The 288358-nt window shown below is 44.6% G+C and overlaps 2 protein-coding genes across 6 annotated transcripts; both read right to left on the reverse strand.

The window, feature by feature from the left end:
• Nucleotides 1-4185: 4185 nt before the first annotated feature.
• On the reverse strand, nt 4186-55854 carry SMAD2 (SMAD family member 2). 2 transcript variants are annotated; one of them, XM_064176549.1, is made up of 11 exons: nt 55809-55854; nt 48148-48437; nt 21923-22012; nt 20566-20759; nt 19943-20077; nt 16454-16528; nt 15134-15187; nt 13884-14096; nt 11785-11922; nt 11488-11632; nt 4186-6111 (listed from the first exon to the last, which is right to left on the reverse strand). In XM_064176549.1, the coding sequence occupies exons 2-11, from the start codon at nt 48381-48383 to the stop codon at nt 5988-5990; spliced, it is 1404 nt and encodes a 467-aa protein (XP_064032619.1). In that variant the 5' UTR covers nt 48384-48437; nt 55809-55854; the 3' UTR covers nt 4186-5987. The 2 variants fall into 2 exon arrangements, with proteins under 2 accessions (XP_064032619.1, XP_064032620.1); XM_064176550.1 differs by lacking the exon at nt 21923-22012.
• A 45570-nt stretch (nt 55855-101424) lies between these two features.
• On the reverse strand, nt 101425-228241 carry ZBTB7C (zinc finger and BTB domain containing 7C). 4 transcript variants are annotated; one of them, XM_064176867.1, is made up of 4 exons: nt 228044-228241; nt 211638-211736; nt 109399-110589; nt 101425-102068 (listed from the first exon to the last, which is right to left on the reverse strand). In XM_064176867.1, the coding sequence occupies exons 3-4, from the start codon at nt 110571-110573 to the stop codon at nt 101432-101434; spliced, it is 1812 nt and encodes a 603-aa protein (XP_064032937.1). In that variant the 5' UTR covers nt 110574-110589; nt 211638-211736; nt 228044-228241; the 3' UTR covers nt 101425-101431. The 4 variants fall into 4 exon arrangements, 3 of the variants coding, with proteins under 3 accessions (XP_064032937.1, XP_064032938.1, XP_064032939.1); XM_064176868.1 differs by lacking the exon at nt 228044-228241 and adding an exon at nt 222408-222492; XM_064176869.1 differs by lacking the exon at nt 228044-228241 and adding an exon at nt 153863-153946 and having other exon boundaries at nt 211638-211689.
• Between the last annotated feature and the right edge of the window lie 60117 nt (nt 228242-288358).

Here is a 288358-nt window from a genome sequence, read left to right on the forward strand (position 1 = left end):
TGATGACTATTTACTAAACAAGTGGTCTGGGAAAGACACATTTCATTAGTATTTTCTTGATAATAACTAACACTTTCAGAGCAGTTGCAATTTAATTCCCTGAGCAGGTCTTTCTAGAATCACTCCCTAATGCTGCTTGTTATAGGCATAAATCCTCCAGCTAAACAGAACACTTCATTGATGCTTCAGAGATAATATTGAAGCTTTACTGTCCCTAAAATTAGGTTATAGTCAAACTTGTTTTGGTAAAAGGAGCACTGCTTCATAGTGAAGTAAAACACTGCGTGTGGGTGGAGTATAATGAAATCCTGTATTTCACAATATTTTAACTCAAAATCCAGCTGCAGTAAAATTTGTTTGCAATGCTAAAAAAAGCTGTAACCACAATGAAGCATGAGAAGTTTGAAGGTTAAAACAAAACACAGTTCACTGTGCCAACAATTTAGAGCTGCAGATGATTATCAACCCCCCCAAACTTCACACCCTCCTGCTTACAACATGAAAAGTCAGGTTGGACATATGAAAGTAAAAAGCTTAATGAAGTACCTTAGTTGTGATTTCTAGTTTTTACTAAGTAAATTAGTTTAAAGCTATTATTACTAAACATCTACAGCTGACTACTTCGATAGCACCCGAGAACCTTTTAATGCAAATATTCATATTTATGCATTTATATCAGGCATCTCAGCCAACAGCTTGGGCTCCATACCAGAGAGCAAATCATAGCCCCAAACACAGATTTTCTTGTCCCTACTGAATATATGGGGAGTTTGAAGTTAAAGTATTTACTTGTCAGCAAACAGTCTCAAGTTAAATTTGGTTAAGCACAATGTTCTGGACAGGAGCAAAAAAATACCACATCTCTCATGACATTCTAGGTTTGTACAACAGCACCTGGAAGCCAAAGACAGAGCAAGAAGCTGAAGTAAGGAATTCTTGCTGCAAAGGGCTTAGCACTTGGATAAGAAACAAGCATTAAAAGGAAAGAAAAACAGAGGTGACGCTCTGGAATCGAATTCTCACAGTTAAAATGTGCAAGAGTCCAGGAATTTGACAGTGCTCTGGAAGTCTCAGCCCTGAAACATCTTCTGAATGAAACTAGGGCTTTTTTTTCCAGAAGTTCTGAAAAGTTCTGTCAGCTCAGTGTATCCACACTACTAAAGGGAAATTTAAAAACAAAAATACATTTTAGGCTGGGATGTTTACATAGGTTCCCTGATTTTTGACTATTTGGCTTCGTCAGTATCATGAAAAAAAAATCAAACTCATATAGGGCTTGTGACAATAGAATTATCAGAATCCAGGCACCCAGAACGCCAGCCAAAACTTAAGGCAACGGTTACATAGAGAGTTCAAGGATGTTGCTAAGCCTTGTAGGAAAAAAATTAGAGAGGCAAAAGCCCATTTAGAACTGAGGCTGGCCACTGCTGCTAAGGAGAATAAAAAATGTTTCCATAAATATATGAATGGCAAGAGAAGGGCCAAGGACAATCTCCAGTCCTTATTAGATAGAGAGGGGAATATAGTGACAAAGGATGAGGAAAAGGCAGAGGTACTTAACATCTTCTTTGCCTCAATCTTCAGTAGTGGGACAGGTTGTCTCCTGGACAACTGGACTCTTGAAGCAGCAGATGGAGTTAGGGACCAGTATACCCTCCCTGTAATCCAGGAAGAAGCAGTAAGGGACCTGCTGAGCCACTTGGATCCTCACAAGTCCATGGGACTGGATGGGACCCATCCTAGGGTGCTGAGAGGGCTGTCAGCTGAGCTGGCCAAGCCACTCTCCATCATTTATCAGCAGTCCTGGCTCACTGGAAAGGTCCCCAAAGACTGGAAGCTGGCCAACGTGATGCCCATCCACAAGAAGGTCCAGAAAGAGAAATAGGAAAACTACAGACCTGTGAGCCTGACCTCAGTGCCAGGCAAGGTCATTGAACAGGTTGAGTGCCATCACAAAGCACCTACAGGATGGCCAAGGGATCAGGCCCAGCCAGCAGGGGTTTAGGAAGGGCAGGTCCTGTCTCACTAACCTGATCTCCTTTTATGATCAGGTTACCTGCCTGGTGCACATGGGAAAGGCTGTGGATGTAGTCTACCTGGACTTCAGCAAAGCCTTTGATGCTGTCTGCCACAACAAGCTCCTGGCAAAGTTGGCAGCTCATGGCTTGGACAGGTTCACTCTGTGTTGGGTCAAGAGCTAGCTGGAAGGCAGAGCTCAGAGACTGGTGAGGAATAGTGCCACATCCAGTTGGCAGCTGTCACTAGTGGTGTTCCCCAAGGATCAGTGCTGGGCCCAGTCCTGTTCAATATCTTTATTGATGATCTGGACCAGGGGATTGAGTCCAGCATCAGTAAGTTTGCAGATGACACCAAGCTAGGAGCAGGTGTTGATCTGTTGGAGGGTAGGAGAGCCCTGCAGAGGGACCTGGACAGGCTGGATGGGTGGGCAGAGGCCAACAGGATGAGATTTAACAAGGCCAAGTGCAGGGTTCTACACTTTGGCCACAACAACCCCAAGCAGCACTACAGGCTGGGCACAGAGTGCCTGGAGAGCAGCCAGGAGGAAAGGGACCTGGGGGTACTGATAGATAGTAAGCTGAAGATGAGTCAGCAGCGTGCCCAGGTGGCCAAGAGAGCCAATGGCATCCTGGCCTGCATCAGGAACAGTGTGGCCAGTAGGACAACGGAGGTTATTCTTCCCCTGTACTCAGCACTGGCCAGGCCACACCTTGAGTGCTGTGTCCAGTTCTGGGCTCCTCAATTCAAGAGAGATGTTGAGGTGCTGGAACACATCCAGAGAAGGGCGACAAAGCTGGTGAGGGGCCTGGAATACAAACCCTATGAGGAGAGGCTGAGGGAGCTGGGCCTGTTTAGCCTGGAGAAGAGGAGGCTCAGGGGTGACTTCATTGCTGTCTATAACCACCTGAAGGGAGGCTGTAGCCAGGTGGGGGGTGGCCTCTTCTGCCAGGCAACCAGCAACAGAACAGGGGACACAGTCTCAAGTTGTGCCAGTAGAGGTCTAGGCTGGATGTTAGGAGGAAGTTCTTCACAGAGAGAGTGATTGGCATTGGAATGGGCTGCCCAGGGAGTTGGTCATCACCATCCCTGGAGGTGTTCAAGAAAAGACTTGAATGAGGTACTTAGTGCCATGGTCTAGTTGACTGGCTAGGGCTGGGTGCTAGGTTGGACTGGATGATCTCAGAGGTCTCTTCCAACCTGGTTGATTCTATGATTTCCAGCTTCTGTGGGCTATATTAATGTAGCTCGAGTTGACTACTTCCTACTTCGTAAGCATTATTATTATTAAGAAGTGATGTTGTTAAATAAAAAAAAGAACAAAACCAAACCACAAACTCTCTACAGTTCCCATTTGTACATTGACTGGCAGAAGAGAGGAGGGATGAAGTCACATTCCTTATGTATCACAGGTGTTCTATATTAAGATGCTTGAGCAGGCATTGGTCAGATTTTCAGGAAGAGCAGAACAGCAGTGGTGTAACTCAGAAAGGCACTGGATTGAGAAATAAGAGTAGGTTAAAGTTACTCAAGAACTGCCAAAGGCATTTAAATGAAATATAGGCAAGCAAATATTTCAAATACAGTTAAGTTCTCTTGTTACACTAAGCTGTAGCTGAAATAGTAACTGCAGGGAAGATTATTCTGTAGAAGTAAAAAAAGTCACTTATATACAGACCAACATGGCCTTCTGTGCAGGAAGCACCACAGACCCATGGAATATCTTGCAGTGTCCTTGTACATGACTTGCAGCCCAAAACTGTGTACAGTCAAGGCTATTGCATTGTTCAAGGCAAAGTAAATAGTGTCATAACTCCAAAACCACAGAAATCCACAGTAGAAGGGCATACAGTTAGGTCACCCAACTGATTCAAGTTATAACCTGCTCATAAATGCAATGAAGTCTTTCACCCAGACAAGATGCTCTTATCTAACCACTCCACAGGTGAAATTACTTCTTTAATACACTTCATCTGGAGTAGAAGCTTTTATCATTAAACACACTCAGACCCAAGTCCCCCCTAACAGCTGCATAAAAAGTGATTTTAACATCTAAACCTACACCTGTCCAGCCAGAACACGCAGGGCACTCGTGTCATTTCTTTGAAGGTTAGAGACTGTTGTAACCAACCCAACAGAAAATATACAGCAATTAAACAATCCCAACCATCATGAGAATTAAAACTTTTATTAGTGTATTCACATATTAGGCAAATGCAACACGCATGAAGCTTATTTCTTAGGTTCACAAGTTCTACCAATACATTAGTCTACTGGTAAAACTAGTACAAACTGGTAACTGCTTTGCCAATTCTTAAAAAAAGATGTCTGGCCCATTTCTTCAAGGCTTGATTTTTGGTATTGCTTCTATGCCCTAGTCATTATGGCATAAAAATATCCATCGTGGTGATCAATTCAATCAACTGGTTAAAAGTTGTAACACTGGCCACATTTTTGTTCTCAAAGCTAAGTTATCACTAGCTGTACTTACAAAGTACAGTACTAGTGTAATGGATGAAACAATAGGAAAAAACAGACAAAGGCAATCCTGCTACTGCCACAATAACAAAAGAATGACAGACAGCTAGATCACAAGATTGTTAGTAAGATGTATATTTTTTTCCAAGTCAGAATAACCCTTCTATACAGTTTCCCAACCCTTCCCCAACCCAGACTTATTTGTAGAATATACTTCGGAATATTTTTAATATGGTGCAGCTGTAGTGTCCAAGGGTTCACAATAACATGCACTGTCATCAAGAACCTAGAAGTCCTCCTTCGCTGGTCATACCTCAGCAACCACTAACCTAGAGGTTTTGCAGAAGCAACTACTTTTAATAACAAGGCCCATTATGACATAATGAATGTGTGTGATTGGGTAAGTAAGTAAGCTATACAAAGCCACTCAGATCAGAAATTTACATTGTTACTGAAATATGTTAAGAAGCTGCATCTATTTAAAATCTATACGAGAGTCTAGTTTACCCTGGGAAATAAATTTTCAAGGTATTTGGCTTCAAAAAACTAAACCCTACGATTTTCACGCAACATCTGTTAAATGAAAAAGTACAGATGTAAGAGGTAAGCCAATAACCTTGTGTACTTACAGTCCAGTATCCAATATTATAGTAAATTCTCATTCCATGAGAAAAAAATGCCAATTTCAACAATTCAAAGTACAAAAAAGTTCCAAATTATATCAGTGCCAGCAATATGAAGCATCAATTCAGGTGGGTAGGGAAAAGTAGACTCCTAGCATGATGGATACTTGGAATTTGTAATATGAACTCATTTTAGGCCCCATTAAGCATATAAAGTGTCTGAGAATTTCACAGATGAATCTCAAGACATTTCTTTCCCTTCCAATGGAGGGATTTTCTTTTTCTTTAAGAAGGCAGCAAAAAGTTAAGCTTTTCTACAAGGAAAGTCTGCTTTTTATGTTTAGGACAACTTGAAAACCTGCTATATAAAAAAATATAAAAGAATAACAGAGTCTTGGAATTTCATGAGAGATTTGTCCAATCAAGAAAACAACTATTTATGGGAACTACAATGTAGAACACCACACTACTGTGATATTTGAGATCATGATACATTACCTGTACATATATTTAGCTATTCATGTTATTGATAAACCATTAGGACACTCAATTATATACCCAATAAAAACACCATTAAGAGTCTTTAGAACTGTTCCTTCTTCCTTCTGAAGAAGGTACTGCTATACACTAAATTTTCATCTAGTATCAGATTATCGGAAACAGAATCCACAAGGTGCTTTAATTGATGAGACCTCAAGTGCTGTTTTTCTTTTTTTTTTTTTCTTCTTTTTTTTTTTTTTCTTTAAAAACCTTTTTTGGATAGTAAACAGTTCATGGAGACTACACACAAATACTACGACAGATGAGCTGTTATGTTAAGTCTGTTGACTGGACTCAATATTTAGCCCACTGGTAATGGAGGAAGGAGTTTTAAGACATGCTGGAGCAGCGTACTGAAGGGGAGCCCATCTGAGTCAATACTTTGTCCAACCACTGTAGAGGTCCATTCAGATGAAGCTCAATCCAGCAAGGAGTGCTTGTTACTGTCTGCCGCCTAGAAAAATAAAGAGTGATGGGAAAGTCAGAAAGCAGCTCTGGCTGACAAAGCTGTCCATCATATGACAAAGTATGCTTCCATCTATGTCTACTACGCAGAAAGATAAAAATCTGCAACCATTAGCTGTTGCAAAGGCTTTTTCAGAAAGTCTTTGGAAAACAAACACATGCCATAAAAAAAAAAAACCACCAAATGCCACACCAAGAGCCTTACTACTTAAAAGAAACTAAAAACTTAAGATTGCCCAACCAATGAGGTGTTCACATTACAGAGAGCTGTTTGCAGCTGTGTCTTAAGCTTCAGAGAGTCTGCATGCATAACTGGATTTGAATTTCGTAGGCAACTACGGATAAATACAGAATAGAAGCCAGTGTGGCCAAACAGCACAATACTACGGTGATGGCAAGGATTGGCTTTCAGGAGGAATCTGCAAGATAGATGTATAAAGAAACTGCAGGATGTTGTCAGAAACACTGCATCAAAACAGTGTGTGGTTATAACTGTGCTAACTGATGATATCTCAAATGAACTTTATCTCTGATTTCCTGTCATCTTACACTTCTGTATGTGTTCTGTACTGCAACATCTTCACACAAACAATTTAAGTAAAAATCGTCTTTTCCTTGTCTTTTACATAAACCTGCCTATAATTTTCCAGAATAGGAGCCCTTACTGAAATACTATATAGAAAGCTTCAGTAAGGCTAAAGGGTTGTTAATGACAAAAGCTTAATTCATTCTTCAATACGTCCTTGCTTCAGTAACCTGCTATTCAAAGATCTTCCTTCTCATCTCCAAAACATTGGACACTCTCTGCCTGAGAAATCCTGTTATGTCACTATATCCACTCCAGGCATGGGAGTTTTCCCAAACTAGAACAGCAAGACTACTCTTGCTAAGCCAGTTTTTCCTAGTAATTCTAGATATCCCAAAATGAAACCAAGAAGGCATTAAGAGTCAAAGGCAGTAGATTAGCCAGGAACAAACCCAGCCCCTTGATTTTTAGTGTCAGCACTGCAACCCTTTGCTTTAAAGGAAATCTGTTTATGTAAACAGAGGAACTCAAAGGGCAGAAAGTTTAAGAAAGTGATGGAATGAATTTAAAAAGTTGTCTGTAGTTCCACATTTTTTAGTGAAAAGTGGCTGGGGTCTGTGCTCTGTCAGCACTCTAAAACACATTGTTATCTCAGACCCAATGCCTCTAAGCCAAACCAACATGCTCCAATAAAACAACAATCTAAACCACAGGAAACAGATTCATTTAGTCCCAAATCCTCTCCCAAAGACAAGTGTTCATTATTCCACTGCTGCTGTATCTTCTATAATGTGTTCCACAACACATTTCCTCAAAATTTCTGTTCTCTACAATATTCTTGGTTTTGCACTATGCTGGCAAAACAGTGACAGTCACTTAGCAGCTGTCACAAAGCTGAAACTCAGCTGCTTCTACCCATAATTTCCAGTTCATGTACTACCAAGTGTCATTGCTGTAACTACCTCTACTTAACTTTCTTCAGAAGATGATTCTAGACCTGGATAGTTTCTGTACAAACATGAACACTTTCCTTCTGTCTGAACTTCTACCATCATTCAGTTCAAGTCAACATGTATTGAGCAAAAAGCTGTATGCTGCTTTGTCTACCAAGTCATAAAATCTACCACCTTGCCATAGCTGAACATTTATGCACATAGGTCATATGCCTAAAATATTGGTAATGGTTTGGCTGTCTTTGAGAAATAGTTTTGGCATTAAAATGGAATGGAATTAAAAAGATTGATAGATTTCATGGTGCTTTCTGGTCTATTTTGACAATTTAGTCTACAGTCATTTAAACTCAAGGTTGTGTTTGCAGAAGAACCCTCTTCTTGCTGTGTCTCAGGTTGAGAACCATAGGGTTAAAAATCCTCTGGGGACTAGAAGATTGTTATTCAATCACATAATTCTGCTGTCTCTTTATAAACTCACATCAAGGCCATCTCCTCCAGCCCTGTGTTGGGTGGGAGCTGTTTTTATTGGGACAAACATGTAAGGAGTAGGCCTGTTTTGAGGCCTCCAGAGGCTTGCATTTAGGCATCTTGGATGGCAGAAGCATGACAGGGGGAGAATTTGAGCACTGGGGATTATAGAGTTAGTTTTGGTTTGGGGGAAAATTCAAGGGTCACCAAGGATACTGTATCTGCTTTGTAACTTCTTTTCTGTATCTCTCTCTCCAAATATAGTTCTGGTTTTTTTCTCCAATTCATATGAGAGCTTCATTTCTGTTGGCTCTCTTTAAAAACAACACAACATGCTGTAATCAAAACTGCAGTGTAGCTTAGAAGTTTTGTGCATCAATAATTCATAAGCATCATCTTTAACAGAGATACTAGTTCAGTGTTATGTCAGTAATCTGTTTCTTTGCTGTTCTGGCAGTGTTTCCACTGCAGCTTTTTCAGCCCTGTGGTCTGAGGAGTTTATTGCCTACTAACAACCAACATTCTCACTCCTTAGAAGTAACTCTACAAAAAGCTTTCCCACTGGTTTAACCCAGCACTTACACTCCATCTACTTCCAAGTTGTCGCCATAGAATCCAACTAAGTCTTTGTTCTATTCTGATTTGAATGCTGCATTTAATTATGCATAAGTCAGTGTACACTCCTTTTGAGCCAAACTCAACAGTTCTTTAAACCTGAGCCAGAATCTTTCTTGTGTATCTCTTGGTAACAATGAGGTACCCATTTATTCCCTTACTCAAAATTTCTCATTCTGTCTCATGAGGCTTTTACAAAACTGCCTTCATTTAGTCAAGAAGCCTTCCCAACATACTGACACTGATATTTACATGTATTTCAAAACCAAATAAAAGAACTCCAGGATTCACAATGGAAGCTGTAACTTCAGAAGGTACATACGTTTAAAAAAATTATTATGTATTACAATATGTATTGATATGTCAGGACTTCATCTTTCAGTGGACAATTCAAGAGAGCTTTAAGGGATTTGTTTGAAGTCACATCTCCATTTCTCCAAAATGAAATTTTATAATGCCAGGCTAAAACTCATTTCCCTTTCTTCCCAAATTCCCGTATTACAACAAGCACTGTTCTAAAGTGTAGCTCTTAATTTGTGTTAACAGGTGGAACTTACTCAAAAGCAAATAAAAGACCATTTTTTCCACTCCAAATCCTCCTTTTAGGAGTTTTACTACATAAATGCAGTTGAACTGCTCTTGTAACTTCTTTCTACTACATGTTCCAGAATTTGCAATACTTTAAATGTATACTGTCTCCAGTTGTTTTATTCTGTAGAATGCACTCAAAGTGACTACAATTCATTCCACTGGGTATCACTAAATGCATCCCACACCACAACCTAATGAACGCATTCTACTCCATACAGAACAGAGACCAAAAAGACCGTACGTGTAACAGACAGCAAACAATATTACAACACAAACTGTGAAACTTCTAGATATGATCAGTGATTTCACCACAAGAAGCAAGTAAGACCAAGCATTGAAACACAGCTTTGATGACGTTCATTGCTTAACAGCTGATGTCAGTGCACTAACTACAATCCGTTTAATGGTCTTTATGAATTGGGAACAACAGAGCTGAGGGGGGAGAAAAAAGAAAATATGGTTTCAGCATACCTGCAAATTGCAGTAAGAAGCCTGTACATATGACAAGAGTTCAGGGCAAGTGGCCTCTTGAACTGGGGGATGGGGTTGGGGAGCGGTGTGTTGCCCTGGAAATCCATGAGGAATTAGTTCAGGACCTGCTGAGCTAACCTGGACACCCACAAGCCCATGGGACCTGATGGGATCCATTCCAGGGTGCTGAGAGAGCTGGCAGCTGAGCAGGCCAAGCTGCTCTCCTCCATTTTCCAGCAGTCCTGGCTCACCGGAGAGGTCCCAGGAGACTGGAAAATGGCCAACGTGGTCCCTATCCACAAGAAGGGTCGGATGGAGGAACCTGGGAACTACAGACCTGTCAGCCTGACCTCAGTGCCAGGGAAACTGATGGAGCAGGTTCTCTTGGGGGTGATAAGAGTGCACCTGAGGGATGGCAAAGAGCTCAGGTCCAGCCAGCATGGGTTTAGGAAGGGCAGATCCTGCCTCTCCAACCTGATCTCCTTCTATGATCAGGTGACCCACTTGGTGGATGTGGGGAGGCCTGTGGATGTGGTCTATCTGGACTTCAGCAAGGCCTTTGACACTGTCCCCTACAGCAAACTGCTGGCTAAGCTGTCAGCCCAAGGCTTGGATGGCAACATTCTGTGCTGGGTTAGGAACTGGCTGGAGGGATGAGACCAGAGAGTGGTGGTGAATGGTGCCACATCCAGCTGGCGGCTGTCACTAGTGGTGTCCCTCAGGGATCTGTGCTGGGCCCCATCCTCTTTAACATCTTCACAGATGATCTGGATGAGGGCATGGAGTCAGTCATCAGCAAGTTTGCAGATGACACCAAGCTGGGGGCAGATGTGGCTGGGTTGGAGGGCAGAAGGGCTCTGCAGCAGGACCTTGACCGCCTGGATAGATGGGCAGAGTCCAATGGGATGGTGTTCAATAGCTCCAAGTGCAGGGTGCTGCACTTTGGCCACAACAACCCCATGCAGAGATACAGGCTGGGGTCGGAGTGGCTGGAGAGCAGCCAGACAGAGAGGGATCTGGGGGTACTGATTGATACCCATCTGAACATGAGCCAGCAGTGTGCCCAGGTGGCCAAGAGATCCAGTGGTATCCTGGCCTGCATCAGGAATGGTGTGGCCAGAAGCAGGGAGGTCCTTCTGCCCCTGTACTCAGCACTGGTTAGACCACACCTTGAGTACTGTGCCCAGTTCTGGGCCACTCAATTCAAGAGAGATGTTGAGGTGCTGGAAGGTGTCCAGAGAAGGGCGACAAGGCTGGTGAGAGGCCTCGAGCACAAGCCCTACAAGGAGAGGCTGAGGGAGCTGGGATTCTTTAGCCTGGAGAGGAGGAGGCTCAGGGGAGACCTTGTTGCTGTCTACAACTACCTGAAGGGTGGTTGTAGCTAGGAGGAGGTTGCTCTCTTCTCTCAGGTGGCCAGCACCAGAACAAGAGGACATAGCCTCAAGCTATGCCAGGGGAAATTTAGGCTTGAGGAGAGGAGAAAGTTCTTCACTGAGAGAGTCACTGGATACTGGAATGGGCTGCCCAGGGAGGTGGTGGAGTCGCTGTCTCTGGAGCTGTTCAAGGCAGGATTGGACGTGGCACTTGGTGCCATGGTCTAGCCTTGAGCTCGGTGGTAAAGGGTTGGACTTGATGATCTATGAGGTCTCTTCCAACCTTGGTGATACTGTGATGGCTTTCAAGACAGGCAAATGGAGTACTAGTGAAGGAATGAAACTGAAAAGTAAAGGTGTTTTTTTACCTGTATTCAGCTCCCCATCCTTTAACAAAACTCATTCTTATGGTACACATTCTAGTAAGCTGATAAACCGCTTCAAAACCCTGATTCACAGATTGAGCCAGAAGAGCAGCGAATTCTTGGTTATTAAAGATTTTTAGATTGCATCCTATAAAGAAAAAAAAAATAGTCACAATTGATTAATATTTGTGCCTGCTACACAGATGCCCAAAACAATGAAGAAACCAGCAAAAGGAAAGCAAGTGTCATGAATTGCATTCACTGGGTATTTTTACCCAAGACATTTGGTAGGCTACTCACCTGGTGGAATTTTGCACACAGTTGCAGGATGCCAGCCATATCTTTGATTACAGTTGGGGCTCTGAACGAAAATTGCACTATCACTCAGGCACTCAGCAAAAACTTCTCCACCAATGTAATAGAGACGTACACCCCTTCCTGCAGCAAAATTAAAAGGACATCTAGTTACGATATGACCCAGCAGATTAACAAACAAGGGAGCATTTTGTTCCAGAGAAGGCAAAGGTTGTCTGTTACATAAGAGAAACTAGTTATCTACAGGACTATACTGCTGAGCCAACAGCTTTAGCAGCAGCAGAACAGAATTAAACTGTGTTTTACTTCACAAACACATGTCTGGAGGAGAAGACAACTAATTTTTGGTCAAGAGACAGAATCTTCTAGCTGTGTAATGTCTTGAAACTAAAGTCAAGTTAGAAAGCAGTGTTCATTACTAAGTAATTCTCATTTAAGCACAAAAAATGAAATATTGGACTGAACAGAATTAAAGCTTGTGCTAATATTGAAGTGTTGTATGTGAAGTGGCACAGGTCATTATGGCAATAACAGGAAACACAAGTATTGCACTTCAACACTCTTTGCTTACTTGCACCCACAGTTTCACAACTGCATACCCCTTCTCTGCACTACTGTGACAAAACCCCCAGGACTTCATTTAGGTCTATTAAAAAAGAAATTACCCTTTAGAAACCCTATTCTTCAAATTCAAATAGTGACAGTGTTATCTCAGTGAAAATAAGTCTCTGTGGGTTCCTTCTAGCAGAAGTGATCTCTCAAATAGAATTACTTTTAATCCACAGGTACCTCAAAGGCCACTGTTCCTCTTCCCTTTTCCCTTTAAAAATATTTTTCAAACAAAAGATGAGCTTTTGCATGAAGAAAGGGAAAGCTCCTGACTATTTTGATCAGTTGGCACAGGCACAGCTTATGCATACCTAAAATTTTCTTAGACAAGCATTTAGATTTGGCATACTGGGAGTTGGAACACTCCATTAAAGACAATGAACTTTTTTATTGTAAGTAAACGTAATGTATGACCAAAAAATCTAATTCAGAAATACAGCAACAATCAGAAGAGAATCCAGGGAAACCCCTCTTCAAACAAAAACCCAAGCATTTGAAAGCCGAGAATGCTGCCTGGTAGAAAACAATATTCTTTACTAAACATGGAGAAAACTTCAATCGTGAAAACAGCACCTTACCTCTATGATGGCTTTTGATATTGCAGAGAAGTACTACCAATGCACATCTTACCTCTTATAAATCAGAATAAACTAAGAAACATGACAACATTTAGTAATTAAAGCCTACATTTCAATTACAAGCAACTGATTATAAATGCTACCCTGAGCAGAGTGGTACTATGAGGAGCGTGGAAAACAAAAACCAGCCCCTCAGGATGCTTGTTTCTCCAGAAGGCTGAAAACTGCAAATTGAGCAAGAGAAATCATGAACAGTAGATGGCTTCTTCCTGTGCTGCCCTCAGCCTCACAGCTGTGTGACTGCTGGTGCCACTGACTTAGTGCTGATTGAGGAAAGGACAAGGATAGGACAAGGAGCAATGAGTGTAAGCTGCAGAAAAAGAGGTTCCGCCTCAATACAAGGGGGAACTTCTTTACTGTAAGGGTCACAGAGCACTGGAACAGGCTGCCCAGAGGTTGTGGAGTCTCCTTCTCTGGAGTCTTTCAAGGCCTGTCGGGATGTGTTCCTCTGTGATCTGTGCTAGACTGTGTGGTCCTGCTCTGGCAGGGGGGTTGGACTCAATGATCTCCTTGGGTCCCTTCCAACCCCTAATATCCTGTGAAAAACAGCTTCTTGCCATCACTGTAACTCTTCCTAACTGCAATTGGCTGTGGTAGAAGCTGCTGCATTTCTCCCCAGTTTCTGAAGTGATGACCTCTTGTGTCTTTCCAATTCTGCCCTCAGCAAGAGAAACTAAGCTCTCCTTGGCATGCCTCAGGAGAGAGAAGTTTAATGGCTAGCTGCACAAGGATGAAAAGTTCCCAACATGCATATGTACTCATCCTTCCTGGATCACTCCAGATAATTTAATGGCTAAAATGAAAATAAGTAGTTTTAAACAAGCAGAGATTTTTTACCTATGTGTCGCCTTGTCATTTCCACTGTAGCATTTCTGTTTACATTGGAAAGCAGACCTAGACAAAATCGTTCTGAATTCGATGGATCTGTAAAGCCATCTACAGTCAGGGAAGGCTGTGATGCATGGAAGGTCTCTCCCACTCTTTGATTCAATTCATAATATGCTATTGAACACCAAAATGCAGGCTCTGAGTAAGTAACTGGTTGCAAGTCTGAAAAAAAAAAAAAAAAAGCTTAACACAGAATTTGAGACCGAGAAGAAATCACTCTGCCCTGCTATTTCTCTCTTCCAGAAACAACACTAGTTGTCCCCTCAAAATACATTGTGCTTGCTGTAATTTTCATCTACCCTAGTAAACAGAATGGAATTTAATATTCCACACAAGGGAAGGAGGAGGGGAAGAGGTGGTGATCTAAGCTGGCCACAGCTCTTGTCCTTCAGTACTTGCTTTCTGCTCAGAAAAACTGATGTTACTGACAGTGTCAGACATTGAGACACTTCTCTTAGCCTTTCTGTAACTTGCAAATATTTTGGCAATATTAAACAAAAGACTATTGAACAACTGATCCACAGAAAAGAAAAATATTAATGCAAGTTCCCTTGCATTACACTAGATCTTTGTATTGTTCCTTTAGATAAAAGCAGCTCTATGCTCCTTTTACTCTCTCCTACTGGAGTTCAGCATCTCCTTTGTACACCTTCAGCTTTCCTGTGCTACTTCCCCCTTTTACTTAGCACTTTGAGCAGTATTTTCCTGTCACATACTGACACTACTGCTTAAACAAACCCAAGGGAAGGTGATCTTCCTGAGGCATTTGTATTAACACATAGCAGTGGAACCTGATTAAAGCAGGTGGACAACTAATGTGGGAGCAACAATCATGCTGTGGCCACAGGTGAAACAGTATGTGAGAACAGCACCATAATGCGCTTGCAAGGGAGACAAGAAGTCTGGGCAGCACTGTAGATAGATGATGTCTTTTAGATTGTTTTATAAATGCTATTCATGTACACAACTATATATAATTCTTTCTCATTGCCAGAAGCTCAACATTTAAAGAAATAAGACTAGTTATTAACAAGTTATTACCCCAGCCCTACTATGTTTATCATCAGGAAGCCAACTCAATAGTCTCTTCCTAATACAGCTCTTACTTTTAATACGCATTTTCATTTTTCATGTAATTATACATATAAAGACGACTCACCACACACAAAGAGAAACAACTAAAAGTATTTCCAGCTTACCCAAGCTATGATTAACTGGGGAGAGAGTACTAGGAGACAGCTCTGCTGGAGATCCTGTTGAGGCAATACAGATTGTTTCAGAGCAAATGATTCTTATTTCAGAAGTGCAGGTATGGCCACTACCTGGATACAGTTTTACATCATAATTCATTGGGAACAAGAAACCTCAAATATACTGAAACCAGTTTTCTAGTATGTCACATGCTTATTCTGAATTAAGATTACATTTAATTTTCTGAACATCTGGGAAACTAAACCTTCTCCCAAAGGTTCAATTAACATCTTAATATTGTGTTTGGCAGAGTTCTCGCTTTATGCACACTGAAAGTAACTTCACCAGTGATAAGGTAGTAACTTCCTCCCAAATTCAGCGAAGAAAAAGCCAAGAAAAAGTGGAGGAGACGATCAAGATACTACCTCTCTATTCTGAAAGAAGAGGGTTTATCTCTAGAAAAGAACAAGCTGGATTTCCTCATTTGAGGAAATTACTCTTTCCTGGAAGAAGGAAGGAGAAAAAAAAAAAATCAGAAAAACGAACTTTCCAGCAATGTTTGTGCACTGGTAGGTAAAACACAGAAGGGCTTCGCACAGAATTATTCCTACAAAGATTGCTGATGTCATGTCTTTTTAATTAACTATTGCCACATAGTGGGAAAAAGCTGCAGCTTGTACAAAAACTAGTGCAGTTGACTCCTATTAAGTGAAAAAGGTTGCTAACATTAGCTAACCGAACACATACTCCACACTGCCAGCACACAGCAGGAGGTTCTTATCGAGCACATTAACTATTCTTTATCCAAATCTAAGGACAATCAGATTATCCAGAAACCTTTCCATACAAAGGCACAAATGCTGATGTTTCTCCTACTGTTTCAGCAGAGCATTCCATACAATAATTTATTTTAAACATGGTCACTGTTCAGAGAAGTTTTCTAACTGCAGCATTTCTGTAACTTCTTCAGGCCAACAGAGATTCTGCTTCCATTAATCTGTTTCCAGCAGATAAAGTTAGTGATAAGCTGAAACTAGTCAGCTATTAAAACCCGTTTTAAGGCCTTCTGCTGAAGGCTTAGATCTGTATGCTTCTGTTACAAAACAAACAGCATATACTTAGCATGGCACAGAACCTTTTACAAGGATCCTCCTATTAAAAAATATTTTTGCTCACAAAAGACTGAAAATTATATTTTTGGCAGAAAACATTTGGTCCTAGAGAGGGCTACTGCCATCAACATTGGGACTGAATTCATGCCACTACTCAAGAGGGATCATAATTAGTAATTTCAAGTCTTCAATGCACTGAAAAACATAAATTTTTACCTGTATCCATGCTTTGGTTCAACTGTTGGTCACTTGTTTCTCCATCTTCACTGATATACCCTGGAGGTGGTGTTTCTGTAAAAAAAAACCCAAACAAAACCAAAACAAAACCAGGAAAAAAACCCACCAGCCAAACAAACTGAAAAAAAAAACAACACAATCCCCAGAGCCAGAATAAGAAAAATCCCATCTACCATTTCAATGACTGGTGTAATTTGTAAGATTTAGCATTTCAAGAGCTTCATATGACACTGGAATATTGAATTAGTATTTCATTTTGCTGTCCCTGTTTCCTACCAGGATGACTTCAAACCCATTACCTGCCTTATTGTTTATGTAAAACATGTAATCTCCTGTATGTCAGTTAATTGCTAAAAGATGATATATAATTAACAGATAATCCTTGCTTGCTCCATTTAAGACAAGATACTTTCACTATGAGTAACAATTTTGAAATTATGATCAACAGCTTTCACATTTAACAGAATTACAAAAGAAAAAAAAATCTGGTGACTTCTAAAAAAACCTGTCTTTGTGTAGTATAATCATCAGATATCCTCCCACGTCTTGTAAAAATTGCTAGATTTTAAAGTTGTTTTCCAGTTCAGTCCCCAAATTAATTTTTCTTCAATACTGAAGAACTGATTTCACTTAGTGAAATTATCTAATTACACCACACAAGCTCTACTATCATTATTACTTCCAAGCTCTATTAAAATGATCATTTATTCTTTTAACTAGCTTTAAGGATGGAGTTTCACAGACCAAAGCAAACTCACTAACGCAAGTCTGATGCATCCTGAGACAAGAAATTGTGTCTAATTCCACAAATTAGACAAAACCCAGAAGAGTACAGTTGTTCCTTTTCTCTATTCAAAGTAGGCTTTGTAATTCAGTTGAGTTAAACTACTGTCTCAGGAAATAATTTTTCTTCAACTAGGCAAATGTCTTTTCCTATACATTAACGGCAAAACCTGGATTTCTTTAGTGAAAGTGCTCAAAGCTGTCTCAACAATCACCTTACGACTGTCTGAGATATCTGACGGATTAAATACATTGAATTATATTATTACCAAACATAAGAAATTTAAAGATAAAACCTGTTGCTTAAGAATTAAAATAAAATCATAACAGGTATCATGTCTGAGATTCACAGCAATATAGTGAGATAAGAAGGAACTGAGAGGAAACCAGATTAAGTGATTAAATAGCAACCTGATTAAATAAAAAATAGTCAAAAGAATGGTATCTTTGGTGCATTCTGTAAAAACAATGTGCTAAATATAGATGTGACAAAATTTGAGCAAGAATACAAAAGGAAGGGAAATATTTAACAGCAACAAATATGACAAAAATTATATTTGTTCTGAGAACTTGATATATTTCATTATGATACACTGGACTCTTATCTCAAATCAGTCATAGTTAAGCCCACAGCCATGGTAAAATGTTAATAACCATTCCCAATCCAGTTCATGCCTCCTGTTTCCAGTTGCAAATCTAGGCTCTTTGGCACATATTATTTTCCATATCGAGTCTCTGAACACAGAAATTTCCTCCACCTAGTGCTATAAGTAATGTTTTAGGGTCAGAGGTTGAGCACCACCTTAGCTGGAAATAAATGCCCAAGTGCAGCACTAAGGATTCCTAGGACAGTTTGAATGCTGCCACAAGTTTGGACAATGCATCTCAGCACATCCATAACCTGAAAGGAAACATAGCCCCAAAGGCTTCACAACCTTCATCTTTCCAACTGCAGGTGAAATCAACCTTGCTATGAACCCAGTATTGAGACAGTACTGCTGTGCAACCACAGCTGATATGCTGTCCTAGCACTAAAGAAAACTGTTCTGTAGCATGCAGTCAAGACACACAAGATGTATCAGAACCTAGCTAATAAGTTAAGAGTAAGTCAGCATGGTCAAATAAAGATTCTATAATACAAATTAAACACAAAGGTGTGAGTGACAAAGGGAAGGAGTCAAGGTGTGGTTAGCTGCATAAACTTTTGAAGATTGTGTGAATACCCACAAACAACCCTGAACAGACTTTCTGCAAATAACTACCTACTTGCTCTAGCTCATTTCCATAGCACTGGATTTTCAAACTGTGTATCTCCAGTAAGTTGTTTGCAAATATGATCAAAATCCCTCATACTGAATGATAGAATCAGTCAGGGTTGCAAGGGACTACAAAGATCATCTATTTCCATCCCCCCTGCTGCAGGGAGGGACATCCTACCCTAGATCAGGCTGGCCACAGCCTCATCCAGCCTGGCCTAAAACACATCCAGGGATGGGGCTTCAACCACCTCTCTGGGCAACGCATTCCAGTCTATCACCACTCTCATGCTCAACAACTTCCTCCTCACGTCCAGTCTGAATCTCCCCACCTCCCACTTCGCTCCATTCCCCTTAGCCCTTTCACTACCCAATAGCCTAAAAAGTCCACTCCCAGCGTTTTTGTAGGCCCCCTTCAGATACTGAAAAGCCACAATAAGGTCACCTCAGAGCCTCCTCTTCTCTAGACTGAACAGCCCCAGCTCTTTCAGTCTGTCCTCACAGGAGAGGTGCTCCAGCCCTCTTAACATCCTTGTGGCCCTAAGCAGTCAAAGTAGTATGTATAAACCAAGAAAGTGACTCCAACTTTCAGCACCTAAAATTGCTCTGTAACGAACTGCTGTCCCTAGGCAGCAACAAATGTGACACAAATTAAATAGATGAGATCAACTTGATTTATTTTGTCTGCCATTTCAGTTTTATACATTTAAAGTACAATGCACATATCTGAGTTTCAAGACAGCAATATTACTCCATGAGAGTCCAGATCTGAACTTCCACCCTGTCTATTATATCTCTGCATTAAACGTTATGAGCAAACTTCGGATTTACTTGGCTTTACATTCTAGGCAATTTCCTGAAGAGACAGGAAACAGGAAGTTGAGGCAGGAAACAAAAGTCACTAATTTTGTTTCAATAAGGCTTTTGGGTGTACCTTGGTATTTGTTTTGAGGTGGGGAAGAAACCAAAGATTGGAGGACAAATTGTCTAAGACTTCAATATTGTTAGGTTATTCTCTCATACAAAGACAACAAAACTGTATGCATACAATAGCTAACAAATATGCAAAGCAGACCTTGATCAATTGTAAACTGCAGATCAAAGCACTTTTTAAGTCACTATTTTCCAATTTACAAGTTTTCTCCATGTACTACTGAGAATGAGCAGCAGTTTACTGCTCCATATCCAACACATAGCATTTGGAGACCCTATGTGTTTGTAAAACAGACTTAAAGCAATGCGGTTTCCTAAATGATTATATTCTGCAAACAATAGGTATTTCCACTGGAATTAAAACATGAAGTCAATGAGATCTAATCTATTAGTGCATATTCCAACTAATTTGAGCACTAAGTAGGATGAAATTACCAACTTTGTGGCACTGGAACAAAGATAACTGTACTGTTTACAATGGGAGTTAAGAAAATACCTGGTATGTAATTGCTCTGTGGTTCAATTCCAGCTGGAAAGTTAGTGTTTTCAGGAATGGAATGGGTATAGTCATCAAGAGGAGGAAGCTCTGTTAGAATCTCAGTGTGCCGTGGCACTAGTACAGGAGGCAAGACTACGAAAGCAAAATCCAAAGCATTAGTAAGACCCTCAAAATATAAACTTCTGTGATCCAAAATGAAAAGATTAACAAATCTAAACCACCTCACAATAAATTTTAAAATCTTCTGACACTCAATGTTGCCAGTACTGCAAGTGTACTGCTAGTTACCAAAATAGTCAGATTCCTGAAGTGCTAACTACTCCCTATCAGCAAAGGTAAGTCATATTTATTCTCCTTTTAAGTCTGGACAATACTTAGCTGGAAACTACTAGCAATTAAGAAAGGTTTATTAGAAGTATTTGACACATTTGCAAAGATTTTTCAGTATCTTTACTACTGAAAACTTGCAGGGGACATCATTCTCAAACATTGTATTTCTAAGAATCTCATGCATTTAGCATGGAAAAGCATCACTTTTCTCTATTTTTCATTTAAAACATTACACTAAGAGCAAGTATATACAGATGCTGCTACAGAAAGTCAGAAGCAGGTATTCCTACCTGGTGTCTCCACTCTCTGGTAGTGGTAAGGGTTTACACACACTTCATCCTTTTTAAGATTAAAAGCATATTCACAATTTTCAATTGCTTTAAGTTCATGGTGACTGTGAAGATCTGGCCAACGCCACAAACGACAGTAAATAACATGTGGTAATCCTTTACGGTGAGATACCTGCAGACGGCCATCGAGAGATCTACAGGGGAAAGATGTTGACAAGTATTTATACACTGCATGCTGTCTCTTAATAGCTCAAGCAACAGTGTACATACATGGGATGAGTACTTTGTTTAATTCTCAGAGTTCAGTGGTCTGGCACTGTTAGTGCCAGACTGTTAGTTATACTCTCGTTAAAAGGCTTCAAATGTGATAAAAATGATGGTATCAAGCAGTGTCTTAACTTGTTTTAGAGCTGCTCAAATTATTGCCAGTGAATTTAGAGTTCATTAAAAGCCACTTTACCTCCAACCAAGTATTTAGGATGCTTGCTTCATACACATTTTTTAAAATGTAGATGACAATGGTTAAAAAAACAAACAACCAATAAATAAATCACACAGTTGGTCCCGCTGCTAAACCTCAAGACTTTGCTGTGGCATGGATGCCTTATGACTTTAAGCATAAGAATTCCCACAGGACTGTAAATAAGCCTATAAGCAGTCAGCTGCCCAAGTGATCCACATGTTAGTGTAACTGTAATGCAAACAAGTATGAATGCACATATTATGAAGGCTGTACAGTTTATCTTACTGGCTCAATCTGCCTTGCTAACTGCTGAAAATGTTTTGCTAGTTTTAAGACAGACTGCATATGCTTACACAAATGCAGATGTTTATGACTGTTATGGGATGGGAGACAAACCTCAATACACAAATCAAGTAATGTAACATGAAAAAATAAACACCCTGTTTAGAATTGCCCACTATTAACTACTGGAGAATTTACAAACAATTCTTTAGTAGCTCATATGTGAGCCAATTAGCAAGATTTAACTGAAAGCCTGTTGCATACAAAGCAGTTTAAACACTTTGTAAGATTAGGTCTAAAGAATTAAGTTTCCCAACTTTATTAATATAAATACCAAATCACATTAGAGACTGCATGTAACAAGTCTTCCCATTCTTTCACTAGCACCAGTGTGAAAAAGGCGTATTTCAGAATTAGAGTTTCATTGGTCAAAACATCAGCTGAGAACACTTGGATTTCTACACTGGCAAGTAAATATTTCAAAATGCTGTACCATGAGAGGCCTAGGAAGCATTTTAGTCTGTTTTACAGCTAAAGCATCCCCTTACAGACCCTCCAAAGCCAATCCCTCCCACAGGATTTCTATGATGCGAGAGAGGGCAGAATATTCACCTGGTTTGTTCAGAGAAGCTGTAAAGGCCTGTTGTATCCCACTGATCTATCGTGTTTGGTGTACTCAGTCCCCAAATTTCAGAGCAAGTGCTGTGCATAAATTGAAAACAAAAACAAAAAATTGATATGAATATGGAACATGGTTATTCAAAACACCATGATGTCAAACATGGAGAAATGTACAGAATACTTCCTTTCACATAGAAGATAGAGCATTGTTAGACTTGCATTTAAACGGACATCTCATGCTATATTTTCTATATGAAGGAGGCTATCAAAATGAAACATGTGATTCAAGGTAAATGATAATGTTTCTAATACATGAACAAGTTCTCTGGTTTTAAGTATTCAATACAGTTGTAATGTTCCTTAAAACAGGCAAAACTTCCTCAAGCTAGCTCTTAACAAAATTAAATTTGAAAGGATGGTTTCTGGGTTGGTTTTTTTGTTTTTGTTTTTTACACATAAGCTTTCACAAGACTTCAAACAAAGGCCATGTATATCTGAAACTGAACATCACTAACTTTCAGGTACCACCACTCAAGCATTCATCTCATTCTCCATATACGTTTGCTGCTTTTCCCAATACAGCAAAATGCAGACTCTAGAGAAAAACATATCACAGCTGACACTGCTGCTTTCTGTACTCTGTGTTTGATGACAGAACTAAATATTCTTTCACAGCACACCATAACACAATATTTCACGGTTTTACAGCATGGTATTTTAAGACTTAGCTATAGAATAGCAAAACCTTAATTGCTAAATTCAGTGGGATGAAAGGAGACATAACTAATTCTTTACCAAACCGAGACAATGACAAGATCACAACAGTAAACAGAAAGAGACTTCAGCCATAGGCACAAAATAAAGGCAGCAGCAGATTTAAACATAGCAAGAGAACAGTATGGGCTTGTCAACTGGCAGAGTTTCAGAAGCATCAGTCAAGGTCAGCTCTGTCATAGACTTGCTATGTGACCACTGAAAACAATAATAAAAAAAAGATTTTATGTAAGTAACACACAACTAGACTTTACACCTCAAATTAAGAGATTTTTGGTTCACAAGCAACTTACATCTTCATTTCCTAATTACAAGCTTGAAGTTTGACTGGTTGCTACATTACTTTGAAAATAACAGCCTCTGCAAATTTGCAACAAGAAAAAAAAAGAATCCAAGTTCCTCAAACTCCTTGTTTGAAATAGAGATATCACATTTTATATTTAAATTACTAAGCTTAGCTGATAGACTCAAAAGTTTAGATTGAGTGCTTAAGGCAAGAGAAGTGAGGTAGGTATTTTTATTCCTCCTCCATACAGCAGGAAAATTCACCAGTGTTGAAACAAAAGTATAATACAACACTGTATTTAAAGGTACTTCTAGAGCTGACAGTCATCTCAATTCCACAGTGACTTTAATAAAACATAACTGTGGGGTACAGGCGGAGAGAATGAATGGCTCATCCACTTCTCGAGTGTCCCAGAAGCCTTGTTTCTAATGTTTCAGAGCGGCTGAAGTGTTCATGTAATTGTGCAGTAATCTAAAACAATGAACTGGCTGGCTATTAGACCATAGAACATAGGTGGAAGAAAACTTGTTTTTCAGAGATCAGTTCTCCTGTCCACTGTGGAGCTATGTAAGCCCTAAAAGGGAGGAGTCAGAGAGTGATGCTGGGCAGCAGCCTGCATTAACTTCAAAAAAAGTTAAATAAAATAGTCTTTGACATTTTGCTGATTATGGATGCAAATAAACTCTTGCACTAGATAACTTTTTGTCTAGTAGAGAGCAGCAGAGAGGCACACACTCAAAGGCAGATTGAGTCTGTGACATACTCCTAGCTCTTCAAAAGAGCAAATTGTTATTAATCTCAGACATGGATAGTTCTCCAGAAAAACTGAACTAAAGAGGGACACCACACCAATAAAATCTGCACCTTCTCTTTTCTGTGTCTTTAAAGACACCTTCAGGATGGGGAGCTATTGGAAGCTGTGTAAGGATTGAAATAGTTACCCTGAAGGTAGCCTGTGTGACACCAGGGTGCATCCCTCCACTGTACTATGTCCTTAAATATGCATCACTGCTAGTAAGACAGATCATCACACACTGAATTAGAAGAACGATCAGCAGACACAAAGCCTGCTACACGTTAATTGACATAATGAGCTCTGACAGCTTACTACCTTTGAGCAGTAGAACCTTTCTAAAAAGCAGCGCTCCAAAACTTAACGCTGTCACATAGACCATGTGTTCTCAAAATTGTGGGGTGCAGCACTGGTATGACATGCCACACATTTGTTTCACAAGACTCCCAAGACAGCACCTACAAAAACGAAATTTCATGGCTCCTGAACAAAGCAGAGTGAATAGGAATAGTATTTTTATTGCTAACGTCTTCTCTCTATAAACATTAAAACTGTCAAAAGGTTGACAGTATATTCCACAATCTACAGAAAGACAAACTATATCCTGAAGTGAATAGTTTGCAACCAAACTCAGGACACCATGGAGGAAGCGCAGGCCATGAGCTACCAAAAAAGTTATGAGAGCACAGCTGCTCCAATATTCAGGAGCTTACATGAGCATTCTGTCTACAGAGCATATACATGCTTACAGCTGGGACAAATATCCACGTTTTACTGGCTCACCTACACTAGTAGTGTATATTCCAACTTAAGTAATCTACAACCAAAACACTGAAGAAACCCTGCAGGAATTCATCCTTGATTGTCAATGCAGTCCACTCAATATAGCTCTTACTGTTCACTGAATGAAATAGTTGGGGAAATAAAGTGGTCTCCCCACACTTCTGCTCACAAAACTCACAAACAAACAAAAAAACCCACCACACAAACAACAAAAAAACCCACAACCGAGAAAAAAAATGCAAGACCATCTCCCCACCAATTCACTCACAGTTTTAGGGCTATGTTAATACTAACATGCATGCACACCAAATCAGAATGAAATTCCTCAAAACCATAAAAGGCATAGTTCCTAAGCAGCACTTCCATGAATGGCCACAGTACTTTTATTCATGGATTGTAGACTTGTCCACTCACCCCAGAAAGATAGCAACCTGAAAGGTAGTTGCATTCTGAAAGATGTTTAAACCACCACTAAAACCACCTAAAAAAAGACAGGAAGTACAGATTTTTTTTAAAACAAGAAGTACAGAATTATTGACTCAAAATAAGTAGGACACATTCTCTCCTAACAATACCTTTCTGAAGCATTCTAAACCCCTTATGATATGAAGGGCCCTTCTATGGCTTGCTGCATAAAGAATTTAGAACAATCGTGGACAATCTATACTCCCAAGTTAAGTCTCATCTGGAAACATTCCCAGGTCCTGAGACTTAATCAAGTATGCCAGAAAGCAGCTAGCATGTATCCCACTACTGGGTCACACTAATTACTCTCACACAGTTCTCATATGTCTGAGATCACTCACACTGGGCGGGTTCATATGCAGCCACCCTGACCTGGAAGCTACGAACTTAAAAGCATAGATGAGGCACTGCTGAGCCAATTTGCCATAGTGCCTAGCATGCTTATTAGGAGACAGGCAGCCAAGAAACACCAGCATTTCACCTTTAGTATACAGGCTGCCTTCAAACTGAAGTTTAGTAGTATATTCCCGTCTTTCTCATTTACCAAGCAAGTGTTTTTTTCTTTTGAACTCACTGCACTCAGCACTGTTAAGCTACTGTTGTTTCCAAAATAACCTAGTTCCTGCACCCAAGCTATACTTAAATCTTTCCTGTATAGACAACACTTAAATATAATCCAAAATATAAGCTTAAAGTTAATATGCTACTTCCCACTACAGCAGGCACTTGTGTTCCAAGGATCATTTTCATTGTAATTCTCAAAAGAATTTATGTGTTGATAGAAATGAGGTCAAGTACACAAAAGCTAATATTTTTATCTTTTCAACACTATCTTAGATTAGCAAATCACCATGTTCAGCAGGCTCAAGCACTCCCAGAGCAAACTTACTTAAATACTGGATCACTACACTTGCAGATCTCACAAAATAAAGCAATTTATTATAAAGGACTTCAGGGGGTACAAAAGCATGGAACTGGATCAGTATGTCCAGTGTTTTGAAGGCCTAGTGAAAGAAAACTATTTCCTAAAGAGAACAGAAATGCATGAAGGATGATTGCAAGGAATAACAACTCTTGAGACCCTGGGATTTTTAAGGAAAAGCCCAATCTATCAGACATCTGGTTAAATTGCTATACACTTAAAGTGGGTCGACTCAACCCCCCTGTTCCTGTCTTGGGAATGACCAGGGGACTGATACAGTGAAGAAAGGGTCAGGCAAGTTATTACTGGGTGGAATTTAAGCTTCTTTGGTTGGAGCATTTCCCTAAGAGAAAGAGTTCTGAAAGTTGATGTTTCAAAGTTGACTTTACATCTGCTTGTAAGAAGCAGCATCTTGGACAATACTGTATAATTCTGGCAAGAAAAATCTTTGATTTGGCTATCAGCATGCAACAGGACATGGTATGCCTCCACTTCTCCCATTTCATCATTTCCTTCAACAGGAAAATCTGAGTTCCAAAAAAACTCACTTTGTGCAAGAGCTTACCTAAACAGCAAAGAGCTGTAGTAATGCTTCAATTTTGAGACAAAGTGCCAAAACTGCCTTTCTTTTGTTATACAGAAAACAATGATGTACAGAGGAAAAGTGTGGACACAGGAAAAAACTAAATATCAAAAGACAACTAAAAAGTATTTGTACAGACTGCTCTATATATCACAGATGATAGTTCCCAATCAGCATCAACAGTGCAAACTACTTTAGCAGACTAACAGTATCTGTAAACCTACTACAAAACTAGACAAAAAATTTCCTGTTCAAATACAGATGAATTATTGATTAGCCCGCTAAGAATGAACATGGGCAAATGTGGTTCGCGCCACACTCTTAATGTGAACACTTGCTTTAACGTATAAGAGGCATTAATGTCCATATCAAATTCCATAATAATCAGATAAACTACATGGAATAAAACCATCTAAATGTAACACTACAGCAGCATCAAAAAAATCCAAAAATAGATGGACACCATCTCAGCTAGATCACCCTGCCCAAAAATAGACCAGTTCATTTGCAGTATGACTAGAAGTTAAAGGATGCTGAGCCATCTAGGCGGAAAAAAACCTAACAAGATGAGGCTAAACATGGTAAGATTACCACTGCCAACCAGTCCATTAAAGTTGGTCTCTGACAGCATGATCTTGTCTTATATAGAAAGCTATATGCATTCTGCCTTACAGTGGCAGTAACCTCAATTCAGAAAATTCAGTAGCTTGAGATGCAGCTATACAGAACAACTCACAACCCCCTCAGTGATGTCTAGGTGCCAACTAGTAAAGCCACCTCAGGTTGATACACAACCCAGGGTAATTAGAATCACACAAATTACTAAGGATGGAAGGGTGCTTCAAAGGTCATCTAGTCCAACATTCCTGCAGTGAGCAGGAACATCTTCAACTAGATCAAGTTGCTCCCTCACCCAACTTGGCCTGGAACATATCCAGGGATGGGACTTCTACCACATCCCTGGGTAACCTATGCCAGTGTTTCACCACCCTCAACAACTTTTTTTTTAGTCAAAATCTCCCATATTTTACTTTCTGTTGCAACTTGTCCTGCTAAAACAGCTGTCCTGATCTTTCCTGTAAGCCTGCTTTAAGTAGTGAAAAAGCCACTGCGAAGACTCCCAATAGCCTTCTCTTCCAGATGAAAACCCCCAACTCGCTCAGCTTGTCCACATAGCACAGATGCTCCAACTCTGATTACTTTTGCGGCCTCCTCTAGACCTGCTCCAACAGGTCCATATCTTTCCTATGCTGAGGACTCCAGAGATGGGCAAAGCACTGCAGGAGAGGTCTGACCAAAGCAGAGGGGCAGAATCATCTCCCTTGACGTGTTGGCCATGCTGCTTTTGATGTGATTGACTTTCTGAGTTGTGAGCACATATTGTAGGCTTGTGTCCAGCTTTTCATCCACCAATGAGGTTCAGTCATTTAAATTAGAAGCCATACATACCAATTTTTAGATTCAAGCAAGTATGTGCAAGTACTGTCTAAACTGTCATGACCACAGCACCAATCAAGCTGGTGTCTGCTTTCACATGGCACTACATTGCACACTTTCATCAAGTGCACTCAACTAATTAGAAGACAGAAACTGGTAAAAGGTTGCAAGTCTCACCAGTAACACTCAGTTTTATAGAGGTACTGTTTTATCTGAGGCTGTTGCTTAAAGAACATGAAGCAGTTTTAAACAGTATCCTGTACACAGCAATACTGTCACATGCACGATTAGACTGGTACCTTTGTTACAGGTTGTAGTTAGTATCAATTTATTATCAGTCTCCCCCCAAAGACAGAATGAAGAAAATAACTATCTTACCACTATCTACAGTATTGGCAACACTATGTGCTCAGATGTCTGTACTAAGTGAAATGCCTGCACTAAGTATATCAGATGAAAGTAGACCCAACTACTTCAAAGATATTTACATACGAAGTACCAGAAACCACTGTAGTTTACTTTGCAAATAATACTGACAGTAGGATCAACAGCATTTTCAGCAAGCGTGCAGAAGACATCAAGCTGAGTGGTGCATTTAGGATGATGGAGGGACAGGATGCTATCCAGAGAAACCTGGACAGCCTGGAGAAATAAGCTTAGGGAAACCTCATGAGATTCAACTCCTGCAAATGCAAGGTCCTGCATCTGGGTTGGAACAGTCCTCATTACCAAAACAGGCTGACGGATGGTAAGATAAACTCCTGCAGAAAAGGCCTTAAGGGCACTGGTTGACAAAACCTGCACAATGCACACTTGCAGCTCAGAACAATGTCCATCAGATTCAAAGTGTGATTCTGCCCCTCCATTTTACTTTACCGAGACCTCACCTGGAGTACTGTGTCCAGCTCCAGGGCCTCAATACAAGAACAACATGGACCTGATGGAGAGGGTCCAGCAGAGGTCACACAAAAGTGATCAGAGAGCTAAAGAATCTCTTCCATAAAGACAGCTGATAGAGTTGGGGTTGCTCTGTCTGGAGAGCAGTTTGGAGAAACCTCACAGCAGCCTTCCAGTACCTCAAAGGGGGCCTACAAAAAAGCTGGGGAGGGACTGTTTACAAGGGCCTGTAGCACAAGAACAAGGGATACTGGTTTCACACTAGTGAAGGGTAGACATTAAGAAATTCTTTACTATGAGGATAGTGTAACAACACAACAGGTCGTCCAGGGAGGTGGTGGAGGCCACATCCCTGAAGACATTCAAGGTCAGGCTTGACAGGACTCCAAGCAATCTGATTCAGATAGGGACGTCCCTCCTTACTCATGTGAGTTGGACTAGATGACCTCTAGGGATCTCTTCCAACTCAGAGCATTGTATGATTCTAAACAGACACTTTAAAATTCACAAGTAACTGCAATTCCACATCTTCAAACTCCTGCAAAGAGGAACATATCTGAATTTCCTAAAATGCACAGGTTTCAGATGACAATTTCCTCTTTAACTGAACTGCTGGTATTAGAAAGGTGGGAAAACTTGAACTGAAAGTAGCACCATGGTAGTCAAAGTCATATACAGGAATCATTAGAGAATGATACTGGACATTAGCATGCTTATGTCTTACACTAAACCCCTAACATCTTTCCCCAAAACTTTCATACTCTTCAGTCACTACCAATTTTGTAAGTCCACATTCAAGGCAAATTGACTCCATTTGTTTTTCTTCGGTGTCTTATGATCATGAGCCTTACTTTCACTGAATCTAATTTGTTCCTCCCCATGTTGTTTGAGGTAGGTTGTCTGAAAGCAGTGATAGTACTCTTTTTGTCTGCTCTGGATAAAGTAGGAGATGAGAATGGAAGTTAGTTTTCATGTTCTAGAATTCTCATGCAGTCTTCCCTGCAGATGCGAGCTGACATTTGCTTTCACTCAAGTTTTCACTGAAAGGTTAAATGAGAAAAATGCCACAAAACCAGAAAATATTATCAGGTTTTGACTTGAAAAAGGAAGCTACTTAGCACAGACACACAAACACTTTTATACCATCCTAAAATTTACAGCACTTACTACCTCGACTGGTATTTTGTCAAGGGGCACAAAAATTGCTTTGAGAACTACACCAAGCTATCCAAAAACAGAGTTAAGAGCAGTAAGAAATGGCCAGTAGATTTAGAAAATTTCATTTCCTCATAACAAATGGGCAAATGTAATTGCTTTAACATTGCTCACGGCTGCTTCTGTAAAAATCTGTTTGAGAAGACAAGTTGAAGTTTGCATATTGAGTATCTGTACCTTGCAAACTGACAGATTTTTTTTTTTAAAAATTGCTATATAAGAACTTAAATCTAAAACTTCACACAGCAACATGCTGAGCAGGAAATCAGGGCAGGAACATCACTACATTGACTCAGGTTTTGGCTAATCACTGGTGTAGACAGACTAAAGCTGCACTGTCCATCACATTCCACTGATACTAATGTTTAGGAAAGGATCAAAGGTCCACAGAATCACAGCAGCACAAAATGCTAGGAGTTGGAAGAGACCTCAAAAGATCATCTAGTCCAGGTGCCCTGCCAGAGCAGGATCACCTAAAGTAGGTCTCACAGGAACGCATCCAGAATTTTGAATGCCTTCAGATAAAGTGCCTCCACAATCTCTCTGGGCAGCCTGTTTCAGTGCTCTGTCACCCTTACAGTGAAAAAGTTTTTCCTTATGTTAATGTAGAACCTCCTATGCTCCAGCTTGCACCCATTGCCCTTTGTCCTAGTCCTACCATTAGACATCACTGAGAAAAGCCTGCCTCCATCCTCCTAACACTCACCCTTTATGTCTTTATAAACATTAATGATGCAAATCAATTGATGGATCAAAGAATGGAATTCTCCCTTTTTTATCAGTTTTCCTTTGATGCAGTTGGGGTTCAGAAACAGCTAGGAGGGAGACACGGCAAACCTTCAGAACTAGCTTACAGAGGGTGCAGAAGACAGCAGTAATAGGAAAGACTTAGCTGCAATATAGATCAAACAAAGTCAGCAATAAAAAAAAGTTCATTGGCTTACATAGTGTGGTACTCAGCACAGACAACAGCTCCTACCAAATCTGCCTGATCATGGTTTCTGTAATTCCCAGTTCCAAATGAAAACGTGTGGCTGCTTTTATATTCCAACTTGGCCTTCCTTTCTGTGTACTGGCAATTAGCATTTCTCCCTATTATAGTCCAATGTCTATGTACCAGCTACTAGCAAAGCTAATTATATTACCTGTCTTCGCAAACAGCACCTCAGCTAGTTGTATAGACAGCTGTCTGAACAAAAGGGTACTGTAAAATATAGTTTGGCTGGCCTAAGTGTTTAATCTACTGATATTTGTTGCCGACGATTTCTTTTTTCCCATGCTGAAGAAAAGGTTATCTGCCCTAACCTAACTCTAAAAATGTAGTAACAACACAGATGTTAAGTCACTTTCATGAGATCTACCACATACCTCTTTGAATCTGACATTATTTGTACCCCTGCAGTACCGAGCAATCTTTAGCTTACATCTCCACTATCTCATATTAGCACGACAAAACACCATCTATTCAGTTAAACATACTTAACTAGGCATACACATTCATCAAAAGGCATGATTCAAAGCTACAGCAGTTCATTCCTGTTTGTGAATGCCATGAACTAAAACTTGGAAGTCCCGATCTTGTTTTCTTGCAGCAGAAAATGCAAAAGTTCAGTAATTCAGTAGGAAATAATGATTTTTCTCCAAAACACTTCCCATAAGTGTAATATCTTAACCAATGTCAAATAAAAAGCATAGGTATGAACCTGATTTGCACAGGCTGGCAGTGACACTCATCCTTAAAAGAAGCTGGACAAGTTTCTTCTACAGAGGACATAGAATCAACCATATTGGAAGAGACCTCCAAGATCATCCAAATCCAATCTAGCACCCAGCCCTATCCAGCCAACTAGACCATGGCACTAAGTGCCTCGTACAGTCTTTTCTTGAAGACCTCCAGGGACGGTGACTCCACCACCTTCCTGGGCAGCCAATTCCAATGGCAAAACACTCTCTCTGTGAGGAATTTCCTCCTAGCATCCAGCCTATACCTCCCCTGGCACAACTTGATACTGAGTCCCATTGTTCATTGTTCTAAAAGAGCCCTGGATTTCAGAGAAGAGATCTTTACAGAACTGAAAACAGATTTTTCTCCCAGAAAAAATAAGAAAAGCCAAGTCAGCAGCTGGGGACTCACCCTCCAAACTTATGAATGATCCTTCAGGTGTCTCTGATTCTTTAGATTTTTTTTAAGCAATTGATCTTACATGCCTAAAACCAGGCTGGTTTCCTCTTTCCCTCCAAGTCCAAAAGCAGACCTCTTCTTCAAGCATATCCAATAGCAAAAGATTATTTGCTCAAAACAGTAACTGTACCTTATCTCTCTGCCTCCATCATCCCCACATACACATTCAAGAATGCATTCAATCCAATAAAGAAATGTTTGTGTATATGCATATTTAGCATAATATCAATCAGGAACATGACTTCTTATAATCATAACTCTTTCAGGAACAAAGTTTACATAGGATCTTACACAGTACATTCAAAATCACTACATCAAATACTAACTACAGCATCTGAACAGAGGAAAATTACTTAAGTAACTTTCCATATAAGGGGACATATGCTAGAAAATTAACACATCAAAAGAACCAGAAGAGCAGGAGATACAGGATACAATTAACCTGTCTAATACTGTGGGAAAAAGAATAAACTCATTGAACAACTTCTATTTACTTCAGATTAAACTTTAAGGATATCCACAGGGGACACAGAAATGAAAGGTGAGGTACAAAAGATACTCTGTTATAGACTAACATCTGAGCCACCCATTGCTCTTTTCAGGGACACGAGTTAGTTTCTTCCAGTTTTGCAGTGTGTCAGGCAAACAAGTCCTGTTGATGAACAGTATGCTTCTGTTGCCTTTTCTAAAGCACACTTCTTCCTTGTCATATATGCAATAAACTGCCTACAAAGGCAAAAACACAGATACAAGGCAGGCCTCTTCAAAGCACTTTATTTTCCTCTTTCCTCCCAATCCCTGACATGCTAGCCCAATGCTGTCAGATAAAATAAAGCAGCCAACAACAATCAGCATTACCTTCATTTTTCTCTCAATGCTAGGAGATTCTGGAAGGATAGCACCTCAAAGTTTAAGAGCAATTTTTCCAGGATGCCATGGAAACCAAGTAGAAGCAAAACATTTCTTTTCTTGTTGTCCATATGGTCTCTTCAGATGCAGATTCTATCAAGGAGTTTTCACTCTCTGTTCAAAGTCAGGTGAAGAGCAGTCTGCAAACATGTAAGCTTCTAAATGGCAAGGTCAAACAGCACAGAGATGGTGCTCAGGACTGAGATATAAAAGGCATGCAATATAGTTCAGCCTCAGTCAACAGGGAGCTGGCTACAAGTCTTACGCTCAGAGACTGAAGACAGACAGCATGCAAGAGCAGCCTATGGAACTCATGAGCTAACTGCTTCTCTGGGAAACTTGTCCTGCCGTTCCCTACTCTCAACACAACACCATGGGTTTCAGCAGCTGAAGTATGTACCTCAAACTCTGACAGTCTTCACTGGACTGAAGATTTACCACAAGACAGATCTACTCCCCTAGTTGCATGTTCAAAAAACCCAATAAAATCAGAGACTTCTAAATACCCTGCACATATCATGACAAGTGTGTACATTGACAATAGCAGTTCCCTAGAGATTAACTAAACAGGTGGAACAAAACCTGAACAAAAAAAACAATGTAGAAAAAATGATTATCAAGTGGGCCCACAAGCTCCTAGGACATGGATGTCTGTAAGATGGCATTCTTGAGAGGACAACTTCGAATTCCTACACTGCTTTCCTCTGTAACATTGTTGCAATTAAAAGTTTTCTGACTCCTGTATTTTGTAGTTTCTCATAATTCCCTTAGAAATATAAACATAGTGCTTCAACTGGGAAAGAAGTTTGCAAGTTTGAAACTCCCACAGCGTAAAAGTACCATGTTTATTACATGCCTGAGTGAACTAACAGTGAAGTTATCTGTATTTCATCTGAGAACAACGTATTTGAAAATATCTTAGGATTATCTCACAGAAACAGAAAACACAACACTATCCTGAACACCTCCTGAAAGAGAGGATCAAAATTACTATCCAAAACACAATAATTTAGGAAAAGAATCAGAGGTCTAAGTAGCTAGTAACATACTGCACCATGTCATGTAGCAGGCAGCTATGAAGTAATGATGTTCAGTCACTTGGCCTAGAAATTCCCACCTGTCCTTCACTGTTAATACACTATACTTAAGAAAACAGTTGATACGCAATTACTTTCTAATGTTTAACATACTACTGAAATGCTGCAACTGAAAACTAGCACTGTGTCTTCCAAAGCAGGAGCGATGCCAAGATGTTAAAGACCTTTGTTTTACTTGCAGTTACTTGAGGAATAAAAATACTAAGTCACCTCAATTTCATCCTACACTATCTGTATTCCTTTTTCTGTTTTGTAACAGTAAACAATATCATGCAGTGGGTTAAAAACACACTCAGTGCATTTTGTTTGTATCATCCTTAACACACCGCAGAAATCAGAAGTATAAAGATACTTTGTCCTTTGATAGGAAGCCACACGCATGATAATAGTGGCTGATTTATCCACAACAAACCGGTTTGCTAATCACAGACTGTGATCTCACAGAAGTCCATACTTTCAAAAGGCATAAAAAAAGCTTGGCATATATATTTCAGGACTAGTAACAGACAAGATATTTGAAAAGTACCTTTATTTCAAGTCTTCTAACCACTGTTAGTCATAGTATGTATCACGAAATCTTTTCCTATCAGATGATGTTTACAGCTACTACAGGGTTAAGTCAAATAATTTTTCTCATGTAGTTCATCATCCTAAAACTGGACAAGTGGCTGATGCTACTGCAGGAGTGGGCTGTTTTGCAACTGAAGTGCAGCTAAAAAAACAGGTGACATTTTGATTAACCTTCTCAAACTAGTGGGTATTTGTGTTACTGAAGGGGAGAGATTAGCTCTGCAAGACATTTATCTTGTCCATGTTTCTTGAAAAATACAGTAACTTTACAAAAAGATGACTCTTGGAATGACAGTTACAGGACCTTTTAATACCTCATTGCAAACTGAAGCTGCCTCTGGACAATTTCCCCTATAAATCACACATCCATCTCAAGAAATCCAGCAAGACAAATATGCACAGGATATACAACATAAAGTGCTCAATGCTGTGAAGTCACTACACCCAGAACGACCCCTTGTTGCCACTTAAGCCACATATACCTAGCAGAAAACTGGCAAAACAGAAGATACATTGAGTTTGATCCATGGCCCTAGTATTACATAGGTAGGGCATACAGTGTTTCCTGTAAGATATTTTAAATGAATGTTTAAAGTCACAGAGGAAACTTCTACAAGCAGTGTATTGGGGAAGAAAACCAAATGGAAATTGTGCTGTGACTGTTACACCATTTTGCTAAATAAGTAAATACAAGTATGACAATGACATCATTCACAGAAGTTACAATTTTGATAAATACAAAGGGAAATTCATAACTAGCAAACAAGTTGTGAAAATCCTTGAAGAGTTTCACTGATCAGTTACAAGAAAAAAAATTAGTTAAAAAAAAAAAAAAGAGAGCAGTAATACTTGAGGTGCCTAATTACAGGTCTCTGATTCTCCTAACATCCAGAACAGAATGGGTACCACACATTAGATATTATTGATGGAAAATCTGAGCATGTAGGGAATGCACTTAGAACAAGATTCAGAATCTGATTCCTCAGCAATGCTGCCTAGAGCTATACAGAAAGAACATGTGAAGTTCACTCAGAAGTCCTAAAGTTGTCATCATTTTGCCAGTGATCCACACCCAGAATGTGCATCTGAACGCTATGTTCAGAAGCACTCATGGCTCACATGTTATCAGTTAACAGCTAAAGCACTTTCCAGGACATGCTAAGTGTTTCTGCTTGTCACACCACCAAACAGGAGTCAGCTCTGGTCTACCACCATATGCCCTGTGTTACTGCTTATGAAAAAGATCAGTTTCAAAGGCTTGAGGAACATTGGCATTCAAGTAAACATTTATGTGGACTTTTGCTGCAAGGAGAGCTGTTTCTTGGGCTGTTCGTGGTTACTGGCCAAAACACTGAACAATTCTCACACGATGAGCAAAAAAACTGATGATGAGCTCCATTAAAAATGTCTTCCTACCACTGAAGAAACTTACAGCATTGTTAAAAGGGCTGCCAACAAGGCAGCTTGCAACAGGCACAATCATTTCAGAAGGCCTCTACTCTCCTACTGAGACACATAGGGGATAGACAAGATGACGCTGATTTTTGGTTACTAACCGTGCTTAGATAATGAAATGGTCTGCAAGAAAGGAACACGGGACAAATGCAGAACATTAGACACTAGAAATTCAGATACAAAGGAAACCGAAAGATACAGAAAGGCTGTAAAGACCTGTAAATAAACTTTGGTGATTGGAGGCTGTGTAGCCTCTGAACACCAAGGCTCAGATGGCACTTTTGGAAGATATAGCTGGACACCATGAAATTAACACTTGAGATATCTATTAAAGAGAAAATATTTTTTTCAACCAACACTTTAGAGTCAAACATTGTTTTGAATGCTACTTTCCATGTTGCAAAGCTGAAAGATTCCACATTAGCTGCTATCAGCCTTTTGTTATATTCAATTTCAAAACTACAATATGACTGAAAATGTCAAGTATGAGAGGAGTCCCACAAAAAGAGAAGGTGAAGACCAGTTCTAGGATACAGCTCAACAATTCAGCTTATCAGTAACTTTGAAATTCTTCATTTAAGTAACAGTTTGCTTCATCAGGCTTCTATCCAGTATCTAAGAAAAGATAACCCAAGCATCTGAAGAAATGGTTGGATGACCTACAAATACATGCAAAGCTTCAAATGAAAGCTTTCAATTCCTGACCTTCTGAGACTTGCCTGCACATTTTGGAATTAAAAAAGTGCCACTAATTGGGGGATCTTTTCTGAACAAATGCTGAAGTCAGATTACTCTGCAGCACTTGTTCAAGGGGATTTCCCCAATTTCATTGTTCTTCTGCCAATTTTCAAGCATATGCAGTGAGATGTGAACTTGCTCCAGCTCCCGATTGTTCTCATGTATCCTGCCAGTCTGCTTTAAACAATGGGAGTGTGACAGAAGCCAGCAAAAGCTGTTCACAACAAGGCTATGGCATTGTAACCAGTAAATTTTAGAAGCTTTCCACCAAATTGTCAATACTGACAAAGCACAACCAACATTATTTTTCTTGAGTGATCAACATGCCTTCTTAATCGTTGTATGAAGTCTCAGATAGAGATGTTCTTCTTCCTAGTTAGACACTGGTACCAGGATCCATCAAGTAGGTAAACTGTTGAAGCAATCAAAAGTAGCAATTTTCCATTTGCTTGAAATTTAACAGCCCCAGCAGCAGTTGCTACTCTGACAAACAACTAATAGCATGTGAAAGTCAAGCAAGCATTCATACTTACTTTTATTTCTGACTCTTCCTGATTCTTAGTGCTAAGGTAATCCTAATGAGGAGCAACAGCAACTTGAAAATTAATAAGTTCCACAAATCCCAACAACTCACTGCCTACAGTTTTGCTTTCCAGATCACTAATACCCAAATAGGCACAATATCTGAAATTTACACTCCCTATCAAATAAACCAGGGAGATGAAGTGGCATTATGACATATCACAAAAATTCATCTCAATTTGTAGACTGAAAAATGATAGTAAATTAAAAATTTGTAAGGGCACCTGTGAAAAAGCAGCACAGCCAAGATCAGAATCCACATCTCCACAGCCTTTATCCAATGATCCAGTCAGTATACAATACAGTCCTCAAAATGCAACAGTTTTTCCTCCTGCCTGGAGAGCCAAGCTCCCTTGAACTCTGCAGCATTTTGCTACTGGCTAAGTATCTTCATGTGTTGGCCTGTCTCAAATGATATGCCAGTACTTTCTGCTTGGCACACCAACTCTGCAACAAATTAAGGTGGGTAAATCACATGGCTTCCTGAACAGTATAAACTTAAGACTGGCCACCTTAAGTATCTTTGTTCAATACTCCCAAGATTTCAAGGTGATATCAACATCATAAGATGGTGTAACATGAACTATGTCTACACTAAAATTTAGCCTTATTTACAGCAATTAAGTTCTCGATATCAGCTTCAGCTGTGTGACACAAGTTAACAGTTACATTTTAACACTTTTAATAAAAATTACACCTGAACACAATCATTATCCTTAATTTCAACCAACACTGTGACAGAAGGTTAGAATTCTTGCAGTAGACCAAGGCCTGAGCTGCTGTGTCTCAGCAATGCACAGCTCCTTCTGTATACAGACACCAGGAGTAAGGGCTTGCTACTAAGTGGCTGTTTAAGTAGGAAGTGTTGGTAAAGGAAAAAAATTCCACTAGATAAAAACAAGCATCATCTTGTGTTTGTATTAACCCTCCATCCTATTCTATGTATCATATACACTGATGCTACGAGTCAGTGTATATGAAGAAACTAAATTAAGTTTAGGCTACACTATGAAGTTGTGCAAGGAAGGAATAAGGAAAGAGGGAACAGTATTTAAATTATTGGCTTATTCTGCTTTGATCATTCACTGCTGTCTGTCCCATCCCCATCCACATTGGATCCTCTCAATGAACAACATCTCAAGTCAATACTGACCATCTCACCAAACACTTCTAGCAGAAAATGCTCCAAGCTCTTTTCAGAGCAAACTTTCAAAAAGGCATTTACTTGAAGTCAGGTATAGGAGGAAGTTCTTGACAGAGAGAATGATTTGCCATTGGAATGGGCTGCCCAGGGAGGTGGCGGGTCACCGTCCCTGGAGATGTGCAAGAAAAGACTGGATGAAGCACTTAGCGCCATGGTCTAGTTGGCTGGGTGCTAGGTTGGACTGGATGATCCTGGAGGTCTCTTCCAACCTGGTGGATTCTAGGATTACAATGTTGTAGTTAAAGGAAATGTGTAAGGAGAGTTTTTAAACAGATGCACTGGCCCTGTCTGCCAACATCAGGATTAGAAACTAAGTTCCACAAAGACTTAACATGAACCTGATATGAATGATTTCCCACTTATAGGTCAATGCAGCATCTAAATGTATTCTGCAATCTTGCCCATGAACCTGTCACTTTACATATTTAATTAGGGACAGCATACTTCTGTCTATCACCACACCGTCTTGAATATTAATAAACTAAGAACTGGACCCATTTATCTTTGAACAGGAAACGGTCTTTGAAAACCATGTGCCAAGTTCTGCCACTCCAGCTCTAACAAAAGTCCCACAGAAATCAATAAAACCTAAGACAACTCTTCTTCTCTCTCTATACAGCTGCTGCAACAGAAGTCTGCAACATCAGTTGAAAACTGCTATTGTAACAATTATTTAAAATAAACTCTGAATACATGAAAAGATACTGCAAAATATCACCAAAAAAAACCACCTCAAGTCAACTGTTTTGCACACATCACTCTCAATAGCAGATTGTTTCTCTTGTAGGACACCACTTTTTCACTTTTTATGTTCAGGTAGTGCAGGTGGACTTTCTACACCTAGTAAGCAGATGCACGGCTGTTTTCCAGACTTGAAATTCAGGCTGCACAACATAATTTACTATGAGGAAGTGAGGGATACATTGAAATATGCATGGAGCCAACTGAAAGATGAAGAGATATCAGTAAAGACACTGCAAAATATCAATAGAAAAAAACCCTGAAGTCAGCTGTTTTGCACTCACCACTTTCAATAGATTGTTTCTCTTGCTGGACACCACCTTTTCACGTTGTATGTTCAAGAAGTGCAGGTGGACTCCATATACAGGAAGTCACTTGCAAAGCACACCATCTTGTACTTACTGCCCTGAAAAGGCCAGAGTCTGGTACCACAACACTTAGAAAGTGCAAAGAACTTTTTATTCTTTTACAAAGAATGTAGAGACAACATTCAAGTCCTGTCATAGTTACAGGACTGAGAAGTGTATGGATAATTTGATCCTCCTGCTACACCTTTCCAGACAACACATCCAAAGTCCTCACAGCATGAGCTATCAAAAGGAGGATCAAGGGATTTTGAAGATAATCTTGGTCAGTGCTCCCCAAAATCTCAGTCATTTCTTGACATACTTCCAGGAAAGATCTCCTTGACTTTGTTCTAAAGCATTGTTTTTATTGAAACTTCAAGACAAAAGCAAAGGGGCTCTGCTTCATCCTAAATAATTCTGTCATGAGAAAAAGGAGTAATCTTATCAACAAATAATTTACAAGCATGCTCATCCTCTAATCTCAGCAATAAAAAATGTGTTTTAGAATGTTCTGATGTACTGTCTTAAAATTCTACACTTATTTTAGAAAGCTTAAGCTGTTCAATTATTGTCTTCATTTATAGAACAAAGTAAATGCATTTAGACTGAAATACAGTGTGTGGTTTGAGGATGTTCTTCATACAATAGCAGATATCACATCTCATGAGCCATAATTAAGAACCAGTATTCATTCACCTGAACAGTGAATTATCCCAGCTCTGCTACAAGCTGACTGACAGTGTCAAGCTCCCTTTCTGAGAAAACAGGCTTCACCTGTCTGAATACCAATGTTAATTTTTTTAGGATCTACTATGTCTATGCAACTAACTTCAGCTGTCCTCTTAACTTGCTCATATCTTAGAAGCATGCGTTAGGCACTCTAAGTTTTCTGAGAATTTTCCTCCCCTCAATGCAATAATGCAATTGTTGAAATCACCAACATCTTACAGCTTTAACTTGAGGAGGAACTAAGAAATTTCTGTACTGCTATCCTCCAAAGTAACTTATTTCAGCAAAAGTTCTTAAAGCTTGAAAACAATCTATTCTGTCTTGACAAATGTGCTCCACTAGTGATCAAAAGCATCCTTAAAACTAGGCTACTGTACGCAGCTATGCAATAATTTTCTTGACAATTATTACTAAGTAATTAGAAAAAACAAAACATGGTAATTGCTAGCACAGGTTATGTTCAAGAGAGCATCTGCTCTTTACACTAAATCAGAAATCACACTCATCTATGTGAGGAAACAGCTATGAAAAATGTCATAATTTTAACAGATTTGTTTGCTCTGAAACACCAGCACCAAGCCAGTTGAGTCATCTTTAAGGGCAGCTTTTCCTTGCACCATTCACTTTCACTATTGACTCTTTCATAGAAATTTCCATCAGCGCTACTAAGTTCCAATTATGAAGCACTGCATTGCCTAATAAAGAACTCATCTTCAGGAAACAGTTTTAACATGTGCTGTAAGTTATGTCCAGGCTGCTTATCTTATCCATAGTGCTAACTCACTGCAGGGAATGAAGCCCTGCAGGATATACAAGAAAAGGGAACACACTAGCATAATAGAGAAATTATTTCTTTAGAGAATAATGACTATGTCAAATGGTCTTGACTTCACATGCTTGATGACCTCTCACCAGATTCTGAAGCTTTAACTACCCGAATCTTTGTAAAATACGTTGGAAATACAACAAAAGCAAGATATACTGGATTTTACTGGATGTAACAAGCAAGTATAAGAAAAGCTGTCAGTCGTCTACAGTATTGCTAACATCAGAGCAGCCTTTTTGGCTTGTAAGGCACATGGAAAATAAACTGTTATAGCCATCAGAGGCAGTCAATATATGCTGAAAGATTTTTATTTTAAGAAAAAAAGTATTAAGAAGGCATTCTGAACAAAATGCTTATGTACCATCACCACACTATTTTGTAAGAAGAATCAGTAGATTCATTCCACAATAGCAGTTTTAAAAGCTATCTTGACAAATGGTTGAACTGGAAAATACAGAAAAGATATGGCTTTTAGCTATTGCTGTTTCATTCTAAAACTAAACACTAGTGTTGGTGAAGTTGGTCTATAAGTAGCTCTGAATTTCAGTGCTAAACAACTAATTGACTAGTAGCTGCTTGCATCATACTCTCAACTCTTCTTTCAATCTTTCATATTCACAAAACCACAGAATCCATCACAGAGTTTTTTTTAACCTCTGGATATCTAACTGCTGACTGTAAATTCCACAGATTGTTCTCCAAAAAATGCCAGGATTTGAGGCCCTCTATTTCTTTCATCAGAACTGGGAGGCTACAGAACACAAAGCTTCTGAAAACCAAGAATTGTAGCACAAGGATGTTATCTCCATGTTAAGCAGGAAGGACAGAAAGCACAAGACTATGTTTTATACATACCTATTCAATTGTAAAGGAAAAAAAAACACACAACACATTTTTCAGATAATACCTTCTAAAACTCTAATGGCACAGCAGGCTGGAAAGCAAAGGTTTCATAACAGTATTAGCCTTCTCCACACTGAGAGGCAACTGCTGCATTTTACTGAAGACTCTAAAGCACTCACATAGTAATAGCATCCCAGCAAAGAATCTCTAAATCAGGATACAAGGAAGCTTGTTTCAAAAAAAAAAAAAATCTTACTTCAGCCAGTAATCTCCCAGATCACTTTTCATCAATCTTCCCACTTTGCCCTTACATAAAGGCAGTGATAAAATTTACCTCTTCTGCAGAAATGCAAGACCTCAGACAAAAGCTAAGATCCAAGTGCTAAGTGCGGTTTCACAGCTTCAATAGCAAATTTATGTAGTAAGTTATATGTAACTCCTTCCATTAATGGTCTGCTGCAGAGCAGTGAAGGGGAGAAAGACTTGGGAGTCCTGGTGGATGGAAGGATGATCATGAGCCAGCACTGTGCTCTTGTGGCAAGGAAGGCCAATGCCATTCTGGGGTGTACTAGAAGGGCTGTGCTTAGTAGGTCAAGTGAGGTTCTCCTTCCCCTCTACTCTGCCCTGGTGAGGCCTCATTTGAAGTAATGTTTCCAGTTCTAGCTCCCCCAGTTGAAGAAGGACAGGGAGCAGCTTGAAAGAGTCCAGCACAGAATCACAAAAATTATTAAGGAAGTTGAACAACTTCTTTATGAGGAAATACTGAGGGAGCTGGAGTCTTTTAGCTTGGAGATGAGAAGACTAAGGGGTGACCTGATTAATGTTTATAAATATGTAAGGGGTGAGTGCCAGGAGGATGGAGCCATCTTGGGGATGCCCAGTGACAGAACATGGGGTAAAGGGGTAAGTTGAGGCATAGGAGGTTTCTTGTGAACCTGAGGAAGAACTTTTTCCACTGTGAGGGCGACAGAACGTAGGAACAGGCTGCTCAGGGAGGTTGTGGAATCTCCCTCTCTGGAGATACTCAAGAACCATCTGGATGCATTCCAGTATGATCTTCTCTAGGTGATCCTGCTTTGGCAGGGGGGCTGGACCAGATGATCTTTCAAGGTCCCTTCCAGCCCCTGACATTCTATGATTCTATTAACATCAACAAAAAATTATCTGTTTGAGAACCATGTCTGTTAAGTCATGAATCAAGAAGCTGTCTGAAGATGCATTAAACCTCTCTACAGTAGTGAGATGAGTACACAAACATCTGGAAAGAGAAAATAGAGGTATACTGTTACCTTTTATCTACTCTCTTCTCCCCAACTACAAATAGCCTTAGTCAGAGCATGCATATGAGCTGTGTTTGCTCAAAAGAATATAAGCTGGAGCTACTGAGATTGATAGAAAGCACCTATCCCTTCCTTATCCTTCTTTGTATCTTTAAAGAAAAACAGTATAGATGAGATCTTGTATGCCTTGGATCAGTATTGCATCATGCAAGCAATGTCAGCAGCAGAGCAGGGAAGCTACCAACAAGGAGAGGAGATACCGGATTCAATGGGTAAGTGAAAGCAAAGCGCAAGATGGAATATTCTGAGGAAGAGTAAATGAGCTACAATGTGTGACAAATGAAGACTATGCTTGTACCTGTGTAATACTTCATATACATAGATCATCACAATTACTGCTCATCCTTCATGTAAGGCAAAGCCCTAATACAGTTGCTCTGTCACTCGAATGTTGGCATGGAAGCAGAATTCAACCTGTGACACAGATGTACCCAGTTACAGCTCAGGAAGGAGAGTAATTTCTGCATTTGTTTTTAGAGTAGTAGAGATTTTTAAAAATATAGCAGGTACAATAGTCCAGGACAACACTATCCCAAGCATGTCCTAACTAAATTCTGTTGTTGTATGCACATTTCGAAAAGCAACTGCATCTTGCTGTTTCACTTAAAGGATGGAAGAAAGCATGTATTGTATCTATAAGACAGGAAAGTCACACAATCAATCACAACAAAATACTGGGATATTGAAACTAGTGACTTTTTCCCTACTTTATATTCCAAATTCCCTGTACTGCCACCACTGAAAACATTTCTTAAATAGACTATGAATGCATCCAACTGACTGTTCAACTCATGGCATAGTTTGGTTTGTTAAAGGCTTGTATTTCACCCACCACCAGTTACAAAGTGTGTATTTCATCAGAACTATCTGTGTGAACAAGAAAGAACCTGCTCCATTATAAGACTTAGATATGTGTTTCTTTGCTGACTGCTTCCTGTGCCTCATGTGTGTCAAAACTGCAATGGAGAGTATAAAAACACAATCTTAAATTCTAAAACATATAATGAATTTGGTAGAGCAGTGAACTCATGTGCCAACATCTATTTTCAGGATGCATAGGGATTATATGATTACAAGCCCACTAGGTTGCTGGAAGGATTCAGCAAGATAACTACAAATTACTTAGAAGGCTAGTGTCAAAAGGACCCCTGTACTTATTTAGCCTCTGCTCTAGATTACTGACCCACTTATGAAGAGCTAAGTACTCCTGCTGTGTGATGCCAACACCCACCTCCATCTGTCTGCTTCTGCTTTCTCAGAACCTCTGTTAGTCTGTGTAAGAAGTTGTGTTAATTACCACATGAGCAGCTTTTGCACTGTACACACAGTATCAGGCTCACTTAGTATTTAGTCACCTTGACAAGCAGTGCAGAAATAGAACAAACCTAATCACTGAGGGAATATCAGTGACAAAACTAATGCAGATTTATGAAATTAATTCAGCATTTGACCAAGCTGCTCTTAGTTTTGAGAAAAGCTTGTAAGTTTAGTCACTAAGTTTCAGTGATGAAAAAGCATACTAGAATAAAGTATTATATCCAATTCTGCAAATCTCCACAGGAAACAAACTCGTGAAACCACAACTGAAACTTCTGTTGAAGAAATAATGCAACAACAATAGGGGAAATAGAAGCGTCCCACACAAATTAATATTAATACTTCTCCCACACAAAACCAAACATAACTCCCCTTCCTAAGCGGAGTAACACTTAGAAACTTAGCCCAGCTGTCACATCAGAACTGCATCTCAGCAGTGTAGCACCTCAAACTTCCCGCTGACTAGGAAGAAAAAAAGTGTTTCAAATTCATAACTTTAATATTATTCCTGTTGATCTGCAGATCTTTGAGACACTTAAAGTGGGTCTCAAGCAGCAGTTTCATTAACTTAGTAAACCCAAGAACAATAATTACCAGAAGTCGTTAGAGTACTGAGTTGACATTTGCTAGTTTTTCGGAATCTGGATTACAGCTGTCAAAGTGAAAAAATGTAAACAGTCCAAATGCCAGCTGGCTGTGCTTCTGGCAACCCTAGTATCTTCTCATCCATTAACATCAAAGCTATATCTTCATTTAAAATTAAATTAAAAGAAAAAAAAAATCACTTGAAGAGATCTCTAGCTATGAGTTTACTCTAAGGTAGTGAAGAAAGGTAAAACGTAGGTCCAGTCCTTTTAACAGCTCACCGAGCCTTAGATGAAAACAGGACATAACAGCCCAGCAGGAACTACTGGTCACAACGCGGCTATACAGAGTGTAACAAACTTTCATATTCTGACCTCTACTAGGTCTACTTTTAACATGTAACACCATACAAGACTTACACATACTCAAAGACTAAGAAAACAAGTATACAGAATCACAGAATGCAGTGAGTTGGAAGGGACCTTTAAAGGTCATCTAGTCCAACCCACCTGCCGTAAGCTGGGACATTCCCCCTAGAACAGCTTGTTCAGACCCTTATCAACCTGAAAAGCCTCTGAGGATAGGGCCTCTGCCACCTCTGGACAATCTCTTGAAGTGCTCCACCACCCTCATAGTAGAGCTTCTTCCTAATGTCTAATCTAAACCTACCCTTCTCTAGTTTAAAACCACTGACTGATCCTTGTCTTAGTGCTACATGCCCTCATAAATAGTCCCTTCCCAGCTTTCTTGTAAGCCCCCATCAGGTACTAGAAGGCTGCTATGAAGTTGCCTCAGAACCCTCTCTTCTCCAGGCTGAACAGCTCTAACTCTCTCAGTTTGTCTTTGTAGCAAAGGTGCTCCAGCCCTTTGTAGCACTTCTCTGGATCTTCTCCATCAGGATCACGTCCTTCTTGTGTTGAGGACCCCTAAGCTGGACACAGTACTCCAGGTGAGGTCTCAGCAGAGCAACAGAATGACCTCTCTCTAGGTGAACAGTACTGTTTGCATATTCTCTTCTTAGAGAATTAAATTTAGATAACTGCTCTTCTGAAGTAGCAGTGTTTTCTGCCCCAGTACCCCTGCCGGAAAGTTCAAGAAAGACTCTTTAAGAATTACAGATACCCTTAAGCATTTTTTGGATCAAGTGAATCTCTGTATAGCTTCTGTCATACAAAATGCTTTCCAAACACAGTATTTTGTCTTTGTCATGGTACAGACTTGTCAAACACATAGAGACATCTCATGTGAAGAAATATGTATCCCTATAGGTTCCAATCGTAGTTTCCTGATACTATAGCTTTCTTGCTGCAGTGCGTTTTTTTTTCTGATTGCTGTCAAGCTTGCAAAAGGAAGAAAGCAGGACTGCTCTGAGGAAGAAAATATAAGCATAGGGCAACATTAGCAACAAAGGATGAATAGAAAAGAGAGAGAATAGAATTAAAGTGATCATTCATTCAGAGTGTACTCATGATTTTCCCAGAAAGCTGTGTCAAATATAATAAAGAATGGTAAAACCATTATCAGATAACAGCTGTAACACATTTGATATATTGAAATCATTACTGACACTAGTCACATCTAGCTTGCACTATGATTAATACAAAGTTTAAAAGCAGCTGGGATGAATGTGCTGATACAGGAATTAATGTCAACCTAGATGCAGTTCTCTCCTCTACAAATTACTGAGATGAGGGGTTAAGTGCCCAGAATATTCCTGTGCCTCTATTTCACAGAAAAACACACCTGTGAAGGAATCTGATACTTGTAGCACACATAGTGAGCTTGCACAGGCACCTTTGTGGGATTTCTGCATCATATGAATTGAAAGCAGATTGCATTATACTTATAAACATAACCCTTGCCTCTCAAGCAGCAGTTGCTATGAATTAATTTGAGAAAGTCAAAGGCATAGAATGCAAGTCATTCACCTAAATGTATAGCCATGCTAGAAGCAGAAAAGCATTTCTAGAAATACTCCAATTTATTTAAAAAAACCCTTTTGATCAGAAACAAGTAATAATTACAGTAAGTAAAATGATTTTCAGACAACATGTCTGCAAATCCAAAATTCCACTTCAAGTGGGAGAATGTATGCAGCTTGTAAAATTTACACAAAGCTACCAGATATAAGTGAAAATTAGATGACTGAAGTGTTGACCAAGGAAAAACTAGGCTGTGATTCTTCTCAGTTGGTTGTTCTTTTTGTGTGGGAGTTTTTTGGGTGGTTGGTTGTTTTTTCTTTTTAAGCAGAAGTTTAGGTTCAAGTACGCCACTCAGATTACAGAGTTATTAAATGAAAACATAAAGCAGTGCTACAAACTACGAGCTGTGCTAGGCACCACCAGAATACACATGGATTGGAATTTATGTGGTAGTGAAAATTTTAATGTAAAGACATTATTAGAAACTGACTTAACAAAACATGTAATTCAGTTGTAAGCCATCATTATACAAAAACCAAAATATGTTATAAAGAACTTTTGAAGAATCAAAAGCATGCAACTGAATTTTCAGTAATTTTTTCACAGGATAGCATAAATGTCCATTTAGTCATTTTGTAAGTGGTTGTAACAACTTTAAACACAACAGCACTTACCTTGGTATAGTTACACATTTAGTATTGCAGTTCTGAGTTGTAATTGCCTTCTCAAGTTCATCCAGCTGTCCTGTTTTCTTTAGCTTCTTGACCAAGCTTTTCACTGCTTTTTCACACCACTTTTCCTCCTGACCATTCTGCTCACCACCACCAGCTCCTCCAGAGCCACCAGCAGATTTTTTCCACCCCAGAAGTCTCTTCACAACTGGTGGAGTGAATGGCAATATGGACGACATGACTTTCACCAGACAGAATGCTCAAGTAATCAATAAGCGATTCCTGTCTGATGCCTAAAAACACAAACCAAAACAGGTGTATTAGCAATGAGGTTTCACACAAAACAAATATTTTGCTTAGGACTTTTCATTATGAAATACCACCAGATACTGCACCCTAAATCAAGCAAGGTAGTAGTCCAAATCATGGAGGCACTTCATCATTAACATTAAAACGCAACTTCGCTGCAGACTCTGTAATAGTTAATGAAGAGACTAACTACTGTTGGATTAGATACTTTTTTTTAATCTCATGTGTTATTTGGCTAAAGCCATTCTCAGAAATTGCAGACATTAATTCACTCGTAAGTTCAGTAATAAGCTTTTTCCTCCCTCATCTTTCAGTCTAGAGTTCAGTAACTGAGCCTACAGATACTGAATTTTTTCTCAATACTTAAATATTGAAAAATGTGATGGTTTTAATAAAGGGATATTTAAAATCTCAGTTTGCAGGCAGCTGAGTAGTAGAGCTGTATGCTTTTTATTTTGATGATTTTTCTTTATGTAACAACTACCTGATCAGGATGTTTAGGTTAAGTGAAAGACTGGAAAGATGCTGCAACTTGGGCTATGTTTAGCATTCATTGCAGTTAGCACGTCAAACAATTTAAAAAGAGAAGTGTTTGCCACTTAGGTGCAGAAACAAGATTTTTTCTCTTTCGTTAAGCTAGTTTCAGGTATTAAAACACAAGCCCTGAATCAACCACGTTACTTCGGACTGTTAGAAATTGTTTGAGAACATAACGGTTCTATGGATAGAGATATAGCAATGAAGTGAAAACCAACTTAATTTCCAGGTAGCAAATGGATTATCTGAACTTCAGAAAGTCATGCAAGTAAGCACAATCAGCTGAAAAGGCCTTGTTTTAGCTAGGAGCTAACAGTATTTACAGGTTACTTGATTTGAGCTTTTGATGGAGCTTACATGCCCCTCCATCCTGTACAAACACAGTCACCATTAATACTTAGAATATACAGAGCTCATCTTACTGAAACTTTCTATCTGCAAAACAGCATGGTTGATTTGGGACACTTTAAGATAGAGCACTCGTGGCTAATTTATGCCTTGTTGATCCTCCCTGAAACCATAAAGATATGACAAGTCAAACACTAAATTATATTCTACAGGTAACTTTAAATCGTAACTTTTCAACTTTCAAGAGCCAAACATTCAGTAGGAATGATATTACAGGTTCAACTAAATTACACCATCATAAACAAGCCTTTGTGAGCACCAAAAGACTAAAGCAGGACTTGTGGTTTTCTAGGATCAAGAATACTCTGGTTCAAATCAACTGAGGTGTAACACTGATAGCTTTATGCAAGCGAATCAAAACAACCTAAGTCACAGAATGGTTTGGGCTGGAAGAGACAAATCATTTAGTGCAAACGGCCCACTGTGGGCAGCAACACCTACCACAACATCAGGCTGCTCAAAGCCCCATCCAATCTAACTTTCAACACTTCCAGTAATGAAGCATCCACAACTTCTCTTGACAACCTGTTCCTGTGTTTCACCACCACAAAAAAAATATTTTTTCCTTATATCTAATCTACTGTCTTCCACTTTAAAATTGTTACTCCTTGTCCTGTCAGTAGAGGCCTTGGTTAAAAAAAAAAAAATATAAACCAACCAAACAAAAGAAACCCACACCCCAAACCTCCAAAGCATTCATTTTCACGTGAGACAGTAACATTAAGAGAACTTAAATTCTTTCAATAATGTTAAATTATTACAGAATTGTCCCAAATACTTCACGCTGTAGGCTTCACAGACTGCAAAGCACCGTGCTATAGTTGTGGCTGCAAACAGCAAGAAAAATAAACTGAATACCCAACAATTTCAAATTAAATACTGACTATGATAGTCAGAGCACAGTTTCATGGAGTGACAAGTCAATGTCACAGCTTCCTCCCAAAGGAAGCCCAGGTCTCCCTCCCTTCTTTCCTGTGGCATCACCGCTAGTATCTTTCCACAAAGCCTAAGACAGATAATCAAGGAACAACTGATTACTGAAGGGCTTTTTTAGTTCTTTCAGGTTAACAGGCTGCCCCAGCACCCTCATAGGACTGTAAGAACTCCAGCTGATGTCAGGTGAATCACAGAAGTGCAAGACTGAGGCTGGAGTCCTCCCTCTACAACAGCAGCGCCAGCATTGGATATGCAGCCTGGGCATATACTTTAGCTTATGTAATTTATTTTAGTGTCAAACTCAAATTAAGAAGCCATATTCTTTTCACGTTTGTAGCTGTTTGCAGGCCTGGGAGTGAAATACATTAGATCCCTAATCCAGTATAGCCAGTAGCTTCAGAGACAGAACAGGGGGTTTACATGGCTTCTGCTGTGGTTAAAAAAACACATGAAATTTCTGAAAGAGGAAACAAGAGTCACTGAGCTTTATCAAAAGACTTCAATTTCTCAGCAAGGCCAACGAGATGCTTAAGAAGCATAAGCCAGAATTTAAAAAAGACCAAATCAGAGAGGAGAGCCTCCTCTGCTTCAAAGATCATGTTTTAAACACTAGCATTGATGATGTAGTATCTGAACATTAAATTCAAGGTTGACAGATGCAGGCAACCAAGTGGCACTATCTTTGCTTATTCACACACCAATTATTCTCCATTTATGGAGCTCACTAACATAATACGTGTATTTGATGTTCTTTAGCTTCAATTTTGGGACCTTTCAAGGCCCCAGAATATTCCTTTGGCTGTCAGTCTTTTAAAAAACACTCCAGTATAGTGTCATTTACCACCAAGTTAAATTGTCTATTCTTCCAAGACCTCTAAACATTCTCAATAAATGTGCTGGTGTCCAATTTTGCAGTACTCTCTCCCTTAAGACATAACATTGATCTATAAATAATTTTGTGTATTCCCTGGTGGTCTTGAAGAATCAAGTTTTGCCTTTACAATTCAGCTGCACATTGAATGATTTAAGTCTTGCAAAATGAATTTAGAAACACCAACTATTTATTTTTTTATTTTTATTTGAACTCATTATTTTACATACTGAGAAACAAAAAAAAGCCAAACCCAAATCCCTTTCTTTTCCTATTCCCAAAAGACCTCTAAGCTCAGACCTAACTATTTCCAGGTATTTCCCTTATAGATGAATGATGAACTTCAGCAGATGACAACAGATTGCACAGGCTGAACTGGTAACCTGTGAAAACTATCTTTAAAAAAAACAGAACACAAAGTAACAATTATTAGTATGGCTTAGTAGCTATTTAAACAAACAAAATCCAATATAACATGCAGCTGCATGGGGATGCTCAAAATGAACTTCTTCCTCCTAGCTGTTGTTTCGCTGTGCCAGGGATTTGCTATGAGTATCAATAAGGATTTCACTGAATTATTCCAGTGGTGGCCTCATAGCCTTCAAAGGCTGAGCAGAAAGAATGTGACACAAGTAGGACAGGAGTTCATTCATTTAATACTTCAGCCAAATGCGATGAGTACTCACAGGAGAATATCTCATCCAGCTTTAATTTATGCAAAAGTGGTACCCAGCTCCAAGCCTAGAGGAGGCATCACAAAGTGCAAGGCATGGTAAGGTTGAGTAAGAGTAACTTGAATAAATGCCAATTACATAAGGAGAAAGTAGCAATAATTAGTAAGAAGTATTCTACGTGATCAGAGAAGGTGGCAAAAGGACATGCCACCCATGCAAGAAAGGTGCATGAACCTGGCTGGTGTATTTAGGCCATTCTTTTCATAAACCTTGGTCATCTTAAAACTGTTACAGCAAGAAAATAAAGGCTATATTACTGCCTATTCAGCAGCCATTTATGGACCTACCATTCATAAATTCATTAACACTTTTCTGAATCTGCCTCCATAACATCTTACAGCGGACAGCAGCAGAAATTAATTACCCACTGTTTTAAAGCAGCACTGTTAACTGTTTTAATGTATTCTTTTCCTAGTTTCCAAAAGTGATTCTCATTCTACTACAACTAGCTTTGCTGAGGAAGTGTTTGTATACATCTTGTCTGCAGGCTTCACAGGTCTGCACATCTGAATCGCTTCCTTTTCTCGGGTAGAGGGCCATCAGTCTCCCATCAAAAAGAAAGTATCTGGACACAGCTCATGCAGGTTGGAATCTCTCCTCGACAGATGCCAAGCCTTAAGAGGTTTACTACCTCAAATATATTTCAAGTACTTGAAGAAATTGCATAATCACTGATCTGAAGACCACAGAACAAAAAATCTATCAGACTATGGTTACCTTTTCACTTATCTTTCTGGTTATATTATCCTACAGTTCTCAACATTTCAACTAAAACTATAAAAATGAAAATATTCACTTAGAGGAATTTGGAGGTGGGAGGGCAGCACATGTCTGCAGTTGAATATCTGGCATAGGCTCAAATGAAAAACGAAGAGCCCTATATTTCCATTGGTTTCTGATTATCTACCTAGATAGTCTAACATTATGTTTATAATGGGCTTCGAAACCACTGTTGCATCTTATTTTTGACCAGTGAATCCCATCTCAATTAATGAGATGTCATCAGATGCCTTCAGTTTTACACAGCTAAACAAAGAATTTTGATCTTTGCTCCTAGAGGATCACCCTCACGTATGCTGTTGCTCATGACACTAGCCTCTTGCTCTCTTAGGCTTCTTTCTTTGTATACTTCCTTCATCCACAAGAATATTTTCCCCAAAACACACATGGAAAACAACTTTTGCAACACTCTAAGAAAAATATCCACACTACTAAAATAGCCAGATTAAATACATGCTAAAGTGATACTCCTTCTTCCTTGCACTACAGATCTTGTGACTTCCTTGTGGTCTACAGTCAAACATCTTCAAAAACTGTACACTCACATAGAGTCTTTGTTCTTTGCCATCACTTTTAGTACTATCCCTTCCTGTGCTCACACTGTTCTACAGAGGCTCAACACCACAGCCCAAATCTGATCTTTTATCTTCCTGTGTACTGTTTCTGACTTCCATTGCAACACATTGGGACTCTGAGTTTCAAGAGCCCTTTCTGAGTTCAACTATAGCTGAGTTGTTAATATCAAAGCTGTAGTGCAATACACAGCTGAAAAGTTCCACTATTGTATCCCTTTCTACATTCTATGCGCTCTGCCTTAAAATTGCAGCTTTGATTATCCAACGATGAGTACTCGTTCTGCTAACCAGAGGTACAAGTGTTTCTTCAGATTGCTGGAATACAGTAAGCATGTGCTGGTATTTCCAAAAGAGTAGAACTGGAAAACATATGAATTGCCTAACTTAGGTGGTATTTGTCTCATCTCTGCCCTCCTAGTTTATCTTTGTTTCCTGATGGACATGTGTTTCTACAGTTGGTCAGTGTCATAGCTGGCAACTTTTAAAGTCACAGCTTGAGTCATGTCTGCTGTTATTCCATTCTACTATGAATCTCTGGAACAAGTATTAAATACTAAGCCCATGACCCAGTAATAACTAAACATAAAATATGAAGACAACTTTAAGGGCAGCATGCTAAGCAGACTGAAAATCTTCAAAAGAGTATTTCCCTTCCTGAGCATCTGGAACATACTATAAACACACTGGTGATACCAAAAATATCAAGTGATTTCTGGCTAATTTATTCTAAAGACTTATGCAACATATTTCATATCAGTCTGCTTATTCATCTTAATCTTGAAATGAAGAAACTTGATCTCTCCTGGGTTTACTAGAAGTATTTTGACTTAGAGGAACTTCATTTGCAAGAGGTCTTCTGGAACAAAGGACAGAAGTTAAGCTGCTGAGGAAAAGAAGATTGAGGAAAATAAATTGTGGTATTTGAAAGAATCTACAAGCTTGTTCCCATCTTATTTCAGTCCCATTTTTGTGATTTTTTTTAAGGCAATTTTTTCATTAATCCTGAAAGTCAGACAAGATTTTTTTTTATCATTTCACCAAGTATGCAATGTTTCAGAAGATGAGACATTTCCATTCACATGCATCTCCATGTTATGGAGATGTTACTGTGGCCTCACAGTAAAGTAACATTAATTGAAGCACACTCTATTTGAGGCATCATCAACAGCTTACATCAAGCTAAACACTACCAAGAGCTGAAGTTTTAAAGTGTATAGCTTATGCAGTACTGCATATGTCTCCTATATTAAGCCAAAGCCATTAAGACTTACAGAAACTGTAAAACAAGCATTTAATCTTGCACTGAACAGAAGTAAAGCAAAACTAACTTATGATCTGCTTCTGGAACCTTTAGGCTGTGATATCCCAAACAACAAGTAGACAGCTTACTCTCAGTGGAATCTCAGAAATTTCTCTCCAGTGTAAATGATCTCAACTCAAAGAAAACTGAGTTCTGCATGAAATTCAAACCAAAATCAAGAGTCAGTCTTTTCCTTTTCAGACACAATACACTAACTAAATTGCTAAGCAAGACAGAAAAGAGAAAACATTTCACTTCTACTGCACCCACAATCCCCACCAAAAAACTTGCCTTTTGAGACTCCAGAAGTGCTAATTCTTTCTTACTCCCCTGAAAATGTGTATTAAAGACACCTGGTTTTATCAAAATGAAGAAGCTCAAACCTGCTACCATGTAAATACACAAATAATGCAAGAAATTAAGATGGTGTCCATCTTTGTCCTCATACTCACATCAGAATAGGATGGCTTCAAGTATTCCCTTAGTGGGTTTTTGGTGTTTGGGATTCTTTTAATTTGGGTAAGATGGGAGCAATGCCAGAGGAGCAACCTCTCAGCTCATCTCTTCAACCAATCAAGCCAGCAGTAGGGAGTGGCTCCAACAAGCTCCCTCCCAAAGAGCTCTGTCTGGCCAGCAGCCCCATCTGGTCAGCCTGCAAGCCAAAGCTCAAGAAATAAAGCCAAGGTCCTGGTTCAGCCTTGACAGGAGTTGATAAAGTCTGCAGCAGGCTGTTTATCATCTGTAGGGACAGCAGTTGAAGAACACTCCTCCTCTAGGTGAACTTTAGAATAGAAGATTTTATAACACATCTCATATACAGAATCAATCTAAACAGTTTTTAGGCTTATTTTGCTGTAGTATTGCAATCCACCTTGAAACTTTGCATAACTGTATTACCTTTACGTAACTCATTGAAAACAGAACTAGCCACCTAGTTTGAAAATAAGGATCTTCTACTCTAATGAAATTTGCTTATGAATCAAATTACAAAACTAATTTCTCATCCACGGAACTAAACTAAGCATGATCATGATGCTATGGAAGCTTTAAATCCTGGACTTTTATTATTAAGGATGACTGCAAATTACTAACAAATATAGAAATGAAAAGCTGCACTGCTGCTAGAAAATTAACGCATTGTAATATATTCATTTGTGGTATACTAAAATTGCATGCAATCAGAGACACAAAGTAGAGAGGTTGATTTTACTGACCTTTGATTAAACTGCTAACAGGAATGGTGTACTTTTAGCAACTCTCCTAAAATTGCAAAAGAGGAAAGTTACTACAACTGCAGTCATATACAATGGACCTGCTTCTGCACAGCATCAAACTTATTCCACTGAGCATTATGAATAACTTCACTGTATCACTCTTTACAACTAAAAGACCCTAACAGGCCCACAAAATCACTAAATAAGGACTCCAAACCACAGCAGTTTACACCTGTTCTCACTTCATCTGTTGCAACTGAAATTTTCCACGGGTAACAGGTAACTGTCAGTTTCATTACTTTACTCCTTGGCTATATTTGGCAGGCATACCAGCTACCTTCTTCAGTTTTCATCTGTAAAGTTTATCAGTTTCTCCACTTTGTTAAACCACTAATAACTGCATTTAACAACTAGTTAATGTAAGTTAGCTTTCACAACAGGCCTAACCTAAATATTCTTCAAACAGGCCAGCCCCTCTACTCCCATGATAAGAATTCACTCGGCAGCAAACAGTGTCTTGTGTTAAGCTTGTATGCTCCTGGATAATTAAACCAAGCTTGAACCACAGACTAAACTGATAGAAGATACAGGGACTGCTCTCTTGCCCGTCTTCCTGGTCTTTAAAAGCTACAGCTGTCGAACACAAAATGGATACAAAATGCCACGTACAACAAAGTCTTACTGTTTGTAACACTGTTTCTCTAGTAGAAGCAGAGAACAACGTTTATGAAGGTTTTCTGCAGTAGCCAATTTCTTCTAGCCCAGAGAGTATTGAGCACAGGACTGCCTGTACTCTCCGTTCTATCACAAAAAACTAATCCCATCGCATGACCTGCAACAATTCAGTTTAACAAATCAACAATTACAAATATTTTGGCAAAGTAAGCTTAGGTATTGTTTGCCTCTAGGCACAGTTCACAACCAGTTTGTGGCTTTATGATAAAAGTCATTAAATCCAATCTGAAAAGCAGAATTTACAGCTCACTTAGCAAGTCATGCCCATAAATGGATGCTTTAAATTACAGGGTATTTACATGAACAATCATTAAAGCAGCGTCGAATAAATTTGAAAACTCTAGAATATCTTTTATAACAATTAAAACTTTGTGTAGTGTTCTTTATATAAACAAAACTTAGGAATTCTGTTCAGTCTCAAGCAGAGCTCAGTCATTGTTACTCAAAACGTGGTATAAAGCCTGTTCTCCCAGTACTTTTGTGGGAAACAGATTAGAGAACAAGTTTTGTTTTTTAAAGTTGCTCTCAGGAGCAGAGCTTTTTTTTCTTTTTCTTTTTTCTTTTTTCCAGAGATGCAATAAATTCAATTATATCAACTGGTGCTCGAACACTTCTGAAAGATCAAGTGAAACAGGAAGGAGTACGACCCAAGAGGACCTTTCACTTGGAGATTTGCTAAGTAATTCAAGCTTATTTGATTTTGTCTGTGAATCTAGCTTCTGGGTGGAGGAGGAGATCAGTTAAGAGACTATTTTTTTCACCCTCATTTTTTTGAACTGTGTTCTCCTTTTTAGCAACCAATAGAAGCTCAGGGAATGTTATTCCACGCACCCAGTTTCTCTCCATAAAGAAAACTGGATCTTGAAACACCTTCGTTTAGTTGACTATGAGAAGCCCGATTTCAATCCACACAATTGCAGCAAAACAACCAACTACCAAGTCACATTACTGAGCATCCCAATACATTCTTAGATAGTGCCTAGAGTCATCTTTAAGTTTAAACATCCTTAAACGAGATAATATTCTGCCTCTTTTAAAAGACATTTGTAACTAACACTATCTTTCATCACAATAGTGCTAAACAAACTAGGGGGAAGGGACTTCAAAACCTTTCCTTTGTTTATATTGTCATTACTCTCTAATTCACTACAGCTTGTAAATGATGAAGTTTTAAAGCTACACTTCAGAATAAACACACATCTAAAAAAAAAAACCCAAACAAAAAGCAACCAAAGAAAAGAAACTATTAACGCACCATACAAGCTCCAACGGTGTAATAAAGCACAGGAAAGTTTAAACAGCCACCTATTTCTGCAAAGAGAAGTCTTTCACCTTAACAAACAGCGTGGGTTTTTTTTCAGATTGGAGAACAGAGCAAAGACTGATCATTCTCTCACTACGGAGCTCAGCCCGCATAAATACTGCCATGAATAAGTCTGAAAGCATATCTCTCCAGCCTAAGAGGCACACTGAAGAAAAGACAAACCTGCAGTTATGTACGGTCTCCTAATAAGCTGTCATTATAAACTTCTTGCTAAAGATGGAATCTGGCCTGTTTATAACCATGAAATTTGATAACAGAGCTCTACAAGCAACTAGCAGCTCTTTCAAAAATACTTGTTTGGTAAACCCAGTAAGCAAAACTTTTCCTTAATGCTATCCACTTGTTTCTACGGTATATGAATCAAGGAGCACAACACACATGGCTTGTTTTCCCTGTCAGAAACTGATGGACCAAAAAACATAACACTAGGCTGCAGCCTGAATTCCAGCTGTTCAATTCAACAGCTCTCCAAGATCATCATAAGGGCTCTTCACCCTCCCTCATTTCCCCCTTCTTTTATTTAGCAAAGACTAAAACACCATGCTGTGTCACATTTTCTCTCTTCCCCTTAACTCCCCACAAAACACTACAAACAGGAACTCCACAACTCTACAGAATTCTCCCATGCATCACAATACAACTTCTCCCATGCGTTATCCAGGTAGATGAAACACGTAGCAGATTGTTTGTTTACATCTTGCAGTGCATAGATAGCTAAAGCATTAAAACCCGTGCCATCAAGAAAACCACTAATCTCCTGTACACATCTCATATAAGCAACGTATATTTCACATCCATGGCTCTGGACTAAGAGAAGAGCGGACAAAAGAACCCTGGCTGAATCAAACCTTTACAATCTCTAGATACTTTTTCGCAACTTGGTCCTAAGTTTCTCCATCACCCGAACACGAAGTTTTTCACACCTGACCTCTGCATGAATAAAATACCATGCAGAGAGGGTCGGAGATGAATAAGCAAGAACTTGAAGAATTTGGAGAATTTTTTCCCCTCTCTCCTCACTCTCCATGCACACACCGACAGGCACACGCCGATCCTTCCCACCCTTCGTCGTCCTGCGGCAGGAGGCATTTCAGCGCGTGGGCGGCGAGGGGGTGACAGCGATCTTCCGCCCCCCCCCCCCCCCCCCCCCCCCCCCCCTCTCTCCGCTTCCCCTCACACAGACCTAGAAGCGGTCTTGCCTCACTTTGCAATGAGAGGCATTCCCCAAGACCCAGGCCACCGCCGGGGCCCACGGCGCTCGCCCGCTGCCCTTAGCTCTGGCCGCGTCCCACCACAACAAAGAGGGAGGAGGGCGCAGGGAGGCGTCCCTCAGCCGGGACCAGGCCCAGCCTGTCCCACCCCAGCCCGTTCGCCGCCAGAGAGGCAGCCCTATCTAAGGAGCGGCTGCCTGGTGTCCACCCCCGTCTGCCCGCGGCCAAGCCGCCCGCCGAACCGGCCCAGGACCAACCTCTTCCTCAGCAAGCTGAGCGGCCACCCTGCTCCCCTCAGCGCTGCCTTCTTCTGCGTGCCCGCCCTCCCCACCACCATTGGCTCCCGTCGCGCCCCGCCCCCAACAGTGGGCGGTGAGGCTTTGCATTGGGTCAGATGCCCGTCTCTTGAAAACTAGCAGGAGAGGATTGGGTGATAGGCGCAGGAGCCCGGCCCACACCTCCGATTGGCGGATTGAGCCGCCAATCGATTGCCAGCGGCTGGGGTGGGGGAGGGAGGGGGGAAGGAGAAGTAAAAAGAAAGGGAAAAAAAACCAGGGAGGCGAAGGGGACGGTGCCGGGTGGGCGGGGCTGCGGGCCGGCGGGGCGGGGCGGGCCCGCGGGGATCATTGGCCACTCTGGCTGTCACTCCTCTCTCCACGCGCCCGCCAGGGGCGGTTGATCGGGAAAGGGGAAGCGGAGCGGAGGTTTGAATGATCGGCAGACGCGCAGCCGCGCTGGTGGTGCCGTCGCTCTCCGCGGCGGACGCGTGCGGGAGAGGAGGAAAAGGGGTGCGTGCCTTCCAGCCCGGCACCATTCGTGAACGACTGCTGCCCTACAATGGCCAATAAACCGAAATTTAGGTTTAAATGCTCTTTAGATAAGGGAGAGTGAAACCTTTTACCTCGGAGGTCCCGTGCGGGGTGGGTATGGTGGTTCCGCAGGCGGCGGGTCCATTCCGTCCCTGAAGCCATACTGACGCTAGTATGGCACTGCTCCCATACCCTTCCCCAGACCTCATTTTTCTGGTCTTATTCAGAAACACATTTAAACTGGCCAGGCCTTCGTTGCGTAGAATCATGGAATTGGGGAATCGTAGAAGAGTCTGGATTAGAAAGGAACTTTAAAGGTCATCTAGTCCAAAAGCGTCCCTCCACCCACCCATACTCCCATAGTCCTTGCAGTGAGTAAGGACATCTTAAGCTAGATAAGGCTGTTCAAAGCCTTGGACATTCTGCCCTTGAACATTGCCGCTGTGCCACTGCTATCATTGTGGGGAAAAAAAAAAAAAAAACAAACCAAAAAAAAAAAAAAAAAAAAAAACAAAAAAACAAAAAAACCACCAAATACTTGTCCAGTCTGAATCTGCCCTCTCTTAGTTTATAACTATTAGTTACCCTTTGTCCTGTCACAACAGGCCATGCTAAGAAGTCTGTTCCAATATTGCTCCCTTTAAGTACAGAAAGGATATAATAAGCTGTCCTTGGAGCTTTCTCCAGGCTGAAGACCTCAAATATTCTCAGCCCATCCTTGTAGCAGAGATGTTCCAGATGTGTGATCGTTTTTGTGTCCTACTCTCGATGTACTTGAGCAGGTCTCTGTCTTTCATGCGCTGAGAACTGCGGAGCTGGGCACAGCAGTGCAGGTGGGGTCTCACTGGACTGGAGCAGAGGGGCAGAGTCACCTCTTCTGCCGGCTGGCCACACCTCCTGTGATGGCATAACAGCTCCAGACCAGGACAGGCCCTGTGGAGCTCTTGCCACCCTAATGATCCCCAAGGTCTGACACTGCAGTAGAGCCACCCTGAAACCTGCCTGGCCTCCCTCTGCCCGCCGTTGCCTGAACCAGCCTTGGCACACATAATGGTGCATGGGATGCCATCCCACTCGTGTTCTGTGACTCATCAGAAAGCAGTTTTCCCATCGTGTTGGTTGAGCTTTTCTTAACAACTGCATTTGTTAGACTTTTCACAGCTTTAATCACCTGTGGTGTGTTAATAATTTAATACAAATTAATTGCAGGACCTAGGTAAATACCTAGGCTCATCAAGAGTAAATTAGAGGCTGTTGCCTGCAGCTGCATGGCTGGTTACCTGCCCGTGTGCAAAACCCATCGCTGCTTTCTCTGCAGAGGTCCTTGTGGTGGTGACACATGTTCCATGAAGTGTGAGTCAGAAGCCACAGAACAGGAGATTAATTGGTTGTCTTTCTCAGCACAGGAAAGGCATGGACTTGTTGAGGTAGTCCAAAGGAGGACACAGGAATGTGCAGAGGACTCTGCTATGAGTTCAGGCTGAGAGGGTTTGGGTTGTTCAGCCTGGAGGACAGAAGGATATGGTGAGACCTTAGGGCTGCCTTTTAGAAAGGGACAGACTTTTTAGAAGGGCCTGTTGTGACAGGACAAGGCAAGGGGTAGATTCAGACTAGACAGAAGTAAGAAACTAAATGAATGGCGCTGAAACACTGGCACAGTAGGTCAGGCTGGACAGGTCTCTGAGCAATCTGATTTAGTTGAAGATATCCCTGCTCAGTGTAGATGACCTTTAAAGGTCCCTTCCAACCCAAACCATTATATGATTCTATGATACTGAAGGCTGAAACACTCAACGTCTACACAAACTTCCTTTATTTAGGAAAGCAAATTGTAAGGGGCAGAAGAAATAAAGCAAATGGAAGAGTGTCATGGAGCCCAAAGGTGACCTGAGAAGCACTGTTGCAATGAAGATGCCAGGGAAGATGTGCCTCTGCAACTTGAACACTGCTCTAGAAAGGGCTCCCACCCGCAGACCTGGAACTGCAGAAACAGTACTTGATTTTGTAAAAATAAACAGCAGAACTCTACTCACAATAAGTGGATATTGGTAGGTCCTATTAACCAAACTGTAGCTCCACACATTTTGGATGTTGTCAGTTAGGTGCATGCAGGTGGTTGTCAATCCTATTTGGATTTAAACCTGCAGTGGAAGAGCATCAGCATCTCTTGAAAAGTGCATAAATGAGTCAGAAGGATCAATGTGCACACAAGCAGTGGTTGAGAGGGAAACAGCACAGTGGTATGTCACAGTCACCTGTCTGCTTGAAATGACAAGAGAAGTAATCTAAGATCTGAACAAAACATGATCACAGAATCACAGAAACACAGAACTTTAGAGGTTGGAAGGGACCTCCAGAGATCATCAAGTTCAGTCTCCCTACCAAGGCAGGATCACCTAGGATAGTTTGCTCAGGAGTGCATCTAGGTATTTTCTGAGAGTCTCCAGGGAAGGAGACTCCACAACCTCTCTGCACAGCCTGTGCCAGTGCTCTGCCATCCTCACTGTAAAGACCTATCTTCTCATGTTGAGGTGAAACCTTCTATGTTCCAATTTGCAGCTGCTGTTCCTTGTCTTATTGCTGCTGACCACCAAAAGGAGATTGGCCTCATCTCCTTGACACCCACTTCTCAGATATTTCATAGAGTCATAGAATCAACCAAGTTGGAAGAGACCTCCAAGATCATGCAGTCCAACCTAGCACCCTGTCCAGTCAACTAGACCATGGCACTAAGTGCCTCATCCAGTCTTTTCTTGAACACTTCCAGAGACAGCAACTCCACCACCTCCCTGGGCAGCCCATTTCGATGGCAAATCACTCTGGGAAGAACTTCCTCCTAACATCCAGCCTATGGTTCCCTCGGCACAGCTTGAGACTGTGTCCTCTTGTTCTGTTGCTGGTTGCCTGGGAGAAGAGACCAACTCCACCTGGCTAGAGCGTCCCTTCAGGTAATTGTAAGCAGCAATGAGGTCACCCCTGAGCCTCCTCTTCTCCATGCTAAACAACCCCAGCTCCCTCATCTTCTCCTCATAGGGCTTGTGTTCCAGGCCTCTCCTCTCAGTCTTCTCCAGACTAAACAGCCACAGATTTCTCAATCTCTCTTCCTAGGGGAGATGCTCAAGTTCCTCATTCATCCTTGTGGCTCTCTGCTGAACTCTTTCCAGCACACCCCTGTCTCTGTTGAAATGGGGATCTCAAAACTGGACACTGTATTCCAGGTGTAGTCTCTTCAGGGCAAGCAAAGTGGGAGAAGAACCTCCCTAGACCTGCTGGACACACTGGTCCTGATGCACCCCAGAATGCCATTGGCTCTTTTGGCCACAAGGGCACATTGCTGACCCATGCAGAACTTCCTGTCCACCAGAGATTCATAGTCTTTCTCCACAGAGCTACTTTCCAGCAGAGCAGCCCCCAACCTGTACTAATGCCTGTTGTTATTCCTCCCCAGATGCAGGACCTTGCACTTGTCCTTATTGAACTTCTTAAGGTTTACCTTCGCCCAGCTCTCCAGTCTGTCCACATCTCACTGGATGGCAGCACAACCTGATAAGACTGTCGACCACCACCCTCCCCAGTTTAGTATCATCACTATTATGAAATGGTAACTGTCTGCACTGTGCTAGAGAGAATACATATTGACTTTCCAAGAGAAAAGGTAAAAGAAACACAACACTGATATCAGATAAATTCAAAACCACTTAGGATATCTAAATGTCCTGACAGGATCAGATACCACTACATGAAGGTGGAGATAAGTGTGAAGTGTAAACCGCTTGGAGACAGAGCAGATAGTTTTTGTACTGAGGTCATTATTGTCAGCATGTTAAAGTGCTACATTAAAAAAACCCAACCCAAACAAACAAACAAACAAAAGAGAAAAGGATTCCAAATCCTCAAAAAACTAAGGAACTTTGAAAAGAATTGTGATACAAAATGATCATTAGAAAATGACTTTTGACACAAAGGACCATAAGTCTGTGGAGAGTGGCTGCTAAATGCTCCTAGATTTCTTAGGTTATTGAACCACTAGCGTATCTCTTACATCAATGCCTTCAGTGCTGCTTCCCAGTTCACTGCAAGTGTAAATTCAGCATGTTATTTGGTCTGTAAACTTAGGTAAGGGTAGTTTTTGTCTTCCACAAATTTGCAAAGAATTACAAAGTAGAGAGGAGCTGGGTCTGGAAACTGTGAGAGGGACAAATTCCTTTTCATAGCTAAGTGGCATGAGACCATTTCATGACTTCCTGCCACAGGGATGCACACATACTGAAACTTATTTCCATGTAGGCAAAAACATGAGAAAAATCCCTCCAGGACTGATATTATGTCTTCCCCGGTTAATAGAGTGGCTTGAACCACTTTTGTTGCCTGAAGTTTGTAAAGAGCTTCAGACTGCATTGATTTTTATTGCAGCACAATGAGGGTTAAAGAGGAAAACATATCACAAAGGGAGGAGCATGTCAGTTGATTTTCAAGATGATGAACTTCTGGCCTACTATCTAAACAGGTATTATAATTACTAGAGAAGAGCCTTAACATCAGAAATTAAAAGGAAGCCATTGCATGAGGCATAGAAATCTCTGAAATGAATAAGAACTTCTAATCATTGATACCAGCATATAGTACACTAAATGTGTGATATTCAGTGTGCCATATGGGTACACTATGAGGATATATGAAATATCCTCAGATTTTAAGGAGCACTGTGTCTCAAAACTGGGAGTAAGAGCAAAATTTCGTATTTCTGCTATTTATCTTTTCAGTACTTTCTCCAGAATGTTGTAACACAAACCTGTTCACTACCTGTTTTTAAATGCAGAAGTGTGTATCCAGTGTTGCATAAATCACTGCCATTTCAGGCTGGGCTTTTAGGAGATTTTAAAACAAAGCAAAAAAAAATCAAATAAAAATTTGTGAATTTTTGATGTAAGCCTGCTCTGTGTGTCTTATACCCTTAACAAAATTGACTTAAGAAATAGCTAATGTTAAAAATAATGCACAAAAATATGCTTTTCTGACCCATCACAGAGGAAAATGGTTGGGTTTTGTGTTGTAAAGCTCATTAAGTTTATCAGGTGACCTGGAGTTGGACAATAATCCTTAGAAGTGAGAACTTCTGTAAGAAATTCACAGCACTATGAGAAGATCTGTAAATTATTTGACTGCCTTATCTTAATTGCTAGTGCCTACTTGCACATAAACCCAGTTGTGCTGAGCAAACAGAAGCAGAATGATCAGAAGAGAAAACTTAAGCATAGTCACTTGAATTTGGAATTCTCTTATTGTATTACTTGCTTTACTTTGCACAAAGTGAATCTGACGCTTTTATACAATTGGGCAGGAAGGTCTTGCTACAGGAAAATCCCGAAGATCCAGGTCTGTGTAAGAAGCTCAGAAGTTCAGATGAAGTCATAGGTGTTATACATACATTTGGTGAAATCCATTTCATGGTAGCCTCTTGGCTTCAAAGTCTTGGTTTTACATCTGAGTTTAGATGCAGTTAGCCACCACCAAAGACCTGTAGTGCCTTGGAATCGTAGAGTTGTTTAGGTCTAGTCCAACTGTTAACATAATGCTATCAAGTCCACCACTAAACCACGTTGCATTGCACCACATCTGCACATTTTTTAAATGCCTCCAGAGGTAGTGACCCCACCATTTTCCTGGGCAGTCTGTTCCAAGGCTTGACAACTCTTTCAGGTACAATTTTTTTCTTAATATCCAACCTAAACCTCTTCTGACACATTCCCTCTTGTCCTACCGATTATTACTTGCAATAAGAGACCAACTCCCACCTCATTACAGCTTCCTTTCAGGAAGTTGGAGAGAGAGACATCTGCCCCCAGCCTTCTTTTCTCCAGGCTAATCAACCCTAGTTACAAGTTCTCTCAGACACTCCTCGCAAAATTCGTGCTCTAGACTCCTCATCAGCTTTGTTGCCCTTCTTTGTACACGCTCCACGCTTACACTGCTTGAACTCAAAATGCTTTTTAATTCTGCTTGGCTGTCAGTGGAGCTCACAGTTAAAGCAGAGCCTCTGATGTGGCTTTGAAGGACCTCCCTCAGGTCCATCAGCAGTTCACTGCTCCCTCCTGAGATAAGGAGCAGGGACTCTGTGGAGCTTCTTGGGAGTCCCTTTGGACATATCTACTCCACTCACTGCTATCTAGCCAATGTGCAATCTCAGTTGTCCACAATCAGTGAAACTGGCTTTGTTTTGCTCTGTTTTCCCAGTTTTTGTAGGTTAGAAACATTTGATGTTGTCAGCACTTCTGTTTTCTGTTGAGTTATACTTCTGTCTTTTTGTATTACTCCGAATACTGCACGATTCATCTGCCTATATCCTTTATTTTGCATTAGTTGAAGTTGATGTGAAACATATTTATTATAACTCCAACTAAACCAGCATTAACATGAAATAGCCTTATTTGCAAAGATATTTACACGAGTTTATCTTTACTGACTTAAGTAAACAAGTCTAATTTGTGAGTAGGCCTAGGGGACAATAGCTTTGTTTTTTAATTAATGGTAGGCCCAGGTTCAGCAATGGTTTGTGCAAATGTTTAATGCTGTGCAGTGAGTAAGCCAGATGAAGGCAGTGTGATCAGTCGTAGGAACAAAATTCAGCATAAATGCAACCCTTATTAAGATGATTTTTTCTGTCAGCCTTACTTCCTTTTTCTGTTTGCTTTTTTTCCAAGACACTGAAATTACTTCATTACAATCAAATCTGCAAAACTGTGGGGGAAAAAGAAAAAAGGTTTGTGCCTCTCTAGGAAGGATCAAAATAAACCAATTTGTGCTGTGATCAGTTATTGCAATACAGTGTGTTTCTGTTTTATACTGTGTAAGATGCACTATGCTAATTAAGCATATGTTTATATAGATTAGTCTCAATGAGATTTACCCCACTTTTCTACACCATCTGTGCAAGACTGGTACCCGAGTTGGAAGCGATCTTTGTGTATGTTGTCTGTATTAGTTGAATAAGTGTTTAGAATCCTTTGACATAAAAAGTTTTCTTCATTTATTATTGGTTTTGCAAAGCTTTAGTTGCAGATTTTGAACACTCTCTTTGTGCTTTCAAAAACTAATAATTTATGATTATATAATTTTTAAAGTTACTGTTATTCTGATGGATGGAACAAGTCAACCAAGAATTCAAAACCCTTGAAACATCCTTTCTTCATTCGTTGTATTTAGAGATATAAAACATATAATACTGTTATGCAGGTGAAGCTATCACCAAATAAAAATCTTGCTGTAACAAAAAAAAAACGGCCTTAAAAATATGTCAGGACTTTATCATTACAAAACTGTCATGTTGTTTATTTTGGTTCTTGGCACTTATCATGATGAATAACTGATGCAAAAAAAGTCTCAATCCTTCTGACAACACTTGAAGGCAATTGATAGTTTTTTTTCTGTGTAATCCACAGGGAAGTGTGTGTTGGAGTCCCCATCTCTGGCACTCTGCATTGCTGGGTAGGCAGTCTGAGTTCTATGTCTAGGGTGACAGAAGAAGGAGCTCTCTCCTCTGGATAGCCTTGGTATGACTCAGTGATGGGCATCATATTTACAGAGGATGTTGCTGGGGAGAGTTCAAGAAGTCTTCCCTTGCCTCTGCTTCCTGGCATAAGAGTCAGATTGGGGTTTTTTGTTTGTTTTGGTTTGGTTTTGTTTGTTTATTTGTTTTTTTTCTCTCTTCCTGTTTAGGATCAAACTGGTACAAGAAGCTGGTGCTGTGCACATGTCCTCTTTCTGCAAAAATAAATTTTCTCTGCTGTACTTAGAAGGTGCCTTTCTGGCAATGCAGACCTTTCTTGCCAGTATCTGGGAGGATATTGTCCTGATGCCATGTTGTGGCTGAAGGATTTAAGGTAGTGAGAGGTTAAAAAATAACATTTTACTAGACTCTTCAAATTTGTGGATGAGATGGACCATTGCAGCCATCTACTCTATGTTATTTCAAAAGCCAAGTAAATTTTTCTTTCAGAATCCTTTTTCAAGCCCTCAACCTTTGCAGCTCTGAGCTATCCTGTATCAGCTGTGGAAAACACAGCTTGACTCTGATTACAAATCTGAAATGGGAAGGATCCCTTCCCACTGCCTGTTAACTGCCTGTTAAAAGTTGGTCTGATGAAAATGAGAGCCTTTCTTTTTTTATCTACAAAGATATGTTTAGCTTGGACTTCATGCCATTAGATCCCATTATACCTTTTTATTAGTTTTGTTTTGCTAGACTGATGTCTGTACGTAGAAATCTTTATTAGATACAAATATTCCTTTACTGGGAGTGAGTTACACCTCAGTGTTTTTCTTAAATACACAAATTAAACTGAGTTTGTTCAGTCTTTCACCACAAGAAGCTGGTGCTTCTTTGCCTTTATTTAGTTCTTTTCCTCTTATGGATTCAGAGGCCCTGTTTCCTCTACTGTGTAAAACTGGGAGTATGTACTTGCAGTGCATTCAACGGTGACCTATAAATCCTTTTTAATGTCACTTGTTTTTTCTTTCCAAGATGCAGTCCCCACTCTTAAAGTTGAGATGTGCAGCCTTGATTCCTTGAGACAGCTGTCTTAAAAACACCAATCTAAATGACTACATTTACTGCACTGTGCAGATCATTCTATAAAGTAATTTGTCAATATTTATGATGCATGCCAGTAGGAAAAGACTCCCAGCTTACAGCCACAGGCAAGGACAGCTTCTGATTTTTCAGACCTTAGCATTTACAGGTGAAGAAAGGTCAGACAATAATGAGATGTTAAAGGCTTTGGAGTAGTACTGATATTGAAAATTAAAATAGAAATATATGTCTTCTGGTAGATGCAACCAAACAAAAATCTAAACCTGCAGTCTAGCTAAGTTAACTTCTTCATGCAAATTTGACACAACTGCAGACAAACATACTGCAGATCATATAGTTTTGAACAGTTGTACAAGGAAAGCAGAGGACATAGGCTGCAAAAGTCAGATTCAGAGCTTAATAAGCCTGTCATTATATGTCACAGCATGGAACAGGACAAGAAAGAGCTACCAAAGATGAAAGCCTTAGAAAATGGGAAAGATGCACACCATGTACAAATAAAAAGAAGCAGCAACTGAAACAGAAGCAGTAGTTTGCAGAGAGGGAGGAACAAAGAAGTTAATGTCCAGTAACAGTGTTGTATGTGTTCTTTCCAAGATAAGTTGTTTTCCAAGTCTGCACAAACACTACAGCAGCAATTTGTAATCTACAGCAGTTGGAGACAAACAGTAACATCCTTCAGCATCAGTGTCTTGTTCCCCATCCAAGCAATGTCATCCACTGGCTTAAAGATTAAAGAAAAAAAACCCACGAACAATAACAAACAAGTAGCTTGCACCTCAAATATTGGCAAGGCATGATATTAGAGATGTTTCAAGGATGTTGTGTCTTCCTTTGCATGAGGAATGCAAGTGTCTTGCACAAATGTAAAAGCTAAATTACAGAATGTTAGGGGCTGGAAGGAACTTGAAAAGATCATCTAGTTCAAACCCCCTGCCAGAGTGGGACCACCTATAACATATCACACTGGATCGCATCCAGGCAGGTCTTGAATATCTCTGGAGAGGGAGACTCCACAGCCCTCCTGGGCAACCTGGTCCAGTGTTCTGTCACCATCACAGTGAAGAAATTTTTTCCTTATATTTGTTTACATGGAACTTCGTACACCTCAAGTTCTCTCCATTGTCCTTTGTCCTGTCATTGAGTATCACTGAGAAGAGCTTGGTTCCATTCTCTTGGCACTCACCCTTTACATATCTGATAGTAAGGATTCAAGGTGAGTTTTGGTAGTCATTTTGAAGCCAGAGGACCAGCTGCCCTGTGTGTAGCATTGGTGTTAACTGTGCTGAATGTAACAATAAGTTCATAGAATCAGAATCAGTCAGGGTTGGAAGGGCCCACAAGGATCATCTAGTTCCTCTGTAGCTAGTACACATGGCAGATGTTTGTGCTCTTGCAGGTCAGACACCAACAACTTTGGCCCTGTAAGCCCCAAGCGGTGACTTTATCATAATACAGAACCTTGAATTTGGTACAGTAATGACTTAAATTTTGTGCATGTAGGTCAGCTTGCCTCTGGCCTGCTGATGAGAAAAAAAGCCTTGCTGACATTAAAGGAAGCAGAAAAAATCGTTTGAAAAGACCTTTCCAGGATGTGTCTATAATTTAATCAAAGTTGAAAACCTGTTGACTTTGTTCAGCAGCTGAGGGTTTGTGAATGCTGTAACCAGAGTAAAATGGAATCTGGGTAGCTGTTTACCTGCATCCTGGATGGATTTTACAATGCATCAGTCTTGGCATTACAGGTGATTACACTCTCTGGGAAAGAAGGAAATCAGAAAATGTCAGTATGAACTCTGTTCGCTCTTAAGAAACACTGTGAAGACATGCCTTGCTCAAGCTTCAAGTTCAGGAGTCATTCTGCCCCAGAAAAGTGTTCAGCACAAACCCTAATGATTCTACTGATGGGCGCTGGCAGCTATAATGCTCCATGGACAAATTGCCCTGTCTTGGTAATGCTCAGAGAAATGACAGCCAGTGTGCTTGGGCTTCTTTCTGATTATCTGTTCCCGTTCTCCTTCTGCCTTCTCACCCTTCAGCTGATGTTCTTGTTATTTCTCCTCTAGTTGATCCAGAGGAAAAACGTATGTATTGTCTCACCTACCACGTCTCAGTGCCAGACAGCTGATTGTCAGCCTACCCATGAAGCTGTCTAGACACTGTGATGTGCTGTCAAACGCTCAAAGTTAACAAAATGATAGGCGAGAATATTTTCTCTGTGAATCCTCTATCAGTCATCATCTCAGAGGTTATTTGTATGAGTGGCAGATACAACATTTTCAGTGAAAACATGATTTGATTAACCGACTCTGCTTCTTCAAGATGTTCTAGGTTGGGGTTTTTTTGTTTGTTGCTTTGTTTGTTTTCCCTCAAGTCCATCCCCAACATCAGCTTAAGCTTACATAAATTCCTGGGGCATGTGCAATGCTGCAGTTACAGCTAGTTTACACATATTTAACAGGTAATGTCTGTAGATAACCTTTTCCTGCCATTAGATAAAGCCAGAAGAAAAGCAATGAAATTTTAGACTTGGCATACATTTAAAAATGAAGGCTAACGACTGGGAAAAAAAATCTGTTCTGAAACAGATTGGTCAAGTTTCTCTTCTTAAGTTTTTTCTCAGCAAAAGGGTGAGGAGTAGAAACAATCTCCTCAGCATTATTTACAGTTCTAGACAGATAAGTGTGCTGCCAGGAAGGGATCCAGCCCTTCCCCTCCCCTGATTTTTTGCCCTTTTGTTGAGTAGAATGAATTAACAGCTTCTGGCATGGCTCAAATCTGTGACATGGCCTTCAGGTCACTCCTAAAAAGGCATTACCTGAAAGATCTCTGTACTCTGAGCCTGGAGATACATTGCATGGCTGCTCTCCGGGACAGCAATAAAGTCCAGAGAAAGGAGATCAGAGAAATGGGGCCAACCTCTCTGGTGGTGCCATTACAGTCACAGAAAAGAATATTTGGAATATGATTTTGCTCTATATTATGTATAAGAAATGTTTGGGGTTGGTTTTCTTTCTTTCTTTGTTTGTTTGTTTGTTTGTTTTTTATTTGCAGGCTTTATCTGTAGTGTCTTTTGAGGGGTACCTTTGAGGATACCTCCAACACCAGTCCCTTATCCTTGCAGACAGATGGTTGGATTCACTTCAGATGTTAGAAGTTAGATGTCAAAGTCTAAGTTACCCTAAACTTGCTACAGTCATACAATTGTAGAATCATGTAATGGCAGGGGTTGGAAGTGACCTTTGGAGATCATTGAATTCAGCCCCTCTGCCAAATCAGGATCACCTAGGGAAGGTCACACAGGAATACATCCAGATGGGTCCTGAAAGTGTCTAGAGAAGGAGACTCCACAATCTCTCTGGGCAGCCTGTTCCAGTGCTCCATCACCCTTCCATTAAATAAGGTTTTCCTTATGGAACCTCCTGTGTTCTAGTTTGTCTGTAGCCCCATTTCCTATTACAGAGTACTCTTCTTGTTGAAACCCACCCTTCAGATATTTGTAAATATTAATAAGAACCCCTCTCAGTTTTCTTTTCTCTGGACTAGTCTGCCCCAGGTCTCTCAGTCTTTCCTCATAAGACAGATGTTCCAGTCCCAGAATCATCCTCATAGTCCTCTGTTGGACACTCTCTAATATGTAGAGAGTGTCCCTCTTGAAATGGGGAGCCCAGGACTGGATACAATACTTGAGATTTGGCCTCACTAGGGCAGAGTACATGGGGAAGAGAACATCCCTCGACCTGCTGGACTCACTCTTCTTAATGCACACAAGGATACTATTGGCCTTCTTGGCCACAAGGGCACATTGCTGTCCCACAGATAACTTACTATCCACCAGGACTCCAAGAATCTGCTTTCCATCAGTCAACCCCTCATCTGTTCAGTCATCAGAGAAAGAGGTCTGTCTAGAGCAGGGGTCCTTAAACTTTATAAGCAGGGGGCCGGTTCACTGTCCCTCAGACACTGGTGGGGACTGGGCTATAGTTTGTCAGGGGCCGGACTATAGTTTGGTTCCAGCCCAGTAGTGTTGGGGGCCAGACTACAGTTTGGTTCCAGCCCGGCCCCAGCGGGTGCTTGGGAGGCCGGTGAGTGGATTAAGTGGCAGGAAGTGTCTGCTTGGTTTCCCCCCCAGCCCCTGGCAGCGGGGTTCTGTAAATACTGGTGGACCAGATTGAGGACTCTGGGGGGCCATGTCCGGCCCGCGGGCCATAGTTTGAGGACCCCTGGACTAGAGGATTGTTCGTTTGGCCTATTTTAAAGCTTTTTTTAGGATGAGATGAATAACCTCCTAGAATTCCTATTTTATGGCACTGACCATAAAGGGAGTCTCCTAATCTTTAGATACCTCAGGATGCTTCAAATCTGCAAGCCCTGTCCCCAGAGAGGTAGCAGAGCATGTGGGGTCTAAACCTGGAACCTGGTCTAAACTGGACAGTAGCAATATCCTCTTCCACGAAGCTTTGTGAGCACAGCTGACAGAGCAGCATGGAGCAGTGATAATGTGCATACCACACCAGTGGGCATCAGCCAGAGATGCCAACTGTCATGGAATGAGCAACGCCCAGCATGCTAGACATACTGCTTTCAAAACAGGGCGGGCACATGAAGAATGTTGTTGCAAATGGTCTCTGGCCTGACCTAAATCCCAAACCATACCCAGGACTTGTCTGGAAGAGTGTAGCTGGCCCAGAGCCAAGCTTTTGTGCCGGGGAAAGTATAGGCTGGATGTTAGGAGGAAGTTCTTCACAGAGTGATTTGCCACTGGAATGGGCTGCCCAGGAAGGTGGAGGAGGCACCGTCTCTGGAGGTGTTCAAGAAAAGCCTGGATGAGGCACTTAGTGCCATGGTCTAGTTGACTGGATAGGGCTGGGTGCTAGGTTGGAGTGGATGATCTTGGAGGTCTCTTCCAACCTGGTTGATTCTATGATTCTATGATAGCCAAAGAGCACAGACGAGGGATCTGTATGCGTTGTCCTTTCCCTGGGACTTCCTATCTACATCTGTACAGTCCTGAACAGCCTCCCTGCTTTGTGATCCTGTCCTTACAGAGCAGACCTGACATCCTTCTTAGAGCAACTTGGAAGTGTCCTTCAGTATGTTAACACACACCAGGCAACAGGCTGGACCACAGAATTTTATTTTTTGCTTACTGTTTTTTTAGCAGTTAGAGAAAAAGCCTTCCTGTTCCAAACATGCTCAACACAACCACAAGAGCAAGCCTCAGTTCTCCAAAAGCAGGCAGGTACATTGGCATGATAAACTGAAGAATTAAAATACAAGTCTGTGGACTACCTGAGTGTCTGTCTGGCTTGTAAGGCTCTGGTGTAACACTGTGTAGTACCTAGCTGGGCTGGAAAAACTTTATGACAAGCTCAGGACAGAGTTCAGTCTGGGAGCTCTAGAATTCTCTTCCATGGTGCTCTTGCACATTGCTATTTGCCAGTTGTTGCCTTTGCCTCCTGCTCTTTATTGTAGAAGTTCCAGCTTCTCAAAACTATTCTGGTTTTACTGCTGTATGTTCAAGAAGAAAAGTCTAATAAACCCTGGCTATTTTTTTTTCACCCTGTAATAGCTTTATTTGTTTGTATTTATGAAAACGTATTGTCTAGAGGTCAGGTATACTTCAGCAGGAGCATGTAGGGGTCCTGCAAAGAGATTTCAGAATTGCTTCTGCTTATACCCAAGGTAAGCCCTCTTTTGCTGTCTTTTGTGCCAGCAGGCAGCTAGGCATATCTGCCAGCGTTGTTACTGACAGCAGCTTCATCCTGTATGAGACAGAGGAGCTGCTGTGCAGTTGCAGCTTGTGTGTCCCCCCCTCCACAAAGAGCCAGTAATTGTTAAATAAATTATATGCTTTAGTGTCCGCATGTTAATAACTCTAATCCTGCCTCCAACTACCAGGTTTAGAAATGTGATTAGGGAGGATTATACCTCACCTAATGCCTAATCGTTTGTCTGTTCTTAGCTGGCCATTTATTTCCACACACAGAGAATAAGGGATCTAATCAAATGTCTTGCACGCATGGAAAACGCCAAGTGAGTTAAAAATCAGTTGAGTGAGAGCAGATAACAGCTAGAAACCAGACGTGACTGACTGAGCACTGAAACATCAGCCAGTGTGGTTTCAACTCTGGGCAGCACCCAACCGCTTCCTTTGCACCCTGAGCATTTAAGATGAAAAATCAAAAGGGCTGGAAGTAAATCTCGCTGGGCTGTTTGTTGTTTTGTTTGGTTTCATTTTTTTTTTATCAGACAAAATGTGAAGATTTTTTACCCAATAAAATTCTCGCTTTTAATTTACTTTACCAGGAAAACATGAGTGCCTTTTTCAACAACACTAATGGACATCTGAGAGAGTGCCACAGTTTAAGAGCTGCCTAAACACCCCTTTCTACTGCTGGTCTTTGAGCTCAAGACTTTGTTAACTCCTTACTCCCTATCTTGGCATGAGATTCAGTTGCCAGGATATGGGAATTAATACAAAGTTACATTTTGCTATGCTGAGGTAATCCACAGGTTGATTGAGTAGAACCAGGGGGCATGATGCTTTTACCCTTGACTGTGTGAAATTACTGGCTACACCATCTTATCTAGTGTTAACTTCCCATAAGCACCCAGAGATAATTTACCTCTTCTCCTAACAATGATGAGGAGAGACAGGCATCTCCTGGAGCTCCCCAAGTAGCTATACCACCAAGGGAAATGGTGTAGGATCAGGTTCTGGAAATCAGTTTCCAAAAAATTAAGGACAAAGCAAGTCTTTCCTTACCATAAGTTGGCATAACTCTCTTGACATTTTCAGGACCACTCTGGTTGACCAGTTGAGGCTTAATTTCACTTCTGTTTCTTAGAACACCAGGTTCATCTGCTCACTCCTTTCTTTGCCACATCCACACACCAAGCAACAGCTCTTGTCCAAGCAGAGCCAAAGGGACTGGACAATAAATTGCAGAGGCTAGATTTAAATTTTGGTAGCAGCATTCCAAACAAGGTTTGTCAAGTCTGTGTACATGTTTGTTAAAGTCTGGGGGTGGGGGGCAATTAAAAATTATCACTTTTTCAGATGGTTTCATGTCATTGCCTTGTTTGTTGTTTCTTTGTTTGTTGTTTTTCTGATAAAACTAATTATCATTTGGGTTGAAGTTTGTAATTACAGCACTCTGTTGAGTTATGAAGTGCTGGCAGCTTTGAGGAGCCTAGGAGGGGTTGGTGCTGTTTGTTTCTCTACAGTACTTGTTATCAGAAGAACAGGGAGCTATGTTGAAGGGAGGAGAAAGGAACAAATACTTGGCAGAAGACTGAAATTATGTCCCGTACATGAGCCTAAATGCAAATCAAAGCATGAATAATGGAGAAATACCCAAGGATTTAGCAATTCTGGATTAGAAAGAGGATTTCATCCATCTACTTCAAATCTCTAATCTTGAGTGAGCAAGTAATCTAAATCCACCTAATAACAGTGAATGAAATTATAGTTTAGACCAGTAATTACTCCATTTTTTCCTTTGCATCATTCATTAACTTTTATTGGAGTATTACTTTAAATTTTAATGATTTTAACTACTGACCTTTTAATATTTGTTCCTTGTGGTTGATCAAAACCAAACTTGGTCTCTGTTTTTACTTTCCAGTGTTGAAAAAATCCTCACTGCAGCCTGGTGCTGGTGTAACCCAAAGTGCTTCTTTACTAGACCTCTCTCTGTGAGTTTACCACCTTGACTACTTCAGAGAGTTCCAGGTGGACAGTAAGAATTGAAATGGGTTGTAGTGGTAGTTATAGGCAGTGTCCTTTCCAATGGACTACCCAAAGTCTGTTCTAACACAGCCCAGAGATACAGTTAAAGCAGCTCTAGTAAGACAGCACATGGGAAATGTAGTTGAGAATCAATGCAACACAATAAAAGCTTGGAGATGATCCACTAGCAATTAAGCATGAGACCAAGTTTGCTCTTGCTTGGGTGCTAAGTTAAACTAAATTCTGGAGTAATCAGAAGGGGGATAATCATGGCATATCATAGGATGGAGCCAAAGTTTATTTGACCTAGCTGGACCTAGACTGTGTTTTGGGCCCAAGGTACAAACTGCACAAAGTGGTGGTACTGGTGGTGCCAACATTATGCACTCAACTGTGAGTGAACATGAAGTTCCTGTTGTCATACAACGTAAGTGGAACTCTCAATTTTCACTCAGTATGCGCAATAATGATTTTGTTGCAGCCCAACAGACAAGATGTCATGCACCATGAGGTGGCCACCCTCTTGGGTTTTGGTGGCAGGGGCTGTGGCTCCACTTCTTTCTCAGTGTAGTTCTGCAGCACAGATGGGCTTAGCTCACTCTTTCTCCCTTATGTGAGCTTGAAGAGCCTTGGATGGATGGAAGCAAGGGAGTGAGAGCCTTTGTGGAGTATGGCTGAGCAGGTAGAAAAGAAGAGAAACAGGTCTAAGGTTTGCTAAGAAACATGTGATCCTGAGTCAGTGCATATCAGAATGCCATGTACATTAATTCTTACAGGATTGGGGAAGGAAGAAGAAACCATAACCCCAAGGAGTGGTGATTTAAGGGGTGTACCTTTGATGTGGTCAAGCACAATGCCTGCTGAGGAGCATCCCCTTTACACCAAAATCTAACCCTGCAGTAAAATGATGGACTCATCCTCCTGCTAGCATGAAGCCTCTGTGTAAACCACAGTCTACTGAGACAATGTACTTAGAGATTTTCACTCTCTTACCTCTGATGATCCATGCCTCCCCATGCCCTCTGCAGAATTACAGAGTGGTAGGGGTTGGAAGATCTATGGTTTTTGAATATGTCACTATTTCTCTGGGCAGCTTGGCTCCTCTGTCACCTTCACAGTGAAGTTTTTCCTCATCTTCAGACTCATGTTCCTGTGCTCCAGTTTGTTCCCATTGACCCTTGTCCTGTTGCTGGGCAGCACTGAAAAGAGACTAGCCCTATCCTCTTGACACCTACTCTTTAGATATTGATAAGCATTGATAAGATCCCCTCTCAGTCTTTTATTTGGACTAAACTGACCCAGATGTCTCATTTTTTCCCCATAAAAGAGATGCTGCAGTCCCATCATCATCTTTGTAGCCCTTTTATCACACAGCACCCACCATGTTTCTGGTCTGCTTGTGCTGATATCTCACCATCCTCAGCATAAAAAAAATCTTCCTTTTATCTAGTCTAAATCTCCCATCTTTTAGTTCAAAACCATCACCCCTTGTACAGCAGTTACAAGGCATGCCTCCGCCTCTCTCATAGCCCCCCTTGAAAGATTCTATAAGGTCTCCTTAGAGTCTTCTTTTCTCCAGGCTGAACAACCCCAGCTCCCTCAGCCTGTTCTCATGGCAAAAGTGCTGCAGCCCTGTTACCATTTTTGTGGGCCCCTCTAGATTATGGCTTCATGGCCATGATTCCTCATTAAAAAGCCACATGCCACTCCAACAGGTTCATGTCTTTCTTGTGCTGAGGACTTCAGAACTGGATGCAACATTACAGGTGGAGGTCTCACCAGAGTGGAACAGAGAGATAGAATCCCTTCCCTCAACATGCTGAGAAGGCTTCTTTTGTTGTGGCCCAGTGCCCTTCCTCATAAGAGAGATGGCCCAGTCTCTTAATCTTCTGTGTAAATCTCTAATCTTCTCCAAACTAATCCTTCACCACTGTGGGCAGGGTCTAGTAGATGTTGCTGCCCAGCTCCAGCACTAGTCTTAAGCATGTGGGAGGACAGTTATGTCAAAACCTACTCAGACCTTTCTCCAGTTTCCACAGTTCCCATCTGGCTTAAACATATGTAACCTGCCATTTTCTAACTGGCATAGCCCAGTCTTGATTGTCCTTGCAGCCAAGAAGTGATCATTGAGCTTGAAGACTAGAGTAAATGGAAAGTAAAAACACTGAAGGAAAGTCTGGGGCAGGGAAGGGGAAAGGAAGGCATGTGGCGTGGATAAGGTTAGCAGACTTGGGAAATGCACAGTTAAAAAGAGTTTGGTGGTCTGATGCATGCTAAACTTTCGCCCCAGAGCTGCTTTAACTAGGACAGCAGCATATCCACATGAAGGAACCAGTACCCAGGTATTTAAGTCCTCCTGTGCACAGAAGGTGAAGTTCCAAGGTCATGTTCAGGTACACAAGAGAAGATGAGGGCTAACACACTTCAGGAGCTGATGAATTACCAATCTTGTCCCAGAAGTTTCCAGGACAAGCTAGAAAGCCTTCTCACCAACTGTCTGACAGCTCTGAACCTTGAGCAAGAGAAACTGCTGCCTACTGTTCAATCACTTCTGCCAGTGAAAATTACTTACCCAGCAGCCTCCATCTCTGGCTGCCTGGTTGTGAATGATCCACAGGTGGCATTTCAGTTATCAGGTTATTTTTCCCTCCACAACAGCTGAAAATCCAGCTGCTGGATGAATGGTGATCTGCACATGGTAGTCAGGACAGGCAAGGAAAGGGAACAGGCTTGTGCATTCCTTGCTTCTTCAAGGAAAAAAAAAGGCAAGATTTTACTTTAAAAAATGAGGAAACTGAAATAGTTTCATCCCCTCATTATTTTTATTTTGTCTCAGCTGTATCTCAGATGAATGTTATCAGCAGGGACATTTGAGCACTTTAGGACATAGCTCAGGGTTGATCCGTGCAAGGGCAACATGCACCAACAGACACAGGGACCACACTTATGTGAACTATGGAAGCTCTTGGTGAATAAATCAGGCAGCCAAGTACAATTTTAGGTGTCCATATGCAAAATCCCAAACATGAATTATCATTTTTAATTAACTGTTTGATGTTTGTCATTATCTGCAAGACTCTTGGCTGAAATACCTCAGTCACTGTAGTGGCATCATTTCACCCTGCCTCATTTAGCACTTGCTGTTTATCAAGCCTAAGTTCCCTCTGCCATCCTGTGATGTGCTTACTTACACCAGGAGCTCTGTGCTGCTTTTTGCATTCAGCTGCCCTGCAAAATATATATCCCCTGCAAATGGCTGGCCACCCATTTTTGATGTTCTGAAGAGACTTCTACCTAAGCTCAATTGTACAGTGTCCCAGCTGAGATCTGCTGGCACCTGTCTTTGGACCAGAAAATATAGACAACCATCCTACAACTGGTGTTTTTTTAGCGTGTTAGCTTCTCTGGAGGCAGGATTAGGCCACAGAGACATGTGTGTCCCCTGCCCCAAGTCTGGTTTATTGTTCTCAGTTTGATACCACAGTCCAGAGTCCTCTTCTCTGAAGAGGTGGGAACACTGATGTCACACATGAAGGGCCACAGAATGGCAGGGACTGGAAGGGGGTTCTTGAAGTTATGTCTTCCAGGTCCCCTGCTAAGGCAGGTTTACGTACAGCAGATCCAGCTCTGCTTCTCCAAAGCAAAAGGATATATAGGACCTATTTGTAAGTTGATTAAAATAAATACTTTCATTTTCTCCCAACACATAACAGTTTCCATTGAGAATGCCAGTGGTCCTTTCATTGATTAGAAGAGAGCTATGAAATGACATTGCTGCTCAGTGAATATTACCTTCTCACTAAGCAAAATCGTCCCTGTTTTTCTCCCATAAGTTGGCACAGGCTCCCATCCCAGCTTTTCTTTGAAGTTACAGTTTCTGACTTTCACTATCTTTCCATCCCACCCACTTTGTTCTGAAGCAAGAGATCATCCAAGGGACACCAATGTAGGTATGCTCCAGAGCCCAGACAGGAAAGACTGACAAACCAAACTTCACTCTCCATCTCTGAGGCAAAGGCATACAAACCCATCTGATTCCCAGCCTGGAAAACAGGGCACGTGACATTTGCACAGGCTCTCAGGGACATGGGTGTGTAGTAGTGCCCACCCCAGGGACAGAAGAAGTCACAGCAATAGAACTCTCCTCTTTGAAAAAGCAGGTATTGAAGATATCGGGGATTTACTGGGACACAAAACCTTACACTCATCAGGAGACTGGAGCCTGTGAGAATGTTACTTTGGGAAAGAAACTGTCACTTTCTAGAAATGTTTGTGAGATTTTTCAGTCCACGATGCCCAGGGTGATTTTCTAAAACCATCTCCTCCAGCTCAACTAGAAGTTATAGGTTTGACATGTAGCCCTCGTCTTGGCAGACAGGAAGCTCACCATCAAAGCTGTTTGTCAACACTCCATCTTTAGGCAGTTGTAAGTCTGATTCTGCCTCAGATCATAGAATTTTGTCACAGGACAGGATGGTCAATTCCTTGGATACACCTTTCATCACTGCATGCAAACTTAGCTTAGATGCCATCCTTGTAGGTAGCTCAAGCCGCCCTACACAGGGAAATTCTACATTTTGTGTTGCAGAAAGTGGAGAAGATGATCACAGTAACAAGGGCTAAGGCTCAGTATTTTTCCCTGGACACAGAAGGAAGCAAAATCAGTCCTCCAAATTTCAGAGTTCTGGTGAATTTAAGACATAAATTATTCATTGCTCAAAACAAAGGCATTCCCTTATCTACCTCATCTCTACTTTCCTAAGCAATAAGTATGGTTGCAATTAACTCTAGTGGAGAAGAAGAACAACAAATAAAATTAATTATCTCACAAAAACCTTTCCTTCTGCATCCTATTTTAAGAATAATAACAAATCCACATTGCTGGAAGCTTGTTTCAGACATACCATGGTGAATTATAAAGACACTGGAGGAAAACGTGCACATGGAAATCCCCTTAGACTTTGGTCCTTCACCAGCAGAGACAACTGCAGGTCTCTCCTGCTCCCTTGACTGAGTTCAGGGCTTGCATGGTTGGATTTTGTCTCTCACAGTGGCAGGAGTGGGACTCACTCATTCATAGTGCTGCAAGGCCATTGCTTCCCTTCATGCCCACATGTGCAAGACAGAACTGCCCAGATAGATCCCTCGATTTACAGGAAGTGAGCTCAAAAATTAAAACTAGCCCAGCTGCATGACTCTCATGGCAGCTCCTTGGGCATGCAACACAGAGCAAGTGCTTTGAACCCCTTCATATGGGTGCTGAGCTGAATCAGAGGAGAAGTTGATTCTATTATTCTAAGTAGAGATTTGACTAAAGGACTTTTACTAAGGACTATTCATTTTACTGTAGCACCTGTGTGTGCTTCCTGATACCAGAGCATTCATCTCCCTTAGCTTAAAGCATTGTACAAAGGAGACCTGCACTTGAATAAGAAGTTCTGTGCTTTTCTTGGAGTCAGTGGAGAATCATGAGTATATTAGGCACTGAACCATTTGTGATACCTGAAGGAAAATAAGAGGATGTATGGCATAAAAATGCCTGTTAATCTGCATTGAGTATCTGAGGAGGCCGCAGCAATAGCAATGAGGTCGGCTGGCCCAGCACCACTCTCAATCCAATACAGGTCAAGGGACAATGGGTGGAAGCTGAGGCAGAGGAAGTTCCAAGGAAACATGAGGAAAAGAAGTTTTCACTGTGAGTGTGACAGAACACTGGAACAGGCTGCCCAGGAGATTGTGGAATCTCCCTCTCTGGAGATACTCAACACCCACCTGGATGTGTTCCTGTGTCATCTAGTATAGATGATCCTGCTCTGGTAGGGAGGTTGGACTGGATGATCTTTCAAGGTCCCTTCCATCCCCTAACATTCTGAGATTCTGTGCTTCTGTGTGTAATAGAACACTGTGTGGCCAGGTCACAGAGTCTTTCTTTGCTGTAAGTGGCACCAAACAGCCCAGCTCACACTGGACAGACAGCTGAACATGGATTTTGCACATCTTGGGTCAATGCATCACTAAAAAAAAAAAAAAAAACAAACCACACTTTCTTCTTTCTGACCATGTTTCCAAACCTGAAGCAAACAAAAAAAAAAAAAAAAAAAAAAAACCAAACCCTGAGATACTGGGTTCAGTTTCTGCAAACTTCTCGATCCCCTGAGCACAACCAGTTGTGGGAGACCTTAGAGCAGCTGTTTAGTTGAAAGGGGCCTATAAGAAAGATGGGCAGGGACTCTTTACCAGGGAGTGATGAGAGGTAATACTTTCGAAATGAAAGAGGAGAGATTTACATTATATATTAGGAGGAAATTCTTTACTCTGAGGCACTGGAACAGGTTGCCCAGAGAAGCTGTGAATGCCTCTCCCCTGGAAATATTAAGGCCAGGTTGGATAAGACTTTGAGCAACTTGGTCTGCTGGAAGGTGTCCCTGCAAATGACAAATGAATTTAGACCAAATGATCTTTAAGATCAGTTTCAACCCAAACTATTCTATGATTCTGTGGCTTCAGTTAGGGGTATACAGTGGCATCACAGGGATTTTAAATGTCTCCTAGCAATTAGAAATCCTGAAGTAAGTGGAGCTTTTTCTCTTGGATGCCACAGCAACAGAAGCAAGGATTAATATTAGAAGAAAAAATGCTTGACAGCTGGCAGGGGCTTTAAATGATGAAAACTCTTTCATTAGGGTACTGGTGTGGCAGTATCTACAGTGCATTCTGGATATTACCAAGTGTGTTACACATGAAAGCTGTGTTGGAAAATAATTTTTTTCCAGCTTAGTTATTTGTTTGGAGGTTTTGTCAGCAATACAAATAAAAGATTGCATGTCAGACCACTGTGGTATGCAGTGGCATTTACCCCACACATTTACCTGGATCTGTGGGTGCAGGCTCTGCAGATCCCCCCTGCTAAGGAATCTGCCCCTGGAAACAGTGAGGGATGGGTGCAGATCCCTGTCAGGGGTAGTAAGGGAAATCCACCCCGGCCCTCTCCTTCTCCTCCTCTGCCCTTGCGCAACAAGTATGAGGCCCTGCATGCAGAGGGTACAGGGGGTGAGAGCAATGAGGAGCATCCAACTGAGACATTGCCTAGGGTGGAGCAGTCGCCACCAACTGTGGTTACTAGCTCCACAAAAAACAAGAAAAAGAGAAGAGTTGTAGTTGTCGGGGACTCCATCTTGAGGGGGACAGAGGGACCCATTTGTCGTCCCGACTCATCTCACAGGGAGGTCTGCTCCCTTCCTGGTGCCCGGGTTAGGGACATCACCAGGAGAATCCCTAACCTAATCCAGTCCTCTGATTATTACCCCTTGTTGGTAATACAGGCTGGCAGCGACGAAATTGAAAAGAAGGGGACCAGGGCAATTAAAAAGGAATTTAAAGCCCTGGGGAAATTGATAGATGGGGCGGGAGCACAGGTGGTGTTCTGCTCAGTTCCCTCTGTGGCAAGGGAGTTCACAGAGAGGAATAGCAGAACCTATGATATCAACAAATGGCTGAAGGGATGGTGCCAGCGGCGGCGTTTTGGGTTCTTTGACCATGGGGGAACTTTTACTGCGCCGGACCTGCTGGCTTGTGATGGGGTGCAGTTATCTAGGAAGGGCAGGAGAGTCCTGGCACTGGAGTTGGCAGGGCTCATTAGGCGGGCTTTAAACTAGGTCTGAAGGGGGTGGGTGAGGAAATTACTCTCTCTGAGAAGGAGAGAGATGGAAGGAAACTAAGGACAATTGAATCGAGAGCCCAGCTGAAGTGTATCTACACCAATGCACGCAGCTTGGGTAACAAACAGGAGGAACTGGAAGTCCTGGTCCACCAGGGGGACTACGATGTAGTTGCCATTTCAGAAACTTGGTGGGACGACAGGCATGAATGGGCTGTTATACTGGAGGGATATAACCTTTTCAGGAGAGATAGGCAAGGGAGAAGAGGAGGAGGGGTGGCTCTGTATATTAGGGAGTCACTCCATGCCATTGAGCTTGAAGTGAGGGATGAAGGGGTAGAGACCTTGTGGATTAAAATCAGAGGTAGGACTAATAAATCTGACATCCTGGTTGGAGTCTGTTACAGACCACCCAACCAGGATGAGGGAACAGATGAGATATTTTACAAACAGTTGGAGGCTGTCTCAAGATCTTCAGATCTTGTCCTTGTGGGTGACTTTAACCTGCCAGATATCTGCTGGGAACTTAATTCAGCAGAGAGGAGGCAGTCCAGGAGATTTCTGGAGTGCATGGAGGACAGCTTCATGACCCAACTGTTAAGCGAGCCTACTAGGGGTCAAGCTCAGCTTGACCTGCTGCTCTCCAACAGAGAAGGGCTGGTAGGAGATGTGATAGTGGGAGGCTGCCTGGGGTGTAGTGATCATGAGATAGTGGAGTTTTCAATATGCAGGGAGGTAGGGAGGCACTTCAACAAAACCTACACCTTGGACTTTAGGAGGGCAAACTTCAATTTGCTCAAGGAACTTATTTCCAATGTCCCCTGGGCAGTAGTCCTTGAGAACAAAGGGGTCCAGGATGGTTGGACCTACTTTAAACAGGAGCTCTTGAAGGCACAGGAACTGGCAGTTCCCACGTGCCGAAAGATGAGCCGCAGGGGGAGGCGACCAGCCTGGATGAGCAAAGAGCTCCTGAAGGAAGTGGGGGAGAAAAAGAGGGTGTATCACCTCTGGAAGGAGGGGAAGGCTTCTCCTGATGTGTTTAAGGAGGTAGCCAGACTATGTAGGAGAAAAATTAGAGAGGCTAAGGCTCAGCTAGAACTTAGGCTGGCCACTTCCGTGAAAGATAACAAAAAGCACTTTTATAAATTTATCAATGCTAAAAGGAAGGGCAAGAAGAGCCTCCACTGCTTACTGGACCAGGAGGGGAACACTATAACTGATGATGAAGCAAAGGCAGAGGTCCTGAATGCCTTCTTCGCCTCAGTTTTCAACAGTAAGGAGGGAGGACCTCAGGGCAAGTGGCCTCTTGAACTGGGAGATGGGGTCAGGGAGCGGTGTGTTCCCTGGAAATTCATGAAGAATTAGTTCAGGACCTGCTGAGTCATCTGGACACCCACAAGTCCATGGGACCAGATGGGATCCATCCCAGGGTGCTGAGAGAGCTGGCAGCTGAGCTGGCCAAGCCACTCTCCATCATTTTCCAGCAGCCCTGGCTCACCGGTGAGGTCCCAGGAGACTGGAAAATGGCCAACGTGGTCCCCATCCACAAGAAGGGTCGGATGGAGGAACCTGGGAACTACAGACCTGTCAGCCTGACCTCAGTGCCAGGGAAACTGATGGAGCAGGTTATCTTGGGGGTGATAAGAGCGCACCTAAGGGATGGCAAAGAGCTCAGGTCCAGCCAGCATGGGTTTAGGAAGGGCAGATCCTGCCTCTCCAACCTGATCTCCTTCTATGATCAGGGGACCCGCTTGGTGGATGTGGGGAGGCCTGTGGATGTGGTCTATCTGGACTTCAGCAAGGCCTTTGACACTGTCCCCCACAGCAAACTGTGGCTAAGCTGTCAGCCCGCGGCTTGGATGGCAACACTCTGTGCTGGGTTAGGAACTGGCTGGAGGGCCGGACCCAGAGAGTGGTGGTGAATGGTGCCACATCCAGCTGGCGGCTGTCATTAGTGGTGTCCCTCAGGGATCTGTGCTGGGCCCCATCCTCTTTAACATATTCATAGATGATCTGGATGAGGGCATGGAGTCAGTCATCAGCAAGTTTGCAGATGACACTAAGCTGGGGGCAGATGTGACTGGGTTGGAGGGCAGAAGGGCTCTGCAGCAGGACCTTGACCGCCTGGACAGATGGGCAGAGTCCAATGGGATGGCATTCAATAGCTCCAAGTGCAGGGTGCTGCACTTTGGCCACAACAACCCCATGCAGAGATACAGGCTGGGGTCGGAGTGGCTGGAGAGCAGCCAGACAGAGAGGGATCTGGGGGTACTGATTGATACCCACCTGAACATGAGCCAGCAGTGTGCCCAGGTGGCCAAGAGATCCAGTGGCATCCTGGCCTGCATCAGGAATGGTGTGGTCAGCAGGAGCAGGGAGGTCATTCTGCCCCTGTACTCTGCACTGGTCAGACCACACCTCGAGTACTGCGTTCAGTTCTGGGCCCCCCAGTTTAGGAAGGACATTGAGATGCTTGAGCGTGTCCAGAGAAGGGCGACGAGGCTGGTGAGAGGCCTTGAGCACAAGCCCTACGAGGAGAGGCTTAGGGAGCTGGGATTGTTTAGCCTGGAGAAGAGGAGGCTCAGGGGTGACCTTATTGCTGTCTACAACTACCTGAGGGGCGGTTGTGGCCAGGAGGAGGTTGCTGTCTTCTCTCAGGTGGCCAGCACCAGAACGAGAGGACACAGCCTCAGGCTGCACCAGGGGAAATTTCGGCTTGAGGTGAGGAGAAAGTTCTTCACTGAGAGAGTCATTGGGCACTGGAATGGGCTGCCCGGGGAGGTGGTGGAGTCGTCGTCCCTGGGTCAGTTCAAGGCAAGGTTGGATGTGGCACTTGGTGCCATGGTCTAGCCTTGGGCACTGTGGTAAAGGGTTGGACTTGATGATCTGTGAGGTCTCTTCCAACCTTGGTGATACTGTGATACTGTGATACTATGATACATCAGGCCTTCACTGGAAGGCCCTGATCACACAATCATAGGATCACACAGGATGTCAGGGGTTGAAAGGGACCCAAAGAGATCATCAAGGCTGCTAGAGAAGGACCCTGCTAGAGAAGGACCTTACAGTCTATCTTAGGTCACAGAGGAGCACATCCAGATGGGCCTTGAAAGTCTCCAGAGAAGTAGACTTCACAACCTCTCTGGGGAGCCTGTTCCAGCACTCTGTGAGAATTACAGTAAAGAACTTCCCCCTTGTGTTGAGGTGGAACCTCCTGTGCTGCAGTTTATATCCATTGCTCCTTGTATTATCACAGGGAGCAAGTGAGAAGAGCCTGTCCCCGCCTCCTGACACCCAGCCCTCAGATATTTATAGACATTTATGAAAACCTCCCTCAGCCTTCTCTTCTTCAGACTAAAAAGCCCCTCATAAGGCAGTGCTCAAGTCCCCTAATCATCTTCATAGCCCTCTTCTGGACCTTCTCCAGCAAATCCCCATCCCTCTTAAACTGGGAGCCCAAAACTGAATGCAATATTCAAGATGAGGTCTCACAAAGGCAGAGTAAAGGTGGAATAGAACCTCCCTTGATCTGCTGGACACACTTTTCTTAATACACCTCAGGATCCCATTGGCTTCTTGGCCTCAAGGGCAAATTGCTGTCCCATGCATAACTTGTTATCCACCAGGGCTCCAAGGTCCCTCTCCACAAAAAGGTCTCCAGTAGATCACTTCCCAGCTTCTACTGGTGCAGTTTATTATTCCTCCCCAGATGCAGGGCTCTGCACTTACAGAACCATTAAGGTTGGAAAAGTCCAACTATCAAGCCAACAGCACCCTGTCCACTAAATCATGTTGTGAAGGGCCATTATCTACATGGTTTTTGAACACTGCCTGGATGGTGAGATGGTGACTCCATAACTTCCCTGGGCAGTGTATTCCAATGCCCGATAGCTCTTTCCATAAAGAATTTTCCTGTTATCCAATCTAAACTTCCATTGGTGCAGCTTGAGTCCATTTCCTCTCATCCTATCACTATATACTTTGTAGAAGAGACCACATCACTACAACCTACTTTCTGGTAGTTGCAGAGAGCAAAGTTTCCCCACATACTCCTCCAGAATAAACAACCCCAGTTCCCCTTGCTGCTCCTCATAAGTCTGGTTCTCCAGACCCTTCAGCAGCTTTGTTGCCCTTGTCTGGACACACACCAGCACCTCAATGTCCTTCTTGTAGTAAGGGGCCCAAAACTGAACACAGTATTTGAGGTGCAGCCTCAACATTACCAAGAACAGGGGCATGACCACTTCCCTACTCCTGCTGGGGATGCTGTTCTTGATATAGGTCAAGATGCCATTGACCTTCTGGGCCACTTGAGCACACTGCTGGCTCTTATTTAGCTGGCTACCAACCAGCAACCCCAGGTCACTTCTAGCCACTCCACCTCAAGCCTGTAGCATTTCATGGGGTTGTTGTGACCCAAGTGCAGGACCCAAACCTTAGCTTTGTTAAACCTCATACAATTGACCTCAGACCATCAATCCAGGCTGTCCAGATCTCCCACCCATTTTAGTGACTTCTGCAAACTTACTAAGTGTGCACTCAATCCCCTCATCAAGACCATTGATAAAGATATTAAAGAGATCTGGCCCCTGTACTGAGCCTTGGGGAACACCACTTGTGATCAGCTACCAACAGAGTTTAGCTTCATTTTTGCTACCACCTGCTGGCCTTAGTCATCCAGGCAGTTTTTCACCCAGTGAAGCATACACCTGTCATGAGCCACCAACTTCTCTAACAGAATGCTGTGGCAGACAATGTCCAGGTCAGCAGCATACACAGACTTTCCTTTATCCACTACGTGGATCACCTTGTCTTAGAAAGAGATCAGGTTGGTCAACCTGCACTGGCCAGGCCTGATCCCCCGGATGTCCTGCACATGCCTCATGGTATCACTCAAAATGAACTGCACCATAATCTTCCCTGGTACTGACAAGCTCCTTCTGGCCCTTCTTGCAGGTGGGCATTACACTGGCAACCCTCCAGTCATTTGAGACCTCCCCCAATAACGAGGACTGCTGATAAATGTTGGGAGATCAGCTTGGCAAGCTCCTCCACCAGCTCCCTTAGTACATTCAGGTGAATCCCATCCAGCTCCAGAGACGTATCAGTGTCCAGGTGATGTAGCAAGTCATTAACTGTTTCCTCATGGATTATGAAGGGGTATTTCTGCTCCCCATTCCTGTCTTCCAGTTCAGGAGACTGAATAACTTGAGGATAACTGGTCTGACCATTAAAGTCTGAGGCAAAAAAGGCATTAAGTGCCTTAGCCTTTTCCTTGTCTTTTGTAGCAATGTTCCCAACTGCATCAAATAGAGAACGGAGATTAATCACATCTCAGCTGATTCTCCTGTGCTAACACTGTACTTGCCCTGGCTGCATCTGATGGGAAGGGGAAAAAAATGCAACTGCTAAAGGGAGATTTGACATCTAGCCAGGAGGTTTCACTGTTGCTTCTCCGGGACACCACGAGAAAAGATAATTTCCTGGCTTAGACATTAAACTTGGGTGTCTGTAGTGAAGTAGGCTGAATTTAGGGGTTTGTCTGTTCTACTTGGTTAATTCCCAGTTCAAGTGCCCTTCTGAGACCAAAGCACATCCCTGGCAACATAAACTCCCTGTCCATTCTTTGGCAGGGAGAAGAACTCTTTCTAGATGGATTTGAGACACTTTGAACATCCCTGCTGTCCCACCAGCTCCCTGATTGCCTTTCCTTGCAGCTTCTTTGTCACCTCTTTTTTTCGCTTTTTATGTTTTTCAGCACTTGGAGATGTTTCCTGTGTCTTGACTGATCATGGACCCATGTGAGAGCACCAGCACATGGGTTGAGGACACAGCAGGACACCTCTGCCCCTACAGTTAAATTTCCCATCTCTGCCTGAGCAAGCAGTTAGCAACAAGGATGATCATGTACCTGCTCACTCTGGTGCTGAAATTAGCTCCCAAATCCCTCCCTCCCCTTCTCCATTTGCAAATCCCACTGTGTCCTTGGAGCGATTACGGCCATCACAGGAAAACAGCATCCTGATCAATACGGCTAATACACGCTCTCACGCCGGGCTCCCTTGTTGGGGCACAGCAGAGTCTCAGATTAAGCAGTAATCCTCCCCACAGCCCACAAAGATGGATAAAGTCATCATTTCCATTTTACAAATAGAGGAGCTGAGGCAGAAAGATTATCTGCCTTTCCTGGAGGACCCCAAATCTCAGTCCTGAACTCAAATGAAATTAATTTCTCTCTAAGCAGGGAGATGCAGCAGGTTGCAGCCATGAGCCGGGAATCACAGCATGCCTGGGGTAGAGTGGTGGGTGAGGACACAAGATAATTTATTAAATGTAATAGGAGACCTCTAAATCTGCCTTAGGTCCCCTGCACTGTTTGAAGCCAAGATTCTAGCTTATCTAGATAAATTAGCATTTTTTTTCCAAGCCAAAAAGTGAGTCTTCAAACATTTTAACTCTTTTGCATGATGCAGGTATCCTCTGTCACCTGTATCTGGTTGAGCCACCAAGGATCCTTGAGATATCCCATTCACTCCATGGTGAGGGCTGAAAGAGGTAGAGATTCAACCATCCCTTTTCCTAAGGATCTAGGATTAACAGAGCACAGTTTAATGTCCCTTTTCGGTGCTTTAGGCTGAACCTGTGGAGCTGGTTGTGGCCCTTAGCAGGTAACAAGCTGTGGGCACTCTCACAGCCTCCTGCCTTTCTTTCATGTTGATCCATAGAAGGAATTTTGACTTTAGCACCTGGACATTTAAATGTGTCAGGCTCTACAACAGGTCCTACACCAAGGACTTTTGGATTTCCAGTATTTTTTTAGAAGCTTCTTGTTGTTGTCTTCTCATATGTAGCTTCCTGACAAACACATTGCAAAGGGCTGATGGTACCCTCTGAAATCCCCTTATCGTCTCCCATTCCTGGCTTTAGCTGCTTCACATCAGGAGCCCATTGTTGCTGTTGGCCATGGAGCTGCTCAGTCTGTGCCTTCTGACACAAGCTCTTGCACCTACCCACTAGCCTTCTCCAACACCCACATGTCCAGTCCCAAAGGCCACTCTAAATCGCACCCAATCCAGCATGCTTGGATGTCCCTTTCCCATCCCTTAAGGCCCTTGTGCACACCCCCCCTGCATGGATCAAGCATATGGCCTGGCATATGGGGCATTAATGCAGCATCTGGTGCGGAGCAATGTGGACTTCAATGCAGCGGGTGCCCATGTTTGCTGCAAACAAGAAACTCCTGTGTGTGATGTCACCACATCCTGTGCTTTGGACATCCCTACCTGATTAAGTGGAAGGAGAGGTTGGTTGTGGCTGCTTCATCTCCCTGCTGCTGGGTGTCTCCTCTGATGCTGCCTGTAGGGACATAGGGAAGGGAACTTCCTTCCTCGTCCACATTCAGAGTCATTCCTACATTTCATTCTTCCTTATTTTTGCACAGTTGCTTCAGTGCATCACCAGCTGGGACATAGACATTTATCTCTGTCATTCTGGGGGGTGTTTGGCAGGCTTTCCCCCTTTACCACAGATGTCTGCTAATAGACCATGGTCCCCTGAAACAGCCATGCCCACACAGGTCTCTGATAACTCCTGCTGCTCTCACTGTTTCATCTTCACATGGTCTCCTTCAAGGCAGTTGTCTCAATTACTTTGTCCTTCTTGCTTCTGGCTGAGTGGCCTGCTCTAACAGAGAAGCTGGGGACAAGGAGATGAGGATCCATGTGGATGCTCCCTCCGAGCCATTGCAAGGCTGACCACTCCCCACTGATGACGCACATCCATACAAGGGCCACGTATATGGGTTAGACTGACAGCACACACCCATCTGGTACTCGTGATGCAATGGGAAACACAGGAATTTCTGTTCCTCCTTGTGCCTCAGTTTCCACCCGAAAGGGAGAAATTATATTGTTTTCTTACCTTCTCTCTGAAGGCAACTCTCTCTGAGTTCTTGTGAGGATAACAGCTAAACATGTATTAATTATATATATGCATATGTATTTACACGTTTTGTTTATTGACTGCCTCAAAGGAGACATATATCCAAGTCGGATATTTCTGTTCCAGGCAAAAGTCATCCCTGATGCTTGGAGCTATCATAATTTTAGTCATGGGCTGAGCTGATCAAATATGGAAGAGCAGAACACCAGACAGCTGGATAAGGAGCATGTCTACATTTGGACTGCTGCTCCAGCAGTGGTGATTGCCTTCAGTTCCACCCTCTCCCCATGGGAGATCATCTTCCGCCTCCCATAGAGCCTCTGCTTTGCTCTTCATTTTCCCCATCCAGCTCTTGTCTTCAAATTTTGGTGTCACACAGCCCAACTCCTTCATCCCTGCAGCAACACTCAGAGCAAGTCACTGCTCACCTTTGCTTCAGATCCAGGGACTACATCTCAGAAAGGTTATGAAAGCTGGTGGGCTGCTAGGAAGAACTTTATGTTTCGGACTGGCAACAGCAGGGGCCAGAAACATCTCATAAAAGTTGCTTACATAAGAACTCAGGTTCTGAGAACTTAAGGACTGTGCCTTATTTATTTTCTAAACAATGCAAAGCTCTACCTGATGTTGCAGAAGTTGCTCCAGCTGAGAAAACACTGTCCTGTTTACTACAAAAGCCAAGTTAACAGCTATACCTTACAGGCAGGCAGGTTTGCAGCCATTAGTATAAGCATTTGCCAGAGGTTACCTGAGAGCAGAGGAGGGTTTTAGCTGACAGCCAGAGTCTGTCCTTAAAACCTCAGCCTCTGGCTGGTCTGAGCAAGCTAGTGCCTTGTGTACTTTGCATTGCCTGCTTATAAATTGGCTGACTGAATTTGAGATGACCCCTGAGGCTCAAGGCACTGCAGGAGCTGTTAGGAAGCCCAACCACATTCGTGACATCTCAGTCAGTGTCATCTCCACAGGAAGAAAGAAATGAAAGTAACACTCTGTGCTGGATCAAGAACTGGCTGGATGGCAGAGCTCAGAGAGTGGTGGTGAATGGTGCCACATCCAGTTGGCAGCTGTCACTAGTGGTGTTCCCCAGGGATCAGTGCTGGGCCCAGTCCTGTTCAATATCTTTATTGATGATCTGGACGAGGGCATTGAGTCCAGCATCAGTAAGTTTGCAGATGACACCAAGCTAGGAGCAGGTGTTGATCTGTTGGAAGGTAGAAGAGCCCTGCAGAGGGACCTGGACAGGCTGGATGGGTGGGCAGAGGCCAATGGGGTGAGACTGAACAAGGCCAAGTGCAGGGTTCTGCACTTTGGCCACAACAAACCCAAGCAGCGCTATAGGCTGGGGACAGAGTGGCTGGAAAGCAGCCAGGAGGAAAGGGACCTGGGGGTACTGATAGATAGTAGGCTGAAGATGAGGCAGCAGTGTGCCCAGGTGGCTAAGAGAGCCAATGGCATCCTGGCCTGCATCAGGAACAGTGTGGCCAGTAGGACAAGGGAGGTTATTCTTGCCCTGTACTCAGCACTGGTCAGGCCACACCTTGAGTACTGTGTCCAGTTCTGGGCCCCTCAATTCAAGAGAGATGTTGAGGTGCTGGAACATGTCCAGAGAAGGGCAACGAAGCTGGTGAGGGGCCTGGAGCACAAACCCTACGAGGAGAGGTTGAGGGAGCTGGGCCTGTTTAGCCTGGAGAAGAGGAGGCTCAGGGGTGATCTTATTACTGTCTACAACTACCTGAAGGGGCATTGTAGCCAGGTGGGGGTTGGCCTCTTCTCCCAGGCAACCAGCAATAGAACAAGGGGACACAGTCTCAAGTTGTGCCAGGGTAGGTATAGGCTGGATGTTAGGAAGAAGTTCTTCACAAAGAGAGTGATTTCCCATTGGAATGGGCTGCCCAGGGAGGTGGTGGAGGCACCATCCCTGGAGGTCTTCAAGAAAAGACTGGATGAGGCACTTAGTGCCATGGTCTAGTTGACTGGATAGGGCTGGGTGCTAGGTTGGACTGGATGATCTTGGAGGTCTCTTCCAACCTGGTTGATTCTATGATTCTATAAAGGGTGACTGTAGCTTGTTACTAAAGTTTGGCTTCTTCTTTTGTATTGGCATTTTATGTTTTGTTTGTTTGTTTGTTTTTAGCCTCAGTCCCTAAGGAAATAAGCTTTATACGGTTGCATAATTTGGCCCAGCTGCTTACCTGAACTGGTTAATAGTATTAGTGGTACCATGAGGGGGAAAAGGGAAGTATGGGCTGGAGCCTTGTGTTGGGCATAAGAGGGTTCAGTCCCACCTCATACTTATCTGCAGGGAACAGCCTTGTCAAAATGTCCCCAAGGGTTGTGAGTGGGGTACCCCTGGCCTCACTCACCTAATTATTCAGTTTAAAAACTCTAAGAGTCATAAAATCATTTAGGTTGGAAAAGACCCTTAAAATCATGAAGTGCAGCTGTTAAACTCTGTCTTGATGTGATTGAGCTTTGTATTTCCGCTGCCTGGCTGGTAATGAGGCTGGGTATGACAGAAGCTAATGGGGGACCTTGCCTGTCTCGGTGCAACCCAGATCCGTAAAGCACCTCCAGAGGTGGGTACCGACACTACCTATGTCCTCAGCATCACAGCAGAGCTGTCACTAGGCCGCCACACGAGGGCACTGCACGTTTGAACATGCCAGGGAGCTGCAGAAAACGGATCAGCAGGAATGAGGAGAAAAATCTTGGTTTTATCTTCTGCAGACAGATGTAATGACGGAATATCACACATCGGCAGGGGCTGCTCCTCAGCCCAATCAAGGAGTGGTAGGGTCGCCCTGGAGGGCACCTACCTGGAGGCCACCACCCTGGAGGCACCTATCTCACCATCATCACCTCACCATCATTTGTTGTTAACTTCTCCATCAGCCAGCCCCCCTGCAGCATTAAGGATACACGAGCCGCTCATTGCTTCAGGTAATAGTTTATTTTCTCCAGGAGTGTAAAATGTGCAGCAGGTACATGTATAGGACTGCCATTTTCTTAGCCAAGAGAAGTTGCAACCAAACAGGAGACCAAAACAAAGACACCTAACAGTATCCTGCTCTATAGCAATTAGTGCAAGTCATGTAAAACATTGGTTCAACACAGGAGAACAAGGGAAAAACAAACAAACAAACAAACAAAAGAAGACACTTCCAAGCCACAGGTATTTTCTCTCCTGCTGTTGGGATGGTTAGAATCCCAGAAGTTGGTCTGGGAAGTGGGGTGAGGCCACGTTCACTTGGGCTGCATGGGGAGAGTAGGTGTATCTTCTAGAAGAAGGTTTTGTCCTCATTTTCTTCTTCTTCTTCTTCTTCTTCTTCTTCTTCTTCTTCTTCTTCTTCTTCTTCTTCTTCTTCTTCTTCTTCTTCTTCTTCTTCTTCTTCTTCTTCTTCTTTTTAAGAAAGTCACATGTGAACCAAGGAGGTGCAGGCTGTCAGAGGTGCCAAAAGGTGCTTGCAGATGCTAAAAACTCAATCATGGGTCACCTGCTGCAAAACACAACACTCTTAAGAGATGATTGAGGTGTTGCTTCATTTATTCTCTTAAAACTTTCCTCTGAAACCACACAATCTCCCTGCTTCAGGACACCTAGACAGTAAATAAAGCTCTGATCTCATGCCCATGGGGATGGTGTGGGGGGCACAGATGGATGGGGAGGGGGGCTAGGGGGGAAGATGGGGGAATAAGGACAGGGGCACAACAGGTCCCTCCAGACTGCAGGCAGGACAGGAGTGCAGCAGAGATGGGTCAGTGTTTGCAGCACCACTTATGTAACCAGGACTTCTGCTGAGGACCACACACCTGAGTCTAAGGATTTGTGAAGATTATTTTAAGATTTTTTTTTTAAAATTATTTCTGCAGGTAGCTGCCAAATGGAATAGACTGTCCTCAAAGTGCAGGTTCTTGCTTTCCCCTTCATTTTATTTTAATTCCCTTCCTCTTGCATAAGTGGAGAAAGAAGTTTTTGTACAGCTAACTAAAAGGTTTCAAGCTAAGGGCAAGGAGTTGCCCATCCAGCTCCACACTGTTGTACACAGGAGATGGTCCTTTTGCAGCAGCATCTGGTGCAAACAAATGCTGTGTGCACAGCATTGCCCCAGCACAGCTCCCCCCACAGTGGTCTGGATGATCCAGCAGATAACAGCAGCTGTTCAGGAGCAAGAGTGTGGACATATGTTGCTGCTAACAAGCATTTACAGAAGCTGGTTTCTTTTTGTGATTCCCATGTGTCTGATTAGCACACAGCTCCTTCAAGCAATTTTCAGATTTTTTTCACCCTCCCCTTGCAAAATGACTTTTTTTCTTTTGGCATTATAAGCAAACCAGCATATGAGCATAGAATGGTGTTAAAAGCCACAAGATATTGGGGGAAAAAAAAACACACAAAAAAAACCCAAACCAGTAAATAGCTATAAAGTACTTAATTTGATTTTATTTTTGTGCTCAGAAACACACTATTTATGTGCTGATTCTGCCTTGGTCCTGCAGACTCTGAAAGCATTTGAGATACTCAATAGCCAACCACTTACCCTGGGAGTGGGTTGGTATTTCCATCTTCTCAAGCCACATTTTTGGACTGTGCCCATAAGTCCAGACCCCTGAGCAAGTACCTAATGCTGTGAAGCACTCCTCGGGAGCATGAGGGAAGGAACAGTCAGTGGCTGTGAAAGCTCTGAGTACTTTGCTGGGGAGGTGAAGTAACTCAAGTCTCTGACCCCCAGGCTGTGCAGGATGGACTTGGACTCTTATTTCCCATTGCAATCCCAGTCTAAAGAGACTGGTAAGAAGCTGACAAAGGGAATTGTCACTGGGCTGTGCCACCCTCCTGGGAGAGATTTTGCTGGGGACTGCCCCATCATCTAAACAGAGAGGAGGGAGCTGCAGTGCCATGGGAAACATGGGATAGCCCCACAGTTAGCCTTATCTCACTATGGGAAAGGAAAGCAGCTTAGTCCAAGCTAGTTTTTTCTAAACCATGCTGGTAGGTAGTAGTCAGGTGCTGTCAAAGGTGATTCATCCTACTCTTGGGAGGTCCAATGTAGGTGAGGTGAATCACCCTCCAGCTATACCTGCCTCCCTCCAGAGCCAGGGCAGCTTGAGAAGAAGGCTGGAAATCACGTTGCAGGTTAGGACACCCAAAATCAACATGTCAGCATGTCTCAGTGTGCACAAAATGTCTGTCACTTCATTTCCAAATAGCTGAATGACATGGGATGAGTCCCATAATTCATACCCAGAACCAAGAGGTGCAGGATTTCAAACCTCTTTCATAAAGAATAAGGAAATTCTGCAACTCCTCAGTGGCAACATGAATTACAGGGCTCATGTTCATGTCAGCTGTATTCATGGAATCATGGAATGGTTTGAGTGGGAAGGGACCTTTAAAAGTCATCCAATCCAAACATATGCAATGGGCATGGACACCTCAGACTGGAGCAGGTTGCTCAAGTGTTTCCAGGGATGGGCCATCTACCACAGAATCATAGAATAGTAAGGGCTAGAATGACCTCTGGAGCAGATCATCTAGTCCAACACCCCTGCTAAAGCAGGTTCATCTAGAGCAGGTTGCACAGGATCAACCTGTTTTGGTTATCTTCAGAGAAGGAGGCTCCACAACCACTCTGGGCAGCCCCTTCCAGTGCTCTGTCACTCTCAAAGGGAAGAGGTTTTCCCTTGTGTTCAGATGGAACTTCCTGTGTTCTAGTTTGTGCCAATTGCCCCTTGTTCTGTGGCAGAGCACCACTTTGAAAAGTCTGGCCCCATGTTCTTGATATCTGCCCCCTAGCTATTCATAAGCATTGACAAGATCCTTCCTCAGCAATCTTCTCTCCAGGCTAAACAGCCCCAACGTTCAGCCTGTCCTCATAGCAGAGGTGTTCCAGTCCTCTGATAATTTCGCTGGCCTCTTTTGGACTCAGCCCAACAAGACCATGTCTTTCTTGTGCAGAGGACTCCAGAGCTGGACACAGCACTGCTGGTAGGATCTCAGCAGAATGAAGTTATGAAGCAAAAATCCCTTCCCTCAACCTGCTGGCCACACAGCTTTTGATGCAGCTCCTTTCTCACTGGTACTTGATTCAGGCAAGCTGTAGGAGCTGTGGTGAGAAGATGAACAAGAAGCCACCACACTGTGAGCTGGGAGAGAGCCCCCTGCTCTTTAAGCCTGAGGCTTGGAGCTCATCATACCTGTATGGGCTGGTGAAGAGGACTGGAGCCCCAGAAAGGCACCTCCATGCTTAGATGTGCTCCCACATGGATACCTGTGACCTGGAGTCACTGCACAACATTGAAATGGGAAGATTTTTTTTTTCTAATCCTCCCTCCACACCTCAAAACATGATCACTGCCAGCATCTGGCCCCATCCAACCCAACCCAGTGCAACACGGGAAAATCAGCCTTAACTCACTAATCGTCATCAGCATTGCAATGGCCCCCTCAGGTTGGAGTCTGTACCAGTGAGATGCTTAATTCATGTGTAATTATTTTGGCTTTCCAAAAGGTGTTTTTGGAAAGCACCAAATTTGTGTTTCCATCAAACATCTATAGACTTGAGGCCACAGGAATATCTGTGCTGGCCTGAGGAAGAAGGCAGCTTAGCATCTGCAGTGGCTTAGCCTTCTCAGCATGGCCAGAGGCAAAAGAACCAAGTTCCTGCTGTTAATTTACGAGCACAAATTAATGCAGTTTAATAAAGACCTAAAAGGTTCTAGTCTTTTTTTTTTTTTTTTCATCCACTTTCTATCATAAATGAAAGTTAAGGGTGATTGTCCCGTGAGTAACTAAGGCAAATTTGTTTGTGTGTGTTTCTCTCCCTTTTTGTTTTGATTTTTCCCATTGTTTTGTACATAAAGCAATCACATAAAAATAGTTATAAATAGAAAAATTGCAAAGGTTTTTCTGCTCTAGACAAATAGGAAAAAAGTAATCCCCAATCAATCCAACATTTGTTGGATTCAAGACAGAAAACTGAGACAGAAAAAACACCTTGCTTCAAGTCCTTGTAGATTATACAGTACTCAGCATCTTTGGATACTTTACAATGACTCCAAATCGTAGACAAAAAACACCTGAAGTAACCAGTCAGCTGCAAAATGTTGCTTGTGTAAGAAGTTGACATGGACTAAAAATGTAGTTTGATGCAGTTTAAGAAGTTGGTGTTTTGGTTTATGTTTTTTCTTTGCTTCTTTTCCTTTTTTTCCCTTCTCCTCTCCATTGACTTGTTGCACATGGAGTCTTTGTATATTTCTTTTTGGAGGAGGAAGCAAGCACTGGGCACTTCCTCAGAATCATTCTGCTGTTGATGGTCTCAGTGCAGAAGTCTTTCATGCCCTCATGGGGGGTTGTGAATCCTGGACACTTTGTGTCCCCACCATGCTGCAGTGGGGACACCCTCATCCAGCCACCGCTTTAGAGTGGCACCATCGATGAGCAAAGCAAAAAATGAGTGAACCCGTAGTCTTCTCTCATTCCCTCTGGTTCCGTTGATGTTGAAAGGTAACAGTGAAAAGAGAAAGGAAACCCTCTAATTCATAACATTTACATTTTCAGGTGCTGATTTCATGTAAAACCAGATTCCCAGGGCACCTGCCACAAGCTGTCTCAGTGGTAGTGAAATTGGGATCTCACCACATCTAAGAGGAGCTGTTTGGGGGCAGATGGCCAACAAAAGCCTATATGCTTGAGAGCAGCTAAAGTTTTCAGGGGGCAGAGTAGGCTGATGGGGTGATTTTAGCTAATTACCACTTTTTTGGATGCAAAAGAAATATTAAATAGAGGTGGCCAAGCCAGGGTCTGCAGGGGTGCTGAGGAAGACCTCAGACCTATTGGACACCAGCGGCAATCTTTACCTTGGAGCACTGTGTTGTATGTTACTGCCTGTCCTCCGTTCAGCTACAATGGGATTAAGTTTTTTGCCTTTTTCTCCTGATTTTCCTTCCCATCCCACTAGGGGCTGGGAAGTGGCTGTGTGGTTGCCAGTTGCCAGCTGGGTCTGAACCACTGCAGTGCTTTTTGGAAGGTATGAGACTCTTAATCTCAAGGTTCTAGGTTCAAGCCCCACATAGTGTGCCAAAATGGACTGTCTGGTCTTTTCCAGCTTTCTCTGAAGGACAAAAAAAACCCAAACCAAGCAAAAAACGTAACACTATCCTAGCTGAACCCAGGAGATGCCTCATCTTCTGAACCAGTAAGTGGTGAAGAAATTGTATTTTTACATGCTTGCAAGTAGACGATCTCAGCTGTAAGACAGCTTAAGTGGACTTCTTTTCCACAAAGATCCTTTGAGACAAGCATCATAGATAATTGTGCACATGTTGGGTTTTTTTTTTTTCCTATTGATAGTGCAGATCTGGGGACACTCGATTTTTTTTTTCTTTTTTAGTTTGGTCAGTTTTTGTCATCCAAATGCATATAAGAATTGGGGATAATTAAGGACAAACTCCCAGAAATTTCAGAATGATCATCTGTGGTGAATTCTGACTCTTTGGTTTGAAACAACTATTTAATCTCAATTATTTTGTGTGTGGTTTATTTCACAAAGCAAGAGCTTAATAAAAGCTCAGAACTGGAACATTTCTGAAACTTCAAAAAATTTTCCTTCACCTTTTTGAACAACTGAAGTCAAAATACTCAAAACAGGCTTTAGTTCTCCTTCTGAAATTTTGAAATGGACAAAGAGCCAAAGTTAAGTGAAGCCCCTCTTTTCCACCCAGCTTTTCTCCTCTGAGCTCTTCTATCTCTTTTGTTTGTTGTTTTTTTGTATATGTTACCTTTTAGGGTTCCAACTCATCCTGCACAGCAGGGCTTTCACCAACCCTGCAAATATGTTGAGAAAGGCAATGGTCAGGATCCTCCCCATCCCAGCATGGCTGCTTGACCCTCCCCTTTATCCCCTGTAGAAGAAATTTAGTTGCCAGACATTGGAATTTGTTAAAAAAAAAAAAAAGTCCTTTTGACCAAAAAGGCCAAGGAATGTAACATACCAAAACCAAGTCTGGACAGTTCACCAGTGCCCAGCAGGACCCATGGGTGGAAAATGGGGAACATCATCCCCCAGAAGAGCCATCTCATGGTGATGGTTTTGCCCTGCAACTAGGGCAAATGACCTTTTCAGGAGTGTTTAAGAGAGCAGTAGTCCTGGCCTTGCCTTCCTAGATGGAGCTGCTAACAGTGGATGACTGGATAGGGCAGCAAGTGCCCTATGGCCTCAAAGCCAAGTGCATCACAGAGTCTAAAGTGCCAGTGGCCATGAGGCATAGCACCTGCTTATCCACCTGCTCGCTCCAGGAATGGCCCCATGCCCCAAACCCCAAGGCAGGCCATGGCAGAGTCACAGAATCACAGAATGGCAGGGGTTGGAAGGGACTTTCGGAGATCGTCTAGTCCAACCCTGCTGCTAGAGCAGGGTTGCCTATCTCAGGTTGCACAGGAATGCATCCAAGTGAGTTTCAAGTCTCCAGAGAAGGAGACTCCACAGACTCTGGACAACCTGGACAGCAAGGGGACAAAGATCTTCTTGGGAGCCAGACAACGTGAAAGGGCAAGTGAGGACCCTGAGGGGCCAGTTGCCCTGTTGGGAAGGGAGCGAACTGATGGTGGGACCAGGTGCAGGTTTAATTGCTTGCCTCCGAGATGGGAGGCACGTGGCTGAGCCCTGCCAAGCCACTGAAGCCTGTGCCCCAAGGATCGGGGAGGGGGAAGAAGGGCTGGGCAGCAAGGTTTTCATTATGGCCCAGAGTGAAGGCAAAGATGCCAGCATTTCTCTCCAAGTCCAGCTGAGCTCGCCTGAAGAGTTTCATCTGGGTTTCTTCAAACTGGCTCTCCAGCTCCTGAAGGCTGAAGGAGGTCTTGGCCTCACTCAAAAAGTGCCTGGGGCTGGGGCCGGGAAGGCACATGGCTGCACCACTGAGGTGGCCACTCATCTCCTCCAGTGTTGGGGGCATCATGAAGCTGTTCTCCACTGTCGGGCCACCAGGAGCAAAGAGCAAGCCAGCTGCCCTCCATGCTGCTGGCTTGCGTCCTCGCCGGGGTCGTGCGATCCGGCAGCTCTGGCGTTTGATGTGGCGATGGAGGTGGTCGGAGCGGGTGAAGCTTTTGTAGCAGAACTCGCACTGGTAGGGCCGGATGCCCGTGTGGATGCGCATGTGGTTCTTCAGGTCGTAGTTGTGCACAAATTTGGCGTTGCAGTGGATGCACAAGTATGGGCGCTCCCCCGTGTGCTTCCGCATGTGGATTTTGAGCTTGTCTTGCCTGCAAAAGAAAAGGCACTTGGTCAAGTGGCATGGGCTGCAAGGCATGCAGTTGAGATTCCTCCTTAGATCAGGAAAGCGAAAGGAGATAGGAAGGTGGGGAGCTTATCCTCAGGCATCCCACAATATATCAATGCTCCTGCAGGCTGGTGTTTGCATCTGCCTCCTCCTTCCCGGAGCAATGGCACCTATGTACACTCAGACCTCCACAAAGGGAGTTTGAAGTCCATCACAGAGTGTTCAAACCAGCTTTAATGGGAGGGAAAAAAAAATCACTGAAAGGAGTACACCTAAATTTCCTGTCTGCAGATAAGGAAATTAATTCACCTTTTGGGAGAATGCTGCTTGTGCATGAACATCATGAGGTTCAACAATGTCAAGTGCAAGGTCTTGCACCTGAGTTGAGGCAATCTCTGGAATCAGTACAGGCTATGGAATGAAAGGATTGAGAGCAGCCCTGCAGAGAAGCACTTGGAGGGTATTGGTGGTTGAAAAGCTGGACATGAGCCAGCAATGTGTGCTTATAGCTCAGAAAGAAAACTGCATCCTGGGCTTCATCAAAAACAGTGTGGCCAGCAGGCTGACAGACCTTTTCTCTACCCTGGTCAGACCCCTCCTGCAGTGCTATGTATAGCTCTAGTGTCCTCAGCACAGGAAAGGAATGGACCTGTTGTAGTGAATCCAGAGAAGGCCACAAACATGATCAGAAATCTGGAACACCTCTCCTCTGAAGACAAGGTGAGAGAGTTGTTGTTGTTCAGGCTGGAGAAGAGAGGACTCCAGGAGACCTTATTTCATTTTCCCAGTACTAAGAAAGACGAAGAGCTGGGCTTTTTGCAACAAGACAGGGGGATGATGGTTTTTAACTAAAATAGAGGAGATTTAGACTCAGAGAGGTGGTAGATGTCCCATCTCTGGAAAAGATGCCAGGTCTGTTTGAGTAAGGCTCTGAGAAACTTGTTGTAGTGAAAGATGTCTCTGCTTACTGCAGGAGGTTGGACTAGATGACCTTTACATGTCCCTTCTAACCCAAATCGTGCTATGATTCTACAAAATGAAGTCTCTCTTGGAGACGATTTTCCTGTTCCTTTCATCCTTGCACTGACCACTGGGTGTCTCAGGAGCTTTCATTTGGAGCTGGAGCAGGCAGAGGTGCAGGCAGTGCTGTCCTCTCCTGCTGTGTTCTCTAAGGCCAGCATACATCCAGCCACACACGCATTTTAGGAAAGATTTTAAATACAGCCATGGAACAGTGTAATGCACATTGCAGTGGGATTTATTTACAAATATAGTTGGGGTTATTTTAAGCTGAACATATAAAAGCAAGAATGTTTTTCCCAGCTGGCAGTCCCAATCACATCCTCTCCCCCTCAAAAAGAAAAAAAAGAAGAAAAAGAAAAAAGCTAAGACATATGATTATAGAAAGCAAAGCTGATTGTAGCTGAACCAAGCCAAGCACACTGCCTAGGCTGGACCAGTGGAGTTCAAGTGAGTAAAGAGGAAAGTGAGAGATTTCATACTGGTTTTGAAATGCTTCAATATTATCTCTACAAGACAGTAGCAATGTGGCTAAGAAGAGCATAATATGTGGAGGCATGTTAGTGCTATATATAAGATAGGTGAGCATGCAAAAAAGAAAAGCAAAAACAACCCCCCCCCCAAAATCTATCTATGCCTGCAAGTGGAGTCCTAAAAACCTGAAAATGCTGCCTTTGCACTAATTTCTGCAACTCTACCCATGCAGACCTGGAGTTGTTTTCGGTGGCGTGACCAGGAATATGCTGGTGCTGGCCATGCTGTGAGGAGTGCTGCCCTGCAGTGGGCATCTCTGCAAACCAGTTCCTCAAGAGCAAGGATACAAAGTAGTATCCCTAGCAAGAGAGTAACTTGTTCACGAGATGATGCTTTACTATCTTCAGAAAATCAGTCTCTGCACAGGCAGTGGAGATGCAGAATTTTAGGGAGGCAGGAGGAAAAAAAAAAAAGGCATCTCTTGGTCCCCATGCCAAGCCCAAGGCCAGATCACAACTTCCCACTCCAATGTTTTCAGACATGTTACTATCTCGGGGTTTTAAGAGAGGCATATTTTCCCCAAAATGGCTGAAAATCAGCAGCAGACAAAGCTGTGTGGAAAATTTCATCCCAAATGGATAATGCAGATGAATGAAGTGGCTCATAATGAGAAGTGTTGGGAAATGTTAATAAAAAGCAGAGCTACCAGCCCCACCTATAATATAATTTAAACCTATATATGTAATGTTTAACATAGCAGGACCACTTTTCCTAATAAACATGCAGTGTGCCAGGACTGTATAATGTGAATACAGAGAGAGCTTTTTTCAGGCTATTACCCATCTCCAGCAGCAGGCAGGGAGAAACTCAGTGCCTCCTTCCCCAGTGATGCCTCCATGGGACAGAAGAGAGGTTTTATATGGCTCTACCTGGAGAAGCTCAGAGCTTGGGGTGAGGGGAGAAGATGCCCTGGCTTCAGCAAAGTGGCCAAGGGAGGATATGGCATGGGAAACACAGGCTTTGTGAGATGGGAGTATGCAGGATCTCCAAAGGAGAACTGCTCTCCCTGTGTGTGAATAACCTTAATGCAATTGCATTAGGAGAGCGATTAGGGCTCTGTGAGCTGTCACAACACAAATAATAGGAACAAATAATGTTAACCTTTCTGGCTGGAACCATTTCTCCTTGAGCACTCCAGGGCTGTCTTGGTAGAAAAGCTGAAATATTTGCCATTTTCTCCAGCGTTTTACCAGAGTAAAACAGCAGACTAGAAGCTGAGCAGCCTTTGTTTAAGGGAAAAAAATTAATGAGCTATTAAATTAAGTCCTGCTTCCTGCCATCAGATGTCCTTGGGAGCCAGGAGCAGCAGAACCAAGTGCAGGAGGTGTCCTTGCCATGGGATGTAGACCCCACTGATGTGAAGGGGAAGGGACCTGACAGGGAGGTTAGGGGACCCCCACCCAGGAAAATACATTTTCTCTGTTTATCCTCTCACATTTCCTCCTCAAGTGCAGAAATTATGCAAAAGACTAATTCGTTCATACATCCTATTTGGGAACATCTACCTCCCTGCCCCCTCATTCCTTGAGGACCCCAAGGGGTCTGAGCTTGCAGCTCCTTGGTGTAGCCACCACTCAGTGCTGTGGGTACAAGTCTGATGCTTTTGGGAAGCATGAGATTCCTCCTGAGAGCAAAATGTGTAATGTAAGTGGTGACATTCAGCAACGCCCACAGAAATCTCTTTCTACATTTCAATCACTCTGCTTTGAAGCATACACTTTCCCCTAAAGCAGAGCTCTCACATTAAGAGTAATGCTGAAAATGGCTAACCCCCCCCCCAACATCCAAACAAAACAAAATAGCTGTGTGCTACTCAAAATACTTCCAAATACATTTGAAAAACAAACCAACATTTTGAAAATTTCCACTTTACTCAGAGTGTTAGAAAGAGAAAAAAAATCCCTCTAGCCTTCACCTCTCTGTGAGGTCACCCAAATGAACAGCTTTGTTTTCTCGAATGATGATGGCAGACCCAATATTGTGATCATTTTCTTGAGTTGAAGTTGTCCAACCCTTATGTTTTGCATTTAGAAGCTGTCCAGCATATGGCAGGATATAGAAGCTGTCCGGTTTAACCCTGCATTAGCAATGGCTGCAACAGACCATTTCTGTAACCACCAAGATGCTGATTTAACCTGTTTGGATTAGGTGTCAGGATACCTGAATTCTCACCTACAGCATTATAGAAGAGTTTGGGTTGAGAAGGACTGTGAGTTTTCCTGTGTGTATTGGGTGATATGGTGATGTTGATCTGGGACCAGCTGGTCTCAACACAGAGAGCTGAAATGACAAACTGATAGATTGGAATGTGAAGAGGTGGCCATAGCTGCACAGTGGACCCATGGCCAAGATTTGCAAGCTGGTGGCTATTTATTGAGGAGTTTGTGCATGGTACAATTCCACTTTCCCACAGCTTGCCCCCGCTGAAGCCTACTGCTTTATCTTTGTTCTAACAGGTACTCTTCTCCTAGTTGCCTTTCTTATTTGCTTCAAGGACACAGCACTTTGTTATTTTTTACTCCCATTCTTCTAATGTGGTTTGGGGTACAACATCTCTTGTCACACTCCAGGGCCCCACACAGATATGAAGGCCATTACCTAGTCCCTGGGTTCCCAAAAAGGATGTTTAAATGTCCAACCCCCTGCAGTAAGCAGGGACATCTTCAACTCAATCAGTTGTCTCAGAGCCCAGTCCAACCTCATGAGGCATATTGCCAGGTATTGGGGCATCTACCACCTTTCTGGGCAACCTGTCTCAGTGTTTCACTACCCTCACTGTAAAACATTTCCTCCTCACATCTAGTCAACATTTCCCTTCTTTACAATCTTCACCTCTTTTGTCCTTTTATAATAGGCCCTGCTAGAAGTATCTTTCTCATCTTTCTTACAGACCCCAGTTAAGTACTGGAAGGCCACAGTAAGGTGTCCCAGGAGACTTCTCTTCTCCAGGCTGAGCAACTCTCTGAGCCTGTCCTCACAGCAGAAGGGTTCCAACCCCTCAAGCATTTTTGTGGCTTCCTCTGGACCGGCTCCAACAGGTCCATGTCTTTCTTGTGCTAAAGACTTTTGAGGTGGAGCCTTACCAGAATGAAGAGTTCTCACCTGAAGCCTCCCACTAGCCTTCTCAGTGAGTATGTCTGTACCAAGATCTCTCCATGCCTCATTTTCCTCAAATGAAGCCAATAATACCACTGTTGCCTGTAAATGACTTTTCAAACCCTTTGGGAGAGCTCAGCTCTATTATTCCCATTACAAGGAGGGTGTCAGTGATGGATCAAGCCAAGTTATTTCCCCATTAGCAATTGACACAGCATTACACCCGGGAAAAGGATGGGGACCATAGGATAGGGCTGGCAGTCACACTCCACAGGCTGAACCCATTCCTCTCTTCCCAGCAGATCCTACCCATCTGTCCAGAGGTGATGACCCAGCACCAACCTGGGGATGCAACATCAGCAAGGGCAGGATTCAAAGTCCTGGAGGCAGGAAATAGCACCAGGCAGTTGCCTTTCCCTGCAAATATCAGGGTGAGCCAGCTCACATTGCATATGCCTGCCTGAGGCATGATGCTCCCTGCATTATAACACAGTGTCTGCTGTGTTAATAGAGGGGAACATGGAAATTTATTTTCAGGTCAAATCCTCATCATCTGCATAACTTCGACATGCATATTATTACAGGGACAGGAGAAGAAAAGACAGGCTGAATGCAGGAACACCCCAGGTGTCCAGCCATTGTCAGGAGCTTGCCTTTGCCTACTGTGAATATTATATTCCTCTGGTTTGCTCTCCACAGCCTAATCGGGGTCTCTCTCTCATGCACAGCCAGGAGCTGAAATAGCATGCTCTTGTCAAAAAGCTTTATTATTATGGTAAAGATTGTACTCATTAGATATTAATTATACCCAGCAAGAGCAGGTCCAGGAACCTGTTTGTCTCTGCTCACTGATTAAATTTGCCCAACTCTTCAGAAAAGGGTTGAAAGCTGCAGTGTTAGATTTATTCCCATCGAGGGGTCTGCTGGTCTCAACAGAGGTGCAAAGTTTGGGAACTGGTATGAGGGAGAGATCTAGTTTGCCATGGCTGCCTTGAAGCAACTCATGTTGAGGCTGGTCTCACCGAATTTGACATATGTAAAGATTAAGTTGCCTTAGCTAAGCCCTGTAGGTTGTCTTTGTGGTCACTGATGATACCTTCACTCATCCTTTTTTGTCATCTACCATTAAAGGAGTACTGATCTCCTTCCATTGACAATGGAGGGAGTTGAGGTGCTAGGCTCTTGGGCAGCCAACTTTCTGGGTGATCAAGCATAAAAAACATTGAGGTAGGAAAAGACCCTTAAGAACGTTGATGCAGCATTAATGCAGCACTGCTACGTCTACCACTAAACCATGTCCCTCAGTACCATATGTACATGCCTCTTAAGTGCCTCCAGGGACAGTGACTGCACCACTTCCCTGGGTACCCTGCTCTAGGGCTTGACAACCCTTTTGGTGAAGAAATTTTTCCTAGTTGATAATCATAGAATCATAGAATCAACCAGGTTGGAAGAGACCTCCAAGATCATCCAGTCCAACCTAGCACCCAGCCCTATCCAATCAACTAGACCATGGCACTAAGTGCCTCATCCAGGCTTTTCTTGAACACTCCCAGGGACGGTGCCTCCACCACCTCCCTGGGCAGCCCATTCCAATGGGAAATCACTCTCTCTGTGAAGAACTTCTTCCTAACATCCAGCCTATACCTACCCTGGCACAACTTGAGACTGTGTCACCTTGTTCTATTGCTGGTTACCTGGGAGAAGAGGCCACCCCCCACCTGGCTACAATGCCCCTTCAGGCAGTTGTAGACAGTAATAAGATCACCCCTGAGCCTCCTCTTCTCCAGGCTAAACAGGCCCAGCTCCCTCAACCTCTCCTCATAGGATTTGTGCTCCAGGCCCCTCACCAGCTTTGTTGCCCTTCTCTGGACACTTTCCAGCACCTCAACATCCTTCTTGAATTGAGGGGCCCAGAACTGGACACAGTACTCAAGGTGTGGCCTTACCAGTGCTGAGTACAGGGGCAGAATAACCTCCCTTGACCTACTGGCCACACTGTTCCTGATGCATGCCAGGATGCCTGTTCAATCTAAACCTCCCCTGGTGCAACATGAAGTAATTTCCTCTTGTTCGATCATTTGTTACCTGGGAGATGAAGCTGACATCCACCTCACTACTAATGTATAATAATCAGGACCATTCCAGTCTCAGAAAGCTCAGGCACATGCCTAAACATGTGCAACTTGGTTGTGGTCTACACTGATGCCAAAATGTGCAAACTCAAAGTAATTACATCCTGCAGCTAAATGATCCTCCCAACTCAACACATCTCCCAGCACATTAAAGATGAAGCCTTTTTGGACCTTTGACAATCTGTTTTCCAGCTCCTCCTGGCCCAGCTGTGGTGGACTGTGTGGGACTGAAAACATTCCATTACTCATTGAAGCTTTTGTCCAGTAAGGTGATGGATTCAGTGAGTTGTGGATGGCATCCACAACCCACCAAAATCAATAGTTTTGTTTTCTTCTTCCACTCTCTTTTTTTTTTCTCCCTTTCCTTTCCCTCCTCCAAAGGCAGGGAGATCACACTCTGATTTCTTCACTACTTTTTAAGGGGAAAAAAAAAAAAAAGATTTGGAGTATAAGAATCAGCCATGGGTCATGATGTGGCCCCTCCAACCCCCACCCTCTCTGAACACAGCAGAAGTAACCAATGCACACCTGGTAAAGCGGACTTCACAGATATTGCACATATAGGGCTTCTCTCCTGTGTGGGTCCTCATGTGCCTGGGCAGCTTGCCAGCTCCCATGATGACTTTATTACACACGGGACATTGCTGGGATGTCTTGGGCTTTATCTTCCTCTCTTCTTCCAGGGGCCATGGAGGAAAAACTCCTCCAAACTGAGTAGCACTTAGGCAATTGAGATAAGCACTATAGTCAGTCTCTGCCTTAATATGCCCTAAGGGAGCTGCTGGGGTGTTGATAAACATGTTCTTGAAGAAGTCATTAGGGAAAGGAGGCGGAGGTAGGTCTTCCTTCTCCTCCTCTTCCTTGATCTTCCTCTTTTTGATTACCAAATCCAAGGGGCTGTTGTCTATCTGTGGCTCCTCAAGTTGGGGGAAGGAGCTAAAATCACCATTATAAAGATGAGGGAGGAAACTAGGAGTGAAAGAAGAGAGCGCTGGCCTCCTTTCTGTGATGTTTACTGTAGGATACAAGTTTTCCCTTAGCAAGGACTCGATGGAGAAGTCTCGTATCATGCCCAAGTGTCCAGCAGGGTTATTGGCTGGGAAGTGATTTGGAAAGTCTTTAGGTGCTTCTATATATGCTTCTTGGGTAAGATCAGGCTTAGAAGGGCTTTGGCGACAGCTTACTTCTTGGACATCAGCTAGGTTCTCCTGACTGACGAAATCTTCCACTTCTTCCTCCTCTTCCTCTTCCTCCTCCTCTTCATCTTCATCATCATCTTCATCCTCTTTGTCATCTTCCTCTTCCACCTCTCTATTGGGCTCCATGATTTCAAGGCATACGTTGATAATGCACTGGATCTCCAGCATCTTGGCAGCGCTGAGGATGTGCTTAACGTTTGAGGTGGTGATGGTGAGGGTTGAGGTGTAGGCAAACTCAAGGATGGCAGAAAGTGCTTCAGGCTTGACAAAGTCAATCTCGTAAACATAGGGCTGTTCTGTTAAAGTGCCAGTAGTAAAGAGTTTTTTGAAGTACTTGCTGCAGGCAGCAAGGACGGACCGATGGGTCCGATACTCCTGGTCCTCAACAATGAGGATGACATCGCAGAGGAGACCATCATGCCGCTGCTCATTCAAACCACATAATACCTCACTGCTGTGGTTTGGGAATGGGATCCCAATAAGATCTTCAATGCCATTTGCCATATTCTCATTTAGTGCCCTAGAACAAAACACAGGGAGTAAAGAATTAGCAGAGGGTTCCAAATCAGTATCACAAAAATGACTGCCTTTTCTCGATGTCCTCTTCTCCCCATCCCCACTTGGTCTTCTGTAATCGCCTTCTACTTGCACTGCCTCAGTGCATCTCTATGTCACCTTTAACTCCTTTTGGACCCTCTGTGATTTAACCTGTGATTCTTTCCAAATCATTTTGTTTTGATCTTTGTCTTCACCCTTCTCTTCTCAGTTCTCACCTTTGCAAGCTCCCTCCTCTTTCACATCCCTCCTCCAGAAACTTTGTGCAATGACTCCCTCCCATTCACATTTCTTGCACATCCTCCCAGAGCCAACATCTTTCCAGGCACACGGTGGATTTGCCATGCCAGCAGCTATGTGGGGAAAGGCTGATGCCGTGTGGTTTCACACTGCCAAGTGCCAGCACCTGTACCACTTAAGATGAGCTAGGGAGTGCCCATCTCACCTACACAATTGTTTTTGGGACTGGTATAACTGGACATCCCAAATAGAAGGAACTGCTGGTCACTGCTGTTTGCTGCAGTAGGACAGCAGTTCTTATGGACCAGCGGGTCTCTAGTTCTGTGTCCTCTGGCTGCTTCATGCCTGGATACTACATCAATGTCACCTCAACATGTGGACAACCCACATAGGGATGTCCTCCTGAGGCATCTAATAAAGGATGCAAGGAGTTGTGTATCACAGTGTACCCAACAGCAAAGTGAAAGGCAGCCAGGGAGCAAGGGCCCAGCCAGAGGCAGATGGCTGTCTGCTATCTCTGCCCATGAGCTAAGCTTGCTCCATTCCCTATCCTGTTTGGGCTTGTCGGCACAGTATCAAGTGCCCTGTGCATCTGGCAGACACCCTTCCCTGCTAGAGCAGCTCCATCCTCAAAGGGAAACTCAGAAACAAAAAGGCCACACCCAAAAGGAAAACCTAATTTTTTGGCTATTTTTTAATCTGTAAGATGTTTCCTCTTTCACATGTCTCCAGAAGCCCTTCCACATGAGAAATCCCAGGAAAGGAGAATGAATTCCTCCAGCAGGCAATGAATACATTAATCCTATCACATACAGAATACATCAAACAGACAGAATAACTTTGAATACACTAACCCCTTGGAAACCCTCAGGACACAGAGCAGTGTCACCTCTATGAGCACTGGCTCATGGCCTCGATGAAGGTAGACAGTTCACAGACAAGTGGTTAATCTCCGAGAGTGCCCAGGGTAGATGTAAATAAAACTGCAGCCCCATTCTGGCCCTTTACAGGAGGCTTAGATCATCAAGCAGGTTCCCAAACCCAGTTGCTGCAGCTCTGGCAGGTTCCCAGTCCCAGCCTGTGCCGTTGCTGCATATCTCCTCAGCCCCATCACCATGTTCTAAGCACCCTTTTCTCTGTTCACTTTCTGGCTGTGCTGACTCCAAGCTTCCTTCCCAACAGCTGTAGAGACCTGGCCTGTCTCATGTTGAAGGGCTGGTTACTGGTTCCCACCCTACCACCTGCCTCCAGCCCTTGGAAAGAGACCGGTCTGATGTACAGAAATCCTTGTTTCACCTTGGCCAGCAAGGAGTGACCATCGGGTAGGCTGGAGAGCAACAGACTCTGCAGCAAACATTGCTGTTGGAACTTCATTTCCCTTCTCCTTCCTCAGGGCCAGTCTCCAGATGAGACCTTGCAGATATCTCATCCACACCTAATCAGTGCTGATGAACTCTTGCTGTGTGAGAGCCAGCAGTTGAAGGCTGTAGAAGACCATGCAACCTAGATAGAACACTCCCCCAGGGAAGGATAATGGATCACCAGCCTGGTGGGAGCAACACTGAGATGAGGGACAAGATGTGTCTTAGCTAGTGAAGCCTTGTAAGATGTGGAGAGCAGCTTCCACCAGTGGAATCCTTCTCCAGCCTCCTACTTATGTCCTAAGATGGGGGGAGGAACTGGAAATTGCATCACACCAAGCTCCTCTTCAGCTCCAGCCACCAGTATTTTCAGCTGAGGGACGAGGCTCCAGCCCTGCATGCTGCAGTATGCCAATTAGCTCCACGCTAATTATGTCTGTTGTCTGAAACAAATTGATTCATTACAGTGTGCTGTACTTAACCATGTTAACTAGCTATGTTCCTCTACCAGCCTGACCAGCTCTGTATCAAATCTTCCCTGAAAATCAATGATAAATGAAAGCAAGTCCAATGTGTTCTTCAAGAGGAGTTTAAGATAATAAATAACTGCTGAGCCAGGGAAGAAAAGACAACTTCTTTGTTAGGGCTTTGTGTCCTTAATAATAAGCATGAGCAATTAAATTTCTACTGCTGTATTTACCCTCTACTTGTTTGGTTTTTTGTTTGGAAAGAACATTGGTGTTAAAGGAGTACCTTGCATGAAAAAACATGCCTTCCTACGAATCTGTTTTGATCTTTTATTGCTAGATCTCCTTAAGTGTAAAAGATCAGAAAATAAATTGCTTTTATGGAGATTTTCTTTCCAAGTGCTAAACTCCATCCTCTCAGATTTGTGGATTATTTATTTGGCAGCAAGAAGGCAGGAAAAAACAGAATTAGGAAACCAAGGATTATATGATTATAAATTAAAATGGTGTACAGCTCCTTTTGGTGGAAATGGACTTATTTTCCTTTTCTTTTCCCCCATCTTGGTCCTCTTGAGATGTGATTCTGTTAACTCAAGCACTTAGGCAAGCTGATAACTTTACAGAATGCTGGCAAAATTGAAGGTGATTCATGTCATTTAAACGGAGGAGGGAGGGGGAAGAGAGAAAGAGAAGCAGCCCATTCATTTGCATACATTTGCATTTTTTTAACTTGCAGGGTGGTTTGACAGCTCCAGAGCTCAGCTAGCCTGAGAAATGACCTTATGGTTCCAATGCCCCCAGGGAAGTTGATGGCCAGAGGCTGGAAGTGTGCTGAGGCTGACGTTTTCCTTCCTTCCCCTCCCCCTCCCCCTCTCCCTCCCTCCTCTCCCTCCTTCTGTGCTCCCTTCTTCCTCTCCCCAAGCCAAGGGTGGGGTCTTCAATAACAGGCCTAAAAATAGCATCTGAGGGTGACAAATGTCACCAGTACATGCACACATACGCAAATGATGAATAGCTTCATGGTATTAAAAAGGAAAACCAGTGTAGTAATAGAAAATTACAGCATTGTTGAAATAAACTTGGACTATCGGTGAAAGAGTGAAGGACATCTAAAATAAATGCATCCTGCAGATGGTATCTCAAAATACTGCATTTATAGACATGTTTTAAACTAACTCATTAGTTTTTTTGTCACGAAATGTCCCATTTAGCAAAGAATGATCCTGGGATGCTATTTGGATATAGGACCTTTTCCCCTTCAACTGCTCAGTTAGAGAAAAGGGGGATTAGGGGAATCTGAGACTTGTCTTATTTTTGGGTGAAAATCCTTCCAGTGTTTAAGGATGGTACTCTGCTGGCTTAAGGAGGCAACTGCTGGCCCAGCACAATGGAGATGTGTAGGTAGATGCAGGCCAAGTCTCAGTTGTGATGCTGACATCTAACCTCACTGCCTGCATGAATAAGGGTGGCACAGCTCACATGCAAGCGAGGGACTGCAGTGACACTAAAAAGCACCTGTGATGTGTACTCCACAACCAAACCTTTCTCACAGCACTCTGCTGCACAACAATCCCTTCAATTAATACATATATATATTTTTTTTTGGTTGCTTTATTCTCATGTCTCATCCTTCACTATAACATAGCCTCTGAAAACAAATACTATATTACCTTTCACCACAGAGGTGAAATACTGATTTAGCATTTTAATAAGTAAAAATATGATGTATACTCAATAAATGTCTTGGGTTGGCTTTAATGATCATCTAGTCCAACCCTCCTGCAGTGAAGAGACATTGTCAAATAGATCAGGTTGCTCTGAGCTTCATCCTGGCATTTTACAGGGATGAGGCATCTACCACCTCTCTAGTCAACTTTCTCTAGACTAAACAATCCCAGTTCCCTCAGCTGTTCCTTGTAAGACTCGTTCTCTAGACTCTTTGCCATCTTTGTTAACCTTTTGTGGACACACTCCAGTACCTCAATGTCCTTCTTGTAGTGAGTGGCCAAAAACTGAACACAGTATTTGAGGTGCAGCTTCAACAGTGCCAAGAACATGGGCATGATCACTTCCCTGTGCCTGCTGGTGAGACTATTCTTGATGAAGGCCGGGATGCTGTTGGTTTTCCTGGCCACCTGGGCACACTGCTAGCTCATGTTCAGACAGCTGTCAACCAAGACCTCTAGGTCCTTTTTCCACCAAGCAACCTTCCAGCCACTTTCCCCAGGGCTGTAGTATTGCTTGGAGTTGTTGTGACCCAAGTGCAAGACCCATCACTCGGTTTTGTTAAACCTCATACAACTGACCTTGGCTCATTGATCCAGCCTCTCCAGATTGCATTGCAGAGCCTTCCTGTCTTTGAGCAGGTCAATATTCCTACCTAGTTTAGTGTCATCTGCAAACTTACTGAGGGTGAACTCAATTTCCTTATACAGATGATTGAGAAAGTTACTAAGGCCCCTGAGGAACACTGCTTGTGGCTGGCCACTAACTGTGTGGCTTCACCACCACTCTTTGGGCCCAAGCATGCAGCCAGTTCTTAACCCAGTGAAGTATTCACCCACCCAAGCTCTATGCAGATAGTTTCTCCAAGAGGTTGTTGTGAGAAACAGTGTCAAAGGCTTTACTATAGTCCAGCTAAACAACATCCACAGTCTTTCAGTCATCCACTAAGGAGGTCGCCTTGCCACAGACGGAGATCAGGTTTGTTAGCATCACCTGCTTTTCATGGATCCGTGCTGAAAGGGCCTAATCATCTGGCTGTGCTGCACATACTGCATAATGGCACTAAAGATGGCCTGCTCTATGACCTTCCCTAGCACCAAGGTCAGACTGACATGCCACCACCTCTCCTTCCTTGCCTATTCCTTCTGAGGATTTTGTAGCCATCAATTGCACCTGTACTCATCTTTCTTACAGGACCCCTTAAAGTACTGAAAGGCTGCAGTAAGGTCCCTCTGAAGCCTTCTCTTCTCAAGGTCGAGCAACCCCAATTCTCTCACCCTTTCCTCACATCAGAAGTGTTACAGACCTCTGATCATTTTTGTGGATGTCTTTGGACCCACTCCAATAAGCCCATGCCTTTCCTGTGCTGCAGGCTCTAGAGCTGGACACAGTACTCATGTGGGATCTCACCAGAGCAAATAAATATTACAGAGATACAGGTACAGAAAATAAAGTAGACTACTATTGCCTATATGAGTGGAAATGGAGGACTGCCACAGCTTGGAAGGGATGTGGGAAATCCATGCCAGCCTTAAAGTGGGACAGGATCTTGCCCATGGGTTTTGTTATTGCTCAAATCCATAAGCAGGAGACCTGGGTCTCATCAGAACTTCCTTCTTCCATTTTTTTCCTCATCTCCAGCAGCAATGTCCTGTGAATCTGAGTCCCTGGAGGAGACAAAGGTTGCTAGGAAGAGCCCAGGCTGGTGCAATTTGTGTCTCAGAGCTACAGTAGGACTGTTTAACATCCTCTTCCCATCTTCTCCATCTGTAGGGACAACCTGAGTCTTAGCTAGGAGATGGACATTTTAGGTTTTAATTGTATGCTGGCATGTAGCATCCTAACTACAACAAACAGTACTTTAATATTCCAGTATTTCAATATTTAAATAGATGTATGCTTTAATACATCCATGTTGAAATATATTAATATTTACATATTTTATATATATATATATGTCTTTTAATGTATTTTTGTATTTGTATAGATATTCTTGGAGTATATCCTCTTAAAATGTGCATTGCTTGGCCTTTGCCTTTCTGCAATTTTCCCCACCAGAAAATGGGGAAAATCAGGAGCCATTTCTTTTTTGGTGTGCCTATATTTGCTTTCCCTGGTAGTGTCACCCCAAAGAGATGGGGGTGCCCCAGGCTAAACTGGAGAGTGCAAAGTGGCTCTTCCCCCTGTGCTGTGCTCATTCTGCATTCAGCACAGAAGACGAAGAAGCCTGAGGCTCTGGATGATCTGTGCCTGCTACTGGTGTCAAAATGACATTTTTGCAGGCAAAACAAAGTGTCTCTTCAATTCCTCTTTCCACTCTTCCCCTTCAGAGCAAGGTTTAGGGTGAAAAGTTTGAGGCTGAGCACCTTCCTCCAGCCAGATCCTGCCACCTGAAGACATCCCTTATACCTAGTCCTTGCAAGCATAGAACCCCAGGATGGATTTGAGCTCTACATAGAACCATAGAACAGTTTGGGTTGGAAGGAACCTTTAAAGATCATCTAGTTCAACCCCTCTGCAGTGAACAGGGACATCTTCAACTAGATCACATGGCTCAGAGCCTCATCCAATCTCATGTGGAACATTGCCAGGCACTGGGGCAACTACCACCTCTCTGAGTAACCTGTGCCTGTGTTTCACCACCCTTGCTGCAAGAAATTTCTCCATTCTCTCTGGTTTACATCTCTCCTCTTTTAGTGTAAAACCACTACTCCTTCTCGTGTCACACATAACAGGCCCTGCTAAAAATATTGTCCCTGCCATTCTTATAGGTCTCCTTAAAGTATTGAAAGGCTGCAATGAGGCCTCTCTGGATCCTTTTCTTCTCCAGGATGAACATGCTGAACTGTCTTAGCCTTTCTTCACAGGAGAAGGAAAGCAGACAGATCTCGATTTGGAGTGTTGGGCATGCCCTGCCACCCTAACCTGCAGGAGACCAAGTCAGCAGGAGGTCTCAACAACTTTTCCTGTCACTATTTTCACTCTGCCGCCAACTCTTTCCATGTCCCTGAGAGACAGACACTTTGGTTCTGCTGCTTTCCTACTTGCTCCTCTTTTCCAATCCTTGCTCCAGCCTGCAGGAGCAAAGGCAGCACTCTGGTTGCTGGGGGCTAGGTTGGACTGGATGATCTTGGAGGTCTCTTCCAACCTGGCTGATTCTATGATTCTATGATCTACCTGTGGGTCTGTGTATGTAGACCTGCCTGCTACATACATGAGCCTATAAATGTATGCCTTGTTTTATGCCTTTTTTTTTTCCCTGTCAGGTTTATTTGTGTCTCATTGTAATGCCTCTGTGACCCCGAGCAAGTCCCTTGTGTGCAACTGTCCCTTAGCAGAGACACCCACATTGACATCCCACCCAAATCTGGCCCCACGGGGATGCACCATTGCCTTGGCCAGGCAATGGACTCCAATTTGGAAGAAGTCTCTTTCATACCGAAGAAGTTGGGATCACTCAAAGCCTATTTGAAAGGCAGGTGTTTGGTATTTGACTAAAAGAAAGAAAGAAAGAAAGAAAGAAAGAAAGAAAGAAAGAAAGAAAGAAAGAAAGAAAGAAAGGAAGAAAGGAAGAAAGGAAGAAAGAAAGAAAGAAAGAAAGAAAGAAAGAAAGAAAGAAAGAAAGAAAGAAAGAAAGAAAGAAAGAAAGAAAGAAAGAAAGAGAGAGAAAGAGAAAAATAAAAGGTGTAAGACACAAAAAAGGCAAATATTTCCTTAAGCACGTCTCTGAACATCTTGTCTCCAGAAGAACGTGTTATTAAACCACCCACCCCAGTACCTAGCGTTTCTCCCCTCCGGCAGGAAGGTGGGGCTGAGTGTGCTCTTTGTCTTTCAGTCACTTCCCGGTGAGATGCTCAAAACGATGAGGAAAACGCTGTGACACCAACCCCTGCCTCCCTCGCAAGGAAATAATCTGTTTTTTAAAGCAGATGAGCCTGATTGCAGACCCAAAGGTGATCTTGTGGGAGGACTGACTCGTTAGCAATAGCACCAGAGTTTTACTGCTGGGCTGGATGCCCTGGTCCCTAATAACTGAGACCAGCCTTCCCCTTGGGACCAGTCTTGCGTGGGGACTATGGGGTTGAGTTGAGAAAGTTGGGAATGTTTGGGTTTAAAGAGGTATACCAGAAGCTCATCCACCCAAAACTGAGTCTCTCTCCTCAGAAAAACGATGGATGTGGCTTAGATCTGGATGAAGTAGAAAAGGGCAGAAGTTTCTTTGTGTAGAAGGACACAAAGAGGGTACACAGTCCATGGGAGATGTTCACTTGCAGCAAGCATGGAGATGATGGCTGTAGAGGTAGCATCACCCCACATGACTCCTGGCAAGGTAGAAGAACCATGAATCACTGAATCACAGAATTAACCAGGTTGGAAAAGACCTCATCAAGTTGAACCTATCACCTAACCCTTCTAATTAATTAAAACATGGCACTAAGTGCCTCATCCAGTCTCCTCTTAAACACCTCCAGGGATGGTGACTCCACCACCTCCCCAGGCAGCCTGTTCCAATGACCACAGTCACTCTTTCTGTGAAGAACTTCTTCCTAACATCCAGCCTAAATCTGCCCTGGCACAGTTTGAGATTGTGTCCTCTTGTTCTGTCACTGGTTGCCTGAGAGAAAAGACCAATCCCCACCTAGCTACAACATCCCTTCATGTAGTTGTAGAGCACAACTCAGTACAATGGAGTGGCTCAGTACAATTTAAGAAGGAGCTCCATAAGATGCTGAGGTAAAGGCTGCTTACAGTGGCCATCCAGAGACCCAGTGACAATGACACAGATGGAGAACTCTCACTGATGCTGAGAGGAGAGGGACAGCCCTGGCAGGACAGCACATCCCTTTTTTGCCAGCTTCCACAGAGCCATGAGTGCATGAGATGGCTTCTGCCAGAAGGAAGAGCCCTATAAGCATAAAGTAGTTATACTTAAGAGACTGAGATTACAAGGATGACCTTCATCTTGGTAATTGCCCACTACCTATTGGACTTTTCAATATTAAAACTGATCTCCAAACAAAAACCTTGGGCATAACAAGAAGTCATCCTTAAAAACACTTGTGTGGCAAGTGGAGCTCATGTGAACCATATATATTTACACATACTATATAAAACTAAATTTTGGAGGCTGGGACTATTGGTTTCCAATTAGTAGGCCACCAGAAAGCCATCTACATCTGAAGTTCCATCAGGAAGTAAAAAATAAAGGTTTGGGGAAAACCACCTCCAGAGTGTCCAGTGATCCCAGCAATGATATATTTAACTTAACTCCCTTTTCATTTTAAGTGGCAGCCATGCTTCATACAGAGGTTTAGCCAGTCAAGCAAACCTGGGCCACATCACTCCTGGAGATCTGCTGTGTTTCTTTGGTACAACATCACTTGGGAAGCGCCGTGAGGGCTATTTGTTTAAGAAGACAAATACTGATTACAGATGTCATTCACTCACTCACTGGGGTGTGGAGGCACAGATGTCACCTGTGCCTGTTGTGAATCCGTCCTTGGGAACTTTTAAGGGATAGCTATACATTACAGCAAATACTATGCATCTCTCAACAAATCTATCCCTGCAGGTTAGCTCCAGCTACTGAGAGCCTACGTGGGACACTTTGTTCTTCAACAACTTTGTTTATGTACAGATACAATCTGTTAAATTGCAAATTATGAATCAAATCCTCCACCGCTGAGCTGAACAATCGAGTGCTACTGGTTGTAATGGGAACTTGCAGCTGCTCTGAGGCCACTAGGAATCAATCCCAGTTCATGGGGTATTTAAGTTAACCTCTTTTTTCCCAGCCTCACTTCCTATGTGGGCTTGTTGCTTAAGTTGACCCCTCCACTGGCATGAGATAATGAACAAGCTGAACTCCTCTCCTCTCTCTTGTCCTCCATCATGACAGGCACCAGGTATCCAAAAAGCTCCAGCAGCCCCTTAGATCTACCTCAAGGTCTCTCACCATAGTCTGACTTGAACATAATTTCATAATGAGCTCCCAGAATCTGGTATGAATTTTGGTTGATCAACGCCCAGCCTCTGGCTGAGCCTGTAGAGACCTGCCACCCAGCAGCTCTGCACACTGCAAGCCCAATGCTAGGATGATACCATCATACAACCAGCACCAAGCTCTGTGGCTCTTATGTTTCCTTGAAACCAGTTACTGGGCCCCAGATAAATGCAAGCAGGAGCTCTGGCAGTGCCAGATTAAAATTCAATGCCTCCTGTAATTGAAGGACCATGTTTTCACTTTGGTTTCTTCTTTCTGGCTTCTTTAAATTATCCAGCACACTTCTCAGTTTCAGAATTTTATAAATCTCCAAAATCAAGAGCTCTGGGTCAGTTCTGGGTGGCAGTTTGATTAAATCTGCATGCTGCATGACAAGTCTCAACTGATGTGCTGAGCAGGTTTTGGCAGAGAGGGATCCCAATGATAAATGGTCAAATAAACATAAACAATTAATGGAGCTACACTGAAGGCACAGCCTGGCTCCAGATGGTGTTTTGAGGGCTACATCTACATACAAAGCAGGGCTACATTAGTTAACCACAATCTCTAGGCAAGTACTGCAGGAGAGGGCCTTACAGAGTGATCACATCTGACCACAGTGTTTCCTTGTAACCTTGTACCCCCCAGCCTTGCAGCTCCTTGGAGGTCTAGACAGAACGTGGAGAGTGCTCTGGGCACCAGTTTCCTTCTGATTCTCTCTGGTAAAGTTTTGGGAGATGCTGCAAGGCTGGAGGTGCTCAGTATCACCTCTTTATGTTTTTTTTTTTTCCTTGAAACCCCCTAGTGGGTCCTCTCCATTAGCCTTGATGTGCTGCTGGGCATTTTGGGACTTTTAAATGTGCAGTCACTGGCATAGGAAATGATCCTGGATGAGTATCTCCCCTTCTTATGTATCTATATGAACAAGCATACATGCACACCACATGTGTGCGTTTGTGTGCATGTGGAAATCCTGTGGGAGGGGGAATACGTCAAGTGAAACAGAACAGTTTCCAGTCATCTGGTGCAACCACTGCACTCTCATGGAAACTCTCTCACACTTCAAGTGATGTGTCCCCTCTCCCACACCATCTTCTGTGGAAAAAAAGCCAAAAATGAGGAAAAAAAAAAAAAAAAGAGAGAGAGAGAAAGAAGAAAATCTCTACCACAGCTGGGCTGGCTAAACACCAGGTCACTGGTCCCCTCCCTGTATCTCTGACATGACCTGGATAAGGGTCCATGAGGTATGTGACACTTCTGGTGACATTTCTGCCCCTGGATTTGCAGCTGCTCTCCTCCAACACCAGCCTCCCTTTTGTGCAAGCTGCCCAGACCCTGCTATGGGGGGGATATAAAGGTGGCAGAAGTACATAGATAGGATACATCCTTATGAGCACAAAACATTAGAACACTAGGAGCCTGTTGGCAGTGGGTACCTCCTTCCAGCACAGACTTAAAAATAGCAAAAATACCCATTTCCTCCTATGCTGAGCTCTCCTAGGGGAAGAGGCAGGCCCCTTTGGTCCTCCTCATTCTGCTCTTCTTTGGAGACATTGAAAAAAAACCCAAAAAACAAAAAAACCCGAATGTTTAAAAGGCTCCCATTGAACAGTGTGCACACACTGGGTGGGTTTGCTTCCTGAGCTAAAAAAAAAAAAAAAAAAAAAAAAAAAAAAAAAAAGACAAAAAGCAAAGAAAAGAAAAGCAATGGGGGAAAAATGTGCCCAGTTTAACCATGGAAAACTGGTTTGGCTGGCGTCCCTCTGGAGTGGACAGGATTGTGAGGGACTTGGACGTGGATCTGGGTAAGGTTGTCACTAGCCTGCACAAAAACAGGGCTGCAAAATAAAACAGAATAAAATAATTTTTTTGAGTGCCCCCAAAGAAAAGCAGGCAGTAAAGGATAGGCCTCTCCCTTCCTTTCTCTCCTCTTCCCTTGCCCCCAGAGAGAAAGCCACCAAAGGGAGGACTTTGGGAGGAAAAATAAAAGGGTCGGAGCATTAGCATGTTAAATCAGAAGCAGATGTGTGCCTGCTCGCCAGCCTGAGTCACTGCAGGAGGGTGGGGAAGGGGGGAGTTATCGCTATTTTGGTGCTGGGTGTGGGGTACAGAAAACAATGCAAGGAGAAGGCGGTGCAGTGTTTGAGCAGGATTAATATCGGCTTGGGAGCAGGTACAGGCAGGCTCCAGAAGTGGTGGGTTTGGAAGCTCAACTCAGTGGTGGTGTTGGCAGCAGCCATGCCCCACCTCCCTCATCAGGCAGAGTTGCTCCTTTAGACCCTCCTCAGGCTCCACTGCAGCATCACTGGGTATATCCCTAGTCGTATAGGTCCCTGCTTGGAGGAATTTCTTGCTGTCCTCCTTTGTGCCCCCCCAGCATCATCCCTCCAGGGAGAGCCTCCATACCCATGTGTTGGCCAAGACATGCCCACTGCCAGACCCACGGTATCTGTAGCCTTGCACCAAGGCAGCAGGCAAGAGCTTCGTTCTACCTCTAAAAAGGGCAAACTCTGGAACTAGCGTGTCTCAAAAACTCAGATTACTTTGAGCCAAGCCCTCTCATACTGTAGCCCCTACCCTGCCCTCAGCTTTTACACCATGTTGGCATTAGGCTCGCAGTCCCATGAGTATTTACAAGAGCAGAACCTCAGACTGGACTATTTCACTCTGACATAACCCAAAATATTGTTTTGCTGCTTGGCTCTCATGAATGCCTGTGCAGCCTCATTCATTTTTAATTGCCATTTAAATCCTGGAGCTCCACACACATGACCTCCCCTGTTACGGCTGGACTAGAATAGCTCCCACATGAACATAAAGAGGCTTTTGGAGAGATGAGTTCATGGAGGTGCCTTTGCAGAGCATTCCATCCTTCACTGGTGATCCAGCCTGCAAAGACATGAGGGGTGAATATTGCACATCTTCATCCCTTGCTGACCCAAGAATCATCATGGATGCCCCATCCTTGGAAACATTCCAGGTCAGGCTGGATGAGGCTCTGAGCAACCTGATCTGTTGAAGATGTCCCTGCTCACTGCAGGGACTTGATGACCTTTAAAGGTCCCAAATCATTCTATGATTCTGTGATTCTATGCTAATTTTTCTGCCAGTCAACATTTTTCTGAGCCACGTGTCCCCAGCACACTGAAACCATAGCAAGGTGCATCATGTCTCTAACCCCTGAGTTGGGCCCTTCTAAGGGGAAATACTTTCAGGCTTTGGTAGAAGACACTTGGAGAATGGGGATGAGACTTTCATCTAGACTTCTTGTATGTAAACCAGCCAAGTAATGAGTTCTCTGAAGACCACAGGTAGTATATGAGCATAACCCTACAGTGTGTCCCAAGCACTGAATATCCAGAGGTAGCTTCTTATCTTCAAGGGACAACTTAATCCAGCTCTTGAGGTTACAGAGCAATTCAGCTGAAGAACAGGAGTCAGATTCAGATCTCATTTGTATCTCAAGTCCTTCTGTGACCAAAGCCCCTGGTCTCTTTGCCAGCCTGATAGAAAGCTAAACTGCAGCTGAGTTGTCAGCTCAGCCCTGATCCTGCAAAGCCTCACCCACCTGAGCAATCTGTGCGATTCTTTGGGGCCCACCCATGCCCAGATTGGTAAATATAGTCAAAGCTGGTGGAGGACCAATAGGAAAAAAGAAACCTGAAGTCTTCTCAAGATATAACCTGGAAGAAGGACAAGTATCTACTACTTAGATGTTTCATCTGAAATGCTGAAAATGGAAAATAAATTAAAAATCAATGGCATTCCTTTTTCAGTCAATGCTTCTGCAAGCAAGAAGGAGGTTTGCAGGATCAGGCCCACACACAATGCAAGTTCTACATCCCAGCTGACTACACACACACACATCAACTCAGTCTGATTAGATTTAAAACAGCTGAGTTGTAAATGGGGCTTATAATGGAATTGGCAAATGACCCTTCAGTACAGCACTGCAAACCAATATCATTAAAAAACGACCAGGGCTCAAGTCGGGAGTCAGTTCTTGACTGGCTGTGAGTGCAAGATCAGGGGTGCATCATACCACTGGTGACCAAAACAGCCCAAGGAAGCAGGAAGAAAACCTCAGCTTCTCCCCTCACAGGGATTTTAGATGGGTAACCCTTCAGGGAAAAGAAAAAAAAAAAAAAGAAAATGAAAAAAGAAAAAAGGAGGAGGAGAAAATGCAGCTCTTCCACATGAAGAGAGACGGTCTTGCCTGTTTGTTTTGGCCTATCCTGAACTCCAGGCAGTTTCCAATTGGAACCCAGAAACGCTGATGGTGTTTGGAGTCTGTCTGCATGTCGCCCATGACATGAAGAGGCATTCAGAATGATGGGCTGGGATTTTTTTCTCCCCACCCCTAACAACTGTATTTACTGTTACATTTTGAACTCCCCATGCTGTCATTACAATGTCAGATGAAATTACACATGCGATGATCATAACATCAATGCATGCACAAGTTCTCAAAGGCTTTACAAGGAAACATTTTCAAGGGAAGCTACTCACATGCTCACTGAAAGGCGATATCCAAAGCAGTCTTTGAATTACAGGGTGCTGGGTACAGCCATAACTTGGCCTTCCTGGAACTGAACAGACGGATTTTATGCCTTTCCCCCCCCCCACCCCCCCGCCCTGCTTTTACTGGGTAAAGTGTATTCTTATTCAACCTGGTGTAACTATGAATTGTCTCCACAGATTTAACTGATGTTGCCCTAATGGAAATGGGATGAGGATGTTACAGTGGTCTGCAGGACAGTTGGATCTGAATTGCACTGTCCCACAGTGAACTTCTGGGCTGATGGCATGGATTCTGTAGTTAGTTTGTGGCTTACAGAAAGAGCTCTAGCACAAGAACTAGAACAAGAACTAAGACATTGCAAAAACACCTTTTACTAAGGTGGCTTATTCCCTTTCAAGACAGAGGACTGAAATATGTCCTCATGCAACACTTGAAGAATGAGGATAGACGCTCTCTCCTGGTCCAAGATGTGCCAGAGGCATAAGAAATGACTCCCAACTTCTCATCCACTATGAGGCCAGAGCTAACTTGGCCTTTGACATTGTTTTTATTAAAATATCCATTTCTGATGGGAAAAAAATAGCCACAAAGTCTGTCTGCTGAGTGAAGGGAACTTGACTGATGCTCCAGGAGGATGGTTCCAGCATCACAGTGATAGAGGCAGGAACCTCCAGGAGAGAGGCATCATCTTCCACTGGTACAGCTGGATGCATAAGGCAACATCTATAGAACTCTGATGGCATCTGCTTAGGGGGAGTAGTACAAGTATAATTAAGCTAGCCTAGCTAAAGTGCTACAGCTTTCCAGACCAACCTATGGGATGTTACAGATCAGTCTCACAGTGCAGTATGACATATCCATACCCTTTCAGCTCTCAGCTCCTCCTATCTTCTGGATTAGCTGCTTTGCTCTTGCTATGTTACACAATAAAGGAAATGCTTCCTTTAGAGAAGGTGGTAGATGCCCTGTCCCTGAAAACATTCCAGGTCAGGTTGGACAGGGTGATGAGCAACCTATATACTTGAAGATATCCTCGCTCACTCCAAGGAGATTGGACTAAATGACCTGTAAAGGTATCTTCCAACACAAGCTGGTCTGGAGCTCTACGATCTAACACAACAGCAACCCCAAGTCTCTGTATGCTGGAGAAGGACACCACATGTGCATGGAGAGCACTGTCACGGGAGTGCACAGTGCACCTTCTGGGCAAAGCACTGGAGAATGCTCTAAGTTTGTGTGCTTGGGAAACGTCCTGAAGAGGACAAGCAGAAGTGTGGAGTAACTCACATTATTTCAGGACATACCTTTTGTCCTGGGTAGGAAAACATCATCATTTCACCCCACTTCCCCCATCATTTCACTGTCTGTATTTTACATCTCCTTTCACAGCACAAGTATGTCAATCTCTGGTTAAATGCACTACAACGACTTCTGTCCAGGACAGGAAAACTCATTGGTTAAGCAGCCACAATAAAAGCAGACATTTGGAAACATCTAGCTCTGCATCCACCCACCTGACCTCCCTATCTTTGGTATTTGTAGTCCACATTATGTTGTTTCGCCTATGCACTGCATTAGCAAAATACTCCTTGCCACGCTTTAATTTCCTCTCCCTGTTTGGCTGTGAAGATGCTCATCAAAAAAAGGAGCCCAAACTCTGTTTACACTTTTATTTTTTTAAGACCTCCATTCAGCCCTTCCTAGGAATGGGCAGGACCCAGCAGCTTGCCATTGCTGCACTTCAAAGCCCCACACCGGCGTTTGGTGAAACACTAGTGCCTCAAACATGCTGGGGACCTTCCCTGTTCAAGTCGGTACTTCAAAATATTTATAAATGCACTTAAGCCCCGTTTTGACCACTGCCTCTATTTGCAAACCCTGCCCTGAGTTTCATCTCAGGTTGGGGGGAGTTATGTTCACATTGTTGGCATACCTGAGGACAGGCAGAGGGACTTGCTCCCTGCAAACAGAACAAAGCCCCAAGTTACTGCAGAGGTTTGCCCTCCACCAAGTGCAATTATGGTTAGAGAAAACCCTTGTTTACAGCAGAACCCTTCCAGTTGGGGAAAAAAAAGAGATTTAATTATAAGGCAATAGTGCTGTGGGCGTGCTCGCAAGTGGAGCACAGATGTGGGTACGAGAGGCCAAAAGCAGGGCTGCTCTCTTTGCCCTGGTGGCCCCAGCCTTTGTGAATAGTGAAAGTGGGGAACTGAAGTCTCTCTTCACAGATGTAGATGGCTGAGCACAGAGTTAGGCTCTTGCATAGGGGTGCAAAACATAGAAAATTAAAAAAGCCAGGAGACACATCTGCCTCACCAGGCCAGAAGAAACAGGAAGAGTTTTAATGAGAGATGGGTGGCCAAAATGCTCAGATCTTTCCCCTTTCCCTTCCCCTGAGCCTCAGTAACAGATTTTCTCAGGTAGGTCATGTGCTGAGCTTGGTTTCCACTCCCTCTTCTAAATGATATTGCACCAATATGAGTTGATGGCATTTTATACAGAAATGGGTTATACGACTTCCTCAGCCCCAAAAGCTTGACCAGGCCCTTCTAAAAAGCAGCATACCGAGGAAAAGACAGGATCCAGTCAAGCACACAGAGCTTCTTGATGCTGTTCATGCCAAGGTACAGGCATCACGGAATATTTTTCTAGCGGTGTCTTTTCTTCGATTTATTTTAAGGAACAGAGTGTGGTTTCCCTTCCTGCATTTCTCAGTTTTTGCTCAAAAATAAAATTTGAACCTACATCAAGCCAAACAGCTTCTTGCCCAAGGTGGTGAAAAATACAAAATAAAGCCTCTTCGATGGTGAACTCATAAGGAAAGGGAAACGGAGCCCTCTGCGGCTGTATTACTCCAGCACCATTCAGCTCCCAAAATCCAGTGTAAAATTTGCAGTGGATCCTTTTTCCCATTACACATGACTTTTTGGACATTCATAAAGGCACCTAATAGAGTGCAGCCTGACTTAACACTCGGAGTAGGACAACTCTAAGGGCATCAGGAGCGTGGGTGTAAATCTCCAGGCAGTTGTGGGTCCCTGGTCCCCTGAGTGGCACTGAGTAAGAATGAAGTTTTATGATAAAAAAGGGAGACACGTCCCTCTGCTGGATGGGATGGATTTCTAAGGGCACAGCATTGTGAATAATAATTCAAGCTGTGTTAAATGTGCTGTATGTAACCCATGATAAGCACAGAACAGGTATGAAGAAGATCACAAAAATGATCAGAAGGTTGGAACACCTCCAGTAGGAGACAGTGGAGACGTTCAGCCTGCATTAGAGAAGGCTCTAGGGAGGCATGATAGCAGCTTTCCAGTACTTAAAGGGGACCTACAAAAAATGCTTCAGAGGGACTTTCTACAAGGCCATGTAGTGATAGAACAAGGGACAATGACTTTAAACTAAAAGACAGAAGATTCAGATTAGATACTAGGAAGAAATCTTTTACAATGAGGGCATAAGTTGCCCAGAGAGGTGGTAAGTGCCGCGTCTCTGGCAATATTTCAGTCAGGTTGGACTGGGCTCCGAGCAATGTGATCCAGCTGATAATATCCCTGCTTACCACAGGTGTATTGGACTAGATGACCATTAAAAATTCCTTCCAACTGAAACCATCCTAAAATTCTGTGAAGACCTGATGGGTTGAAGTAGAAGTGAAGGGTGTCATGCTCTCTCATTTATCAGTGCTTTCCAAAAGCTGAAAGGCTTCCCAACTCACATGCAAAACAAAAGATGGCATATGTCTCTCTGGATGTATAGACACCCACCCTGCATGTGATTTTACACCCCAAGGGACTATGCACACAAATGCAACCTCCTCTCTCGCCCCCTGACACTGGAAAGTCCTGGTGACAGTTCCTATATGGCAGGGGATGATGCCACACTTACTCCTTCATGATTACAGACAACTCCTCCATAGATGTCATGCCCATACCAACTCCAGACAAATACCAGATAAATGCCAGTATCTTTGCAGGCAAGCAGGGATGGGTGGCAGTGAAGCATACAGGTACCTCCACAATGAATCTTATTAATATCTCATTATTACTCTTAATGTTCAGACAGTGTCTGTCCTGTCTGCAAGGCAGAAACCCACATCTAGCAACCCTGCCAAAGTCTTACAAGGCCTTCATTGCTCTTTTGACCTTCATCAAGGGCAGGGTGCACCTCTGCTCTTTAGAAGCATTTGAGTTTGAAGGCATTGGAGAAAACCCCACTTGAGAACAAAGAAGAGATTGCTTGTGGAACAACATGTTGAAATGAGAAAATGAAATAAATGGCCAGTCCTAAAAGAGAAAACTCCGGCCATAAAGGAAATTTTTTGGGGGGGGGGGGGGGGGGGGGGGGGGGGAAGGACAGAAAAGAAACCAACATGCGTGGCCCTGCTTTGCTAAACAGGCAGATGGGCCCTGTATATCTCCTCTGAAGCTTTAATGGGAAGAATATGATTCCGCTGCAAGCATATTTTATATGCCTGGCGATTAAAAAGGAAAGGAAGGGTGTAATTTATAGAACTGTGAAACACAGAAGATAGCTTTCTGACTGCAATGTTTCTTTATTTCCTTGTTATTCCTTTTATTCTCCTTTTCGCTCCTAGGCTTGTGAAGGGTGATGGATGGGCAGTAGTGGAGACAGAAATCTTCCTTCTGTACTTCCAGGACAGGTACCACAGCATCTGCACAAGCTGCACCTTCTCTGGACAGAAACAGTTCTGAGACCAAAAACAGTGCTTCAGTGTATCCTCAGGCTCTCTACAGTGCTTTCCTGCTCCTACAGCCATCTCCTCTCTCATTGTCAACACACTTTCAAACAAGAAAGTTGAGCTTTCGTTCTTCCTGTAGCCAGCAACATGACACAGCCAAGCTCACACTCTATCTGATTTTCCAGACCATGCATTTTCAGGGAGAATCTGCTCCTTAAGCTTTGAGCTTTGCCAAGACTGGCATTTCCCATCCATGCCACCTCAGAAGAACCACTTGTATTTGGCTAGAAAGCCACCTCGTAGAAAAAGGAGGTTGTAGTCAGGTGGGGGTTGGTCTCTTCTCCCAGGAACCCAGTGACAGAACAAGAGGGCACAATCTCAAACTGTTCCAGGGCAGGTTTAGGCTGGATGTTAGGAAGAAGCTCTTCACAGAAAGAGTGACTGTGGTCATTGGAACAGGCTGCCTGGGGAGGTGGTGGAGTCACCATCCCTGGAGGTGTTTAAGAGGAGAATGGATGAGGCACTTAGTGCCATGGTTTAGTTAATTGGAAGGGTTAGGTGATAGGTTTGACTTGATGAGGTCTTTTCCAACCTGGTTAATTCTGTGATTCTGTAAAAATACCTGGTGGTCCTGGTTAACAATGAGGTGCCCAGAGGTCAGCAGCATGTCTGACACACACTGAGTTGCATCAGCAAAAGTGCTGCCCAGAGGTCAAAAGAATTTATCCTTCCCTCGGAGCTCAAATTTATGCTCTCCAGACACACATTGTCTTGTCACCATACATGAAGATGATTAGGACACACAGGTAAGAAGATAGATTTGTTTAGCCTAGAGAAGAGAGCATGAAGGGAGAATATGATTTTTCTAATCTGTCCACTTAATGCATAATTATAGACAAAATGGAGTAAGACTCTTCTCAGAGCATAAGAAGCTATGAACAGAAGTTGCAGGAAAGGAAGTTGAGATCAGAGGTAAGAACAAAGTAGTTTTCAAGTAAGACCCTGGTCATGCCTTGAAGCATGAGGCCAGAGAGATACTGGCACTTGTATCTTTGGAGGTACTCAATACTCATCCACAAAAATCCATGAGTGTGACCTACAGTGGGAATTTGAATTAGAATCCTCCAAAGTTCCCTGCCACCAAAACTGTTCTTTGAGTCCATGCTCAAGTTTTGCAGATAGGGAGCCAAGGCACAAAGCAGACAAAGTACTTCAACCACTGGCATGTAATGAACCTGCAACTGAAGCTACATCTCCAGACTGCAATCTACAGTCCTCCTCTCATTGCTTTTGGGTAACTTAAACACATGATCAAAGTCACGTGTGTGTGTGTGTTGAGCTTCTGGGGTCATTTGATCTTGCTTCCACGGTAGAAAGCAGCACTTTTCTAGCTGAAAAATTCTCCAGATTTTTTTTTTCTTCTTCTTCAAGGCCAATTCAGCAACTCTTCTTTCTGCTATGACTGTCAGCAGAAGTGTCAACTGTATGGCTGGTTTCTATGCTGTGGAATCATGCCCACCAAGACTAAGATTATGCAGCCCATTTCACATAAGCCCCCAACCAGCCCACACTTGGCAAAAAAAATTAAGACTGTATCAGCCATGCCTACATGACTTCTGGCTTTGGGCCATTTTTCTCCAACCCTCTGAGCAGCCACGATATAAATCTTGCTCTTCTTTCACTAGTCTTTGCCATGACAACACAATCACTTGGCTTTCCATGCCACGGTCTTGCCAGGTGCTTTGTCAGAGATGCGTCAGTGGAAAAATGAACTCTGTACCCTGGCAAGAAGGAGAGCAGTTCTTCAAAAAACTAGCTACTACTACTTCCCTTTGTCAGCTTACAAATTTGTTGCAGGAAGAACTCAAGACCTTGTGAAAGCACTATGAATATTTACCTGCATGAGGATCAAATCTATAGTTCTTCCTCCCAGGAAATAAGTGAGAAAACCCTGCTCAGATAAATGAAGGGTAAGAATTTTGCTTCCTCACTAATACCAGCACTTTCCTGCCTAAATATCTCCATGAAACTTAGCGTCATAGAATGTTTTGGGCTGGAAGGGATTTTTAAAGGTCATCTAGTCAATTCACCTGCAGTAAGCAGGGACATCTTCAACTAGACCAGGTGTGCACATGTACATCCTTCATTAAGAGCTAATTTTACTCTTTAGAGAGAAGACTGCTTGGAGCATTAAATCAGAAAGAAGGGAGAAACTGTTTACAATGAGGGTGGTGAAACGCTGTCACAAGTTTCCCAGAGGGGTTGCAGGAGCCCCATCCCTGGAAACATTTCAGGTCAGGTTGGACAGGACTCTGAGCAACCTGATTTAGTGGAAGATGTCTCTCCTCTCTGCAGGAAGGCTGGACTAGATGGCCTTTAAATGTCCCTTCCAGCCCAAATTATTCTACAAATCTATGACACGTCAGTTCAATCCTTCTGTTTGCCCCAGCAAAACTACAACTGAGGGTAAACAGAGAAAAGCATTCCCTGAAATGATTTTTTTTTCCACTAGCTGAAAACTCCTTTATTGAATTGCTTGAAACACTGACTTTAGAGTGTCGCTGATGGATTGCTGGGACCCCACTGTGTGTTAAACAGTGAAGGAGTATACTCCCTGGTGACCACCCAGAAAGATATCATAAGGACAAAAGAGAAGACAGTGGGGTTGAACATGATGTGGATCCTGCTCAGGAAATGCACACAGTTATTACATTATTTTCATGGGAGGGTGGAGTCCTACTTCTGTCCGGAGAGACAGACGAGAGCCCATCCCCTGCTGAAAGCTGTGGGCGGCCGTATTGCACTTGGCCAGCCTGAAGGTTAAGGCAGGTCCCCTAATTCAATATTTCCTAATGGAAGGGAGGAAAAAAGCAGTTCAGGGGGTGGAAAGAGCCCAGGTAAAATGTTAGCTGGAGAAAATGGGGTGAGTAGGAGAAGCTCCTAGCAGAGAAGAGAGGAGGATGACTTGAGGGAGGGCAAGAGGCTGCTGGCTACAACAGCTTCCGAGTGCTTCAAACATAGGGCACAGATAAGTGGAGCTGCAGAGCAGGGTGGGAGGAGATCAAGGAAGCAGGCAGGAGAGAAGATTACAGGAGTGCAAGGAACAACAAAGAGGTGGAGAGAGGAGAAGGAAAAATTATGCAGGGCCTCAAAGGTCGATAAAGTCAACTTCAAAAGGATTCCTTAAAAGACATAATGCCAGTGTCTTCATATTCAATTACTTGATTTCACATGAATATAAGTAATATATGGTTTTCTTTTTTTTTGCCTCCCAACACTCAGTTTGGCACAAAGGGAAGGTGAAGTGGACGGACAATGAGAGAAACATGGGACTCTTTGCTTTCCTGCTGGACCAGATGGGGCTGGAGCCAGCACTACCACCTTGCAAAGGATGAGGAGCAAACCAGAAGGTGAGAGGACGAGGAGTGAGCAGGACTTCCCCTTCCTGGAACTGAAAAACGTTATGAAATTACTTGCTCAGCCTGAAACAAAATGTTTTTCCTGAATACTGGGAACCTGTTTAATTAAAAGCACAGGAAATGCTGGAGAAAACAAATCACACTGCCAGTAAAAGTCAAGACTGTGGCTTCAAACTTCCATTTTTCACAGTTCCCCCATTAACTGACAAAACTGACCCAGGTGGAAGGTGGATTTTTTTTGTCATCAAAATTTTCACTTTGCATTAAAACTTATTTAACTGAGTTATCTCTCCCAACTGTACTTCAGGAAGCTAAAGTGAAGTAAAAATCTGAAAGAGCTGGCTACTGTATCCTGGGGTGTTCAACCCATCAGCACAGTTAAAATCACTGACAAGCTATGGCAAGCTAATGTCAGTAAAATGGTACCCAACAGGAGGCTTGAAGCCAGTACAGTGAGCTCTACAATAAGTTCCAGTCCATTAAACACCAGGCTTAAGTAAAATATTATAGCAGGTCACATTTTAAAGCAGATAGAATAGGTTAAGGAACCACTGAGGATCCATGAGGATGCTAGCAGAGGAGAATGGAAATTCTGCCATACCTTTTTTCATCTCCTTGCCCTAAACACCATAATTTTCTTCCTGAAGGTAAGTGCTCCCTTCCACTCAACACAATTTTTCCCATGTGCCTCTCCAGCAGGAACCTGTGCCACTGACGCAAGGCCATAGTGCTATTACCTCAAGCACCTGCAGGGCTACCATGGTGCCCAACAAGATGATGATTAATCACATAAAAACAACAACAACAACAAAAACTCACCAACAAAACAAACTAGAAACAGCATGACTTGGTGAAGACCATGTAACGAGTCAGTATAGGAAAAAAGACCAGAAATCCTGTCCTCTCTTTTCTGTCCACCTGGATCCCAAGCATTTAGTACTTTTCTCTGTTCAGTTTTGACCTTACAAGTTCCCTTAACCTTCTCCTGGCAGTTTCCTAATGGGCAAATAAATCTCTGGAGAGTATCTTAAATTCTTTTTTATCACAGACTGTATCAATGTGATAATAAGATCAGCCTTCAGACTCCCCATTAAGTCACAGAAGGTGTGGTCATCAGTCATGCTTTTCCCAGTCTTAATTGCCAGGCAGACATTTTAAGTGGAAAGTCCATCTAATGAGCCAAATCATTAAAACATCCTTGGTTCCTATGTGAGATGGAAAATTGTATCACTTTTAATAAGGGGGTAGCATCTTTGTCCCTCTATTCACAGGGGACATGTGGCACAAGAAAAGGTGAGACTTATCTTCAGGTTTGCCTTGGATGTGTTTCATTTAAATACAATCCCCTACTCCAGGTAAGAGAAGGTAATAAAACTCTTATGAGAAGGAGAACTAGGTGGCTGGAGAAGTCAGCAGTGGCCCAGCAGTGAGTAAAGGGCTCACCACAGACAGAGAGGTCACCACTGACACCATTGATGCTCTTGATGCTGGACAGGTGGACATGGTGGAAGAGCTACCATGGTGGCTGTGCAAAGATGAAGAAGACAGTGACGTCTGGTGTGCTTATGTGAAAGGCCATGTGGGATTTATGAAGTGGGCTCTTCAATAGCACATCCTTTTTCTAAACTGTTGCCATGAAAAACCTTCATGGTTATACTGGCCACCGTTAGGAGCCTGAACCATGTTGAAGTTGTTGGGTAGTTATCATGACCCTCATCCCACAAAGTGGGAAACTAAGGCAGGACAGCACACAAATTCAAAAACCCTTACATGGGACAAGTCTAACCAAAGTTCCTAAAACTGTGTTCAAGCTATAGGTTCTTTGCAAAGGGGTAACTCTCTACTGCCCTGTCCAGCCCAAAGAGAAACCTGCACTTTCCCCATCTCCCCATCTCCTACTGTTACTCATCCACCTAGGCTCCATCTAGGAGATCAGCCTAGGTAAGATCAGCCCAAGTGCTTAGTGGTCTCCAATAACACAAAGGGCATGTTTGCTACAAGCCAACATGTCCTTTGAGATGCCCCACTTGACCTGTTTCCACTGCAAAGGATCAGTGGTGAGAGCTCCTCCACAGGGAATCCCAGTGGGAAGCCCAGGCAAGCCTAACTTATGATCTCCACATCCAACGGCAGCTTTGCCAGGTGCTTGGAGTGCTGGTTCAAAATGATCCCTAATAAAAACAAAGAAGCACAGAAGGGTGTGTTACTTTTGGGTAATAATACATCTTAAAACTGCATGGTGAGGCAAAGACAACACCGCACCCTAAGCCACCCGAAGGGTGTGGGCATTATACAATGATTTGCCCACACCCTGCCTCCGACAACAATTAACATCCAGCCCCGTGTAAGAATCAGTAGTCTCAAACCAGGAAACGTTGACATTTTCTGTGCACATGAGAGGAAAAAAACCCAACCAAAACAACAAACCAAAGATATGTCTTAACATGAACATCACTGGGCAGGTCGGCACCATCACAGCACAGACAGAGCATTTTCTGCCCTTCTTCTGCAAGAAGGCCAGGCAAAGCAGTTACATTGGGGGTTATATTAAGTATGGATTTCTTAGGTTTAATAATTTCCTTCTTAAAAAAAAACAAACAACAACAACAACAAAAAAAAACCCACCCAAACAAACAGAGATGATGGAAAAAAAATCTAAATGCATAATTACATTCTGATAACTACAAAGTCATGCGAGCTGCTTTATAGATAATAAAATGACAAGATCTCATCACACCCAAGTTTATTTTCATAGCTGTAAAACTACTTCTGGTAAAGTCGCTGGGAAAAGATTACTATTGAGTAATAATGGAAGCAAAATAGCACTTACTAAAGGGAAGTAGAAGCAAGAACTAATCCTATGTTGAAAAACAACAGAGAAAATCAGTTTGCTATTTGGAGTCAGCAGAAATAACTCTTTTTTTTTTTCCCCCCATCTGAGATACCAGCAGTGAGACCAGATGGTTATTAACAGAGACCCCATTTTTTTTTTCCCTAAACCACAGTGCAGATGCCATGATGCTCATGAAAACAGCAATTAAAGATGCAGCTTCAGGGTTGCACCTCCAGCCGCCAGCGGCATCTTAGAGGAAAAACAAAGTTAAGAGTGCCTCCAGACTTACTCCTAATCATTTCTGGGGTCAGGAAATTCAAGTTGCTTTTCCAACATAAATTCACTGTTCATTTGGAAAAAAAAACAAAAACAAAAACAAAAACAAAAGCCAACCAAACCAGAAAATGGCAAAGAGCGATGAAGATTATGATAAATCTACCTTCTGGGTGATTCCAGGAAAAAGGCTGAGCTGATGCTACCGGCTTTGTGTCTGAATGAAGGATGGAGCTAGTAGAGTTGCTATATACCTGTCTGAAACAGGGAGGCTCAAAGCCTTCCCGAGGGACAGGCGGTGCTCCTGAGGAGGAATGCTTGTTGCAATATTAACGAGGGAGGAGACAGGATCACCAGGGAGAAATTAAATATATCTTCCTGGCTGACACAACGGGGACCGTTTGCATAGCTCAGGAGCAGGGGGTTTATGCTGGACGTTGCTATCTGCCTTCAGAGCACTCAGTTGGGGCAGATCAGGAGATGTTTGTATGGCTAAGACAGTCCTGCTTGGATTTCTGAATCCTAATTGTGGGCAGGAGAAGGGATGAATTTTAATTCTCCATCTGTAGATGCAAACAGAAGCAAAGTGTAGTCTTACCAGCATATAGGCAGACAATGAAACAAAAATATCCACTAGTTTGTGCTGATGATAGATCCAAGCACCTCCAAATAAGACAAAGTTTCTACTATGCAAGGTGCAGGATTTTTTAAAAAAATTATTTTCTTATTGCTGTTATTGTTTTCAGTGACATTTATACTGCACCCATGTGTCACAGCTGCAAATGAACTGGCTGGATGGCAGAGCTCAGAGAGTGGTGGTGAATGGTGCCACATCCAGTTGGCAGCCAGTCACAAGTGGTATTCCCCAAGGATCAGTGCTGGGCCCAGTCCTGTTCAATATCTTTATTGATGACCTGGACGAGGGCATTGAGTCCAGCATCAGTAAGTTTGCAGATGACACCAAGCTAGGAGCAGGTGTTGATCTGTTGGAAGGTAGGAGAACCCTGCAGAGGGACCTGGACAGGCTGTCTGGGTGGGCAGAGGCCAATGGGATGAGATTTAACAAGGCCAAGTGCAGGGTTCTGCACTTCGGCCACAATAACCCCAAGCAGCGCTATAGGCTGGGGACTGAGTGGCTGGAGAGTAGCCAGGAGGAAAGGGACTGGGGGTACTGATAGTTAGTAAGCTGAAGATGAGGCAGCAGTGTGCCCAGGTGGCCAAGAGAGCCAATGGCATCCTGGCCTGCATCAGGAACAGTGTGGCCAGTAGGACAAGGGAGGTTATTCTTCCCCTGTACTCAGCACTGGTCAGGCCACACCTTGAGTACTGTGTCCAGTTCTGGGCCCCTCAATTCAAGAAAGATGTTGAGGTGCTGGAACATGTCCAGAGAAGGGCAACAAAGCTGGTGAGGGGCCTGGAGCACAAATCCTATGAGGAGAGGCTGAGGGAGCTGGGCCTGTTTAGCCTGGAGAAGAGGAGGCTCAGGGGTGATCTTATTATATCACAGTATCACAGTATCACCAAGGTTGGAAGAGACCTCACAGATCATCAAGTCCAACCCTTTACCATAGTGCCCAAGGTTAGACCATGGCACCAAGTGCCACATCCAACCTTGCCTTGAACTGCCCCAGGGACGACGACTCCACCACCCCCCCAGGCAGCCCATTCCAGTGCCCAATGACTCTCTCAGTGAAGAACTTTCTCCTCACCTCGAGCCGAAATTTCCCCTGGCGAAATTACTGTCTACAACTACCTGAAGGGGCATTGTAGCCAGGTGGGGGTTGGCCTCTTCTCCCAGGTAACCAGCAATAGAACAAGGGGACACAGTCTCAAGTTGTGCCAGGGTAGGTACAGGCTGGATGTTAGGAAGAAGTTCTTCACAGAGAGAGTGATTTCCCATTGGAATGGGCTGCCCAGGGAGGTGGTGGAGGCACCGTCCCTGGGGGTGTTCAAGAAAAGCCTGGATGAGGCACTTAGTGCCATGGTCTAGTTGATTGGATAGGGCTGGGTGATAGGTTGGACTGGATGATCTTGGAGGTCTCTTCCAACCTGGTTGATTCTATGATTCTATGATTCTGTGAGATGCTCATCCCTTTATAGGAACTGCCTAAGCAAGACCAAAGAAGGAACAATCCATCCCTAAATACTTGTGCTCCAAAAAAACAGTGGGAGAAAAAGGAGATTACTTTGTTTGTACAGATGAGGAACAGAGATACTTGGTGATGTGCAAGGGCTGTGGCAGAGCCAAAATTTGGAGCTAGCTCTTCCAAATCTCAACTCATTACCTTATCAAGATGATCAGCTGGCTCCCACCTAAGGCTCACGGTTATCTCGCAATCAAAGGCAGCCAAAGGCTCAGAGGGGCTCCAGATCGGGGCCACCACATGGGCTTCCAGGTGGTTGCTATGTGCTGAACTTTACATCCACAGTTGGTGATACCAGCCCAGCAATGAGCTGACAGTATTTTGGCACCTGGCAAAGCCAGAGGATTTCAGTGTGCACCAGGCAGCGTATATCACCCAAAGGAGATGGAAGGACAAGGTTTGGGATGGTGAAATGATTTTTGGCATGGAACTTGGTTTCTAGCGAGGGTTAGAGGAGAGCTCCCAAGGGTAGAACAGGGGAAGTCAGGAAGGCTGAGAATGGTAGCTTATTGTACCCAACACCCAGCCTGCAAAGGCACTGGGGGGTAAGGAGAGGGCAAGGAGGGCTTTGCAGGCAGGCATGGATGCTCAGTAAAAGGGTGCCAGCAGCAGCAAAGCAGGGCTTTTCAAAATAAGCAGTTTGGGAGAAGAAAGAATGGTGCACAAGCTAACAATAAGCAGCAGCAAGTGAAAAAAGGATTAAAGGGGCCCGAAAGGAATAGAAAACAGAAAATTGCAGGGAATTGTTCAGCAAACAATAAAAGGCTCCTCACCATCTCCCTGCAACAGGCGGGTGGCACAAGGAGAAAGCAACTCACGACAAATGATAGCTGCAAAAGGGGAGATGGAGCAGGGGAAGAAAATTCAGACCTGGCAGATTTGTTAAGTGGTTATTTTCCCTCTGTCTTTGCAGAAGACAAAGGGGAGGTAAGGCTCCCCAAGACAGGGATTGTATTTCACTCCATGGTCGAGAAGGCTTTTGAGTGTCTGCAGATAGCAGCAAGAAATGGTCCTAAAAAGATTAGAGCTCTTAAGCTAGGGCAAAATACTATACCCAGACAACACACTCGAGTTTTAATGACAGTGGGGAGAAAATTGAGTGAAGCTTTGTCTGCTGCCTTTAGGAAACTGAAAACTTAATTTGAAACAGCACAGACTAGAGCTGGGCTTTTCTCACTTAGAAAGGCGTTACTCCTGCTCTTTAAGCATTCATTTTTATCCTTGATATATATTTTCCATTCACCACCTTCCCCACACCAACACAGGTTTAGGAAGGACATATGGGGTTTAGAGTGACTTGGGTAGCTTGTTTTTAGCTTGTCCCTGTCTGCAATCTATTTCTTCTCACTGCATCCCTCTGTCAGGTTTTATCCATGTTTATGGATACTCAACTGAGGGGTACAGAAACAAAGAGGCTTCTTACAGATGCACAGGGAATATGCTGGAAAAGAAACTCACCATGCACTTCCCAAATTTCAATCCCCGGATCACCTCCTGCATTTCTAGGCTCTGTGATTCCCATGTTGGCTTGCTAAACTGGATGGGCCAAATCCCAGTGGGTGCAAACCACTAGACCTTCCATACAACCCTTTTTATTCTGGGAACAAAGCCAAGCATCACAAAGAATCACAGAATGTTTTGTGGTGGAAGGGACCTTAAAGGTTACAGCCTTCCTGGCCATTGGCAGGGACACCTTCCACTAGACTACATTGCTCAAGGACCCATCCTGACTAGTCTTGAATACTACCAGGGAGAGAAAAATTACAACTTCTTTGTGAAGTCTGGTCCAGTGCCTCGTCATTCTGACAGTAAAGTATTTCCTCTTAATATCTAGTCTAGATTTCCCCCTGTCACAACAGGCCCTACTGAAAAGACTGCCTACATCTTTCTTAAAAATCCCCTTTAAGTACTGAAAGGCCACAATAAGGTCTCCCCAGAGCCTTCTCATAGAAACACAGAATCATAGAATTGACCAGGTTGGAAGAGACCTCCAAGATCATCCAGTCCAACCTAGCACCCAGCCCTAGCCAGCCAACTAGACCATGGCACTAAGTGCCTCATCCAGGCTTTTCTTGAACACCTCCAGGGACAGTGACTCCACCACCTCCCTGGGCAGCCCATTCCAATGCCAATCACTCTCTCTGGCAAAAACTTCCTCCTAACATCCTGCCTGTACTTCCCCCAGCACAACTTGAGACTGTGTCCCCTTGTTCTATTGCTGGTTGTCTGGCAGAAGAGGCCACCCCCCACCTGGCTACAATGTCCCTTCAGGTAGTTGTAGACAGTAATGAGGTCACCTCTGAGCCTCCTCTTCTCCAAGCTAAACAACCCCAGCTCCCTCAGCCTCTCCTCATAGGGTTTGTGTTCCAGGCCCCTCACCAGCTTCATTGCCCTTCTCTGGACACGTTCCAGCACCTCAACATCTCTCTTGAATTGAGAGGCCCAGAACTGGACACAGTACTCAAGGTGTGGCCTGAGCAGTGTTGAGTACAGGGGAAGAATAACCTCCCTTGTCCTACTGGCCACACTGTTCCTGATGCAGGTCAGGATGCCACTGGCTCTCTTGGCCACCTGGGCACACTGCTGGCTCATCTTCAGCCTACTATCTACCAGTACTCCCAGGTCCCTTTCCTCCTGGCTGCTCTCCAGCCACTCTGTCCCCAGCCTGTAGCGCTGCTTGGGGTTGTTGTGGCCAAAGTGCAGAACCCTGCACTTGGCCTTGTTAAATCTCATCCCATTGGCCTCTGCCCACCCATCCAGCCTGTCCAGGTCCCTCTGCAGGGCTCTCCTACCTTCCAACAGATCAACACCTGCTCCTAGCTTGGTGTCATCTGCAAACTTACTGATGCTGGACTAAATCCCTTTGTCCAGATTTTTGTGGCCTACTGTGAACCTGCTTCAACAGGTCCATGTCTTTCATCTTTTGAGAACTCTTAAGCTGGACATAGCCCTCTAGATGGGGTCTCAACAGAGGGAAGTAAAGCAGCAGAATCACCTCCATCAGGCTGCTGGCCATGCTGCTTTTGATGCAACCCACAATACAGTTTGCCTTCCGGGCTGCAAGTGCACACTGCTTGCTCAGGTCCAGCTTTTCATCCACCAGCACCCCAGTTACATACAGCCTTAAATCGTAGAACCATTTAGGCTGGAAGAGACTCTTAAGATCACTGATCTTGGGTTAAGGTCAACTAAACCAAATACTGCCAAGTTTGCCACCAAACCATGTCTGGACCAGATCAGGGATTTTGTGTCCTCCCAAAAATTGAAGCTGATTGGTATGGATCTCACAGTAGCTGATGTACCCTACGAGAGTCACCAGGAGTCCACTGTGCCACTTGGCCTGGGACAAAGACAAAACAGGGTCTACCTTGATCCAAACCTCATCGCTGGGGTCTGGGGAGACATAGCTTTTGTGCTGCCCGACTGACCCCTCCACCAGCTGCAAACAGCAAGGTGGCTCCTCTGCTATCCCCATCTCAGCTCCTGCATCTCCCAGCCGGAGTCTTTGAGCTGCAGCGATACCCCTGACCTTGCCCAGGGCTCAGTTACTAAGAATAAAATGCAGAGGGTTGTGCTGCACTGGCACGCAGCAGGATAATTGCAAGGAAACAGCTGCTGTATCCCAGCGACCGCAGTAATTGGGTACGGGCCATCCTGTAGCCAGGTTTCCCATGCTATTATCTGCTTATTAATAGAAACCAAATCTACCTTTACAGAGACAGCACTGCAAGCCTGGAAATTATGTGGTGCAGGGCTGCGAAGAGGCATTTGTGGCATCTTTGCAATAGTCTCAGCTCTTTGCTACCCAAGGGCTTGATCCTAGTAAGGTCCATGGAATGTTCCCATCCAAATTGTTCCAAATCCCAGCTGTCCCAACCCAAAGTCCCCTGTGGTCACTGAAAAGCTGAATGTCAGATTTGGCCACATGATGACTGCCCTCAGAGATGCAGATGAGTGAGATCTGGTCTATAAATTAATTGATCCCAGTAGCCTCTCAGCAAAGTGTGGCAAGGTGTATTAATTTCACTTCCCAAGAAGGAAAAATTAAGATCACAAAGGCTTGAATTTCCACTCATCCACATAAATGCAGTTAGACAAGGGTCATGAGCTGAGTGTCCATGGATTTATGGCTGGAAAATAACATGGAGCATCTGGAATGTTCCCGCCTGGGTGTCGTGGGAAGCAAATGTAAAAGGTAAAGGTAAAAGTGACATTATCATTATCGAGAAGAATCAAATCATGGTGTCAAAGGTCTCCTTGTTGAAAAGTGTGAAAGAAATGCACTGATTTCTGAGAGACCCAAGGACAAAGTGAAACTCTCCACAGGATCTTCCAGGACTTTCAGGTCACTGTGGAAGCATAGCTTCCCTTGTCCAGGAGTAACACAGGTCCTTCTCCTCATCTCTCTCTTGTTCCAGGCTTATTTCCCCTCTGAAGCTCAAGCTGGAAATGGTTCTGAATAAAATATGATCCTGATCATGCCTTTTCCTATTGGGTAAGGAGACATGAAGGCATCAGTCATAAGCCAGTGTTAAAGATGGAAGGTAGGTTAGGTATCTCCACCTAAAATGCAGTTGACAATACATAATTATTTTTTTTTTAACATAGATAAGAAATGAAGATTTACAAAGATCTTCAGGACCATCTGAATCATGTCTCAAATTTAGGATTTGGTGTGAGACTTCCCAAGCGAAGTTCACTTCCACCACCCTTCCTGTTCCATGATAGGCAAAGCCAAGCAGGTGGCCTCCTATAGTAACTATTTTAACCACCAACGTTAATGCACCCAAAAGTGATGGGAAGAACCATCATCCCGCTGTATTTCCAAGTTCCTCTATCTTGCTGTTCAAGGCAAGATTGGACGTGGCACTTGGTGCCATGGTCTAGCCTTGAGCTCTGTGGTATAGGGTTGGACTTGATGATCTGTGAGGTCTCTTCCAATCCTAATAATACTGTGATACTGTGATCCTTCTTCACCTCTTCTTCACCCAGCTTTTAACACTTCCCATTTCAACAGCACTTAATACCAGCCTTTCTGAAGATGAATCCTACAGGCTGGCAACCAAATCCTCACAGAGCCAAATCAGCACAGATGTGCTAGAGCGTGATACAGATGGTTTCTCCTTCCATTGAAACTCAAGTTTTTGCTTCTGCTCAATGCTGTGCTGTTTTGTAGGCTGAGGATGTCAGGAGCACACCCCTTCTTATATGGCAAGTGGGAAGTCATCCCAGAAAGATTAAAGCAGAGAAAACAGACCTGGGTTGTCTCCTGCATTTTTCATCCCTTCTCCATCACTTTGTGAAAGCCTGGTGCTGTTATGCAACTACGTAAGAAATGAAAGGCATCAGGGAAAATAAATAATACATAAATGCCGAAGTGTGTTGCCAAGGCCACCTCCAGGATGGAGCTGTACCCAAGTGTGCTCCTCTCCAAATGTCTGCCTGCTCCAGCCCTGGAGAGACGTCCGTGGGAGTGAAATGAAGCTCCTGGGCAAGACATTGTTTCAGAGTGATGCATCAGAGAACCTTGCAGGTGACAGAAACTGTAATTGCTGTGATTAAACTTCATCGGCCCATTTCACCCCTGTGAAATTCAGATTTGCTGCTGATATCAGCAGAAGCAGGACTGATGTCCCTACCAGTGAAGAGTTTAGGAGTACCAAGGAGGTATCTCCTTGAAGTATGAGCAATGCCCCACTGCCTGAACAGGGTCTGTACCATTGAGGCCTTGTGGAAGCTCTGACTTCCATGAGGACCTGAAAGGTGTTTTTCCTTCTTCACCAGAAGCTGCCAAACCAGGTGCACAGTATCAGCAGCCTGACAAAAGGAGGTCTTGGACTCAGTGTGAGATGCTACAGATGACTCCTAGGGCTACAGAGCAGAGACTCCAAGGGAGCTACCCCAAGAGCTGGATAGCTCCAGAGCATTAAGAGATAACATATTGGTAACTTCATATACATTGCAAGAAGGTAAAATAAAAGGCTCCCAGTGTTGCTGCAGGCAGTGATACTCATGATGTAAGCTGCCCAGTCTTGTGGCATGGACGCTGGCTGTGTCAGCAGAAGGAGGGTCCTCTTTCTGCTTTGCCTTCTCCATGAGTTAGGATGTGAGACATCACCCCTTGTCCTCCAGTACTGATAAAGGAGCATCTAGTCCTGAAGTACAAAAACATCAGGAGGTGCACAGGGTGCTGGGGGATGCTGATGAGGAATGTGGTCCTTAGGGCGGCTGCTTCCAACCTTGCTGTGATGGAGTCGTGACGACCCTCCTGCCTTAGTGCCATTGCCTGAAAACAGCCAAAACATCCCCAGCAAAACACTTTGTGACACACTAACCCCCTTCTCATCTCCTGTACCTGCTGCAGGGGCTCCTAAAATGAGATGTACCCACACAGTCTAATGCCTTTGCAAAAAAAAAATCTTCCTGTCTGCTAAGATCAAAACTGGATACAAAGGTTGAAGATGTTGCTTGAGAAATACTAGTTAGAGCTGTGTACATGTATTTGCCTCATTAGTTTTCTCTAGAGGGAGATTATAAAAGCAACCAGAAAGAGAGAGGAAAACTACTCTGCTTGTCTCATATAAAAATATAGGTAACAATTATTAGGCAATAATTGATTCATCCAATACTTTATTAACTGGAGTTTGGGTGTGCAAGTGACAGGCTCTGCAGTGAGCCTTTCATGTGACACGTTATTAAAGGCTCTTTTTCTGCCTCCGAAAGGCAGTGGCTGGCAGATCAAAGGTCAGACATTTCAAGGAGTAAATTGGTTTAATGTGGCTGCAGATAGCCTCACAAAAACCTAATAAATATGCAGTGAAATGTAAGGAGAGAAAATTGTGGACAGGAGAGACAATTACTTTGAAACCAGGAAAAGAGCAGCTCAAATTAATCAGCGCACAGGGTCCTTCTCTCTCTCTGAAGATTTAGTATTCAGAGCAGGAGCTCAGCTGCTGGTGAGATGTGCTGGGGAGGGAGGCACTGACACCCAGCACTAAAATCTGCCAGGGAAAGAAACTCAACACTGTGCTGCAGCCAGGATGGTGGTGTGAACCACCATGGCTTTCCAGGTACATCAGGAAGCCACCTGTGACTCACAGCAAAGTAAGTTCCTGAGCAGCACAGGATTTTGTGGTGGCTAGTGATGAGATTATCCTTCCATGGCTAAATACTGCAAGAAGCATCTGGTATGACTCAGCAAACTCATGCTGGCACTGGGACACCAGCAGACAGTGACCCAAGGCCCAAATCCCAGCATTCAGTGGCAAAAAAAATGATGACAGAGGGGCTTAATTGTAAATGTTGATGGGTTTAGCTCTTCTTGTTTTTCACTTGGTCCTGATTTTCTCAGAAGTGTACTCAGTTATTTTTAAACTTGAGGCAGCAAAGTAACCAGCACCTGGATACTTGGGGGTTTTTGTTTTCATTTCTTGAAATGCATTAACTCAAGTGATCTCCACGGCAAGGCAGAATTTCTTTGCTAAAGTCACAGCTTTAGTCTTTTTAATTAAAGGTGAGAAAACACCCACTCTAATTCTCTAATCTGGAAAGAGACTTCCTGCATGAAAACAAAGCACAACACTCCCGGCACGGCTGGAAACTGCAGCAGAGGAAACAAAACTTTAAAACAAAATGCCTGTTCCCCTTCTGAGAAGCAGATATGGGCACAACCTCTTCTCATTGCCTTTGCAGGTCACCTTCCACAGCTAAATCACCCTGGCTCTGGCACAATTTATCATGACCCCACCAGACAGTCCAAGAAGGATCAGGCAGCACAATCTGTCTGCAGTTTAGCAAAGCCAAGCTCTGCCTGCTTAGCCACATAAGGATTTTCTGCAAGCAGGAAAAAGTTGGGACCCAAGGACTAAATTGCTCCATCAACCACCTTGTCCTATAAGCTGGACCATCAAGGATGAATGAGAGCCTTCTGCCCACCACGTCCCCATGCGTAGCTTGTTGCCAGTTGAGTATCTTTGCCTCGGATGGAGTTCCACCCAGGGCAGCACTGACACCTCCCTGGTAAGGAACCTCATGAGAAACCTTGGGAATGTGACAGAGTGGAACAGCTGGTGTCATTCATGTCCTAATGACCACGGGAAACTTCAAAGAGAAGTCATGCTTCAGCAAGAACCACAGACTTTATGGGTCACCCACAAGGAGAAACAATGGGACATGGACCTCTGCACTTGCAGCCCACGCGGGCAGCTCTTGCCCTGAGTTATCTGTGCGTACATCACTCTGCTGTAAATCAGGAGCCATGACAGTGTAATTTGTATCTAGGGAACCTGAAGCAATTACAAAATCAGCCCAAACACTATTTGTTTCACAAGATTTTGCCCTTAGTTAGCACTGTCATTCTGCTTTAATTACACTGTAATTAATTGCAACAAAACTGTTTGGAAAGTGCGTGTGCATGGTTGAAAGGCTGGAATATTGCAACTTGCCTGCTCCTCTGCAACCATGAGCATAAAGTAGAACCATGTAATGCCTTGGGTTGGAAGAGAACTTTTAAGGTCTCAAAACCGCTGCAGTGAGCAGGGACATCTTCAACTACATCAGGTGCTCAGAGCTCCATCCAATCTGCCCTGGAATGTTTTCAGGAATGGAGCTTCTACCATCTCTCTAGGCAACCTATGTCAGTGTTTCATCACTGCAATTGTAATCAATTTTTTCCTTCTATCTAGTCTCCATCTCCTCTCTTTTAGTTTAAAACCATCATCCTTTTTCTAGTCGCAACAGGCTCTTCTGAAAGGACTATTCCCATCTTATGAGCCCCTTGAAAGGTTGTAGTAAGGTCTTTATGGAGCTTTCTCTTCAGGCTGAACAGCCTCAACACTCAGCAAAATCTCTGGTCCTCTTTTGACATAACACTGAGCATTCATTTTCCCACCCTATAGGCAGAGCAACTCCAAGTCCTCTCAGAAAACATACTAAAACCCAAGAATGGTGACTAATGAGTTATTTTACATACAGGGAAAGTAAGGCATAGTAAAGCAAATCTCTCAAATTTCTCTTCAGACAGGAAGACTACAAGGGCAGCACTGCCAGAGGTGAAGCAAGACTGGCCTGGATGTGAATCACAACCTTTTTCTCTGCCCTGGAATACTCAGATGTTCTCACATTTTCCCTTGCATCTCCCAAATCCCCCTAGTATCTTGAAGGAGCTGCAACTAGTCCATGTCTCCATGTTGCCTCATCCAACATCTTCCTAAAGACAGAGTCAGCAAGGCTTTCCCATGGCTCAAGGACCTGATGATAAAGAAAATGATCCATCTCTTTCACAGTCTGTACCCTCCTAGTGTTTCCAGCTCCTAGCTGTGCCATGGACACACTAATCCTGGCTGAAGTGTTCTTTCAGAGTTCCTTTTCAGCTAGCATTCCATCTCTCAGCATAGACTATAAAAGCAGCTGTAATGCAATCACTGGGAACTGAGGAGTCACCAAATGCATCTGAGGCTGCATAAAGTTTCATCCCCAACTGGTTATTTCTGTGAAAGAAAGGCAGCAACGCCAGAAGTCTGCATCCCTGCAACTTGGGAAGAAGGTCTGGAAGGGACTTGGGAGTCAGAAGACAGAGATTATCTAATGTGACTCATCTCCTCTCACACCCCACCAGCAAGTGGCCAGGGAAACAACTTGCTGGTAGAGCAAGAAGGGAAATTTGCCATCTTGAAATGGGAAAGAATGGTTTTGCTACTACTACTACTACTACTACTACTATTATTATTATTATTATTATTATTATTACTATTATAATTTTCCTATGGATAAATTCTTCTCCTCTCATCCCCTCTCCCTGACCCTCTCCCTTTCCCTCTTCTCTTCTCTTCTCTTCTCTTCTCTTCTCTTCTCTTCTCTTCTCTTCTCTTCTCTTCTCTTCTCTTCTCTTCTCTTCTCTTCTCTTCTCTTCTCTTCTCTTCTCTTCTCTTCTCTTCTCTTCTCTTCTCTTCTCTTCTCTTCTCTTCTCTTCTCTTCTCTTCTCTTCTCTTCTCTTCTCTTCTCTTCTCTTCTCTTCTCTTCTCTTCTCTTCTCTCTTCTCTGCAATTTCCTCCCAAGAGAATTCTGTCAAACTTTCTCACCTTCATTTTGCTAATATCAGATGGAATAATTTCCTCCAAATCACAGAACAACAGTGATAGTAAGCACAAAAAGTGAGAAGAACATGGCAGAATGGGAAGAGCATGGCAGAATACATGTTGCCCACTGAAAGATGCACCCAGAATCCCTGGGGCACCACTAGCTTCTGGATTGCTACCCAGCAGCCCAGAACCACAGCCAAGTCAGGGAGGAGGGTCCAAATTTTTAATCAAAGCAAAAGGTCATAGAATTATCATAGAATCAATCAGGTTGGAAGTCACCTCCAAGATCATCCAGTCCAACCTAGCACCCAGCCCTAGCCAGTCAACTAGACCATGGCACTAAGTGCCTCATCCAGGCTTTTCTTGAACACCTCCAGGGATGGTGCCTCCACCACCTCCCTGGGCAGCCCATTCCAATGCCAATCACTCTCTCTGGCAAAAACTTCCTCCTAACATCCAGCCTAGACCTCCCCGAGCACAACTTGAGACTGTGTCCCCTTGTTCTGTGGCTGGGTGCCTGGGAGAAGAGGCCAACCCCCACCTGGCTACAACCTCCCTTCAGGTAGTTGTAGACAGCAATGTGGTCCCCCCTGAGCCTCCTCTTCTCCAGGCTAAACAACCCCAGCTCCCTCAGCCTCTCCTCATAGGGTTTGTGTTCCAGGCCCCTCACCAGCTTTGTTGCCCTTCTCTGGACACCTTCCAGCACCTCAACATTTCTCTTGAATTGAGGAGCCCAGAACTGGACACAGGACTCAAGGTGCGGCCTGACCAGTGCTGAGTACAGGGCAAGAATAACCTCCCTCATCCTACTGGCCACACTGCTCCTGATGCAGGCCAGGATGCCATTGGCTCTCTTGGCCACCTGGGCACACTGCTGCCTCATCTTCAGCCACCAGTACCAGCACCCCCAGGTCCCTTTCTTCCTGGCTGCTTTCCAGCCACTCTGTCCCCAGCCTGTAGCGCTGCTTAGGGTTGTTGTGTCCAAAATGCAGAACCCTGCATTTGGCCTTGTTAAATCTCACCCCATTGGTCTCTGCCCACCCATCCAGCCTGTCCAGGTCCCTCTGCAGGGCTCTCCTACCTTCCAACAGATCAACATAGAATCATAGAATCATAGAATCAACCAGGTTGGAAGAGACCTCCAAGATCATCCAGTCCAACCTAGCACCCAGCCCTAGCCAGTCAACTAGACCATGGCACTAAGTGCCTCATCCAGGCTTTTCTTTTAGACCCCCAGGGACGGTGCCTCCACCACCTCCCTGGGCAGCCCATTCCAATGGGAAATCACTCTCTTTGTGAAGAACTTCTTCCTAATATCTAGCCTATACCTACCCTGGCACAACTTGAGACTGTGTCCCCTTGTTCTGTTGCTGATTGCCTGGGAGAAGAGGCCAACCCCCACCTGGCTACAATGCCCCTTCAGGTAGTTGTAGACAGTAATAAGATCACCCCTAAGCCTCCTCTTCTCCAGGCTAAACAGGCCCAGCTCCCTCAGCCTCTCCTCATAGGATTTGTGCTCCAGGCCTCTCACCAGCTTTGTTGCCCTTCTCTGGACATGTTCCAGCACCTCAACATCTTTCTTGAATTGAGGGGCCCAGAACTGGACACAGTACTCAAGGTGTGGCCTGACCAGTGCTGAGTACAGGGGAAGAATAACCTCCCTTGTCCTACTGGCCAACACCTGCTCCTAGCTTGGTGTCATCTGCAAACTTACTGATGCTGGACTCAATCCCCTTGTCCAGATCATCAGGAAAGATGTTGAACAGGACTGGGCCCAGCATTGATCCTTGGGGAACACCACTAGTGACAGCTGCCAACTGGATGTGGCACCATTCACCATGACTCTTTGGGCTCAGCCATCCAGCTAGTTCCTGACCCAGCACAGAGTGAATCTGTCCAAGCCATGAGCTGCCAGCTTGGCCAGGAGCTTGTTGTGGCAGACAGGATCAAAGGTTTTGCTGAAGTCCAAGTAGACTACATCCACAGCCTGCCCCACATTCACCAGGCAGGTAACCTGATCATAAAAGGAGGGTAGGTTGGAGAGACAGGACCTGCCCTTGCTAAAGGGGCTGTGAAGCCACCTCTCTGGCTATTTGCTTGGCACAGTGGTGTGACACGACATGAGTGAAACCCATGGCAGAGATGAGGATGCACCTGCTCTGAGGATCTCATGAGCTCAGGGCAAACAGGAGCTTGCCAGGGACTAGGTACACAGTGGAGTGCTGTCCAAAGGCAATGGCAAAATAATTTGGATTATCTCAGCAGCAGTAACTCTGAAATACCTATCTGATCTAGGAGACCTCCCAGACACATGCCTAAAGAGCCTGAGGCTTGGCAAAGGATCTGCTCCATCAGCTTCAACTCACCTTGGCAAAAGGTGCCCAGATACCATGGTGACGGGCTCAGCACGGATAAACACCGAACATGGGTGTGGGTTGTTTGCATAGTTAGGAAGCTGGCTAGTCTCCATCCCTCCACCCTGCCTCCTCCCAGCAGTGCCAGGATCTCAATCCAAAGTGGTCTCCTACCTCCTCCTGGGCAGGCTCATCTGAAGGCAACACAGAGACATTTCCCCAATTGGTTCCCTACTAGGCAGGGCAGGGTGGCAACATCAGGCTGCTGCTTTTCCCTGCTCCCTTTGACGTGGAAGTCATTGGACAGTCCCTCCACCCACATGCTTGCCTGGATCCACATGCACACGGTACAGAGCCTTCATGGTATGGGATATCCCCTACGCATCCTCTTCCACAGCTGTCAAACAGATCAAGCCTCTTACAAAACCACTGACTGGGATGTGGCATCTTTCCCCGTGACATAAAAAACACTCACGATGACCATGTACCAATTCCTTAGGGCCAAGGATTTTTTTGAGGGACAAGGAACAAAAAAATCCAACAGCAGCAAGAAATAAATCTGTGATTAAGGCAAGCTGCTCACACGAGCAATACTCAAAAATTATGCAGACCTGTGAGCAATGTTGCCATCGGGTGCGCGGTTCCTCTCAGGCTTCCAGTAAGGAATAAAAAAGCTCTGACTAATATAAAGAGGCCTCCAAATCATTCTTGGCAGAAGCATCCCAGCCCCGGATCCCCTCCCTCTATTCATTGCTAAAGCTCTCAGCCAAAGGAAAATAAACCACGCAGCTCTCTCACTGACCTGAGCCACAGCTTGGTGTAGCCTGGTGCTGGCAGCCCCTTCCACACTGTTACGCAGCAAGAGGATAGTGTAAAATATATATACATTATGTATATGTTATATATACATTTATTACATGTATTACATGTACACAGATTTATAAAAATACACTTACAAAAACCTATGTAAATATATTTATAAATATATTAGATGCATTTTATATATGTGTATACATTTATTGTCACTGGCTGAGACTTGACGTGATGCTTCCTTCCCATCTCCATCCTGCCAGGAGAGCATGGGCAGGGGCAAGGGTGAGCCCTTTCATTCCTGCCTACTTTGTTAGGATCATCAATATATACTTTCAATGTGTCTGAGATCCTTTGATTTTCCTCATTTCTTCCAAGTTGATAAAATCATTCTAGCGGCGACACTTAGTGAGAATAAGACCAGGACTATGAAGTGGGGAGGGAAGACTTCTATGTTTTGCAACTACCTTAATAACTCGCTATTTAATTAAGAGCAATAGCTCTGAAATTATGTAAGTGAAGCTTGCCACTTATTTATTAATTAGAGGAGGAATTTCAAATGAAGCTAAGGGCGTTAGGAGCTGGACAGCCCCGGGCTTGCTGGAAAATCCCAGGTTTGTATGGCCAATGCTTGCTCAGTGATAAAACATGCTGGATCTGACTCCTCATGGCCTGGCACCTTAAGTAAATAGCATCAAGCACAAGTGTAAAGAGGGTGTTAAATGCCTGATGCAGAGCACACGTTTGAAATGTCCCTTTTGTGGTGCTGGGAGTAATGAAAGGCATTGGAAGACCAGGAAAGGATGGCAGAGCATCTAATCTACCTTTCCAGGAGTTATTTGCTGGGCTGTTTGGAGGCAGATAAACCAGGTTGCGCGCTGAGAAGCCTGGAAAAAAATCGCATCAGTCTGGGATGCTGGAGATGTTAAAAGCAGCAAGGGCTGGTGATGCTTACGACATCCATTCCCAGCAACCAGCACTCAGATAAACCCAGCTGCCTTTGCCGCTCTCAACCTCCAAATCCTCCCAAACTATAAACTTACATCTGATTCCACTTTCTTCAATCAGAAATGAGGGGAAGTGCTATTCGGTCTCATTCCCCTAGATATTGTACCTGACTGAATTAGAAGGTGGCTGTCACAGCCCATTTTTGAGGGCAGAACAAGCTGCAGGTCCCTGGCTGACCATGCCAAGTATTCCTGTCCACTCAAGGCACTCTGGAAAGCAAATATGGATGGCTGAGCATTCAGGAGGACCTGAGTTCCTCCTCTATGTGCACATTCCTCCCCTGAAATTTTCATTCAGGTCAACCTTGAAGAAAACCCCAGCTGTTGCTTTTACCAGAAGCACAGCTATGGGAATTACCTATGTGGTGTCAGGGGAGCTGGAGAGGGGGTTAGTGCTGCTGAAACAGCATTTAATATCTAGAAGGAACTGCTAAAAATACTAACGCTTAACTAGGTAAAACACCATCCTGTTACATCCCTTTTGCTAGTGCAGAAGCAAAAGCTTCATGAGAAAGACTGAGATTTAAACACAAACTTCAGGGAGGGGGTCTCCGGGTAAGGCACCTCTTGTTTCCCTGTGTGATCCCCACTTGCAGCATGGAGCAACTTGGCTTGAACCGAACTTAACCCAGCGCTGCACAGCAGCCTCATCTCAACCATGCTTTCCAGCTTGTCTTTAATCACTATTTCTTTGCCAGCATTAAATCTGCTGAAACTCGTTAACTATTTAAGGGGAGACTTAGGTGCTTTTTTCCTGCAAGTTTCCTGCAAAGAACCACTGAAACAAAAATGACTTAAAAAATACATATTAATTGATTAATTAATAGAATAGAACAGAATAATCTATTGTACTCTAAACATTAATCTGCCTCAACAGAGTGCTTCTGCTAACCCAGCAGGAGATGCGAGCAGATGTGTTTCCGGACTGATATTTCCTACCTAAACCAAACAAACAAATAACTACGCCAGACTCAGGAAAAACAACCGCACAAATTGGGAGGCTGTATCATACAGGTGTTGATACACAGCCAAAATTTCCAGGCTTGGTAAAACTTCAACTTACCAAGCAAGGAAATCAGAAGGAGAATCACGGGTTCAAGTTCAAACATCAATTAAAAATGCATGTAAATGGCGATAGATTAGTACAGAGGATCACCACGACGCGCTGAAGATTTCTAACGCGAGAACAATTAGCCTCCAAGCACGAAATTGAAGTGCCTTCCCCTCCCCTTAACAAACCACAAAAACCCTAAAAAGAGGAGGGAGACAAATGTAAAAATAACATCTTTTTAAAGCAGAAAGTACAGCATCTGACTCACCTTCCCGCTCTGGGTGCCGACCCTCGTCCTCCCCTCGCCTGCCTTGGCTGCAGGGGGAATCCAGCAGCGTTGCTCCCCGAGTGTCTGCAGCCAAGCGGAGATTGTCATTGATTTGTGTGTGGAAAGTTAAGCCTTTCTAGGAGCGGTTAGGAGAATTCACTCCCACCACTCCCTCTAAACCAAAAGTATTTGGCACAGAGCCCTCCTCGTCCACCTGTACTATTAAGGTCTAAACAACATGCAGGACACTGGCTGATTTTACCAGAATCTTTTCATGTTTCCTTTTTAAACAAATACTCAAAGTTCTTGGGAAAGTGAAACTTGGAGATTTGTTGTCTTTTTGTTATTGCTGCTTTTTTTTTTTCTTTTTTTTTTTAATCCCTTTTTTACTTGAAGTAGATTTATTATATCCCTTTTTGTTCCCCGCTCAGTGGGCTGAGTCATTCCTGAGCGTAGCTGGTGACCCTGACTAGGTGCTGGCTTGCCACCGCAGAGGTGACACGGTGGGTGACATTCCTACCGATCCGCTCTGCTTCCCCTGCAAACTGTGCACCCATTTGGCTGAACCTCGGTGGGGGAGGTGTGGGAAAACCTGCTCTTTTGGAAGGGACTGTATATAATTCAGCTAAAATATCAGGTTTGTTCATAAGTGACCCAAGCAAACAAGAAAATGGAAGCAAAGCATCTTCAAAGGTTTGCTTACCCAAGTACACAGTGTGTTGTCCAGGTAACAAGATTCCAAACCAGGTGCTCAATGCAAGGAATAAATAATTTTGAAAACCCTTCCAGAGTGCCCAGCATGGGGCTTCAAACCCCTGCCAGCACCCAGACTGGGAAGCCACCTCCTTAGCTAAACTGATGCAGCCAATGAGTCCATCTTGCATCCACCTCCTGCAGTCCCCATCTATGAGGACATCCCCGGGAGAGGAGTCACCCCACTGGAGCCTGGCTCAGCAGATGTTCAGCTGACCTGGCCAAGCCCAGTTTGCCAGCATGCATGCAACCCCAAAGGTTTGGTCACTGAGTTGAGTGACAAATAATAGGTCCCTTCTCCTCATTGTGTGCACCAAGGGCAAGGTCATTCTTGAGATCCTGCCTCAAATTAAGCACACATATCTCACAGCATTAAGTTAAACACTGCACTTAATAAAATACCTGTTCCTTTCTGGAACAGGTATTATGACAATGAGAGAATGTAGGTTGTTTTTTTTTTAATACAATATATTTGCTGAGAGCAGCAGGATGCTGAGTTGTTGCCCACGACCTGCCTTTCTCCTGGTTTTCCTTTAAAGAAGCACATGTAAAAAAGACCCAAATCACAATGAAAATTGTTTATACAAGGGAAATCTTTCTGAAGTATGAGGCAAAATCAAGTGTAAGATAGCCTGGGGCAACCTGGCACTCCCAGGCACAGCTTGGAAGAGCTCTGTGCTCAGAGCATGATTACTTTTGAAACTTTTATTACACACTTTCTTGGTCTCTAAAGGAAAAAAAATATGCTGCTCCTATCCCCACACCCAAACCACTATCTGCAGCTCCTCTGGCTACTGGGTTTCTAAGGAGTGTCTGGGTAAATCAGTAAATGAAGTTGCTGTGAACAATATGTCTGGCCCCAGATAAGGGTAAAGCAAAACTTGGGCAGCATCCAGCAACTGTGAAGCTGGCACAGAAGGGAACACCAGTTGCCACCCACTGCTTTTCCTGGTACTCCCACAGCCTGCATCCCCTGTGGGATGGGAGCACCCATCCAACAACCCCATGCCAAGCTCCTCAAGGACAACATCAAGCAAATCCTCCTTTCCCATAAAAACTACCTCCTTCTCCCATCAAATTAGCTTGCCTCTATCAATCCAACAAAGCAAACACGTTGGAGAAATAATTATATCTGTCCCATGCTACCAAAGCACTTTTCTTGTGGTGCTGTTTCCCCAGATGCTTCTTAATCAGTGTAAATGGAAATGTTCCCAGCATCAGCGAGATGCTGGAGCATGTCCAAAGAGGGGCAATGACAGTAGTGAAGTGTCTAGAGTGTAAGTGTTATGAGGAGCAGCTGAGGGAACTAGGGCTGTTTAGCCTGGAGAAAATAAGGCTGAGGAGAAGCATTTTTGCTCTCTACAACTACCTGAGAAGAGGTTGTAGTGAATTTGGGTCAGTCTCTTCTTCCAAGCAGCAAGGGGCAGAACAAGAGGAAATGGCCCCAAGTTATGTGAGGGGAAGTTTAGGCTGGATATTAGGAAAACTGAAAGGGTTGTCAAGCCATGGAACAGGATGCCCAGGGAAGTGGTGAAGTCACCATCCCTGGAGGTATTTAAAAGCTGTGTAGATGTGGTGCTGAGGGACATGGTTTAGTGGTGGACTTGTCTGTGTCAACTTAATGGTTGGACTAGATCTTGAGGGTCTTTTCCAACATACATGATTCTGTGAAAGACAATGTCCCCAAATCCCTGCAAGCCAATCCCAGCATTTTCATACAGAAGAATATTTGTGTGAGGAGACTAGGGCAAATGAAACATCTCAGTTCACCACCACTGTAGACAAATAGGTCACCACTGAAGTGTGGAAATTATTTTCTATTTTCAGTGTGAAATTGGCTCCCAAGTGTTGTGTGGTTTTTGAGGGTTTTTGTCACCATTAATGGAGGGATGAATGGGGTCTCCTGGACTATAAAGGAAAACAGGATAAACTACATCTAACAGAGTGTGAAACAAGAATAGCAGGAGAAAGAAGAAACTGTTGTGCCAGACTTCAGGTCACAAGCACAATGGAAAATATCTAGTTAAAAAAAGAAATCTATATTTATGTCTATATCTATAGGATTGCAATGACTGCTTATCTCAGGCCAGGAAAGCTCTAATTGTAGATATGTTGAATTGAAGACTTTCTAGAAGAAAGCATGCTGAATAGATCCCCGTTGAATCAAAAATTATAAATGATCATCAGATTTAAATATTTTCATGGGAAAAAATAATACTTAGCAGTTTTGCTTTCTACAGATTAAAAAAAAAAAAAAAGAATAAACTGGCACAAGTGTTCTGTAGGGCTTTTTAGTTTTTCCTACAAAATCTGAGGCTTTCAGCCTTGATTTTAAACTTTGGCCGCCAGTTGGAACCCAATAATCCAGCTTGCTGAGAGCTAGAGGAAGATGTTTTCTGCAACAACATTTGCTGCAGCAGTTACATTTTTCAAATAATTTTCTTTAATTTACTGCCAAAACCTGTTCATTAAAAAAAAAAAAAACCAAAACCCAAACCCAAACAAATCAAAACAAACCAACAAACAAACAAACAAAAAAAAAATGGGGAGGGGGGGAGCCTACACTTCCCTCCTCTCTCCCCCATATTAATTTTGGTGAGAAATAAAACTCAGATATTTATTTTCCCTCCAAACCTCACAGAAACTGCTTGCAAATGGCAAACACAGAAAAGCCTGGTGAGGTTTCCCATGAGAAGTATACCCTCCCAAACCCACACGTGTTTCTGCTTGCTGTGGTGCATATCATCATTTACTTCAGCACCACTCTCTAGGCAGCAAATTTAAGCTTTGCCTGGATGCCTCCAAATGTGGAGCCTATTTTAAAGGCCATAAGAGCATGTGGAAGGAAGAGGTGTAAGTCCATGAAGTTTCATGTACACTCTCACTGCTGGGGCACCACCATGTTTGGGAGGAGGGATGATGAGGATACAAATAACCTAGTTCAAGAAGGTTTCTGTGCTCATGGCTCAGGTAAGACCTGCTGGGTTTACAAGGTAATTGTGGGCACTGGATAAAGATGCATGAGTGAGTTGTGAAGAAACTTTCTTGCTAGTAGCCCCATGCTCTGCAGATGAGGAGCCACTTCCAGTGAGAGGCTGAATTATGCCACAGACATATTCACTTGTCCAAACTACATTTGCATGCAAAGCTGCTGCCACAATATTCCTATCTCCCCTAAAAAAATGCTCTAGAGCAAACCATTGAAAAAAAAAAGTCAAATAAGTGCTTTGCTAAGCCAATCTAGGCAGTCACAGAGGTTTAATATTTAACAATTTAATGGTTATAACACAGATCAGTCCTGAAGGATGTTCAGTGTTTTGCCTACCATAGATAGTGGAAAGCAATGGGGAACCAGTGACCTCAATGGAAATCAGATCATTCATGCTACCCAGAGATTTCCTTGAAAAATGAATGCACAGCTTGATTTCTATGGAGAACGGGGATCAATTCAGCCAAGATGATATTGTACAGACATACAGGGTGTACATGTGTTTTGCTTCATTGTATGGCTTCTGGGAAGCCGTCAGAGGAACAACCTCACTTCTCACCTGTTCCTTCACTATATCTGCCCCAGCAGGTACTGTTATCAGCTCTAGAAATGCAGTCACCTCTGGAAGAAACTGACCCAACGACACCCAGTTGTTCTTGCACTCCTGACATCTTCAAACAGATGAAGTTGCTTAGAATCATAGAATCAACCAGGTTGGAAGAGACCTCCAACATCATCCAATCCAACCTAGCACCCAGCCCTAGCCAGTCAACTAGACCATGGCACTAAGTGCCTCATCCAGGCTTTTATTCAACACCTCCAGCAACGGTGACGCTACCACCTCCCTGGGCAGCCCATTCCAATGTCAATCACTCTCTCTGGCAACAACTTCCTCCTAACAACCAGCCTATACCTACCCCGGCACAACTTGAGACTGTGTCCTCTTGTTCTATTGCTGGTTGTCTGGGAGAAGAGACCAACCCCCACCTGGCTACAGCCTCCCTTCAGGTAGTTGTAGACAGCAATGAGGTCACCCCTGAGCCTCCTCTTCTGCAGGCTGCACACTCCCCACTCCCTCAGCCTCTCCTCATAGGGTTTGTGTTCCAGGCCTTTCATCAGCTTCATCACCCTTCTCTGGACACGTTCCAGTGTCTCAACATCTCTCTTGAATTGAGGGTCCCATCCAACCTGACCAGGGACAGAGCTTCTACCTCCACCCTGGGCAATCTGTTCCAGTGTTTCACCACCCTAAGTGTGAAAATTTTCTTCATAATATGTAGTCTTAGATCTCTCTCCTTTTAGTTTTAAACCATCAACCTCATCATATTGCAGCAGGTCTTGCTAAAAAGACCATCTTCATCTTTCTTATCAGCCTCCTTTGAGTACTGAAAGGTATACAAAATCTCCCCAGAGCCTTCTCTTCTCCAGGCTGAACAATCTCAACTCCCTCAGGAATGATTCAATATTAGCAAGAATGTGGCAAAACTTCTGCACAGACTTTGAATTAAACTTGTACTTGGCTTAAAAAGCATTTACCTTCCACCACTGGGTCTTATTCTCAGTCTAATGAAAGAAGATAAAACTGGACAAAGATGCTGCCTGTGCAGCCTCTTGTTTGGTGGGAGAGAAAGATCATCCACGAGGATGACAGATTAGGATGTGAAAGTCTTGGTGGCACGGCAGTGGAGATATGTTCTAATGCTAAATGTATTAAATCCTCCTCCATCTCATGAAACGAAGCTGTAGTCATCTCACCTGAGGTAACAGGCTTTTTCAGTGCTGAAGATCAGGGGCCAGGAACCTTGTCTTGCTCCTGCAACCACCAGTGAAGAAGGAATGACACCAGCTCCTGCTCTGCAGAGCATGTGCTGCAAATGGAGTGCACACACATTCTCCTCCTGCAACTAATGCCTATACAAATACTTGATATATTGCTCAAGTACTTGGTTAGGTGACACATGCCTGAAGGCAGTAGCCAGGTGGCTTTAATGTTTCAGTCCTCCCTTTCTCTTCACCTGGAAAGATTTCTGAGTCAGCTTCAGCTTGTGTTTGTGCAGGGCTGAGACTGGGTAAGGGACACTAAAAATAAATAGCCACTGGACAAATTCTAAGCACAAATGAGGGTTAATCATAAAAGGTGTGATGTGGATCAGACACTTTGCAGAGCTTGATGGGCTGACACAGAGATTTATTGGAGGTGCCTCTCCCACCCTAAAGCAGCTGAACGTGAGTGAGATGAAGATCTCCAGGGAGGTTCAGACCACTTGGGATTTCTGAACACCTACTCTACATGTGTCACATCCTTGATGCCAAAAAGCCTTTCCAGCACCACAGAGCAAACTTGAGAGATGAATGGCAAAAATCCTAATTAGCAGAGATGTAAAATGGTGGGGGATGAAAAAGGAGGCAATGGAGAATATCTGCAAAGACAAGGCCTTGGTGATGGCTGCAGACTTGAACCTGGCTTCCACTGCATCCATTTTAAATGTCCATGCACAATTCACAGCCCCAGTGCTATTGCTACATGCAGCTTTTGAAATGCATTCCCTTGCATTCTAATGCTTGATGGGTTATTTTTGCTTTACTCTCATCCAAAATGAGCCATGGCTCCTTGCTGGATCTGCTCGCACCATCCCACTCATACCTGTGCAAAGGACAACCAAGCAAGTTGCCCACTGTAACCAGTGAGCTAACCTCCAGGCATTGACTACCCACTGCCCAAACTTGCTTTTGGAAACAATCTTGTTTGCTGTGTGGATCAAACCACAGCTCCTTGCAGAATATCACATTAATAGTAAGAGGCAAATGAACCATTTCACTTCTCCGAAAAGAAAAGAAAAGGAGAGGAGAGGAGAGGAGAGGAGAGGAGAGGAGAGGAGAGGAGAGGAGAGGAGAGGAGAGGAGAGGAGAGGAGAGGAGAGGAGAGGAGAGGAGAGGAGAGGAGAGGAGAGGAGAGGAGAGGAGAGGAGAGGAGAGGAGAGGAGAGGAGAGGAGAGGAGAGGAGAGGAGAGGAGAGGAGAGGAGAGGAGAGGAGAGGAGAGGAGAGGAGAGAAAAAAGAAAGGAAAAGAAAGGAAAAGAAAGGAAAAGAAAAGAAAAGAAAAGAAAAGAAAAGAAAAGAAAAGAAAAGAAAAGAAAAGAAAAGAAAAGAAAAGAAAAGAAAAGAAAAGAAAAGAAAAGAAAAGAAAAGAAAAGAAAAGAAAAGAAAAGAAAAGAAAAGAAAAGAAAAGAAAAGAAAAGAAAAGAAAAGGAAAGGAAAGGAAAGAAAAGAAAAGAAAAGAAAAGAAAAGGAAAGAAAAGAAAAGAAAAGAAAAGAAAAGAAAAGAAAAGAAAAGAAAAGAAAAGAAAAGAAAAGAAAAGAAAAGAAAAGAAAAGAAAAGAAAAGAAAAGAAAAGAAAAGAAAAGAAAAGAAAAGAAAAGAAAAGAAAAGAAAAGAAAAGAAAAGAAAAGAAAAGAAAAGAAAAGAAAAGAAAAGAAAAGAAAAGAAAAGAAAAAAGGAGAAGTGCCTGACCTGATATACCTTCCTGATAACAGATTTTTAAAATGCTCCCAGGCTGAGGACTTTGCCAGTTGAGATTTCATACGAAATGAGGTTGTTTATGTCATGATTGCAACCTTTTGAAAAAATGCCCCTTCAGATGGGAAAGCTCACAAGACCCTTAGGTATAATGATCTCAGCTATATCAATAACCACATTTCGGCAGGTTCATTATCTGCTTGCTGGCCTGCCCAGACACACAGCGAAGCACTGCAGCAGGATGGAGCAAGAAAGGAAAACAGTGAATTCAGCCATTCTTCCCACAGAAAAATTGACATTATGGGTCATTCTTTTCCTTAGCAAAAGCCAAGCTTTTATTTCCTCTGTTTTCACACCGTGCTCAGGAGGAAGGACCTGAGCTACATACTGTACTGAATACAACCGATCAATCTCCTTTTAGTGGATGCAAGAGTATTCTCCTCCATAGCTCTCATCTTTGCTCCCTGAGCATGTTCATACCTTGCTGTCCCAAACTTTGCAGCAGAACATCTTCCTCCTTTGCTTAATCCCCTGTTATTCTAGTTTTTAACATCTATGCATGGATTTCAGGCCACAGTTCACAGGAAATCTAGGCTACAAAGCAAATCTTCATTTTGTACCAGCATTTTCAATCAACAGGAACTGTTGTGGTCATGTATTATGCCCTCCAGTTTCATACAAAATAAAACACCTCACCCAGTAATTTCTGCAGCGAGGTCGTCGTCTCTGCCTGCTATCCAGCAATTAGAAGCAGAGGCAATCTTGGCTGAAAGATTTAAAATCAAGGGGGCTCTGCTCTGATCCTTGGCAAGTGTTTCTAGCAGCTCATTGGTCTCGGTATTAACAAATTTGCACCTTTTTCATTTTTCTGCCCAGATATGCCTAGCTCTAGCTTCTGAAAATCTTATCACACCAAGCCGCCTATTGACAGGCTAAAGAAACTAGTTTGGCTCTCATTCCAAAGTGGGGATTTGAGGGCAATGAACTCATGAGCAAGGAGGAGAGCTGTGAGCATCTCTTTTCCATAGCATTTCACTGCCAGGCCACACATCCCTGCAAGCGATATGGTTGTGGAGCCTCTAACAGGGATGGAGATTGTTCAGGTGAAAAGTCATAGATAGGTGAATAGAGGCTTGCAGTAATTAAGAGCTGGACCCTGTGGTCTTTCTGCACTGTTAGGCTCCCTCAGCTCTGAGTTTCCTCTCTCTTCATGATAGGGAAAGATCAAGGTAGAAATGTCAGCAGCAATGTCCAGGAAGAGTTGGCACAGCCCCCTTTTCTCCTAAGGAGGAGAGAAAAAGAAGGCATCTGTCTACCACCTCTCAGCCTGAAGAGGATGCAACATGCCATGAGGACAATATAGTGCAACAAAACACACCTGTTATTCATGCCCACCTTCCCTCATCCCGGACTTCATCATCAGACCCTATTTTTCTTCAGTCAAACAAGAAAAATGCAAAACACAGCAGATCTAGGCAAAAATTTCACAAACCTCAAAACATAATCCTCCTATCTCCTGTCTTGAGCCCACCATGCATAAGTGGATTGCATTTTGAACAGCATGAGATTGGATTCTTAGTGGGAGAAAAGGTGTTTATACGAAAACAACTTAAGTTGATACACAGACAACAGCAGATACATTGACAACAGCCATATGTAGTCCTGCAACGTGTGTGATCAGAGGAGTGGTATGAACAGGGATGATGTAGCCAGGTGGGGGTTGGCCTCTTCTCCCAGGCAACCACCAACAGAACAAGGGGATACAGTCTCAGGTTGTGCCGGGGGAAGTATAGGCTGGATGTTAGGAGGAAGTTCTTGCCAGAGAGAGTGATTGGCATTGGAATGGGCTGCCCAGGGAGGTGGTGGAGTCACCATCCCTGGAGGTGTTCAAGAAAAGCCTGGATGAGGCACTTAGTGCCATGTTTTGGTTGACTGGATAGAGCTGAGGGATAAGTTGGATTGGATGATGTTGGACGTCTCTTCCAACCTGGCTGATTCTATGATTCTAACACAAGAAATTCCTACTACAGAAAAATATTAACAGCCCCAAATGATATTGCCATGCTGTGGATGGGCTGTGCCCATCATCTGGGCATCCTTAGTAGCTGCCCCATAGCATGAGTAGTAATTGCAGGTTAGAGCACCCTTGTCACCTCCCACCTAGCTGAATCAATGGCAACAAAGGGGACAAGGGCAACAAAGGGGACAGGACACACAGGCTGCCCTCATCTCACAAAGCTGCTTGAAGGTGCAAACAAAACAACAAATGGAGAGAAATCACTGAACACTGGTTGTGGATGGTAATAAGCCTGCCCTTTATCTCACCCAGAATGGTACTACCAGTCCCAGGGCTCTGTTACCTACAGGAGGAGCCATTGGAGGAGTTCTGATCCAGCAGCAAGTTCATTTGCCCTTCCTGCCCCAAGTCCTGGGATTTATTATTGAAGAAACTCAGAGCAGTATGGAATGACAGAAATGGGAGGTAAGGAAAGGGGCAAAGATAAGATGGGAAAAAGAAACAGCATCTGTCTTCTAGGTCAAGGAAGAGAGCAAACAATCACAGACCGCTAAGAGGAGATGTGGGCTTGTACATCCATGGATGACTAAGATAAAATTAGCAAGGAGGCAGAGGGGTTACCAGGTATGTTAAGAAGTTGAATGTTCAAGACTCTAATGAAGACTTAGAGTGACAAATCTCATAGTTTGTGGAAGGGCTGAGGGATCTGACAGGTTTGGAGCATTAGAGGTGGCCCAACTGCTCAACAACCCAAGCAGGTGGGCAACAGTGCAGCAAATTAATAAATCCTCCTTAATAAACACGAAGTGCTGTGAGGCAGGAAGAGGCATTTCTGCTCTTCAGGCACTTTTCAGGGTCCTAAACAGTGTCAAACCAAGGAAGAGACCTCCCAGCAATAAAGACAGAACATCAGAGACCTTTGCTCTGTGTATGGCCATAGCTGCAAACCTAACAAGATGCTCAGCTGCGTATGAAAAGGGACAGCGAGTAATCCTGGGAATATTACACTGCATTTGCATAAATCAGTAGTGCAGCCTCAGATGGGGAGAAAAAGTAATGATGCAGAAAAGGCAGAAGTGTTCAATCAATACTTCTGCTCCACATTTGGAAAGAAGCAGGACAAGATGCTTGTATCAGACGAGGAGGATGAAGTACTTTCCAGTCCATTAGTAACCAAGGAGGTTGTTAAACAGCATCTAGTAGAGATAAACAATTTTAAATCAGCAGGCCCAGATAACTTGCTCCCAAGAGCCCTCCAACAGCTGCCTGACAAACTCTCTGGCCCACTGATGTTAATTTTTAATAAATCTTGGAATACCAGGGAAGATCCAGACGTCTGGAAGTATGCAAATGCTGCACTGATATGCAAAAGGGGAAAGGAAGATGGTGTGACTGTTGTCTTGTCTGCCAGCAGTCATGGGTAAAATAATGGGAACCCTCCTGAGAGTCAACCAGAAGAGGAATTAAAGGACAGGAATACAGTAAATGCTTGTCAGAGAGGTTCTGAGGCAAACACACCATGTCAAAACAACCCAATTTTGTTCTTTGAGGAGATTACAAGTTTGCTTAATAAAGATAATTGCCTAGAGATAATGCACATAGGCTTCTGTGTGGTGTTTGATTTACTACAAAGTGACATGCTGATTAAAAAATGAGTGCTGTATTAGGAGAATAAAGCACATGTGCAAGGGATTCAGAACTGATCTCAACAAATAGCTGTCAGAGGGGAAATCAGACTATTTCCAGAGGGATTTCACAAGGCTCAATTCCAGCCCAAATATTCAGCATTCTCTTATCTGGAAGCAAATACAACATCTCTGCTGATAAATCAGCTAAGTGCTATACAAACAGGAGAGGTTAAGCCACCTAAGCAGAGCAGAGATGCTGGCAGCCAAGCATCTGGCTGGGGTCAACACTCCACCTCAGGGGGTGAGAAAAAGGGGATAGTCAGTGAAAAAAAGAGGTGGGATGATCAAAATCAAGGCATAAACTAGGAGGTGACATTGTGGCAGCTGGTAGTAGTGACCATGATCCTACAGAGATATAGGCATCTGGCCTGGCAGGAGGGCAGAGAATTGGATATTACACACACCCCAGCAAAGATTCTCCAGGGGAGAATCTTTGAAGGAGGCAGATCAGAGCCTAGGATACAAGGGGTCGGGATCAGTGGACACCACACAGCAGATTTTGCAGCACCTGTGGCTAGCTACTGCCTAGGAGAAGAGGCATGACCCAGAGCAGCTCTTTCAGTGCTCCTTGCAGGGCTTTACTTCTGATGCTAAACTTTGTGACCCCAAGGAAATCAATTAAAGCTTGGGATAGCTTTTTTGTAATAGGAATACTTCCACCTGGCCCTTCTTATCCTGATGCCTTAGCTATCCCATGGGAAAACATAAAACATGATGCATGGGTGAACACTCAGCAGTACCTCAAATGGCAAACCTGGACGTGAGCATTCCTGCAGGCAGCCCTGCAGACTTGCACATCTAGGTCTTGTTGACTGCTCCAAAACCAGAAATCCAGCAGCTGAAAGAAAAAGTTTTTAGAAACCTACAATAGGTACCACTTTTTTTTTTCCCTGAGGCATTGCCCAGCTCTCCCTAAAGATGTCTCTATCATGTCTTCAATTCTGTTACATTCTATGAGATGAGATTTAACAAGGCCAAGTGCAGGGTTCTACACTTTGGCCGCAACAACCCCAAGCAGCGCTATAGGCTGGGGACTGAGTGGCTGGAGAGCAGCCAGGAGGAAAGGGACCTGGGGGTGCTGGTAGATAGTAGGCTGAAGATGAGCCAGCAGTGTGCCCAGGTGGCCAAGAGAGCCAATGGCATCCTGGCCTGCATCAGGAACAGTGTGGCCAGTAGGACAAGGGAGGTTATTCTTCCCCTGTATTCAGCACTGGTCAGGCCACACCTTGAGTGCTGTGTTTAGTCCCAGGCCCCTCAATTCAAGAGAGATGTTGAGGTGCTGGAACGTGTCCAGAGAAGGGCGATGAAGCTGGTGAAAGGCCTGGAACACAAACCCTATGAGGAGAGGCTGAGAGAGCTGGGGTTGTTTAGCCTAGAGAAGTGGAGGCTCAGGGTGACCTCATTGCTGTCTGCAACTACCTGAAGGGAGGTTGTAGCCAGGTGGGGGTTAGTCTCTTCTCCCAGGCAACCAGCCACAGAACAAGGGGACACAGTCTCAAGTTATGCCAGGGTAGGTCTAGGCTGGATGTTAGGAGGAAGTTGTTGGCAGAGAGAGTGATTTCCCATTGGAATGGGCTGCCCAGGGAGGTGGTGGAGGCACCGTCCCTGGAGGTGTTCAAGAAAAGCCTGGATGAGGCACTTAGTGCCATGGTCTAGTTGGCTGGCTAGGGCTGGGTGCTAGGTTGGACTGGCTGATCTTGGAGGTCTCTTCCAACCTGGTTGATTCTATGATTCTATGATTGATACTCTCCCATCTTAGAACAGATGTTTTATGCAAAGGCAGTGCTGCCTGAAAGACCAAGTGGATATCTGATACCAAGGAAGGCTGAGTGATGGACAGACTGTGCAAAAGTGCCGATACAGCGAGGGCAAAGTTGGAAGGTAGGGAGCACATGGTGTGCAGGAATAGCTGCTCACCCTGGGCATGGCCAGTCAGTGCCAATCCCTTTCTTGGGTGGACACTGGACATGAGATGTGTGAGTAACCAAATTCGTGGGAGACTGCTTTTGTGCAGGTCCAGAGCAGAAAAGGGCCCTGGAGGGGAGAGGAAGGTGCACAATCTTAGGCTGGTGTGTACTCCTCACTCTGAAATTCCAAAGGTAGATCCATGTCTTTGGTCTTCATGTTTCCACAGGGATAACTAACTAGTGATTCAGACACACCAAGACAGGTTATAGAAGCACAGTTCCCAGTTTAACTTCCATTTGTGTCTTCTCTTAGGTCTGGAATGGCAGTTTGGTATCTGTCTTTCTTTCTGCTGTCTCTGCAGGTGCTTTGGAAGAGACTGAACCTGCTCAGTCACACAAAAGGTGTGGGGAAACTTCCCTGTCTCAAGAGACAAGAAAGCCCTGAGTAATCCCGTGATTACACCAGGCACACAAAGGTTAGGCAATCTCATGTGATCTCAGTGATGTCCCTGGGGCTGCTGCTCCCTCCCTGCTCTCCTCACCCTGAGTGCCGAGGGAGAGCTCAGGTCCCTGAGGCGACAAGGATAGACACAACTTCCTCTTACTCAGGAATCTCCTCTCAGGGAGGACACAACCGAGCCCTTGGAGAGTGACCTGGGATTGTTCCCTAATCCCAGCCTGAGATAAGACCAAAAGCTTACTTAACTTCACATGCACTGACATAGTGGCCGTGTGCAGTGGTCACTGAAAAAATGCCTTACAGAAATGCAAGAGTTTTTTCTGTATTCAGGTCTTTTTGTCCCCTCCCATCCAAGGAAGAATTTATTTGTCCTAAATCTCCAGAGTTAACCATATGAGCTGAAGTCTAGCTAAGGGCACCCCTCCTGGCTTCATACTGCCGTTTGACTTTGCCACTAACCAGTGATGGAGAACTTGCTGCTCACAATAGCACTTCCTCAAGCTCTGACTGTTCTTGCTTCAGGGACAGAAAAGGGTCAACAATTCATATCCCAGATGTTCAACCCAAACAGGCCCCATCCATCAACACCTGAGTGGAGGATTAGAATACATTGTTATTGCTGAAGGTGAATTCCAGAGATAAGACATTAAATCAAATTCTTATCTAACACGAGACATTACAAAATGTTTCAAGCTTGGGGAGAAAAAAGAAAGCAAAAAGGAAGAAAAGAGAGTTTGGCTTAAAATCTCACCACACATTTCTGATGAGGTGATCCATACTGATGCTGGAGCCTTCTCTGATGAAGTTCTGGCCAACAAATTGAGCTGCCCAGATGCAAGGTAAAAATTTGGTGGTGCTCATCCGAAAAAAAAAAAAAAAAAAAAGACAATTTAAGGTCTCATCTGCAAATGCTACTAGGAAGAGATGATGGCAGCCAATCACAGTCTTTGGACCTGGAATCATCTTCCCCATTGTGGTTCCTATCATTCAAGCCACCAGTAACTCCCAGAAGGTAGGTTCAGACTGGACTCTTCAGCATGAGAGTGGTGAGAGCCTGGAATGAGTTGCCCAGGGAGGTGGTTAAGGCCCCATCCCTGGAGGTGTTTAGGGCCAGGTTGGATGGGGCTCTGGACAGCCTGATCTAGGGTAGGGTGTCCCTGCCCATGGCAGGGGGGTTGCAACTGGATGATTCTTGTGGCCTCTTCCAACCTTGACTGATTCTATGATTCTATTCTATGATTCTAAGGCCTTTTCTCCCCAGTAAGCCACCAAATTTGGTAGTCTTTTCTACCTCATCTGAATTTATCAGAAAGGATGCACCAAAAGAGTGTACCTGTTCTCCAGAGCTCAGAATTGAGGCCAGTTCTGTTTAACATCTTTATCAAGAGCAGTCTCGGCAAGTTTGCAGACCAAGTTGTGTCAGTGTTGATCTACTTGAGGCTAGGGAGGCTCTGTAGAGGGCACTGGATAGGCTAAATCAGTGGACTGAGGCCAACAGTATGAGGGGCAACAAAGCCAAATTCTGGGTCCTGCACTTGAGTCACAATGACCCTGTGCAACACTACAGTATCAGGAAGAGTGACAAGAAAGCTAACCCATGGAAAAAGACCTGGGAATGCTGGTCAACAGTTGACTGAACATGAGTCAGCAATACACTCAGGTGGCCAAGAAGTCGTGTATGAGAAATAGTATGGCAGGACTGGGCCAGTGATCACCCTCTGGTGAGGCCACACCTCGAATGCTGTGGCCCCTTCACTACAAGGGCATCGAGGTGCCAAAGCATGTCCATAGAAGGGCAATGAAACTGATGTATGGTCTTGAGCACAGGTGTTATGACGAGTGGATGAGGGAACTGGGATAGTTTAGTCTGGAGAAGAGGAGGCTGAGGAGAGACCTTATTACACTCTGCAGCTACTTGAATAGAGCCTGTAGCAAGGTGAGAGGCAGTCTCTTCCTAGTACCAAGTGATAAGACAAGAAGAAATGGCTCCAAGTTGTGCCAGGGGAAGTTTAGATTGGACATTAGAAAAATACCATTACTGTAAGTGTTGGCAAGCACTGGAAGAGTCTGTCCAGGGATGTGGTGCAGCCACCACCCCTGGTGTAGATGTGGTGCTTAGGGACATGGTTTGGAGGCACGCTTGATGATCCTGAATTAATAATTGGAGTCAATGATCCTAAAGATCTTTTTCGACTCAAATGTCTACGATTCAAAGCCCAGCACTTTGCTCCCAGGTCCCTGCACTAAAGGAGGAGCAGGATTACTACAGCATTGTTCCGGAGCACACATTTAAATATCTATGCTTTGCACAAAGTCCTCTGCAATTGAGAGCTCTGCCAGGAAACGCCCCACACTGCCCACTGCCTGGCTTGCCTCCTACTTCTTCTTCCTCCCTTGGCTCTGCATCTAGGAGCAGCTGGGATAAGGAGCATAATGCAATTGTAAGCACTCCATCTTTCCAAAAAAGATATTACCTCCACTCCCACCTTCCTCCTCCCCTCCACCCCAGCTCCCTGCTTGGCCAGCATGTTTTTCTTCTGCTGCAATTAACACTTGATGAGACAGAACATCCCCCCACCCCCACTGCTCCAGCCAAGCGCAGTTAGAGCAAATTATTAGAAGAGAGGGAGGACGAAATAAATTAATTAAATAACACACTGAGCAAAGGCTTCTTGTCTTAAAACCCATACTAAGCTGGTGCATCGGGCAGGTTGGCACCCTGATCAAGCATTGCTGCACAAGCAGAGGCTGTGCCAGGCTTGGTCCAGACACCCCACTGCAGCACTTTCCCAGTTCATCAACAGGGACCCTGAGTGATCAGTCAGAAGCACAGTTTTAAGCAGATGGATGTGACCCAAGATTTCGCATTTAGGAAGATGTGTAAGACCCAGGCACTGCTGTGGAATCAGATTGCTTACCCAAGAGGGATATTTGGCCCCATGAGGTTCTGGCTGGCTATGGCTACACTTCAATATACAGGAGTAAGGGAAAGCCTGTGTCTTCCTGCAGCGTTCCAAAAAGATTTGACTCTGACTGCTCCATCTGGACTTTATTTTTCCAACAGGTTGAAACTGTAATTGCATATTTCTCCCTCCACCCATATTACAAAAAAAAAAAAAAAAAAAAAAAAAAGAAAAGAAAAGAGGAGTAGGATGGACTCATTTATCATGTGCAGCCAAACTCCAGGCTGGACTCACTGAAATGAAAATGAGTCAGTGACACTTTGTATAATGGCATTCTAGTTTGTTCTCCTAAATATTTTCTGGTTTAATGAGCGTTTTTTGTTCCAGCACTGGTTTGTAGCCCCCATGCTTTCTCAAGTCTTTTCATGCTCTGACTTTTAAAAATTCCCAGTGTTGTATTTTCAGAAAGAAAAAGAAAAGCAGGCTTACTGCTCTTCCTGCTTAGACGGGAGTAGGTAATGAAACTCTCTGCACGGGAGATGGCTCTTATCTCCATGGCTCTGCTGTTTCCAAACCTGACTACTTAAAATCTCCCCCATGATGAGACAGTCAGCAAAGAAAGAAAAAAGACAATCAGGAGCTTTACAGAAGCAGAGATGTGCCATGATTTCCACCTGATCTTCTCCTGCTGGGACAGGTCTTTAGGTCAAGTTACTGTAAATGAAAAAAAGCTGCTTTGGTAAGTGTGATCATGAGAGAAGCTATCTACATTGGAAAGCTGTTTTGCTTTATAAGGGCTTCTCCACTGGGTCATGCTCAGCTTGCTGTGGAAAAGATGGCAGCTCAGTTCCTGCAACAACCACACTGGTGGTGTGGTAGCTCAATCAGGTTAGCTGGGAGTTGCAAATTGAACCCAAGCACCGATGGCTCCCAGCTAAGGTGGTTGTCCTGGCCATGGTGGGCCCTTGGGGAAGGACAGTGGGGTTCCAATTCTGTAGCATATGTGTGGACCAGTAGCCCCCCATCAGCCACAACCACAGGTGGGTGTGAGAGCATTTTCAAGCCATTTCACTCTAAGTATGACCTATTTGAACACCAAGTCACCCACACAACTTACTCCTAGAGGCTGCTTGAGCTAGAAAGGGTAGGTTCAGTGAAAACTCACCAAAAAAAAGTTCAGCAGAAGCATGAGAACCAGAAGCTCTGATGGTATCTTCCCTTGCCTGCCCCTGAACACCATCAGCATACACTTCTGCTTGTGGTGGGGAAAATGTAGTCACCTGCCAGGTGGCCACACACTTTACTGTGACATGTACTCACTCCAGCTGCTGAAGAAGAAGTGCCTCTTGGAAGAAGGATGAAGCAGCAATGTCTAAAACACTTGGGAGGAGGGAAAGAAAGATATAGGGGGAGCCTGTATGTCCTTTCCTCCACAGTGTCCTGATGAACCTCATTAACAGAGAACATTTTGTTCTGCAGTTCAGTGGGATGCAGGGGGAGGTGAGGACACCGTGACTCTCTCCGGGAAAGGAGGTGTTTGGAAAGAGTCCCAGGTGGATGAAGGGCTCTGAGGGGCTCCCAGTCTAAACCAGGTCATAACTGAGGTGACACTGATGTACTGGAGATACCTGAGATAAGATGACCCAGTTGGTCTGTCTCTGCTGTGCTATCTAATTGCTTTCAGATACCTTTTGCCTACCCAGCATTGCAAGGCTCCAAGAGAAGAGGCACCAAATAACTAAGGAAGGTGTCAGAAAAGCAGCATATGCTCCACATCTAGTCCACCTTTCATTTCACTAGAAAACATTATAGAAGAGGAAAGTTTATAAGCAGGACTATCCAAAAGGAAGGCTGGCTTAAAAAACCTGCTAAACCTCATCAAACCTTGTTAGTATCAGCTGAACCAGGCTCAGCTGCAGCTCCTGCCCTCAGATATATTTCCACCTGTCCAACAAATTGCAGTTTGCCTCCTAACCTCCTCCCCTGGAGCCGCAGCAGCACAGAGACAGTGTTACTCCTAGTTCCCAAAGCCTTGGAGATATACTTGACTTATGTGTCAGAAGGAACAGCTGAACTGGTGAGGGGCCTTGAACACAGGTCTTGTGAGGCACAGCTGAGCGAACTGAGGTTGTTTGGTCTTCAGGGGAAGAGACTGAGGGGAGACCTCACTGCCCTGTACAGCTACTTCAGAGGACGCTCGGGCAAGATGAGGGTCAGCCTCTTGTCCCGTGTAACAAGTGGTGGGACACAAGGAAACAGCCTAAAGTTGTAGCAGTGGAGGTTCACGTTGGATATTGAGAAGGATTTCTTCACAGAAGGGGTTGTTGGGGACTGGAACAGGCTTCCCTGTGAGGTGGTCGAGTCACCATTGCCTGGAAGTATTTAAAAGACCTGTAGATGTGGTGCTTAAGAACATGGTTTAGTGGCAGTGGCTTAGCAACAGAGGTGGGATTGCAAGCTCTAGGCAAGCAGTTGGACTTGATGATCTCAAAGGTCTCTTCCAGCCTCTATAGTTCTATGTGATGGTTTGGTTCTATGTGATGGTTTCATTTCACTGCCTGTTATCAAGTTCTTTTACCAAAACATTCTAGCTTGCTTCTAACTAGCACATTCTATGATTTCATCATTCTATTACCATAAGTATTGCCCTGTTTTTTCAGCCTCCCTTTCCTCACCTAGTAGATTTTGTCCCTTCCTTGAGAGCATCCTTCCTGCTGTTTTGCTTGGTTTTTAATCACTTTCTACTTTGATTACTCCACTTCTCTCCTTTATATCTTTCCTTGCTGCAGTACCATTTCACCAACCTTTTTGGGAGCACCAAATGGAGCTGACAGATTACTTTTAGGAAATACTTACTGTCTTCTTGGTTTGTTCCCTTATCCTGTGAAGAGCTTCAGAGCTGCAATCCCTGCTGGCAGGATTCCTTAGAGCAAAGCTTCATGGACAAGGTGACCAACAACCTGAAGAGCCCAATCAACCTGGCAGTGCAGCTTAAAGTCACATCCAAGGTCCACCAATTGCTTTAAACAGCCTAACATTAACAGGCTGATGCACCAAACCCCAGCTGTGCCTTGGGAAAGGTACTCTCTCAACTCTAATGGGCTTAAGATTGTTTTAAACTCTGAATAAGGAAGTCTTCCAAATCTCATGTCTTCCTGCTGATTTATAGCTCTTATTTTCTTTGCCATTACCAAACAATATCCAAGCCTTATCTGAGTGTTAAATTCCTGGCTTTGGAAACATCCTGCAGCAGTAAGTTGCACTGACCCAGCCCAATGGGAGAACATTTTCTCATGGATGTGGCTGCTTCCTTAAACAGACTCAGTGTTATGAGGTACGAGCATAGATAGGTACTTTACCTAGCTACTCCTTAGCTTAGAGATCCCATTTTCTCTGCCACTGCTTGGCTATGTGCCTCCCCCTCATCCTTTTTCCAACATCTCTCTCTGATTTTTTTCCTCTGGCTGGTAATTGTTCTCATTACCCTTCGCTCACAGATGGTCCTCAGAGAGCCTGCTATTGATGTGGTGCCAACTCTTCTCAATTCCAGCTGCTAAACTGCATTAGGAGATCAGCTACCACTCAGCAGAGACTGCTTCTCCACTCCATCTGCCCTTCCACACCTGGGTCATTGCTGGAAGTGTTTACTCACCAGATACACCACAGCTGAGAGACCTCTCAGTCCCATCACAGCAGCTAGGTCACCCTTCAGTCCCACTTCCTCCCACCCAAAGCCTTACAGGTCTATTCTACATCTCCCCACTTATCCCTCCTCCTCTTTGACATGCCTGTTGCCATGAATCTGAGTCACTTTCTCCTCTCCAGACTTCTCTTTTAAGCTTTCCTATTCCCATTTGGCTTGTGTGACCCTCTGTGGTCCCAGCAAATCCTACTCACAGAGATGTCCTCTGTGCTCAAGAAACAACCTCTGAGTTGAAATGTTTTACCCTGGAGGGTGGTGAAACACTGGTGCAGGTTTCCAGAGAGCTGGTAGAAGATCTATCCCTAGAAAAATTGCAGGTCAGGTTGGAAAGACTCCGAGAAACCTGATCTAGTTGAAGATGTTCCTGCTTTCTGCAGATTGTTGACTGGGTGACATTTAAATGTCTCTTCCAACCCAAAATATTCTGTGGTTCTATGATTCTAGCTTCAGGGCTCCAGTCCCGCTCTAGAAGGACAACCTGGACTGCCACCAAGGCAGCAGGGGTGTGACTGAAAGAAAACAAGGGGGGAAAAGCATTGAAGACCAGACAGGAGGTGAAAGTAGCTCTTATTTTTCACTGAACCAAGTTGGCTTTGGAGGCACAAACACTAGGTTCATTCATGAAGCAGCTAAGTGCCATATTTTCAGTGGAAACAATGAATTAGCAAGCACAAGAAGCAACAGGACAAATGACCTTTTTCCTGTCACCTAAAATGTCCTGTTACTTTCCTACCCTGGTGGCCAACTGCTCAATGAGCTGCACAGCACTCAGTACCAGTGACCTGGAGCCTCCAGCAAAGCCCAAGGGCATAGAGGGGAGCTTCTTGCAGAGTCCCCTCCTTCCATGCAACTCCACCTCCTTTGGACCACACCACAAAAGGTGGGGGCTGAAGCAGATCCTACGTGCCTCTGGGGATATGCAGCAGGAGCAATTTCAATCAGCAAGATGACAACCCCATTGACAAGGCTAAGGCACCATGGATTGAAGCTACATCAGGGGAAGTTCAGACTGGACGTAAAGAAAAGATTCTTTCCTGAGAGGGTGGTTGGTCACTGGAGCAGGCTTCTCAGGAAAGCAGTTCAGGCAATGACTCTGTCAGAGTTCAAGATGCATCTGGATGATTCACAATCATATAGTTTAGCTTTAGGTATTCCTGTAAGAAATAATTTGAACTCAGTGATCCATAGGAGCCCCTTCCAGCTTAGAATCACAGAATTGTTTTGGTTGCAAGAGATGTTTAAGATCTTCAAGCCCAGCTGTTAACCCAGCACTGCCAAATAGCCTTCTGTCATTGTGTGACCAGCTGAGCAGATGAGGGAAGAGCAGTGGATGTTGTCAATCTCAACTCTGGCAAAGCTTTTGACACTGTCTCCTATAACACCCTCATAGAAAATGTTGGTTAGATGAGTGGACACTGAGGCAGATTGAGAACTGGCTGAAGGACAGAGCTTAGAGGGTTGTGATCAGCAATGAAATCTAGTTGGGAGCCTGTAGCTAGTGTTTGCCAGGGCCAGTACTGGATCCAGTCTCTTTAAACATCTTCATCAATGACCTAGATGAAGCACCAAGGAGAAGCTGCTGAGTGATGTGAAACTTAAGAACAGAGTTGCCTGCAGCAACCATGAAATGATAGTGCTTAAGGTCCTAAAGGCATCAAAGACACAAATTCACTACTCTGGATTTCAAGAGAGGAGACTTCATCCTCTTCAAGGATCTTCTTTGCAAGAGTGTCATGGGATAAAGCTCCAGAGGGAAGAGTGGCCCAAGAAAGCCAGTAAATTTTCAAGGACCGTCTTGTCCTTGTGATGCAGTGCAAAGAAGGCAGGGAAGAGTGCCAGAAGGCTGCTGTGGATGAACAAAGCTCTCCTGGGCAAAAAATTGGAATCTATGAGCAGTAGGTTGAGAATGGATATTAGAAATTCTTTACAATAAGGGTAGTGAGACACTGTAACAAGTTGTCCAGGGAGACTGTAGATGCTCCCTCCCTGGAGGTGCTCAAAGTCAGGGTGGATGAGGCCTTGAGCAATCTGATCTACTGGAGGGTATCCCTACCCACAGCAGGGGAGCTGGAACTAGATAAACTTTAAGGTCTCTTCCAATACAAACCATTCTATGAATATGAATCTATGAATGGACTGTAGCCTCAGTGAGTCTGCTGCTGATACAAAGCTGGGAGGAGTGGCTGACACACCAGAAGGCTGTGCTGCCATTCAGTGAGAGCTGGACAGGCTGAAGAGTGGGGTAGAGAGGAATCTAATGAAGTTCAATGAGAGGAAGTGTAAAATCCTGCCCAGGGGCAAAATAAGCCCATGCACCAGTACCTTGGAAGTAGTTCTTCGGGGAAAGGCAAGAGGGTCCTGGTAGACAACATGTTCACCATGAACCAGCAAAGTGCCAAGGTCTCCTGGGACATATTAAGAAAAGTGTAACCAGCAGGTCCATGGAAGTTCTCCCCCCTTCTCTACTCTGCCCTACTGAAGCCACATCTGGAGTATTGTGTCCAGTTCTGAGATCAAGAGTGACAAGGAACTAATGGAAAAAGTCCAGCAATGGGTTTTAAAGATGATGAGGGAACTGGAGCATCTCTCTGATAAAGAGACACTGAAAGAGCTGGGGCTGTTTAGCCTGGAGAAGAGAGGAGTGAGAGGGCATTTTATTAATGGTTATCAGTGTCTAAAGGGTACAGCCAAGAGGATGTGGCCAGACTCTTTCCAGTAGTACACAGTCACAGGACATGGGCCAACAGACATAAACTAGAATACAGAAAGTTCCACCTAAATATAAGGAAAAAAAAAATCTGTAGAGGGTGCTGGAGCACTGGAACAGCCTGCTCAGATTGGTTGTGGAGCCTCCTTCTCTTGAGACTTTCAAAATCCAGCTGTTGTTGGCAAACCTGCTTTAGCAGGACAGTTGGACCATATGACTCTCAGAAGTCCCTTCCAACCCCAACTGTTTCTGGGATTTTGCAACTGCCAAGTTACCATTAAACCATGTTCCTTAGCACCATGCTCCCATGTCTTTAAAATACCTTCAGGAATGGTGACTCCAGTATTTCCCTGTGCAGCCTGATCCAGGCCTCAAGAAATCTTTGGGAAAAGAAATTTTTCTCTAATGTCCAACCTAACCTTGTCCTGGCACAGCATAAGGCTATTTCCTCCCGCCCTATCACTTGTACCTGGGAGCGGTGACCAACCCCTACCTTGCTACCACCTCCATCCAGGCAGGTTTAGGGAGCAATAACTTGACATATTCTATGAGTCTCTGATTGGTGCACTGCACACCAACCCAGTGGGTCCCAGCCAGCCCATCCATCATTGCCCAACAGCAAAGAAAAAAACATCCCAGCTCACAAGCACTGCAAACCCAGTGCCTTTCACCAGCGTGCAATTTGGCTTCAGAGAGATACAAAGAAAGTGGTTTGACTTTCAGTTTCTGCTATCTCGAAATCTTTCAGAGGGAAATGCTAGTGAACGCTAACATAATGGATTAAAGCAGAAGATAAAATGTCATTCCATTATCTATTTATTAAAAGCACCACTTGAACCGCTTTTATTCGGCATACATCTCCTGCTAAAGAGGCACTCCTTGACTGCGTAAATCAGTGAGCAATTGTGTTTTAACAGCCTTTAGAATGGCATTTCCCCACAGTTTTAGATGGACTATCAGACAGAAAACCTCTTCCAAAACTCACTTATCATAACAGGCGCGAGCACAGAGCTCTTTACCACTTCTCTACTACCGAGACAAATACAAAATGGGCTTGTAAAACTCACAAAGCATAGATCATTCCCACCTTTCACCCTGCTGCATGAATATCCTTAATGACAGGTCAAAATAAATAATTTTGTTAGCAGAGAACTATTCAGCTCCCATTGATGGATGGGACCTCTGGTAGGTGATGAAATGCAGGCTGCAGTTCCCAACCCACTGATGATATCTTTTCTGTGGTAATCAGTTCTTGCTGAACCAGAAAGGATGAAGCCACTCCAAATCTACCAGTTCCCTGGGCAAAAAGGGAGCAAATGATGCCAGATTTTCAGTAAAATACCTTTGCTGTGAATAAAACAATATCTGAGAACTGCAAAACAAAAGGGATGTTGTTGGATTGTCTCTGCTTTACCAGAGTGAATTGGGTTTTTGGTTGGTTGGCAATATTTTTTCATACCAAGAAACAATCTCTCTTTTATTGTTGTGGGGTTTTATTTTTCCCTTTTTCTTTTATTTTTTTTCTCAGTCTGTGCTGATTTTGGTAAATCCTACTCTAAACACGTTTACAAGGTATTTTGATGGAGAGACATGGAACAACAGCGTTCATGAGCTGGTTCTGTTTTAAAAGGAATGCTGATAGAAGAGAAGGACAGCAAACTTCACCCAGTGCCATGGAGGTCTCTACCGTGGACAGGAGCAAATGTTAGATCACAGAATCATGGAATCATAATATCATAGCATCATACAACACTTGAAGTTGGAAGGGACCCCTGAAGGTCATCTAGTCCACCCCTCCCTGCAGTAAGCCCCATCCCACCTGACTTGGAATGTTGCTAAGAATGAGCACCTGCCACCTCTCAGTGCCAGTGTCTCACCTTCCTCAGCAAAAAATGTTTTCTGCTTTTCCTTCTGTCTAGTCTAAATCTTTCCTCATTTAGTTTAAAATCAATCCCACCTTGTCCTGTTGCTACCCACCCTGCTAAAAAGTCTGTCCTTGTCTTTCCTGTAGGCCCCTTTTAAGTACTAAGAGACAGCTGTAAGGCTATTATGAGGCCTCCTCCAGGCTTTCTTTTCTTCCAGGCTAAACAACTCCAAAGATGAGTGGAAAGGGACACACCCACACATACATGGAAGAATACCCCCATAGTATGGAAACTGAGTGGATGGATGGATATGAGTGTGATCTGACTGCAACATCTGTCACCCCATTGATCACCAGGGTTGATTCGGCTGATCTGGCTGGATAGATGGGTGTCCCACTCCTCCTTCACCACTCCATATATGTCCCTCCCAAAGCTGCCTGTTTAGTCAAAGCAGATGACCTGCCTTCCCTGGCAGAAACTCTGCTACCATCAGAAGGACCTCAGCATGCACTGTGGTGAACACAACTGTAACAAACACAATGCTGAAGCAGATAATCTTTGTTCGGTCCTTCCCTGTGGCCACTTGCACTTTTTCCCTTCCTGTAGATGAAGTGGAGCACCACCTTGCTGGAAAAAGCATGGATTCCAGCTGTGTCACCTGAAAGGACACCCATTCTTGGCTGGATGGTTGTCCAACCCAATGCACCCCAGGCTCCAGATGTCCTTATGCAAGTTGAATTCTGACAGGACTGACAAACCTGAAAGATCATTTCAAACCACAATCACTTCCAATTCAGCCTGCTTCGGCCTATGACCTTCTTGGCAGGACGTTCCTTCAGTGCAGCAGCCCCAAACAGGAGCTGACAGTGCTTCACAACCTTTTGAACCAGCGCTCAGGTCCCCTGGGTACCACGGGCAGGGTTTCTCTTGACGGCGTGCTAGCTCCTTGACTTTGACAGCCCTGCTCTTGGGCTGCCTGGGAGGGGATCAGCATCCCATTCTCTCCAATCGGCAGTGTGAAAGGGCATCAGGGAAGGTACACTTGTCACCAGGAATAAACCATTACATGGAAGTTCTGTCACATCTTTCTGGGAGGATGGAGTCAGTTGAAGTCAGGGAAAAAATCTCTGATGCCAGTGGGGTTTGTATACCTCCCAGAGCATCAAGCAGAAATGCAGTGCAGCAAGGAGCAAAACCTCTCCTAAATGACAAGGGTTATCAGCTGGTGTGAATCCCCAGGAGACATCTAGGACAGGTGTCACTTCACACCAATGTGCCAAGCTCTCCATAATAGAAGTCACCTCGTGGCCATACAGCTTGGAAAGTGCCAGCTTCCCAGTCAAGCTAAGTAAATCCCTCCTCTTTGCTTTCCTTGACAGCACATCTTATTCTAGAGCTATTATGAGCGACCAGCAGACCCATGGGGGCTGGGCTTTAGGGCTCCATCTCAGGAGAATGTGGAAGATCCCTGTGTTTCTGAGATGTTAAAGTTTCCCATAGTTTTCCACATTTTGCTACCTTTATAGGTCAGGGTGACACTAGAAGTGATTTTATTTTTCTCTGCAATGAGAAGTAAACCACTAACTGGATTACAGCCAAAGTGACACCCACAGAAGAGAAGCAAACACAATCTGATCTTCTGGCAGGAAAAAGAAAACAGAGTCAGCCAGCACCAATCCTTGCCTATTTACCCACCTCAGTGAGGTCCTAGGAACCCAAAAAATGGACCAGGGATCTCCTGCATGAGATATCCTGAAGAGGAAAAGATTATGTCCTGCCAGACTCCACTTGAAGACCAGGAGAGAGCAGCTGCACAGCCCAGGGCACCATGAATCCAACAGTCACCAGTTTTGTGTCACTTGAAGAGGAGACCCAGACCTCCTTCTATGTCTGTATGCTGCAAACCTTTCAGGATGACCCCCTGACCAAACTCAAGTTTAAGAGATTGCTCAGGAGGTCACCAAGCCCTTGGCATCACTATCCTGACACTGGAGACCAGCAAGGTCAAATCCTTAGCTCACAGCAGTGGGCGGGCAGCTGAAGGTTGCCTGCACTGACACTGAAGCAGGCAGGGCTATCACCATGCTAGAAGGCTGGTGAGGCCACGTCCTGCTCCTCTCTGCCCCTCTTTTCAATATAAGTCATGCCATACGGTGACAACCGAGTGCTAGTGAAGCTGTCTCTGCTCACGGAAGTGCTCCCAGCACTTTAGCAAACACTTAAATGATGCAATAAAAAATAATTATAAAAAAAGTAACATGGGTCATAACACCCAAGCACGAGACTGAAAAAACTGTGACTGCTGATGTATCATTAAGGCAGTGCTGTCAAATACCTTTTCCATGTGAAATTGTCCTCGTTTATGATTGTTCTAATCTCCTAGCTCTTCTACAGGCGATGTTTCTCGGTGTTAGGAAAAAAGGCAGTGGAAAATCTGGGAACTGGTGTGTCATCCTCTTTACACCACATCTTGTACATCATCTCTTAAAGCTTTGTGGCGTGCTAGTTTGAAGCTAGCTAGAATGTTTTGGTGAGAAGAACTAGATTACATGCCGTGAAAGGAAAACAATGATGATGTCTACTTTCCTCAGAGTCTCACTGAGGAGTTTGGGAAGGAGAAATGAAACCATTAGATAACACTCTCACCATTTTCTCTCACTCTCGCTTGGGCTGCTGGCTGAGCTGCATCTTACTCCCTAACTTCACCTTCCATTTGGTCTAACCCACCTTTGCTTCTTAACGTCTTGGCTGAACCTCTATTCTTCCTTAGGACTGGGGTAAGGTTGAGAGGGGCAGGGGTAAGGTGCAGGGGTGGTTGAGAGCCCCTCCTGGGGACTCAGGTTTCTGGGAGGGGAGTTGTGTTTCTGTATTACCTTTCACCTTGTATATTTCTGTCTATAACTGTATGTACTGTAAATATCTGCTTGTATATTGTGCTAGCTGTAAATAAATAGCTTCATTTATATTCCCAGAGCCAGCTGAGTCTAGTCTGGGTGATTTATAAAGTGGGGGGGGGGGAGGGCAGGGAACACCCAAACCATCACATGTGGCTAAGACCATCAGCATCCTGAGCTGTATCCATGACTGAGCACACCGTATCTATGAAGGGTGCAGTGGAGAAATACTAAAGAGAATAACAGCATCATTGAATGGTTTGTGTTGGAAGGCACCTTTAGCAGTCACCGAGGCTACCTGCGCTGCAGTAAACAAGAACATCTTCAACTAGATCAGTTTGCTCAGAGCACTGTTCAACCTGATCTAGAATTTCTCCAGGGATGGGACATCTCATTCTGCCCCTGTACTCTGCACTGGTTAGACCACACCTTGAGTACTGTGTTCAGTTCTGGGCCCCCCAGTTTAGGAAGGACATTGAGATGCTTGAGCGTGTCCAGAGAAGGGCGACGAGGCTGGTGAGAGGTCTCGAGCACAAGCCCTACAAGGAGAGGCTGAGGGAGCTGGGATTGTTTAGCCTGGAGAAGAGGAGGCTCAGGGGTGACCTTATTGCTGTCTACAACTACCTGAGGGGTGGTTGTGGCCAGGAGGAGGTTGCTCTCTTCTCTCAGGTGGCCAGCGCCAGAACGAGAGGACACAGCCTCAGGCTGTGCCAGGGGAGATTTAGGCTGGAGGTGAGGAGAAAATTCTTCACTGAGAGAGTCATTGGACACTGGAATGGGCTGCCTGGGGAGGTGGTGGAGTCACCGTCCCTGGGGCAGTTCAAGGCAAGGTTGGATGTGGCACTTGGTGCCATGGTCTAGCCTTGAGCTCTGTGGTAAAGGGTTGGACTTGATGATCTGTGAGGTCTCTTCCAACCTTGGTGATACTGTGATACTGTGTGATACTGTGATCTCCCACCTCTCTGATGAACCTGGTAGCTGACATAACTAGGTCCAGCCTAGCAGGGCTGAGCTCTCATAAGGGGAAACACCTTTCCCTTTAAAACTCTTTAGCCCCTAGCCCTGCAGAGACCATTAGTTCAAAGATCTCCTCTTGCATCCTAGTACCCCAGTACCCACACTCCCAGCCTAACAGATCCCACTGAAACAGCAGCCTCAGCACTGGGAGTGTAATGGAGAGAAAGGCAGTTTTGATTCATTTGGACTCTAAAATGAGATTTTAATCCCCCCGGGGCCAGGGGGGGATACACAGCCTCCCTACCTCAGATCATCCCCATCCTCATCACTTTCCAGCCCTGGTGATCCATTAACATCCTCTTCTTCTTGTAAATACTGCCTGAGCACTCCCGTCTGCCCTTCTGGCCTCAGTTAATTGTGGCCTGGAGGAGAAGCAGGTAAAAAAGCACTCAGACGTAGCTTATCTCCATGGACAGTAAAAATGGAGCTTGTGACAAGTGCGGGCTGCAGAGATGGGCATAGGCATGGTAGGGAGAACAACAAAGCCCTTCTTGCCCAAACTTCCTCATGGATACCCAGCTGCCCTTGTCTCCTATTGCTTCATGAAACACGGAGATATCTAGCACATTATGAGATTTGAGTCTTAGGGAAATGACTTCTCTGCAGCAAGCTATGCCAGTAAGGAAAACCTTCCCTCTGATGAGTTCTGTGCTCCCAGAGCCATACCAGATCACTCCAATCCCAGCAGTCCAAACAGGGTGGGCCTTGACTAAGCCAAACTTTGACCTGACACTGCGTCTTGCAATACAAGGCAGAGGTTGAGCCCCCAAACCCTCCCAGAACCTTGACAGCTGTGGAGACTACTGCATGAGGAGTGCGGTGGATCACTCCATCAAAAAGTATCTCAACTCCTAACAGCACCTTCAACATCCATGTTGGTACCAGTGATAACTTGCATACTATCAGGCTCCAAGCTGCTGCTGTGAGGAGCCACAGATACCAAGAGAGTGGTGTTGACCCTGCCCATAGGTGGTTTTGCTGGAACAAAAGCAAAGGCCACACAAACCTGTTTTTTTTCTTCCCTAAGGCATCATGAGATGCCCACTACGAGTAGGTAGGGCCTCAGCATCCTGGAAGCAACAGTTTTAACACCAAGGAACAAAAGACCACATTGGGGAAGGGAATGCTAGGAAACTTTACAGGCTCCTGAGCTTCATTTGAGACCTGGTGTTTGCAGCGTGGGCTGCATTTCATCTTTTCCTAAGTAACTCCTACCAGGAAGCGTTACAGAAAGGGGGCATTTGAAGGCAGAAAAGTTGGTCTCCAAACGTAATTTATATTTTTTTAAAGTCCTTTGTTAGCAGCTCTTCTGGGGAGCGAGTCCTGTGGAGGCGGTGCAGTGCAATGTGCACTCCTAAATTAGTTTCCAGGCACTTGGGATGCTTTATTATTAATTTTCTCCAAATATTAGGTAATGCTTTTAGCCCCTTTCAAAGTCTGTATGAGGGGTCTTTGATGCATTGTGGGACTTGAAAGTTGCAGGTGTAAAGAAGCATTTCTTTTAAGTCCTCTCTTTTATCAAGCATATTCTGTTCTGTTCGCTATAATCCACACAATGGCGCGAGAGTCTTGACCTGCTTCATGTCTGATGGGTTGGAATCTCAGATGCATAGGATAAAACAGCCATTTCTAGCAATACAGCTTAAACACTTAGGGCTCTATTCAGGCAAATATTACCCAGGGGTCTGTCACGCCACTGAAAAGCTGCAGAAATTGGCTCTGTAGATAGCTGACCAATTCAGCAGTGAGAAATGACCCTGCTACATTAACTCCCCTTTTCATTTCACCCTGGGCGAGCCAGGGTCTGGAGGTAACCGCAGCAGGAGGCGAGAGCCGGTTAAAGCCAGATTCATTTTCTTTATATAAAGTATTTTTTTGTGTGTATGTGACCATGAATGTCATTATGTGTATCTGCAAAAGAGGGAAAGTAATGACATTAGGGCACAGGCACAGAAATCAGTGAGGTTTTTGTCTTATGGTTACAAGGAAGCACTGTCACATCTTCTGGTAGCATAAAATTTGCAGCCTTTAAGATGCTGCAGGCAACTCAGATAACCAGGTCTCTGCCTCTGCTCAAGGTATGTGGGCTTTGGTGGACCACTTCATGCCATACAGTATCAGTCTCCTCCACATGTTAACCAGGATTAATAGCTCTTGTTCTATATTAATTCACCAATTTTATTTTTTCCTGTTTACACCTAAAGTTCACCAGCTGAGAGATGGCTTCTGCCCAATACATAGGAACTAGGACAACAACATAAAGCAAAACATAGCCTTGAAAAAGCAAACACATTTTGGTACCAAATAAAGGGGGGTTGTACTTCAGACAATGGCACAAACAGGTTTTGACAGAACTACCAGGCTGTTATTTTAGGATATTTATCTCCTCTCATCGATCTCCTCTTGACAGGTCAGAGCTAGGAGAGATTCTGTAAAAGGTGATTCAGAAATTCAGGAGTAGAATTTTGTGTAAGAGCTGAAGTTCATAAATAGGTTGAAGCTGCTTGAATTTGCCTTGCACATCTTATTACCTGGGAGCAAGAGATGTCTCTAGGACAAGCCAGAAAAGGAGTGTTCAGACTGTTCTGGGAGATATTTTTAAGAGGGATGGGTCCTGTTTTTATGACTCCCCTTGCCTGCTCCAGTGCCTGCCTCTGGTATATCTGCAATCACAGAATCATAGAACGGTTTAGGTTGGAGATGACCTCTAGTTTCAACCCCCAGCCATAGGCAGGGACACTTCCCACTAGAACAGGTCACTCAAAGCCTCATCCAACCCGGCCTTGAACACCTCCAGGGAGGGAGCATCCACAGTGTCCCTGGGTAACCTGTGCCAGTGTCTCACCACCCTCACTGTAAAGAACTTCTTGCTAACATCTAATCTAAATCTTCCCTCTTCCATTTTAAATCCATTACTCCTCATTCTGTCATTACAAGACCTTGTAAATAGTCCCTCCCCACCTTCCTGTCGGTGCCCTTCAGATACTGGAAGGCCACTACAAGGTCTTCTCAAAGCCTTCACTTCTCCAGGCTGAAAAGCCCCCACTCTCGTAGCCTGTCCTCACAGGAGAAGTGCCAAAAACATATATCAGAGCCTTGATAACCAAAAATTTTCACTAAAAGGCCATTTCTTAAGCTAGATAAAAAGTAATAAACCAATTTTGCATGACATAAACACAGGTAAGTCTTTCCTGACATGAGCAAAATATCTAGCAGTATCTCCAGAGCCTGTAAAGAAGGGTATGTGTGCAACTGCAGCCCTTGGCTCCAGTGTGCATGATTTCATCAGGATTGGCTGTATGAGCAAATCTGATACCCAGGATATGATCTTCCACCCTGTTTGCTTACTCCAGGATGCTACAAGGAACAAGCCTGATTTCCAGAGATGCTGTGCATCTCTCCCATTACTGGTACAGTGGTAGCAGCACCATGTACCAAAAATAATGTGGAAAAGTCCCAGCTCTCACATTAACCACCTGGTAAGGAGGCTTTTTATGAACCCTCTAAAGAATTTGTACTAAACCACCATGCAGGCAGGAGGAGCTTTTGCCCTGTATGTGAGTGGTGCAGTGCTGGTCTGCTGGAAGGAGGCTGACAGCTCATTGTTGTGTATCCTACACATTCTCTGAGCTGACAAAGAAGTTCCCAACAACGTGATGATTTATCAGGTTATAGTCTGGAAAAGGAGATTATTTCAATCAAGAGAATGGTTCTATTCCTTTGTGGAAAATGAGAACTTTTGCTTCATACAAGGACTCTGGCAAAAGCAGAGGCAGGACAAGGATGGGACACATCACTCACAAGTCAAGAGAAAGATGCTGTTGCAGCCAACAGGAAAGTCTGTACAAATTGTAAGGAATCCAAAACTGCTCCTCTGAGAGAGAGAAGAAGAAAAAGGATGCAAAACCTACAAGAGAAACTAAATCTATTTGTAAATTCCAGGCACAGCCAACTATGGCAGCCAGTGCAGGAGTGTGGAGATGATAATGGAGACTGATGGATAATTCACATAATTATTAGATACCTTCCAACTCAAATATGCTGAGAGGCCAATTATTTAATACCAAGGACAATGCAGATGGATGTTTAATAAGCAGAATCACTCTGGAACTGTGGGAGCTCAAGGGACCAGACCCCACCCTGGTGCAAATTGGGTGCAAATACTCAGTTCTTGTGCTACCTGCTGGTCTCCATAGTCATCACTGGCTTTGCCAGGGGTGCAGGGGCTGAGGCATACGGAGGGGAAACGCAGTTGGGTTTAGGGAGTGGATATGTATGAGAGCTCCCTTGATGGCGAAGGAGAATGGCTCCACTCCTCTAGGCTGCTCACCACACCCAGCAGTGCGGCCAGAGACCTTCCAGGCTGCCTTCTATAAAGGCAAGGGAGTTGCTGCTCCCAGAAATACAGGCTGTTTTTTTTCTCCCTGCCTGCAGAGAGGCAGCAGAGATTAAGTGGGACCTGATTACCACTTGCTTTGAAGACAGCGATAATCCCTGGAAACAGAGCATCACTTCTCTGGCTCTTCTGCTTGGAGGGGTGGTGGGAAGAAGCTGGGTCTCAGGACCCTCCCTGCCCACCTTTCTGGCAGGTGACCCTGCAGACACATTGTCCCTCAACCTGAGCTGTTCCTGCAGTCAGAGAAGAGGGAAATGCACTTAGCTCATCCCAGGATCAGCTGTAAAATGGGATAAAACCCTCTCACTCACTATAAAGGGCCTCCACATTGTTAAATGTCTGAAGAAAAGCCCTTGCTGAAGGCCCTTCTCATTTCTGCCTTCTTTATCTCCCTTCATCTAAGAATATAACTACTCTATGAGAAGCTGAAGTCTCAAAATCTGCATCTCTGTATGATCCACCCACCACTACTGCTCATGCATGTCCGTGTAGTCCAGACCACAGCACAGACACAAGAATATAGATAACAAAGATTTTTTTTAATATATATATATAAGGATGGAGAAACACTGGCATAGGTAAATGTCCCAAGCCTGGAAACATGGCAGGTTGGACAGGACTCTGTGCAGTTTGATATAGATGAAGATGTCCCTGCATGATGGGATTTGCACTAGATGACCTTTAAAATCCCTTCCAACACAAACTTTCCTATGATTCTATGACTCTACAATAATCCATCATTGATGTGCATCTCAGCATCCTTAATGTATGTACTGCATGAAGAGCAGGGGGCACGTGGGAATTTGGTCCCTGACAGATGGGGACCTGAGGGGATTCACAACATGGCTCTGCCAAGGCTTTGGTCAGTGCAAACCAGGCAGCTGCAGATAAAATGATGGTATAAAAAGACCAGCCTCCAGTGCAGTGCAAGATACCTCAGTTCAGCAACATTAACCCAGGCTCTGATTCTGATGTATCTGAACCAGCTTAGACAATAAAAAAAGGGATGTTTCTTTCTTCCTATTCAAGACCTGTAAGCAAACACATAAGGCACAGCCTCCTGCATGATACCTGCAGAACACAGGTCTGGAAAGGACCTTGAAATGTCACCCAGATCACAGCCCCATGACTGGGTCTGCAATGGGGCCAAGCACAGCAAAAGCCAAAAGCACTTCAAGCATTAACAAATATTCCTGCTCAGTGCTCTGCAGCTGCCAGCATATCTTCTGCCTGCTCTTTCCAGCACTGCAGCACAGAGAACACACATATTTGTGACAGCTTCTCCTATGGATTTACAGAAAGAGCAAATAGTGATTTGCTTGTTGACAACAGCAGAGAATCGTGATGGTGGTAAAGCTGATTTGTGCTGATCTACCAACATGACAAACTACCTCCTCCACAGGAGAGGAGGTAACTGAAAGGCAAGATCAAACCCTTAAGGCCCCAAGAAAACCATACTCCCCAACTCATGCCCTGCTTGTGAGGAGCCAGCAGCTCTCCCCACAGCCACCCCTCAGCACACTGAAATGCATACTCACTGGTACCCTTGTTTTCATTTCAAATCTCTGGCGACACTCCCTTTGCTCCTTCAATCACTTCCTAAGGATTAATGAGGAGGAAAAATAAAAAGGTGACAAAAACTTTAATCAGGTCCAGAACTGAGCTGCTGGTTAAGAAGAGCTGGCTCCAGAGAAACCTTCTGCAGGATGATAAGAAACCAACAACCCAGGCCTGCTTATGCTCTCATACCACCTGTGTTTCCATGGTCAGTTTAGCTGTCTCTCTTCTCATCACCTTCCCCTCATGCCTGTATCACAAAATCACCTAGCAACACTGTGCCATGGAGGTGCAAACCCAGCCTGTCCTCCTGCTGTATCACATCTCCTGTGACAGCTGGGAGATAAAACAGTCTGGAAATGGATCCCATCAAAGCAGCGTCAGCTGATTCGCTTATCCCAACCTCTCTCCCCTCCCTCCCAGGTAGCATCATGGCTTGATCCCTTTGGGATTATCAACTTGCCAGGTCTTCCCACACCCATAACTCCGTTGGCAGTGATACCTTTGTGGTACCTGCAGCAGTACACACAACAAACCCTTGTCCTGCAGGTATGGTGCAGAGGGGGAAAGCATACCACTTAGTTGATGGGTTGAGGAGAATCTCATGGTGCTGAAGGCAAAGTGTAAGGTCCTGCACCTATGCTAGGGCCAGCCTCGATATCAATACATGCTAATGAAACTGAGAGCAGCCCTGCAGAAAAGGACTGGTGGACATGAAGATGGACGTGAGTCAACAATGTGCATATGCAACCCAGAAGGCAAACTGCATCCTTAACTACATCAAAAGAAGCATGTCCAGCAGGTCAGGAGAGGTGATCCTGCCACTTTGCTCTGGTACAGACCACACCTGGAGTACTGAGTCCAAATCTGGAGCCCCAAGCACAGGAAAGACATGGAATTGCTAGACTGGGTACAGAGGAGGGCCACAAAGATGATCTGGAGCATCTCTCCTATGAAGACAGGCTGAAACAGTTGGGGCCGTTCATCCTGGAGAAGAGAAGGCCCTAAGGAGCCTTCATCAGTGGGATGATCAAGGAGTTTAGCATGAGAACGCTTTGGGGTACTGAGCCTTGATGCAGTACAACCTTAAGGTGTGGACTCCCACCCACTGCCAGCTGTCATAGTAATAGCTGTCCTGAGCCTTCCTAGTACCACTTTGGTAAGGACAGAGAGGAAGAGCACCACGGCTGCTACATGACCAGAGCACCTTGACACACACGCTATGGGAGTTCATACCTAGAAACTGCTCCTGTGGTTCAGCAGTCATACGGAGAGGCAGCATTTGTATGCAAAAGAAGTGATGAGTATTTTCCCCAAAATGGCACTACCAGCTCATGATTATCCTTTATATAGGAGTTATGGCCAGGGTCAAGGAGCTCCCTTCAACTAGTGGAAGATGCGAGAGAAAAGGGATCTCTCTGCCAATGATGTGCAGTCAGCTAGTGAGGAAATGGACTGTTTATTGCATGCAGTCTCTGAATTTGCCAGGTCTGACACGAGCAGAGCCCATTTACTACATTTTACATGAGATTGAAAGCAAGGCAAGGAGACACTTGCATCATGAGTCGCCTAAAAATGGAGACACTGCCTTCCCCCACAAGTAGTTCCCAGGTGAAACAACCACCTAAACATCTCTTCCTTTCCTTCTCCAGACAGCTTTGACATGGATTTACTGGAGCAAGATCCACCATTTCCAGTTCCTACTACCTATACACAGGCGAGCAACTGGGAACCCTCTCCCTGCATTTAGATGGAGGCACCAATCTTCTTGGAGATTGGACTAGATGGCTTTTAAAGGGCACTTCCAACACAAAACATTCTACAGTTCTATGATTTATGGGATTCTTTCTCATGGGAAAGTGCCAGCAACATTTTTCAAGACAGGCTGACACTTGGATGACTGCCTTGGGACCAAGGAATCAAGGGTCTCTGACCACCTGGCCCATTTTATTTAACTGGTAATGTAATTGGTGTATGTACACACTCAGGGAACAGAGGAAAAACACAAAAGGTAACCTTTGTGATGGCCTGTAATTTTTTTTTATGCTTCTACAACCATCAGTATGAGCACATTTAGCTAACAAGAAATGCACAGAACACAGGTGACTCATAAAGCACACAATGGCTGCAGACCAGGCCAGTGACTGCAACTCTGCAGGCTAGGCAAGCTCTGGAGCCATGATGAACTCCAAGGAGACTTCTCTGCAACTAATGAGTCCATCAGCTTTCAAGAGCAGCCAGCTGCTCTGACCTTGTGCATTGAAGTGCGACCTCCATCCTTAGCCTCAGCCCCAGTTCAAATCATTAGCTGATGAGTAACCACTACCACCAGGGACTAATGGCTCGTTTGCCACTCAAAGCCAAAAACGATCAGCAAGGGGGCAAAGAGCTTAATGCAGCCCACTGTCAATATGCCCACGTGGGGCAGCACCATCGTCTTGATTGTGGGCAAAATTCCCAGGGAATGCTGCAAAAATTCCTGCAGTGTCCTGGCTTCGTGCCAGAGCTCAACAGCTCTGCTAAGGTCAATGCATAACCTTCTCCTGGCATTAGGGCAGTACTTCCCTTGAGCATTGCTGCTCTTCAGCTCACTTCTACTTAAAGCTGCCTCCTCCTGTCTACAGGCAGAGTCTTGCATTACAGTTTCTCCCCATGGCAAAGGGAAGTCAGGGACACAACAGTTTGCGATGCAACACTTGAAAAAAAAAATCACTGTTTGAGGCTCAGGAGAATCCTCGTGGGATGAGACTATGAGGGGGAGTTTCTGGGCTAAGCCAGGCTGCATTTGAATTACAGTTTCTTTAGAATCATAGAATCAACCAGGTTGGAAGAGACCTCCAAGATCATCCAGTCCAACCTAGCACCCAGCCCTAGCCAGTCAACTAGACCATGGCACTAAGTGCCTCAGCCAGGCTTTGCTTCAACACCTCCAGGGACAGTGCCTCCACCACCTCCCTGGGCAGCCCATTCCAATGGCAAATCACTCTCTCTGCCAACAACTTCCTCCTAACATCCAGCCTATATTTCCCCCGGCACAACTTGAGACTGTGTCCCCTTGTTCTGTTGCTGGTTGCCTGGGAGAAGAGACCAACCCCCACCTGGCTACAGCCTCCCTTCAGGTAGTTGTAGACAGCAATGAAGTCACCCCTGAGCCTCCTCTTCTCCAGGCTAAACAACCACAGCTCCCTCAGCCTCTCCTTATAGGGTTTGTGTTCCAGGCCTCTCACCAGCCTTGTTGCCCTTCTCTGGACACCTTCCAGCACCTCAAAATCTCTCTTGAATTGAGTGGCCCAGAACTGGACACCCATTGCCATGAAAAGGGGCCTGAAGAATAGAGTCTGTGAACAACCACACTCATGGTCCACCCTTTAAGCCAGCTAACTGCTAGCTCGGGGAAATGCCTTGGTTTCCTCGTAGCAATTACTAAAATAGGGTGGGCATAGCTGAGTGTAGCCCAGGCTTCGTTCTCCTACTCCCAAAGCACACGTGGGATGAAAAGCTATAAAGGAAAGAGGCTCGCCTGTGGCTTTCCCCTCAGCCACAAGGTCCCATTTAGCTCCTTGGGGTGGTTTCTAGATGAATTGAACACACCCTCCTGGATATGACGTTAAGGTTTCTAATTACCATCCTTGAATACATCACTAACATGCCACATCACCTCACTTTTAAGTCTATTCCTACCACAACATGTGTCTACAAGGGAAGCTTCTGCCTCTCTTTACTACAGCAACAACCCCATCCCCTGGCTGGGATGAGTTGCAGAGACAGGAAGGACTATTACCAAGCTGCCAGGTGAAAAGGCATGCTTATGCTGCTCTTGAGGTCAAACCCATATGAAGAAACAGCCCTTATCCAGGGAATCTATCTTGGAGGTAGCCCTATTCTCAACAGAAAAGCACTCACCTTCTCTCAAAGAGTCCATCCATGTTCTACCCCTGACCAGCCAGGAGCTTAACTTTAGCTGTGAGATTTTTGGTCTGAAAGCCAGCAGCATGGAGCATGCCATTTCCTGGGTCCATACCATGTGGTGATGCTGGGACAGCCTGATAAACCTGTACCAGTCCCTGGCACGCTGGGTAGAATTCAGCTTCAGATTAAGGCATCTTAGTTGTAAATCCTGAGTTTAGTTGCCTACACACAGGTTCCTATTGTCATGTTAGACTCCCTAAGCTATTCGACTTGTGTGTGTTTTTGCTAGATATGACTCTGCACTTGCATTCCTCTTGATTGACAGCTGAGGACGAAGCAATATGACTTAGGGCAAAACTAGACACTGTCTATCAGCTGAATCATGACCTACAGGTAGAGTGGTTGCCCCAGTTCTTCTTGCAGCACATGAGGACAGAGTCATCATGATTTGGGGGGTCTGGAAAGCCATTTAGTTACTCAAAGATCAGCACCGATTTCAGGTTGAGAAACATCCTCCAGGCTCCACTGAACAAACAGCCAGCAACTACAATAGAAGATTGGGCATCAAGTTCATATTTTTATCTTCCACTGCAGCCCACCTCCAGCTGCTCATCCAAGTTTCAACCGCTCCAAAATAAAAATCATTTGCTTCAGATGAGGATGCCCTCCAGCTCTGCACTCTCAGGCCCCTGCTGTGATGAGTGGCACAGTCCTGGCACACAAACACTTCCAGGATGGTTCCAGTGTTTGTGTGCCTCCTGTGTAATACCACTGAAGAGAATAAATTTGACAAAGAAAGGAGAAGGAACAACTGATTTGAAATCCCCTGCCCTGAATCATTCACCAAAGGGAATTTTCTCCCTGGTTTTCAAATCATCTTGGAGGTTGCTTCCACAGTGCCATTTGCAAGCCCTCTGTTAATCTGGAAAGCAGATGCTGCTACAGGCTGTATTACAACTTCTTCAATAAATCCCCATCAAATACTACTTTAAGATGCCCAAGACTTCTGCAATCAGTTTTTTTCATCATGATGTATCTGAAAACCAAACATCACGAAAAACCTTTGCTGTGATTCAGCTGTAACGAGCAAGCCTAAGCCTGGGGAAGAGCATAGCTCACATCTCCCTTCATGTCTGGGTGACCTCAGGCTCCTCCTACAGGACTCTGCCCATTTCCTTCTCATGATCTTGAGAGCCTTTGGCCTTACCAGGCATATTAGTGAATCAGGAAAGAGCCAGAATGATTTTCTAGCAGGATTAATAATGGAAATCAAGCTATGGAACTGCAGGCAAACATTGCCATGTTGTCAGACAGAAATTAGCGTGAATCTTGGCTTCAGCGGAGATCAGAAGAGAACAAGAGCTGCCCTCCCATCCAAACCTCAACATCTAAGGTGTTTCCAGAGACAAAATAACAGACTAGCCCCTTTGCCATCTAAGAAGTAAAGATACTGCTTCCTTTAGTAATGCTTCCCAGTCAGGTGGACAGGCCGCTGTGTCCCCATCCCTTCCGGAGGTTTGCAGAGGCAGATGAGATGTGTGATCAGGACGCATCTAGACTTCCAGTGCAATCATAGAGTCTAGCCATGGTGAAACACCACTGCACACACTATCAGGTGTGCAAAACCCAAGCCGTGCTGCCTTTGGGGATAATTCTTCCAGCAAGTCAGTTTTATGTTAAGATGCATGGTACAAAGCAGACAGCCAGAGTCACCTGTTGTGCACCTGCAGAAAAATGCTAGTTAGGTAGACTGAGCTAATTATCTGGAGTTCATGAACAAAGGAGAGAAGCTACATCAAGATCCAGATAATCTCAGCTAGATATCTACTTTAGGAAGAGAAAACATGTCACTGAAATTGTCCTTACTGCTCTTCATCAATGGTGAAGGCAGCCTGGGCCACTAGGGAAGAGCTGGCTAACATCCAGGTAGCTAAATGTGAACAAATGATTCCCACCTCACCAGAAAATGCTCTGCTCAATTGAAAATACCATTTCTGTCAATTAACAAAGCAACTGCAGAGCCTGAAAGTCTATACTGTCATGGACAGGCAATGTCCTGGAGAAGCCCATTGGAGTCAAGAGGATCAAGTCACCCATGGCCCTGAAGAAAATTCCACCTGGCAAGCACACTCTGAAAAAAACCTTTAACATGTGGGTGCTCATTGCCTATGAGAGTGTTTGTGGTGATTATTGCTATTTTTAATGGCAACTCATTTTTGTGTATGGACAAAACCGCTTGGACTCAGAGTATTCTGATGGTGGACATGTGGGTAGCAGCACCCACAGTAGATGACAGGGCACTACATGGACAAAGTGTTGACACAGTGCTCTGGGTTGCCAGGTACTGTGATTTCCAGCCAAAAAATACCTTCAGGCAGCTTATTCCTCCCACATGTAGAGAAATGAATGCTCAGTGGAACATGATGGATGAGCTGAAATGACATTTAGTTGAACAAGAGGAGGTTTAGATTGGATATTAGAAGGAATTTCTTCACTGAAACGGTTCTCAGACACTGGAACAGGCTTGCCCTAGGAGGTGGCTGAATCCTCATCCCTAGAGTGTTTAAAAGATGCAGAGCTGTGATGCTAAGGGACATGGTTTAGCACAAGACTTGGTAGAGTTAGGTAACAGTTGCACTTGATGATCTTGAAGGTCTTTTCCAACCAAAACAATTCTATGATCCTGTGCTTTGAAGGAGAAGTGGTCTTGGATGCATCTTTGGATTTACATCCTTTCCCATCTCCAGCCCTCAATTTCTTCCTTCCTGTGTGAAAATGGAAACAACTATGTCAGCTGTGGTTGGACAGGGCTTTGAAATCGACAGATGAGAAGTGGTAGATAAGATGGTGCAGCATTCTTCCAGTAATGGAGGGAGAAGGAAAGCCATCAAAGAAGGAAAACCCTCATATTATAAATAATAGTCTAGAAATTACATAAATTGAATGCATTATAAAACAATCCTCTAAGAAGCAGCTGCTTCATTCTTTACTGTTGATAGCACCAACAGAAGAGGGAAATTGCCACAATGTATTCTGCAACACATGACCCTGATGCTCCTTTACAAACTCTAATGTCCCCTGATTGCAAAGTCAATTTAATATTTACCCTAAAACACAGAATCTCACAAACAATCCCAATCATACTCCCCCAGTGCTTCTGTCCAAATTAAATGCATAGGCACTCACTTCATTCTTCAGTGCAGATAAACAACAACATGCTGTGGAGAGCAGACGAGAGAGCAGATCAAGACATCACAGCAGATATCTGTCTGTCCTGGCTAGCCTGGTCGAAAAGAAGTCAGGCTGAAAAATAATCTGGCAAAGGGCTCTGCTGGAAATACTCTCAAATCTCCAAAGAGAGCTCACCTGACACACCATAAGTGTAAAGTGTAGCCAGAAACATGACTTACAGTGAGAGTGGTGAAACACTGGGATAAGTTTCCCAGGGAGGTGGTAGAAGCCCCATCCCTGAGAACATATCATCTCAGGTTGGGTGAGGCTTGGAAACATGTTTTAGTTGAAGATGTCCCTGTTCACTGCATGGTGGGTGTTAGACTAGCTGACCTGTAAAGGTCCCTTCCAACTCAAACCATTCTATGGCTCTATGATTCTATAATCAAACGTGACCCAGAGCACAGATGAGGAGCTTCCTTTGAGGTGGGCTCAGCATCCCATGACAGTGAGCCAACTTCCTTACTTGCACTGGGACATGCTTAAAATTCTCCTGGGTTTTTAATCTTTTCTCAGGCTCTGATGCAAAACTCTAAGTCGTTTCCTTGAGCTTGGGTTTCCTGAAGAAATTTAAGACCATGTATATCTTGCAGTGAAGCTGGTATGTTTTTAGTGAAGGGACGGAGCGTGCAGCTACACTAGTGTTGGGAGTTGATCATTCTTACAGGCATGGGTTTCACTCAAGGGTTGGCAAGGGAAAACTAATTAGGCTCCTAGTTTTGCTTCTACATAAACCTCCTTTCATTTCTGATTAAAGTGTTGTCACTGTGACAGAAAGCCCATCTCTCTGAAGGGGTACAAAGGATTTCGTTTGCATTTAACAGATAAAGCTGCATGTTTCAAGATACACATCCCCATCATTCATAAAACACTTCTCTCAATGCCTGTGGTATTCATGCACCCTGTATCTCTGGCTTAAACCCCTCCCCAGATTCACCTTCATCTCAGAATTGCAGGATATATTCATAGGAGAGTGTCATTTCTGCAATTAGCTTCTTGCATTTATGACTGCCTGAAATTACAATAAGGTGGATGTCTGAAGAAGCAGCAAGGGTTAAACCCAGAACAAGGCAAAGGACAGGCAGGACTCAAGGATGAAGCAGTTGATAAAAGGGTAGCTCAGAAGTTATTTTAAAATAAACCAGAAAGTAGAACTTGCAGGCGGTTGCTGCTGTAATTACAATGCAGACAACGGAGCCGTGGTGCTGTTAAGGTTACTGGATTTTCCTAGCAGCTGTGTTTAATTTACTTAAAACATGCAAAGCCATCAGGTCACATCCCATTAGCAGAATCCCTTCAGAGTACTGCAAGAGCCCAGCCAGCCCAGCACTGCTGAAATGCTGAGGGCAATACACAAGTGCAAAATGAGCCTAAAGTGAGGGATACTTGCAATGGCAACATCAAGGGGCATTACCTTCCCCCTCAGACACAGGACATGCTGGGTGAGTTGGTCTCTCTTGCTCATCAGAGGACCTGTCACTCTCCTTGCACCAGATGCCATCTACTGAAGTGGTCTCCTAAGATCACTAGAAAAATAAATCAATGCAAGTACCCCTCCTAACTGTGATGGAGAAAGTACCTGAGAAATCTGGGTTCAAGCACTTGGGAAGGTCCTTTCAATGTCCTTTTTTATAAACCACATTCTTGTGGAAAGCTGGGCACAGAGGAACCAGATGAAGTTCAACAATGACAAGTGCAGAGTCCTGCATGTGGGGAGGAGTAATAAACTGCACCAGTACAGGCTGGGAGGTGATCTGCTGGAGAGCAGTCCTGTGGAGAGGGACCGGGGGGTCCTGGTGGATAATAAGTTAACCATGGCACAGCAATGTGCCCTTGTGGCCAAGAAGGCCAATGGGATCCTGAGGTGCGTTAGGAAGAGTGTGTCCAGAAGATCAAGGGGGGTTCTCCTCCCCCTCTACTCTGCCCTGGTGAGACCTCATCTTGAATACTGTGTTCAATTTTGGGCTCCCCAGTTTAAGAGGCACAGGGATCTGCTGGCGAGAGTCCAGCAGAGGGCTACGAGGATGATTGGGGGACTGGAGGGCATGGCTTATGAGGAGAGGCTGAGGGACCTGGAGCTTTTTAGTCTGGAGAACAGAAGACTTAGAAGGGATTTGATAAATATTTATAAGTATCTGAAGGCTGCCAGGAGGTGGGGGACAGGCTCTGCTCACTTGCTCCCTGTGATAGGACAAGGAGCAATGGGTGTAAGTTGCAGCAAAAGAGGTTCTACCTCAACACAAGGGGGAACTTCTTTACTGTAAGGGTCATAGAGCATTGTCACAGGATCCCCAGAGAGGTTGTGGAATCTCCTTCTCTGGAGACTTTCAAGGCCTGTCTGGATGTGTTCTTCTGTGATGTGTTAGATAGTATTGTCCTGCTCTGGCGGGGGGGTTGGACTCCATGATCTCCTTGGGTCCCTTCCAACCACTAACATCCTGCGATCCTGTGTGTCCCACAACCTGTTTATGAAACACATATAATGCCCCATCTTGATCCCTCTACACTCTGAGCATTCCTCTGACTTTTGTACTGTCTTGGAGAGGAGATCCACTTGTCCCAGCTGTGTATAGGATCTGCTTCAGAGTCAGGTGCTTGGTGAGGTTTGGGTAAGGCTTCCACCTCTGGAGCCTTGTTATATTGAATGGAGCCACATGCTTTATCACGAGCCTTTCAAAAACATAGGACCAAAACCTAAAGCCTCTTTGTGAAGAAAAACCTTCTAGAGATCTCTGTCCTGTTTTTGTAGGGTCTTATTTGATTCATTTAAGACTGTCTCAATGCTCTTTCCAAGACTTCATCCAGCATTTGTGGCTCTTACCAGCTCAATTCTATTTCTAAAAGGAGCATCTTGAGATACTTAATTGCTAGAACAAAAGGTCTAAGATTATGTTTTGGTCCTTTCACACCACACTAAGTGCTTCTGCAACCACCTACAACCATCTCAGAGATAACTATGGACTGAAGCTTAAATTCATCCTGTTTCAGTAAGCCTTACCCAGCAAAGCAATGCAGCTTTAATCAGGGCTGATACCAGAAAGAAGAGAGCTGAACACAAGGACAGAGCAGAATACGGCATGGGCTCCCTTCTGCACATAGAATGGTTTAGGTTGGAAGGAATCTCATAACCTAGATACAAAACCATTCCTATGGAGAACAGGCAAACAAAATAAAATAAAATAAAATAAAATAAAATAAAATAAAATAAAATAAAATAAAATAAAATAAAATAAAATAAAATAAAATAAAATAAAATAAAATAAAATAAAATAAAATACCAGTAGCAATAGTTTTATTATGAGATCTCTGAAAACATCATACCAAACTGCATTGCCTTCAGTAATGAAGACTGGCACCTCTTGCCAGCTGAGGCCCTCCTGAAATCAGCAGCTTCTGGCCTTCGAGTCACTGCAACAGCTGAAGCTCATTCCTCCAACACAAACTCATCCTTCAAGGTCTAGAAAGGTGTGAGACTTGTTTGCATAATAAATGACAAGGCAGGGATACAGATTTCTTACAGATTCCCCCCCTTTTCCCTTTGAAGGAAATCTGTTTATTCTGAGTGTATCAGCTCTTTTCCAGATAAATGTTGTTTATAGTCAGTTCACCTCAGTGAGATATGCATTCTTTTGCATGCCCATAATGAATTTTCACAGCTAGAGCCCTAATCCAGTCTAGTCATGGAGTGTTTATCAGTACCTCTTATTTTATTTCTGCCAGTAAATGGGAATTGCTTTCCTTATCATTATCTAGAAACACCTGAGTGATTTTTGCTTCATATTCCCTATCCCACTGGAATTCAGGAGGCAGTGTTATCTGACAGTGTACAAGTGCCACTCATATTAGTTGCCTTTTTATTTCAATTTGTGGGGTTTTTTTGTTTGTTTGTGTGTTTGTTTTAATATAAGAGATTATATTCTTAGATCTGAGTCCCTGCTTGCTCCCTGCCATCCTCCTGTCCACATTTCTCAGTGTGATACACGGAATGGCAAGATCAGGGTTTGTCATGACTTCATCTGTCTTGGGAAAGGACTTGAACACTGGGCTTGTCCCTATCCATACCAGCTCCATCCATTGGGGAAGGGCAAAACTACACAACAGCAAGCAGTGATTAGTACTAACATCATGCTTAAAAGCAAATGAACACAGGAGAGCAGTGGTTGCTGATGTGACTGCTATGGTTGCTGCAACCAATGCGTAGGTACATCACTCTAAGCTCTGGAAAAGTGAACCTGCTGTTGCTGGAAAGACACAGGAAGACCTATAAATCCTGCAGATAACACCGTGATGGATCAGTAGTGGCAAGACATTAACCTTCACTCTTGAGGAGACACTCAAATGATAACACCTGTAGCCATGCCACTCCAGAGTTATCAGTCTTGTCACAGGTGAAGATAAATCTATCTGACCCAAACCATCATCCTACACCACTTCAGCTTCCTCCCTCAAAATCCGTGTGGATATCAGCAGGGATCAGAGAAATCACACCTAATAATCAATTGAGTGTGTGCAACAAGATTCACATGGAAATCATTTCCTCCCAGCACATTAAAACAGTTCTGCAGAGTAGGGAAAGAACACAGTAGGCTTGCAGGCCATTTTGCAGGGAAAAGTGCTACATGTCAGTGACAACTGTGAAAGGACAAAAAACAGCTACCAAAACCTCAAAGAGCTATCACGTACAGGAAAACATAAGTTAAAGATACTAACCCAAATATATATGGGACAAGGGTGTGGGACATAGGGAGGGGAATGAAGTGATATTAAAAGCTCAAATACATGGCAAATCCCAGACAGGAGGCAAGGAAGCCTGAACATCTGAATTCAGATAAGATTCTCACCCCAGAGCTGTGTGGAGGATGGGAAGTGAGATCCCCTCTCCACCAATGCTACGCCTGACCATCAGGCACCACATCTTCCTTCACCCCCATGGGAATGGCCAGGCTCAGTAGATCTGTCCTGCTGGAAACCACCAGTGAGGCTCCACCAACACTCTTCTAAGTGAAGCAGTGCTGGCTTGAGATCATAAATTAATTTCTTGCCTTCCTAACATCTTCCCTTCTGTCCCCACCACACTACTCAGCTGAAATGAAAATCATGGCAAAGCATCTGTTTGGCTAAAAGAGTGAGGATGTAAATCCACCTCAAATACACCAACAAAACTAACATTATCTTCACCCTGTAGCCCTGGTCCTCCTCTGAGTACAGTCTCCTCTAATCTTTCAGGGCTGACTTGCCTCCTACTACACTCAAAAGATGAGTACAGGTTACTTACACCAGCCCCAACCAACACAAAGGCAAATAAAGACTTCAATAAGCTCTGTGCAAACAGCACAGCCTGATTGATAAATGCACAGTAACTTTGATTTAGACATGTTGAAACTCAACAAAACAAGAAGCTTTAAAGTTGCTTTGAGTTGCTTCAAGACATAATCCCTCTACAGGTAGCTGAAAGGAAGTGGTAGGGAAGGTGGATTTGAGTCTCTTCTCCCAAGTAACAAGTAGTGGGACAAGAAAATTGGCCCCATGTTGCACCAAGGAAGTTTTAGGTTGGACACTAAGAAAAACTTTTTCACTGAAAGGGGTGTCAAGCCCTGTAACAGAGTGCCTAGGGAAGTGGTGGAGTGACCATTGCTGGAGATACTCAAAAGATATGTAGATGTGGTGTACATGGCAGTGCTGGGTTACCAGTTGAATGTGTTTTCCAAATTCAATTAGTTTATTGTTCTATGATTCTAGTTTTCTTTCACCTTATGTCTCCACCACACAAGACTTTATTTTTGTTGTAATCATCTACTAAAGAAACTTAAACTGTGGAGTCTTTATATATTCCTTTGAGCATTAGTTCGGAAGCAGTATCTAAACACCTAACCAAGAGTAGATGGTCATGTAGAACCTGTGTTTGCTACTACTGCCACTCAACCACCAGTCTGAGACACCACTGCTTGGAAAGCAGTGCTGGTCGTCCTCAGCACAAGGCAGTCAGGAAGGGAAACAGCAAAGCTGCCTGCATGCTATCAAACCACTGCTGCAGGATGACAGCATATGAAACTGATGCCTGTGAGAGGAAGTCTTGCCATAATGTCAGCCCAACCCGGCTGGAATGCAGGCACACATATAAGAGTGAGAAGGGAGGAACACAAAGAAGTGAGAAGACTTCATGATTCCTCCACTTCCTTCCCATCTTCCTTTCTCTGCTGAGATGGAGGAAATGGAAAAAAACAAATGGATGTTAGGAGGAAGTTGTTGCCAGAGAGAGTGATTTGCCATTGGAATGGGCTGCCCAGGGAGGTGGTGGAGTCACTGTCCTTGGAGGTGTTCAAGAAAAGCCTGGATGAGGCACTTAGTGCCATGGTCTAGTTGACTGGCTAGGGCTGGGTGCTAGGTTGGACTGGCTGATCTTGGAGGTCTCTTCCAACCTGGTTGATTCTATGATAAACCCAATACCAACCCATCATGGTCAGGAGGCTGCTGGAATGCTCTTATGATTGTTAGCAGGGATCTGGTGTAGCTAAGGAACCAGGTCACATAGATCCTGAGTTCTCCTTCTTTACCCTCAAGCTCATCTTCTAAACTCAAACAAGGGTTTTCTGCAGATCTTCTATTCCAACCTCAGGTAAGATTAACTCATTGTAAGTGCCTATAGATTTGTAGACAGCTTTACAGCCTAGGATCTTCAAATACAGCACAGTAGCACATCAACCTCCCTGCCCGCAGCTCTAGGCAGACAGCCAAGCCCCCCCCCACCTATATCCCCAAACTTATCCCTCCCCAGAACTACTTCCTAAACACAGCTCAACTACCAGCCCTCACCCACCAAGGGCTGTCAGATTTGTGCAGTCCCCTTATGGAGGGGTTGGTACATCTTTCCAAAAAGAAAAAAAAAGGAAAGGGAGGGGAGAGAAAACAAGGAGGGGGGGGGGGGGGGGGGGAAGGAAAGGGGGGAGGAGAAAGGAAAGGAGGGGGGGAAGGAGAGGAGGGGAGGGGAGGGGAGGAGAGGGGAGGAGAGGGGAGGGGAGGGGAAGGGGAGGGGAAGGGGAGGGGAAGGGGAGGGGAAGGGGAGGGGAAGGGGAGGGGAAGGGGAAGGGGAGGGGAAGGGGAGGGGAAGGGGAGGGGAAGGGGAGGGGAAGGGGAGGGGAAGGGGAGGGGAAGGGGAAGGGGAGGGGAAGGGGATGGGAAGGGGAGGGGAAGGGGAGGGGAAGGGGAGGGGAAGGGGAGGGGAAGGGGAGGGGAAGGGGAGGGGAAGGGGAGGGGAAGGGGAGGGGAAGGGGAGGAGAGGGGAAGAGAAGGAGGGGGAAGGAGGGGGAAGGAGGGGGAAGGAAAGGAGGGGGAAGGAGGGGGAAGAAGGGGGAAGAAGGGGGAAGAAGGGGGAAGGAAAGGAGGGGAGGAAGGAAAAGAGAGGGGGGGAGGAAAAGAGAGGGGGGGAGGAAAAGAGAGGGGGGGAGGAAAAGAGAGGGGGGGAGGAAAAGAGAGGGGGGGAGGAAAAGAGAGGGGGGGAGGAAAAGAGAGGGGGGGAGGAAAAGAGAGGGGGGGAGGAAAAGAGAGGGGGGGAGGAAAAGAGAGGGGGGGAGGAAAAGGGGGGGGAGGAAAAGGGGGGGGAGGAAAAGGGGGGGGAGGAAAAGGGGGGGGAGGAAAAGGGGGGGGAGGAAAAGGGGGGGGAGGAAAAGGGGGGGAGGAAAAGGGGGGGGAGGAAAAGGGGGGGGAGGAAAAGGGGGGGAGGAAAAGGGGGGGAGGAAAAGGGGGGGGAGGAAAAGGGGGGGGGAGGAAAAGGGGGGGGAGGAAAGGAGGGGCGAAAGGAGGGGCGAAAGGAAAGGGGGAGCAAAAAAGGAAAAAAAAGGAATCATAGAATCAACCAGGTTGGAAGAGACCTCCAAGATCATCAAGTCCAACCTAGCACCCAGCCCTATCCAGTCAACTAGACCATGGCACTAAGTGCCTCATCCAGGCTTTTCTTGAACACCTGCAGGGACGGTGACTCCACCACCTCCCTGGGCAGCCCATTCCAATGCCAATCACTCTCTCTGGCAACAACTTCCTCCTAACATCCAGCCTAGACCTACCCCGGCACAACTTGAGACTGTGTCCCCTTGTTCTATTGCTGGTTGCCTGGGAGAAGAGACCAACCCCCACCTGGCTACAATGTCCCTTCAGGTAGTTGTAGACAGTAGAAAAAAAAGTAGAATTAATGTAATCAATATTTTCCTTTCCTTTTAATGGGTAAGAAAAATCCATGGTACAGAAATGGTTTCAAGACCAAGAGATCTGCCCATGCAGCTGCACCAATGCTATTCTGGCTTAGCTAAAATTAAAAAGCTGAAGTTATATGTGGACCTTTATGAAACTGTCATGGAGACCACAAGATTAGAGGACCAGATGGTGACCTGGGAGGCCAAGGTCTATTCCAAGCTGAGCCAAGGGATGCTCATGCAAGTCATACCAGGTTTTTCAACTTTTGTTCCCCTCAAGATAAAAGAAGGGCAGAGAAACTGCCCATTAGAGTGCAGACCTAAATGCAAAATGCCTGCAGATCCACAGGACAAGGTAAATCCACAGGCAGAAACAGACACTGACACCGCTGCACTCCTAGGAGGATGAAGTAGCTCATGAAGGCTGTGCTTTTGAGGGCTACAACACAGAGAGGTTTTCCCAGCCATGCTCACTGTTCATCTAAGGGATCTCCAGAGGATCAGATCCATAGGTAAAGCTAGAGACTTCTGTGCTGTTTCAAAAAGGTAAGAACATCCCCATCTCATAGACTGTCCTGGGTGCCTCAAGCCACTCTCTCTTTCCAAACCAATTCCCATTTACCCTACGTTACTCCACCATGCCCAGCCCAGACTGATGACAAACTGCTGCTGGATAGCCACAAATGAGTGGGCACATCTCAGCTACAGAAGCATCAGGACAACACAGGAATGAAAACCAGATATTCACAGAATCACAGAATGGTTTGGGCTGGAAGTAACTTTCTGAAGTCAGCTAGTCCAATCCCCCCTGCAATGACCAGAGACATCTTCAACTACATTAGTTTGACCCTTATCCAATCTGACCTGAAGTGTTGCCAGTGACAGGGCATCTACCGTCTCCCTAGGCAACCTGCGCTGATGCTTTGGCACTCTCATTGTCACACTTGTCTTCATTCTGTCTAGTCTAAATCTCCCAACTTTTAGTTTAAGTCATTACCCCTTGTCCTGTTGCCTTGCCAAAAGTCTCTGTCTACCTTCCTATAAGCCTCCTTTAAGTACTGAAAAGCAAGTAGGTTCTGCCTGATCACCTCCAGTACCATCCAAACCTAGATATTTAACAGCACTGAAAAAAACAGGAAAGCACAGGACAACTCCAGCATCCCAGCCACCATCCCCTCTCCAACCATGAGCAGATCCTGCTCCATTGACTATGTCAGCTATTGTTGAGCATAAAAAGACCACACTACCACCACCCTGCAGTCAGCATGCAGCTCATTACTCGGCAAAGTGCTTTGAAATGCTCCGAATAAGAAAGGTGCTCCATCAGATCAAATCCAGTTCCCTTTGCTATTACAATACAGTGCATTTCTTTTGTCTGCACCTTTTGATGGTGCCCAATTGTTCTCCTCAGTCAGTATTTCAGAGTCATTAGTCAGAATTAGTAAAGTTCCTGCTGCTGGACTTTTCCAAGGCTCTGTTCTTGGGCTACAAAGGGTTGATGAGGAGTTGTCCTGCTTTCACTGAGCTGGAGGCTCTGTAGGGAGCATTTCGAGGGGAGCACGCAGTTTGCTTGACTCCAGTCTCCCGTTGCAGGCACAGGCAAACGCACACGCTGAAAAGATGCTGTGGGTGGTCACAGTAGGACTGCTGCTTCCTCCTGGACAGGAGGGAAGCAATAAACTCTTTCACTTGGTACCTCTGCTGGGACAAGGTGAACATCTTCACCCAGTCATGTCTGTATTTAGGCAGTACATCCCACAGATTTCAGGATTCTCCTCCAGAAATTCCCCACTCCCTATTTCAAGGTACCAGCATGGAATATTTCACCTTTAGCTAGCCATCTCTGTGGTGAAAACACCTGGATGTGCATCATTTTGTCCTTCAGTCTCTCATGCATGTTAGGCCTCTCAAACTACACCAAAAGGCTCTTAGTGCCAAGATACTTTTTTTTTTTTTTGTGAAGGCATTCATACATGGAACAAGTCAGTTCCTCCCTACTCCATACCCTCTTGAGATGCTCACTTGGACTTTGTAGGAATTTAATGTAGGACATCTTCACTGGAAGATTTTAACCCATGTGGGCTTGTGCTCCTATGTAGGTCAGGCATGCTAGAGCAAGCCAACTCACAGGGGATGACTTAGAAATACATCTGGAAATAGCACACTCCACAACACCCATCTGGCCAGTTTTGGTGATGTCCAACCCATGAGTATGGGTGTCCATTTGGCAGGACTTTCCTTGTCCTTCACCATCATGAATCAGCTTCATTCTTGGAGCAGGTGTCTGAAGTCCTGCAGCCCAAGATCATCAGCTCTGAGTGACCAGAGGGTGTACACATGGAGAATTATACAGGTATATGTGCCTGATGTCCAGCAAGCAGCAGAGATGCTTCCCAGTCTGGTGGCTGTAGCTGAAGCACTGCACTGACATTTCTTGTCTGCTGACCTCTCATCAACCAATTTTTTTACTGGTACACTTTTAGTATCCAAAACACCTTGAGTGCTGTGTCCAGTTCTGGGCCCCTCAATTCCATAGAGATGCTGAGATACTGGAACGTGTCCAGAGAAGAGTGACAAAGCTGGTGAAAGGTCTGGAACACAAACCCTATGAGGAGAGGCTGAGGGAGCTGGGGTTGTTTAGCCTGGAGAAGAGGAGGCTCAGGGGTGACCTCATTGATGTCTACAACTACCTGAAGGGAGGCTGTAGCCAGGTGGGGGTTGGTCTCTTTTCCCAGACAACCAGTAACAGAACAAGAAGACACAGTCTCAAGTTGTGCCGGGGGAAATATAGGCTGGATGTTAGGAGGAAGTTGTTGCCAGAGAGAGTGACTTGCCATTGGAATGGGCTGCCCAGGGAGGTGGTGGAGTCACCATCCCTGGAGGTGTTCAAGAAAAGCCTGGATGAGGCACTTAGTGCCATGGTCTAGTTGATTGACTAGGGCTGGGTGCTAGGTTGGACTTGATGATGTTGGAGGTCTCTTCCAAGGTGGTTGATTCTATGATCTGGTAGCAAGAAGGTGCACAGTGCTATGTTTGATTAAAAAAGCACATCCTTCAGTTTCAGACCTCTGCCCAATCATATAATGTTTTTTTTTTCTCTAGGTGTGAAACACAACAACTAACTCTTCTCTGTCCACTTCTACACTACACAGGACCTACATGTCCCGCATATATACCTCTTCAGCTCCTTTGTCTCCAGGCTGAAGTGCATATTCTGTTTAGTACTTTTCTCACTGAAGTTGTCCCACATTGTTCTTCCTTGTCCCACTCTCTGTCTTGCTCCTGTCACACCACAAGTCCTGTAGTGCCAAATGAGACTTGGTTTTGGCTCCTCCATTCCCCAGAAAACATCTGCTTCCCAACCTGATGGCTAATCCTTGCATCCCAACCCATCACAGTGAGTAAGAACACCTAGCATCTCCACACAGGGAGGAGCAAACCCCTAGCCATACCCTGTGCATAGCTAATGAACCAAGGGATGACAGGTACATGCCTCTCTCCAAAACACAACACACCCTGAAACAGGCTTAATTGACACAGATATTAATGAAAAGAGGTTCCTTGGACAGTAATGGTGTAAAAGGGCTGAAGACCAGCATTAGAGAGACACACTTCTATAAGATGAAGCCAGCTGAGACTAAAGGTGGGTCCCACTGCATTAGATACTGTTCAGATGTAATGCAGTCTCCATATTATTAGATCATAAAATCACAGCATGCTTTAGGTTGGAAGGGACCTTCTGAAGGTCATCTAGTCCAACCCTTCTACAGTGAGCAGGGACATTTTCAACTAGATCAGATTGCTCAGAGCCTCATCCATCCTCACTTGGAATGTTTTCAAGGACAGGCCTGCCCAGGGATGGTAGAAACCACCTTCCTGGGCAGCCTATATTCTCCATGGGCCAGCAATGTGCCCTTGTGGCCAAGAGAGCCAATGCCATTCTAGGGTGCACCAGGGAAAGTGTGTTCAGCAGGTCTAGGGAGGATCTTCTCCCCCTCTACTCTGCCCTGCTGAGAACACACTTGGAATACAGTTTTGGACTCCCCAGTTCAAGAGAGACAGAGACTTGCTGCAAGGAGTCCAGCGGAGAGCCACAGGTATGACTGAGGGACTTGAGCATCTCCCCTAGGAAGAAACCTGAGACACCTGGGGCTGTTTAGTCTGGAGAAGAGAAAACTGAGAGTAGATCTCATCAATGTGCACAAAAATCTGAGGGGTGGGTGTCAAGTGGATGGTGCCAATCTCTTTCTAGTGGTCAGCATCAATCAGACAGGGAGCAACAGCTACAAACTGGAATACAGAAGGTTTCACCTCAACATGAGGAGAAACTTCTTTACAGTGAGGGTGACAGAACACTGGCACAGGTTGCTCAGAGAGGTTGTGGAGTCTCCTTCTCTGGAGACTTTCAAAATCTGCCTGGATGCATTCCTGTGCAAACTACCCTAAGGGATCCTGCATGGCAGAAGACTTGGACTCGACGATCTCTGGAGGTCCCTTCCAACCTCTAAGGTTCTGTGGTTCTATGAAAGTGTTGTGCCACCCTCATCATAAACAATTTCTTTCTCCTCTCTACTCTAAATCACCTCCCTTTTATTTTAAAGGCATCACCCCTTGTCCTGTCACAACAGGCCCTGCTAAAAAGGATTGTCTCCATCTTTATCATAGGCCCCCTTTAAGTACTGAAAGGCCACAATAAAGTCTCTCTGGAACCTTTTCCAGGCTGAACAACTCTGCTCTCAGCCTGGCCTCTGATAATTTTTGTGACCTCTTCTCCCTGAGGATTGATTCCTATTCACAGATAAGTTGCTCCATCAGATACATGAAATGATGAAGTTTCACAGACCATGACCTATTTAATTTTACTATTTGATCCAAAGGAGCCAGCTCAGGTCCTAAGACCACAGCAGCACCAACTCGCACCCTTTCTGTCTGCAAGTGCAGACCCTTCCACAGCTGACCATCCCACCATGGTTTCTGGATGCAAGATGTTCATTTGGCTACAACAACCTGGAAACAAAACTAGGAGCAATCCAACCTTCCAGGAAGTAGATCCAGTGCTAAACCCAGTTTCTTTAGCAGCTTGTCTTTTTTTCAGGGCTGGTTGTACTTCCATTCCCTGAAAGCTTCCCTGAAAATCATCTCATAGATCATCCCACGTAAAATTAGCAATAGCATTTCCACTGCAACACAACCAAGGGCAGGCAATTCACACTACTCACCTTGCATATTTTAAAGCAACACAATACAATAAAACAGCCTGCCTGGATTCCAGCCTAATCTAACAACAACTTTACAGCTTCTAATTTTAGCACTAATCTTCCTTTGCCACGGTTGTGTGATTTCTAATTATTTTATCCCCAAGCCCTGCCCTAACGAATAGTTGTGCCTTTCCCAGTGGTGAGTGGCTTGTAAAGTGTCTTTTAAAAATATGCTGAACATTTCAGGTTCATTTCCGGTTCCTACAGAAATAATACTCTCATATATTGTTTCACTATGTAATAGTTATTATTATTATTATTATTATTATTATTATTATTATTATTATTGATGTTATTATTGTTGTTGTTAAAATCATAATAATAAAAGCAATACAATTTAAAAATCAGAGCTCCACTTCTTAGAATGATCCCACTCTAATCCCACAAACACTGCATTTTCTTATAAAAGTTGTTAAAGAACATAAATCAGATATCCTGATACAGATCTCTTAATAATTCAGCTCCTTTTGCTTGGTATCACTCCCAGAACATTTAACCTTTATCAATCCTTATTCTGTGGTTACAACACATCAGAGAGCAATCAGCCATGCCAGAAACTCAGGGGAACTTTGTGAGGGACAGCACAAAGCAGCAGCACAGATGCATTTGCCTTGTTGCTCCCCAGGAGCACTACCCATGCAAAGGTCTTGTAACGACAGGATGAGGAGTAAGGGGTTTAAACCGGAAGAGGGGAGATTTAAACTAGATATTAGGAAGAAGTTATTTACAGTGAGGGTGGTGAGACACTGGAACAGGTTGTCCAGGGAGGCTGTGGATGCTCCCTCCCTGGAGGTGTTCAAGGCTAGGTTGGATGAGACCTTGAGTGACCTGCTCCAGTGGGAGGTGTCCTTGCCTACGGAGGAGGATTGGAACTGGATGATCTTTGAGGTCCCTTTCAACCTAAACCATTCTATGATTCTATGAAATCCTCTGAATTTGTAGCAGCAACCATCAGGTCTAAGCTGAAGACCCTATCTAGCTGCAGGTGCTTAGGATGAGCATCCAGCCCAGGCTTCTCAACAGGCAGATGCTTTCTTGCCCTTCCTGCTCACCTGAAGCAATCTCTTGATCCTCCTAACTGCCAATCTAGATCAAATCTGCATCTGATACTGCTAAATTTGCACCAAAAGTTTGGTGAGGAGAACATGCCACTTGCAGAAAGTTTCCAGACACTGAGGCATGCAGCTGACTCTCTGCTCAGCTCTGCCATTAAGGTGCTGGTCCTAGTAGGACCTGCTGCCAGCAGCCACCACCAGGGTTGGTGATGCAGACACAGGGCTGGTGCATGTTTGGTGGGTTATTTCCTTCCCCAAGATTTACACACTGCACTCCAGTCAGTTGGAACTGACCTGTTACTTTTTGTTTTAATTAACCTCCAAGCTTCAACAGCAGCAGACCTAAGCACAAAGCACAAACTTCAGCACTGAGAAAGCACCCCCATGCCCACCGGTTTGGAGAGTGGATAAGGAAGAATATCACACTCCAAATTTGATAGTGAGCATGTTTCTTCTGTCTCACTATCCATTTTCCTCTCACTCACTTTCCAAGACTGTTTCACTATCCATGTGTTCTCTCGTTCCACTGGATGTGCGAGCTTACCTCCCCACCACAAATTTGAAGACAGGAGAGTATGATGTTTTTAATTGCCTGCACAATGCTGTGTATAGACTATTTAAAAGGAATGTTGTCAAAACAGGAAACAACCCAGCCAAAGTCCTCATGCCTGGGTCCCAGAAATGCCACCATGCAGAGCTGCAAGAGACATAAAATAGCCCTCTGTTTCCACACAGTGTGAGGATGCTCTGGGAGAGCAGCTAGCAATGCACAATCTGCCACACTGATCTTGAGAGCTGGGCTGAAATCAATAGGAAGCTGGTTATTATTAGCTGATTTATTAAGGGGAACAAATCTGACAAAGGAGGTCAGAAGTTGTTGACCAATACTTTTATCAGCATAAAGCACTTCATGAAGAAAATCCTCTCACTCAAGAAGCCACCACTACAGGAAATTCTTCATCCTTAGTGTTTCAGAGTAACATCCAGAGCATCCTGCTGGCTTCCTTCATATTCCTCTTAAAACTCACCCCTGAGAGCCTCGCTTCTCGTAGTCATGCTCTGAGTTTGAGCTGGTCTTGCTGGGCTCAAAAAGCAAAACTATTTTTCTGCAGAAAATAGTTGCTAGGTTTATTTGATAAAGCAGACTCCTGCAGCCACAAGTTTTGAATTCTTTCTTAAAAGCCTGACCTGAACCAGCATCCTTGCCAACAAATATTGATATTTCAAGCCTTTGATTGCTTCTGATGTGAGTGCAAACTTTTTTTTTCCCCCTCATGCCTTATTCCATTTGTTCTTATAGCTTTCTGCAAGCTAACTTCAAGAGAAACTCCTAAGCAGGTAAGCTGGTGACCATTGCCAGAATGGTGATCCTGCAATTCAGGTTACCCAGACAGGTAAATGCCCCATCCATGGAAACGTTTCAGATGAGGCTGAGAAGGGCTCCTCCGAGCAACCTGATCCAGTTAAAGACGTTCCTCACTGAAGGGGGGTTGGACAAGACAACTCTAAAGATTTCTTCCAGCCCGAAACATTCTACAACTCTATGATTCCACCCACCCCAGAAACAAAGGAGATGCATTGTTTAGTTTTTGAGAAACAGTGGTTATTGTTGTAGTGTCAAGACAACTGATCCACAAAGTAACAACCTGGGTGGGGGGAGATGGGGGAAACCACAGGTTCAACAAGGAATGTCACTTCAGGTGGTCTGCATAGTCCAGAACATCAGATTTCACCTGTCATCCAGGCAGAAAAGTGGAATAATTACCTACAGCCTGATCTTGAAAGGTGCTGAGTGCAGTCAAGTGGTCTCCACTCCCGGATAGTTTGGTATCTCAGAGGCTCTTAGCAGGGTTAGACTTGGAGCCTGGGCAAAAGAAGATAAGTTGGTCTTAGTCCAGTATTTTGAATAAAAAGGGGAAAAAAAGAAAAAAACACCCAACAACTATACAACCTATATGTTCTTTTTTTTCACAAGTCCAATGCCAGCTCCACATGCTGGCCCCACGTTTCTGTATGAGGAGCTAATACAAAGGTCACACAGACTGTGGCCGGAGAGATGCTCTCCAATCCACAGGCATTTTCTGCAGATGAGGGATGGATGCCTGCAGGGCACAGGAGAGAAAGTGTACCAGAAGGGATGTGACCCTTCAGCTTCAGTCCACATCCAAGAACATCAAAATCCTGCTCCTCAGGAGTACTGCTCTGCCCAAGCCAGTGCATGGGAATATGCATGCTGTCAACACTGTGCTGGAGCAAATACACCATTCTGGCAGACGACAAACTCTGGGGTTGCCTTGCCAAGTCTATGGGAAGCGATAAACCTGGATATAAGAGTTTTCCAGGTTTCCAGGGCGGAAGCCTAGGAACACCTCTCCATGTTCCTAGCTGGCTGGCAGTGATGTGTGGCATGCCAACCCTGGGTGGGTACTGCTACGCCAAGGGCAGGGTGAAGGCAAAGAAAAGGATGATGGGAACAGGGTGATGGCACTTTTCTCCACAAGGCTCTTTGTTTTGTGAGGTCCCCTGAGACAGCTCAGCTCAGGGTGGCCAAATCCTCCTTCTTCTTCCCCTATAAGGGGAACAGATGAGGGGAGGAAAACAATGCTCTTTCCTCAGCTGCCTAGTGGAGGAACAAAAGCACAGTGATCCCTTCCAAAAATGTCTTTTGAGGAATGGATGATTGAGCCCCAAGGCCCACTATTTTTGGTTTATTTATTTTTGGATGAACTCCAGCCTGGCAGTGTCTTTCTGTCCTTCCTCCAGGCTCCCACACGACTTGTCCAGAGCTGCACGGATCATACAGTGACTACACAGATCCTAAACCTACTCAGAGATTTAATATCCAGAACCTTGTAGAGGCACCAAAACCAAAGGTGATGTTCCTCCACTAGACCCACCACAAGCAAACCTCAGCTATGGGGTGGAAAGGACAAGGAGGCATCATGCACCCACAGCCCTAGTCCAGCAGGATGTGCTCAGCAGGAAGAGTCTGCCTCAGCTTGATCCCACTGAGAATTGCGACCAAAACCCGCTAAAGCCAAAATCAGTGCAAACCCAGTATTAGACCTGTTATTGCTCAGCAGTGGAGGCTGCTACAAAGCAATTAGGGATTTCTGCCATGCTGATTGCTCATGGAAACTCCCCGACTGGCCCACAGCCGTGGAAAAAAAAACAGAAAATATAACTTTAATACCAAGTTGGTGGCAGGCTGTCTATTTTTCTCTCCTATGACTAAGTTACCATGGATAAATTTCTGAGGTCGACCATACAATTGTTCACTGCACTGCTCCTACTAAAGAGAAGATGAGCAAATCATCCCATTTGTAGTGTACTTTAATTTCCAGAAATTCTTTGTTCATTTGTTTGCTTAAATTATTTCTCTCATTTAAAGAAACAATGCAATCTTACAAAGCCAGGGCCCAAATCTCTCGAGTAACCCTGCCGTGGTTCATTACTTCTATACTAGTTAGCAAGGCCAGTAATTTCCCTAAGGTTTAATAGATAAACCTTCTTTCCAGATTGCAGAGAGGTAGGACATTTTAGCAAACTCTTTGCTGTGTGCAAGTTACATAGAATCATAGAGTCAACCAGGTTGGAAGAGACCTCCAGGACCATCAGTCCAACCTATCACCCAGCCCTGTCCAATCAACTAGACCGTGGCACTAAATGCCTCATGAAGTCTGTTCTTGAACACTTCCAGGGCTGGTGACTACCATAGGTGTATATCATAGGTGAGGGATATCCTAAGCAAGACCTCAGGGTATTGCATATAAAAGCAAGTACCCTAAATGGAGTTTTTCACCTAAAGCTACTCTTTTAGCTGGGTAAGGGCACCTAAGAGTTCCCATTTCTCTGCAGAGCCCAGCCTTGCTCAGAGCATCAGCTCCACCTCTGATTAACAACGAGTTCCAAATGCATTCCAGTTCTCATCCCAAAACGCTGACTTGCCTATTGCAGTGTGCTGGGAAAAAAAGCTTGGTAATGACACCAAGCTAGGAGTAGGTGTCAATCTGTTGGAAGGTAGGAGAGCCCTGCAGAGGGGCCTGGAGAGGCTGGATAGGTGGACAGAGGCCAATGGGATGACATTGAACAAGGCCAAGTGCAGGGTTCTGCACTTTGGCCACAACAACTCCAAGCAGTGCTACAGGCTGGGGACTGAGTGGCTGGAGAGCAGCCAGGAGGAAAGGGACCTGGGGGTGCTGGTAGATAGTAGGCTGAAGGTGAGCCAGCAGTGTGCCCAGGTGGCCAAGAGAGCCAATGGCATCCTGGCCTGGATCAGGAACAGTGTGGCCAGTAGGATGAGGGAGGTTAATTCTTCCCTGTACTCAGCACTGGTCAGGCCACACCTTGAGTCCTGTGTCCAGTTCTGGGCCCCTCAATTCAAGAGGGATGTTGAGATACTGGAATGTGTCCAGAGAAGGGCAACAAAACCAGTGAGGGGCCTGGAACACAAATCCTATGAGGCTGAGGGAGCTGGGGTTGGTCAGCCTGGAGAAGAGGAGGCTCAGAGGTGATCTCATTGCTATCTACAACTACCTGAAGGGAGTTTGTAGCCAGGTGGGGGTTGGTCTCTTCTCCCAGGCAACCAGGAAGAGAACAGGGGGACACAGTCTCAAGTTGTGCCAGGGTAGGTACAGGCTGGATGTTAGGAGGAAGTTCTTCACAGAGTGATTGACATTGGAATGGGCTGCCCAGGGAGGTGGTGGAGGCACCGTCCCTAGAGGTGTTCAAGAAAAGCCTGGATGAGGCACTTAGTGCCATGGTCTAGTTGACTGGATAGGGCTGGGTGTTAGGTTGGACTGGATGAGCTTGGAGGTCTCTTCCAACCTGGTTGATTCTATGATTCTGTGAAAGCAGATGACACTGGAGTGGTAAATCTCCCTGGGGTGGGTGTGCTATAAGAGGCAGGCACATAGCCTGTTTCACTAATGATACGGTTTACAGAGCAAACAGGACACCTGCTGATTGCCTGGCCAAAAACTGCCCTTCTAAAGAGTTTTACAAACCTCCTTCCATTACCGAAACAGAACACAGCATTAAAACAAACAAACAAACAACAACGACAACAACAAAACCACCACCAAATAGACACAGGGCAGAGCTCGTGGAAAATAAGCAAACACATAAAATATAGCCACAGATAGATATAGATATAGATATAGATATATGTAAGATCACATATATAAAAGAAGCACATGCAGGTGAAATGTATACTACAGTGGGTGAGAAGCTGGCAGCGCTGCCTTCGCTTTTAATGGCACTGCCCCTACAAATGCTTCCGCAGCTCCTTGGTACCGTTTCTACAACGCGATTTGTTAAGGCACGGCTACAGATGCTTGCACAGGGTCCTCTCACCTCCCCAGCCATAACAACCTCGTGCCTGCGACAGCCAAGCAAATCACACTGCATAAATAATAAATACACCGCTCAGTTAGTCAGAAAGAGGTGGTGAGCAACTCGGAGATTCCCACAGATTCCCTGCTGCCAGGAAGGAAAGAAGAAAATGCCCTGACCTAAGCAAGGGTGAGTCTCACACACACACAGATCACAGGCAGATCGCAGGAGCTGTTTGCAGATCGCTTAGCGAACATGAATAATTCAAGCCGAAGCGGCTAGAGGTAGGAGAAGAGACAGATAGGAGCTCACCACCGCTGCTTCAGCAGGTTTTATTTTAGCAAGCATGGCAAAGAAACCAACAGACCCAACCAAAACATTAGCCTAGTGTTGCCAGTGTCGTGACTTTACTGTCAATCTTGTGAGAGAGAGTCTCATGTTTTGTCAGATCTCTAGCTGATGATGCACATCTTTTCCCTTTCTCCTCAGGGCAGTTTTGTGCTCATTTAACTGGGCAAGTGAGGAAAAATTATCCTCTTTCTATTCTTTTGGTGAAACCTTCAGTGCCCATCAGTAGTCCATTGCCTAATTATAACACAAATTACAGAATCGTGGAATGATTTGGGTTGGAAGGGACCGTTAAAGGTCATCTAGTTCAATACCCCTGCAGTGAGCAGGGACATCTCTTCAACTAGATGGGGCTACTCTGAGCCCCCATGTCGGAGGACGGAGACTGGTGCGGCGAGAGATCGGGGCACTGAGAGTCGACTCTGTGGCTACTGTGCAGCAGTGCGTTTTATTAGGGCGATGCAGCGACTTTTATAGCCCCCAAAGGGGGTGTAGACAACTAACTTAGCTTGAGATTGGTACAAGTGGAAGGTACAGATTGGCTCCAAGTTAAGTGTAAGGCAGAGATAGGTTAGCTTACAGTAAACACCTTGAGGCTCTCACCCAGGGGGGCTGGCCAGGGTCAGCCCCCTGGGCTGTGCCCACCCCGGGGGCCGGCAGATTCCACCCCCTGACAACTGTGCATGGGTTGCTCATGGTTCTCAGCCTAGGCCCCTGGGAGCCTGCGAGGCTCCAAGGACACTTCTCATCACAGGGTCTGATGTTTACATTCCATACTTCGCTGCAGGAGAAAGCTTCCCACACCCCCATCCAAGTTGACCTGCAATGTTAGAACCATAGAATCGACCAGGTTGGAAGAGACCTCCAAGATCAATCAGTCCAACCTATCACCCACTCCTATCCAATCAACTAGACCACAGCATTAAGTGCCTCGTGCAGTCTTATCTTGTACCCCTCCAGGGACAGAGACTCCATCACCTCCCTGGGCAGCCCATTCCAATGGCAAATCTCTCTCTCTGGGAAGAACTTCCTCCTAATATCAAGCTCATACCTCTCTCAGCACAACTTGAGACTGTCCCCCCGTTATTCTGATGCTGGTTGCCTGGTGACCTGTATGAGTGTTTCACCACAACCAGCATAAAAAATTTCCTCCTTCTTTCTATTCTGAATCTTTGAATTTCGTCCACATCTTCTAGTTTAAAACCATTATCCCTTGTTCTGTCACAACAGACAGTGACAGCAAATCTTTTCCTGTAGGTCCCCTTTAAGTACTGAAAGGCCACTGTAAGGTCTCCTCAGAGCCTTCTCTTCTCCAGGCTGAACAACCTGGAGAAGGTTTGCTCTCTCATCTTGTACTCATGGCAGGGGTGTCACAGCTATCTGATAGTTTGTTGAGGCCTCTTCCGGATCAACTCTAGCACATCCACATCCTTATTGTGCAGAGGACTCCAGAGCTGCATACAGCACACTGAGCATTCTCCAACACCAAAAAAGCATTTCCTTTGATGGTCCACACCAGCTATAAACTTCGAGGCCTCTTTAGACCATTAGGGACCTCTCTGTCAATAGACGCAGTGCTTAGAGACCAGTTTAGAGCCTTCAGGCTCCTCTATTCCTGGAAAGATCCATGCTTCTGTGGGGCAGCTCTGCAGGAGAATGGATGGGGAAAAAAGGTTCCAGAGAGGAGGATCGAAAAGAAACTGATAAAGACAGAAGAGGAAGGGGGTAGGGGGGGAAGAGGAAGCAGGGGGAGGAGGAAGAGGGAAGAGGAAGGGGGATGAGGGGGGAAGGGGGAAGAGGAAAGGGAGCAAGGGGGGGAAGGAGGAAGAGGAAGGGGAGCGAGGGGGGGAAGGAGGAAGAGGAAGGGGAGCGAGGGGGGAAGGAGGAAGAGGAAGGGGAGCGAGGGGGGAAGGAGGAAGAGGAAGGGGAAGAGAGAATGAGAGAGAGAAGAGAATGAAATTGAAAATGAACGTTCTCTTTAATCTAAAAGGAAAACAGAAGTAGAGTTGCCTCGGCAGGTATAGATTAGCTGCCTACACATTATTAGAAGGACTGGAAGCCTCTAAACAAATGAAAAATAAACCATGAAAAAAAGCAGAGATGGCAAAGACATGTAGTAGAAACCAAACAAAGATTTGGTTCAACCCAAAGAAATCCAAGACTCGTCCCCCGGTAAGTACACTGTCACGTATTAATTGCCAGCAGGAAAACTCTTCAGTACTGACAAGCAGCTCTCCCATACATACTAAGTGAGGACATCTCGCTCCAAAAGAACTGGAGGTGTCAAGGAGGAATCTGACAGAGAGGATGCTGCCTTAGCAAGATTTCAAAGGCCCCTGATGGAGAGATGCTCTGGCATTAGTGACACCCTTTGGGAACTCTTGTCTTGCATCTATACATGCATTACCCTGCTTCAGCTCACTCCTCTGCATTGCTGCCAAGGCTGGATTTGGGCCCAAAACTGCATACCAGCTGAACTAGAAGAAAACTGCTGTACATACTGATGACACATCTGGCCAGAGTCCCCTCACACGAAACACATTTCTTGATATTATATGAAATGCATCTTATTCAAAAAAGGTGGTCTTTCCTAAAAGGCATCACAACCCATGCACCACAACACCAAAAAACTCCAAAATTTGGTTCTTAGGGTAAAACAGATGCATCTAGGCATGCCAAGCTAGATGTAACTTTTGCGGTTACCAGCAAGTAAGGCTACACTTTCAGTTTGTCTTTGAACAAAAAACATTGAGTCTATCCACACTTCCTTCCATTCTTAAACTACTTAATCTTCTCAATTAAAATCATCATTCAGCACCTATGCCAGTAGCATCCTTGATCGAGAAAGCTCAGTCTGATATCTCAATGGTGTCTACCTCAGATGCTACATTAAGACAATTTTACTGCAACCTTCACTTTAAACTGAATGCATTTTGTAGGAAATCTGCTTCTTGCCAAGAGCTAGAGAAGCCTTTATAGAGTGAGTAGAGGCCACACATGACACACTTCTGCATTACCCCAACATAATTACTTGGCCACACACCTCATCTGGTCCTCAGGGCTCTGGGTTCTCCACCCTTGATTTTTAATTCTATGCAGGAAAATTAACTAATTAATAGAAGACTGACAGATGTTATTTGAAAGAGATACCATGTCTTCAAAACACAAACTGATGAAAGGAGTAATCAAGTAGATCAGACTGACCAGAAAATCAAGGACTGTTGCCTGACAGTGAAGTGCACAGCTTTAAATCTTCCTCTGATATTTAAGATGGGTTTATTTGCATATCAAACTACATACCAATTAGGTGTATATAAATCTATGATTAAATTAGCTCTCCAAAGCAAAGAAACACCAGGGCTGGGCTGCCTAATCACCCTTAACCTTGCCCCTCCAGGTGTTCTCATTCTAGTTCACTCTTAATGATTGTGCATTTCCCTATAACACGACTGGGCAACGTACATCTTTTGCAACCATATGGATGTGTACACAACATTTCCATACACTATAATCTGCTTTGTGTGTGGTGAGGCCTCTGCATCACTTGTGGCCAATTCAGAACTACTATTTTCTCATTCTCCTCCAGCTAGTTACACCTGGATGCCACCCTTTGTTTCAGACTGCCACCTCTTCAGGGCATGCTTTATCTCTGATAAGGCTTTGTACAGTCTTGAAGGAAAGCCGGGATCCCACTTGAAGACCTGTAAGTGATACTGGGATGCAAACAATAATAGAGATGCATGCTCTTATTTTGCATATCAAGAGAAACAACAGCTTAGCAGGGCAGTAGCACATGCCTCAAGTCTACCCTGGAAGAGGTGTGCACTGGTAGTCAAACTAGCCACTTCAATGAGGTCTTTGTGCTCTGCCGCGCATCTGCAGAAGGCAGAGCTTAAAGCTGGAGCCTACAGCCCTGTCTGCAGTCATAGCTAGTAGTGGTTACAGCCAGCACTGCCTGGAAGCCAGCACTGCCACGCAGATAGACAAAGGTCTGGGGTAAAGGACTGCCAGAGGGGCAAGCTGTGATGGTGCTTCTCAGCTTTGTCTGGATAAGGAGCACTAGTGCACGTCCCTGTAGAAATAAAACAGGCAGCTACACAATCCCAGTCCACCCCAATGTCTTGATTTGTTGGTTCTACTCTCTTTCAGTACTTGCAGTTAAAAAAAGTACTCAATATGACTTCTTGTTATGACAGCCATGGCCCAGTTATGACCCTCCTTTTCTTGCCCTCTTCACCAACCTGCTTTTTTTTAGGACAGACATATTATCTCATATGATGTTTTACACATGCAGACGCACACTGTTCGGGGCATGTCCCTAACTCGGTGCCTCCACTCCCTCCCAGATTTCTTCTCCTAGGGCAGCGCCTTACAATGAAATAAACAAGCCATCAAGTGGGTCAGCTGCTGTGACGGGTAACTGTACCATCTTGTGATTAATGCCAGTTTCCATTCAATCACCTAGGGCCACCAAGTTAAGATAACAGGAGGTTCAAGACAAGGAGACAGAGACAGTTTTCCTGCAACTAGATGGTGGATCTGCAGAATTTCTTGCTGGAGGACTTGCAGGAGCAAAGTGTGTGTGAACTTCAGAAAAGACTGGATGATCCACTGGCATTGAGAAGATGGAACATTACATGATCAGGAAACTTCTTATGAACAATTAGATCAAGAGGATGAGTCTAATGCCACAAATTTCTTGCACTGTCACCATGAGTATTTGATTTACAGACGACTCAAGGAAGGCCAGTATCCTTGAGTTTCAGGCACCATGTTGTGGGGCATTCCAAACTCCCCACTCCATCTCTGGAGGTTTGAATGGAGGAAGAAGGCAGCACAACAAGACACCTCAAATGGGCAGGACAGACACATGGTGGAAGGTTTTCTACTGTTGGGTATCACCCAGACACCATGCATGAAATACTGCACAGAAAAGCTGTGACCAGATTTTGAACCAAGCCTTGATCTCCTGAGCCCATTTCCAGCTTCTAATGGACACTCCTGCCATTTTTGGTTGATCCTGACTACCTCAAGTAGTTCACATACTGATATATCTCAAGAAATAGCTTTTCCATGTGGAGATCTTGCCCAGGCAGGAAGTGAAAATGTTGGACACTAATGAGGGAGCTGCTGCTCCTTGTTACTGTGGGATAGCCAGAGTGCTTAGCTCTAGAGCATTGGATGTGCATGGAACACACCAATGAAGTACTCCTGTTTGCACACCCACCATGCCATTTACCTGGTTGATAATCTTGTGATGCCACTCTTGGGCTGGGATCAATATTAACCACACTGAGCTTTCCCTGAAGATGTGCTACCAAGTAGGCTTTCTTCCAGACACAAGCAAGCCATCCTTAGAAAAGATGTGAAGGCATGCAAGGCATAAGCCTGCATTCCATGGAACCATTTTCTTTTGGCCAAAGAGAAGAAGTAATTTCGACTAATTTGGATGAATAGGCAGAGAGTCAGACATAAAATATTAATATAGGAACAAATCAAAGGCAGTTTGGCTGGCTGGACTCCTGCTTTGAATTCATTAAATTAAAGGGAAAAAAAAGGATAAAGAAGGGGGAAAAATGTTTTATCTTTTCAAGTACTGTATGAAAAGGTATAAATTCGTTCCTGACTGCGGCACTTGGCCTCGCTGAGATGGTAATTGGAACCAGCACGCTCTGCTTCCCGGGTGTCCCATTCACAAACGCGAGAAGGAAGCATTCAATTTTTCAATAGGAAATTTCATCGCCGGAAAGCAACCCACCTTCCTCGCCTCCGAAGACGAGCCCGAGGGCGAGTTCTCTCCTCTACCACAGTTTCGGATTACAGCCAGCCCCGGCCAGAGCTGTTGGCAGGGCAGGAGAAAAGGCTGCAGTGCCAACTGCTCAGACTGCCCCTCAGCCCTGAGATCGCCTTCAACGCTGAGAGCTTGGTCTTTCTTTTCTTGCAAGCACACCGAGTTCCTTTCTTTTCCTTTGGGACTGCTCAGTTCACAACTTTTCTTTCCATAACCACATGGGCCAGATTTTGTCATGACAGCTTTCCTTAGTTTTTCAGTTTTCCACTTAGTTCCAGTTCTGGGATTTCATGGAAGTCATCCAGGCGTGCTCACAAGTCCATGCTAACACACAAGGGGACATTTTGCACAAGGATTTTTCCCAGGGACAGAGACATTTTGCATGGAGCCTAGAGCACCCCCAGACACACAAGGACTGAGCAAAAATCACCAACAGCTTTCTATAATAGCATTTTTTTAAACTTCTTTTTAAGTCCTAAAATTGGTGCCTCAGAGAAGCTTAATATGACTTCAAGGCCACAAAACCTCACAAGAAACTCCAGCAGAACTCAAGAAAGCCAAGAAAAAGGCAAAAGGACTAAGTATTAGCTGTAGATTTAGGAACCATAGCGTTAAAAAATCCTCTAGGGACTACTGAGTCCAGGTGGTGGACCCAGGAAAGTGTAATACTGTAATATTGTTATTTAGCTTCCTAATTCTGCTCTTTATAAGCTGGCAGCAAGGCAAACTCATCTTCCTTTTCTCTCCCTCCTGCCTGCTGTCTCTGGCAGGAGCTACTTATGTGGTAAACATGTAGGGAGTAGGCTTGTTTATGGCAGATGAAATGCAGAACCAGCCAACAAAAACCCAATGGAAAACAACTGACAGTGGTCGCTGTAAGGATCAAGCCTCAGGACTAAATAGATTCAGAAGGAATTGTCCTTTGCTTCTGTATGCAGAATACAAATTAAAAAATCAAAATTTAATTCTACTTTGCATACTTCAAGTTTATTTTCCTCCTTGTTATTTATGCATTTTAACACATTAACTAATAGTTCCCAGCATAATGGTTTATTTCTGTACCTGTGGAAAACCTGTTAATTCTGCAGCCTTCTTCACTTGCTCTCTGAGCCATCCCTGGAACTCAGTTGAGAGAGGAAGGACTCCCTCTTATCCTGCAGTCTTGGTGCCTCGCTCTATCACACTACATGCAGGACCAGAAGGTCAGATAGGGAAACAATCATAGGCAACGCATGAAAGACTTCCTAAATAGTACATCAAGCTCCATTTTTACACCTCTTTTCCCTCAGTTCGTCTAGAAAAGGGTTGTTGCAGAGCTGTTCTTAACTTACAGAAACAGTCTTCTGACCCCTAGTGCAGCATCATTAGGTTACCTTTAGCTGTACTTTCAGCTGTCATGAGCTGATCAGCAAAGGCAGTTTTCAAGGCAGACTGGTGTGTGATTGGAAGGACAGATTTAGACCAATAACCAGGGGCACAAGAGGCAGAAGATGGGGAGATGGGTAAAGCCAAGGGCAGCAGCTGGAGTAGAGTATGAAAAGCTTAGCACACAGTCAGTATGGAGTCACACAGTGTTTGGTATTTTGGAATATTTGTGGCAATAGGGGCACTTGCTGTTGCTTCTCTCCAGCAGGAGGTGATGCTTTCTTCCCAGGAAACCAGGGCACAGTTCTCCCAAGTCTGTGTTGAGTTAGGCATGGGATGCTTTACACAGCCACAAAGGAAGGCAAAGACCACAGCACCAAAGAACTGAACAAGTTCTCAAGAAATGTTTTGGATCATCCCTGGCCAAAAGCAGGGAATCTCCAGAACACACAGAAGATGCTTGTCCTATTCAAGACTTTCAAAGATGGATCAGCAACACTGACAGGGCCTCAGCATTTGACCAGCCTTTTCTTTAGAGGTACTTTACTGCTCCAAGGATGAAGACCCATCTTTGGATCCTACTAACTCCTCAACAAGCCAAGAAAATCAGGCAACACTTTTTCTCTGCTGGACATCACCTTGGCTATAACACACAAAGCTTAGACTCTCCAGCTGGACTCAGACTCTAAGTCCTAATCCAGACCTGAACATCAGACTTTATCATTCTCTTTGAGCACCAAGGATGACACTAAAGTTCAAAAAAATCCACTGCAAAGTTTTGCAAGCCAGGATCGCCTTTGCTGAGCTGCTAGCAAAGCTCTTCCTAGAGGTTATTAACTGTGATGGTCAAAACATGATTCCATTTTGCTCCTCCCATACCTCTTCAAGGGCAAGATGGCAGCTCTTGAGATGTTGCAGCTCTGATTGTCCTATTGTTCCACAAAGTGGTTCCTCTCCAGCAAATTGAACACTGAGAGCCATCAGAGAGAGCCCTGGACAAAGGGACCCGTGTCTGTTTCTGGGATTATTAGAGGGAAGTAGAAAGAAGGCCCTTGAAGAGTCTTCATGGTACTTAACATGACAGCTGAAAATAACGGGTAGGACGAAACAGAGAAAGGATGATTTAAATTAGGCAACTTCCAGAAAGTGGTGTTCACTTAGGCTTCCAAAGGAGAATTGCCATTTCTTAAGAAATGCTTGTGTCTGTATACACCCCTCTACAGCACACACACACACACACCTTTGTAGGTGCTCTATAGAGCATTTGTTCAATTTGGCAGTGAACCCTGCATCCCTTCCATTAGGAGATGAAAAAGCTGTACATAGGCAGCAGCAGCTGAAGCATTTCTATCCTTAAACAAAATCAGTCTTAGATTTCTATCTCCTGCCAAAAGTTCAGCAATCTGTAGGTAGAGAGTTCCAGAAATCATTCACAGATCCTCCCAAGTCACCCAGAGAACAGAAAGCTCACTGCTACTCAAGGTTTTTGACCCACACCTAACGACAAAGGTTCTGAATAAGCTTTAGAGTGCCATCTCATGCCAGTCTAAGATTGGTGGGATCCATGTGGGGCTCATCTCAAGTAACAGACATTTCTCATCCATATATATCACCTTGCTCCTGCCCCAGGAGCTCACTTACTGCTTCCTGAAGCATCTTTCAGCATTGACCCCTCTTCTGATGCTACATCTTCCATCAGGGCTGGGCTGAACTGAAGTCACTCTAAGTGAATCTTGGTATCAGGTGAGCCCTAAGCATGCCCTCTGGGCTTCCTGCACATAGAGGTACAGCTTCCCAGTACAAGGAAGGCATTTCTCAGTGGCTCCACCCACTTGACATCCAGGATTTTTTCTCCCTTCCATGCTCTCCCTTCTTGGAAATTCAGCTATCACCAACATGGCTGGAGCAATGCCACTGTTGAACCAAAGTACTGTCTTGAGAGTTCATTGCCTTTTCTGTGGCTGTCCTACCAAAGCAGCTCCTAAGTACCCTTAGTGGTGTGCCCCTTTCATTTGCTCCCAACTCCATAGCTATTGTACAAAGCATTCCAATCTGCTGGCAAGACCCCTACAAGTCCATTTGGACCACAGTGGCATGCTGTGTTTTGGTTCAGCCTTGTAAAACCCAGTCCTAAGCAGATGCTGCCAAGTGTTGGTGGTGCTTCCTCCATTTTGCACATGCCAGGACCTGCCCAGGTCTGTCTCTCCTTCTCCTCCTCTTTTCCTCCAGGCACTGAGAAACCCTTGCTTGGGGCATGTGCTGAACCAAAGCACCCTGAGGTCCTGCAGGACATTCACACATGCATCTCCCTGGACAGGATATCTCTGCAGCAGGGCATGGAGCACTGGTTCCATCCATGACAACACATGAGGACATACAGGACAGAAGAAAACATCACACCTCCTTCTCTCCTATAGTGCTTGTGAATAGGGCTGGGACCACACAGGACTTGCCAAGGCACAGGGAACTGAGTGGCAGCTTCAGCAGCATGGGTCATGGAGTGGCTATCACACAGTCAGCATGCCTGTCATCACCTGTCTGCTTGTCAGAGCCTGGGACACTCAAACAAGCCCATTATCTGGATTCTTAAGGCTAAAGCCTTGCTCATCAGCCCAGGCTACTTCCAATAGTCCATCATCATTGCTGAGATCAGCACCTCATCACCCAGATGGTGATGTCACTCCCATTATACTCAAAACAAAAGCTTTGGGACATAATTCCCCATCTAGGACCGTGTTTATTCCTGCTTGATTTGGTATCCTGAAGCACAGTTTCTTTCTCTTTCCCTCTCTTTGAGAAGATACCAATGGTTAGGCTGCTGTCAGTCTGGCCAGGAAGGCAGGCGTGGGGTGGAGCGATATGCATGTTACACAGGGTGAACTGGCAAGTTCTCTGGTTTCTATAGACTTGCTTACACTGTGCTTTGGTTTTATGACCAGAAACACTATGCAAAACAGCTTTCTGAGGAGGCAAACCCTGCCACTGCAATAGATAAAAGCCTACTTAAAATAGCTTCCCATGCACTGAGCCATCTCCAAGTACCTTTACAAGATGGGTGCTTCCTACCTTGCTTGAAGCCTTGGGGTGCACAATACTGTTCCATTTGAACTCTGAAAGTCCTGGGACAACATAGCAGCAGCTGGGTGATAATGATGGCACTGATCCTGGCAACAAAAAGCCCAGGCACTCGGAGTCCTCACAACAGCTCCAACTACTGCCACAGTACCACCCCTCTATGGAGATGCTGTACAATGGGTAGACAGCTCTGTCATTAGATAAGGTTTGTGGTATTCAGAGCTGGAATGCTGCTCTGGATTTGTGTAGTGTGTTGCACGCTGGGCCCTGATCTATCTGTCCCCAGGTCCTGATCTAGCCATCCATGGGTCCTGCTGTGGCACCAGTAATGGCTATGAGAGAGGCAGAGAAGAAACAGAAGGAAGGAATAGGAAAATAAAGGAGAAAGGAAAGGAAGGGGAAGTAGCCCTCTGAATTAATCATGAGTATATTTAATGAAGCAATATTTCATTGGGGCAATCCCAAGCACAAATACAGGCTGGGAGATGAGAAGATTGAGGGCAGCCCTGTGAAGAAGGAATTGAGTGTGTTAGTGGACAAAAAACTGAACATGAGCCAGTGTTAATGGTAAGGGCTGGGTTGGCCACTAAATGACTAAAAAGCAGTTCACAGTGAGTCTGTCATGACACCAAAAATAAGTGTGCAAGGGAGACAGGAACAGACATGAGAATATTTAAGATTATCATCTTCCTGAAGCATGAATGGAGAGGGAGCACAAACTATCATTTTTTATCACAGGTGACAAGGAGTTTGCAAAGTATCAAACGCAGAATATGCTTGTCATACTGTAGGTGGAGACCCTGACATAATCACATCTAATCTACCTCTTGACGTACTTACTGTGTACCACAGACCTCACTCTGGAGCAGTATTTCAGAGCTGAGCTGAAGCTAAGCTTGAAAGGTGGGTAAATTGTCAGTTCAACTTGTGCCTTTCTAGAAATAATGAAAGAAGGGGGGGGGGGGGGAAGAAAAAAGAAATTAAAAATAAATAAAAGGAAAACAGGGAGAAAAAAGACAATAAAGGGAGTGGGGAGACGACGACAAAAAAAGGAGGGGGGAGATGGCAACAAAAAAAGGAAACAACAATAAAAAGAGGGAAAGGGGAAACAGATGATAAAAGGGGCAAAATAGGGAAATAGGGAAATAGTCAAAATAGGGAAAATAGGCAAATAGGGGGAAAAAATAAAGGAAGGGGGAAGAAAAAGGTAGGGGAAAAAATAAAGGAAGGGGGAAGAAAAAGGTAGGGAAAAAGAAGAGAAGGGAGAAGAAAAAAGGGAAAAAGGAAAAGGTGATGGGTAGGAAACAAAAAGGGGGAGGGAGGGAAGAATAAAAGGGAAAAACAAGAAAGAAAAAAGAAAGCCAGCAAGCAAGGAATTGAGAGAACTGATAGTTTCCAGATACTAAAGGAACAATCTCAAGCCATTCTTTAAAAAGTTCAGGTCCCTCCTAATAAGATGCCTAACAGTCTGTGAAGTATACAGCCATAAAACTTCTACTTACATGTGACATTTGCTGGCAGGAATAAATCAGGGCTCAGAAAAGCGGAGACGTTTTGGAGTTCAGTGGGTATTATCCCTACGCTAACCGTGTTAGTGGTGGTCTGAAAGCAGGACATTGTCATCTGTACAGACGGACAATGTTCATAACCAATGGTAATTTGTAGGACACATAATTTGCTACTACCAAAATAGCACAGCATGTGGGTTCCCTCCCTATCCCCCCTTTCTTTTAGTATATAGTCGTGTCGTTTCTTTTGGCTTGTTGAAAGAAATCGCTCTGCACATGCAGAGAGGGAGCACAGACCTTCAGCAGCTCATATAAAACAGGTGGCCAGGCATCAGGGAAAATGAAGTTTGGGGTTTGTTTTTCTTTTCCTTAAAAAAGCTAATAAAATAAACAGATGATTATAGAAAATGGAGATGAAATCGGCTTCTCTTTCAGAGAGTTAGAGACAAACTAAGTTTAGACTGAGCAAACATGGGGGATTGAAAACACACCCTGCCAACACCTCTCTGAGTTTTACCAACACACAGATTTTTCACCTAAAATATATTTAGGAAAAGAAGTCATACACCCTGGGCTGAACATCCCCAAGCTGGATGCAAAGATCAGCTGCCCCTGGCTAACACAGCTGTTGGCTTAACATCAACTAGGCTGGGGGCTCATGGAAAGCAAGTTAAGATAGATTTGCTGTCTTAATCTTCATCCCTGCCACCATCATCATCTCCCCATCGGACAAGAGCACGCAGCACTTACGTGAAAAGTTGAAATTTGGATCTGGTTAAGTCCCAATCCTTCAACTTCCCATGGGGAAAAAGTTAGGAATTATCTCTCCTGCATGCTCCAAGATCACTCTTTTAAATTGCTGGCTATCTCATGGTGGAGATTCACCCCCAAAACGAAGTAAAATAGAAGCAGAAAAAAGAAAGTAAAAACACACCCCAGAAAAATAAATGCCTGTATCCCTAACAAAGCAGTAGGGTGGAGCCAGCACACCCTTATATTTAGCTGCAGGCAAAGCCTTAAAGTTGTAGTACATTTATTTTCCATGAATCACGTCAAAGCTACAAGACTAAAAAGCCCCAGACGCTTGCCGTTTGCCCTTCTCTGCCTCTCAGGGGACTCACTGGGATTGCTGATATCACCATTTCTGTTTTGTTTTAATTTTTCTGAACTCAGGATTATAGGGATGGATCAGTGACTTCAGTAAGCTCAGCTCTTGTCGCCTCGCACTACAGAAAGTTTTCCACAACTCTGAATGATCGACTCAGTATTTTTCACAGTGGGAAAAACAAACAACAACAACAAAAAGTAGTTATCAGGCTTAAACCATGCCTCATAATATTTAGGAAATGCTTAAGGACTGACTGCTGGTCTTAAAGACTCTGAGTTTCTCCTATCTCTATCTGCCCTGGCAGAGCAAGCCTGGTGGCAGCTAAGGTCAATGCCCATCTGCATTGGGATGATCTGCTGGCACATCCAGTACAAACAGACATGGGGAAGAAGGGAAAACATGAGGTATGGAGGAGCAATGGGACCTGCCTCCATCCCCTCCTGAGGCTACATACAGTCCTAACCACTGTGCCATCTCCCTCTTGACCTCACAACTCCCTTTTGCTTTCATGCAATGCCAAGTAGACGGGCACTGTGGCAGATGTTGCATGCTGAAATCGCAACCTCCTTTACCGAAGTGCGGGGAGAGCAGAAGGCTTGGCTGGCCCATAAAAATACAGTATCTGCACTTTGCCACTCACACATCTGTACTCTGACAGCAGTGTTTGGATCTGGGGTTTTCTACAGGGACACCATGGAGAAAGGGAAATGAAGCCCTCATACCACAGCAGAAGCTGCCACTGATCTCCCAAAGATCCTTTACACAGGCTTCAGGGAAAGATCTTAGAGGACTGAGGAGGAAATACAATTTTCAGTGTTTCCCCTTAACTTTACAGCAGAGCTGAATGCAGAAGAGTGCCTGAAAACTCTGAAGAGAAGAAATCAACCATTTGCTTGCCAAGCAAGTACCTACAGAACTTGTCTGGTTATTCATCCACTCATTTTCTCTTTTTTCCATCAAAAGGGTTGTTCCCTCAGCAGTCACAATACCTGAAAGAAGGACAACTCAAAATTTCAGTCATAAAGGCATTCCAAACAGCAACCATCACTTCGACAACCCTACTTTAGACAATCAAACATGTCAACCAAGTCTGTGCTCTTCCATGAAAGTCTGCCTCCACCTCCAGCAAGGATACCTTTCAATGCTGGTTCAGTAATATTGACCTCAATATTTTTTTCATGTATTTTTAAGAAAATATTGAAATTATTTCTTCTCAAAATCTCTGTCCTCTTCTTCCTTGGGGCAGGGAGATGCTCTGCAGAAAGGCAACATGTTGCTGTGGCTTTTCTCTTGTCAGCCCTGTGACAGGACCGGACAATTAACCAGTGGTAAAGAATGATGCCATCATGGTCTTAGTGATCAGAATGATGCCCCACAACTTCCCCTTCCCCTCTTACCCTTCAAAGCACTCCAGAGCTGTTTTCAGGAACTTCTTAACAGAAACTGGAGAATTATAGAATGGTTTGGGTTGAAAGGAACCTTAAAGACTCAACTTCCCTGCCATGGTCAGGGACATCATCCATTAGATCAGAATGCTCAAAGCCCCATTCTGCCTTCCAGGAAGGAAGCATCCACAGCTCCTCTGGGCCATCTGTAATAACGAGCAGGTTCAGCTTAGCACAAAGTTGCACCATGATAAAATGACAGGCATGTCAAGGAGTTACACCAAATGTGATTAGAAGATGGTAATCAGCTAATTATGACCACAGCAGAGATGATGTTATTTTGGATTTTTTTGGGGGGTTGTTTTGTTTCAGGGGGAGGTTGGAATTTTTTTTTGCTAAACAGGCCAACTCTGAAGGGACACCATGAGAAAAAATGTATTGTGTCAACATATAATCATTTGGAGACAACCCAGCAGCAGAAAGAGGTATTTTTGTTTGTTTGTTTTGAACCATTGCTTGCCACTGCAGGACCTCACGTTGGGCATTTGTCCTAGTGCACAATTTGCATGCCAGATGCTCTTTCATATTACTAATTGTTGAAACAAAGTGGATACTGAATGAGGTCCTTTGAGATTGGCAGGGGTTTCAAAGATGGCCAGCATCGAGCTAATTCTCCTTTCAGTGAATGGAACAGCAAACACAGGTTGGCAAAATGCTCTTCGCTCTTTTTTTTTCCAGTAGCACAAAAGAGAAAAAAGAAAGCACCAGAACAATGGTGAATGCCCTCAGAAATCCCTTCTCTTTCAAGGCCAAACTCCTTACCAGTCTCTGGCTTGCAGAAAGACCAGTGTCGCACTGAACACCAGAGGTGTGCACATCATCTTGCTGGGTCAGGTAACAGTTCCATCCAGGCTCAGATGGTTGTTCATCAGCCAACCCTTCCTTCTCCTAGCCCATGTGTTCTGTGCTGTCCATCAGAAGTAAGCTGAGCAGCACCATCAGATCAACAGAGAGTTTAAAGGGCAGAGCAGAAGACTGCAAATGGCTGTAAGACCCATATAAGAGCCTTTGCAGGTTTGCCAACTTCAGACTGGGCCCTGCTGTAGGATACTGTATAAGAGATGGGTAATTTGCACAGGACACGTGTCAATGCAGGTCTGCTCCATGGGAAGAAAAACCTTCAGAAAGGGATGTCTAGCCCTATACCTTGTCTTTAACAGTGGCTGACTTGGGATACGCGGAAGACATGTACAGGAAGGTATGAACATATGGAGATGCGTCCTTACCACTCAGCCTGTCAGCTGCTGACCATCCACACACCTTTTCTGACCATCCACACACCTGTGAGAGATTCTCAGGGTGGAGGCTACATCTGAATCCTAGAGCTAGCAGCCCTTGCTCAGCCTTGAATTAATTTAATTGCTTTTTGAACCCTTTTGTGCCTTTAGCCTCCAAAATACCTGGTGCCAACAAACTCCCCAGTTTAATTACACATTGTGTGAAAAACTGGGGGGTTTTTGTTAGTTAGTTTGTTTTCTTTAAACCTGCTGCCAAATAATTTCATTTTACTGCCATTTTTTTCTGGGTTAGAAAAGAGACAATGAATAAACCATTCCCTGCTCCTCTTCTCCACAACAGTCCTGCCTTGATATTTCTGTCTGCATGAAACCTCCAAGGACATATTTTCATAACCCTTAGAGGCCTCATCTGTTGAATCTACAGAAACTTCTACACTCCACTTTGACTACCTCCATCACTCCCTTTACATTTGGCTGCATATTGTCCAAAATATTCCTAAATTATGAAATCCTGGAACATGTCTCATCTTCTCCTTTCCTTCTGAACCTTAATGCTAACAACTTGTAACATTCAATTTGCATCTCTGACAGCAACTCAGATCGAAGCAGCATTTTTAAAAAGTATTCACAGTGATGCAGAGATATTTCTCCACCTCTCTGTGGGTTTAACTACCTGAAATAATTCACTCAAGTTGGTAAATATTGTGCTCTCCCTGGTCACCTATTTCTAGAGCATTTATGAATCTGCTAAGCATCTGCCTACATCCCCGTAGGTTTCCCTAGCTAACCATGGTGAAAAGTAAACATTTCCTTCACTCTCCCGTTTTCGAGATATTTTTCCTTGGTCTCCCATCCCATTTTTTGCCTCCACACTTCCTCACCTAAGACCAGCTATCTACAGCTCAAAAAGAATCTTCACTCTCCTGCCTTCTGTCCACATATCCTTGGTTGACAGTGGTGCATATTGCATTCTCTTCAAACCTAAATCTGAGCTTTTATTTTGATGTTCACCAAAACCTCAAAGCAAAGCTGGAGCCAGAACACTTAATTCCCCTCAGACTGTATCTGATATTGGCATTTGCAAGGGGATCCCAGCACAAGTCTAGGCTGGGATGGCATCACTTACCACCTGCATCAGGATCACCCTTCAGCAGACATGGTTCAAAGGCCAAGAGAGCCCTGAGCAGCCTTTAGCCTTTGTGCTCCTCAGACATCATGCACATTTCTAATTGGGATCTTCAGCTTCCTTGGAGAAGCTCCCAGGACTCAAGGTTTTCTTGAGCAACCAAGTCTAGTTGAGAGGCAACCCTGCCCATGGCAGGGAGGTTGGAGTAGATGAACTCTAAGGTCCCTTCCAGCCTAAGCCATTCTGTGATTCTTCAAACAGCCATTCAAAGCAAAACTCTCCATACAGACATCCCTGAGCAATTGCATCTAAATTTTGCAGCTTGCACCTGTGATCCCTACACACCAGATGGTTGCAGTAAAAAAAAAACTACAGTCATGTCCTGGAGGTTAGGGCTGGGCTGGCCACTAAACAATTGACAAGGGCATCAAAACTTGCAGAGTCTGAATAGCAGCACCCATTCTATGAGGTGAGGCTGCTGCCTGACACCTACACCAGGACTGACATTTGGTCTGATGTCACACCATAAAGGGAATCAAGAATTCAGTGATTAAGAATAAATTCAGTGAAAATAACATGATATTTTGATCATAACAACTGTATTCACAATCCTCAAAATATAATGGGAGTCCCAAAATCTACTTCAGTCAAATTAGTGTAATAAGGAAAGGTATAACTTCCTGATTGCGTTACTTGGTAACGCAATCCACAATGTGGCACTCGCAGTACACATATGTGTTCGCTGCCCCAGGCAGAGCTTCTGCCATGACAGAGTTCCCGTTTTGGACTGTCCCTGCTTTTGGACAGCTCCTACCTTTTTACATAGCTCTCGGTTTTACACTGTCCCTGCCTTTGGACAGTCCCCCACCTTTGCACCATTCTGTGCAAATTTGCAAGCTTGGCAAGTCCTGAGGGTCCGCTGGAGAGAGCGGCCAGCAGCTACTGGACTCAGCTACGCTCAGACCATACCGCAGTCAACTTCCTGGTTGCTATCACAGCTAATAAGAAGCTAATAGTTTGGCTCTCCCCTGCAACTGCTGAGGCAGCAGCACTTCCACAAATCTCTGTCTTGTGGAAGAAGTGCTTGAGACACTTCTGAGTTTGGCGTCTTTTCCACCTGCCTTGGACTTTTGGCATTTGGATCCACAACTGGATATTGCTTGAAGCATCAGAAGGCTGCTTCTGTAGAGAAATCCAGCAGGAGATCATTGCCAAATACCTATCTCACTTCCATGAGTAAAGCCTGCTGTTCCTTTAATTCTTTACTCAGCCTGATTGATAGTGGAGTAAAGCTGTGTTTGTAGCTTAGCCTTTTCCATTTTCTGACTTCCTAAATCTCTAGACTTGCCCATGACATCCTTTGAAGATTTCCTGACTGAATTAGAGCCTGTAAATAAACCTAAATTAGTTCTGTATATAGTTTGGGAGTGGGGGTTTCAGGAAAATAAAATAATTCTATTTTTATAATTCCTGGCTCAGCCACATCAATTCCCTGCCTCTGCAACATCCAGAGCCTGGAGTGGAGAGCTTTCAGATAAACAGCAAGAACAAGTAAACAGCAAGAACAAGTAAGCACAATGAACACTTCGGCATGTAACTCTGAAACAAACTGCAAAAAGACACACCAGATCACTGCATTTGGCACAAACATGATTTAAGCTGTCCATTTTAATTTACAACCCTTGAAGCCCCTGAGAAAAAAACAAGTTTGATACTCTCTCAAACTGAGCGAGCTGGAATTTGGGTTATTCAGGCAATTTATCAGGGCTCTGCTGAGCCCCACGTTTGGAACCAATAAATCCGTCAAGAGTTAGGGCTGAGCTGGCCGGTAGGTGAGTGGCTGATGCTCTCTATTAACCCTTCTCCCTTCTCAAAGAGGAAGAGAAAGGGAAATGGGGAGAGAAGCTGATTGACTGAAAAAACTAAAACAGCATTAATGGAAATAATAATAAAATATATACAAATCTGCACAAACCCAGTATTGAACCCAACCTTCCTGATGGCAACCACCTCACCATCACCACTGATGTTGTGGGAAGCACAGGAGAAGTCCCAGACAGGACTCAGCAGCAGACAAGAAACCAGATTCAGGAGGTGGATTCTAGAACTGGACACAGGAACAAATGCATAGGGATTGAAGGCAGAACAGAAAGAGTCCTCTTTGGATGCCTGCTTTCAAAGAAAAGAGCTTGACTCTTGTCCTCCCTCAGCTTTATACTGAACATGATGTGTAAGGAATGGAATCCCTTGCTGGTCAGATGAAGGTCACCTCTTTCATCCACTCCTCCTTGCAGGTATGGCCTTTCACTCTGCACCCTCAACACAGCACACAAGATTTAGCAGTGATCTTGGTCTGCATAGCAAGCCTTAGTGCTAACTAGGAATACAGAGCATTGTCACTGCCAGGAGCAGACACTTTCAGCAAAAACAAGCTGTTCATTTTCAAAAGTGCAGCTACTAAGAAGAGACAGTGCTGAAAAGTAAAGGCACTGAATAGAATTAGTCCTGTCTTAACTCAAACAAAGGAGTCATCCTTCTCCAAGTTCACGACACAGCAAAGCTGTAGCATCACTGCATCTGCAGCAGCTCCCAAAATGCTGAGAATTTGAAGAGGACATAAAGAGCAAAAGCAGAGATCAAGATTGATAAATGGCACCTGGGGACATCAGAGAGAGAAAGACTGGCCAGACCAGGTGCAGGTTTGACTGAAAGGAGTTGTCCAAAGAGGCAGTAGATGACCCATGCCAGGAAGCATTCCAAGTCAGCTTGGACGGTTCTCTGAGTAATCTGATGCAGCTGAAGATGTCCCTTCTCATTGCAGCAGGTGTGGAATAGATGACTTTTAGAGCTCCTTTCCAAACCATAGAGTTCTATGATTCTGTGTTTGTGCACACATGGGTGTGAATAGCTGCACTCCTAGCTAGGGCACTGCAGTTGTAAATTGCAATGCTTTGCATGACAGAGGGCAGAGCACTGCCTCCAACTTCCCTCATCTCCCCTGATACTTGTATTGCAGCCATTGCCATTTTTCTTTATTGCTGACTGCGCCGTCTTGCTCTCCCTCTGCCCTCTGCAGAATTTCATTAATGTTGTTTTGCTGGGTGTGGGGCAAAGGAAAAAACGGCCTGTCTGTTTTATTCCTCCTCTGTCTCCCCTTGGCTTCCAAAGACTTTCAAGAACCTAACCCTGGTAGATCTACTCCCTTAGCATTCTCCAAGGTGCAACAACACTCTGGGAGCCATGCACTGCACCTGAACTGACACCAAACTGGTACTGTCAGAGCACATTCACAGAATCACAGAATTTCTTAGATTGGAAAAGACCTTCAAGATTATTGAGTCCAATAATTAGCTTCACACTGACAAAAGCACAAGGCACCTGACTGATGAAAATCAAAAGCCCAGCTTAGGACCAGAAGGGATTTACTGTCAGCACCATGTTGCAAAGCTCTTCCACAGGAGAAATAGCACTTGAAGGCAGAAGAGTGGGGAGCCAGAGCTATCACCTCAGCATGAAGCTATCCAAAAAAGACTTTATGCCCAGCAGGCACCCTGAGGAGTCAGTTACCCAAGAATGTCATGAATGGACCTCAGCACTGCTTGACTAATCTGATAGCCCTCTATGAAGGAATGACTAAATGCAATGGATAGAGAGCAGTGGGTATCATCTACATTGACTTCAGCAAGGCTTTTGATATTATCCCCCATAACATCCTCAAAGGTAAACTCAAGAAAAGTGAGATAGATGACTGGACAGAGAAGTGCATTGGTAACTGGATCAACAACAGAGTTCAGAGAGTTGTGACCAGCAGTGCAGAGTTCAGTTGGAAGCCTGTGGCCAGTGGTGTTTCCCAGGGACCAGCACTGCATCCTGTTTTGTTCAATATCTTCATCAGTGAAGTGGATGAAGGGACCGAGTGTACTCTCAGCAAGTCTGATGATATGAAACTGGCGTGGGTGTCTGACACCCCTTCAGGCTGTCCTGCCATCCAGTGAGATATGGAAAAGCTGGAGAGCTGGGCTGGAGGTGAACCTCATGAAGTTCAATATGGACAAGAGCAGAGTCCTGCATCTTTGGAAGAGTAACAGCATCACCTGTGCAGACAATGGGTCATCCTGCTGGAAAGCCACTCCACGGAGAACAACCTGGGAGTCCTAGTGGACAGCAAATTAGCCATAGGTCAGCAATGTGCCCTTGTGGCCAGAAGAGCCAGTGGCATCCTGGGGTGCATTAAGTAAAGTGTGTCCAGAAGGTCAAGAGAGATTCTCCTCCCCCTCTACTCTGTCCTGGTGAGACCACACCTGGAATACCATGTCCAGTTTTGGGCTCCCCAATTCAAAAGAGACAAGGATCTGCTGCAGAAAGTCCATTGAACAGCCACAAGGATGATTGCAGGACTTGAACATCTCTCCTATGAAGAAAGACTAAGAGCCCCGGAGCTGTTTAGTCTTGAAGAAAAGGCTGAGAGGGGATCTTATCTACATCTGTAAGTATCTGAGAGGTGGGTGTCAAGCTAAAGGTGCCAGGCTCTTTTTGGTGGTATCCAGTTACAGGGCAAGGAACAGTGGGTACAAGCTAGAACACAGAAGGTTCCATGTCAGTGCAAGGAGACACTGCTTTACAGTGAGGGAGATGCAGCACCGGAACAGACTGCCCAGAGAGGCTGTGGAGTCTCCTTCTCTGAACTTCCAAAATCTGACTGGATGTGTTCCTGGGTGCCCTGCCCTCAATGATCCTGTTTTGGCAGAGGGGTTGGACTCGATCTCTGGAGGTCCCTTCCAAACCCTAGTATTCTGTGATCCTGTGATTGCCTGTACTGAGTCCCACAAAAACCAGCATTGCTTTGCACATCACTGGCTGGTGAATTTTCACAGCACAGGAGCTCCAGGGTGGTGTCTGAACATTCCAAAGCCTCTGGCAGGCATGGCCAGCAGCGAGCTATCCAAACTCCAGCTGCCTCCACTTCCCCCACAATCTACTGTCAGCAGGCAGATGCACTGAGGAGTTTTCCAAATAGGGTTTTGGACTCAACTCTTATTTATCTGGGTGGGAGTTAGGCACTTCACACCATCAGTCCTCTCAGAAATTCCAGCTTTACTGCTACAATGAAAAGGAAATATTTGTCTACACAGAGGTTATAAGATGGTGCCATAGTGGCATGTGTGGGTGCGCACTCAGATATTATCTGAAAGTCCAGATCTGCAGAGATGCACATAAATCATTTGACTCCCATGAAAACAGCAAGAAGAGTCACCAAATGGCCCATGCAGAGACCACAGTGCTGAGATCAAAGCCACCCAGACAACATCAATGTGTGCTTCTGTGATGTAAAAGAGGCAGAAAGAAAAAGAGATGCCACATAAAATCTTTATTCTGCCTTGCAGTCGGTTTGCTTCTGCATCAAGTATGTTTTTCTGTGCCAATATAGCACTTAACAAACCCTGCTTAACTCCTTGCCAGTGTGATAGAAGGCGCTGCACAGATGAAGGCTGAGGTTTCTCATGCTCACTCTAGTGACTCCCTTTGCCCTTAAGGCACTGCCAGCGATTCATGCGGTCACCCCCATAGTTGTGATACCTTTTCTGCTCTCTTTTGCTTTCTTTGCCTCTCTCCCACCTTCCCTGAGTGCCTCTCTCTCACCTTCCCTGAGTCGACAAAAAAAAAAAAACAGTCGAGCTTGCTGACCCGAGCTGCAAGCAAGGAAGTGAGGCTGGCTGTGGCGACCAGGGGTTAAAGAAGAGGAAAGCAGAGAGGCAAACCCCTGTGTTACCACGCAACGGGATGGAGTGGTTAGGGAGGAGGATGCAGAAAGGAGGCGACACCCTTGCTGAGGCTTTGTTGAGAGACCTGCAGGCTGCCCACCCGCACCTCCCACCCTCGAGCAGCAGGAAAAGGCAGCTGCTCTTTTGCTAGATGTGGCCAGAGAAGACATGGGAAAATAACTGCATGGAGCACATCATCAGCACCAATGCACTCTGTATCTGCTCAGCTTCCACTGCAGCACTGCTCCACATCTTCACGAGCAGTGAGCTGAAACAGGCATGCAGCTGACCCCCACAGCACTTATGTATGGGCTCTGTGCCAGCTGTGAGGGTCAGCCACACCCTGAGAGGCACAAAGTGAGACTGCCACAAGCAAGTGGTATCTCATTTGGCACAAAATCCTCCAGTATAAAGTAAATATGTTTAAAAAAAAATAAAAAGCTGGACCACAGCTGAACCCAAAACACTCCAGCTGCAGCTGCTCTCATACCAACAGCCATCAAAACAAGTTTCTGAGCTTTAATTTTATATTCCTCCTTCTCATGCAAAGTGATGCTGGCCTATTTAACCCTTCAACCCTACACACAAACAACTAACACCTTATGCACATCGCTTCTGGTCACCTCCATAGCTCCTTCACATGATCTTTATGCAGGAACAATTAAGCTTTGCTCAACTTTTCCATTAACCCAAGCAGCCCTTAGTCATGCCTAATGAGTGAACAAGTTGGATTGTTTTTTTTCCATGTGATTCAAGACTCATGTCTGCCCAGCTCAGGCTCAAGCAGAATGTTCAATCCCTCTGTGCTTTGCAGTCAGACATCAGTCTAGCCGCTTCTTGTCCCTGATCCACAGAAGCTGAATGACTACATGAGTTGCCAGACAGCTCAGAACTGGATTCAGGATTTATCCTAGGAATGTCTGCCTGTAGAGAGGCTGCAAGCACCCCTAGGATTAATTTGTTAAAAGCATCCACCTAGAAAGATGCTGCAGTCGAGTCAATGGCTCTATCATCACCAGATTCACTGGTGTCTGATGGCACTGCATCAGAGGTTTCCTCACTCATGTCACTAGAAGGGTCTCTAGTAAGATATTTATTCTTAAGAAATTTAGGCCCTCCATCAAATTTGACCCTCAGCTATCATATCAGTCAAGAATTACTAGAGAGAGATACGTGGACACAAAAAGACCCCTCTCGGATTTTGTCTCCTTGGAAGCCAGGCTGACAAGGTACATGCAGGCACGGACTCAATCAATCAATTCAACAAGCAACCAGTGCAAATATGGAGAAGCATGATGCTCACAGGCTTTGAGAGACTTAATCCATTCCTTTTGCCATTCCAGCCACTGAAATGATCATCAGGAAAAAGCTATCCTAGACCAGCCAAGGCAATGCCACCAATCTGAATTCCCTGAAACTCTTGGTAAGAAGCACAGGAGATCACTCTTTCTTTTACTACCTCACTCTACCCACAGACTTGTGACAGTGCTGCTGTGCTTGGATCCACAGAGACAATTGTGCAGTCACAGTAGTGAGGGATTCATTTGGTGCTTGGCTTTATGAAAAAGCAAGCAGAATCAAACACATGTGATTCTTTCTAACTACACTTTTTGGTACATCACCTGCCCAGAGCATCATCTCCACTCTCGTTGCAAAGGCAGGCATGATGATAGGAAGTTACGAACCTCATAAAGTCTTTGTGAAAATGAGCAATCTCATCAAGTGAGAGCCAGTGACACTACTGCAAGAAAAGCTGCAGTGTGAGCTCTGATGCCTGGCCACTCCCACAAGAAATCGCTTCTTGAGACCTGCTACCAGCCCTGAGCCAGGTCCATCTTAACACCCTTCCACATAAACCTGATGCAGTATGAACCAGGGACAGACCAGATCTTCAAAGTAATTGCTCCTTCAGGCTTTCAACCTAATGCCCATTAGAATGCTTTGCAGTAGGAGGCACTGGAAGTTTCCTTAAAGAGGATCATTCTCCACTGGCATAGCAGAATTCAGTCCTTCATTAATGACCTGTGGTTATACTGGAAACATCAGGGTACAAACCAGAACTCAAGAAGAGATGGCCAAAAAGAGATGACCAGCAAGCGATGCATCACACAAAATGACCAAACTCAGCATCTGGAGAGAACAGCCTGAATTTCACCCACTTCCTCTGCCCTACACCTATTTTATACTGCTCTAATCCTCTCTCCCTCCATCTCTCTCCAGTCTGCAGCATGCAGCGACTATAATTATGGTTCACATCACTGCCACACAGCCACACCACCTCCAGGTACTTAACTTCTTTTAATCTTGCTTCACATTTCAGTCCCTGCAGCCCACTCAAAATGTCTACTACTCTTCTTCCATCACCTTCTGATTCATCAATAGCCATGTCAGACTTTGACCTCCAATTTTCTAACTGCTCAGCTAACCCACTCTGCCACTGGCCCCATTCCTGCCTTTGTTAAAAAACGAGGGGGGAGTCTCATTTTGTTTCTTATTTGATCATCACTGCACTTCTGTGGTGTGCACTCTGCTTTCCGGTCTCAGAAACCCTTCAGCCGGCCCAGTTCAAGACTGATGTGGGGGCTGTTGTTACCCTTTAACAAGGGGAAATTATGGTTAGTGTTTTATTTCTATGTTTATTTTTCCTCTCCTTTAATTTATTTTTTTAATGGCTTTCCCAGAAAAAGCAGCTTCAGCAGAGCACTGCCACCTGAATGCTAATGAACACTGAAGGGACCCGGCGTGTCTGCCTCCCTGCCAGACATCAAATTGATTTTCAAATTGCTTTGATGACATAAGGTGGTTGCACAGTTTGGACCCGTGTGATTACTTGAGCATTTATCTCAGTGGGCTCTTCCACTTGCCTGCTCTAAAATAAGCCAGGCTGCTGGATTGGACCTTGGCAATGGAGGTCGTGGCTCCCCAGGCTGCTACCAGCTCCCTGGAGCCTGGTCTGAGGAACTTGGATGTTACTTTTGGCTGAGCCCTAGCAAACCAAAGCCACTGTGGAGGCCACTCTGCAGCTGAATCTAAACTATATCTTCAGCCCTTTTTGTTTGGAGGACTGAAACCATCCCAGAGAGCTCATAACCATCCATCCCTGGAAAGATTCCAGAACAGTTTGGATGAGGCTCTGAGCAACCTGATCTAGTTGAAGATGTTCTTGCTCACTGCAAGCAAGTTGAACTAAAATGACCTTTAAAAGTTCTTTCCAACCCAGACCATTCTGTGATTCTAAACCAAATGAGTCAGTGTTTCAGAAGGGTCTTAGGTGTCTGATGAAATTACAAAATACATTTCTCTTGGGGAAAATAGGCTGCTGAGCGTGGACCAGTACAGCATCTGATCTACTGGATCATGTTCTGTCCTTAGACAAAAGTGTGAGGATGAAGAAGAAAGGGCCATCAGGGAGCTGAAGCATGTACTGAGGAGCCAGGAGGTCCCCACAGAGAAATATCAGAACTCAGGCACACTCACGTCTCCTTCCAAAACACTCATCTGCTGAGTGGATGTTGGATGGGAAAGAGGTGTGGCTGACAAAGAAACATGATTTAGTGATGGCTGACTCTCCTCCACAAGCTGAGGAGTGAGGGGAACACAGTCTGCCAAAAGGAAATCCAAGCATCATACTGGGCCAGGTGCTGGTTTTAGGCGCACAGAAAAGGGCAACAAAGTACAGTGGCAAAAACCAATGGCCCAGCCCCACCCGTAGAATAGGTGACCCTCTAGTATTTCATCAAGCCTCAGTTCACTACCTGGTGAGCAAAAACCAAGTCACTAACTTCATCCTGGCCAGAGGGATACAATACAAGCTTTGCACTGCCTGGTATCAAGGACACAGTGGGGGGCAGGGAAGAAAACAAGGCATGAGGTGCTGCAGGCTGAACTCAGCCTCCAAATCCTCCAGACCAGGGGCTGGCTGGGATAAGGGGGAGTAAAGGGAAATATGAACCACTTGCATTAACCTGTGGGTAACATAAGCAACAGCCCCAGAGATAGTATTTCTTCTATTCCCACGCACAGCTGTATCTCGGTACGCGCAATAGCTGGAATGCGAGAGACTAAAGTGCAATTTATGGAGTGCTTTATGACCCTGAGAGATGAGGGGAACAGCAGGATAGTATTTATTATTACTATTTAACACTAAAAGGAGTCCAGCTCATCAGTGCTTTACATTTCTGGGGCACCTTTCATCTCACAAGAGAATCCTACAAATAAGTGGGGGGAGGTGAACCAAAGCTTTGCTGCTTGCTCTACCCAGGCTGATAATGAGAGAGAGAGAAAGAGAGAGAGAGGTAGAGAGAGATTATGGTCCAGAGAAATTCAAATCCCCTCCTTTGAGCACAGCCATTTCCAGTATCACGAAACACCCTTTTCCTCAGACCTCTAAAACCCTGCCATGCCCACATGAAGAAGTAATCAGCAGTTCAGCAATATTTCCCTCTCTGCTTTGTACTACCATGGAATTAGGCCCCATTTCCACCATATAAAGGAAAAAAAATTCAAAAAATCACAGGCACCCTAAAAAGAAACTCAGAGGTGTTTTGGTTTTTTTTCAGCCAGATAAGCTAGCACTCCTTCAGCACACATACTGCTATGTTTGAACAAGGATAAGCCAGACACAGGTTGCAGAGGAAATTTCTGATGGCCCTGAAGACACTGAATCAGTGCCCAAGCTTGTGGAAAGGGGATCCTAGAATTCATGAGTGCTTTGTGCCTACTCATGGGTATGTGAAAAGAGAATGCTCCTCCTTGGATGATCTGGAGAGATACTGCCAGCAAGTCAGGGCAGGTGATTCTGCCCTTCTGCTCTGCTTGGTGAGATGCTGCCTGCATACTATGTCCAGCTCAGGAAAGACAGAGACATGTTGGAGTGCACCTAGAGGAGGCCACAAAAATTATCAGAGGGATGGAACACCTATTCTATAAGGACAGTCTGAGAGAACTGGGATTGTTCAGCCTAGAGAAGAGAAGGCTCCCAGGAAAACCTTACTGCAGCCTTTCAGTACATTTATCAGGGTCTACAGCAATAGGGAAAAGGGTGATGGTTTGAAACAACAAGAAGGAAGATTCAGTCTAGGTAGAGAGAACACATTTCTTACAACGATGGCACAGATTTCCCAGGAAGGTGGTAGATGCCCCATCCCTGGAAATGTTCTGGGTCTGTTTGGATGGAGCTCTGAGCAGTGTGACCTAACTGAAAATGTCTCTGATCACTGCAGGAAGATTGGACCTTTAAAGGTCTTTTCCAACCCAAACCATTCTATGATTCTGTGATAACTGCCCCCATTGTGCAAAGTGGAGAGAACTTCACCAGCAATGATTTTCAGGCTCCAGTCCAGCACAAGACAGTTCCAGATTGACACTTTTGTGCATTTGAAGGATTCTGTCTATAGCAGCTAAAGCAAATCTGCATGTATATATTTCCACCATTAGCTACTCAGATTACTTTTAGACCCTATCTACAGTTTTCTGCTGCCACAGAAAGTTTCTTCAACGCATAAAATAAATTTTGTCTTGCACCCTGAAGCAAAGAGAGCTACCAGGTTGGTTTTTTTTTTTTCCAGACATGGCTGCTTCCAGTAGGAGTAACAGAAAATGTGTTTCCCCACATATGGGCAACCATCTGAAAGCCCTGCGACACCAACATGTAGGCAGAAACAAGCAAATGTTTGGTGACACTTCCCTGTTACCAGCTTGCTGTTAAATGAGCTTTAAAAAAAAATACTGGGGAAAAAAAAATCCCTCTTGCTTTGGTGCTAGCTATGCCATTTTAAAGGCACAAAAGTCCTTCAGGGCTCATCAGCAAAGACTGAAGCAAGCCAGATAAAAGTAACAGAAGAAAAAAACTATATAAACTCAAGAATCCCTTCTCCTTCAGCAAAGAGCAATGCCTTGCTGTTAGTAATTAGAGAAACAAAAGCCACAGAGATGCTGCCATCACCCTGCACATGGCTATTCCCAAACCTCAGCTCTGGATGACAGCTATTAGACCCACGCTGTGCAAAATGTTCCTCCAGAGGTTTGTGACCTCCATCTCACATGTTGTGGTGTTGACAGCTCTGAGTTGCTGGTGGGCATTGGGATTCTCCAGCAATTGCAGTGGGAATTCTTACCCCTCCCTACATCCCAGACTCCTCTGACTTGTTTTTGGGAGGCATTTGGAAGATTCACTTGTTAATTAGGGTAATGGAAGTCAATGTGTCCAACCCCGCCCTTCAGCATCCTCATCTCCTCCATTTGGGGATGCTGCCCTTACAAAGACTTTCACACTGCTCAGAACACGATCCTGTGCAGCCTGTACTAGGTGACCCTGTTTTAGCAGGAGGCTTGGACTAGACAATCTGTAGAGGTTTCTTCCAACCCTAACATTCTGTGAGAATGCAGAGTCTTACTCGCATGCAGAACTTACTCTTTTCTTACTGATTCCTCTAACTGACAGGAACAACTATGGTAGAAAGGAGCCAGAGAAAGGAAGAGGGCAGAAGGCTGATCCTCAAAGATCAGCTAAGCAAGGCTCTCGCATTTCTCATTTCAATGATGCTCCTCCCCAGGCTCCAGCAGGCAGCCTGTCACATCTGCCTAAACGCTAAAGAAAGAGCACGCATTATCGCCTGTGAAGAGGGTACGTCAAGATCAGTGGCTTGCTGCAAACCCCACTGGGAGCATGCTCTCACTCCAGAATCAGATGGGTAGGAGCAAGCTCTGCCAAATGAAAACATGTCTTGCACTGCCAAGCCTCCTGCTGAGCCAACTTTCCAAAAAGAGGAGCAATGACCTGAAAAAAATCATGGAGTTTGCTTTCAGGTCGTAGGAAAATGGTGGCAAGAAACACAGCAGCTTAGAATCATAGAATCATATACTAGTTTGGGTTGGAAGGGATCTTCCAAGATCATTTAGTCCAGCTTCCCTGCATTAAGCAGAGACAGCTTTGAGCTCTGTCCAACCTGACCTTCAATGTTTCCAGGCATAGGGCATCTACAGCCCCTCTGAGCTTGGAAAGCTTAGCTAGGATGAGCTGTGGTGCCACCTCCCCAGAGTGCCTCATCACCTTCTCCAGCCTTGCACTGATCCTGAAATAACTTTGGTTACTGTGTTATTCAGGGCCTGCTTCACCTTGAAACCCAGGACTGCCAGCATGAGCTGGAATGCTGTTGGGCACTGTAGGCATCAATACAGCCCTGCCATGAAACTCCATTTTTTAGGATCATCAAATGTTTCCAAATCAGGGCAATCTGGAAGCTGGAAGGGGGCAAATTATTATTATTATTATTATTATTATTATTATTATTATTATTATATCCATTGATTTTTCCTATTTGTGCTAAAAATAGGAGGGAAAAGGAGGAAAGTAGCTTGACTCAATGAGAAACAGACTTAGGAGGAAGGTAACGTGGTTCGGTGGCATTAAAAAGAAGAAAAAAAAAGCCATGTTTTGTTTGAATAGAAACAAAATGTCCTCATTCATTATCAAGTCTCATTTAACCTTTCCTCCATCTAACTGAAAACTGCCATTTCCAAACAAAAAATTGAAAAGCTTCATTGAGAAGGTGTCAAAAAGGAAATGTTTTGGCATTTCCAAAATGACACATTTCATTTCAACATTTCATATTAAATGCCTGGACATTAAAAACAAATTAACTCCCCCAGGGGATTTTTTATGTATCCACTTGCCAAATTCAGCTTAAGTTTATGAATAGTCCAAGCTTTCCCAAATTCAGCTTTTTAATTCATTCACACTGGAAATTTTGTTCAGTTTTGGTCCACGCTGTGATGCTGAGATCCTCTGATGCCCTTAGAGATGATTTACTTCTATACATTCCCAAAACTTGATCTCCAGCCAACAACTCATACCTAGAAACACTTGCCCTTATGAAAATATTACATATGAAGATAATAGGTTAGCCTGTGACCCAGCAGCAGCCTCTCAAATTATTTTAACATGCACTTCACTCCTAATATACTGCTGTCATTCATGGGGATTAACAGTTGTTATTAATCATCCAATCTGAAAGCACTAGAGAAAACTATCTCCTCATGCACAAGACAGAGGGAACATTATTTATTTGCTAGCACTAACATATAACAAAAACAATTTCTCAGTAGATCTCTCCTCACATACACAGACAACCACGTCGAGCCATGAGTGATTTGCAAAGCTTTGGAGGCATGACAAAACCAGTCGGCAATGACAACCAAGGGTATTGTCTCACAGCCCCTCTCAGATGAATTATACTTATGTGGATAAGCACATCCATCAACCAGAGGCCTTGGTGAAGGGTTTTAAGGACATGAGAGTGGTCACATCCATGCTTGCTTTCCATTACACTGGACTCAGCCTGTCTGACTGGATTCCTTCCAACTCGGCATCTGCAGTGAACACCAGGAACTTGGGCTGCCCTACAGAGTGGAATTGCCTACAACCATGTTTGCAGAAGATACCATGTTCCAAGACGGTCTGGACAGTGTCTAAAAGAAAATTTGCACCATTAGATTTTAACTCATCACCATCCTGATGTGTCCTCCCTAGGTAACAGATGAACTGAAGTGCTTTTTGCCTGATAGCATCATCTGGGGGTACTGATAGATAGTAGGCTGAAGGTGAGCCAGCAGTGTGCCCAGGTGGCCAAGAGAGCCAATGGCATCCTGGCCTGCATCAGGAACAGTGTGGCCAGTAGGACAAGGGAGGTTATTCTTCCCCTGTACTCAGCACTGGTCAGGCCACACCTTGAGTACTGTGTCCAGTTCTGGGCCCCTCAATTCAAGAAAGATGTTGAGGTGCTGGAACATGTCCAGAGAAGGGCAACAAAGCTGGTGAGGGGCCTGGAGCACAAATCCTATGAGGAGAGGTTGAGGGAACTGGGCCTGTTTAGCCTGGAGAAGAGGAGGCTCAGGGGTGATCTTATTATTGTCTACAACTACCTGAAGGGGCATTGTAGCCAGGTGGGGGTTGGCCTCTTCTCCCAGACAACCAGCAATAGAACAAGGGGACACAGTCTCAAGTTGTGCCAGGGTAGGTATAGGCTGGATATTAGGAAGAAGTTCTTCACAGAGAGAGTGATTTCCCATTGGAATGGGCTGCCCAGGGAGGTGGTGGAGGCACCGTCCCTGGGGGTCTTCAAGAAAAGACTGGATGAGGCACTTAGTGCCATGGTCTAGTTGATTGGTTAGGGCTGGGTGCTAGGTTGGACTGGATGATCTTGGAGGTCTCTTCCAACCTGGTTGATTCTATGATTCTATGATTCTATGATTCTATGATTCTATGATCAGCAAAGTATCATTTTTTTTTCCAATGGCAAGAAATCTGAATATAGAGTGTTCTATCATTGGTTACACTATTATCTCTAAAGACAAAGCTGAAAACAGGCCATACATCCAGCCTGCCTAGAAAAGGCAATAAATTTCCACACTCCTGCATGCCTGGACCAAAAGATCCTTGTATCCTCTATGAAGACCCTGAATAGGGCTACGGGAGGTCTGAAATACCAACTCTCCTCCAGTATGAGCTTTGCATTGAACTGCACACTAAAGAGTAACTTACATGTTTATATACCTTGCTTGCACAGCATGGCACTTGTAGGCTGGAGGCTCAAGTTCCTTTTTTTGATTCACTTCTTGAGTGTGTCAAACTATTTATTTGAACTCAAATCCACATGAGGTGCAGAACAGCTCAGGCTTCGGCTCAATGCCAGCTGCACTCCCATTGTCCACCATATAAAAGCAGGTATCCTGGCACGGTCACGGGAGATACAAAATACAGAAGATGACAAAACACTGCTTTTGTGAGACAGCTGCGGAAGAAAGAATTAATGCAATAGCAAAAAAAATGTAGATCTATATTTTGCTTTGCTCTCCTGTTGTCCTCTCTCTGGATGTCTTTACCTCGTCTCCTTTTGAGGTTAGGGTCAGGAGAAGAACAAGCCTCATTCACATTCAGCCTTTCTCCACATATTTCTGTATTTAATCCATGCCTTTCTGTAGCTTTTTCACTGATGATTCCTGAAGCTCAGCCAACATCCCTTATTAAATAAAGCTGGCTCTTCACCTGCTGAACTATGAACAATAAAGAAATTAAAAAGCAACCTTATGGAGAAAAATAGAGCTACTAGGAAGACTCCTAAGGAGGTTGATTCTTTTCACTCCTAAACTGGAAAACCTCCATCTGATACCCAAGGCAGTAAAGGAAACGCTCTTGAGAGTGCCAGCACATGTTACTGCTGGATCAGCATACTGAGGTGGCATCTCCAAAATTTGGTACACTGTACTCATCGAGGCAAGATGCATCAAAAGGTCCTTAGCACTTCCCTGCAAGAATGAATCTTGTCCTTGTTAACTGGCCTGGGTACTGATTTTGGCACTATTCTGCTCATGTAGAAGTTCCCTGTTGTTCCATGTGAGTGGAGTATCCTCTGCATCCTACCACATGCAGTATTTTCTCCCACTGATATTGTATTTAGAAACATGTTGATCATGAGCGGCAACTTACCCCAATGAGTAACAGCAAGAAAGAGTTCCAGGCTTTAAGAAAATGATTCCTGAAGACATATTTTGAGATTTAAGAAATTGTATAAATGTACCTTCTTGTAAGCAGTATCTGATGAACGTTATTCAAGATTGCACCCAAAGAGCAGCTGCCCCCAGAGTATAGTAGAGTACAAATGGGCTCTAATTGGACATTTGGCTGTTACATTAGTATGAATCTGCTCAGTGGTTTGATTGTGGGAGGCTCGTGAAAACTCTTTCTTTTCCCCACTGTATCAGTGAAAGGTCTTCAGTAATTTGCATTCAAACAAATGTACTTTGTGAATGATGGACCTTGCACAGAAGTATAATTTTATTATCTCATTCAAGCAATTTGATCCAAATTGTGCTTCCTCTTTGAAGAGCTGCTGTTGGTGAGGAGACATTGTTTGCAATGGAGCATGCAACAAAACCACCCATTTTTCACTTCCACAACCCAATTTTTTGGTCTTTTATTTCCAAAATACCTGCTGTCTGTCATAAAGATGCTTCTCCTCTGTCAGAGTCTACAACCGTCACTCAAAGAGGAAGAATTCTCAGGGTAGATATCAGAAGCTTTCCTCTGAGTGGATTAACTGAAAGGAAAATAGATAAGCTCCAAGAGCCCAGCTCACTGCTGGTACGTGTGGGTGCAGCTCTCAGCACAAAGCCATGGCCATATCCATACCATCTCTCTGAAGGCAGCAGGATTATTGCTGTGGGAAATACTTGAGTGCACATTAGGGTGTAGAGAGAAGTGCTTTAATCACTAGACTGACAGAGGGCAAAACAGTCACTAAAACTAAGGTGGGCCTGCCATACGCAGTTTGCTGAGGAGAAAAAGCAAGAAATGGTTATCTAGGGTCTATGTCCCATTGCTTCCCCAGCTTTCTTCTATGTATGCAGCCATTTGCCTGCCTTGTCTCACAAACTCAGCTCTTCAGGATGCTGATTGCATTTTGCTCTTTGCACAGTACCTACCTCATTGACCCTGTAGTTCTGTCTAATGCCAGAGACTGTCTCCAGCCTTTGCTGGAAGTAGGCCATGGAGATTGGCCTCACATCTTCCAGGGAATCATAGAATCATTTAGGCTGGAAAGGACCCTTGAGATCATTGAGCCCAACCATTAACCTAACACTGCCAAGTCACTTCTAAACCATGTCCCACAGCACTGCATCTATGCATCTTTCAAATGCCTCCAAAAATGGTGACTTCACCACCTCCTTGGGCAGCCTGTTCCAGGGGTTGACAACACTTCTGATTAGGAAACGTTTGCTATGGCCAACTTAAAGCTCCTCTGCCACAACTTAAGGCCATTTCCTCTTGTCCTTTCTCTCGTTTTATGAGAGATAAGAGTGACCCCGAGCTTGCTACAACCTCTCTTCAAGTAGTTGTAGAGGAGAAAGTCTCTCCTTAGGCTCCTTTTCTTCGTGCTGAACAACCCCAGTTCCCTCAGCCAATTCTCACAAAACTTGTGCTCCAGACCCTTTATCAGTTTGACTGACCATCTTTGGACACACTTCAGCACCTCTATGTCCTTCTGGCAGTGAGAGCCTCAAACCCACAATATTCAAGGTGTGGCCTCACCAGTGCCGAATACAGGGGTACAATCACCTCCCTGGTCCTGCTGGCCACACTGTTCCTATTACAGGCCAGGATGCTGTTGGCCTTCTTGGCCAACAACTTTCTCCTTCCTATATCAAAATTTAACACGTGCTTTTCTATGCTTCATGCCAAGCTCTGTAACTCAAATCACTCAAATGCAATTCCACCAATCGCAAGCACTGCCTTAACCAATGCATAAAAAAGAAGCAAGTAATACAGACAGGTAAAATCAGATCCCCCTCCAGACCATATCCAAGAAAAGTACTATATATATATACTTCTTGACCAGCTGAAAAGGGACATGCAAAATGACAGCATTTTAAAGACAAAACAAGAGGGGAAAAACTGTGGCCGCAATACAGGCAAGTATTTTTCAAGCTATTTAAAGCATGGTAAAATGTAAGGGCAACTTCTTAGCTTCTTACCACAGTAGACCAGCAATAGACTTGAACAACACCTTAGCTGCATTTGATGCCTGATGCATTTAGGGAAGGTGCATGTTGTCCCTGAAAGCCCCTGCCACACACACCACACATTGTCATGGACATCCTCTGGCTATCCTGGTTACTAAATTCACTAGCACAGCACAGCTGCACTTTCCAGCAATAAAAGCTTTCTCTGATGGCATCAGTGGAGACCTCAATCTCACATTAATTCAGAGGTTGTCCATTACCTATTAATTATGGGACAGTATTATGCAAATAATGAAAATTAATTAAGCCCTCACTTAATAACCTCAAACAGTTTCTTCCCTGCTGTTCTTGAATACACCCCAGGCAAGCAGCTCCAATTTTTTTAATCATAAAAGTGACAATGTATGAACTGACACTTCTTTAAAAGATGTCTTTAATATAAAAATAAAATATAATAAAGTAAAACAGACTTGCCTCCCAAGCACACCAACAGTAATGAGACATTAACCCAATCTTCCCTAGCCTGCTGGGTTAAAAGAGATTGGACATTTCCCAGGAGGCTAGTTCTCCCCATTGTGCATATCTGAGTACCAACAATCATGGCTGTAGACCCTCCACCAGCTTCACTGCACTTCTATGAACCCATTCCAGCACTTTGATGTTTTTTGTTGCAGTGAGAGCCTTTAAACTGAACACAGTATTTGAATGGTGGCCTCACCAGTGCTGAATACAGGGGAAGAATCACCTCTCTTGTCCTGCTAGCCATACTCTTTCCAACAGAGGCCAGGATGCTGTCGGCCTTCTTGGCCACTTGAGCACACTGCTGGCTCACACTCATCCAACTGTCAACCAACTCCTCCAAGTACTTTTCCACCATGCAGCTTTCCAGCCACTCTTCCCTGAGTCTGCATTGTTGCATGGGGTTGTTGTCACGCAACTGCAGGACCTCAGCCCATCAACCCAGCCTATCTAAGTACTTCTGTCAAACCTCCCTACCCTCAAGCAGATCAACACTCCTGCCCAGCCTGATGTTGTGTGAAAACCTACTGAGGGTGCACTCAATCCTCTAGTCCAAACCAGTGATGGAGACATTAAAGAAAACTGTCTCCAATGCTGAACTCTGGGAACACCACCTGTGACCAGCCACTAGCTGGATTTAACTCCATGCACCACCATTCTTTGGGCCAATCCATCCAGTCATTTTTTTTAACCCAGTTATGTATCCAGCCATCCAATCCATGAGCAGCATCTTCTCCAGGAAGATGCAGACAGTGTCATAGAATCAACCAGGTTGGAAGAGACCTCCAAGATCATCCAGTCCAACCTAGCACCCAGCCCTATCCAAGCAACTAGACCATGGCACTAAGTGCCTCATCCAGGCTTTTATTCAACACCTCCAGCAATGGTGACTCCACCACCTCCCTGGGCAGCCCATTCCAATGGCAAATCACTCTCTCTGGCAAGAACTTCCTCCTAACATCCAGCCTAAACCTCCCTTGGCATGACTTGAGACTGTGTCCTCTTGTTCTATTGCTGGTTGCCTGGGAGAAGAGACTAACCCCCCACCTGGCTACAATGCCCCTTCAGGTAGTTGTAGACAGTAATAAGATCACCTCTGAGCCTCCTCTTCTCCAGGCTAAACAGGCCCAGCTCCCTCAGCCTCTCCTCATAGCGTTTGTGCTCCAGGCCCCTCACCAGCTTTGTTGCCCTTCTTTGGACATGTTCCAGCACCTCAACATCTTTCTTGAATTGAGGGGCCCAGAACTGGACACAGCACTCAAGGTGTGGCCTGAGCAGTGCTGAGTACAGGGAAGAATAACCTCCCTTGTCCTACTGGCCACACTGTTCCTGATGCAGACCATGATGCCATTGGCTCTCTTGGCCACCTGGGCACACTGCTGGCTCATCTTTAGCCTACTATCTATCAGTACCCCCAGGTCCCTTTCCTCCTGGCTGCTCTCCAGCCACTCTATCCCCAGCCTATAGCGCTGCTTGGGGTTGTTGTGTCCAAAGTGCAGAACCCTGCACTTGGCCTTGTTCAATCTCATCCCATTGGTCTCTGCCCACCCATCCAGCCTGTCCAGGTCCCTCTGCAGGGCTGTCAAAAACTTTTACTAAGGTCTGGGTAAACAGCATCCACAACCTTTCCCTCATCCACTAATTAGGTCACCTTGTTGTAGAAGAAGATCAGTTTACTCAAGCAGTACCTGCCTTTCATGAACCTATGCTGAGTGGGCCTGACCACCTATTTGTCCTGAGTTTGCTGTGCAGTGGTATTCAAGATGATCTGCTCCATGATTTTCCCTGGCACCAAGGTCAGACTGATGTCACCAAAGACAGGCTGACCTATCTGACTGGCATAACGGAATCTTTGTTCTTCTTTCTCTGACAGCCATGTACCTCTGTAACAGCAACCTGTCATTGCAGGGAGCAGACAGTACCTCCTAAACCACAGCCTTCAAGGCAATCTCTTCAGCTGCAACACCTCTGACTGCCAGGTGGCTCTTCTGGCTGGCATGTGTTTTGCATTATGCCTCAGACCTGCAACACAAGTCCAAGACAGTTAAGAGCTGTGCTTACTGTCATAACCGAAAATCACCCCTGCTTCCTGTTTTACCCTCCTTGAACTTCTTTTCCCTACCAGACAGGGTGATACATACTTAAGAATCGTAGAATCACAGAATCATTCTGGTTGGAAGAGGCCTTTAAGATCACCCAGTCCAACCTCATTTTTCTCAGGCTGTGTGTGCAGTGTCAGGGTGCAGCACACTGGGCTTGGTGCACTTTACAACACCGGTCGCCACAACAATGTCATCAACCACCAACATGAAGGACGGAGGCTGGATGCCTTGTTTTGAAGTTCCTGATGTGACTCAGAATAGCCTGGAAATGACACTTGGAATAAGTGATTAAAGCCCCTGACTACTACTCCATTACCATGCAGAGGTGATGTTCCCAGCAGCATTGATCACAGCTGTGCCCCCATACATAAGAGCAAAATTCAGGATGCTGCCTGGTGAGGGTGACTTACACCAGCAACACCAGGAGCTGCAACTCCTCTAAACAGCTCCCTCTTCACCTAGAGTAAAACCTGGGGAGGTAGACATTGAAATAAGGGATTGGGAAACCCATCAACAGGAGGGGAAACACCCATCCTGCATATAATGATGTTTTGAACCCCAACACACAGTGACCTCCTGCAAAATACCCTTCTCTGAGATGCAAACCTCCTCCAGGTCAATGTTTGTAGCAGCAGCCACTTGGCAAAACTTTCACAGGCATTGTAGACATTTTTAAGTGAACCCTCAATCATACAATATATTTCAAGCATTAAAATAGGAGCTTGTATTTCCTTCCCAGGGAGAGAATCCTGGTGCAAAGAAGGAAACAGGAGGAAATGGAGAGCAGAGGAACGGTTTGAAGGGAAAAAGAGCAGAGCTTTTGACTAAAAGCAAAAATTATAGCAAAATCAACTTGTTCGGATGCTCTTCTGGGGATTTGGAGCCCTGAAAAGAAACATGAAGCTGGCCCTTTGCTCTGTCAGGCAGGAGCTTTGCACACCATCTCTGAGAAGTCCAGAGAGAAGTCAATGACAAGGCTCCTCCCAGAGAGTGTTGGGCATGAGTCCAAAGGTGCAGACCTTCATCTGCAAGCCTGCAAAGAGTTATAAGAGAGTCCAGCAGCACAGCTTGCCTGCAGGTGTATTCTAGAAGGGCAAGGAGAGAGCCAGGGCTGCTGTACACCCCACTGCCAGAGCACTTATTAGCCATTCTGGTTTTGCTCTCTGCAACAGAAAACCTGACTTAATATGGTCTTAAATGCATTTAAGTGGCTATGTGTGATGTCAGCACCAGAGAAGCTCACCTCTTGCTTAGCTACCTATGCTGTGGAGCAGCCACTTCCACTCACAAATGAGCAAAGAGACAGAGCATCAGAAGGACCTGCAAGATATGCCCTTGGTGTTCTGTGATCACGAGCCAGCTTTACAAGACACTGTCTCTACATTTTTCTGGGAAGCTCCATGGAGTTGCAGGTCCATCTTTCCAGGTGCCTTAGAACTTAGAAAAACAATATCATCTTCTCCCAGAGATAGGAAGCATGGAAAAAGAGTGGGAATTCAGTTAGCAGACAAAATTGTGTGAGTCTAAGTGCACAGGTAGTCCCACATACGATTAACTTCAAAGCTTCATATCTGAGGACTTCCAACCCTTATTTATGTATCCCTCAAAAATCAAGTTCACACATCTTGTTCTGCAGTCAAAGACACACGCTGAGTCTGAGCACAACTCACACCATGGAAGTCAGTAAGAAGTTAATTTCAGTGATCTCACAGAGGTTTACAAAGGGAGAATAAAACTTTTCTCCCTCTTAGATCTGAAGTGAACCAAGCCTCTTCTGCTGTAAAAACTCAGCCCACCCAACAAGCAGTTGGATCTCAAACCTTTCCTTTTGCTTATTACCAGAAATCAGCATCACCACAAAATTCAGCTCAAGCCTTCTAGCAGATGGTGTTTCATCTCCTCCAGCACTGTGTACAGCCATGCCTGCATATAAACCCAAACCGACACCAGTATCTTCATCACTGAATTTTGCCTTTTTGCCTTTCCACTTGGACACCACAAAATGGGCAACAGCCTTGAAATAATTACTGTAATTACAGTTTGGTATGTCTTAAATGTAGGAGAGAAAGGCAGTCCTCCTCTTCACAACATTCTCAGTATGACATAAGACAACAAAGGAATCATAGAGTGGTTTGGGTTTGGATCTTTAAAGACCATCTCCTCCAGATGACCCAAAGGAGATCTGCTGAGTTGGATGCTTAAAGACACCCATGATATGGCTTCTTACTGCTCACTGTCCACTACCAAAAGATTGGGCTGCTCATCAAGGTGGCATCCAGACATGCGTTTTTATCTGCTGTAAACAAGGAGTCCTGCAAAATCCACCTGCTCTTATGAATATTTCTAGCTCTCACACTACAAGAGGGCTATGTTCCCTTTTTCTTCTATATAAACTAAAATAAAGTAAAATAAAATAAAATAAAAAGTGGACAGGCAGCTAGGATTTTCTCAGGTTTGACAGCCTGTAATAAGGAATTAACTCGACTGAAATAGAAGTTGTCTTCCCAGGAAATAAACTCCTGAACTGGTCTCCATCCATTTTTAGCAAGCAAACCAGGTGAGCACAGCCAACTGCTAGTTATCCTCTGAGTCACGGGAAACAGCACCCAAGACACATGCCTTGCCCAAAGCTTTGGAGAGCTTAAAAAAAATAGGAAATTATGCAAACTATTTGAGACAAGTCTTGGGGCTTGCAAATAGCCTGTGAAATTCGGGCTTCAGATAACCAAGAGCTCCAGGGCTGAGGTCAGGCTGCTGCTGAGCACCTGCACTTAGTAATGCATCATTGACCGGATTCTGCTCAGGGCATCAAAGCCCAACAGACATCATTGGCTGTACAGTCTGGCCCAGTAACCTGTAATTTCTCCTTAATCAGAAGCAACAGAGTGAAAGTTTTAGTGGCCATGCATAATGCATGTCTTCTGGCATCACTGGAGAAGTGGGAGATGAGCATCATAGCTGGCAGGGTTGTCCAGAATGCAAAAGAATTGGCTGTCTGAAAAACCAAGAAGAGCTCAAGTGCACCCCTATAATCCCAAAGGTAGCTGGGAGCATATCTTTCCCTCTCTTCCCTCCATCCCCTCTCCCCTCAGTCAAATAACCCAACTCTTTTCCACATGTCCCTGTGTGGTGGCAGACCAGCTAACTTCTGCCCCTTGGCACAGGCAAGTGTCTTCCTTACACACATCCTGGCCAAGCTGGCAGCTCGTTGCTTGGACAGATTCACTCTGATATGGGTTAAGAACTGGCTGGAAGGCCAGGCCCAGAGAGCGATGGTGAATGGTGCCACATCCAGTTGGCAGCTGTCACTAGTGGTGTTCCTCAGAGATCAGTGCTGGGCCCAGTCCTGTTCAGTATCTTTACTGATGATCTGGATGAGGGGATTGAGTCCAGCACCAGTAAGTTTGCAGATGACACCAAGCTAGGAGCAGGTGTTGATCTGTTGGAGGGTAGGAGAGATCTGCAGAGGGACCATGACAGGATACATGGGTGGGCAGAGGCCAACGAGATGAGATTTTTCACAGACTGATCAAACACTGGAATGGGCTGCTATGGGAGGTGGTTAAATCACCTACCTTGGAAGTGTTTAAATGTTTGGATGTGGTACATGAGGAGATGGTTTAAAAGTGAACCCTGTAGAGTGAGGATAATGGTTGGACTTGATGATTCTGAGGGGCTTTTCCAACCAGAATGTTTCTGTGATTCTGTGATTTAACAAGGCCAAGTGCAGGGTTCTGCACTTTGGACACAACAACTCCAAGCAGTGCTACAGGCTGGGGATAGAGTGGCTGGAAAGCAGCCAGGAAGAAAGGGACCTGGGGGTACTGATAGATAGTAGGCTGAATGTGAGCCAGCAGTGTGCCCAGGTGGCCAAGAGAGCCAATGGCATCATGGCCTGCATCAGGAACAGTGTGGCCATCAGGACAAGGGAGGTTATTCTTCCCTGTACTCAGCGCTGGTCAGGCCACACCTTGAGTGCTGTGTCCAGTTCTGGGCTCCTCAATTCAAGAGAGATGTTGAGATATTGGAACGTGCCCAGAGAAGGGCAACAAAGCTGGTGAGAGCCCTGGAGCACAAACCCTATGAGGAGAGGCTGAGGGAGCTGGGCCTGTTTAGCCTGGAGAAGAGGAGGCTCAGGGGTGACCTCATTGCTGTCTACAACTACCTAAAGGGAGGTTATGGCCAGGTGGGGGGTGGCCTCTTCTCCCAGACAATGAGCAAGAGAACAAGAGGACCAGCAGGACAGAACAACAGTCTCACATTGTATCGGGGGAGGTCTAGGCTGGATGTTAGGAGGAAGTTCTTGCCAGAGAGAGTGATTTGCCATTGGAATGGGCTGCCCAGGGAGGTGGTGGAGTCACCATTGCTGGAGGTGTTGAATAAAAGCCTGGATGAGGCACTTAGTGCCATGGTCTAGTTGCTTGGATAGGGCTGGGTGCTAGGTTGGACTGGATGATCTTGGAGGTCTCTTCCAACCTGGTTGACTCTGATTCTATTGCATAGTCATCAGCTGACTGATCAGGATGATTAAGTACTACAGGTACAACTGCCCCACACTGAAAGATCTCCATGATAGTTTGAGAGTACTCTCTGCAATGGCTCCCATGCTGCTGCTTCCCTTGCCATTCCTACTGCCAGGTCACCATTCACTTCACCTACTCAGTTTCCTGCCACCCAGCCTCTAGCACATTCGCCCAGATGTCAGATGTAGTCCCCGTCCCAAATGTGACCCTCCCTTCTTATTTCCACCATCCAGGAAAGTTGCCTTTATCCCCTTTTCCCTTTACTTTCCCTTGTGTTTTTACTCCTAGCCCACTCAGATCCCTTCTTCCCTGTGCCCCATGTCTTTTCCTAAATATCCCTGTAAGTTGTGCACATCCCTGGAAATCCCTGAGAGCATCTTATATCAAGTTTTACACAATCCCAAAGCTTTCCTTTTCCTATAACCCATAATAAACCCATTCCACTGTGTGTGTATGACTTTCTGGAAGGAGATGTCTTCTGGACATCAGTGGGTAGGTTTCACCATGTCAGGGGCATACCCCTTCGCAGGTATGATGACACCTCCACCGAAATCCTCCACTGGCATGGAAGCCAACCATTCAGCATGTATAAGGAAGCTTGGTGTTTTATATCAGATTTCACTAGAAAACATCATCCTGGCCAGGATCCAGCCTCCTTCTGCCTACTTAAAGGACCAACCAAGATGCAACCGTGTCATATTTTGATCCCTTGGTCATAACGTGGTGAAGGAGAAGCTGCTTCTATTTTAAAAGGTTCCCATTGCTGTAAACCAAGGATGGTTGTGGCAGCTGCAACCCAAGTGGCAGTAGAAACCATCTGCAAGAAAATGGCAGGGAAGAAGCCAATAAGAATTCAAAGAAATGGGGGCTAGATCCTGCTGCTGCCAAAACATCTGGGTTTCCCTGGGAAGATGGCTCTCCACCTGGCCCAGTGGAGCATGATCACATAAATATCAGCCATGATTGAACTGCAAGGGGCATGACATTTACCACCAGAATGTAACCTTTCAATACATCTCCTTCAAGTGATTAGTGCTGAGCACACTCCGTGCCATTTAGCCATCACTGCTGAATGATGATCAGATTAAGTCATGACAGAACTGACAAAAAGAAAAGTAGTTAAAACACAGTATGTGGAGAACATCAGACAGTACTTCCTAGCCTAACCACAAGTGAAGGGCAGCAATGGAAGCAAAGAGAGCATCAAGATTTGAGTTTACTTAGGGGGAGCAGACCAGGCAACCAACCATCAGCAATATTTGCTACAGCAAACTCTGCAAATTAACTAAGGGAAGGATCTTTTGGCAAGGCCCTCTGGCTGTAAGTCCCAGCACATCTGGGGAAGTTGAGTGGATGGTGTCTTAAGGAGACAGGGGCAGATAGCAGGCAAATGTCAACAGCAGCACAAATTGGGACCCATCAGAAAAAAAAAGCCTCCCCAAGAACTGGTTTCCTATAGGAAACCAGATCTCTGTCAACAGTCCCCTTTACACTGAGAGCTCACAATGCTGCTCAGGAGATCTGTTTTCAAAAACTTCACCAAAAAAAAAAAAAAAAAAGGGGGTCTGCTATTGGAAAGGAAGAATAATGTATCTTGGTTCTTGCTAAGGGAGACATCTATCTGCTGAGACGATGAGAAAGCAAACCCTTCCCAGGCCACAAACCCTGCGCCACTTGCATTTTCCACTTCTGTGCTCTGAACCTGTGAAACTTGGCAGACATCAGACACCTCCTCTGCAAACCCCTATTCAGCTCTGCAAAGCCGAAGCAAACAGCGAGTTCCACACATCACTTGAGGTGTAAGACCCTGGGATGATCTCGGTCAGGTCATGTGTCATTGCTTGTGTGGTTTCCATAAACGATTACTGGGGGGCCCAGCAGCAGAAGGAGATTTCAGAGAGAAAAACCCAGCAGCAGACCTTCAGCTTGAATAATCTTCATCAGGCTACCACTGCCACCAGCCAAAGACCTCCTCTGAGGTTAAGGGGCCACTACTAGCTCTTCTTTTGCACACTTCTCACCAGTTTGAAGATCAGGGAGCCTCACAGATACAAATGTCTCTGGCCCCCCAGAAAATACACAGTCTTTGCTAAGTGTAACCTGCAGCAATGTGTCCAGAAGACTCACATCCTTCATCCTGGCACTCCACATCCTGAGGTGCCAGCACCCAACATGCACAAAATGCAGCATACCATTACCTAAATCCTCTCTCTCACACACATACACACACACACATAGCAGACCCATAGAAGTCTCTTCAGGACACGTTTGGTAGTGGGCTATAAAGGGTTAAATATTATGTCCTCAAAAATAACATTTTTAACCCAAACAAGGAGGCATAGTGGAGGGACAATGTGCCATCCCCCAAGCTGTGTGCTCCTATATTTGGGTAAATCTCACCCAAATTCTTACATAAACCAACCCAAGTCCCCAGGTGCACCTAGAAATTGAAAATACAACCTAAGCAAATGAAATTAAAAACTACCTCCTGCAATCCAGTGGTCTCTGGGTCAGTTGCTGTAGGTCCTTGAGAGTTTTTGGGGAAGACACCTCCACGTCAGCAAATAATCGACCATTTCAAAACGGCTGTGCCCCATCTTCTGCCTGCAAATGCTCCGGCTGGTGGCTTTTTTTTCCTACAGCAGTTTGACTCAGAGGTCTGGCCAGACTTGCAGCTCTCAAATTCGTTTAATAAATCATCTCCTCACCACGCCCAGAAGCAAAAGGCAAATCTGTGTCTCCCAGGCACCTGCTGATTGGACTAACGTGCCTCTTGCTAATTACCCTGCGAGGAAGAGTATGGCTCGAGTGACGTGTTTATGAAGATAAATATTTTAACTTCACGGTTGGTGCTGTAAACTCGTTCCAGCTGGAGAATCTCTTAAGTTGATTCCAAGAGAAAATGCCCTGATAATTAATTTTTTTTTTAAAGGCTATGAAATATTAATTTTGGTGAAATATGTAGTGTGTCTTTCAGGTGCAATTAGTAGCTGCTGGTGGAGGAAAAAAAGCTCACTGGAGAAGCCCAGGGAAGGGATGAGAGTGTTTTCTCTCCTCGGCAGAGGAAATGCAGCACTCTGCCCTATCTAATCTCACTATAGCAACAGGAAGACCTTGGCAACCCTGATCCTTACAGCTATCAAGATGGGAGCAGGAAGAGTCAGGAGTGCAATGCCAAGGGATGTTTGGCCAAGAAGCCGACCTGGTTCCTACTGACAAAATAAAGTGCCAGCTTGCTCAGGGATGATACACTGTCTGCCAAGATCTTGAATGGGTGGTAGTCCAAGATTGGCTCCCCCAAAGCTTTCTTTTGATGCTTTCTTAGGGGCAGAGATACGACAAGGACAGGATGTGCATCACCCCACTAAACCCTGGAGAAGGATGTCCAGGTCTTGTGGCTTGGACCTGTTTGAGAGGGTCCAGAGGAGGCTCACAAAAATTACCAGACAGGTGGCACACTCCACTGATGAGAAAAGCATGAAAGAATTGGGGCTATTTGGTCTGGAGAAGGACCCAGGGAGTCTTCATTGCAATGTTTCAGTATTCAAAAGGGAATATAAAATGAGAACAAATATTTTAGTAGGGTCTGTTGTAACAAGACAAGATGTAATAGTTTTAAACTGAAGAAAGAAATTTAGACTAGATCGAAGGAAGAAATCTTTCACAATGAGGGTGGCACAGGTTGGCCAGAGAGGTGGTTGGTGCCTTGACCCTGGAAACATTGTAGATGAGGTTGGATTGGGCTCTGAGCAACCTGATTTAATTAGAGATGTCCCTGCTTACTGCAGTGGGGTTGGACTACTGACCCTTGAAAGTCCTTTCCAACCCAAAACATTGATTACATGATTCCTCATGCTCCCAAGAAGATGCTGCCTTGGGACTGGAAGCTCAGTCTGAGGTCAGCTGCTTTCCCTCAGCCCCCGTGATGATCTCAGTCTGATCTTCAGCCATGAGGATGTGCCCAGACAGAACAGGGACAAGGAAGCTCCCCTGCAACTGCCACCCAGCCTGGAGCTGCCAGGAATCTGCATCATTACCATCTCAGTGCCTCCAGAGATCTCTTGCTCATCCTCATCTCTCACCAGTATGAATCACTCACAAATGCAAAGGCACAGAGCACTCAGATCATCTTGTTGCAAAATACTGCATCTTGGTGACTGCCTGGCCTGGAGCTACTTTTGTCCTGGGCTCCTAGACCGTGGGGACAGCCCCAGGACTGCCACCAGCTCCTGGCCATAACTTCGTCTTACCTGGACAGAGAAGTATTTACTGTAATACCTCTCCCAATAAAGAGAGACAGTTCACTAAGACCTCCATAACAGCTCTGCACCACCCTTTTAAAAGGGATTTAGCTTCTAAGAGCTCCAAAACCAGATTTTACAGCTCTTAGATTGGACCTGAAATCTCCCACCTGTTCTTCTTCACCAGAACAGTCCACTAACTCAGCAAGAATTAGCCAAGGGCTCTGCAAGGGTAAATTACTACAACTACTATTCTGACAAGTAGTAGAATACTAGTCCATACTAAACTTCCAAGGTAGCATGAATCAGGTTTTCTTTGGTGGCAGCAGATGCGTTCATCTCTAGCACCACTCTTCTTGGCACCTTGACCACACCCTTCCAACTGCTCACTCCACCATCACAGTTTGGACCCAAACTCAGCTGGGGTTTTTTTTTTTTTTTTTTTTGTTCCAGCATCTCAAATAATACACATAACTTGATCAACTAGCCTGTGAAATAGCGTCCCACAGTTCAACCCTACCAGGGGTGCAAAACTGCAAAGCAGTCAGAGCAGGTGTTGCTGTTCCAGCTTGCTACACCCCATCAAGACCTTTCTCTCCACCAAAATCCCCAGCTGACTCCCAATCACACTCCTTGCAATCCCATCTTTAATTCCTCCAGGATTATGCCACCATTACAATATAAAGCAGGCAGCTGGACCCATTCTAGATGGAATTAGTTGCTGCTGGTCATTTTTTTTTCTGCAAAGAATGTAGGAAGCCTTCATCACTTTGCTTAGCTCTGCAGCGTTGATGTTGTCCAACCAATACCTTTGTCTGACAGCCTGATGCTGGGCACCAACACAGCCTACTGAAAACACAAGTCTGTGCTCAAAACATTGCTTGCTCTTGTTCCTGCAGTCCTTGGAGGCAAAAACACTTAAACAGCTGCAATGAAAGCTGCCAGCATGTTTTTGAAGGCCTGGTAGCTTTGGACCATGGAAAACATATGAGTAGACAGTATTTAAATACTATTACGAATGGAGGAGCAGCAGGAAAAAGATTAGAGGTCCAATAAGGTGAAATGCAAGGTTCCACACCTAGTCAGGGGAAGCCCCCGTGGTCAGGAAAGGTGTCAATATAAGCTGAGGGATAATGCAATTGTAAGAATCCCTGTAGAGAAAGACTTGGGGGTACTAGCTCACTGGGTGTAAGCTAGCAGTGTGCACTTGCAGCCCAGAAGGCAAATCATATCGTGGGTTGCTGCCAAAGCACTGTGACCAGCAGGTCGATAAAGGTCATTCTGTCCATCTACTCTGCTCTGTTTAGACCCCACCTGTAGTACTATGTCCAACTTTGGGGTCCTTAAGTGCAGGAAAGACATGGACCCATTACAGCAGGTCCAGGGAAGGCCACAAAAATGATCTGAGGGTTGGAACATTTCTGCTATGAGCAGAAGCTGAGAGATTTGGAGCTGTTCAGCATAGAAAATGCTCCAGGGAGACCTTATTGTAGCCTTTCAATACCTACAGAAGGACCTTAAGAAAGATGAGACAGCCTTTTTTAGCAAGGCCTGTTCCCACAGGGCTATGGGTGATGTTTTTAACTGGAAAGAGGAGAGATTTAGACTAGGTAAGGAAGAAATGTTTTACAGTGAAAGTGGTGAAGCACTGGTGCAGGTTGCCTAGAGAGGTGGCAGATGACCCATCACTGAAAACATTCCAGGTCAGGCTGGACAGGGCTCTGAGCAGCCAGATCTAGCAGGTGATATCCCTTCTCACTCTAGGGTGGTTGGACAATATGACCTTAAAGGTCCCTTCCAAATCAAAGCATTCTATGATTATAGATCAGACAAATCAACACAATTTCGCTCAAAGAGGGAGCGACCCTGCCTATGGCAGGGGGTTGGAACTGGATGATCTTCGAGGTCCCTTCCAACCTAAGCCATTCTAGGATTCTATGATGTAGAAGACTTAAGTACATGATCCCCATTCCTCAGCCAGATCTTGAGATGGGGTATATTGGCAAGGCTCCATGGAGCTCTGCTAACAGTGACTTATCTGCATGGATCCAAGTCCCTAAGACTCTTCTGAGTATTTGTCAACAGTTTTTCTTGCTTTTATTTTTTATTTTTGCCTGGGCTGGAAAGTACCTCAATCAAAATGGACTGCGCCCTTTAAAGCATATTAAAGCCGAGAGCTAGTGGAGACAAATGTCAACATCTCAGTAACAGGTTAGATCTTCATGTGGTCAAAACCAGCACTATACCACTCTCTCCTTCACAGCTGCCTATAAGGTGCCAACCCCCATGCTGTCTGTCCCAGCAGAGGGGGTCTGCCAGGTAGGATGATGGCAGTGGTGACTGAATCAAAACATAGTGAGACAGTGTGTCACCCTAAGAGCCCACTTCAGCCTCAGACACCTGCCAGCATTAGATACCAGGAGGCTCTTTATCTTGTCGCCAGTGACTAAGACTGTCCATGGTATGACGGTACCACAAAAATACAGGTGATGGAAAATGGCCCTTTTCCAAGGAGGATGGATCTTTTATTATGTTCTATTTATCTCCTATACCACTAAAGAGGAAGTCATGAAGCATGAGATCTTTTTAGGTTCTCTGAATCCACTTAGATTTTATCTCTGAAGCTGGAGATTTCCAAGAATGAAATAGCTGCAAGACACAACGTGGGTGAAATGAAATCAAACAGAAAGTCTCCAACATGAAAGGCAATCTAAAAGGATGACAGCACTAGTTATATAGAGGGAGAAATAAGGAGGAAAGGAAATTAAAGGCAATTAAAGGGAATTAATTAGAAGGTATGATGGAACTATGAAAGAGGAAAAACAGCTATGCAGAGTTCACTAAATACCCCAAACTTTTAATTGTCGCACTTGGAACTGCAAGCCCTGGAGGTTCTAAACCCCTCTGGCAGTTAAAAAAAAAAAATTCCCATGGCTTAAACAAATTACTTCTTTGCCTCCAAGTCTGCATGGCGAACAAGTTTCTAAGCTTCTTCTCCGAACCATGGAGGCAGAAGTGTATCCTGCTCTCTTTTTCACTCCACCGGTCAATATTGTTGTCACTGAGCTGAATTATTTGCACCTACTCAAGATTTCTGGCAGGGTTTTCACAGGGTCTCAATGGTGATGGGGCCAGCATCTGTACCTGAAATCATCAGGATGACACCAGACACTAGGTTAGTCCTGGGAAAGGCATCTATCAGATGGAGCATCTCACTTTTTTGTCAAAATGCACTGCCTGCAGTTCCCACAAAAATCTAAGCATTCTTCTCATAGGACCATTGAATAATTTGAGTTGGAAGAGACCTTAAAGACCACCAAGTTCCAAGCCCCTTGCCATCAGCAAGGACACCTTCCACCACACCAGGCTGCTCAAAGTCGGGTCCAACTTGTCATCCACAATTTCTATGGGCAACCGGTTCCAATATTTCAATTTCTTATTAATATTTAATGTAAATATCCCCATTTTCAGTTTAAAATCTCCTCATCCTCTCCAGTGCTGAACATGAATGAGGATCTAAGCCAAAATGCTGCCATAAAAAGGGCTGCAGAGTGAAGGAGTATCTCTTCTGGTCTTCCTTTGCCAACTGCCTTGGCTTTAACTACGACAAGTGCCCTATGGAGATCAAAACATCCTTTATTAAGGGAATCATGTTGATGGTTGGGAGGAACAAGACATCATTAAAAAAGTAGGCAGACACTGTTTGTCTTGGCCTCCTGCATATGTACTAGTTGCCTGGGATGCAAGTTCCAACCCCAAGCCAAAGGCAAGGATGCATGGAATGGAGACAAGGCCACCTTCCCTAAAGAGTTTGTTTCAGAACAACAAAACACCCAGTAATTCCCCAGTGTTTCCATGCAGGAAGGAGATGGTGCAGGAACAAAACCAGAGCTTCTGTATGCTGTTTGGAAAGCAATTGTCAAATCATGCAAGCCTGGGGTCCATGGAGCACTCCAGAAAATACGAGGAGATGGGCAAAGTCTAAAGCTCCTTATGGTCTTCCTATGTTCTTCATCCTCACACACCATACCCTTCTCTACCAGCTACAAGGCAGGTCACATACAGATACAGAAACTGTATAAAAGGCTCCAGCTCCCGCACCACCAGCAGCTCTGCTGCTTCCTCTGCCCTGGCCATTGCTCAATGCTGCTGCCTTCAGAGAGCCACAAAGCCTTGATTGTGTTTAATTAAGTGACCGCATGCTGATTTACACAACAACAACACTGTTTCCAAACACATGGGCTTCAAGCAGCTCACCCCAGTGACAGAACCACACTGTTCCTATGAAAGAGAGAACTTCATTATATCAGTTACCTATTGCAATTCAGAATCAAACAGATATATTTCCTGGCTTGTTTTTTCCACAGGTGCAGATAATGCCAGCATTAGAAAGCACTCATTTTTTACCCAAGCCTGGGAAGTAAATATTTTTTGTTTGTTTGAAAGACAGGCTGTTTCATGCTTTAAGTTCAATTATTATTCAAGCTTGCTTTATACATCACATGCTCAGGAAGTTACAAGGCTTCCAGATCTCCCTCATTTATTTGGTACCAAGACAAACCAAGATTTCAAAGTCGTAGTCCCAGCTTCCATTAGGAAAATTAATCATCCCTAGGATCCATCCATGGGAAGGTCTGAATCACAGGGCTGGATCCTGTTGTCAGTTACTCAGCATTAACAGAACTGCATGAAGTAGAGGAAAACCAAAGTCGGACTGGACTAGTGAGCATCAGACCTCCTGCCATGGGACCAGACAGAAGCAAGGCAGTCAAAAATCAGCTTTTTGGAACACTTCAGGAGAATATTGATGCCATAGTAGCAAAACAGAGTCCTGATCCAGCTGTGGATCTGCCAGACACTGGGGCAAGTCAGTAACTGATTAATAGCAGCAAGCACATTGTGATTGGAACAGTCATGGGGGAAATTATCGCTGGATATTAGCAATAATTTCTTTACTGAAAGGTTTATCGAGCAGTGAAACAGACTGCCCAGGGAAGTGGCAGAATCACCAGCCCTGGAGGTATTTAAAAGACAATTAAATGTGGTACTGAGGGAGTAGTTTGGTACTGAGATGTGGTACTGAGGGAGTTTAGTGGTGGAGTTGGTAGTGCTGGATTTACAGTTGGACTTGATGTTCTTCAAGGTCTTTTCCAATCTAAATGATTCTATGATCTACCAGTGGTTAATGCCTAAATGGTGAAATGGAAAGGCTTCACTTGCTGGTTCCCAGGGATGCTCACAAAGACCTGCCACTGCTCCAAGGTGTGCCACAGCACATATTTGCAGCTAACTCCTGTAAACAGAGAAACTCCCCAGTTTTTCAGTGCTAAATGAACTCTGACAACGAAGTGGTGAGGGAACAGACTATCCTGTGGCAAACTCAGAATGCTACCAGGATGAAAGGCTCACCAACAAGCCCCTGAAAATAGCATGCACCTCATTTTCTCCACAGCTTGCTCTTCATCCAGAGGAGCAAAATAATTTAGCTTTGGGCTTTTAATTAATAGCAAGGAGCATCTGACATACGGCATCAGCATCATGCCATCCTTCCCAAGCACTACATTGAGAACATAGACAGCATCTACTTAGCAGAAATATGGTTAAGCAGCCAGATCACAGGCCAATTCAAAACAAACCCTGAAGAGTCACCAGGTAGTTCCTACATACTCCTACACACACAGATACTGAAAGGGCAGAAGAAACTGCCTGGCAGTAGAGGAACTCAAATTGCTTTAAGTGAAGGGTTGCACTCCTGGTGGAGTCGATACTAAGAAATACTGGTGTGCAAGCCTCCTCCAGCTTCCTGAAGGGCTCCACTGACTGCAACTTGCAGAGAAATATGACCAAGAGGGAATTTTCTGCAGGTGCAGTATCTGGTGGTGGATATTCACAGAATCATATAAGGGTAGGGGTTAGAAGTGACCGCTGGAGATCATCTAATCCAACATGTCTCCTAAAGCAAGTTCACTTACAGCAGGATACACAAGATCACAGTCATTCTACATCCATAAATCCACGGGTCCTGATGGCATGCACCTGCGAGTGCTGAAGGAGTTGGCGGAGGTCACTGACAGACCACCCTCCATCATTTGGTAAGTCATGGTGAATGGGAGAGGGGCTTGGAGATTGGAGGAGGGCAAACATCACTCCAATCTTCAAAAAGGGTAAGAAGGAGGACCCAGGTAACTACAGAGTGGTCAGCCTCACCTCCATCCCCAGAAAGGTAATGGAAAAGCTTATCCTTAGCACTGTGCTTAGCCATATTAAGGACAAGAAGGTCACTGGGAGCAGCCAGCATGGTTTTACAAAGAGGAAGTCATGTCTGGCCAGCCTGATGACCTTCTATGAGGATGTAACCAGGTGGATAGAGGATGGAAGAGCTGTGGATGTGCTTTACCTTGATTTCAGTAAAGCATTTGTCACTGTCACCCACAGCATCCTCATAGTTAAACTGAGGAGGTGTGGTCTGGGTGATGGAGTAGTGAGGCATATTGGGAACTGGTTAAAGGAAAGAAGTCAGAGAGCTGTGGTCAATGGGACAGAGACTAGCTGCAGGCCTGTAACTAGGGGAGTTCCTCAGGGGTTGGTATGGGGACCAGTATTATTCAATGTATTCATCAGTGACCTGGCTGAGGGCATGGAGTGCACTGTCAGCAAGTTTGCTGATGAAACCAAGCTGGGTTGAGTGGCTGCCACACCAGAAAGATCTGCTGCAAATCAGAGAGACTTAGACAGGCTGGAGAGTTGGGCAGGAAGAAATTTAATGAAGTTCAACAGGGGCAAGTGTAGAGTTGTGCACCTGGGAAAGAACAATCCCAGGGATCAGTATAGGTTGGGGATTGACCTGCTGGAGAGCAGTGAAGGGGAGAAGTCCTGGGAGTCCTGGTGGAAGGAAGGATGGCCATGAGCCAGCAGTATGCTCTTGTGGCCAGGAAGGCCAATGCCGTTCTGGGCTGTATCAAAAGGGCTGTGGTCAGTAGGTCGAGGGAGGTTCTCCTGCCCTTCTACTCTGCCCTGGTGAGGCCTCATCTGGACTATTGTGTCCACTTCTGCCCTCCGCCCCCCCACCCTGTTCAAGAAGTACAGGGAGCTGCTTGAGAGAGTCCAGTGCAGAGCTACAAAAATTATTAAGGAGGTTGAACATCTTCATTATGAGGAGAGACTGAGGGAGCTGGGACTGTTTAGCTTGGAGAGGAGACGACTAAGGGATGATCTCATTCATGTTTATAAATATGTAAGGAGATATTCAATAACTGTCTGGATGCACTCCAGTGTGGTCTGCTCTAGGTGATCCTGCTCTGGCAGGGGGGCTGGACCAGACGATCTTTCAAGGTCCCTTTCAACCCCTAACATTCTATGATTCTATGATCACATCTGGGATGGGGAGAGGGTATGGTTGGTCTCCTGCAGAGGAGATTCCACAACCTCTCTGGGCAGCCTGTTCCATTGCTCTGTCACCCTCAAAGGAAAGAATCCCCCCTACGCTCAGGCAGAACTTATTTTGTTCTAGTTAGTGCCCACTGCTCCTTGTTTTGTCACTGAGCCCCACTGTAAAGAGTCTCATCCCAACCTCTTGACACCCACCCTTTAGACATTGACAAGCACTGATAAGATCCCCTCTTAGTCCTCTCTTCCAGGCTAAAAGAGACCAAGGCTTCTCAATATTTCCTTATCAGAGACATGCACCTGTCCCCTCACCATCTTTGTAGCCCCATACTATATCCTCTCCAGTAGTTTCTTGTCTTTTGTGAACTGGGGAACCCAGACCTGGACTCCAGACAAGGCCTCACTAGTACAGAGAGAGGATAGGAGAACTTCCACTGTCCTGCTGGCCACACTCTTGTTAATGCACCAAGGATATCACTGGCTGTTTTGGCCACAAGGGTACATTGACAGCTCCTGGTGAATTCATTGTCCACCTGGACTCATAGGGCCTTTCTTGCAGAGCTGCTTTCCATCAGGTGAACACCCAACCTGTACTGGTGCATGAGATTACTCCTCTCTAGGTGCAGAACCCTACACTTGACCTTTTTGAAGTTCATGAGGGTCCTCTCTACCCAATTCTCCAGCCTGTTCAGGTCCCATCCAATGAAGCACAGCCTTCTGGTGTATCAGCCATTCAGCAGTTTCTACGTGCATCTCAAAGGCAAAGAACTTTTAGCCATGGTCAACCTGAAACATGGAGAGAGAAACATGGGTGGTGAGGTTCTGCTGTAGGTTAGTGCAACATCTGGTTGTGAACCATGTGTCAGAAGAGATGATCTTCAACCAGCTGCAAGCTACTGCAAAATGGCTTTGGGGGACATAATGCTTGCTTTGGGTTGGGTTTTCTGCCTGTCAGATCTGGATGCTTTGTGAATTAGCCTGTTTCCTACTGGAGCTTAGGGCAGGAACCCAATTCAGCTGAATCTGCAGCAGACATTGCTGAATTCAGAAGGTGCAGGGAGACTCTGGCTTTTGACTTGAGGAACTAGCAATGGAATAACATTATCCTTGCTTTGGAAAAGCAGCAGAATTCAGCTAACAAATTAAAAGGCAGCAGCCAATAAGTGATTAGCATACACTTACCACTGCATGAGGCCAGCACTGACAATGTAACTATAAACCCTTTTTTTACAGCAGTCTCTACAGAATTATTCTTCCTCCAGGCTCCACTGAGTTTGCAGTGCCCTGTATTTGTTTCCCAGCTGAGACAATTGCAAGTTAAGCGTTCGCTGGTGTTGTCACTGCTAAAGGGATTGTGCAGCTAAATAATTCAGCAACCAATTACTGTTTAACAATATCACTCCCCATCATTTGAGTGGTGATCCGTCATCCAGGCCTAGAGACTACAGCAAGGAAAGGCCTACAAGAAACCTTTGGCTGATGAGAAGACATCAAATTGTGTGCTTTTTCTGTGTAATACACACCTTTTGATGGAAGGACAAGGTGTACTGCATATTTTACTGCACGCTGAACAAGGGCTATAATGAATCGCTGCCTGTCTCCAGGTCACTTGTTTGAATGCCAACTAAGCAAACTGGTGAGGGGGAAAAGGCCTGCCCAGGAGTTAGTTCCTTGAAGAAATAAGCTGCTGATCAGCTCAAGAAACATAGAATGGTTTGAGTTGGAAGGGACCTTTAAAGGCCATCCAGTACAACTAACCTACAGTAAGCGGGGACACCTTCTAGATCGGATTGTTCGAAGCCCCGTCCAACCTGAGCTGAAATGATTCTAGGGATGGGGCACCTACCACCTCATTGGGCAACCTGTGCCAGTGTTTCACCACTGTCACTGTAATCAGTGTTTCTAACATCTAGCAAAAATCTTCCCTCTTCTATTTTAAAATCATCAAGACGGGCCCAGGTCCTTGTCTTTTTTATAGGCCCTTTTAAATAACCAAAGATCTCAAAATGGTCTTCCCAGGACCTCTTCTTCTCCTGCTGAACAACCTCAAGTCTCACAGCCTGTCCTCATAGCAGAAGTGTTCTACCTCTCTGATCATTTTTGTGGCCTCTTCTGGACCCACTTCAACAGGTCTCTGTACTTCTAGTTCTGAGGACTCCAGAGCTGGACACAGCACTGCAGGTGAGATCTCGCCAGAGCAGAGTAGAGGGACAGAATCACTTTCCTCAGTGAGCTGGTCATGCTTCTTTTGATGCGGCCCAGGATACAATTGGCCTCCTGGGCTGTGAGTGTACATTGCCAGCTCATGTCCAGATTTTCATCTACCAGTATCTCCAAGTCCTTCTGTACAGGGATGCTCTTAATTACATTTTCTTCTGGTCTGTATTGGTACCAGGTATTGTCTTGACTCAATTGCAATCAGTTTTGTTGAACCTCATGAGGTTCACAGTGGCCCTCTTATCAAACTTATTCAAGTCCCTCAGGGGAACATAGAAACAGAAAGACAGCCTAACGTTGATTCAGTCCAGGAAGTCTGGATTTCTTCCTCATCCCAAAATATATAAGACGCCACTGTATTTGATGCTTTCAGCATCAGCATCAGGGCCATTGCACCAAGCCAGATATGCAACAAGGACAACCAGTGCTCTCCAATCCAGATTCATTCAGCTTGGAATGTAGCCCTCCCAGTCTGCCTCTATGCTCAGATTAGGACCTAAAAATGCATCTCCTCTCATTTTTAAAGACTCATCAATACATGACATGCACGACTAGCTGCCCTCTTGGCTATGAGACAGGAGCAGGGCTGAACCTGATCTTCTTAATATAGGAGCATCACCAGAGCTCACCCAGCCCATCTCCATTACCATAGCTCAGCAGAGAAACAACTCTGGCCCTTAAAGATATCTCTCCTGCCTACTCAGTTGCTCAGTTGTGTAGCTTTAAAGCTTTTCTTCTGCACAGCTATAAAAGGGTGTGAGAAAACTTGGAAAGGAAACCCTGGGTGGTACAGACAACTGGAACAAGGAGCAATCTGTGCCCGGGGCAGGGGAGGGGGTGGCACAGCCCACAGGGTGCCACTCTGAATGGCTGCCGGGGAGGAAATGACACACCACACTATCCTGCTTTTGTTCAGGGGCAAGACCAAAACGCTCCAGAAAATAGAAAAAACAACCCAAAAAAGGATTATTCTGGCTTGTGCCGCTCCCTGCTCTCCCCTCCATGCAGGCTACGGGCGACTGCCTCTGCGTCTTCACTTCAACAGGCCACAGGGCACTGTGGCCTGAGCAGCATCTGGTTTGGTTTAACACCAGGCTTCTACTTTCATGCTCCCCAGGTTTCTCCTTGCTTGTGGCTTTTTAATGAGGAATCATAGTCATGAAGCCATAGTCCAGAGAAGGCCACAAAAATGATCAGAGGGCTGGAACACCTCTGCATTAAGGACAGACTGAGAGGGTTGGGGTTGTTCAGCCTGGAGAAGAAAAGACTCTCAACAGACCTTATGGTGGCCTTTCAATATTTAAATGGGACGTGTAAGAAGGATGGGGACAGGCATCTTATCAATACCATCGAGTCAGTCATAAGCAAGTTTGCAGATGACACCAAGCTGGGGGCAGATGTGACTGGGTTGGAGGGAAGAAGGGCTCTGCAGCAGGACCTTGACCGCCTTGACAGATGGGCAGAGTCCAATGGGATGGGGTTCAATAGCTCCAAGTGCTGGGTGCTGCACTTTGGCCACAACAACCCCATGCAGAGATACAGGCTGGGGTCAGAGTGGCTGGAGAGCAGCCAGACAGAGAGGGATCTGGGGGTACTGATTGATACCCACCTGAACATGAGCCAGCAGTGTGCCCAGGTGGCCAAGAGAGCCAGTGGTATCCTGGCCTGCATCAGGAATGGTGTGGTCAGCAGGAGCAGGGAGGTCATTCTGCCCCTGTACTCTGCACTGGTTAGACCACACCTTGAGTACTGTGTTCAGTTCTGGGCCCCCCCCAGTTTAGGAGGGACATTGAGATGCTTGAGCGTGTCCAGAGAAGGGCGACGAGGCTGGTGAGAGGCCTTGAGCACAGCCCTATGAGGAGAGGCTGAGGGAGCTGGGATTGTTTAGCCTGGAGAAGAGGAGGCTCAGGGGTGACCTTATTGCTGTCTACAACTACCTGAGGGGTGGTTGTGGCCAGGAGGAGGTTGCTCTCTTCTCTCAGGTGGCCAGCACCAGAACGAGAGGACACAGTCTCAAGCTACGCCAGGGGAGATTTAGGCTCGAGGTGAGGAGAAAGTTCTTCACTGAGAGAGTCATTAGGCACTGGAATGGGCTGCCTGGGGAGGTGGTGGAGTCGCCGTCCCTGGGGCAGTTCAAGGCAAGATTGGACGTGGCACTTGGTGCCATGGTCTAGCCTTGAGCTCTGTGGTAAATGGTTGGACTTGATGATCTGTGAGGTCTTTTCCAACCTTGTTGATACTGTGATACTGTGATACCTGTTGTGACAGGATAATGGGTGATGGTCTTAAACTAAAAAGAGCAGAGATTTAGGCTAGATACAAGATAAAAATTGCTTACAATAAAGGTGGTGCAACATTTGGCATAGGCTAACCAGAGAGGGAGTAGTTGTCCCATCCTGGCAACATTCCAGGTCAGGCTGGATGGGACTCTGAGCAACCTTATCTAGTGGAAGATGTCCCTGACCGTTAAAGGGAGGTTGAACTAGATGACTTCAAAGGTACTTTCCAATTCAAACCGTTATATAGTCCGATGAGGCCACTGGTGCTGGTTTTGGCTGACGGGAAAAGCCGGGGCACAGAATGCCTCATTCTGCTGCTCCTCCAGGAAAACTGGCAGAGAAATGTTGTGGGCACAGAGGAGCAGGCAGCATTATCCAGCCTTGCCTGCACTGCCCTTACACGAAGTGCCACCAAACACACTGGCTATGGTAACCAAGCTGGTTGGTCTCCCCAGACTCCAAAATGTTTGTTATTATAGGGAAGTCTCAGCTGTGATCACCACAATAAAACAGTCTTTGAAAAATGTGACCCTCTTAATTCCAAACAAAAGCTTGAAAATGTGGTGTTTTCCTATGCCCCACTGCTGTTCATGAGGTTCGTTCTTACCTCCACTGGGCACCACATTCAAGCATGTTCTCTCCCATTGCCTTGTCTCAGGTACCATTTCATCCTCTTGCTTTGGGGCTTCCCCAGACTCCAGCATAATCCCTTTCCCACAGGCTTTTGCTCCCCTACAACTCAGCCTAGGCTCATTCTTCAGCCGCGTCCATGCCAGGTTCTGCACTTGTTGTTCATGATCATCTTCCAGGTGTACAACAACCCTTCCAAGCCCTATGCCATGGTATCACACATTTTCACACATCTGTCTTTTTCCTGTTGTTTCGGTATTGCACCCACTGCATCCACACCTGTAAAAGTGCCATACTGGTGCATACTTCTCTCTTCTCCTGAAACATAATGAAAAATAGCCAGGCACAAACGGCATTTCTTTCTAAGTTGAGGTAAGAAATTCACTCCAAAAGGAACTCAAAATCCCTACCATATTTATAGATAGAATCATAGAATCATAGAATCAACCAGGTTGGAAGAGACCTCCAAGATCATCCAGCCCAACCTATCACCCAGCCCTATCCAATCAACTAGACCATGGCACTAAGTGCCTCATCCAGGCTTTTCTTGAAAAGCAAAACCCCAGAGGAACCTCGGCTGTCCACAGACACAAGTTCCCCTCTTACCTTACACAGGAACTTCGAAAGGCTTCAGGCAAGACTGAAAAAAAACAGATGGGTTGGGGAGTGTGGGAAGTCCAGATAAGGTGAGTATTCTGGGATAGAACTACTCTGGTGGGACTTCAAGAGAATGTCAAAAAAAACAAGCAGTAACCTATAGCAAAGTTGCTAGTAGCATCTGTATCAGAAAGGAAGGTAACCCCTACTGATGTTCCTCAATACTAGCAGAGTTGGAGGGACATGGACAGTGAGGATTAGCTTTAACAGGGTTAAAAGGTTTTGTCTGAGCAGAAGAGGGCTCCCTGGCTCATCACAATGGGACTTGTCTCCTGCTGTAGTTGCAAGCATATCCAAGGCTTGGTCCAGCCTCATTCCAGCAAATCAAAGCTTACAGTGGAGAAAAGACAACAGATTGCAGAAAAAGCTGGTCACAGACACCTAATTTTGTCTTCAGACACTCATACAGTGCAATCTCTCCACATGCATGGGACCTCCCAGGACACAGCAGAGCTGCCCAGACCTAAAGGATAACACTGACCACTGTTTCCCAGGCTTTACCCCAAACTACAGGCACACTTTGTCAAGCAAAGGGCATAGAAGAGAAACCAAGTCTATATTTAGCTGGTGCCAAATGCCACAGAATCTACTCAGCCCCAAGCAGTGTTCTGCTCCCAGCTCAGGGTCCACTCTCCCTCTAGAGATACCAATGATCCTCTGCCTGCACCAACCATAAACCACTCTGCCTATCCTAAAACTGCCTGGACACCCTCAGTGCTAGAAGCTGCAAGCAAAAACCCCCACAGAATTGCAGAACACTGAAGCTTGGAAGTGATTTCTAGGAATCATCTAGGCCAAGCACTCTGCTAAAGCAAGCTCACCTAGAACAGGCTGCCCAGCATCATATCCAGGCAGGTTTGGAATCTCAAAAAAATGAGACCCCACAACCTCTCTCAGCAATGTGACCCAGTGCTCTGTCATGCTTACATGGAAGTTTTCCCTACTGTTGAGATGAAACTTCCTGTGCTCCAGTTTGTGCCCATTGTCCCTTCTCATGTCACTAGGCACCACTAAAAGAGTCATCCTCTTGACACTCATAGATAACACACTTTCTTAGATAACATACCTTCTTAGGCTTCTTTTCTGAAGCCTAAACAGCCCCAGGTCTCTCAGCCTCTTCTCATCACAGAGATGTTCCAGTTCTCTTATTCATTACTGTAGCCTCCTCTGGACTCTTCCCAGTAGTATTTCGTCTCACTTGAACTGGGGAGCCCAGAACTGGACCAGTACTCCAGATGGCCTCCCTAAGGCAAAGTGAAGAGGAAAACTTTCTCCAACCTCCTGCTGTCCACAGTTTTCTTAATGCACCCCAGGACACCAATGGCTTTCTTGTCCATGAGGGCCCATTGCTGGCTCCTGATGAACCCATCCACTAGGACTCCCAAGTCTTTTTCCAAAGAGCTATTTACTAGCAGGTCAGCCCTTAACCTGGTGCATGGGGTTAATCCTCCCTAGGTGCAAAATTATCAATTGCAACAGACACATCTAAGGAATATATTTCCTTTTTTCACATGATAGAGCTTGCTCCTATTTAAGCCATTTTTACCTCAGCTCCCCAAGGAGTTTCTGTCTCTTGCAGAAAACAGAAACAAGGAGACCACAGCACCTCCTGTAACCCACTGACCCACATCCTATTCCAATCACACCCAGTCTCAGAGCCACCCACCAACACAGAGAAGCATATAGATACATACAGCTGCTGCTCCCTGTTAACAGGGCTCCAGCTAATTCATGTACATGAGCTGTGGTAACTACAGTAATGCTATGTCCAAGCAACCTGCCCAGATTGAGGAGAAGGCCTGCAGGATGGTAAGACACTCTTGTGCGGGCTTTGCCAGGCACCTGCTACAATTTGCCCATTTACTTCTCTCTCCAAAAAGGATTTTAAAAAATACCATATCAAAACAACAATCAGAAAGTCACCTCTGCACCCTGAGGACTTTATGAAACCGGGCAGAGAGTTGTGCGATGAAAGTGGTCTGATTTTTTTTCCATCGCACCCATTTTTGCAGAATTAATGTGCAACCTCACCACTGCTCCCATCTCCAGCAGAAAAGTGGAGGGTGGGCTAGAAGCAAGGATGTAGCTTGGGTGTTGTTCTTGGTGCCCATGTCAGGTCTGATGGAATCTTGGTGAACTACTTCTCTTTCTAAACCGAAACCAGAGGCACAAGAGGGTCAGAAATGGTGCAAACATCTCAAGTGATGTTATGCCAGCCTGCACAAGGTCATCTTACACCTCAGTAAGGATTGAAGATGCATAATTCTTCTTAATGCATAAGATCTCAACCAACAGAGACTGCAGACCTTACCCATGGAGATCAACAGCGCTCAGCCTGATTAAGGAAGATTCTCTCTTCCTTTTGCTCTTATTAAAGACTCATGTCAAACATCTCCAGCTCTGAAGAAGAGCAAAGCGTAACTGCTGTCCCTCTAAGAAACATCAGCAAGTGGAAGTAATGGTACAGCTTCTTTCCCAAAACTAATCCTCCTGCTGTCATTCATCCCTTATCCATGGAAAAAAGCTGCTCCACGCACATATGCCATTTTATGTACCTAATCACAGAATCACAGAATGACTTAGGTTTGAAGAGACCTTAGACATCATCTACTCCAACTGCCCTGCCATGGGGAAGGACATGTTTTGATAATCTGTAAGCATAGCTGACCAGCCAACCTGCAGCAGAGACCCTTCTTGATCAGTTTTTGAAGGATATGACTTGAAAATGCCTAAATAATGAGTTTCAGCTAGGGAGAGGGAGGACAAGAGCACATCCTGGTGAGGGAGCATGAAGAAGCTCCACAAAACAAGGCAAATACGATGGATGGGTGCCCAAGATGGGAAACCAGAAGAGGACATCCCTGCGGGTGCAGCAAGGAGAAAAGATTTAGCCCTCATTTCAGTCATCTGGGTGTCCCCCAGGACCTGAGTCACCAGACGCTCATTAGCCACCGCAGTCACTCAAGGCACCAGTAGCCCCAGGGCTAGTGTGATGCAGGGAGCCCTAGGGAAGCACTGAAAGGCTGCATGAGGCCACCTGCTTCGGACTGAACTGTCTAAACATTTGCATATTTGGAAATGCATGAAATCATTCTCTAATACTTACAAACATAGCTTCAGAGCAAAAGAGATGTGTAACTGAAAATACTTTGAGGCTTGAACCCCATGCTGAAACCATCATGGTAGTTGTCAAAACCCACAAACACACAATCCCCCACAGCTCATGGTGAAGCATTATATTAGACAAAGAATCATAGAGTCATGGAAGGTGCTGGGCTGGAACTGACCTTTAAAGGTCATCCGGTCCAACCACCCTGCAGTGCACAGGGACATCTCCAACCAGTCCAGGTTGCTCAGAGCTCCATCCAACCTGATTTGGAATGTTTCCAGGGATGGGGCATCTACCACCTCTCTGGGCAGCATATAGCACTGTTTCACCACCCCCACTGTAAACAATTTATTTGCAATATCTAGTCTAAATCTCACCTCTTTTACATTAAACCATTCATGCCTTGTCCTGTCACAACAGGCCTTGCCAAAAAGTCTGGCCTATCATCCTTACAAGCCACTTTAAGTGTTTAAAAGGCTCAATAAGATCTTGCCACAGCCTTCTCTTCTTCAGGATAAACAACCCCAGTTCTCTCAGCCTATTCTCATAGAAGAGCTGTTTCATAGAATCATAGGATCACAGAATCAACCAGGTTGGAAGAGACCTCCAAGATCATCCAGTCCAACCTAGCACCCAGCCCTAGCCAGTCAACCAGACCATGGCACTAAGTGCCTCACCCAGGCTTTCCTTCAAGACCTCCAAGGATGGTGCCTCCACCACCTCCCTGGGCAGCCCATTCCAATGCCAATCACTCCCTCTGCCAACAACTTCCTCCTAACATCCAGCCTATATTTTCCCTGGCACAACTTGAGACTGTGTCCCCTTGTTCTATTGCTGGTTGCCTGGGAGAAGAGGCCACCCCCCACCTGGCTACAACCTCCCTTCAGGTAGTTGTAGACAGCAATGAGGTCCCCCCTGAGCCTCCTCTTCTCCAGGCTAAACAACCCCAGCTCCCTCAGCCTCTCCTCAGAGGGTTTGTGTTCCAGGACCCTCACCAGCTTTGTCACCCTTTTCTTGACATGTTCCAGCACCTCAACATCTCTCTTGAATTGAGTGGCCCAGAACTGGACACAGTTTCACCTTCTAATAATTTTTGTAGCCTTCTCTGGACCAACTCCAACAGGTTCCTGTCTTTCATGTGCTGAGAGCTCCAGAGCTGGACACAGTACTCCAGATGGGATCTCACTAAAGCAAAGCAGAGAGGCAGAATCATCTCCCTTGGTCTCTGCCCATGGTTCTTCTGATGCAGCCTAAGACATAGTTGACCTTCTGGGATGCAAGTGCACATTGCCAGTTCATGTCTAGCTTTTAATCCATCAGTATCTCAAGTCCTCCTCCACAGGGCTGCTCTCAATCCCTTCATTCCTCAGCCTGTATTGGTGAATGAGGATGCAAGGGGAAAGTGTTCAGCAGTGGTATCCACTACAGTAGAAAAAAGTGGCTTATGGGTTGTTTTAGGCTTTTTTACAAGCCACACCTGCACATTGTCCACCATTCATTCCCCTCCAGACTCATCCAAACACTTGCTACTAGCCAGATGCCTCCCAGAAAGGATCAACTTTGTCAAGAAAAATAAAAAATAACCTAGGCAAAAACAGCTTTTTGTCTCCCAAACAGACTATTATCTCCTGCAAAACTCTTAAGTCTAAAATGCAGGAATGGCAATACTAAGCTTTACTAAAATCATGCCTCTAAAGCACAAATTGTAACAACATGCAAAAATAACAGGGGAGCTGCATCAACAGAAAACTGGCAATATTTTTCTTTTATAGTTCCAGGCGCACGGAGCTTCATCAGAGATGACCCCAAAACCCACAACTACAGCTGTATTACATATGGCACCTCATTTGGAGACATTCTATAGGCACACCATTCATCCCATTCAGCATGACCTGGACAGGATAGAGTTGGACAGAGAGCAACCTTGTTAGCTTTGAGAAAGGCAAACGTAAGGTTCTCCATCTGGGTATGAATAACTCCATGCACCAGTGCAGGTTAGGGTCTGATCTGCTGGAAAGCAGTGCTGCTGAAAAATACCTGAGTCCTGGCGGACAGTAAATTCACCCTGAGTCAGCAATGTGTCCTCGTGGCAAAGGCCAACAGCATCATTAGGTGCACTGAGAAATGTGTAGAGGGGAAAAATTTCTACTCTACTCTGTCTCTCTCTGGGTTTAGTTCTGGGCTCCCCAGTTCAAGAGAGACAGGGGATCGCTGGTGAGTGTCCAGAAGAGGCTAAAAGAGGCTGAGGTGAACTGGAGCATCTCTCCGATGAGAAAAGGCTGAGAGACCTAGAGCTGTTTAGACTGGAGAAGCCTGAGAGGGTATGTTAGCAGTGCTTACCAACATCTAAAGGGCAAGATGGGGCCAGAATCCTTTCAGTGGTGCCATATGACAGGAAAAGGGGCACTGGGCACAAACCAGAACACAGGAACTTCCATCTCATCATGAGAAAAAGCTTCTTTCCTTTGAGGATTACAGAGCACTGGAATAGGCTGCTCATAGAGATTGTGGCGTCTCCTTTGGAGATTTCAAACCACCCTGGATGTGATCCTGAGCAATCTGCCATAGTGAGGCTTCTTTAGCAGAGTGGTTGAACTGGATGAGCACCAGAGGTCCCTTCCAACCATTCTGTGATTCTGTGAGGCACAAATGAACTACTTCTCTGTTCCTCTTGAAGTCCCCTAAGATAGACTCTAAATATACCAAGTCACCTGGATTCCCAAGGCATATTTGTAATATACATAAACATAAACTGCAACATATACCTAATATATGGTAGTGTGATGTGGCTGAAAATGTTCTTGGTGTTTATTTGGGACTGCCTACAGAAGAAAACTCTACACGGTAATCCAGGCATGCTAGATGAATATCAACATATCTTCATAGTCCACCATCAATACACACAGCTGTTAAGCAGACAGATGCAGACAAAGATTAGGAAACATTTTTGGAGATCACTAGGACAGCCCTTGCAAAGGCAGTAGCTCCAGGATGAAATCAACTGAAAGGCAAAACAGGGACTTCAGATTTACATCCCAGATCAGGCTCTGGAGCGTGAAGCAATAACGGTGGTTCTTGAGAGCAGAGGCAGCAAAATGTGTCTAATGGGACTTCTTCAGACAGGCAAAACAGGTAGGAATGAAGCAGGCACAGGTCTATGCAGATTCCAGCCCATGACACACTTGGCAGAGATGAAAAAGTCTAAGTGCTTTCTAAAGAACAACCGCCACCAAAAAAAAAAAAAAAAAAAACCCCTTTGGTTATTAGTTCACATATTTTTGTAGGAACAAAGGAAAAATGCAGCATCTCCTCGGACAGTTCCAGGGATGCTACTGCTGTATGCCTGCTCTCCCCCACAACCATCAAAAGAACCAAGCTAGAGGTGAAGCAGTTTTCCAAGCACAGGGAATCACACAGCTCTGGGAACCCTGTGAAAAAAATTAATTTCTTCTCACACCTAAGGATCTCACACCCTTGTCCTCTCCAGCCACAGGGATCACCAGCATGTCTCCATGCAGGACAACAGCTGGCATGAAGCCATCCCACCATTTTTCAGGAGACAGTGCACCTAAATGCCTGCATAAAACAAATGCAACATTATACCATTAATTTGCATGTGTAATTACTATTAATTAGTATGCAATCGGCCAATTAGATTCCCTTCTTGCTTGCATGCCATTTCTAAATTCAGGCCTACTCATGGAGCGATCTCCTGGTTTGCTAAGTGGTCTAGACAAGTTCTGCTCCCAATCTCAAGAACATCCTCTAAGTGGGGTCCCATCACAATGCAGGCTAAAAACATTCACTGATCCCAAGCAGTTACAAATTCACAGGTTTTTATCTGTAAGGGATTTCCAAGGTGACCTAACCTCATCTTATTCCATATATTGGAGCCCCATGAAGCTCATGTGTGACACTCAAAGCACATTTGCTAGGAAGACATCCAGTCCTGACCTAAAGATGAGGGAGAACTCATCCCTACGCCAACTTGTCAGCAGCCTGCCAGGAAGTATGTACAATACTTGTCACATCCGGTTATAAGATGCATTGGAAATCCTATTACTATTCAATCACAGCACATTGCTTCAAGGACTGAGAGGGCATCAGAAAGAACTTAGCCATCCTCACTGTCTTGGAGGCTCCACATTTCTTCAAACTCCTTTTTCACCTCTGGACCTGGAAAAACCCATTCAAGGAAGAAATAAAAAAGGAAAGAAAACCTCCCAACCAGCCTTATTTGAAGCCATCACTGTGGCTGCAAACATTTGGAGTAACGAAGTGGGAGAGGAGGCTCCAACCTGCTCCTCCTCCTTCCCTAGGTCTTTCCTTGTGATTGAGGACCCCAATGACAAGCAGCCACTCTTCCAGGCTGAGCTTCACCTCCAGAGACCACTGAGGTATGGAGTTCCCCACAGACAGTGGAGCCTGCAAGCTCTAAGCACAGTTTGAGAAGCCCAAGGCCTGGCAGGAGTGTGGCTGTGCAGCGTTCTCCTATTCATGGGCAGGAGGACAGGAATGTCTGGGAATTACTACGTCCCATTAACAGCACCAGGGCTGCTAAGCAACCACAATGGCGCCGGGGTGAGACAACAGGGATGAGGGCCAAAATCACACTGTCCTTGAGCCCATTAGACCTGGGTCAAGGTAGGCAACAGGTGACTCAACACCACAAAGCAGTTAATGCCCATGCACTGGCAGTTCCTCCACGCAAAACCAGGTCATCAAGGTTCATCTCAAGAAGGATTCCCATGCAGCAGGATCACCAGTGAAGGAGATGCCTCTACTAATTTCTCAAAGAAAAGTATCACCACTTCATGTTGGGTGGGGTGGAGGAGAACATTATATCTCAAAAATCCTCCCAGCCTCACTCCCCACATGTCAGTCTCTTTTATCTGGCACCTCTGGGCAGCAACAATGAAAAGTCACAGCAAATTTCCCTTTCAACACTGTGCCAACTCTTGCCAAAACAGAGGAAACTTGCTCAAGACTGAAAGGTGACTTTAACTTCCTCCCTTGATTTTTTTTTGGCAGAAGGGTTTGATTTACTTATTTTTTTTTAACACCTTTGCCTGCCTTCAACAAGAGGTAACATCTCAATGGCACAATCATCCATGGATACCTAAAGAAGGAAGGCTCAGCATTGTCTTCAATTACTCACACTTCCAAAGCAAAAGTGCCTTTTTCCTCTATATCTCCCTAAAACCCAGGAGATGTTCTAGTTCAGCTTGGCTACAGGACAAACAGCTCCAATACTGCTTTTTTCTTTAATCCTCAGATCTGCATCTGGGGAATCAGTCCAGGTCTGATATGGATCACAGAATGAAGAGTAGCTTAGCATCACCAACCCTGAGATACTACCCTGCTAAGCTCATCAACAGCCAGGGCTGCTGGTACTTTGCTCTAGGGTTTAGTAAAGTCTCCAACATGTTTCTCTAAAGAAGTCTCAGGTCTGCAACTGCTGTGAAGACTTAGGATCTCTTCACCCAAGTAGCAAACAATAGTACAAGATGAAACACCCACAAGTTGTGACAGGGGAGGTCTAGGCTGGAAATTAGAAGAAATTTCTTGCCCAAAAGGGCTGTCAAGCACTAGAGCAGGCTGTCCAGATGTATTTATCAGATATGTAGGGTCAACTGTTGGACTCAACAATCTTAAAGGTTTCTTTGAACAAAACCAATTCTGTGACACCATTCTCCACCTCCTCCATGCTTCTCCCTAGCCTGATGCACATTGTAAAAACCCTGTCCTTTAACATCATAATTTTGCACCTCTTGCTTTCACCTGGGACTGCACACTCAAAAAGGCACAAATAGGTATTTTCTAGGGATGGCCCAGCATCTCTTTGCAATCCAAAACCTAACAAAGATAATGGGCTTAGAATAACCACACACACAGTCCTGGAGAAGATCTGCTCCTGAAATCAATGGACTGCTGAAATCTAGGGAAGAACTCATTGTGGCCTTTCAGTACTGAAATGAAGTCTTTAGGAGGATGACAACAATCTTCTTAGCAGGGCCTGTAGCAAGGGGAGATGGGGTGAGGTGATGGTTTTATAGCAAAAGAGAGAAGCTGGTGAAAGGCCTGGAACACAAACCCTATGAGGCTGAGGGAGCTGGGGTTGTTTAGCCTGGAGAAGAGGAGGCTCAGGGGGGACCTCATTGCTGTCTACAACTACCTGAGGGGAGGCTGTAGCCAGGTGGGGGTTGATCTCTTCTCCCAGGCAACCAGCAACAGAACAAGGGGACAGTCTCAAGTTGTGTTGGGAGAAGTACAGGCTGGATGTTAGGAGGAAGTTGTTGCCAGAGAGAGTGATTTGCCTTTGGAATGGGCTGCCCAGGGAGGTGGTGGAGTCACCATCCCTGGAGGTGTTCAAGAAAAGACTGGATGAGGCACTTAGTGCCATGGTCTAGTTGACTGGTTTGGTTGGGTGCTAGGTTGGACTGGATAATCTTTGAGGTCTCTTCCAACCTGGTTGATTCTATGATTCTATGATTCCAGATATAAGGAAGAAATACTTTACAACAAGAGCGGTCAAACCCTGGCAGAGGGTGCCCAGAGAGGTGGGAGATGCCTCACCCCTGGAAATGTGCCAGGTCAGGTTGAATGGGGGCCTGAGTAACCTCATATAGTTGAAGACGTTCCTGCTCAATGCAGGGTGGTTTGACTAGATGACCTTTAAAGGTCCTTTCCAACCCAAATCCAAACTATTCTATGTTTCTATGACTCACCAAGTCATAGTGACAAAGGATGAGGAAAAGGCAGAGGTGCTTAACACCTTCTTTGCCTCAATCTTCACTAGTGGGACAGGTTGTCTCCAGGACAGCTGGACTCCTGAAGTGGTGGATGGAGTCAGGGACCAGTACAGTCTCCCTCTAATCCATGAGGAAGCAGTAAGGGATCTGCTAAGTCACTTGGATCCTCACAAATCCATGGGACCGGATGGGATCCACCCTAGGGTGCTGAGAGAGCTGGCAGCTGAGCTGGCCAAGCCACTCTCCATCATTTATCAGCAGTCCTGGCTCACTGGAGAGGTCCCTGAAGACTGGAAGCTGGCCAATGTGATTCCCATCCACAAGAAGGGTCGTAAGGAGGAGCCAGAAAACTACAGACCTGTGAGCCTGACCTCAGTGCCAGGCAAGGTCATGGAACAGGTCATCTTGGGTGCCATCACAAAGCACCTACAGGATAGCCAAGGGATCAGGCCCAGCCAGCATGGGTTTAGGAAGGGCAGGTCCTGCCTCACCAACCTGATCTCCTTTTATGATCAGGTTACCTGCCTGGTGAATGTGGGGAAGGCTGTGGATGTAGTCTACTTGGACTTCAGCAAAGCCTTTGACACTGTCTGCCACAAGAAGCTCCTAGCCAAGCTGGCAGCTCATGGTTTGGACAGATTCACTCTGTGCTGGATCAAGAACTGGCTGGATGGCAGAGCTCAGAGAGTGGTGGTGAATGGTGCCACATCCAGTTGGCAGCCAGTCACAAGTGGTGTTCCCCAAGGATCAGTGATGGGCCCAGTCCTGTTCAATATCTTTATTGATGATCTGGATGAGGGGATTGAGTCCAGCATCAGTAAGTTTGCAGATGACACCAAGCTAGGAGCAGGTGTTGATCTGTTGGAAGGTAGGAGAGCCCAGCAGAGGGACCTGGCCAGGCTGGATGGGTGGGCAGAGGCCAATGGGATGAGATTTAACAAGGCCAAGTGCAAGGTTCTGCACTTCGGCCACAATAACCCCAAGCAGCGCTATAGGCTGGGGACTGAGTGGCTGGAGAGCAGCCAGGAGGAAAGGGACCTGGGGGTACTGATAGATAGTAAGCTGAAGATGAGCCAGCAGTGTGCCCAGGTGGCCAAGAGAGCCAATGGCATCCTGGCCTGCATCAGGAACAGTGTGGCCAGTAGGACAAGGGAGGTTATTCTTGCCCTGTACTCAGCACTGGTCAGGCCACACCTTGAGTGCTGTGTCCAGTTCTGGGCCCCTCAATTCAAGAGAGATGTTGAGGTGCTGGAACATGTCCAGAGAAGGGCAACGAAGCTGGTGAGAGGCCTGGAGCACAAATCTTATGAGGAGAGGTTGAGGGAGCTGGGCCTGTTTAGCCTGGAGAAGAGGAGGCTCAGGGGTGATCTTATTACTGTCTACAACTACCTGAAGGGGCATTGTAGCCAGGTGGGGGTTGGCCTCTTCTCCCAGGCAACCAGCAATAGAACAAGGGGACACAGTCTCAAGTTGTGCCAGGGTAGGTATAGGCTGGATGTTAGGAGGAAGTTCTTCCCAGAGAGAGTGATTTCCCATTGGAATGGGCTGCCCAGGGAGGTGGTGGAGGCACCGTCCCTGGGGGTCTTCAAGAAAAGACTGGATGAGGCACTTGGTGCCATGGTCTAGTTGACTGGCTAGGGCTGGGTGATAGGTTGGACTCGATGATCTTGCAGGTTTCTTCCAACCTGGTTGATTCTATGATTCTATGATTCTATGATTCTATGCCTGGAGTTGTGAGTGTTGTGAGTTCAGTCCTTAATAAGTGACATTGAAAAAACAAACCTCATTAAAACGTAACGCAGGTGGTGCTGCAGAAGTACACACACATGCAGGCAAAGATACTGAAGTGGGACACTCAAGTTGTATCATCATTTAAAAAAAATATGTTAACACCCTCTTTTTCATATTTTGAAGGGTTATCATAAAATGAATTATTTGAAAACTGACACTAAATTAGATCACAAGTTGATGTTTGTTCTGTGAAGCCCTACACTGTTACGTTAAGCTCGTGCAACGTCATGTTATTGTTAAGTTCATGCACTGTCATATTAATTGCACATTATCAAAGGGCTCATTTATAGCCTTAACATTTGAAACAGAGTTCATGAAAGAAACCCTGCTGCTTGTTTCCCACTTACAATTTCACATTGGCATCTTTATGCTTCTCAACAGGCTGACTGAGAACTATTTATCTTCTCATAGAAAAAGGAAGGGGAAAAAAATAGGTGCTAAATAAGAATATTACTAGGAGATTAATTCAATCTGGGCCACCAGCCAACACCAGGTCCACTCCAACACTTGGTGCCTTTTAGGTTGAAGAGAAAACCAAGGACCTCAATACCAAATTGAGGCCCCAGTGGAAACTCCAAGCTGCACGCATCCAAAAATGGACCATTTATAAAGGCAAGGCTGACAAGTAGTGCAGACGGCAGTGCAATAACAACACTGCGTGCAAAATCCCTGCTGAGCAACTGCAATGACTATCATCCGTCATGTTTCTCTTCTCCTCTCTTTAATTGACAATCAAGATGCTTAAAAGAGACAGTGAATACCCTGAATGCTTTCTCTCATATAACCATGATTAACTTTGGTAACTTAATTCTCAAGCTACAAATGGTCACTAGTTCTGCTGAATCTTCTGGACTTTAACCTCAAGCTCATTGCTGACCTAGCTGAGGTCACCATGCTCCTGCCCACCCTTTTTTTTGTTTGTTTTTTTTTTTTTTTGTTTGGTTGGTTTGGGGTTTTTTTTGTTTTCTTTTCTTTTACTTTGATCATTTCATCACAGAGCAAGGTAACCTGAAAATAAATCCCCCAGAGGGATTTATACTTAAAGTTGCCAATGGCTTCATATTTGTGTCCCTGTGCCAAGGTACAGCATGCCCTACAGAAAGGCTCGTCTTCCTTGCAGGCAGAGAGTTCATCACCTGCCAACTAGCTTGAGGTCCATAGATATGTTAATACTGATTTGGTTACTCCCATCGGATTTGATCAAGCATGCAAATCCTCAAGTCTTACACTAGGCAAAGCCTGGAGAAAGGAGAAAGCCAGGACCAACAAATAAGTAAAAATATGGGGTTTGCATTAAACTGGGGGGGGAAGACAGCAAGAAGTAAACCTCCCAGCCTTCTCCTCCACTACATGTTCTTAACAATGATACAATGGGAAGGTTCAAATAGCACTAGAAAGGCTCCTTTCACCAGAAATAAAGACCTACAGGGCAAAGGCCAACTTTCAGACTAGCAGATCTTGCATGCACTAGACTCCAAATCTGCAAGAAGTAGCCACAACAGGTTGGGAGACACCACTTTTCTCAGTAAAGTCTCCTTCTCTGGAGACTGTCATAACCTGCCTGGATGTGTTCCTGTGCACCTGCTCCAGGTGAACCTGCTTTAGCCAGGGGGTTGGCCTAGATGATCTCCAGAAGTCCCTTCCAACGCCTACCGTTCTGT

The sequence above is a fragment of the Pogoniulus pusillus genome, chromosome Z (assembly GCF_015220805.1).
Source record: "Pogoniulus pusillus isolate bPogPus1 chromosome Z, bPogPus1.pri, whole genome shotgun sequence".
NCBI classification, from domain to species: domain Eukaryota; kingdom Metazoa; phylum Chordata; class Aves; order Piciformes; family Lybiidae; genus Pogoniulus; species Pogoniulus pusillus.

Excerpts from the sequence above, each read along its gene's own strand:
- SMAD2 (XM_064176549.1), bottom strand. The coding sequence starts at position 48,383 with ATGTCGTCCATATTGCCATTCACTCCACCAGTTGTGAAGAGACTTCTG. Across the intron at positions 20,760-21,922 it reads AGCTTCTCTGAACAAACCAG|ATCTCTCGATGGCCGTCTGC; the intron begins GTGAATATTCTG and ends TTTCCCCTGTAG. Across the intron at positions 20,078-20,565 it reads CCAGAGAGTGGAGACACCAG|TCTTGCCTCCTGTACTAGTG; the intron begins GTAGGAATACCT and ends TTGCTTTCGTAG.
- ZBTB7C (XM_064176867.1), bottom strand. The coding sequence starts at position 110,573 with ATGGCAAATGGCATTGAAGATCTTATTGGGATCCCATTCCCAAACCAC. Across the intron at positions 102,069-109,398 it reads TGTGAAGTCCGCTTTACCAG|GCAAGACAAGCTCAAAATCC; the intron begins GTGTGCATTGGT and ends TTTCTTTTGCAG.